Below are 288,358 nucleotides of genomic sequence, written 5' to 3'. Positions count from 1 at the left end.
CACTGATCAAAACCTGCACATTTTTACTTCAGATACAGCACATTATACAGTGTTGTGTTTGATGTCTGTACATATTGATGGCTCATCATTAGAACAATGTCTTTACAACCAGTGCATCAAACACAAGGTCCTGCCACCTCCACTCAACAATGAAAGCCAACAAACAAACAAACAAACAAACAAAAATAAATAAATAGATTCAAACTGATGCAGAATTATACAAAATGCTTGTATTTGTCTGTTTAAAATACTCCCAGTCATTGCTGGGGTTTAAAGTGTCACTCCAGTGATTTACTGTAGTATTGCATAAGGATGGAGAACTTGCAAAAGACAGATTCAAAAAGAACAGTCGAAACTGAAGCAGCAGAGGCCAAGATATCCCCCATCACGTGCATGTTTGCACAGGTTGAGTATGACTTTTTACGGCAAGTAAATTGACCTTGTGTTTAAAGCTATAGATTTATCCTGACTGCTTAAAAAGGGACACGAGATCTAACTTAACTCTTTGCCAGAGCCAGTTCTATTGCATCTAATTTTCTCCAGGAATGCTGAAAATGTCATTTTGACCAACAATTGTTTGGAGTCTGAACTTGACAGTAGTTCTCAGAGGCTACAGAAAGTGAAGAGCCTTTTCAGTCACTACTATTTTCCCTACGAACCTTTAGTATTTTCTCTTACATGCTGTTTAATTACATCCTATTTCCTTAACAGAGCAGGGCTCATAGTACCACTTTTCGGTTGTATTCTGCTCTGGGGCACATACAGATTATAGCATGCACACAAATCATTCAAAATGAATCATGACTTCCTCTTCACTGGAGGCAAATGAGCTCCCCAGTCTGCTCAACACTGACAGAACAACCTTATACTCAGTGTAGAAAACCTCTACATCATGGAACACATTAGCCTTCCACGTGTTTTTACACATTAACCTTCGGCTTGGTGAGTATCAAAGAACTGCCAATAAGGAATGAAAATTCATCCATTTGCCTGTGCTTGAACCACTTCTAATGCACAAGCTGAACTTGATTTAACATTTCTTCAGAACTGAAAACGTGAAACACGCGATGCATACGCATATGTTTTTTGGAGTCATGTAGCAATAAGCAGATTTGAAGTTAAAGGGTTGGTTCACCATCATTACAAAAGAAAAACCTATTTTCTCAGTTCCCTGTAGTACATTCTATCCATGAAGATGATTTTTGCTTTATTTTTACAGGTTTTGAGATCTCTCTCTCTGAGATTTCTACTGCCACCCCAATACAATGGAGGTGAATGGAGTTTTGTATGCTGTGCGTAGCATTAAAAAAAATAAATCAAAAGTTTTGGTAATATTTCTTTGGTGGAAAATTCTTCTAAAAAAAACTGTTGACAGTATATTCTCTGGAATATCCCGAATAACAGGGAAAAACTATTCTGGAAATCATCAGATTTTGCTGTTGAATTCTTTTTCCAGTGCTCTGAGAAACAAAAACTAAATCCTTTTAATCTCCATTGTAACCTCAGAACAAATATCTCAAAACCCAAACTATTTTTATGGATAGAGACCACGAAAGGTAGAATGAAAAAGATGCTTTACTTAATTATTTATGTATGTATTTATTAATTATTATACTAAATTATTATTTTTTATTTTTCTTTATTTCTTTGGGAGGTAATTTGGGTGAACTGTCCTGACAAGTAAAATTTAAGGACTTAACTTGACTATTTGCATTTTGTCAGACTTCATGTTGCCACTCCGCTGTACATTTCAGGGATTACTTACTTACTCCATGTTTTGTCTTTAATATAACATTCCACAAATTCAATTACAACAGTCATCATGAGTTTTAAGTACCACTAACTTTTTTTGTGATATTATAGGACAGTACAAACTGATATAGAAAATATGAACATCAGGCATTAATTGGTCTCTATTCTGTCACAAGTGTAGACAATGTACTTAAGCTACTAAAACACACACAATTATAATCTTTTGTATTTTTATTGAACACATCCATTAAACATTCACAGTGCTGGTGGAAAAATGAGTGAACCCTGTATATACACAGAATACTAAAGAATGGAATCTCACTAATGAAGTGTGTAACGATTGTTTTGCAATTGGTTCTTAAACATGGACCATTGATTATAGTGGAATTAGTCAAACATTTCTGTTTTTCAAATTAACTGGCTTCATTCTTCTTGGGCTTTGACTGAAAACAAATAAAACTGTATTAAATCAACAGGATTTGTAATTGTTTAATATTTTATAGTGCCACTGATAGTTTTGTTGTACACTGTAAGTAAGTGATTTGAGTACTTTTTCAGTGACAGTAACACGGTACACACTTACTGCACTTGTTGTAACACACAGAACAGAGGTTAGTCAGTTACTGTGTTCATGTTTCCAAGTGGACACACTGTAAAAGGAGCCACTCTGACTGACTGCATGCCAAGGATCACTGTTTAAGTGAGTCGTTAAACTGGAAAAGCTTACATCAAAGTCTCTTGAATTGACAGACCGGACACTGTCTCACATCACTTCTGGGTAGAACTGTTGAAATTTAAGTCTGAGCACCAGTTATGAACTTCTATCATTAAAATATACTGCACTTTGACTCTATACAGCTTCAGTCACTTACCCAGCCAGTAGTGCAGGTGATAGAAAAAGCTGCCCTTCTGTTTGACAGTGTTGAGAATCACATAAGCATCTCCAGTATAAAAGCTCCCATGTAAGCTCTCAGACACAGGGACCAGCTCCATATTCTCGATCCTCCAAATCTGCAGACCGCCTGTCTTGCCTGCAGTGGTGAACTCTTTGTGGTGGAGCACCATGTCTGCTGCTGCTGCTGTTAGGCTCTGAGGATGGGTGAGGATCCCAGTTGAGGTGAAAGGAGGGTGGGATAAATGAGAACAGGGAACACACTGCTGCTCTATTCCTAGGCAGTGACTGACTGAGTGTGTAGCAGCAGTGTTTCAGCGTCTGCTTTCTCTAGCTTTTACTCACACAGAATGGGTGTGTCCACATCCTGCCAACATACACATTTGCATCCTCAAATATACAGATGCATGAATTGAGCTTTGTAGTACAAAAGCACAAATACACCCGTCTTTGATTTGTTTGTGATGGAATAAAAAATACAAGAACTGAATTAAAATATCATAATTAATCATATATCAATAAATAAATACAGAATTAAAAAACAAATAATTCATAGATCATATATTATTTTATAATGTATCTAAATTAAAATTAATTAATTACACAAATGTAATATGTATAATTGGACATGCATGTATTGATTAAAGATTTTTTTGGCCACATGGGGGCAGCAGCATTGATTGTCACCTAAACAACACTGAGATATCTATATCTCCTTGTCAAATCATTAATGCTAACATCTTATCAAACATCAACCTCACAGCAGATGTATGCATTTACTTGGAGTGTTTGTGTTCCACACGATGAATGTAAACCCTATATTCACCATGCTTTTAGCTTTGGTTTGGTCTCTACCTACTTCTGAAAAAAATATCTGGCTTTTTAGCATCTAAATGTTAGTTCCTAACCTTGTCTGTCTGTTCTTTGGTGCTAGGCAAATAGTGTACAGTGGAGTTATCAGAGCTTTTTCACCAATAACAGATGGCTGCTGCTACTGGAAAAATGGTTGATGAATTTGTGCACCAGGCAGGGACACACTGGGACACAAATAGAGCTGGAGTTTGACCTGGGTCTGAAGCCCCTGGTGCGATTGTCTCAATACCATAATTTTACAGTACTATATAAGCAATATATCAATGTAGTAGTATCACCAATACCAATGTCAATTTGATGCAGTGTTTCATATGAGATATACAGTATTTCTTTCTTTCTTTCTTTCTAGTTGAATCAAAATACTTATTCATTGCTGTTGCTACTACTGCTACTGTCACCAAATCATTCCTTTAAATTTCTGTTTTTAGAAGCCTCGCTGTCCACTGCTTTCAAGTTGTTTTCATGTAGTTTCTCTTATCCACCCTTTTATGTTTTCTCTCCATGTTGCAAACTGCAACATGTTCCTGATTCTTCCTTACAGGCTTATTTAATTTAAATATATCCCAGCATGCAATGGAAGAAACACACAATAATACCAAATACTATAAAAGCCAAACAATAATAACAATCACTAAATTACTTTACTTAGTAGTTTGAACAACATTTTGGGAAGAATATGCATTAAAATGTGAATTTAAAAATGCACCTGTTTGCTATTGTGAAAAACAGGTTAAATAACTTTTCATGCTGTAAAAAATGTAGGAAATGATTGGCAGTGGTATGTCTCTAAAAGCATATAAGGTCTGAGCATTTAAGTATAATGAAGTTATTGGACAGGTAAAGGAATGCTTGTTGTCATTACTCATGGATGCTGACTATTATTCAGGCCAGTGGCTGCCACCGAGTTAATCTGGGGTGTGCGCCTCAGTTCAGTGGGTTCGACTGACACAGCCCTTGAGTGTGTTCCACCTGTTCTGGACTTTGACAGAATGTCTAGAATATCAGCCCCCCCCTACTTGAGAACTGAAACAAAAAGCTAAAAGAGGCTAAAAAGCTTTGTAGAACTGAGGGGAACTGCAGTTGGTAATAAGTCTCTGTAGTATCCTCAGGTCAAGAGACAGCTGTCACTTTACATGTAGTAAATGTATTCATTGTTAATATGATATACATTGATTAGTGCAGCTTTAAATAACCACACCTCTGTTGTTTCATATTTTAGCCCTCTTATTACAAATCCCATTAACTTTACCTTAGTGCTGATCATTTTGTAAAGCATAGTTTCATATTTTTGAATGTGCTTTTCATATCTTTCATGCAGCACTGGTTCCCATTTTATTTTATTAAAGGAATAGTCCGACACATTCCAGAGAATTAGAATAAAGGATTAATGCCATTCTCATGTCTGTGCATTAAGTATAGATCTAGAGTAAGGACATGGTTATCTTAGCTTAGCATAAATACTAGAATGGGGAAAGAGCTAGCTTGACTTTCCAAAGTTTAGGCTCACTAATTAACATGCTGTATGTTGTTTGTATAATCCTTACACAAAGACAAATATTAAAATAACATGTTAATTGACAGAGCAGGGAGTGACAGTAAAGATGTCCCTGCAGGACAGATGTGATTCAGAGCATACAGGTGGATGCTGGGAGGAGGCTGAGCTCACAAAATGCTGGAATGTGAACATAACTTTTACTGTTGCAAACTAAAAACAAAACAGTGAATAGAGCACGGACAGCTTAAATAGACATATTACATTACCATAAATTGGAAAGATAGTCCAAGGGGCCAAGCATCCAAATACACCTAACAGAATGCAATGTGAGTTAAGCCTCTCTATGTGCTTAAATCACTTACTCAAGCACTATACTAATGTGTAATATTCTCAATTTTGCAGTCATAAAGTTGTTGTTTTGTGCTGATTAACACACAACTCCTCCTCAACCACTCTCCCCACATCTCTATTCAATACTGTGTTATTTTCTGCCCAATACCTACACATTTTAAAAGTGCGTTACTGCTGTTTCCCTGAACATGCTTTGCAAGCTTCGCTCCATTAAGGACAATGGTTACTGACAAAAGTATATACCTCTGCAGTGACTCTCAATGTCACCAATTACAACCAGGTCTGTGTCCAGCAGCTTAAAGTATGAATTGCAAATTAAGTGTAAATTGAACATTAACAAAGTTAATAACAAAGAGTTTAGTTTTTGTCTCATCAGACCAGAGAATCCTTTCCCTTATTCTTAGTCACCTCCTTGAACAAGGCCCTTCTACTCAAGATTCCAATCTAGACCCAGACATCTCAGGGATAATTAAAGCAAACAGGAGGCACTTGACCACAGTTTGTAGTGCCACAGCAAAGGGCCTGAATACTTTTGTAAGTCAGATAATGCACTTTTTCTTGTTTCATAAATCTGAACAAAATTCTAAAAAAAAATGTTCACTTTGTCATTATGGCTTATTGAGTGTAGATTGATGGGCAAAAATTGTACATTTTTTATCCATTTAAAGTTAAATCTACACCACAATAAAGTCTGCATAAAGTGAGGGGGTCTGAATACTGTTTGAAACTACTGAATACATGGGGATTTGTCTAGTCAGAAGTCTCAGTGTTTTAAATAACAATGGGAGCAAATGACAAAGAAATCAAAGATAAAAATGTGTTTCTTATATCGGAATAAAGCATGCTTCTGTCTTAAGGAGGGGAAAATGTTCTACAGGTCTAAACTGCCTCATTATATCACTTCTCCTCTCAAAATTAAAACGATTGCTGACCAGAACAAATCTCAGGCCTGTTTAACTCCAGTTACCCCCTCCCATGTTCAGTATTTACTAGTCAACTTTGGAAGACTCTCTTGCACTACATTACACTATACAAATGGAATTAATTACAGATGATTTTAAAAAAGTGGATGTCTCATTCCACTGGCCAATTTTAAACTTTTAATGTTACTTTTACTTTTTAGTTGATGTATGCACCAAGACATATCTTAATGTGGAAAGGTGCTATGAAAGGCTTCTGTGACCCAAACTCATAGACCAGCCTAGCAGCAGAGCAGACATATTCCCTTTTGGGTGAGCTTCGCCTTTCTAACCAATCAGAGAAGGCCAAAGTCAGGGGTGGGAGCTCACGGCTGTAAGAACATGAAAGCACGTCTCGTCTACTGCTCCTCTGGCACCAAGGAGTGGAGTGGTTTGATTTCAAGTTTCATGCCAAACCCTGGCTTGATTTCCAGAGTTTGCATATTGTATAGTTTGATGTCTATGACTGTCTCTGTCGCTCTGTGTGCTTTTTGTCTGGCTATGTTCTTTGTATGTATATATGCTTTTGTTTGTCTGGCTATGTTGGTCCTATCATTAATTATAATGACATTAGTTATTGTGCTTTCTATAATAATGGTATTGCAACAACAGCATCAATATTGATGATAATATGATAATTCAAAGGTTGTGTGAAGGACTGCATCATTAACGAACAAATTCTACTTTAGATCACATTTAGTAGAGATATTTTACATTAAAAGCCTTCCAGTGGCTAAAATGGCATAATCCCTCCTGTTCCTAGTAAGGTTTTGATTTGGAAAATTAGAGGACTGTTGACTTTCATTGCCATTAACTTAGTTTGGAACACAGCAGTTAAATGTGTTCAAAGAGTATCAAAGAGTGTTCAAAAATCTCAATATACGTTATATTCCTAAACACTTGATTGAAGTGACCTGGGCAACATACTGATCCATAATCAGTCTTCATACAAGTATTTAGCAGCACATATGATGACTTTCCTTGTTTCAAAGTACAACAAATCCTGTCCTATGTTTTATGTATTTTATGACTGGTGGTTTACAGATACGCTTTGCTGGTTCTACTGTATGTTCTCTGCGTTATTCTTGCTTCTATTATTACTCTGTCCTCTTCTTTTGTTCATTGTGAAATTTCCAAAACAAAAGAAAACAGATAACCAGACAGAAAAACAGACAGATATTAAAAAAAAAAAAAGATATATATATCACTCCCTGATGATCATGTTGTAACTTTATTGCTGCTCCCACAACAGTCCGTAGGAATACATACCAACAAAATGTTTAAAATGTCAGAAGAGGTAGGATTCTTAGATAGTTTTTCAAATGATAAATTTAGGGATTGTTAAAAGTGAATGTTAGGGTTAAAAAACAAATCGTAAGTGTGCTTTTCTACTCAGAACAAATGTTACAGCTGTAGTCTATCTTCCTAACCTATCACAGTTTCTATGAAGACACTATAAACACAATTTCAAAGTATTTAAAGGATGAAAAATAAATTAGTTCTCTATATTGACTCTATTATATGCACCAAACAGACACAACGTTAAAACCAGTTAACAAATGACTGGTTTTAATGTTAACACATGTATACACACACACACACACATACAAACACATATACATATACAGATACACATACATATGTAAGTATATATACATATACATATGTATATGTATATGTACATATACACACCCACACGTATATATACACATACAAACACACAGACGTATCCATACACACACATATATATATATACATATATACATATACACATGCATATATATATATATATATATATATATAGGCATTTGCATATATATATATATATATATAGGCATTTGCATATATATATATATATATATATATATATATATATATATATATATAGGCATTTGCATATATATATATGTATATATATATATATATATATATACACATATACATATATATATATATATAGGCATATATATATATATATATATATATTTGCATATATATATATATATATATAGGCATTTGCATATATATATATGTATATATATATATATATATATATATATACATATATATATATACATACATACATACATACATACATACACACACACACACATACATATATATACATATCTATACACACATACATACACATACTTATACATATATATCTATATACATATACACGTATAAATACATCAGATCGGTGTATTACAAAGTAACTACAACAAATAATAACAATAAATAAATTATAAGATCACCCAACAGTGAAATGCTACAGTAGGCAAGTAAGCAGATTGTACAATTCAAAGCAGACAGAGCAATCAGAGAGAAACACTATGAACAACATTAGCTTAGCTTAGAATCAGATGCAGCAGTGTCTGAATATTCAAATCAAGTACTAACACCACTTTTTGATGATCCATCTGCACAAATCTCAACATACTTTAGTGGATAAACAGGCTTTAGTGAGCTTCAGGACTATTAATAAAGTGTACCTTTTAAATAGTGCATTATGTGTTGGTAGGGAGTACAATAATAATAAAGTTTTTCTGTTTATTACTCTAACAAAACTTATGGAGTACAACTGACAAATCTTAATCACAGATCATTTTAACAGTGTTGTCCCGATAACTGATGTTATGATATTACGGTATGGTATTGATGATATTTCAATACTGTTAGAAATAATTGAATCCAGTACTAAATCACTGTATATACTGTAAATAATACTTTCATCACATGAGGCAGGATAACTGAGAGGAGTCATGATAACTTTTTAAGTTAGTTATCTCTGGATCCTTTTGTAATGTTGAGATATTTTGCTACTTATTTGTTTTTAAGCCATTTTAACCAATTTCCCTGGATAGCTATGAAATTACAAGTATCATGGAACTGACAAAGAGGCGTGCCAAAGAAAACCACAGCAAAAATGAGGGGAGAAAATAAGTAGCCCTACATATAATATTACAGTTAGGACCACCATTTCTTACTGTATACTGAAATTAGGGCTTAGTATCAAACCACAATACTGCACCCTAAGGTTTGAAAAAAAAGTTGATACTGTAATTCTGGTATCATTTTGGCACTGACATCAGAAAACTCAAAGTGGTTTACAAATTGGAGTGCCTGAAATATTTTGCTTTGACGAGATAAACATGTACAGAGGCAAACTGCATTTGCTAAGGAAAAAGAATTAGGAACGTTATGCTGAATGATTTATTAGCATCTCATAATTACGTGATCCATATGTCAAAATTATGAGATATGAAAATATGGGATAATTGAAAGAAAATGAATTTATAAATATCAGATCTGTATCTTTTAGTTATAAGAAATGGATCTCACATTTACAAGATATGTATCCCAAATTTAAGAAATTGTTTTACTGTCATTACAAAATTATGATATTGTAATAATGAAACTGATTTCTTTTTATTACAAGAGATGGATCATGTAACTAGCAAATAGTGTTCTTGTAATTTTAAGATAATGATCTTGTTATTTTAAAATTCCTTTTTTTAATTCAGAGATACAGAGCTCGTACTTATGCATATGTTGTAATTATAGGATTGTTTTTTGTAATTATAAGATTTTGTAATTGCGGGATAGGTTTCTTGCAATTATCAGATACAAAATCTTATAGTCACGTTATAGTTTTCTTGTAGTTATGAGATATGGATCTTGTAATTATTAAGAAGTATCCTTGTAACTGTGAAATAATGATCTTTTGATTATGAACTAGTTTTCTTGTTTTCTTTTCTAGTATTGGTATTGAAGTAAATACCATGGTATCGTGACAACAGATTTATTAGACACTGCAGGTGGAGGAGAAGTGGGAACACCTATGGCGACCTTCCAGGGCCCATGTGTGGACCAGTGAGGACGACAGAGGTGGGGTTACTCAGCAGGATGTGGCATGCTGAACGGCTTGGTCATCCCTCTGATAGAGGTAGTGTTCCCTCCACAATCCACATACTGGTACATCTCCTGAGACACCTGCTCCACATGGCCAAAGTATGTTGTGGTGACAGTTACTCTGCAGAGGGTGGAGAGGGACAAGGTGAGGCCACAAACAAACACTACACACACTATACTCAAATGCCTAAGATTAGAATGACAGAGGATCAACACAACTTACTGCATCATGACGACAATGTTGTGAACCTTAATGGTTTGCAGAGTGCAGTAGTCACTGGAAAATAAAACAAGTGTAAGTAATTGTGCATTGTGGACCACTTAGAAAATTATAGGAAATGTTCTCAAGCAAGAACTTTCTTAACCTGGAAACTCTACTGAATGCTGTCTATAAATATAAAGATTATAAAATATTTGACAAATTTAATGTGGTACTTTCAAATTCCGTGTAGGGGTATGCCATATCATATGTTAACAATAATAATGATATTTAACATCACAAAACATGGTCAAATCATGATTTTAACTATATTGCAACATACTGGTCTTTACTTTATGACTACAGATTGCAGCAAAGAAGGCTAAAAACAACTGCTGTGAAGGAGTTACTTCCACACAAGAACAGCCATGCTAACAGCCCTGTGAGGCTGTATTTAGGCAGTGGAACTTGAGCTAAATGCTAATGTCAGCATGCTAAAATGCGCACAATGATGATGATGATGATGTTTAGCAGGTGTAATGTTTACTATGGTCATTTTCTTAGTTTAGCATGTGAGCATGCTAGGATTTGCTAATTAGCAGTTTACACAGAATACCACTGAGGCTGAGAATCTCGATGTCACTAGTTTTGCAGGCATTTGGTCATAAACTAAAGTATAGGAAACTGAAATTTTGACCTGATGATGGCACTAAATGAAAAGTCAGAGGCTAACCAAAGTAATTACAATTTATTCTGAGTAGGACATGAAAGTCTGTACTAAATTTCATAGCAATCCATCTAATATTTGTCAGGCATTTTACTTAAAACCAGAAATGCCAACCTAATGGTGGCACCAAAAGGAATGTCAATAAATCACTAAAGTTGGTAGGATTTGTTCTCTGGGCACCAAGATATGTCCAAATTTCATGGCTATCTATCCAGCTAGTTGTTGAGATATTTAAGTTTGGACCAAAGTGGTGGACCAAAGAAAGTCAAGTTTTGCTTGGTTTAAGATCTGATGCCAATCCAAACTTTTGAAAAAGAAGTGCTTCAAATAGCTCAAAAAGCTGGAGCCCTAAATTTAAAATCTATGATAAAACAACTGCTAAACTATCATCCGCAGACTACTAGGCTTGAACCTTGGACCTTTAATATTTTATTTATCAGTATTTAATCATATAGTAACACAAAACTTTGTAACAAGCCCATACAGGTACTGCCTGTATGGAGTCCCAATTACTCACTGCCTGCAAACCTGCACAATGATCAATACAGGGCAAAACAAAGACATCAAGTGTATGAAACTGTAATAACAAAATTATTCCCCTTTTTTTGTGCTTTTGTCAGAGTAATGTGAGAAAAATGTGAGAAATATTTTTCCATCTAGTACTTCAAAAGTCTTACTTACAGTGTATGTTAACTGTTAACTAAACATTTTGACTTGTCACAATAGAAAAAGGACAGGTGAAATCAATAACAATGACTCTATTTTGTTAAGTATCCCAATAATACCCCATTCAGACCGACACAGTGATTCTGTACTAACATTTAAATTTAAATATAAATTGAGCAAGACAGAGAGAAAGAGAGAGAGAAATAGCGCACATGTGGGCAATCAAGAGGCGGAGTGTGCAGATGGACAGGGGGGTGAAACTGAAACTTTTATTTTTGAAAAATTATTCAATCTAAAACAGTACAATTCTCAGGTTTATCAGTGAAATGTTTGAAACTACACTGCAAACTGTAGTCTCTGCTGACAGTGAGAAGCAATGTGACAGCTGTCTCATGAATGGATCCAATGCAGGTTGAACACGCGTTGAATAAACCTGTGTCATACGCAGGTGTAAGCCATATCAGTGAGGCAGCAAATACAATACCAGAGTGCTGAACTCACACTTAAATGAAGTGCAGCATTAATGAGTCTTATTATCACAGCTGTGCATTTACTACCGTGGGCACACAGTAGGATGATTGTGCTTAAACAACTCCGTCATAGATTTAACTATTAATCTATTAATTAAAACAACAAGATTAAAGGATAATGAATATAATCATTAGATGCATCCACTGACACTATACATCTACTGTATGTGCCTCTTGTTTTTGAATTGGTGTGTTTAGAGCTTCTGCCCTGTGTGCTCCACGCTATCTCAACTACAAACCACATCCTTAATTAGGCCAAGGTCAGAGGTCAAGCAAGTAAAGCCTGAAAACTAGTTTTTTGCAAAGTAGCATTAATACAGGAGTTTGCATTTTCTCACTGTGCCCGCGCGGGTTTCCTCTTGGTTTCCCGGTTTCCCCCCCACAGTCCACAGACATGTCCACAGACATGTGGACTGTGGGTCAGGGTGGCCATAATTTACCCATAAGTATGCCTCTCCCCCAATCTCAGTTTGGACTGGCTCCAGCCCCCCTGCAACCCAGTTAAGGATATATATTTAGCTAATGGATGGATGAAAATTGATACACCCAAGCTAGATTCTCCAATCATCACCCTGAGGTGAAGAAGAGGATCAGGTAAACAGGTCAGCCTGATGAAATCTTTGACAGATGTGTACAGCTGGATCATTTCACATGTCTAAAGATAGTTTTTGAAGCTCTTCTTCAATATACAGTACACAATACTTACTACATGTAGCTCATCTCATCTGCGATTATGGTGGGAACCATATAATCAATCTGTGAACAGAAAAGAAGACAACAATAAAGAGTTAGAGTTGTACCCAAACAGACGGATGGTTAACTGGTGAACAAACACTGAACTGTACCTGTTTCATGTCAAGAGGACTGATGGCAGTAATGTTACTCATGCGAGATTTACCGATCACCGTCTTGGCAAACTGCACCTGGGCCGTGATGTTGGCTACCTCCACTGAGTAGTAGTTGTTGTTGGTAATGTTGAGAGTGTTCTGGAAGGACAACCAGTATTGGAGGAGTTAAAGACCAACTACATTTTAGATTGAACATGCCCCCTTCATGTACTCAAAAGATGCATTCTAACCGAGAAAAAGTCAACACTTCTGTCCCAAGTTGTGTCATAATGAAACTGACAATATTAAACAATGACTGTGACAAAATCTCCATGTAATATTTTTGACAAAAAAAAAAAGAGGTGATTAAAATGGAATTTAAACATGACAACTTTAACGAAATCAGCCTATATTTTCATTTATGAAAAAAAGGAGATGAAATTAAATAGACTTTTTTTTTCAAACAATGAAATAATCCTCTTCGCTGGATGGCTTTGCTGCACAATTCTGAAACAGTGCCATTCTGGACCTAGCTACTGTATGCACTTTAACACTACGGCTGTAGGAGCTTGGACAACATATGGTGATAGGAAAAGATAATGACAGCAACAACGGGGCTTGGTTGGAAAATGGAAGCTGACATTCGGACCCACTTCAAATATAATGCTGCAGAAAGAAAAAAGTGGATGTGTAGTATTGTCAGGGGAGAAGCCCTGCAGCTACATAAAATTACTGGAACAAACCAGATGAGACTTCTCATGGTGCACCACACAGACATTGAATTGGCCTAATGTTAACATGTTAAAAAACATTACATTAATTTTAAATCCCTATTTAAGACAACTAGTAAAGGCAGTGGTGTAACATTATTTACAAGCATTTTACAACAACAGGACATTGCTACATTGCTTGCAGATGGTAGTTTCGTCTCAGTGGAAAGTCAAAAGCCCAGCCAGCTAAATTGACTAACCTTTTGCTTAAGACAAGTTCAGCATTTGTTGTTAAAAATGCTATCCATGCTAAAGCATGCACAACTTAATTACTCTTCACATTTGATAGTCAGGTCTTGTCAATTTTGAATGGGTCCATGCCAGCTAAATGTAGTCTATTTGCAACAGCCACTTGTTATTAAAATGCACAGCATATTATGTAGAAGATTGGTTTTGGGCTTGAATAAAGTCTGTTGGGCAGTAGCCAGATGTCCAGTACATAGCTTGTGTTATATGCAAAGAGGTTACCTGAACCTGAAATGCATAAATTAATTTTCAAGAAAGAGACCTGATCTGAGGGGGACCCATGAACAGCCAGAGCCAACCCCATTGGAACAGACCCAATCAAAAATACAATAAACCCGAAAAGAGCCTATACAGGGAGAGCGCAAAACACTGGTCGCAGCATGACGTGGTCTCAATTAATTCAATCACTTAACAAGCAGAAGCAGTGGAAATAGCAGCAATATAATAATAATTCACTAAGAATTAAAATCAGAGTCATAGAAACTAAAATAATTCATTCATATGCTTCAAAGACAAATTTATATAAATTATGTAAAGTCCTGTTTCCAGCTCCTGCTGCAAAAAAACATTCTTTAGCCAACTGGGCGATCGATAGACAGAAAAGAATGTTGTAACCTATTTGATAGGAATGGGAATTGAGAACCAGTTCCGTTTGAGAACCAGCTCCAAATGGTCCAAACTACTGGAATTGTATGCTTCTGAGCTTATCAATTGCTTTCACTGATGCCGGCATGTTTCTCTGACAGTAAGATCCGGACAGGCCTATATGCTCACTATGTAAGTTGCGTAGGGCCCCGTAAATTATGCAAGGGCTCTGCCTTCCCTTCATGTCAAAGCGGGTGTCAATGTTTCTGACCTTGATGAGAGCATGAAGCGGAACTATCCTTCTGGTCACGAGAAGACAAAAACAACAACAGCAATCATGTAAACTGTTCTCTCCTCTCCAAGTTTCATTTCAGCAAATAACAGTTAATGTTAAGTTGATGGGCTAGCTTGCAGTGCATCTCTCTCTAGTCTGTCTATTTTGCTCAACTAGCAGAACATTACGTTTCTTGGTCTGTCTGTGTGCTGCTTGCTAGCAACTTGACTCTGTGCCTGTGTGCCTGACAAAAGTGTGAGCAAAATACAAATATTTATTACATTTGATAAATGCCAACAGGTAACAGTCTTTATAAACTGCAGCTCGGAAAAAATAACCATGCGTGAACATGCGTTCATATGCACATACACGAAATTAAACATGGGCCCTCCGGCAGCAACCTCTATATATATATATATATATATATATATATATATATATATATATATATATATATATATATATATTCCAGTAGGTTCAGGTTGTTGAGTGGAAGCTCACTGTGATGTTAAGATAGACGCTGTGCTTTTCTTGGTCGTAGCTGACGAAAACAGATTTCACTCCAACATAGGACACATCGATGGAGCGAGGAAAGAGGAAGAAGACAGCTAGACTGGAGAGTAACAGGCAGACCACCACTGACGCTGTTACATACAGCTTCCTGAAGAGGAAAAAGACAATTTTATAATTTCCTTACTATACACATAGAAATGACAAAAAAATACTTTTTTGTTGATTTGTTGCAGACTTTGGGCAATGGTTATTTAACCCTAACAGTAATACTACAATTCTAAAGATCAAAAATATTTTCACATACAAGAACTTCATTAGCCCTATGCGATAAGCTAATACTGTGTTAACATCTGTCAAACTTTCAGTGAACTCATAGCGTAAAAATACGATAAAATTCAAGTAATAATTTCAATCAACCTGTATTTAAAAATGATCAAAATTAGTTGTTAAAAGTTTTCTATTCCTCTGAAGCTTAGTTATCATTTTATTTGCAATTTTACATACATTTTCTCCATCCGTATCAAAAAATATTGTAATTAATTAATTATTATTAGTTTTAGCTATACTGCCCAGCCTTCAATCACAGTAAGTGAAATAAAGAAGATTCTAAAACCACAGATCATGTGTCTATATACCATATGTACAGTACAGGAAAATTCTACAGCAAGTCATGCGGTTATCAAAAAATAATGCACATTTGATAAAGACATGGACTGTAGTGAATTATCCAACTTATACCATAGTTCCTATTCAAAGACTAAAATATGACTTGATTTTCAAATTTTGGGGCATTAAACATTTAAAATAAACACTTTTTATGGCATTTCCTTTGTCCTTTGGGATTAATGTTACTGTCCTATCAATTCAAGTGAGAAAGCCACTGCTTCAATGAAAACATCCAATAAGCCATATACTATATTTATTTAGTTCTTCTTTTGTCGCTCTCAAAGTGTTTTTTTCTAATCTTCTCTTGATTCATTTTCCATATCAATCCATTTCTCCTCTCCCACTACTCACATTACTATGACTATGCATATTAGTATAAAATGATTGTGAAGGTTCTACAGAGCTGTGGTTAACTGGGAATAAAGCACACCCTCCAGTCAACCAGTACAAGCTATTTCTTGTGGCCAAGCCAAGGTATAGCACATTTATTTCATACTTTTCCCGAGGTTATGTGCAATTTCTAAATTCACCAAAAATGAATGATAAACACAAAGAAATTATTTTATTGAGTGTGTTAGCTAGCCTTGTACCTTTAATTCTAAGATCCTTATTCATGCATATACTGAGTGGTGTGCAGTGGTAACTGTTTAAATTTTTAATAGTGTTTGTGGTTGTAACAGTCTATACAAAAGACACACAAAAAGATAAAGTACTTACGTCCTCCTGGGCCGCAGCCTTTGGTCACTGTATGGAATCAATGCCACAAGTTGATTTTCCTGTCCTGAAACACAGGCAACAATCAATGATGAGTCACTGTCAGCTCTTTGGTGAACTGAGTCTGTGGTGCAACTAAAGCTTTTTTTGCATCATCCCCCTGGTTTACTTAAGGATTCTCACTGGATATTATCTAATTATGTGTTCTTGTCTATGGAAGACACACAGCTAACTTTTCAGTCTTCATCCTGCTTTTCTATCAGCTTGACTACCACCATCTTGCCCGTGTACACAGTAGTCAGGGTATTTCCTGCACTGACGAATTACAAGGTGGCCACCTCCGTCAAATTTTGTGCCACCTCCCAACAAAACTCTCCTCATGGAAAAACAGTATTTTCTAACAAGCATTACACTCTGTGTCATTTGTATATCAGCATTAAATTGGTGGCGCTGTATCAAAATGAGAATATTGCCAAGCACATCCAGTTTCTTAGAAAGGTTTCCTAAATTAATATTACATGCCATAAGTGTAATGTTTTCAGCTTTGCAAATATGGCTTGTAGAATCATTGATTACTTTCCAAGGCGAGTTCGTGAGAGGGAGAACCATGAGGGCAGGAAAAACAGTGCAGACATCATACATAGTTGGACTGGCCGTCGAACACCAGGAGAAATCTCAGTGGCCATCAAAAAGTTTTTACCGTCACTGTCTGTCTCCTTACTGGCCTTCTCTGTGTGCCTGTCTTTCGGATTGCCCATGAGAGTATGCTGCGTGTGTGTTCCAGGACTGGGCTCACTGGCCAATCACAATATGTAATCAACCCTCACTGACTCAAGCAGAGAAACCCCCCACCCCATAAGTCCAGGGCTAAATTCCATTTCCAGTCCCACCCTGACATCATCTGATTATTATAGGCAGTTAAAAAGAAATTATTAATGTTACTGACGAGATGCTGTAAATTTGTCAGGTCTGAAAGTGGTGCACAACCAGAAAGGAGTAGAAGGGAGAGGATCAGAATCAGACAGAAAGACAGGATCAGGAGTTGAGGAAAGGGTTTCTGTGTCAATTGCCAAGTCATTAGGAGTGTTGTAACACAAAGCCAACTTTTACGTGATTTTATTGTCACTTTTTATTCATCTTCTCCGAAGACATTTACAATAAAGAGTACGGTCTTGACCTGCTCTCTATGAAAATTGCCCTGAGATAACTTCTGTAATGATTTGGTGTTATATAAATAAAATTGAATTGAAATGAATTGAAGTTTAAACTAAAAATCCCCTGAGACCTAATGTTTGTGTATTTCAGATATAATTAGATAAAGACAACGCACAGTAATTTTTTTTTTAAACATAATCCTTTGTTGTGGACTTTAGGGCACTGTTTGTCTTTCCTCAATGTAAAATAAATCACACAGAATTTTGGAAGAAATGGCAAAATCCTAAACAACTACAATCAAAAAAATCATAGAAATTTTTCTCATTCAGCAAAATATCACCTGGAAAAGTATTCAACTGGTACAGATTTTACAAATTCTAGACACACTAACAGTGAATTTGTAAATGTGACACAAAGGCAGCTAAGGTTATTGTAGGGATGAAAAAAAAGATTATTTTCATTCTTGATTGATCTTATTGTAGGGATGAAAAAAAAGATTATTTTCATTCTTGATTGATCTGTTGAATATATTCCCAATTAACCATTTCATTTAGTCTTTAAAATGTCATGAAATTGTGAAACATGCACAAGGTGATATCTCCTAAATTTTTATTGTTTATCATTGTCCTTCTGAAAATTCCTTAGGATTAACTAGAACTTCTAAAATAAGTTACTTGTAAAAAATGTTGGCTTGAGCCAGTTGAAGGCACAGTACACTTGCCCATGTGCACATGATCAAGATTGTACCACCTCTGCCGGATTTTGATCCAGGAAAAACCCTGGCAGTGTTACCTCTGGGGATCCTCCCGGTGCCCTGACATGTGGGACATGTCACACTGTCCCGTCCCGTGAACTCCACATAAGGAAACTGGGAGACGTCTCCATCCTTGCCATCCTCAGTTTGGGTGTCCTCCAGAGGAGAGGTCAGGCTGTCCTGACCCTCATCGTAGCCTGTCTGCTTAGTGAGGTGGGAAATCGACTTCCCCATAGTCACACCTGAAAACACAAGGCCAACAAATAAAAAAGTGGTTGATGCACAGTATAAGTCAGTATAAATACACCGTCCAATATCTCTTTGTCTCATACTTATACCTCACTGTGTGGAACTGTGTTGAAATTATTCTTCTGCAAGGTAACATGATGGTTGAGTAGAGCTCAGTATTTTTCAATTCATGGTGGTTTCTATTTATTCAGATTGGTAATTGGTATATACAGGTACCATGAGTTTAGTTATTGGGAGAGTGTTTTTGCAAGAAAAAAAAAAACAGGAAAATACAGTAAACTGAGCATTTATCAGACTCTTTCAAGAAAAAGAACAAGGTGGTTTGTATCCTTTTTTTCTACCTGGCATTGTTCAACTTAAGCATCACCTAAATTGTCACTGAGAACTGAGAATATATAGCTTTAATTCAGAAATAGCTTGTGTTTCCTAACCTAGAAAATTCTCTGCAAAATAAATAAACAGTAGTTCTGAGTACAGCAGTAAAACCTCTGTTTCAGTTCATTATGTATTACTTGTATTCTCAATTTTCTTCCCATTTTGCCATTTTCCAACTTCAAATTCATACATCTGCCACAAGATTTTATTACATAGTACCAACTATGTTTTTGTGTTTACCATTGTAGTTTTTCATAATGTATTGCAGAAAGAGGATTAATAAAAGTGATTACATTATCTGACTGAACGTTTGAAAATGCTTTAAAATAAACAATTAGATGCTTATATTTTTGCAGGTAAGCGACTTTTTACATAATTATTGCCATCATTTGTTGTAGAAACATGCGGTCAGTTTGGATAGAAGTTTGCTCAAATATGAGCATTTATAACAAAAGCCAATGATATCAAATAAAGGTACTTTATCACAGGCTTGTGTTTCAGTAAATGCACAGCTGACTGTCAACACGGTCAGAGAGTATAACAGGTCGACAGGGAGTCAGCCAACGACTGGCAACCATTCCTGATGGCAGGCTCTTGTTACCAAACAAAGTTACATAGCAAGTGTGGTATTGCACGGCAATCCCTAAACCACGACCACTGAGCCCAAAGCTGACGATAAATGCATTTCTGAGAACGGTCTACTGAGTGTAGTTACGTTCTTTAACAAGTTAACGCTAAGGTTAACGTCGTTAGCTTCGTTTAGGCCTCTAAACTTTAAGTTTGAGCTAGTGACCTATAAAAACCATCGTAATCTATTGGCAGGGGAAAATTTTCTGTCAATGTAGATGCACTGTTCGCTAACAACATCACACAGCAAGTGAACAAGCAGGCTTTCTAAATGCCGCTTTCAAACAATACCCGAACAGAATAACAATTAGCACAGAAATTCTCCAACATATAATGTTAGCAGTGACCAATATTACGATAGCTAACTTATCTAGCTAGTTAAAGTCGAACACAGTTTATCCATATGACGCCAATGAGCAACCTACAACAAAAACACATAATTAGAGTTAAATGGGGGTAAGAAAGAATTACCTGAATGTGACTCTTTATTTACCAGACTACAGCTGATAGTGGGTCATGCAGTTTTGTTTATCCTCTGAGAAACAGACATGCGCGAATGTGATGCATTCGCGGTGTTGTATCGAACTCGTTTGTTTCCCCCTAGACCCGCCCCCGATCACACGGCCAAATACTGTGATCGTATCACTGAGGTACTGTGGAGAGCGCAAAATGTTGTATTCTACAAGTGAAGGACACATGTCACGAGTGTATAGTTATATTTTCCAAATTACATAACAGAACATATGTTTGTTGCGTATTTTATGTCTTAATTAACAGAACCAACTGCTGTTATTTCTATCAATAAGTACTATATTTGTGATGTAAGCTAGAAAGGTCATGAACACCACGTACGTCCGTCACGTGCCTGTGAGGTCAGTACACCTAAAGAAGCTCCTCGATTGGGTCAGCCAAACACCCCAGTTAAGGCCCAGCTTCGGTATTTGCATAGGACAAGCCTAAACGAAACATTGATGAAGTTGAAAAACTGTAGAAGCAACAGAAAAGGTATTTAAATTGTGATGTGGACGCTTTTCTTCAAAACAAAAGGTGAGGTTATGTTTTTAGGCACAAGAGCGAAAAGGGAGGCCTGCTTTTTAATGGCCTCCGACACCTCCTCATGGTCCAAAGCATTCTCCACTGCTGCCATACCGCCGTCTGTAAAACAGAAGTTTCATTTTTCATTGTGGCTCAGTCATTAGAATTTATGTGGGAATAAGACAAACGCATGTATATGTTGACCAGCTGTACAATCTCGAACCACTCCTGATCACTATAACAGTAATGGCAAAAATGATAATTTTCCTTAGCATAATCATTCTGTAGTGATTACAACCTTGAATAGAAATAACTAATGTTGGCAGAAAGTAAATGCTTAAAATTATACTGCCCCCATCCAATCTATGAATTTATTAAGATAGAAAAAAAATGAACACCTAATAAAATTCTGTCCAGTACAACACCTACCTTGGAAATGAATATCTAATTAAAATTACATATTTCCAAGAATGTCAACAAAATATATTAGGCCCGTCAAAGGATTTAAATGGACACTTGCCTTCTTCTATGAAACACAGACTTTTCCTTGTCCGCAAAATATTGATATAATGTGAATATTATGTATTTATTGAATAGCATATAATACTGAGTCTCAATGAGCTATATTTTTTCAATTTGTTATTCAAACTATGAATTAACGTTAGATGTTCTGTACTAACCCAACCTTGAAATCCTCCGGAACCTTGCTCAGGAGGTGGGCCTCTGTCCCAAACAGGTGGAAGAATGGGGAGAACTTTGTAGTGATGTGTCTCTTTGGTCCTCAACCTAAATATCATGGTGTCCAGATACATAGCCCAACTCTCTGGACGCATTTTTACAAGTTTGCATAGTGCCCTTAAAAGTATTATCACATAAATAGGTAGACCACCTTGCATCAAATATATTTTTAGTTCACGATATCATATATTAAACATTACATGTATTAAAAAAGATACACACAGTAAAAGTAATATAATTACAGGGCTATTACCTCTGTATTGCTCTATCTAATTATTTGACAGGCACATTTGTCTATGGATTACATGGTGCACAAAGGCTGCGCTCAACCCCCAGACTTTTGTTACCTCCATTTTTAGCTGTTGGCAAACAATAATAAGCACATTGTCTTTTGTTTGACACAAGTAACTTTTAATGGTTCATTGCAAAAAATACTCCTGCATATGCAAAGAAATGTGAGATATATGAGATCATCTAACATTAAAACCCTGTCTAAAAATACATTTACATTTAAGTAACAACATGCTGTAACATTCAACAAACCTCATTAATGAGCTCTCACCCCTTGTCAGTGAGGATTCTTTTCCCCACAAATTCAAACAAATTCAGTTGTCATTAAGTTTTATGTGGTATGACTGGTCTGTGGACATAAAGATACAGTTACGTTCAGGTATTTGGACAGTAGCACAATTTTCTAATTTTGCCTCTTTATACCACCATGATGGGTTTGAAATGAAGCCATCAAGATGTGTTTGATGTGTAGACATTCAGGTTTGATTTAAGGGGGTTTAACAAAAAAGTTACAGCCATTTTTATACATTGTGCCTCATTTTCAGAGGCTCAAAAGTAATTGGACAAACCAGCATAATTGTAAATATAAGAATTTTTTTCATACTTAGGTGAAAATCCTTTGCAGTCAATGACTGCATGCTTGGCCAGACCTTTACTGCAGCTGCCTTCAGTTGCTGCTTGTTTGTGGGTCTTTCTGCCCTCAGTTTTGTCTTAAGTAAGTGAAAAGCATGCTCAGTTTGGCTGAGGTCAGGGGACTGAATTGGCCATGAAAGAATATTCAATGTCTTTGCCTTGAGAGGCTCTTGAGTTGCTTTTCGCAATTCACGGTTAGTATAGCCCTATGCACTTCTTCATCCTGCTATTTCTATCGGCAGTCACATCATCAATAAACACCAGCGACCCAGTTACACTGGCAGCTATACATGCCCCTGCCATAACACTGCCTCCACCATGTTTGTCAGTTGATTAATATATGTTGGATCATGAGCTGTTCTTTCCTTCTCCATACTCTTCTCTTCCTATCATTCTGGTACAAGGTAATCTTGGTTTCATCTGTCTAAAGAATCTTGTTCCAGAACTTAAGATGTTTTCTGCCGAAGTCTAATGTGGCCTTTCTGGTCTTGTGAGTTACCAGTGGTTTGCACCTCGTGGTAAACCCTCTTTATTTACATTCATGAAGGCATTTCTTGATTGTAGATCGTATATATTTAGATCTATATCTATATCTATCTATATCTATATATATATCAATCTACATCTCTCTCTCTCTCTCTCTATATATATATATATATATATATATTTAGATCTATATCTATATCTATCTATATCTATATATATATATCAATTCACATCTCTCTCTCTCTCTCTCTCTCTCTCTTTATATATATATATATATATATATATATATATATATGCATGACAGAGACTTTAAACATTCTGTTAAAAAATGTATCTCAGAAAGATCTGAGAGAAATTCATGTTCTGTCTTTGAAGCATCAATTCCACATTAAACACTGGAAATGAGGTGTAAAGAGCTCCTTAAACCGTATTTAATTTGTTATCACTTTTTTCTTCCTCAGTTTTTCAGACAATGTAATGGCAAACTAGGGCTATTTATTACTTTACTCCTTAAGCAGCAAGAAAACCCTGTCCAAATTAAATGGTAAGGGTTTGACTTACTGGAAGCTGCTGGTTCACTACTAAAGCTCACAAACAGCATCACACAGTGAGGGCGGGTTAATCAATACACCATTTGCTGTTGATACTTAACTAACTTACTTATGGTAGGCAAAGTGCAAAAGCAATTGTTTGTCTCAAGCCATCAGCCAACAATTATCATTGTAGTCCATTAAAAGCAGGTCGGACTACACGTCAAAAAGAAGTGACTTCTCCTCAACAGCCAACTTACTCAGGAAAGAAGTGATACTTAGGTGTTGTCTAGTCCTTATAATAACCCAAAAATCATCTCATAATGCTAATGAGAATCTGTAAAGATAAACTAGTTGTTTTTTTTAACATTGCTAATAAAAAAAGATGAATTTGATGAAATGGAGACAAAGAACATGTAACCGTTTAACAATTTCAATGGCCGGCTTACTTTTAAATATCGTTATTTTTAAAAAATCTTTATCAACACATTAACAATATATAGAATAATAAACACTATCCCCATCCCATCCAAGGACGCTTTCCAGCAAACAAACCCTTATGGGTCCCCTGCAGGGCCACTGGGGGCTAAAAATTGGATCCCATGAGGGTTGCCCTCATAGGACCCTCATCTGTGGTGAAAGGGGTGTCACATGTCGGCCCGAAAATATAGGGCCCATAAGCCCACACCAAGTCCAAAAGGGTATGCACAGTGTGGGTTGCCCGCAGATATTCCAAGCAAAGGGGAAAAGGCTATGGGCCCTCTGTGGGCTTAACTGCAAAGGGTTTACTGCGAAGGGCCCGATGGTGAATATGGCCCACACTAAACCCACAGGGGGCCCACAGTGACTTGTTTGCTGGGTTGGGGCAAATGAATGGTAACATTATACATCAACTGGTGGATGGTTTGCTCGCCAAGGCGTCAGTTAGCTGGCTAGCTGTGTAACATTGCCAAACTATGACAGTTCAATATCAAAAATTAAGTCCATGTTACATCAGACAAAAGTCTGCCCTATTTTATGTATTTTGTTGACTTACCGTTGGTAAATTTCTATAAATACAGTGTTTTCTACACACACAAACACACACTCACACATGTCGATGATACATCGGGGGCAATTTGGGGTTCAGTATCTTGTCCAAGGATACTTTGACATGCAGACTGGAGGAGCGATATTGAACCCCCGACCATTCAGTTAATGGACAGCCTGCTCTACGACCTGAGCCACAGCTGCCCTGGAAAAGTAGACCTGGCGGAGTCCTTTGTTCAATTTCCCTTCCCAGAGGCTATCGCAAACCTACTGGGGAGCTGGGTGCCTGTCTGATTGACGTCTGGGGTGATTGACAATGTTGTCTAGCCAATAGAGGGTCCTGCCATGGCCTGTAGACCATAGGGCGTGGCATGAGGGGGCACAGTGTGAGCCTCCACAAATATGAAAAAAATAAGTAAAATTGAAAACATTTAAAAAAGAAAAATTATTTATTGCAGCTGTTTAACATTAGCTAGGTTAGATGCAGCTAAGCTAATGTTAGCTTAGCCTGCCAGCATGGTGTGTATGTGTGAGAGAAGTACTAAGTACAAACGAGACACCTGGACCAGGTGGGAGCATGTGGAACACCATAAGATCACCTGGTGAGAACTCTGGAGGGCCGAACCACTGCGCATCAAATTTCACATCCAATCAGTCTATGACCCAGCCAATCTGCAGTGCTGGTACATGGCAAAAACTCCAGCATGCCATGTGGCATGTGGCTTGGAGCATATCCTCGGTTGCTGCCCGAAGGCACTGTTGGATGGGCGATACTGCTGCGCCATGACCAAGTTCTAAGGTCTTTGGCGGATACAATCAGCACAGTGTTTCAAAACAATAAGAATCAGCACACCCCCAAACAGTCCATCACCTTCGTCAGAGCTAGGGAGAAGGCACAACATCAGCCTACCTCCTCGGGAGGGCTTCTTGCCACTGCATGGGAGTGCAGCTCCAAGTCTACCTAGGAAGGCAGCTCAAGTTCCCAGAGAACATCGCAACCACTTCACTCCGCCCAGATATGGTGTTAACATCGGAGTCTACAAAGCAAGTAGTCCTACTGGAACTCACTGTCCCCTGGGAAGACTGGATTGAAGAGGTGAATGAACGCAAAAGAGCCAAATACGCAGAGCTGGTGATAGACTGCAGGAGCAATGGCTAGAGAGCCCCAGGTGAGCCAATCGAAGTAGGGTGCCAGGGCTTTGCTTGCCAGTCGTTACAGTGAACTCCCAAACGCCTTGGAGTTAGAGGACTGCAGTGCAGAAGAGCCATCAAGAACATCCTGGAGGTTGCCGAAAAAGCCTCATGGTGGCTGTGGATCCGGAGGGGGGATCCGTGGAGTAGTGCGCCACTTGGACACAAGTCGGGGACTGATCAGCCCCGGCTGGGTCGCCCGGGTGAGGCTGTCTGATGATTAAAGACCCAAAACACCCTATGAGCCCGGTTTTATCACTGATGATGTGTCCAAATAACACCTGAAGGTGTATTTCTGAAGAAAGTATGATGATAGTGCACAAATAGTAAATGTTATTTAGCACAGGGTGTTCTGTTTAGGATTAATGTTAATAGCAATTAACGTTACCGAAGATAGGATAGCGCTAGCTTAGGTACCACGAGCTGCATGTATTATTGTGTGTGTGTGTGTGTGTGTGTGATAATAGGTAGATAAAATTATTTGAGTTATTATGATCGTTAGTGAGTTGGTCACTTTTTAAAGCAAAAGCATTTTCTAAAAAAATTGTGTTCTTCTCCTCAACTCCATATCTCTGTTTTACCCAAGAAGCTGGGGCCAGAATTAATTCAAAAATCACAAATGTGTACCAGTGTCCTTGTTGCTGGAGGCAGGGAGACAACTAAACCCTGTTCGTCATTTACAGGGCCAAAAAAAAAACCTAGGTTAACGTGCAGGTAACTCTGCTAATAAAATCTAAGAATCTAAACAATCTCATGTTTTGGTTCAAAGATAACAAATGGACTGAAAAGTGAGCAAAATGTATTCGGTGTGGCCTCATGACTTTGGTGTATTGTATATCATGGCAAAATATTTCTATTTGCAACACAGGGTGAAGATCAATTTCAAAATATTATTTACATACATGTGTATATTGAATAAGGCATTTTAAAAAAGTTCTAAAAAGTTAATACATATATCACTTTGTATCGTTTTACAGGTTTTATTTCACACGAATGCATCAAAGGACGTGTCAGAAGTGGACAACACAACTTTTGCCTCTGTTTAAATGTATTGTTCATGTGGTGTTCGTATCCTCAGTGACTGGCCCCTCCGTGCCTCCTGCAGGGACTGGCCCTCCTCATGCTTGATAGTGCCTGCTTACTATGACAACATACAATGTTTTGACAGCCCGGGACTTTTAACTTTTTAATACTACTAGCCTTTAATATGCAGCTTCTTGTTACTGGTGTGGTACTAATGCAGATAGGAGTTTAAGTTTAAAAACCTATCCAGACCTTTGTGATATTTATGTGATATCAATGGCAGAAATTTGCAGCATTTATATTTTTTTATGTCAATTGTATAGGGGCTTATGTGTATGTAGGTTTCCAGACATCCCTTTTTTCCAGGGAGATTCGCCGTTTCTGGTGGCCTGTACCCCATTCTCACATTGTGCTTGATTTGGTCAAAAGTGGGGGCTGGCTGCTCTCTATAGCAGCTTCAGATCACTTTTCTTCTACTACTAACCACTTGCTCACCTAGTTTTAGACAAAACTGCTGTGTAAAACTCGACCAGACACTAGCAAGTGTCAAGTGAATCAACAGGAAGATTATTACAGAGCCTGACAATTTATTATTCTAAACAATAAAATACAAAAAAATAGGTAAGCAATGGGAATCTGTTAACCAAAGTATTTGATCTAATAGTGTACTATTTATTATTAAAGACCATTTTCATTATTGAGTAATCCATACTTTACCATAGCTTCACTCACCATGGTAGGCTACTGTGGGATTTCTGACACGGTTTACAAAGTTACTTAGTTAGTACCCAATTTTACCAGTACGTCTTCACTATAGTTTATTACAGCGTAACAGTTACCATGGTCAAAATACATGAATGCCACATGTATGCAGCACACAAAACACAGAGTTCATAAACAGAAACAACAAAAGACAGTATATTATAAAGTCAGCAAAGACACTAGTGGAATGAATCAGGGTTTTGGGCAAGGGGCTAAGGGAAGTGGGCAATAGGCAGAGAGGGAGCTGTGAGGTGAGCAGGGAAGGCAGAAGTCTCGGGGAATGAGTGGGCAGATAGTACCAGTCAATGTACCTCTATAACTGTGATGTTAGAATTTAGCCACTTGGCAGCAGTGTTTATCCAAGTCCCCTAATGATGGTGATCAGCTCTGATCTATTCATACATCTGGCTGTCAACCGTTAGTTAACAAATGTTTTAAGTCAAGCCATGTAGTCTTCATCAGGCACCTGATTTAACATTTTACCTTAATAAATGATGCCAAATGTGCAAAAAAGCCTTCAGAATGCACTACAAAAATTGAAGGGCACCAGAAGCCTCATTCCTCATGTTTCAAGATATTAAAGGTAATTTTTGGCTGGACCGCAACATCCGACAACACGGACATTGCGAATATCCGTGACTGACTGAGTGAGTGAATGATAAAGTTACACCATTGCTCAGACAAATGCTTTGTGACTGAGTGCTAGTGTTACACTATTGCTCAGCCGCCCGAGTGTTGGAGTTTAACCATTGGCTTTCGCTTTTTCAAAATGAATTGGCGCAAACAGTTTCTATTGTATCATCAGGGGGGCATTTACAGGCAGAGCTGCCAATTTAGCACCTTTGTCGCTAGATTTATAGACTTTTCAAACCCCTTTAGCAAGTTTTCTTCACAAAAGCACCTAGTTAACTATGGGCTTTTTGGAAAAACCTTAGCTACCATCTGTAGACGAGACTCGCCAGTGTTGCCCCCTGAACACGAGGTTGGGCTTTCCCTCCAAAGGCACACATCTCTATGCATCTCATTCAATTGACTGCACATCAGCTGACACAGACGTGAATGAACTTCTAACTTTCTCTCTGAGTAATCGTTTTACAAGTAAATATAGCCAAAATCACAGCACAACCAATGTCTTTAACTTATGTGTATGGTGATTTTGTCTGATGATGCCAAAGTTATATAATCAGGATTTTAGCAGTGCAGAGCAACAGTTTGAAAATAGCTTGGAAGTGACTGCGGGTTAACATGTAGTCTTTTGAGTTTCAATCACTATTTAATACTTGTTCTGTTGTCTGACAACTGACAGAGAAAAACATGTAAATGAGAACAGCTTTATTGGGAATTCAGCTGCATTAAATTACTGTATATGTGAGCACAGACAGTATGAAAGAAGCAAACAGATAAAGGGCGGTCCAGCCATATACTAGTATTTGACACATCAACATCAACTTACACTAACATTTACATTTACCCTAAATAGATATATTTAGGTTTAACTAATTACTAGTAAAACCATGAGACAGGTGCTCACATTATCAATCTTTAAGGTGTTTTTTTTTTTTGTTAATGTCCATTATTTTCTCAGTAATATACCATCCAGCCTTTCCCCATCTAGCCTGCAACTCTCTCGTCCAAGTTTTTGTTGACAAGCCACTCCTTGAAGCAAACTGAAAAGAAAGAGAGATAGACAGGTACCTGAGTATAAAATAAGTTTGAAAAAATGGTTAACCAGACATAGTTCTTAAGATTGCAATTTCACTTATTATTTGGTAAATACGGGCCTGGACAGTCATTTTCAAGAATGTGTAATATTTTGCTCGCACTTACTTTTTAAGGTCTTCTTTGGGCTTGGTGATACAGGATCTTTGACAGTTAAAGAGAGCTGGAGTATATGACAGATATGAGAGATGATGGAAAAAATAACAACAAAGATTATACTTGGCAAACCTATTCTAAGATCACAGTTGAAGCACACCAACAAGACCTATAGGTTTCCCCAATCTCCTATCCAGAGTGTGCTGAAATTTGAATTTGCCATGTGTAAAGCTGCTGTTCATTGAATTCTAATGTTTTGTCTTTATTTCCTGGTTCAAATGTCATTTTCTGAGCAGCTGACAACTGTGTCACCACAAATTGGTAAATGGACTGCACTTATAGGGTATAGCTCTAACATAGTAAAATTGGCCTCTCATTCAGCCATTCACACATCCATGGCGACAGAGCTGTCATGCAAAGCACTGGCCTACACATCGGGAGCAACTTAGGGTTCAATGTCTTGTCAAAGGACGTTTTGACATGTAGACAGGAGGAGCTGGGGCTCGAACTGCCAGCCCAGAGATTAGTGGATGACTACGTCCTGAGCCACAACTGCCCAAGAAGGGAAAGTTTCCAAATATGGAACATTATACATCCACCCCGGAAGTAGTCCCAGCATATTTCCAGGTAAAAGGGTTTCCATGTAGTCTCAGCCAACTGCTTCTAGACAGATGTAACAGACCAGATGAGTAGTATTGTGGTGCCCATAAGAAGCAAAATTTTACGTGTTTAAAGAATTTCACCATGATAAATTCTCAGAGTTTAGGGAGAAGGAGGGAAAAAATCAATCTTCACCACTGCACCTTGCTGTGGATGTGGAAGTTCAGTGTCTTCAGCACATGTTGCTGCAATTCTATGTTTAGAGCTCGGGGAGTTTTATTTTCAGCCTCAACTGTTGCTCTAATCTTCACCTGCTCCTCCAACCTAAAACTGAAGGAAACGTCATGTCTAATTGACATTATAAGAACCAAAAAAAAAAAAAAAAATGTGTTAAATATATGATGTGAAGTTAACTACTGTAGCTACTTAAAGTGGACACAGGTAGAAGTGCACCTACATACATTTTGTCAATCTGCAGAAATCATTAAAAGACCTAATCTGCATGGTATGTGGTACTTATGTAACCTTAACAAGTAGCACCCTCATACCATGCAATCTTGACATACATTACACAAAAGCACACAATGACCTGAAGATATAAGATTATAAACACAATACTTTGGGAATATAATGATTCCATGGCTCAATAATACTAGACTAGAAAGAAATGTATTTTTTGATAGCCTATTTTCAGTGGAAAAAGTTTTCCTGGAACAACCCCACTATCATCATCATCGCTGTTATCATCTTCAGAGAACATATCTAAAAGGGTATGTTCTCGGAATTTTTTGTTTGGTCTTGGGAAGAGTGGAGACAGTTTTTTCCTCATTTTCCTCTCATGTAGTAGGGCCAAGAGGTTGTTTTGGTTTTTTTTTTGCTTCTTCTGCAGCTTTTTTCTTACTTGTCTCATAGAAACATGGATAAAAGCTTAATTACGAATCACAAACAAATCAAACAAACAAAGCAGTGCGAAAGCAATATATGTTTGGATACATTAATACCATGATTGGAGCCTGATATTATCAACTGATATTGGCATGTATGGCAGAAATGCAAAAAGACATTTTTATTATTATATTATTATATTTTATTTTGTATTTTGCCTTATTTCTTGATTGTGTTGATTATCATGCTTCTTTATTTCATCCCACTTCTGGATATGTATTTAGTCTGCTTGCAGTATAAATTCTGTTCTAGGGAAAATGTTATTCAAAGCTGAACATTTCTTGTGTTGGCTCCCTCTTTCTTGGAGGGTGGCGGTGAGGGAGAGGACTCCTTAAGTTGTCTCACACGAACCGTTTCCCCTTGGACAGTTCCTCTTCAATTTCTTCTTTTGTCCCTGGAGTATAAATCACACTGGATGTAAGTAATTGAAAGCACCTGGCTGCCTATAGTACTAATAGTTCTCTGTGTCATAGCTCCTTCTGTCACAAAGGAAAATGTTAAAGTTAACTGAGCAGCGCTAACTCGCCATAATTAACTAGCTAAATGGTTTGCTAGCTAGCACGGCTAACGGCTAGCATGGCAAAACTCATATTCAAGTTAACTAGCGTTAGCTAATCATATTCAAGTTTGCCATTTAAGTATGTTAAAAAATCCTCTTGTTTAGTCTGCGTTAGTTAATTTAGCTAAGTTAGCTAGATGATGCAGGAGTAAAGTTAAGGTTACTGTCAGTTTATAGTAGGGTTAATTTAAAACCGCACGAGCATATTTAATCTTAATGGCGGGAAGTGTGAACTGAGAGGATGCCCTGTTGCCCTACTTTCATATAAAGAGTGTAATGTGTCTTAGATACCCAGTCAAAAAGGTACAGAATTCTGTCATCTGATATGAACCGAAGATAGCCATTAACGAAAGACATTCCTGAAATATCAATATAATTAAACTGAATTATATAATTATAATTAAACAGCACTGTATATCAATGAGCTAAGGCTAAATAACAGAAACACCTCCTGTAGTTCAGCAGAACCACAGCCACCAAAATTATCATGAAGGTGAATCAACAACTATCTAAAGCAGTTTCAACAATAACTGAGTATTATAGTGATCATGAGGGGAAGATTTATTGCAGGACTATTCTGTTAGGCTGCATTAGTTTTAACTAGTTGTACCCAGTAAACTAGCAACTGAGTGTATGACACACTTTATATTGGTACTATAATCCAAGTCATCTAGTTGGAAAATGGCTGGTTAACTTAAACGTAATTGTTCAGTTTTCTCAGTCAGTGGAAAGATCAGAAGATGTTTCCAACAATGTTATTACTATTTTACTAAGTCTATTTAAGGGTTATATGAGGCTCAGCTTTCATAACTTAATTATAAAGTAGTTTAAATTCACCATCCTGTTATTTATGAATGTGTCTGTTAATGATGTCCATGTTCTTTTTAAATTTTAGGATTTCAAAATGCAAGTACTTAGAACCTATCAGCACAATTAAATTACCCCATGCAAGACTGAAATAAGGACATGTACGTCAGTTTATGAGAAATATGTGGTAACCTTTGAAATGTATCAATTATGAGATTTACAAGTTGTTCAAAGGGTGCATGACTTCAGTGTTACCTGATGTTACTTGGAATTGGCAGATGGTAAAATTTGTTTTGTAAATGTTTTCAGGCCTTGCCCTTCACCGATTACTACAGAGAAGAAAACGGTACCCCTGAATGAGGTTCACACACTGCTGATGTTGAGGTGAGAGATGGATATGCTCTTAAAATTTGTTGATATCAAAGATATCATTTTTCACTGTGCTTTAAACATAGTACTGTTTTTACTGTGCGTTTGTGCTATCTTCAACCTTTGCAGACCATGTCTCCATCTGGCCATCTTGATCTTCAGTTGGATCCAGATGGCACAATCGACCATGTGGGCCTTATACTAACCACACCTGAGGGGACTTTCATAAAAGTGGATTGATAGTTAAACCAGGTTTATTTCAGGCTTATTTTGGGAAAATTTGGTTTCATAAAGCTGGTTGCCTGACATTAGACAGCCATTTTCAGGTCTCTCCACAGGACTAAAGTTCTTAGAAAAGGCAAATCTTATTTTCTTTGTATAAAATATACTTTTGCCAAGGTTCTATTTTATACTTAAATAGAACCTAAGTCGTTTATAGCATGTTATATCATACGCATTTATTGAATTTTCAGCAGTACCAATACAAAAAAGAAAACCAAAATCACACACCCTAGATTTGAACTCAACATGACATTACTACAGGCAGAGCGCTACAAACTATGCAAACAAAGGCATTTGTCAACACCAAGGTTATTGCTTAAATCTGAGATCAGAGTTCAGAGGTTGTCTGTGACTTGTTCACAGACCCTTTTTGGATTTGTTTTGTTGGCTTTTGCTTAAATATTTTTAGTTTTCATTTTATTTGGTATGTGTGTTTCTGGGGCTGTTAAACATCATAGTTATGGCATTATATTTTTCTTTTCTTTGCTGTGAATTGTTATCTGTACTTAATGTCTCAATTCTTTGTTTCAAAGTCATGAACTACTAGTTCTAATGATGCCCTGTGGAGTTTCCTTGTAAACAAACAAAAGTTATGTTTACATTTACTGCCACTCACCAAAACGCACTGTGTTTATCCACGAGGTTTAACAAACGTGTCCAATGTATTTTCTTCCTCTTAAAACATTTGCAAATTATTGCCATTTGTAATTCAGTGGAATAGAGTGAATCTTTTCACTTTATTGGCCATATGACCACATTTGGTGGACTTTGTTCTTGGTACAGCATGGAAAAACATGTTTAGTACAGTGTCTGCTACACAACATATAGGCAGACATAACATATTACACGATAAATAATAATCACAATAATCATAGACAATGAAGAGCTGCATGTATCACAATACACAGTACAATAATTAGAAATTAAGAGGAAGATTTCAAAGTCCTTAATGCAGCAGGAACAAAGCTGTTCTTAAACAGTATTGTTTTCGTGGACAAAAACCTGCAGTGCCTCCCAGAGGGCAGAGGCTATGTATTGCATTGTGCATGTGCATCCTTGTTCGCATAAATGATACAAACAAAACCTGCTCATAAAAAAAATAGTTAAATAGCGCCAAAAACTCCACAGGGTACATTTTTAAATCAAGCTTTAATTAGTTTAATTATAGTTATACATTGTTATTATATATTAGTTCTGAGTTAGTTTTATGAAACAGTTTAATCCTAGTTCATTTTATTCACAGCATGTCCTGCTTTTCTGTGCTTTCATTTTTAACTAACCAAAACAAACTACATGAAAACTTCAAAGGATATGGCCTTCTGCCAAACTGGAAGAATCCCACTTAGCCTGGCATGATAGTCTTAAAACATATAGGAAGGCCCCCTGTAATGCCAGAGCAGCCTATTACTCATCTTTAATAGAGGAAAATAAAAACAAACCCTAGGTTTCTTTCCCAGCCCCATAACCAGCCTGACAGAGAGTCATAGCTCCATTGATCAATGTATTCCCATAGCTCTCAGTAGTGACGATTTCATGAGCTTCTTTAATGATACAATTCTAAGCATTAGAGACAAAATTCACCACCTCCTGCCCTTAACCAGCACTGATTTATCTTCAAACACAGGAGCCTCAGAAACAGCTGTAAAACCTGATATCTACTTAGACAGTTTTTCTCCCATCGATCTTCACCAGCTAACTTCAGCGATGTCTAGAAATGACCTTCTAATTGCATCAGACCAAGGACTTGTCTCTGTACTTGTCTTGTTAGATCATAGTGGTGCACTTTATACCAATTTATCATCATATCCTATTACAGAAACTGGAACATTTAACTGGCATTAAAGGAACCACTCTAAGCTAGTTTAGGTCCTATTTATCAGATCGATTTCAGTTTGTGCACGTTATTGATAAATCCTCCAAATACTCAAAAGTTAGTCACAGAGTTCCACAAGGTTTTGTGCTTGGACCAGTTCTGTTCACCTTATATATGCTTTCTTTAGGCAATATTATTAGGAAAAACTCCATAAACTTCCATTGTTATGCAGATGATACCCAATTGTATTTTTCAATGAAGCCAGATGAAACCAATCAGTTAGCTAAACTTCAAGCATGCCTTAAGAACATAAAGACCTGGATGACCAGCAACGTTCTGCTGTTAAACTGAGACAAAACTGGAGTTATTGTGCTTGGCGCCCAACACCTCGGAAACACATTATCTAATGGTATAGTTACTCTAGATGGCATTGCCCTGGCCTCCAGCACCACCGTTAGGAATATCGGAGTTATCTTTGATCGGGATATGTCCAATAACCCCCACATAAAACAAAGTTCAAGGACTGTCTTTTTTCACCTACATAACATTGCAAAATTCAGGCACATCCTGTCTCAAAAAGATGCGGAAAAACTAGTCCATGCTTGCGTTACTTCTAGGCTGGATTATTGCAACTCCTTATTATCAGGCTGTAACAACAAATCTGTAAATACTCTCCAGCTGATCCAGAATGCTGCAGTGTGAGTACTGACAGGAACTAGGAAAAGAGATAATTCTCCTATGTTAGCTTCTTTGCATTGGCAAAATTCAGAATACAATTCAAAATCCTCCTCCTCACTTACAAAGCCCTTAATGGTCAGGCACCATCATATCTGAAAGAGCTCATAGTACCCTATTACCCCAATAGAACACTGCGCTCCCAGAACGCAGGCTTGCTTGTGGCTCCTAGAGTCTCCAAAAGTAGAATGAGAGGCAGAGCCTTCAGTTATCAGGCTCCTCTACTGTGGAACCATCTACCAGTTTTGGTCTGGGAGGCAGACACCTTCTCCAAATTTAAGAGTAGACTTAAAAAAAAATAAAGCTTATAGTTAGGGCTGGCTCAGGCTTAGCTTGAACCACCCTGTAGTTATGCTGCTAAGTGATGTACCAAGGTCCTCTCTCCTCCTTTTTCTCTTCAACTGTGCACATTCATATCCCATAAATGCTCGTTACTAACTTGACTTCTTCTCTCTAGTTTTGTGCTTTCTCGTCTCTCTCCTCTTTCCTCCTGCCGCTTTCTGCAGGTATTTCTGCTCCTGGTGCTGCAGAGTCCGGATCTGTGTCTGTAAACCACCTACTGCCCCCATGATCCTGCTCAACACCCACTGCTTACAATTTTATTATGATTATCATTATTATCATTATATCTAGTTTTATTAGTATTATTATTCACCCTATTATTACAGTTATTAGTTTTATTATTAGTCTCATTATTGTTATACATCTTTATGTTGATCCTGTACTGTAGTATATTCTCTTTCCCCCCTCTTGCCCCCCCCCTTCTCTCTGTCTCAACCCAGCTGGTTGAGGCACACGGCCATCCACTGTGAGCCAGGTTCTGTTCAAGGTTTCTACATGTTAAAACTGAGTTTTTCCTAGCCGCAGTCACCAAGTGCTTGCTCATGTGGGAGTGTTGGGTCTCTGTAAATATAACTATAAAGAGTAAGGTCTAGACCTGCTCTATATGAACAGTGCCCTGAGATAACCTCTGTTATGATTTGGCACTATATAAATAAAATAAAATTGAATTGAATGGAACTCATCTGAAGACAGTGTTTCTTGACTCGATTCAGAAATTGGAGATCTTCCAGAAGATGATCCATTCAGACAGATAGGCTTTTCCTCAGGCATGGTTTCAGCACTAATAACAGCTGGTACAACGACAAGGGCTGAGGCACTGCTCATGGTAATGAGTCACACAGCAAGGCATAATATGATAGGAACACAACTTGATGATTTTTTAAAGCTTGTAAATAGTCTGGCAAAGAGATTTTACTGAGATCCAAATATTTTTTCAACAAGGTCTTTAAAACAGTGTGTCAACATACCAATTACACCTCAAATCCAGGCACTGCTTGAAAACCCTCAGATTCAAAACAGATTGAACTACAGACACCAAAGGTCACATAATGAACATTTTATCTCTGACATATATGAGGGTGAAATCAAAACTTGTCATAACTGGGTTGAATTCTGTCAGATCCAAGCAATTTGTCATTTAATTTGAATTCTGATGGCTCACCTGTGTACAAGGCTTCCAGATTTTAAATATGGCCCATACAGCTACATTAAAACAAGCTCCCTCCCAAAATGAGAATCCAGAATGTAGTGCTTGCAGGTCTCTGGTTTGGCGCTCAAGAGCCAGTCAGTTCCCTTCTTCTCAGACCGTTTGTTGATCAGGCCAAAAAACTGCCATCCAAAGGTGCGTCTTGGAGAAAAATGGAACCTGTTTGAACAGCAGAATTGTTGGTGTGTAGACTCAAAGTATGACCAAAACACTACGCAGTTTAATGGGTACTTTGGCTGTGGCTTCTTCTTACATCCTGGTACTCTAGTAGAGAAACAGGTGACACTGTGACTGCCAAAGAATATCCTGAGTGAGGGGCCAAAAAAATGCTGGCAGATATGGAGTGAGCAGTAGCACAAAACAGAAGTGTCAGGGGAGTGAAAGGTCCATCCCCACTCATAAACATGCCTTATTTTGATATAGTTTGGGGATTTGTTCCAGCCTTTGACATTTTGTTTTGCTGAGGCCTTGTGCTAAAATCATTAAAATTATTTTTTCCCCTCATCAATCTGTACTCAATACCCCATAATGATAAAGTAAAAACAGATTTATTAAAGATTTTTGCAAATTTATTAAAAAGGAAAACATTTAAATATCACATTGACATAAGTATTCAGACCTTTTACTCAGTACTTACTTGAAGCACCTTTGGCAGTGATTACAGCATTGAATATGTTGGGAATGATGTGACGCTTTGCACACCTGCATTTGGGGATTTTCTGCAATTTTCTCTGCAGATCCTCTCAAGCTCTTTCAGGTTGGACAGGGACCGTTGGTGGACAGCCATTTTGAGGTCTCACCAGAAATTTTCAATTAGCTGGTGCTGATGTTCTTTGGCTGGGTCACTCAATGACATTCACGGAGTTCTGCCTAAGCCACTCCTTCATCATCTTTGCTGTCGTCGTCCTGTTGGATGGTGAATCTTTGGCCCAATCTGAGGTCCTGAATGCTCAGGACCAGGTTTTCATTAAGGATATCTCTGTACTTTACTCTGTTCAACTTTTCCTCAACCCTAACCACTCACCCTGTCCCTGCCGCTTAAAAACACCCCCACAGCTTGACGCTGCCAACACCATGCTTCACCTTCATATAGAACAGTTGATAAACAGTGGCAGGTTTCCTCCAGATATGATGCTTAGAATTGAGGCCAAACAGTTCAATCTTGGTTTCAGCAGACCAGATAATCCTGTTTCTCACAGCCTGAGAGTCCTTTAGGTGCTTTTTTGAAAACTCCAAGTGGGCTTTCATTTGTCTGTCACTGAAGAGAGGCTTCCATCTGCCCACTCTGCCATAAAGTCCAGATTGTGGGAGTGTTGCAGTGATGGTTGTCCTTCTGGAAATTTCTCTCATCGCCACACAGGATCGCTAGAGCTCAGACAGAGTGACCATCATATTCTTTGTCAACTCTCCAACCAAGGCTTTCTCCCCAGATTGCTCAGAGCTGACCAGCTCTATGAAGGAGTCCTGGTTGTTCTTCCATTGAATAATTAAGGAGGCCACTTTGATCTTGGGAACCTTCAGTGCAGCAAAATTTTTTCTGTAGCCCTTGCCAGATCTGTGCCTCGACACAATCCTGCCTCAGAGCTCTGCGAGCAGTTCTTTTGACATCATGGCTTTGTTTTTGTTCTGATATGCATTGTCAGCTGTGACACCTTATAGATGTAAGCACAGGTAGATCCACCTACTGTGCATTTCTGCTTGATGCACCTCCAACAGTGCCATTGTGCTGGCTGCAGGATCATCACCTGGGAGCCATTCTTAACTGATGTTTCACTCCTTTAATCCAGAAAAAAGGAGGTGGAGCAGCGGTATGGAGACGTCCCTACTGCCCCCTGCAGCCTGCCCTAGGATCCTTGCTTCCACTACATCTTGTCCTTTCTTTGTAGCCAGAGCAAGAGGCTCCCTGGCTCTGCCTCCCCTGCCAGGTCTTTGAGAGCCTTCTTTGACTTGGAGCCTGTGATCCCAACGTACTTCAGGAATCGCTGGGTGTGTGTTCCAGTGTGGCCTCTGCAAAACATTTCGACTGGATAGGCAAACCTGTTCCTGGTTGTGAGCCCTCCACCCTGGTTGTGAGCACACAGCTTACAGCTCTGTGTACTTTTCCTTTTTTCTCTCAAAGGCAGCCTCCATTCCTTCTTCGCATGGAACAGTGAATTCAGCCATGATGACTATCCCAGTAGAGGTGGACCCAAGCAATATATCTGGAAATAGGGAGGTTGTGGTGATCTCTTGTGGGAACTTCAACTGGTGGTAGAGGTCAGTTCACATGTTCTCATTCATCTCAAGGTAATAGGAGGGACCATACCCTTTTGCTGCTGCTCTGAGTCTCACCCCCTTGCCTGACAAACTGGATCAGCTACTGTTATGTTGCCGGGCTGGCCCTGTTTGCTTCCAGCCTGTGTGCTCCAATGATTTCAGTTAGCTCACAGTGGACCCAGTCACAGTTCATTCCATACCCATCATGCCTCAATGCTGCCTTGCAGCCAGAATGGATGTGCTGCAAGCTTGGGTTCTGGGAGCTGCAGAGTTGGCAGGTCTCCTCTGAGCCATACCATAGGTTCATTTTCCAGGGACTGGGCAGAGTATCGTACGTGGCACTGATAAGGAAGCTCAGCCTTGCTTGGGGCATCCTCCACATATCTGCCTACGTAATGGCCCTGTTGATCACAGCCTCCCAGGTTGTCGAGTTCCCTTACAGCTGTTGGTTCACAGCTCGGATTTTATAGGTTTTCTCTTCCATCTTCACAACTTCATAGATTACAAGATAAAAGGCTTTCCTTTTCTTCTTTGTGGCTTTGGAAATTTTAGGTGCTGTTCCCCATCCAAAACTGGCCCTGTCTGGCTACAGAAATACAACAATCTCCTGGTGTTTCAGTCAATTGATGGCCTGGTTTACTGTCTGCATCACATTCCACTTGCATCCTGTGCGAACATTGGCCTTGGTGATTTGGAAAAACAGTCAGAGCTGTTGTTTAGGTGATGTCACATGACTTCAGGGGGGCCATGTTTGCTTGCTACAAAAACAGCAACACAACACCACACCTTGAATTTCCCCAGTAGGAAGCTTTGTTTGATCTTGTTCAGACTCTAAGAGGGGTGTGAAAGATGCTGTCCGAGATCTGGGATGTGTCAGAGCCCATCACGTGCTTGTCAGACAGGTCCGCTGTGTAAAGCCTTCGAAGGCTTTGCACAGATTGGTCTGCCAAAAGTGGGATTTCCTTGCCATTGACTGAGAAGGGGATGTTGTTGTTCATGACTCTTTTTCGGATTGAGAGACTGCAGGACTTGGCTGGTTTTATTTTCATATCCTCAGCTCCAGGGTCCCTCTCTTCAGGTACAGAAGCCATACTCGTGACTCTGCCTTCTCCCAGCATAACAAATTCGATGGGCTAGGTAGAATGTCATAGGCACACTGGATTAAGAATTTTATTTGACAGGGCACAGCTTTCCAAAGTGTGGCCCATGTTTTTCCCTCCCTTCTTCTCTCTTCTTCTGGCTTCATGCTCAGGCTGCTTGCCTGCCTCTCTGCTTTGATACTCCTCGATCAAATTGGAACAGCAATCAGCCGTCTCCCTCCCCTCACCTTTGTTGTTGATATTGTTAATGCTGCTACCTACCATGCTACCCATTGTCACATCTTGACATCCACTGCTGCCATGCGTGCCACTTCAATCTTCCTTGCCTCTTGATTCATGTGAGACTTTTTTTTTGGGTTGGGATTCTTGGTGTTGCACACCCTCCTAGTTCACCATGAATTCTTTTTCATTCAGGCTGCTGCTGGGGGGGAAGCTTTGATATCTGATCTGCCAGTAAGTAGCTTGTTGCTCTGCCTAGTTCCACTGACTTCACTGACTTCCGGAAGTGGAAGGGACAGAACCAAAAGCAGAACTTGTCAATTGACTAGCCTTTCTTCAGCACCAGGAATCTGGATTTCATCAGCTTAAAACTCATTCAAGCCCAGGTAAAGCCAGGGAGGGGGCTTCAGCATCCCAATGCTCCTCCCAAACACAGATGTTGTTGTCACAGTCATCATCCATATAAAGGCTAAATGGGTGTCTATCAGATGCTCGACTTGTGAGGTGCCTTCTGCAGTAAACCTCAGCCAGTTCATGGCAAGTGCGAAGAGGATCACTGAAATGGTGCATCCAGTCATTCTAGACCCAACATAGACTCTCAGATGAAACTGTTGTATTAGTCCAGAATAAGGTCCCTGAATTACCTGGGATATGGTGCCAGTTTGGTGCCTCTTTGACCAATTTTTGGGGTATGGCCGCATAGGCGTTTGCTAGATCCAGCCACAGCACCAGTTCTCCCAGGCCTCCCTGATCAGCTAGGTGACCATGCCTGTATGCTCCAGAGATCCCGTTACCTTCAGGACCCCTCAGGAGGTAGTCTGTCAGGTGCCTGACTACAATGCTGAAAAATATCTTTCCCGCAACACTGAGCAGCGACATGGTACTAAACTGATTAATGTACAACTCTTCTGCAGACCTCCACTGACAAGCTACTTTGCCCCTCCTCCAGTTCTTATAAACCTTGTAAGATACCCCACTTGGTCTAGGGGCTGAACTTACTCTTGCCTCCTTGACCACCTGCTGGACGTCATGGGTTGATCAAGTACTTACATTAGCCCAGATCTTGCTCTCTGGATTCATCTGAAGGTGTCTCTGAGGTGGCAGTCTATCTCAGCTTTAGAGCAGGTGAGCTGGCTGCTGCTTTTCTGCCGTAGCAGGTGTTTTGTAAAAACCCAAATCAGTTTTAAAGGAAGGCGGTTCGCTTCCTGGCCCCGTCCTCTGCCTTCTACGCCACTTTGCCCTCCTTAACGTCACAAGTCTTTTGCACAGGATGCTGTGCAGCTCTGTAAGAGGTCCCCTCTTCTCCTCCCTGTCCTCCTTGAACTGCCGACACAGGCTATTCAGTTCCTGCCTGAGCTGGTGGATCTTGCTCACTCTGTTGTTCATGGTGTAAGGGCGTTTCGCTGCTCTCTTCTCCTCCAGCCCAAACCTCTCAGCTGCTAGGCTGACAATGATGGTAGTCATTGTGTGAAGGCAATGCTTCAGCTTCACCCTTGTCCGTTGCCTCCAAGATGGCATCGATGTCTTTGTTGAACTGGGGCCACTCCTTCTCCTTATAAGCTTGTGGCTACTTAACCCCAACTGGGGAAGCTAGGCTCAGAGCCTACAGATGGGTGCTGGGGTGGAAGTGGGGCTTTTGAAATGCTGACAGCAGCAGGTGAGCAGTGGCATACCTTTCAGGTAAGCAATGTGTGAAGAAAGTTACAGTATACTCAACCCAGTCCTTTGCTTACACATTAAGAGCAAAGCACCGGCTTAAGTATACTGCCATGATTAAAACAGTACATTGGATGTGTGTTGCAGTGCAAGGAATGTTGTGAGTGTAGCAGTGGACCTGAGTCGAGCATCCAGAACTGGCTGGCAAGACATTGAAGGCATAAATGATGCGTGGTTCCATTTAAAATGGAAAAAATAACATTTCAACTACATGCTTTGGTAAGTATTCATGTGGTTTGATGATCATTAAAACTAACTGCAGAACTCAGAGTTAGCATTATTTTACTTTCAACTGCCTTTGTTATTTGATGCAACTAACATTAAGTTTTTAAAATCTTCAAAACTAATTGCTTACTCCTCAGGTTATGGTTATCCCAGTAGAAATATTTAATTGACTGCTTTTTACAAAATACAGGACAATGTTTACATTAATTTATAAACCAGCCAGTTCACAGACTAAAAAAGTCAAAGCCTTGAATTGGTACACTAATGCATGGTAATTATCCATCAGAACTAGAAGGGGACATACAATAAGTTGTTGAATCATCTGCTCAAAGTTCCTTCAATTAGTATTATGGACTTGTATGCTGCATGGCTGGACCAAGGTCAAATCCAAAATCTGGGACAGATAAATGTCTAAACCAGACCAAATCGCAACTGAGACCAGAACCAGAACCAAAACAAACAATAAACAGTGTCAGTGTCGTTCGGAAATGCTTAAGATGTTTCCTAGACATCAACAGACATATGAAGTAATAAATCTGTTGGAATTCTTGCTAATTTTTTTCTCACAAGGGACAATAATCCCATTAACTGTTTTTGGTGTTGGGGGGAGATTAAATAAAGAGCCAGATAGAGAAAAAATATCTGCAAACATTTTTGGATAGGAGGGAAGGAGGAAGAGGTCCATTCAACATAAATTCAAATTTCACTTCTGCATTCAAAATATAGAAACTTAAAACTTACTTGAGTTAAGAAATCCATCCACAATGAACAATTCTCTGCTTTTGTTGTTATCAAAGTCACGTTATCGTTAGTAATACAAATGAAAGTGCATTCATGTGTATAGATAAGTATGGAAGTTTTTTTGAAATTGATCTAATATCATTATTTATTCAATATTTATGTTTTTGGCATCCGTTAACAAAAACCATTTGCCAAAAGCCCCAAACGTTCCCAGGCAAAATATCATGGCTTGACAGAAGAGGCGAGCGAGAAGGGGCACGGTTAGTTTGGACATGTCTGTGATAACAGTTCAACAGAGCACTGATGTGGTGAAGGTGAAACAGCAAACTGTGTGACGATGATGTAAATACCCACACTCCTGTGCTTTTAGTTTTATTTAATAGGAGCAGTAGTTTTTCTGTGATCACAAAGTAAACATTGTTAAACTTTGTTAAAATTACAATTTTCAATTTCTTGCACTAAGTGTAGTGGATGCTGACTGGTCTTAGAATATGGAAAGAAAACTTCAGGAACATGCTTTATATTTTCACAAAGACTGATGAAAGAAATGCTAAATGGGAGTTTGCATTGAGTTACAGAAGTTAGGGGAACAGAGGCTATCCCAGACATGAAATAATGACTACGGCTCTCCACACACACACACACACACCTTGTGCTGTGGTGAGAAACACGGAATGTAAACAGAAACTTTGTTCACAGGTAAACTCCACAGGGCACATTAAACACACTTTCAAGGACTGTGAAATCACAGATGTTTGAATTGATCACGATTAATAATCACCCCCTCCAATGAACAAGTCCTCCAAACCAAATGACAAACAATGTTGTCACTGCCCTCCAAACTGGCCCATATGAACGTTGGACATGAGAAGCGAAGACTGGTCTCCCATGTCAAAGGTGTACACTTTTTAACGCAACCACCCACAACATCACCTGACTTCCACCTTTGTAGAAATCACAAGGCCACAAGAGGTCACTTGTCAGGTTTAAGGTTGTTTTAGACATATGAACAGCCGGTGCTGTTGTTTCTCTGGTGAGAATAGTAATGTTATGGCTGATGGTTGCCTCTGTGAATGTGGATGTTATTCAGTTTGATAACTCTGTCCACCCTGAAGTTCTGTGTCGTATTCAAGCCTAGCAGGTATTTTGTTACTTTTCTTTGCTAACAAAGTTAGCTATTTTAAAAGTGGAACTCAGTTCTTTACGTTGCGATGACCCCACCCACTCTTTCCCTGCCAACCTTGCTCTTGATAGCAGTTGGGAGGGTCACTTCCTCATCTGTGCTGGCCTTCTAAGTGCATAAAAGAGAGAGAGAAAGACTACCTCTCTTGGCAGCCTGAGTCTGGTCTAACCAGCAACCTCCTTCAACCACTTCCTTTGTCTTAGTGGTGTGCTGTACCAGAGAATACTCACTCCTTGGCACTTTCACTTATTCAGACATTGCAAACACTACTGACTTCTGCCCTAGGCACACACCTTATGGTTATGGTTCAGTTAGTTATTCAGCTCATTAAAGTACTTTTTGGCATTAATACTGTATGTGTGTAAAGGTGGCATAAAACATAGCAGAGAGACTGGGTTATTAGATAGAGTGTGATGATTTAACTGAACTGATTTAAAATAAAATGGAAATCATCGATGAGATCCTTTTTTTCCCAGAGTTTATTTTTATTATTGGGACAGCTGATAACTGCACAGTGTGGCTTTGGTGACTTGCAGATGAAACTGTGTCTCCTCAAAATTAAATTAATATACTATTATTTTTGATTTCTTCATTTATCATTTTATTTGTTTTGCCAGTTGCATCTAGGGAGGCATCGTAATTACTGCCCATATTATTTTCTCTGACAACATAACTGAACGGCGTGAAGAACAAAGCAACTGACTTTGACACCAGTCCTGCATGAGGTTAAATTTAGGCATCAAAAGCACTTTTGTAAAGGTTAGGGGAATGTTTGTGGTTTCAGTTAAATGGTAATAAGGTGGATGACTTTTGATTATTTAACGAGCGTAATCTTTCCCTGACCTTATCCAACAACCATAAAAAACCATCAATCATACTTTAGTTTCTACAAGCAGATTTGGAGACTGTAGGAAAATATAATAACAATGTTGCGAATAATCTACAGATATGTATACTTGTACATCTTGTGACTTGGCAGACACTTTCATTAATAATGTTTCCTCATTTCAGTGACAGTAAATGTAATATGGGCAGTATTATGTTTCCAACAGAAGTAACTGGATTAGTGGAATGCATGTAACAGCAGTTTCAAAGGCATTTAGGTGACTATATTTAAAGATGTAACAGGTTCTATGGCACCTCCTGGTTATTGTAGTTCTTTGCAAAAGCTGTGCACAAACAGGAAAACGCTCAGTCTTTTGCATACATTATAGTGTTATCACACAGGTTTACATGTGTAATGCCTCTGCTCTAATGGTGACCTATTTAAACAATTGATAGTGAGTAGTGTAAAATATACACAATTTGAAGTAAATTGACTAAGATGGTCTAAAGGCCAATGGATGTTGAGACTGCCCTTAGGTGTCTGTGTCACTTCAATCTCAGCTCAAGTCAGACCAGAATCCTTGTGTTCTGTGCATACTGGTTTCCAGTGTCTGTCCAGTCAGGGCACAAGCTGAAGTATTATGTTTTTATTCTCTGTAGTGGAAAGCTGTCATATTTCATCCTGCTGTATGTGACATGAAACTCACGCGTTATCACATCGAGGCAGAGGTTGCAACCTTTCATACACACACTTGTCAGCAGCTGAAGAGCAGCTGTCGACTTTAAGAGTCATCGTCCCTGTCCTGCATTCACTCCAGACGCACTGTTTTGTTTGCCAAGCGTAAACATCCATGTTGCTGCTGGTCAAGTGTAATCACTCACGCAGCCACTTCGCTGCTCAGTTGCTATACTCGGTGTGATTAAGATTAATTGCTGTGCTGCTTCTGCTGTATTGTGCCTTAGTTCACCAGCAACCTGTAGTTCTGGTTCCTAGTACCAACACAGCTTCTCAGTCTGTACACAATCATTTTTAGTAATGTGCGACCACAGTCATTCATTCACTCTGGACCCTATCCCAGCATACAGTATACTGAGTAACAGACATGGGTGGTGATTTTATTTTTATTTTTTGTAATTTTTCAAATCTGGAATTTATAATTTCTGCCTCCAGAATAATCGCTTTTACTTCTGGCACAAACTGTAGGATAAAGTAAAAGACATGTAGGGCTGAGACTTGTTCTGTCTATGATATTGTGTTAAAATGCCTCTCTGTGTTTTTTCCTGGTCACATTTTCTGCTGTCTGGATGGTAACGTTGACATACTTTGCTGTTTTCAGGCCAAATAGCTACCACCGATGACACCAAGGCCATATCCTCAGTGTTGTTTTGGGTATATACATTTAGTAATAACTCACAAATTGAACATGGTAGTTGTTTTTTTTTCAGGCAGATTGTAATATTCATTATTCTAAATATCTTTACATGTTCACTATTTGAAAAAGTATGTTCATGAGAATCAAAAGGTCTACTTACTAATGATTTCAACTGCTTTTCAACTGAGGTTCTGAACAGTCAACACTTGTCATCACCACCACCACTCACGGACTGAAGACCATGAGATGCAGTTGAAAGCTCTGGATCACTTATAACTTGACCTTTAAGCTGAGATTCTCTTAATAATATATCGTTCTCAAAGGCCAGGACTGAACATCAGTACACAGACATTTCTAACAAAGTTCTTGCACACCATCAGAGATGGTGCTAGGTTGGCAGTAGATGAGGCTAGAGCTCCACCAAAAACTACAAAAGCAGCACTGTTCCCCATCAAGAAACTAACAGATGTTGACGTACAAAACCTGTTTGCTTTCCTCTATTCAGCTGCTGTTTTCTCAAATTTTCCATCTGATCTAATCAGATTGCCCTGCCCAATTGCCAAAGGTATCTTTTATGCACTAGAATCAGCAGGGCGAGTTCATGTTGCTCGTACGACGGAGATGCACTTATTTAAGTAAAACTGGTTTTTGGTGTGATAGCAGTCTGATAAAACTGCTTTAATTTATCATCACACAGCCTAGTTGAGCGGGAAAAGATAAAATTGAGGCAGGAAGAGAGAGAGACACGTGTGTCGCAGTCTAAGTGCTCGGCTCGGCTCAGAGCTCAGCTTACACACAGCTTTGTACTGCTAAATAGAAGGGGCTTAGGATATGATGTCACATTAATCTGCTTTGAGATTGCACATTACATTGTTGGTACAACTGTGTAGGTTTTTAGGCTTTGCATCACCGACCTATGAAAAATTTACTGGACTGCTTGCAATATTCGGGGAGAGAAGGGAGAGAGGGCCACTTGTTGTTCCCATAGTCATTGAGAGTGTGATGGCTGCTGTGATACAATCTCCAGTTTAACCAGAAAAGAGAAACCATAAATCATTCAAATGTGCAGGCTAAACCCTGTTTATTTTGTGTGACAGCCTGTCACTGCAATTGTGTGTGTTACCATAACTGACTGTGCCGTACACTGACAGCTACTGTGTCATTTCTCTGATTTGTGCATGGTTGCTCCAGACTGTGACTGCTTGGTTTTAAACGTCCTAAATGTATACTATACTCTATCCGATTCAAAAGTAAGGGAATAATTTGACATGCTCGGGGAAACTGCCAGTGCAACTCGGCACCATCAAAGAGATGCAGCTGTCTTTTGTCTTGGAAATGTTACCTGCTGCTGTAGGGAAGCTCTGGAGAATGTTATCCATATTAAAGGGCTTATATATTTATAAGAAATTTAACCGTTTTTTTGTAAAGCATTCCGACTCACTGTAATATGCAGCCTACACTAGAGTTGAAATAAAAAGCAGAATGGACAAGAATAGACAGAATTTATCAGACATCTCAGAATCACTTCCACAGTAGTTACAGCTTGTTGCTGAATTAATTATTTACTTTATTTATTTTTAATCCTGACGTTGTTAGACAACGTTATCTTAAACGCAGATTAATGAACAGCTGTCATCTCTGAGATAGCTATTAACCGCAATAGTTTATTTCAGCTTTCCCTTGCAATGTTTACTGTAAAAAAAAAAATAAAAAATTGTAATCGAAAGGACTGATTCTGTGCCGCACAAAGGTGTATGACTTTTGAGAAACAAAACAGACTGGGTCTTTATAAGTCTAGCTGTTAATGGTTGAACATTATCTCTCCACAAAGCGCATAATTTTTCACTGGCTTAAAGCAGCTTCTATTTATAATATAATAATTCATAATGTTTCCTAATTATTAGTAAAGCTATAATTTGAGTTATATTTAGTTTGTGTAATATACAATAATTAGTTTATAAATGATTTTTATTAGCTGACAAGTGACGATAACAATTACATTTTTATTACATTCTTATTATGTTTAACTATATATTAACAGTTTATTGTTGCACAAATAACATAACATGCATATACTACATTAAGTATTTGTCAGTGAATACCAAATGATTTGTAAACTTTTAAGAAATAGTTAAGAAACATCTATAAACATTATATGTGTAGGTGGACTTTGTTAAAGGGTAATAATTTGTTTGCAAACTGTCTATAAACATTATTTTGTTTGGCTATTCTGAAGTTAAAACTCACGCTTATAATGATTAGTTAATGGTTAATAAGTGGTTTATAAAGCATTGAGTAACAATCATTTGGCCCCATTAAAACTTTATTGTTGATCTATAAAAGAATGGTTGTTTGTGCTCCAATAATAGAATGTGTCTGATCATCATATCGAACATATTTATGAACAGAAGGTCAATGTTAACATGCAGCACTCTACCACAGATAAACAGTGGGAGACGAGAATGATGGGATTACAAAAAGAAAAGTTAACAAAACTCAGCAATGACAACTTTATTTTAAAATAAATTAGTGATAGAGTATTCAAAAAGCAGGGGTAGGGATACTTTACAGGACCACTTCACTTAAACAATTGTGTATTGTAATGTATTGTGGTTTATTTGATGGTGTTGATGATGTGAAGAGGATGAAGGATACTCCGCTGACACTGTCTTGATTACATATAAAGGTTTATTATAAAGAAGAACAGCGTCAAGTCAAGCATCTATAGATCTGCTTGTGAGAGGGTGTGAAGCCAATGAACCACTCTGAAATTCAGCCTTGGTCACCGACTCTTAAATAGGACAGTTGTTTTCCTAAAAACTGTCAGGCACATATGGTTTTCAGTTACAAAGCATTACCTGCCTTTGGGGTCTGCAAGACCCCTTCTGAGGACCTTTGACCTATGGCCTCTGAGCCATATCTCTATTTTTACACATGATTTATATTCTACATATATGACCATACACCTCATTTCCCCCCTTTGAGGCTTACAGAGCCTCAAAAAGAAAAGAATTATGTTTACAAATGTACCAAGAAAGACAGTTCTTCCTATACTGCTTGTCGCAGCTTAACCTTATCCAAACAACAAATTTATGGAGTGTGAGAGCAAAAACCTGCCAGGCAGCTGTCCTTTTTCACAAATTTCATCAATCAATCAAGACAGGAAATTCTTCTCACGGCCCTTGCTGCCTTAAGCGACCACATTTAGTACTCCAAGCCAATTAAGAAAAATTTGGGAAAAAAAAAAAAATATATATAGATAGAGAGATATCTCCTAGGCAAATACATATGGAAACCTCGGAAAATAAAATGAAATAATGTCCAAATTCAGGCTGGTCGTCCCATCTGACCCTCCAATGGACCTTTCCCTGCCTAGCACCAATCTCCCTAAGCACTGATAAAAAGAAAATAAATGAGGTCCCAGTGTATTTCCCTACTGACAAAGAACAACATTCCTAAGGCAAGGAAAACAAAAAGATTTCCAAGTAACGCACATCATCATTTTGGACTCAGCATATAAATGTCCTACTTTAGATATTAGTAATATCACAGATTACATTTCACACTGTAAAATGTATACATATACATAAGAGAAAACATAAGAAGGTATCACACTGCAGCTCCTCAGCAGCGTCGACTCTCGTTGTAGTGTTGATGGTCTTTTGAGTCCAGATATTTTAGTCCCACAGTGTCCTTGTTCAGGGCCCTTCGTCCATTTTTCACCCTCCTTGTTCTGCGTGTTTGGGAACATCAGGCTCCCCGAACAGTCATTTTTCCCCAATAACATTCTGGGAGAAAAGAAAGAAAACACCAACCAGTATCTTGCAAAAAGAAAAAACATCAGATGCAGATTATCACATTATCTCAAGTTAATATTCACATTTCCATTTCCCCCCTTCGATTATACCTCTCCATAGTAAGACACTACAAATTAACTAAATAATACCAAAAATAAATGCAGAAAGAATAATGAAATCATATTCAAAAAGGATATTTCTCATTCAATTTGCATTCCACCACCAGTTCCTCATCTTCGTCATCTGGGTCACTCTTATGTAGTAGTGGCATCTGTACCTGATCTCCAGGCATCACCACTCCAACCCATCTTAATATCATCGCTTTCGCAAAGGTCAGTAGCAGCGTACAAAAGCAAAACATCACACACAGTGATATAAGAACTGCTATCAAAATTTGAATCAATGCCGCACCTAAGACTCCAAATCTGTCTCGTAACCAAACATTAGCAGACCATCCAGCTCCTTGTGATGCACCAAACGCATCCCTAATGTTCTTCAATGCATCTACAACACTAGTGATATTATCAGAGCTGTCAGGAATCAAAGTATAACAGGCATCACCAGTTAAATTCAAAGCCACACATAGGCCACCTTGTTTGGCCAGAATATAATCAAGAGCCATATCACGTTTCAGCAATGTCAGTCTGTGACTCCTTTGGGTGTTTGACAAGTATTCAAACCCCTTTATAGTCTCATTTGCAAAACCCTGCAAGGTGTAGGTTATATTATCAATATGATCGGCCAAAAATGTCACACCATACCATGGAAATAGTCCTATACCCCATTTTTCTCCAAGACTAATCCTCCAATGATAGGACTCCAGATTATGAAATTGTGCCATTTCCCTTTTCTTCCTACTACCAGGAACAGCAGTAGATTTGACCTCAGCAGGTGCGCCTAAACTTCATATGGAAGCTTCAATCTTGCCATGTAACAGCATCCGGTCCATCCATATGGCAGAAATAAGTAAGCTTTTTCACCACAAATCCACCAAATGTCTCTAAAATTCCCTATAGTCACATTCGCAGGCAAAGTTTGGTTTTTCACCTTTACCTCAGTTTTACTCTGTTTGCGGTGCGGTGTATGAAAGGTCACTGTATATAACCCATCAACAGTCTTATGTTCACGCCCATTAAATTGCATCATATATTTATCACAGTCTGCTATTCCCTTTAACATACCCGGGCCATTATGTGTTTCATTCGAACAAAAACAGTCTTCAGCCTTTACAGGTGTCACGTCCTGTCCATCAGGAACTGCTGTTGTCACATCCTCGTGTTTGTCGAGTAAATCTAAATATGGCAAGTTTTTCAACCAAGAGCAATCAAATCTGGGTCTAAACAGATAATAATAACTGATAAAGCCATAACCTTATCTTCTCTTGACTTCTGCTGATACAACAGCCATGATAGTGCATAAGATTGACACTTAGGAAGCAGCGGTTCTGGTACTGTTTCCATAATTGCAGGCCATGTGCCTGGTGGTGGAATTCTCACCACACATGGGCAATTCATGTCCTTAATCGATCTTACAGAATGAGTCAATTGTTGAAACCACAAATTTCTACCTGCCCATGGGTCTGAAATTTGTAGCACCGAGGAGTCAAATCCATATGCCTTCCACGTAGTTTCTCTCTTTTGTAATGCTCGATAGGATTCAATCATGTTGTCTGGTGTCCGGTCAAGGTCATCGAGGTCATTGGTCATATCTGACAGAGTCCTCTGAATTGTTTCAGATGAGTTTACATTAGTATTGTCCACTATTGATTCCCGAGTTTCAGCTCTCTTACTGTTCAAGCTAACCTCTGTTTGCAACATTGGCTTTTGAGTCCCATTAACAAATTCCTCAGGTGGCAAAGGTACCATAACAGGCGTCTTTGTCCTGTTTACGAGTTCAGTCAATGTTTTATTTGTGACAGCCCCTGTCACAACCTTACTTGTAGAATTTCCCAAAGTAACGGACATTTGAGTCGTCACCACCATTGTTGTGCTATTTATCCCCTTCTGAGTCGTAACTAAAGTATCGACCGGAGTTGTCATCTTGACACTCTTAGTCACTTCTGGAGCTTCAGTAGTATACATCACCTGGTCGCTATATTTCCCCTTTGTAGTTGCTGTAGTAAGTTGCTCCTGAACTTTTCTAACAACTTGAACAGGACTAAAACTTCTTATAACAAGTGTGACTTTGTGAGTTACATATCCCTCTATCCAATAGTTTCGAATGATACAAATTTTAAGTGTGGTTCATAATAGGTGCATGTATATTCCCCTTGATCTTCCCAAGTAACATTTCTCAAAACAAGCGAGCAATCACCCTCTATCTTCATCCTCTTCATGTCATTGTACAATACATACTTCCTTCGATCAGGAGGCACAATGTCGACATCAGGTCCTATTAACACTACGTCTTCACCGCGATTATTTTCCCACTTAGGAGGATTATTGCCACCAACGTTCCATTTACCACACTGACATGGAAGATGAGCTGCACTGCCTAAATTTACCCTAATCACAGAGTTCGAAGCAGTTGGTGTCGGTGAAATCGTCTGAACTGCAACTGTTGTTAAGTGCGATACATTTGTAAGCTGCAGAACTGGAAGAATAGGTTTCTGTTCCTTTTTCCCAGTTTCCGGCCGGAGAGTTGACATTATAGTTGTTAATTCTCCTACTTCTTTAACAACTTGAAGGTGTGTGATCTTACTTGCATTTATTACTACTAAAGTCACTATCTTAGTTCTAAACCCTGTCTCTGACCCCTCACTCTGAACTTGTGGATCATAATAAGAACACCTATAGTCACCTTGATCCTCTTGCTGAAGCCCTCGTACATAAAGGCTACAGTCACCTTCAATCTTTATTCTCCTCTGATCATTAATTAACACATACTTCCCTAGAGGTGATGCTCCCAACAGATCAAGAACCTTGCCATGATTATCTTGCCACTGAACTCTGAATTTCCCTTCGCCAGTATTCTCTCTCGTACAATTACATGGGAGCTGAACTGACTTTCCCAAAGGCGCTTCAACTCTAGTTCTCGTAACGTTTTGGTATAACCCTTTTCCGAACTGGCCTTGGACTCCTTCGTCTGACTGAATCTCTGGATTCCCCTGAAACAGGCTCACAGCCCTCTGGTGTCTTTGATGCATCATGCCCCACAGAAATGGGCTCTGCTGTTTCTGGGACATATTGGAAATCAATGTCCTCAAATTTTCTTTCCTGATCATTAACTGCAAAGTCATCCCTGGCATCATCAGGAGTGTGCTCAAGGTCATCACCATTGTCCCCAATATGGACAATCCCCTCAGGCCCTTCAGCCTGGAGGTCTTCATAGACCTCTGCTTCTTCTGCATGTTGTTCCACATTTTCTTCCGGCTTTCTTAAGCCCTCAATATTTCTGCTATGTGAGGGCGACACCTCTTCACTTGGCACAATGCGATAAATGATACCACGTTGGAGATCCTTTAACCTGGACCGCAGTTCCAGTACTGCGAACTACTTCAAATGGTCCTTCACGCCGTTCGTTAAACCACTTCCTTCTAAACACCTTCACGAACACCTTGTCTCCGAGTCTCCATCGCTGTTTCCGTTCTCACTTTCATTGGAGCTGTCATCTCCTTGATCCTTTTTCCTCCACGTTCTGACTCCTTTTCTCTCCGCTTTAGCCAAAATCCGTCTGACTGCTGGGTCATATCCACCCATATTTTCATCCGAATCACTCTGATCATCCTCTCCACTTTCCATCTTCTTGATCCTTAGTCCCCCCTTAGTTTCTAAACGTGCCGTTTTCTTTTTACTTTTGGTGTTTGGATACATCTTTATGGTTGTTTCCGCTCTTCCTGTTTCTATTATTCGCTCATTGTCATCTGTAATGTGATAGTTGGGGATAAATCTCCTCAAACTTAACCTCCTTCTCATAAGGTGGGGGTTTCTTTATTGGGGCCGTATGTGAGAATGGTGTATTAGTGTCTGCCACTAATTTTTCTATTTCTTTTGCATTCTTCTCTATTTCTTCTATGCCTTTCTCCCTCTTATCTTTTGCCGCTTCCAATAATCTCTGTCCCTCCTTTTCAAACAACTGGAGAATGCCAAGCTCTGTTTGTCTTTTTTCTTTGCGTTTCTGTCCCTTTTTACCTTTCTTCTGATCCGCCTTATATGTAGATATAAGCACCTGCATTGTTTTAATTACATCTGGGTTGAGTGTCCCTTCCACTGGCCAAGGTTGGTCAATTTCAGGCCAACGCTTATGCCACTTTTCTGACATTTTTTCTACACCTTTAATTAGGGGATTACTCTTCTGCACAACATCAACCGGAGTAATTGTTTTCAAAGTATTAGCGTCCTTCTTCGGCATTGTAATAATTACCTTATACTCCCTTATTATAAATCAAATCAACCCTTTTTTTTTTCTTTTTTTTTTTTCCTCAAGAATTTATTTAGATTATTCCTCTCTTCAATTTCCCATTTAAAGTAATTACAAACCACTGTATTGCCACAATCAGTAACAAAAAGTGAAATAAATTTGCCAACTTCAGAGCATCAAGAGTCTTATTTTAATTTATTTCGTTCTAATAATATCTTAAATCTCCCAGTTATTCTACTTTAGATAGACTCACATGTCCTTAAAGACTATCCATTTACTCTAAGCCCCTGCTCATCAGTTTTTCCCTTTTTTTTTTTTTTTTTCCTCTCAGATTCTGACCAAGAGGGACGGGAGGGTGCAGCACTCTCTCACTCTCTCTCTCACACACACAGAGAGGCAAAAAGTAAAAACAGAGAAAAACTACACGCTCATCAACCACTCAATCGGTCCCTCATCAAAACCAAATGCGTGCTTTAATATTGGTTATCTTTCCCTTCCTATCTTTCTTGCTCATTCCTGCGCACACAAAACATCCTCGTTGTTCTCCCTACTTTTTCTACAATAAAAATGTTCTTCTCGGGGCTCATATTTTAGCAGATTCAATACGTCTTCTCAATGGAAGCTCATAGATATTATCAAATGTCCCTCAAGGGCTCATATATGTATTTTAACAATTTTAGTCCCCTTAAAGACTCATAGATCATTACTTTCAAACGTCCTTTCAAAAAGGCTCATGATTTTTTCAAAACGTCCCCCTAAAAGAGGCTCATATATATTTAACATTAAAAGCAAGCATATCTGTCCTTATGAATCAATAGACCACTTATTTTCAACCACAACCTATGTGTGGCTTTCACACATGAACCTTCCGCATCCAGTCACACCCAGCTGAAGCACCGCTGACACACCACGGAGCAGACACACACACAGACAGACCACTCGTTGAACAAACAAAGACACAGAGCAGAATACACCAAACAGAAGCTCACAACAAACTCAATCATCATCCCAAATTTCTCAACGTTAACTCATTCATACTTTTCCCTACTAAATGCGCATTTTTGCCGCTCACTTTTCTCTTTTTTCCTAAATGTATGCTACCTTAATGAGATGCAGACATTTCAATGAGAGGCTGCTTCAGACATCGTTCGTCAACGAATGTTCGAGTGGGAGCTTACAACTGAATTTTCTCCATCTGCACCTCCAGTTCTTAGAACTGACCTGAAACATCTCCTAGTAACATCCCAGGTTTTATGGCCCGTCTAACACCGCCTTCCTAAGGGCTTCATCCAAATCTGCGGCTTGACCTCTTTATTCTTCTTTTTTCCTTTACATTTCCTTTTTCCTTTACATTTCCTTTACTTATTTAATTTCCCCTAATTCCTCCAGGCCTGGAGTTACGATTCTAATTTCCAGTCAAATTCCACTATTCTTTAAAAGCCAACTTTCACGCAGCAGCTAAGACGCATGTCTTACCGTTAAGGAAGATAAGGGCCCTGTCTTCATTAATCTCGCATGGCGTTTATTTAGCACACTTTACCGCTACTAATTAGGCTATTCTACCATTTCCTACTTTAACTTCTTATTTTCTTTACATATTCCCTTCTTTTAACTTCTTATTTTCTTTACTACACTACTCCCCCCTGTTGCGTCGCCCTAGCAACGCAACAAACCAAATTTAGAACGGAGCACCGATCATGACACGCACACACAAACGATTCTTTGCGGTGTGTCCAACCAGCAAATACAACAGCCTCAACGAACAAACCAGCGCCCCAAACATGTGAGGAATGCTCACCTGAACTGCCGGCGTGGAGCGGGAGTCGGCGCTGATGCTGGTGAAGATGCGGCAGGGCACAACACGACCAAGTTCGTGACGCCAAAATTCTTGTGGTTTATTTGATGGTGTTGATGATGTGAAGAGGATGAAGGAGACTCCACTGACACTGTCTTGATTGCATATAAAGGTTTATTATAAAGAAGAACAGCGTCAAGTCAAGCATCTATAGATCTGCTTGTGAGAGGGTGTGAAGCCAATGAACAACTCTGAAATTCAGCCTTGGTCACCGACTCTTAAATAGGACAGTTGTTTTCCTAAAAACTGTCAGGCACATATGGTTTTTAGTTACAAAGCATTACCTGCCTTTGGGCTCTGCAAGACCCCTTCTGTATGACCATACACCTCAGTATAAAGAGCTGCAGGTCTGTGTTACTGTTTGACTGTGGCAGGGGCTGACACACACACGGGGCAGTGAGGCCACAGAGGAAAGGAAGAAGCATGCGCTTCAATTGCATTCACAAAAAAAACGGCAATGTGGCACCTTCCTGTGGGTTTGTGAACGTAACCGCTGTAAAACAATCAGAAAACAACGTTTTGCTTTTCTGATTCACTGCTTTGTTCTCCTTATTACACAGTAACATTTTAAAGTTACCAAACCAACCTCCCATTTCATGTTCTAATTTAACTAATATGTAATCCTTTCATTATGATTATGTTAGTACTCAGCTTCATTTACTTTTTATTTATTTATTTTTTTTATATATCATTTTTAAACTATTTTTTTTATATTACACAAACTAATGATAAAATAACATTACTACATTATTAGTGATAATTTCATTGTTTTTTAACAGTGAAATAACTATTAACTAAAGTTGATTTAAATTGTCAATTTACCATTTATTATGATGGTTATTATAAATTGCTACCCAATGAATGATATAAAAAATACATTAAAAAACAATTCACTCTTTTTAAATATCTGACTTGTAACTTCTGTCAATAATGTGCCTAACATGATTTACATGAGTGTGTGATGCACATCCACTGTAATAATTTTAGCCACAAACAGTGAAACCAGTGTTTACTCGCCATTGAGTAAACAATTATGGTTGTTTCGAGAGAAACACTGGACAATGCTACTCTGTCTGTTTGCTAATGTTATCTCACTGTTAGCAGTGTCTGGCTTTTGCTACGGCATTACAGCTGTTCGTGTTCCAACATTAGCAATACTACTGAGCTGGCAGCTCCTGATGGAATAATTGTTCATCATTGTTTTGGTCGTTTGGATGGAGCAGCCCATGGACGTACTGGAGCAGCTGGAGCTGTGGAAGTTGTTATCACTTCCCAGGCGGCCTTTGGACACTAAGCCCACCCCCATGTCAAAACAGGGTCTGCAGCGAGAGGAAACGCAAGGGAACCAAGAACCAAGAACAAAACATGAAGACTGAGAGCATAGGACTACATTTTAAATTCTGGTTTTCATTCATGGAATTATTTTTCCTTTGTATGGTTTTGGATTCACATTCATCTTTTAGATAATACATTTGCAGAATTATTTTGTAATTTATGATATTATTTAAATTTACATCAACCTGAGCTTGATTTGATGCCATAGATACTCAGCTTTAATGCATGGCAGAAATGATGAGAGAGAAGCGGCTGAACTGAAAGTACTGGCAGGAGTGGAGCTACAGAATTGCTAGGCTGGAGCAACGACTTTTACTGTAGTGCTGCTCTCTGTTAAGATGCAAAAATAAGATGGAGCTGCTGTAGGTGAGTGGAAAATGTGCAACCATTAATAACGACACTTATGAAGACCCAGTCTGTTCTGTGTCTCATAAGTGACGCACTTTTATGTGGCACACACAAAACCAATCCTTTCAATTACAATTGTTTTTTCTTTACGTTAAACTTCACAAGGGAAAGCTGAATTAAAATACAAATCAAGGATGAGAAAAAATTAAAAGACTCCTTGCCTGTTCTCCCAAAAAAGTCTGGAGAAGGCTTCAGAGACAGCCCGTTACTCTAATGAGGGTCAGCCTGTTAAACCTCCATTCTGTCCCTCCTGCCTTCTAGTCACTTACACGATATTTTAATGCAGCTGAATTCATAATATAGTTGTTTTCGTTAATACATTTTTTGGATTCTGTTGTCAGACAACAGTAATGAGGAAGAAATGTAGTTACTCAAATACAGTTCAAACGTCAAACTGACATTCCCATGCTGCTCTGCCACCGCGGTAAACAGCTGCTAAACCTCCGATCCATCACTCCTGCCCCCTGCCCTCTCGGTGGGAGCAGTCATTGCAAGCTGGTTGCTGATGAAATCTATATTTCATGACTGTGACATTGTCCTGTCAAAGTCAACATAAATACAAGTTGATGACAGCAGCTGTGTCATAAATCACATTTGAGTGTTCACAGAGCAGTTGTCATCTTAACTGTAGCCTACATTGTGTTAATATTTCTGTGTCTGACACTGTGTTAACCACATCCAATAGATCTTTGACTAAATGTCTTAAACCCTGTAAAGCGGGTTATGGTTATTTATGGTGCAGTCCCTGTATGATATGAAATACTGTACAGTGGTACAATTCAGAAGCTGCTTTGAGGCTCCTCACTGCGTCCAGATAGAATAGTGATGAAGAAGGCCTTTATTACACCTGGTGGAAGAAAAGAGAACAGCGTGTTGGATTTTATAAGGTTGGTTAGTGCGATAAGCATGCAGTATGACGCTTTGAAGTGCTACTTCTGCTGGAAGACCTTTGTTGCATGTCATACCCCCTCTCTCCCTAGGTTTTCTCTCCCCCTCTGTCAATGACTGTAATTAAGGATGGATGATGTGTCACCAAAACCTCCCACTGTTCGAAAAATGAAGCCAGAGTATTCCGGATACGGGCACTGCCAACTTTTGCCGGTGGCATCATTTGGAGCCAGAGTCTGCGGAGCAGCCACGGTACCGAGATCCTGCCCATGCACCCACCAGGCTCAATCATGAGCACACACACAGCTGTCAATCATGATGTCACACCTCCTTTTTAATAGAATCAGCTAACTAATTAAAACTTATCAGAAAAATCAACACTTGAATATGTGTCAGCGTAAACTCCTTAAAATGACAGAAACCTATCTTTGGGAAAATTTATTTGAGAACTCTGATTTTTTAGTTTGTCTCATCTGCTAACGTGGAAGGGGCAGGGTTTAGGACCTATACTGCAGCCAGCCACCTGGGGACAATCAAGTTGTTTTGGCTTAACTTTTGGGGAGATGTCATGTCGTCCATCTTTATGTACAGTCATTGATCTCTACACTGACTGTCAAATAAAGGCAAAAATTCAACAATAATGATTAATTTTTCAATAAATCAATTCAGTGTTTAGTCCTTAAAATGACAGACAGTCCATCAAAAATTTCCAGAGCCCAAGATAATGACTTTAAATGTCTCTTTTGCCCAAAAGACAGCGCAAAACCCAATTTAGAATGATATAAAACAGAGAAAAGCATGAAATCCTCAAATTAGAGAGGCTTCAACCAGGCAAAGGTTGTCATTTCCGCTTGAAAAATGATAAACATGTCTTACATTAGTACATTTATATTCAGTGCTGAATCAAAACTGATATTTTATAATACATTTAGAGAACGTATCAGTTTGACCTTCTTCACCGTAGATTGAGGGACTGATTTTACTCTGAGTGTCGCTGATGAACTTCAGTCTGCAGTTCAAATCAGCAGCGCCTCTGATTAGCTTCTGATTGGTCTTAATGCTAAAATTGTTGTCCTTGTCCTTTCTATTGACCACACAAGTAGGGACTGATTGTGTCAGAGGAGTGTCTGAGTAAATCAGCAGTTCTCAGGGACTTTTCTGCTCTTTGTCTCTGCTGCATACTGAGTAGGACTAAAAGCGCTTTGACAGCACATATTTCTTTACCTTCACTAACAGGAGCAGGGACATGGTGCCCTCCTCCACCACAGCACATAGAATACAGCACAGTGTGGATGTGTGTATGGAGGTTTAATCCATTTATTTGCGTGGATTTGTCAGGTAGGCGGGATTATTACCAATCATGCAGCTGTGGGTTATCAAACTCCCGCATAACATATCTTCAGTTCATAAGGTGTCTAATGATGGTCATTGTATAATGATGGTATTCCACTTGCAGCTTGGCCTAGCACAGCTTAACTGGCTGACCTGTGCTCTGAGCATGTCTAATCTAAATGTAGGAATTCCTCTGATTATACCCTGCACTCCTGGCAGGGCAAAGTAACAAATGAGCAAGGAATAAGATTTTTATTGAATCAATCAGGTTAGGAGTGCGTGCCTTTTCTTTTACGTAATTATATCAATCCTCTGATAAAGAAGTTATTCAACATTGATCGAGAGATTAATTTGTATATCCATCTTCAAAATGATACATTCAAAAAATGTACACCCAATACAACCAGTATCAGAGAATATGTTTGATTTTCCCAGGTTGTTCATATGTTTCACAGCTTAGCACACTCAACTTCTCAGTAGTGGGTTACATATTTGTTGTATCGTCACCATTTACATCACCACACAGAAGCTGTGGTAGCAGTTTCTAGGAGCAGTTAACACTTAACGTTGATTCAGGAAATGTGTTGAGGTTATGACTTGTAACAACCTTTAGAGCTGCATCCAACTTATCCAAGATTGCAGCCATTTTTGCAGCATACCATACTGTAATATAGTATGTCAGTACACGCTCTATAGAACAGTGGTACAAGAGCAGCTTCACGTACAGTTTGGTTCTCCTAAGTGTCCTTAGAAAGTAGAGCTGCTGTTGGGCTTTTTTGACCAGAGCAGCGGAGCTGACTCTCCATGTGAGGTCCTTTGTAATGTGGGTCCCTAGAAACCTGAAGTTGGAAACCCTCTCCACTTCTTCTTTTTTTATGTCTAAGGGAGAGAGGTCCTTGCGGTGCCTCCGAAAGTCTATGATGAGTTCTTTGTTTTTTTGATATTCAGTAATAGATTGTTTTCTGTACACCATCCTGCCAGTTTGCAGACCGTTTGAGATCCGTCCCACCACTGTTGTGTCATCTCCCAATTTAATAGTTGTGCTTGAGGGGTGTGTGAGGATGCAGTCGTATGGATAGAGGGTATAGAGGAGGGTGCTGAGGGTCAGGCTTGGGGAGGGGGAGGGCAGAGTCTGACTGTCTGTGGATGGTTGGATAGGAAGGCCTTGATCCACATGCACACGGAGTTACTGAGACCCAGGTCAAGCAGTTTGGAGACCAACCTGCTGGGGACAATAGTGTTGATTGGAGAGCTATAGTCTTTAAAAAACACCCTCACGTATGTCCCCTTCTGTTCAAGGTGGGTCAGTGCAGTGTGGAGAGCAGTGGTGATGGCATCCTGTATTTGCTCTGTAGGTGTACTGGTGCTGGTTCAGGTTGGGTGGAAGGGTGGATTTGATGTACTTTAAAACAAATCTTTTAAAGCACTTTGCTATGATGGGTGTGAGTGCCACTGGTCTGTAGTCATTCAACAGCTGGTGTTGGTCTGTTTGGGCACTGGTATGATAATGGCTGACTTCATACAGACAGTAGCCTGGGGCAGGGATAGGTTAAAGATGTTAGTAAATCACCTCTGCAAGCTGACTTTTCATGGAATCCCATCAGGCCCTGCAACCTTCGTAATATACACAGTGCTCAGAATTCACCTTACCTGCTGTGTCTGTATGGTAAATACGTGATTGGTGGTAGCTGGTGGGGGTGCAGCTACCTGCCTGTAGGTGGGTCTTTGTTGCTCTTGTAGTTGGTGCTTGATGCCCTGCCACATATGTTTTTGATCCTTGTTAGTAAAGTAGTCCTCAGTCTTTTTCTTGTATGTGGCCATAGCACATTTCGTGCCTTTTTTCAGGTTGTATCTGGCAGTACTGTACTGTTCTCTGTTACCAGATCTGAAGGCTGTATTGCGGTCCTTCAAAAGGATCTGTATCTCCTTTGTCATCAAATGGTTTCCTATTCGGGAAAACAGGAAACCATTTGATTGGAACATTTTCCACACAGGTCCTGATGTAGAACGGTACTGTTGACGTGTATTCCTTTACATTTTCATCAGAAAAAAAAGGTCCCAGCTGGTGCACGGGAACGAGTGCTGCAGCTGTAGAGATATTCCTCCGGCCAGGTTTTAACAGTTAGTGGACAGTAATTAATTGTTTTGCTCTGCTGTTGTGACATTATTCCACATGGGAATGGTGGGAAGCACTGTGTGTCCCAGTGAACCCAAATGCTGGAAGAAGAGACACTGCGGGCTCAATTATTAATGTCCTTTGATTCCCATGGTCCTTTGCTGGTCATTCATTTCCATCTCTAATGCAACCCCACTGTTTAGGATAGTGTAGATTGTACTGAATAGCGAGTTATGGTTATCCCTTCATTTGTATTGCTGACATGATCTACATCTACTATCTTTATGAGTTATTATTAGCATGCCTTAAAATATTAGCCCATGTCCACTTTGAAAGCCCGTTTTTACCCAGTATTTCATCAGTAAAATAACAGTTAAAGAACCATTTCCCTTACCCACTTTAACACTGTTAGTTTCACCTCAGCGGTGCTGTATACAATTACCATCTATTAGAGGAGGCAAACACACCATTACTGCTTGGCAAACATGTAATGCAGTGTTAAACACTGCTGCTGCTGCTCAGGAGCAAACTTAATCGTTCTCATCCAGCCCCATCGGAGGACAGACACACGGTTTCCTAAATGACACATATTGATCGCAGCAAAATCACCACACGCAGATGAACACTATCAGAATTCATTTCAACACTTTAAAAGTGTCTGTTTTGGATTCACATCACAGTGTTAATTTAACTATTTTGAAGTGCTGGTAAATTAACACTAAAAGAGTAATTATTGCCTCTTTGAACTGCACTAACACTAAACAGTGATTTCTCACCACTAGTGTGTAGTGTTAGTCATGAACTCTCTCACAGTGTCATTTGTTAACCAAAGACATGTGGCCTCCATACTAACACTGTAAAGTGCACATATACACTCACTGAGAGTTTTATTAGGAAGACCACATTAATACTGGGTAGGGCCTCCATTTACTCTCTACACAGCCTTATTTCTTTGTGGATTCCACAAGATGTTGGAAAAATTCCTTTGAGATTCTGCTCCATGTTGACATGATTGCCTCACATCATTTCTGCAGATTTGTCAGCTGCACATTCAAGCTGCCAGTCTGCTGTTCTACCACATCCCAAAGGTATTGTATTGGATTCAGATCTGGTGGCTGCGGAGTCCATTGAAATACACTGAACTCATTGTCATGTTCATGAAACCAGTTTGAGACGACCTTTGCTCTGTGACATGGTGAATTATCATGCTGGAAGTAGCCATTAGAAGATGTTAAACTGTGACCATAAAGGGATGCAAATGGTCAGCAGCAATACTCAGCTAGACTGTGGCATTCAAACCGTTATTAACTGATATTAAGCGGGCCAAAGTGGGCCAAAAAAACGTTCCCAACACCAGCCTGTGTCCATTAATTCATGGCGCCAAATTCTGACCCTACCATCTTTGTGCCTGATCTCACTGCAGCCTCAGATTTCTCTTCTTGGCTAAGAGGAGTGGAACTTGACATGGTTTTATGCTGTTGTAGCTCATCCACCTCAAGGATCAATGTGTGGTGCATTCTGAGATGCTTTTTAAGACCATGTCAAGATTAAATTTTTTGCCTGGATACCTCCATGATTATTGAATTCCTGTTTCACAGGAATTGTAGGAAATAAAGATAAACTTGTTTTCAGTGTGTTCATTGGAATAGAAGGGTTTTGAGATGGGAATTGTGTCTTTGGTAATGTCCTGGATATTGAAAATAAGTGAAATATTTTGATAAAACCTCTGGTATAAAGAGGAATAAGTGGTATCCTACATGGCCCTCTCAAGCTCCAGTGGGAGTATCTGCATGCACTTCCACATAAAAGGTTGGATGTGTTTATACATGTAATTTTACAGTGTGCATGTCTCTGCATAAGTAGAGATAATAAGGGAAGATCCTGCTTGTAGAGACTACAGCATTATTAAAGTTTTTAATGGTGATGTTTAGGCACTCACAGCATTTGGTTAAGGTTAGGGCAATATTGTGGTCTGGTTTAAAAGGTTCAGAGTGACTTCAGACACAAAATATTTATCCACATTAACCAAAACCCGATCTTTCCCTAACCTCAACCAAAGTGCTTTTGTTGCCTAAAACAGACAGGACTGTGGATGCAAACCCCAGTCAGCCTTGTACGCTTTGTACGCTTTGTACGCCAGCCATCCACCCCAACCACCTCATGGTGACTCCACTGCAGTTAATACATGTAGCACTTCATTCATGTTGCACCCTGCATATTGAAAGATGATGCTTAAGGGGTACCCACTACGTTAAAAAGTGACTCCACTGCGGACCTGTCCGATTGTTGGTATGTGATGACTGAAAATATATTGGTCCATTGGTGGTAGAGACCTCAGATATTGGTACAAAATTAATAAAAGATTGTATTTGAAGAAAAAATAATGATTGAAATTATATGGGTGCCAAAATGGGTTTAAAATACCCTCAATATCACTCTTGTTACGAATCTTGCACTTTTTCCAGATTTAGGACCTTGTAGAAAATCAATAGGCATGCAGTACAAACTTTTAATGGTTCAGCCAACTATTTTCAAAGGAAAGTATCTAAAGCCTGCTAGAAAGTTCACTAAATGACATCACACGCTAATTTGCATATTAGTGATGTTATAAAGTAACTACTATAAATATATATACAAATTAAAAAAAAAATGAAGTCCAACTACACATAACTGACTAACTAGCATTAGCTTTCATTAGCAATTTTTTTTTCGAGTTGGTATCATCACATCAGTATACATCTACACTACAAGTCAAAAGTTTTAGAACACCCCCAATTTCCAGTTTTTAATGGACATTTAAGCAGTTCAAATCCAATAAATAACCTTAAATTGTTAACTGCCAGAGGTAAAAGACAAAAAAAAGAAAAAAAAACCCACAAAACTGAAAAGAGAACTGAAAAAAATTATAAATTTCAGGGTTGTAAAGTTTTTAATTGGTTTACTTTCTGAACAATATTTGATTTTCATTTTAGTAAGAATGCCACGATTGCGTTCGGCTATTGAGTGATTGCCTGTTTGGGTGTGCTACATTTGATCGGAAACCCACCTACTGCAATAAAATGGAAGCTTATCTGTTCTGTGAGTCCGGCAAGTCATGGACATCAAAAACGCCTTGTAAAAACGCCTTTCTATGTTGATTGGCTGTAACACCCTCTTATTAAAAGATTATACTACGCAAAACAGCAATGCTCCTCCCAGTCTTTCATAACCTTGGTGTTTTGACATTCATCTACATATGTGTGACTTTATATTCTATCAGTGTGAGCAGCATTTTAAATCAATTTGATTCATAAAATTCATCTTAAGCACCACCCCTGTCGCTCAATTAATCACCAATCCCTAATCAATCACAGCTAAACACAAACTTGGACAACCACAACCACAATTATCTGGGGCCAGTCACACCGGTACTACATTCACTAGCAGGGTAGCCATTTCGAATTATGGACAGGGGGACCAAATTTTCAAAATTGGGCCCCTCATCCCTACCCACTCCAACACAACCCTTACTCACTCTTAGCTCTAATACCAACATGTTCAATTTCAAATAAGCTCTTGGCCATTATTCTCTAGATGGAGTCTCCATGACCGTACGTGGGGTTCTAGAAATAACGAGGTCAAAAAACTGAGCTTGCTAGGGGGGTTCGGGGGAACATTTTAATTTCCCTGATCTACATATGTCCATTTTAAGATGTTTGGAGGGCAAAAACGGGAAAACAATAGCTTTATACCTATGTCAGTGGGAATTATAGAAAAATTTGAAAAAAAAATGTGTTTTATACAATAATATATACAATTTATACAAAAATACTATATAATAACACTATAATTATGCTAGGTTTGTGTTGTTGTTAAAATGGGCCTATAGGTTCCATTGTAATCATCAAAGAACATCTCTGTGGTAATTAGGCCCACATTGTTACAACTTGATCAGGTCAGCCAGTTTGTGTTTGTGTTGAACACAGCGCAGGGACATAATGCCTGTCCTATACTGGGCACATAGGGAAGTACCTGCTCTTCCTCTCTCATCTCCATCACCTTCTCTCTCTTTTTCTCTCAGTCTCCTCATCTATTCCTGTATCTCTGCCCTTCCCAAAGCTGAGCATTGATTGATGCAGTCTTTTAATTTTCATCTGTGTCAGTGAAGAAAGGAAACACAGGGTCAGTTGATATTTATATGCGAGTGTTACCAGCCTCTGCTACGATAATCTTACAATGAAAATAAAACTATATAGGGGTACCTCATTATAAGATGCATTTCAACCCCTTTACACAAACTGACTTGAAAGAAAAGAATTTCAACTCTCGTTGAAAGTTTATTAGTCTGACATTTGAGGGGTGGAATTAATGTTAGCTAGCTAGCTAGTTAATTCACACTGTTGTCAAGCTAGCTTCCACTTCGATAAACAGCTAGCCCCGACTTTGTTTTATGTGCTGTATATATACTAGGCATTAAGGTAAGAGCGTGTAAGAACTGATTCAAAATAAAAGCATTCCTTTTGGTGAATGTGATTTCACGTTAATTCAGTCAGTTAGTCTGTCAATAACGAATGAATGTATAAATTAACAAATAAAAATAAATAAATAAATATAAAAAATGATTAAATATTAAACAATAAATAAAATTAATGGTAAAAAACAAACAAACTACGGCCTGCAAACTGTATTTAAGAGAAAACTGAGGCTTTGTCATTAAATAATAAAGTAAATAATAAACTTAATGATAAAGAATACTTTCCCAAAGACAAATCTAACTTTTAAGCACTAAAATGACAAGCTGTCATTGAGAAACCTCCTGTTTCCATAGACCTATTTCCCCTCAGAATGATAGCAAACCGCCTCAGAATGTCACTCAGACAATGTCAGGATAGTCTGCAGTTGAATTTCAAAATTAAAGCCCTCTAAAATGTCATATATTTTGCAGTGTTTCATCTAAATTCAGACTCAAACTCCCTGTTTCCACCAAACCATTTCTCTTCAGAATGATAGCTGACAACCTCCGAATGTCACAGACACGATATCAGGACAGTCTGATGCTGAATTTCAAAATCAAAGCCCTCAAACTGTTGGAGATCATGGGGAACATCTCGGATCCCCTCCACCACCTGCTGGTCAAACAGCGGGGAACATTCAGTAAGAGACTTCTTCAGCTCCCCTGTGACAAAGAATGCTAGAGGGAGTCATTCCTGCCAGCTTCCATCACTCTGTACAATGATTCTCCTTTGTGTGGGCAGAGCTGACTCCTCTGACAGAATAGTTTTTCCTTCTGCTTCCCTGGATTATTTAACACATTATGTATCACATCTGTTATATATAGATTAGTCTGATCTTTCAAGGTTTGCTCTATATATATTCACCCGACTAATGTACAGTGTATTATGTATTACTGTACAGTAATACCCCTATTGTATGGTGTATATTCAGCACAGAATATAGCTATGGGTCTATGTTTAGTCTCTGTTTTTTCTATTATTTATATTTATTTTTTATATGCTATAGTTTATACTTTAAATGTACACGAAATTAAATTAATTAAATTAATTATTAAATTAATGTTCTTAAGTTCATATACCAATTGGCCATATTATAAAGCAGACTTCTTTCATATGGTGAGAAAATGTTTCAAGATGAATTCAGAGCTCTGGGTAGCTGATACTTTTTTTTTTTTAACAGAGATGCATTTTCATAATCAAATCATAGAGAGAATTAAACACGAGTATCAATATTTTTAAAATCAATATACAGCATCACACATGAAGACAATGCAGAGATTTGAAAGATTGATTGAAAGACTTTGTCCTTCTGGGGTTTACCTTTTCAAACGGTCTTATATAAAGTATACTTAAATTACAAAACCGTTTGTTACATCATGATGTTCAAGTAGGCATAGATAGTAGGTATTCCAGCTCATAATACCATTAAATATTTGAACACCCCTGACTCCCAGCTCTGGCCCTTTCCAGCACATTAATTCTGCCAAGTTAACACCTTTGCGAGTGACAGAGGGACAAAATGGTACAGTGGTGAAGCTCTTTTTGCATTTTCATAAGACACCATGGAGTCCCAGTGAAAGAGCTCATTACTTTTGAATGATCCAAGTTATCCAATTATTTTCCTGTAATTGAAGACCAGGGTTTGTCTGCTCTTGAATTTATGCTACATAAGATGGGGGTTTTGTTAAATATTGAAAAATGTAATGTGTCCTGTGACTTTTTTGACCAAGACAATAATCTTTCCCTCTGTTTAGGCAATCTTCGAGTTGCCTAAACAGAGCAATAAACAACATTCATCATGCTTTAGTTACAAGTAGATATTATAAAAAAAAACAATATGTTGAAAGTGAATGTTCCTCAGATACATTCAATATAAATCTTTCCTTGTTATGTAAAAACCTAATCAAGGCTGTGTCACATACAAAATCAATGCAAATGAGTTATGAAATTTCACTTTGGCAAACACTTGTTCCATGACAGGATATTTTAAAAAATACAATGAAATTTGTTGTTGGTCATCATAGTATGAGATGACAGTATCCAGTATTTTTGGTGACCACCTGGCCTTTTCTCTAGTGTCACTCTCCGGACAAACTTGACAAATTAAGTTCTGATAAACAGTGGTGGAAAGTACCTCAAGTGCCGTGCCTCAAGGAGCACTCCACCGATGTCGTTCAGTGTATTTGTCATGAGGAGAACTATTCAGACTGTTAAACTGTGTAATGTCTTCTGTGGCCCCGGAGGAGCTTTTTCAAGCCTGAGAAGGTAACCTTAAATACGCCATCAGAGTTATTTTCTCTTTTCTCAGTTTGGGCTTGAAGACAAAACAAGCCTATGTTACATGGCCGTTTACAAGGCAGGTAAGGTCTAGTGAAAGATACTATTGAATTAAATTTTGGGAAATGTAGTATCCAATGTTTTTGGAGCTTTACCATACTAGTGAATTAAAATCAGGATATCTCAGCCTCTCCTACTTGAATTTTTTAACACTCTTTTTTTTAAATCCCTCAACTTTGTGGAATCCTAAAGTGCTGGAGTACCCCTTTAAATACAGATTATACGTGCTTGTGCTTTACCATTTTTTAGATAATGCTACATATAACTCTGCTCCACTACATTTCAGAGGCAAATATTGTGTTTTATACTCCAGTATATTTATTTTACAGCTGTAATTACTAGTTGCTTTGCAAGTTAAACTTTTCATCCAAAACATGATAAACTTAATCAAATATTCTGCATTATTTTAGGTTTATCTACACAGCAGTATATAAAGTAGGACAAATAATCTCCAGCTACACATTCATGTGTCAGTAATAACAAGACAATGTTATTCATATAAGCACATTTCAGAGTAGATAATCCAATTATATATTATATATTATGTAATAGTATAAATACTACTACTTTAGTTAAATAATACTTATGTACTTTAAACATTCAAGGATTTAAATACTTAAAGGGCCTTTCGCGTATTTATGTTACCTGAAGGCTACCATAGGTTCTCCTACACACTTGGAAAAGGAGGGGTGAGGGGAGGGGTAATCAGTTGGTTGCAGTCTGAAGCCTTTCTGCTGGATGCCACTGAATCCTAAACACTGGTCCTTTAAGAAAATCTTTCATACTTTTATGAGTTTAAAAATTTAAGCACTTCGTCCATGAAATTTGATGAATTTTTCTGATATTACAACCTCTTTCTTGAAATGATGACTTTGTTCCCCTGACAGTATGACTTTTTCTCAATATATTTCAACCTAATTACCACGATCTGCAATTTTTTTCTCACCTTGGTGAGATTGACAGTAAGGCGCAGTGAACAGCGACATCATTCATTTTGTCACCTCTAGGGGTCGATAGTGAGGTGTTTGACTGTTAGTATAGTTACTGGATGTGTTGCTGGGTGGTTGCTGCCTGGATGTCTCCACTCGACCTCTGTATGGCCCGTAGAAATGGGAGTGGTCTGCTCCCCTGCCTCGGTTGCAGAAGAAAAACATGGCTGACCCACATTCTAGGAATATCACCCCTCAGTACAGAACCTGAATAATAGATACTTTGTAAAAACACACATGGTTTGTTCTGTGCATCCCATACAGAACTACATCACAAGTCTACACCTATAGAAAGTATAGAAAGTAGAGTTGCTTCTCATAGCCAATGGGCAAGATCAGAGATGAAATTGAATTTTAGATCATCATCATCATCTTCTATGGCCTCTTTAACATGTTCTTCTCTGTCTCTTAATGCCTCTATTCTCCTGCTGGCCATCCTCCATAACGCTCCTGGATCCTGTCATTCTGCCTCATCTAACCACACAGACTATAACAGCAAGCTGAGCACTAGTTAAGAGCATGACACTTCCAGTGCAACAGCCAAGCAAACTGGGGACGTCAATTACCTGCGTGCATAGCATGCAGAAACAAGTTGGCTATTGCTTATTAACTCTGCTGTGTTTTAATAGTAAGCCCAGCACTCCTCTATTTCCCAGCATCCTCACTGAGATCAAGTTGTAATTCCTTGCTAAAAACGCATACCTGACAGGAGTAATACACTCAGGAAATAACTGATTCCTTTATTCTTTCAGCATCACATCAATATCTGATCAATCAGATCAGCAAAAGCTACGGCTGTGTGCATTTCTAGTATATTTTTCTAATTTCTGTGTATAACTTGCCAAAAGTCCAGGACAGCAATGGTGGTGCTTTGGAGGTTTTGGTGTCAGACTAAGTCAAAGAGCAAAGTCAGTGTTGGAGACACACAGAGCAATTTCTCTACTGAGAACAGCCTTGATAGACCAGGGTTAAATTTGCAGTTATCTGAGAAAAGAAAATCAATCCTTTCTGGCTAAGAAATTATCAGAGTAAAGCACATTTGGTCTATGTACAACAAAGCAATCTAAGCTCAAAGGTAAAGTTAGCTTTTCAGAGCTTTCAACTGTTTCAACTTCTGTAAGTCAATCAAACTTGCTCAGGTGAATGGTAACCTCCGTCTCTGTTCAAAGATTGTTTCTCAAAGATGTGACCTTTGACCTACTCCTAGTGGATGCTTATTTTGTTACACAAGATAGAGGTCTAGAGTAAACTTCAATGCTGAAATACACCGATAAGCCACAACAAAAATGGTACCTGGTTTTCATTTGGTGACTGATCTGTGTATTTTGCTACTTAGGGATGTGGTAGGAAAATCAGATCATATTTCAGGAACGTCATCCTATCTCCTTCAAGATTTACAGTAGCCACAAAGCTCTCTTAACCTGTCAAGAGTTCCCAGCAGCTGGTTTTATGGTGGGACAAATGCAGATTCTTGTATTTGTGGAAATACAAATAATGGAACAAAGAACCTCTTTTGTCTGACTTTGTTAAAGATTTACTTTGAAATTTCATTTGTACCTTTGTAATTTCGGGTTGCACATTGTCTGCCCATTTAAAAGGCCTTTTAACATTCAATTTCATTATTATTACAACAGTGTGAGGCTTAGAAGTACACTAATTAATGAGTAAATAAGTAATTTATGAGTTTTCATTTTAATTTTCATTGAGGCAGTAGGCCTAATTACATAGTTTCAAACAGGAATATGACAAGTGGATTTTAAGTGACAATTTCAATTTTGCTATGCAACATGTACACATATTGAAAATACAATGTCTTTTACTAAGTTGTTTAATATCAATATTGGAAGTTTCCAGACAAACAACTTGTCCACCCTCTAGAAAATATGTCCCTGTAACTTATTCTTAATTGGCAAAAATAAAAAGAAAAGAAAAACAGCTACAACAATGATGACTAGTGTTTTAGTATTTGTTGCAGCACAAAGCTGCAATACAATGTGTTTTCAATTATTTCTGTAATTACAAAGGATTGCAACATGACTATAAAATATATTATGCAAATCACAGATGAAGGCTCACTCTCAAATCAATAATACAGCATCAACGTTATACAATTGTTTGTGAATGCATTGTCCTATATTGTGTTGTCTGGGTGTCCATGGTGCATCACCTTGACCAATAGAGAGGACCAACGGCAGTGTCAAACTATTGCATGCTAAATTATTTGCCCTCTGCACAAAAAATAAATAAATATATATAAAAAACATGAAGGGTACATGTCAGTATATTAAAAAAAAAAACCTCAATTCCTATATGCATTAAAATGAACACAGTAAGCAAAAATGCCAGACTTTTTTATATAGTTGATGTTATGACTGCAGAACTGGATATCTGGATTGCTGGAAGTACATCTATCTCCAATTTAAGCAGAAATAAAATTAAATTTCCTGTTTTTAATGCTCAGCACTGTCAACCCAGACAAGTTGACAGTACTTAAAAAATTTGAGGGCATCAGTTAAGAAAAAAGTCAAATATTTCATTTGGGAAAAGTAAAAAATTCTCATCTCTTAATAAAAACAAAATGAAATACATTTATTACAATTTTATTTATTATTACATAACAGCAATAAAACACACATTGTTTGTTATTGACATAAAAATATAAAACATTCAATGTACCATTCCCATCCTCAAAAAAATTATTTGTATACATATTGTCAGGGCAGGCCAGCCCTGTACCTGGAGTTTAAAATTTTTTTAATGCATTTAGGGCCCTCTAGGTGCAGTTTATAAATTCAGACTGAGGTGGTTTCTTCAATTCATCTACAGTAAGACAACACAGTCTTGTTCTTCGCTTTTGATGGGTTCAGGTTGGGGAGAAGCCAGATTTTGGGCCTAATATTCTTGAAGGCAGAGGACAGGAACATCTCATCATTAATAGATGTGTGAGAGACAAGGGCATAATATTGCCAGATAATATTGGTAACTTCTACTCACATTTTACTGGCAAACCATTACTTGTTTGCACAATCTGTGCAAACAAAAAAAAAAAATCATGATTGTGTAAACTAAAATAAAATAAAGTTACTTACAGAGCTACACTTGAAAAATAACCAGAAGCCCCCGTGAGATAGGGCAGCTGATATCTCTTGGCGTACCAATGTGCAAGGCAGAGAATACAGAGTGCACCAAACACTTAACAAAAATGGCCCACATTAACTTTTAACTTAAACAACAACAACAACAACAAAAATGTACCCACCTTTGTCTGTTGCAGTAACAGCTGACCAGTATGACCTTGCCTCTTATAGATTTCATCAGGCTTGGACAGAAAGCACATTAAAAAAATGAGAAGGAAGTCAAGTTTAAAAAAAAAAAAACTGTTGAAAGTGGCAAATTTAAATTATCCATCCATCCATCCATCCATCGATCCATCCATTTTCTGCTGCGTATCTGAAGTCAGGTCACGGTAGCAACAGGTTAAGCAAGGCAGCCCAGAAGTCCCTCTACCCAGCACCGTTTTGGTACGTAGATCGCACGGGAAATTGAAAGATTTGCCTTTCCGGCTCAGCTCTCTCCTCACCACAACAGTCCGGTACAACGGCCACTTTTACTGCTGATGCTGCACCAATTACCTGTCAGTCGCCTGTTCTGTCCTACCCTCGCTCGTAAACAAGACCCCGAGATACTTAAATTCCCTCACATGAGGCAGAAACTCTGTCCCAATCCAAAGGGAGCAATCAACCATTTTATGGTCTGAGAACCATGACCTCAGACTAGGAGGTTCTGACCCTCATCACAGCCGCTTCACACTCGGCTGCAAATTGCCCCAGTGCATTCTGAAGGACAAGGTCTGATGAAGCCAACAGAACCTCTTCCCTTTTGCAAATAGCAGAGATGCAATTCTGTGGCTCCCAAACTGGAAATTTTCCTCCCCCTGGCTGAGCCTGCCATGAAGATCACAAACAGGATTGGTGACAAGGGACAACCCTGGCGGAGACCAACACCCAACGAAAACTTGTTTGACTTCCTGCTGAAAATATGGATACAACTCTCACTCAAGTTATATAGGGACCAAATGGCTCATAGCAACGGCCATATTCCCACAGTACCCGCCAGAAGATCCACCCAGGAACCCGGTCGTAGGCCTTGTCCAAGTCCACAAAGCAAATGTGGATGGGCAAACTCCCATGACCCCTCATTGGCCTTGCAAGGGTAAAGAGTTTGTCCACTGTTCCACAGGCAGGGCAGAATCTACACTTCTCCCTCTGAATCTGAGGTTCGACCATCGTTCGGAACCTCCGTTCCAGCACCCTGGCATAAGCTTTCAGCAGGAAGCTGAGCAGTGTGAAACCCCAAGAAGTCAAGCACACCCTCTGGTCCCCCTTTTTAAAAATGGGAACCATCCCCCCTGGCCTGCCAGTCCACAGACACTGTCCCCGACCTCCATGCAACACTGAAGAGGCTTGTCAGCCAAGATAGCTCCACAATGTTCAGAGCCTTCACATTTCAGGGTGAATCTCATCCACTCCTGGCACCTTGCCACTGAGGCGCTTCTTAACAGATACCTGTGCCAGAGATACAAGGGAGACTTCCCCTGAGTCTGGAAACTCTGCCTTGTCGTCAGAAGACATGTTGGTCGTGTTGAGGGGTTCCTCAAAGTGCTCCTTCCACCCCCAATATCCCCAGTCCGAGTCAGCAGATCTCCTCCGCTGCTGAAATCCGCTTGGGCAAAGCGTCTGACACACCAGATGGTTTGCAAGAACTTCCTTGAAGCCAACCAAAAGTCCTTCTCTATGGCTTCCCTGAACTTCTCCCAAACCCAGGTTTTTGTGTCTGCGACTGCTGCAGCTGCAGCTCTTCTGGCCTGCGGTATCTGTCTGCTGCTTCAGAAGACCCCTGGGCTAGCCAGGCCCAAAAGGCCTCCTTCTTCACTTTGATGGCTTGAAGTTCTCATGAAGAACTATAGAGTCCCCAGGTGCTGCCCTTTCCAAGACCCCAACCACAGACTCAAAGATTGCTGGATACCCCAAACCCCTGTTAGTTGCAACAGTCGGAGCCTTCCTTTTAGCAACTTGCAGTGGCGTTGAGGCGACTCTCTCGCTCTCAGGGGAGAACTCCAACACAACTGTGCTCAACTCATGAGTACCCCCACACCTGCCTGTTGCCTCTGACCCTGTGCAACTCCAGAAAAGGAAAGAGTCCTGCCCCTCTCCAGGAGTTTCTTTGCAGAGCCAGTGCGGTGCATGGAGGTCAGCCCAACTATACTTAATTGCTACTTCTCCGCCCCCTCACACCAACTCTGCCCCCCCCCAGAGAGGTCACGTTCCGTGTCCCTACAGCTAGTCTGTGACACCAGGGATTGGCAGGCCCAGGCCCTTGACCCAGCCTGCCACCTGGCTCACAATGCACCCCAACCTGATGCCTACCCCTGCAGGGGGTGAGCCCACAGGGTCGTGGCTCCATGTAATTTCTTCAGACTATAGCTGACTAGACGCGATCACCAGATACTTGTTGGTGAGCTCCCTTCCCAGGTCTGGCTCCAGGAGGGTGCACTGGTTTCCCTGATCTAGGTGAGGTGATGTAGTCCAGATGATTGCCCTTCATTACTCAAATATGGCAATACAAATTGCAGAATGTCATTTAGTCACATTACAATTCAAACTTAATCTTGAGTAATTTAGAAACATTTTTTTCAATTAAACCTGAATTTACCAAATTTCACAATATGAAAAAAGATTAAGGGAGAAAATGGTGTACCTCTTTAACTTCATTGCAGACACTGGTCAAACTGGTCCATATTCATCCAATGGTGTCAAACAGAGAAAATGAATGCAGATGACTTGGCTAGTGAAGACAATTTATCCACTGATGAGGGGAAGGTGCCTCTAGTGAGCTGCAGACTGATGACAAGAGCAACAGTGAAGATACCATGGGAATTGTTTTCTTTTTCATGAAACAAGCCCTGATCATGTCCATACAAGTTGAGTAAATAAGCCAATTAGATGCTGGCAAAGTGCTGCAGTGCTGATAAGGGGTGTGGCCCAAGATAAAAAATGAAGTATTTAAAGGATGTATAATGATCAACATGGGCCACTTCTTTCTTTTCATGACCTGGATTTTTCATCTTACTGTAACGTCCAATGGGTATTAAGAGCCCATATAAAACCCCACAGAATCTGTTGACCCATTTATTTATAAACAAGTCCTTACTTTATTGTTCAGGTTGGAATAGGTCATGAAAGAACAGCTGTTTCCTATATTGATATCCATGTCACTATTACGCTTTCAAAAGAGAACATGAAAATGAATTTACAGCATAAAGCCCCTGAATTTTTTTCCACAGCAGCTTTGCTCTGGGTTTGCACAAACATCATTTGGTGAAATTGGATTGAATGAGGCTATAAATATAATATAATCTCAGCTCCCCAAGCTGACATATTGTGACACTGATATTGACATTATGCTGAGCTGATTTCATTTAATCCAAAGCAAGTTGCTCTGCATATCCACCCAAGCCTCATTCTGATGCACAAGAACACTCCCAACAGTGAGGGCTGGAAGATGTGAGACAAGCCGTTGCTACCCACAGGAGTCCTTGGTTTGACTTTGAATTGAAATCAAATTCCTGAAGCAGGAGGATACAGGATTTTAATTTTCAACTCTGTACAATAAAAAAGAAACATGGTATATTTGGGTTTTTTTCTGTGTGCATAGCCTCACCAGACAGGCAGTTGTCATGCCCAGGGGTAGTTACCATGAAAACCCACATGTTGTGCAATTTACTGATTCAGTAACTCTGTGATGCGGAATCATTTGGCACCAAGCATGTGATTGGTGTTAAGCGGCATGACAGGCAGAAGGAAGGGTGCACCAGACCTGGAGTTTCTTGTCTCTGGGAAGGAATGCTGCCGTAGAGCTCTCATTGGTAGAGCCCCAAAGATCCTAGGGGGTCGCGGAGAGTGCAGCGGGGGGTTCGGGTGTTGGGGGATGGGGAAAGGATGGGCAGGGAAAGATGAAGGAAAGATGAAAAACAAGACCGCGTGGCTCCTCCAACATCGTTACAGCTAATATCCCGTCAGCTGTAATTGCCACTGCCACTTTGTATTATTTTTTTAAAGTTCTGTTACTGAGGTCTGGACAGAATAGGTCTAATTATTACACTGCTGCAAAGTATGTTACAACATTGCTTCAGCTCAAAACATTTGTTTTAAAAACATTCCCACACCCAGACATTTCCCATATTCACTGCCTATGCCTCATTTCTCAATTTCACTGTTGAAAATATTAACGTGTGTGCGCCATCTGAAGAGTTTTGAAGAGTTTTGAGTAATAAAATCATATTAAGATTTCTTAATCTGCCACACAAATATTCAGTATTAATACACTTGAAACTTTGCAAATGTAATAATTTTTAAAATGCTAAATTTATCGGTAGTGTTTCGACAAAATTGTATTCTTATCACATTTAGACTACACTTAATAGTTGCACTGATACGCATGTATAACATTTTAAAATATTAGATTGAAAATGTTGTATTACAGTCAAATCCTTTTTAAAAAAAACATATGAGCTCTATACAATATACTCTGAATGCCATTTAACCAACTAGTCTTGCTAAACAACACTAATACTGAGTAATGAAGAAAGAAACTATTTCCTCGCCGATTTATAGCTCAGCAGGTAGATAGCATGGATAGGTATACACTAATAGCCTGAAATTTTCAGTGGCTGCTTGTGTATCTGACAAGCAGCTACTGAAATGTTCCAGACTATTAGCCCAGTAGCCAATTCCCATGCAGCCTGCAGAAACATTCCCTGCCCAGCCCCAGCCAGGATGTAGGTTGTTCAAGAGGTGGAGGTTCTGCAGACCCCCTCCTATCTTCTTCATTTTATATTTTTCCTGTTGGCTGCAAGCAATGTCAAAGCCATTTCATTTTGGTTACGTATACCGATGACATCCTACAACAGAGACTGATTGAAGCACTAAAGCCTTGTACTTGTTGTACTTAAGATAAAAAGTAAGCCTACTTACCACTGTGAATTATGTTTTTATATTTATTTTTTATTTGATCTGAAGTCCATGTGACACAGCTGGGGCTGCAGCTGAAAGAATAAAGCTAAAATTGTAATACAGGCCATAAGAATAAATCAAAGCAACACATTAATTTAATGGAATACACAAATGTAATTATAGTCAGATGTACTTGTGCTCTAATGCTGGAGCAGTGATATTATAAGCCTATTAACTTACCCATTCACACAGTCTGTGATTTTTCTGCCAGCTGTCCTTCCTGCATTTGGCAGCTGCAACTGTTGCTTTTAGCCTGGATTATATGTTTAACTTCTTTGTATTTCTCTAAATTTACTAAATTTGTTCTTCGTTTGTAAAATATGCTGCTCTGCTGCCAGTACATTTGTCCATATTTGCAATTGGTCATATGGTCATGTGGGCATGTGGTAGGCAGATTTTAAGACAAGCCAAAAGAGTTGCTGGGGTTAGGTTACAGGTACAGACAGAAACAGAATCAGGTACAAGTAGAAATGGCTGGAAGACACATACACAAAACATCATTGATGTTCTGGCAGGGAGCAGGCGGATATGTCTGGTTTAAGTACTGATGGCGTGTTTGGGGAATGAAGCACAGGTAAGTGCGAGTGTGGATATCAGGTGAGAGTGGTGGCGAAGTATGAAGGCATCTGGTGGCTGGATGGAGAATGACAAAGGAATACATGAGCTTGATGGAGGTTAGGAGTGGGTAACAGAGACTGATGTGTAACTTTTGTTAACTTCAGACCACTGTAGATCTATGACCATGAGTTGTTCGAACCCAAGGTCTTTAGACTTGAAAGGATGAGTTGAATGAATGAACTGCTGATAGTTCACTCAACTCAATAAGTTAAGTCTTTCAAGGAACAAAAGTAGCATATGAACAGACTTCCCAGCATACATTGCTTGAAAGTTAAAATGCCTTTATTATAGTTTGAAGTAAACAGACATGATGTAAACTTCCTGTGTGCCTTTAATACATGCAAAGGTACTGTATTTCACATTGATTTCTTTTCTTAAAATGAAGACAATGCTAACCACAATGAAGGTTAGTATTGAATTCATCACCTATCCCCATACACTTATAATTTAAGAAAGTCACTGAGAGCAGCCTTGCAATTTGTCATTGTACTGAATCTGGTACAAAATGGCTTCAACAGCTACAACTGTAAGTTTTTCATGCCAAAAGAAGAACTGATTCTTTAAACCAAGGACAACTTGTTTTCTCAAGTTCAGTTAACTCAGTTAGTTTAACATTTTAAAAACTCATAAAACGATGTTGAACTAACTATTTAAACAAAGTTCAGTTTACACACATTTTTAAGGCAGCAGAGGAAGTTACGTTTCTAAGTTGAACAAATGATTTACAGTGCGTGGTTATGTGCAAACAAATGCAAGAAAATAGACTTGAACTTAGCAAAACCGGTAGGGTGAATTGGTGTTAATTTCCCAGTGAAATTAATTTTGAGTTGACGGGTGTTTATTTGGGTGTTATTTGAGCACTTGCAGTGCAGTGGGGGCAGTGCTCGTTTAGCAAGTTGGGTTAATGCGCTCCTGAGTGAGTTAATTACACAGCTGGTTTTAAAGCAATCTTTTCCTTGAACTCACGATGACGGTGGAGAAAACGCAGTGTTTGGAATATACTATTTAAAAAGGTAAAGACCAAATGTATTTACTCATACAGGCCGTTATTCAATGTATAAAACTATCTGATAACATCAAGTAGGGTATGATGCGATATAGTATGTGTCATGGAGACTGGTGGATACTAGCTAATGCCGATTTAGTTTATTATGCTAGCTAGCTAACGAGTGGTTAAATTAAGGGGCACATTTGTCTCCAGTAGAACATCAAATGTACAGCTAAACTAAGTATAGAGTGTTTCAATGTAATTTAGATGAGTTAAATGGTTTTGCTACCTGTAAATGTAATGCTAGTGGCTTGTTAATTTAACAGTTACCTAAATTAACATGTCTTCGGCAAATGCCGCCACTAGGTTAAGAGGACATGGCTAACTGTTAGCTATCCAACATCAGCAAATTTTTTTGAACTGTGACCACAAAGTTTTTGGAGGGAGAAAAAAAAAAGCCACGGGAATGTAGTCATACAGTTAATATGGTTAACTGACTAATACTATTTTTTCGCGTTTGTTTCTTTGTCATTTGTGTGACTGAAATTAGCATTTTGCAACTGGTATATTTAGGTGTTTATTAACCTATCTTTAAATAGCTTTGTCTGGTGAACGCTGGTCACCGATGATTTTTTTTTTTTTACCCACTGGCAGACTGGCACCAAAAGTAGCTTGGACCTCATGGTGGTGAGGTTGAAGATAGCTATTGTTTCAGGCCAGATCTAGCACTAGGTCATCTTTATATCTAGCAAGCTGATAGCTTTTTCAGGCCCAGGGATAAGAAAACCTGCTCAGTCACATACTATATTAAGACCCCCTCTAAACATTTATGTAAAATATGGCCAGTGTCCATCCAACCGAATAGCAGAGACCAGTAACATTTTTTCTAAGTATCTGTAAACACTAGCACCAGCTGCAAACACTGTGACATTAGAAATTTTGGGGTTAAGTGACAAGTTTATCGTCAGTAGATGACTCAAATCTGCATGTAGCCTTCGATAGGCTTACTTAAATGGACGGGTGAGTATTTATGAAGCTGCATATAAATAGGTAACTAAAAAAGCCTTTAGATTTTCATTCTTAAGTGTTTGTTTCCTAGAAATTGGCTTCTGCCTCCTGATAGAATTATTTAATGGTACCAGTGTAGGACATTTGAGAATTTAACAATTTTCTTTCAGAATTAATATTATAATAGCTGTGTTTTGTTTTTGTTTTTTTGTTGTTTTTTTTCTGGCCAATTGGCTTGGCTTGAAATTCATTCAGTTAATAATCTGAGGGAATTAAACAGGTAGTTTCCTCCACAGCATTTCAGCCCAAGGTTATCGATATAGGCCCAACACCAGTTTCTCTAAGATGTTGTCCTCTTGCTGAAGGTAAAATTCCAGAATACCAAGAAGTACATCAGATTACAGTCGAGTTTCACCGATTTGGAATTCATCAATGAAGGGGAGGAGCCATCTTTTTTATCAAAATGTATAACTGCCTGAACAAATAGAAGCACAAGGTTTTATGTGGCATAGTTATTTCTAGCCAGTTTTTTTTCTGTGCTGTGTATAGTTTATTGGAATGCTAGGAATGTCATAATGACTTATGATTATTTTACTATTAGTGCTTTCCTTGCTTTTCCTCTCAATTTGACTTTGAAAATGAATAATTGTATGTTACCTCTTAATGTTACTTAGAGAGACAGTTTTCAAATTCCCTCATCTGGATTCTCTTGCTCCCCTTGGTTGTTTGGCCTAAAATTAAAGTATTGCTATACTTGGGATGTGCCATTTCATTTGGAAACCGATTTATGTGCCATTGCAGCAAGAGACATTAGCAGTTAAAAGGATGTTTTGTGGCACTTTTTAATTTTCAACTTGTGTATTAGAGTTACTGTTTTGTCTTGAACAGTCTAATGTTGGTAATGACCAAAATGCACCATCATAATACTGTTGTTAACAAGTGAAAGCAATGCGTGATTTAAGATTAGTTTTACGGTTACATTGGTTGATTACCTGCTTCAGGTATCTTTATCTGTTGTCACACTAATGTTCTTGTAGTCAAAAACAAGTTTGGGCTTCCAGATGCAGTTGAACTTGACATTTTTGATATAACTGACACAGCAGTGGAGGAAGACATCCTTCCTGAACTGATAAAGGCCAATTCTTACTTCTGCCTGACAGTATGTGACAGCATTTTAGACGAATATAGGTTTCATTATTAAATCTGTTGTGATTGTTTAATTGTGATTGTCCCGTGCTTGTGTTACACAAGATGATATTTGACATTCAGTAATATTATTTGAAATCATCACCATATCAGAAATCATCTCTACTAGTGGCTGTGCCACCCCTGAATAGCGCCTTTCTATAAGGTCACCCTTGTACTGAATATATTTTCGTAATTTTTTTTATTTTGTTTTTAAAAATTTTCACCTTAAGATAACAGAAAAATTTTATTAATTTACTGCTTTACCTGTTTTTGTTTTTCTTTTGCAGCACTGCTGTTTTTTACCTTCCTCTGATACGGTGAATTACTAGACTGCACAGTCAAGTTTTGGTATGTTGTTGTTTAAGTTATTTAATTCCGGAAGACTTAATTGTACACTGAAAACTTTTTTCTTTTAAATGAGTAGATGGTAGAAAATGCCTTGCTTAGGAAAACTGGAGGTGAACATGTCCATGTAGAGTACAAATCAGAAAATTTGCTGAAGCACCTAAGTGGTGACAGCTTGTCAACATAAAGGCTAGCAATATGACTGAGATGCATGGGTAAGTGTTTCTTAAATAAATTGTTCATCTTAAACCATTACATTACTGCATGCACCACAGTTACCTTTTGTAATGATATTTTTTGAAAATAACTTCACAGAAGCAATTCTATGATGGGGAAAAAGGCACAGGACATGCAGCCTGGTACATCAAGCCCATGCCAAGAAATAAATGCCTCAAGCACAAGGACCGAACCGCTGAAGAAGTGAGAAGTGCGAATCAGCATTCCAGTCCAGGGTTATCGAAGAGGCCCAGCACCTGCCTCAGTCAACTGAGCTTTGCTGACTTCTGAAAGCTGCTGAGACACTCGCAAGGAACAATGACACTAGTAAGCTACATGATATGCTTGGTTTAAATTCCAAATTACTAGTGCTTTTTACTCTGTACATTCCAAGTATATACTAATGACTTGTTTTGCCTTGTTTTGCCTCCCAATAGACTGGGACAGTGACATGGCTTCTCAGCTGCTCCTTCTCCATCTCTTTCCACCCACAGCTAGACAGAAGAGGATCAAAATAAGTCCCAGTGATCCAGTGGACAAAATGCTGCACTTTCATAAGATATGTACTGTATGTTTCATCTGTTAAAATCCCACAAGCCAGTTTAGTTATATTAACTCAATTGAAACGACTTGCAAAGGGATTTTTTTCCCCCAGAGATTTAAGTTTGGAAAAAAAGAAAGTACTAATCTGAACATCTTAACATAGCCAACTTTACAACAATTCTTCAACAGTGAGGATTTCTTGGGGGGACACATGCCTGTTTAGCAACTCAGCTTTCCCGGTGTCCTACAGACCCAGGTATGTGGTAGGCAGTTGAAAATTTGCTAGCTGTTCCGCCCCTGTATTGCTTTAAAGTAATAGTTCAGATTCATATGTGTACTTCACTTGGAATGTTTTCCTTCCAAATGGGGAGATACAGGCCACTATCTCCCCAATTTATTTGGGAGGAACAGGGCACCAGTTGACTGGTCAAACTGGAGGATCTATCACACTGGCACAGAGCAGCAAATACCACTGCATGGATAAGAATCTGATCACTTTAAGGTGGTTATGTTATTGTTCTGTTTTTCAGTCATGCTGCAGCATTTACGAACACTGCAGACGAAGGGGAAGAGAGACAACTATACATCCTTGCTGTTGGCCAAACCAAGAGCAGAACTGATACTTTCTACATTGTTGTAGGCAAACAGCTCATCCACTGCCAACCACCACCTCGTTGGATGCTTTTGATGAACTGTTTAAATCCTACTACATGTTCCTTGATAACCCATTTAAGAATTGATCAGTTTCTATCCTAGTCCCAGGTTTAAGTTTGTTTGTGCACAAGATTGTTGTAGGCTACAGTTCAAAAAACTTTTAATTTGTGTTCATGAGAAGGATTTTTGTCAAAGTGGTGATGCTGCAAACTCAGTCATTTCAAGGTGATTTTCACAGACTCCAAGGTACTACAGAAGTTGGTGGAACAAGTGTCACAGAGAGCCCAGAGGCTGGGTTTTTTGAGGACAATGGATCAATTGTTATTTATTTGGAAGAACTTGCTACTGGACTGCACTCCCAAATTATGCATGAAATACTGTATGCGGTGCCTAAAGATGATTCTGTAAGATCTACATTAGAAGAAGTTCTTGAGAATTTTGAAAACTCATTTGTTAGAAGAATGAAACAATTCAACGAGAAATGGGGACAGTGGAGAAGGTAGCAATAATGATGAATAAATGAATTTGATACGAGGTAACAGGTACTTATGATCAAGTCCTAGTGAAAAACACTTTTTTTTACATTTCAATTTATGTTTCTGGTACTGGTTAATGTCCCTTCTGAGGTGGAATACATCCTGGCACTGGACCAAATTTATAATGCCCTATCACCTCTGCACTGCAGTCCTTGTCAGTGCTATTGACGCTTGGAGCGCTGCAGACAGACATGTTTTAATCCGCCAACAAATGGTGTCGCCCCCAAAATAGCATAGCACCTGGGAGTTTCATGCTATCCCTTGCAGATCCACCTCAATTGTGCAGCCACCCTGACTTACCAGTAGAAGTTGCCAGTGCAGTACTGGCCTCTGATCCATAAACACAGCCAGTTGTGTTTGTTGGAACGTAAACTGGGCATTGCACTACTGGGCATGTTTCTGAAGTGATGGACAGGACCTATGGGATTGTAGTGGAAAAAAAAAATGGGAATGTAGTTTTGATGGTAGAGCACAAAAAGAGGTAGTGTGATACAAAGAAAGGGATAATGGGGTTGAAAAAGAAGAATAGAAGTTTCCTGTAACTCCACTTCTATACATGCCTAGCATGCTAACGGATTTTGTCATTGGTTTACCCTGATGCAACCTAAGACAGATCAGTGCTCTCACCAACCAATCAGGTTGATGAGCAATGAGCTTGCCAGTAAGCTCAGTAGCACTAAAAAGCAAATTAGCTACAGAGCTGAAAGTCAGATTTATGACATATGACTGCACAATAATGGTTGTGGAAGACCAGTGGTGTCCTCCACCAATTGCACTCTTATCCAAGGCAGACAATGAGGTTGTGGTCCTGCTTAAGAACGCTATGGTTGCCCAAGGGGAAATTTATTTTCCTTTTGTATCTGAATAGATCATAACATTATCAGCAAGATTCCAGCTGACAATTGAATTTGAAAGCATCTGGTGAGAATTCAAAGGCCTCCATGGTACGGTTAGATCACTGTTGAACTATCTGGTATGTATTAGACTGGTTGTATTGAATTCAGACACTTTAAAGTAAACTAAATATTTCTTGTGTATGATCACCCATGAAATTCAATATTTATACTATATGAATTCCATCCTTTTGTCACTGTTTGGACTCAATCAGGGAAGAATTTACATTAAAGTAAGACCCTGACCAAAACCTTAATCTTATTTAACATAGCTTTAAAGTCTGACTCAGTTAAAATCAAGTTTTGTTTGACAGTGATTCGGTCAGAATTGTAAATATTATAAAGGACTTTTCTTGTCATTTTTTCTTCAAAGACAGAACCCGGATTTTGGGGATTTTTGTATATTACCAACCATAATATTTTATTTCAGCAATGGCAGTCACAAAAATAGACATTTACATTGTCACAAAACTGGGGGCGAAGTATAACCTAATTCTCATTCTTTCATTCCCTGCTCATCCAATTTAAGCCTAAATTTGAAATTGCTAGTCTCACACAGCAATTAAAATTTACATCCTGGTTGAGCAATTACATGACATCCTAAAAGACACAGGAGGGTCTTCTTAGCAAGACAAATACTGTAAATTCTTAAAAAGTGACCGGTGCCTTTATTTACCTCTAACGCAGAGAGAACGTTACACTTTGGAACAGGCTTACAGTATACTAGAGACAGGCTTATTCCTGATTTTTAGTCCTAAATTAGTCCTAATTTAATTACGTCATACTCACCGCTCTGCTGCTCTCAACCATTAATGAACCTCAGTACTTTCTGCAAGTTTTTCATGTTCACAGTCTTCCAGCCTTACATTTATTGGTGTGTAACTACAGTAAACAGAGTTGATGGCAATAAGGATGTTTACTTATTTATTTATTTATCTACAGGGTCTTGGCTGTTTTGTTTATATTTGTATATTGTCTACTGATTTCAGTATTTCAGTAGATGCAATATGTTTAATTTGGAGGACTTAATAAGAGCATTTCACAATGAGAAAGCTTTGAAACAACATGGCCCTGTTAATTTCTTTATTTATTTGAGATGTGTCTTGAGTGTCAGTGTAAAGTTTCAGTCCCTCCTGACGTTCTAAATGCTGTTTCAGAGCTTCTTTCACCAATGGCAAGACAAATTTCTGGGGGAGCCACTGAATTTTTGGGAAGTGAATAGTATATATACAAATAAAATTGATTCACTCCTTTTTCATGTTTTAATCCGCCAACAAATGGTGTCGCCCCCAAAATAGCATAGCACCTGGGAGTTTCATGCTATCCCTTGCAGATCCACCTCAATTGTGCAGCCACCCTGACTTACCAGTAGAAGTTGCCAGTGCAGTACTGGCCTCTGATCCATAAACACAGCCAGTTGTGTTTGTTGGAACGTAAACTGGGCATTGCACTACTGGGCATGTTTCTGAAGTGATGGACAGGACCTATGGGATTGTAGTGGAAAAAAAAAATGGGAATGTAGTTTTGATGGTAGAGCACAAAAAGAGGTAGTGTGATACAAAGAAAGGGATAATGGGGTTGAAAAAGAAGAATAGAAGTTTCCTGTAACTCCACTTCTATACATGCCTAGCATGCTAACGGATTTTGTCATTGGTTTACCCTGATGCAACCTAAGACAGATCAGTGCTCTCACCAACCAATCAGGTTGATGAGCAATGAGCTTGCCAGTAAGCTCAGTAGCACTAAAAAGCAAATTAGCTACAGAGCTGAAAGTCAGATTTATGACATATGACTGCACAATAATGGTTGTGGAAGACCAGTGGTGTCCTCCACCAATTGCACTCTTATCCAAGGCAGACAATGAGGTTGTGGTCCTGCTTAAGAACGCTATGGTTGCCCAAGGGGAAATTTATTTTCCTTTTGTATCTGAATAGATCATAACATTATCAGCAAGATACAGAACACAAATCACAAAAATAAACAAATTTACTATAGTTTTCTTCCCCAAAGATTGCTATAAGGCCTTTCACTAAATATCTGTGTAAATCAAAGCTCCATTATTTTGTCACCTAATTTTACACTTCCCCATCTCTATGGAGTGTTAAGATGTATCAGATATAAAAACAGTCAGATCCTGTGCTGTGGGTCCCAGAGAGCTGACAGCTGGTGGTGCCTGGGGGGATCCGAGACTTGACTTGCCAGTGCTACATGTTTGGTTGCAAGCCATCCTGCTAATGTTAATAATTTGCTTTGAAAGAATTGACTTAGTGTCCCTGTGGAAGCTGCATTCAAGGCAACACGCATCAGGCCATGAGGAAAGGCCTCTTCACCCATGCTGCTGTGACAGGGCTGTTTGTGCAATTACAAATTAATCAATCAGCCCAAGCGTATTGAAGATGAGATCAGGAAAATGAGATATACTATATATACTATACAATACTGCCACAGTTTTCAATGAACGTTGGCTGTGCAGCTCTTTCATTACTAAATGTTATTGTGACAAATTAATATGTTTCTGTATCTTTGGAGCAAATTTTATTTTCTGCGAATGCCACAACATTAAAAGCAGTAACTGGTTTTAATGTTGTCAGTGTTCAGCTCTGACAAATAACCCCCTAACTCCCTAAGAAGAATGAGTCGGATTGTGGTCAATGGCCTGTAAGTAAGTAAACCAATATTTGGCACTGTGTGCAGGGACACAAGAGCCCATTTTTTCTGGGGGGGGGGCTCCCATTCTGGAACAGCTTTGTGCTTGGTGACGTGTCCCTTTCTGGGTACAGAGTCGATTTACATGGCGCATGCATAAATTCTGCTTTTATCCCAACCGGCCACTGGAACCTGTGTTGTACTCATCGTATGAAAAGGCCACGACTGAGATATCTTCACCCCAAACCTTTCCGTGCCCTATCCCCATCCTCCTAGGGGATGGATAGGTGAGAGCCATTGCCACAAAGGAATTCTTCTCTGGTGGATTTAATGACTTGGAATAAAAAAATTTTATATAACAACCCTGGATATTAAAATTAAACGATTTTAAACTAAAAAAAAATAAAACGAATTGGAAGTAATGAAATCAAATAAAGTTGACATAAATTATTAAAACCAAATGAGGATAAAACCAACTATGGGTTTAAGGGCTCCAAAGAAATCTAAAATGATTGACAGCCATGAGGAGGAAACTTCAATACAATTCAACTTGAAAAGGAAACCAGACATCATGAAGCTATAAAAGGAACAAGACATCATCACTCTGCCCTGGCCCGATGAAGGAGAAACATTCTCTGAAAGATTAAAACATAAAGACCAACTTTTTGAAGCACCCCAATACTAACCAGGATGGGGTAAATACTTTTGCACTGAATGCAAAAATGTAAGAGCCCACTTTTTTCTGGGGAGAGAAGTCCCCATTTTAGTTTAGTGTGGTGCTTGGTTACATGTGCTTTTTTCTGGGGTCAGAGTTTATTTAAATGGCCTGTGCATAAATTCTTCTTTTGTTTTACCCTATAACCCTAACCCTAACATAATGATGTGAGTGATTGGTCTTAATGCGAATAAAAGCTGACAGCAGTTTGTATTTCTGTATCCCCCCGCCCCAGCAGCTCATTGCAGATAAAGGATGCATTATCCTTGTGCTTGAGGTGCTGTTGAACATTTTGTCAGGGTCAATTCTGTCACATACAACCGACACATCTGTCAGGAGATGACAGGGACAAGGCTTACCTGAGAGTTTCACCTGGTCTACAGGGCAGAGTCAGCTCCATCACTCTTTGAGTGCTGGAGGATTTGTGAACAGCTAAAGACTCCCCTGTGAATTTAGTGAATTTGGCCAAAACGTTTGAAATCATAATGAAACGTGTCCAGTGAGAGCGTTGTTGGATAGACTGAGCAGATACTTAGGTCCATCCACAGCAGAGCCCAGCTGGAGCTTCACAACACACACACACACACACACGTACACACATACACACATACACACACAAACACACACACACACACACACACACACACACACACACACACACATTTTATTTGTTTCTTTGTTTATTTTTAAAAAGTCATTGTTAAGTCATTGTTTAAACTCACATATAAATAAAAATACACAGCATAAAATCATTAAGACATCAGAAAAATATCTAACTACATCAAACTTTATTTATAGCACCAATTTATTAAAAAGTGATAAAATGTCAATAATAATAAAATGTGCAAAACGTTTGAAAAAAATGTGCATAGCATTATGATAGGCCCTTTTTCTCAGTAGACATTTTGACATATGCCAGTAGGAAAAGCAAAGGTGTAAATAATCAATTGAATTGGCTGAATTGCATTACGCTGCTTCAGTTTCAGGGGCGAGGTAACGTGCATACTGGCTCACTGTCACATTGTCATGTGTTAATGTTATAAATAATTCCTGTGCTTTCCCACTATGACAAGTCAAAATATTTGTTGTGAAAAGGCACTATAGAATGACTTTTTTTTTAAATTGATTAAACAAGTTAAAGTGTCTAATTACGTTTCTTTTTTTTAAGAGTACTATAGAATGCTAAATAACTGAGCATCATACAACGCTAAAATGCATACTAAGTCAGTTAGTGGTTAGTGGTCTTGTCTTTGCTTTCACCACATATGGTTAAAAACAATAAAAGACAACACAAGAACAAGCATTTAATATGTTAATATTCAATTTAATAAAACTAAGTACAAGTGCTTTTAGTGGCCACCTGTAGGTGTTTATGTGCATTACACCTCCAACCATGATAATGATAGTTTTAGTATAGCCTGCATTAACCAATGTTTTTGACCACCTAGTGTCAGCGGAACAAGCGAACACAACACTGAAATATTATCACCTTATAAAGTTCATATGGCAATCATTACCTATTTAAACATCCAGCACACACCAATGATTGACCCATTGCTTATGTAAAACTTTTGATTTGCACAGCTTTAAGGTGTATTAAGACCAAACGTGAAGAGAGTTTATGAAAATTTGATCACTTGACTGTTTTTGCTGTCTGTGTTCATTCGCCCATGTTATTGTGTAGGGTTCTATAGTGCTTACGTACAAAAGTAAAAGGAAGTTTTAGTCTGATGCTGGCTAAAATACTCAAATGTTTAGAGTGACCAAACATGGCCTACTGACCAGTCATTGTAACATGTTCAGAAGCTCTTCATAATTAACATCACACAGCTATCCAGGTAATTCACCCTCTGTTCAACAACAACAGAAACATTAAACTGTGTCAGACGGAAACCACAATACCCATAACCATAACACACCCAACACCTCACTTTCTTTAAGCCTCGCCAATGAGTTCAAAATTGTCACTAAAACAAAGCTTAGAAGAAGACTCTAACTTATTCGGGAAAAACAATTACTGACAAAGTTTACAACTAGGTCCACATCTCAGTCGGCCAGTGAATGGCTTCAGCTACTCAGCTATTTACATGTTAATGTCTTTCCAGCTGACAATTGAATTTGAAAGCATCTGGCACGTAGAAGATAATTATGTTAGAATGTGAGAATTCAAAGGTCTCCATGGTACGGTTAGATCACTGTTGAACTATCTGGTATGTATTAGACTGGTTGTATTGAATTCAGACACTTTAAAGTAAACTAAATATTTCTTGTGTATGATCACCCATGAAATTCAATATTTATACTATATGAATTCCATCCTTTTGTCACTGTTTGGACTCAATCAGGGAAGAATTTACATTAAAGTAAGACCCTGACCAAAACCTTAATCTTATTTAACATAGCTTTAAAGTCTGACTCAGTTAAAATCAAGTTTTGTTTGACAGTGATTCGGTCAGAATTGTAAATATTATAAAGGACTTTTCTTGTCATTTTTTCTTCAAAGACAGAACCCGGATTTTGGGGATTTTTGTATATTACCAACCATAATATTTTATTTCAGCAATGGCAGTCACAAAAATAGACATTTACATTGTCACAAAACTGGGGGCGAAGTATAACCTAATTCTCATTCTTTCATTCCCTGCTCATCCAATTTAAGCCTAAATTTGAAATTGCTAGTCTCACACAGCAATTAAAATTTACATCCTGGTTGAGCAATTACATGACATCCTAAAAGACACAGGAGGGTCTTCTTAGCAAGACAAATACTGTAAATTCTTAAAAAGTGACCGGTGCCTTTATTTACCTCTAACGCAGAGAGAACGTTACACTTTGGAACAGGCTTACAGTATACTAGAGACAGGCTTATTCCTGATTTTTAGTCCTAAATTAGTCCTAATTTAATTACGTCATACTCACCGCTCTGCTGCTCTCAACCATTAATGAACCTCAGTACTTTCTGCAAGTTTTTCATGTTCACAGTCTTCCAGCCTTACATTTATTGGTGTGTAACTACAGTAAACAGAGTTGATGGCAATAAGGATGTTTACTTATTTATTTATTTATCTACAGGGTCTTTGCTGTTTTGTTTATATTTGTATATTGTCTACTGATTTCAGTATTTCAGTAGATGCAATATGTTTAATTTGGAGGACTTAATAAGAGCATTTCACAATGAGAAAGCTTTGAAACAACATGGCCCTGTTAATTTCTTTATTTATTTGAGATGTGTCTTGAGTGTCAGTGTAAAGTTTCAGTCCCTCCTGACGTTCTAAATGCTGTTTCAGAGCTTCTTTCACCAATGGCAAGACAAATTTCTGGGGGAGCCACTGAATTTTTGGGAAGTGAATAGTATATATACAAATAAAAAAAAAAAAAATTAGTGAGTCATGAGTCCATAGGGAAATCCTCTCATGTAGCTGCAGTCACTGAGGGCTGAGGGTTGGGTGAGTGACGACAGGAAAATAGATTTACAGATAGTTAGGCCCAGCTATTAAACAAAGGCTTTGTGTTTGTTTGTGTGATTCTCCAGAGGTTGCTCTTATGGTGTGGATGGTAACCCAGTTAAATCCTCTTTCCAGGGTGAACCAGCGAAACAGCCTGAAGTGGTACTTTTTTGGGGGCTCAGTGGAGGGCCCCCCCCACTTTGTTCCCCCAATGTGGATACCAGCTTTGAGCCATTGAAGCAGACGACAATAGAGAGCGGGGACGAGGCTAACGGCTGGTTGCAGTCATGGCCTTTGCCTGGCTGAACTCATTTCAGGGATGATTTGCTTTGACTGATATAAGCTGCTAGGATTACTGTTGAGTCTCTTTGTTCCTGATTGGGGAAGGGGTCAAAACAAGCTCCTGAGAGCTTAGCAGTTCTACGTAACATGCCCTCTGACAGATGTTATATATGTTGCTCATATCTGTGCCTGGCATGCTACTTTATGGCTCTCGTCAAGTCAAGCAGAGCTATGAGATACTGTAGATCTACCATGAGATAGATCTGCTTTCTTTAACTCAAACAGGGAAATCCCTAATGTAAATACACATTTACTCTCAGCAGACAAATGAGATGAGCTGTTTACTTTTCTTCTCTGACATAAACAAATTAACCTTGTCATTTTGTACGTCACTTCACATTTTACAGTAGACCTAACCTCTGATCCTTTTTTCCATGGAGACTTGAAAAGAGACAGTGTTCGTGTTTTCCACATCTTCTAAATGCGATAATTAATTTCTCAATAGTGCAAGCCAACAATAGTCAACATTTAATTACATTACTGTTTTGTTCTGTGTTCTACCTCATTGCCACCTTGTTCTTCCATCCTGCTCCTTGCGATAACATTTGCATATTTAAATTGGATGTGCTTGGCTTGGCCCATTGGTAACCCCCCCATCACCACCACACACTCCTCACCCTAACCCTCTCCCCCTTTTACAAAGGGCCAGGAACTGACAAAACAACGTGCAGTCCAAAACAAAATAATGACAGACCTACTGCATGATTATTTTTTTAACAGTGTACAGCATAATCACCATTAAATTACATTCTCCCTCCTCAATGTCAAAGAAATTACAACAATAAAAGTCAAGTGGCTAATAGAGGCTGCAATGTATATTATAGCCCTCAATACAAAGGTCTTGGATGGAACAAACGATATACTGATGATATTGCCATGCTAAGAGCCTTATGGGCAACATATAGTCCATAATGGACAATTCTGTTTACACTACATTGGTTGTCTGCACACAAAAACCTGTATGATCCGTGCATACTAATATGGGCAGATTATGAAATTTACATCACATGGTCCGTGAAGGTTCATGTGATGTGACACATCGACATGGTTGTGAAAACCATGTTGATGTGAAAAGTATAAATTTTGTTTTACTAGTAGGTCAGCTTAAAGTTTAAGGTTTTTGTCCTGTGGGTTGTCCTATCTAAAAATTATAAAGTCAGTAAAACCATATGACTTCCCCTTGGGAGCATGAATGTCTCCAGCAAATTTCCTCGTAATCTTCACATTAGCTTTTGATATTTCTTTTGTACAGATAATTCAACTGCAAATTTTAACCTTATGGTGGGTTAAAGGAAAGTTCAGGGTTCACCAAAACAATACACAGTTCATCTGGTCTTCATAGGTCAATTTTTTCCTTGTATCCACGACTTGACCTAGCAACCATCCAAGACAGGGTCCAAATTATATTCAGTCTAATCGGTTTGGTTCAGGCTCAGTTGAATTGCCGCAGGTTTCAGATGGGTATGTCTGATACACAACTAGATCCAAGTTTATGATCCACCTTGATCAGGTGGTGCATTACATTATCACAGGAGAAAAATGTTTTTTTTGAAATAGTCAGTGTGAAGTGTGGAGTGCAGCAACATACTGCTCCCATTTTTGGAATTCTCTCTCTATTTGTCTGTTCAGATCAACCCATTTTCGGATCAGGTCTGACTTTCCTCTAAGGTTGGATTACCAACTGAGCACACCTGGCCTTCATGCCCCAAGTATCTAGGTTCAGAGTGTGGTGAGGAGTTTGTGGTAATTTCATGCACATTTTTTAATACTGTGTGCACCACTAAAGCACATTATAAACTGAAATGACAGGGGCCTTACCATTTTCTGTTTGACTTGTTCTAAAAGGTCAAAGAGTATGTAGAGGTATAAACTGCATATCTGTGGAGAAATAATGGTGGGCTTAAGCCTTACTGTTGGTGGGAACATTGAAACTGCAAATCAAGTTTTACTTCTATCCAATGGTTTGCAAAGGTGAGTGGAGAAACTGAATCAGACCAGAAACTATAACAGCAGTGTAACAAAACGCCTGTGCGTGGAGCTTTGTCAACAATAACCATCAACAACCACAACTGCAGCTAGTTGTCCCAAGACATGTATACATGTATAAGATATGTATACAGCACTAACACATGTGCTGAGTGTCCCAAAACATTGCCAGTAATCACGATTTCCAAAATGACAAACCTTTGAAAAGTCACTCATCACAATTTTAAAGTGCAGCTCAGTGTCTTATTCATAAACACAGTCCAATAGACCTTGATCTTCAAAAACAATTCCTTATACAATTAAAGGGAAAAAAAGCCCCACACTATGGCCCACATGCTGTAACACACAGTATTAACACATATATTGGAGTACACAGCAAAAAGAGTTGTGTGAGGCTAGCAGCCATGTTTGATTATCTAATCCAGACTAATGTACTTGGTTAGTTTTAGCCTCCATATGCTTTAAGTGTGAGGAGTTCGAATAGTTTGGAGGGATACTTCAGCATGGGTATGTACTGTATGAGTCTAGCATACACTCGCTGCCACATTATCAAGTCCAGACTGCACTGAGGTTCCACTCATCATTCAGCTTTTATTGCATATTACTGTCTGATGTTCCCTAGAAGACACACAGGTAGGACACACTCTTATTACTATACATGGTCACACTTTTGATGGAAGCACAAATATCAAAGCCGAAAGATGTCAGGTGACTGAATTCAGAAGAGGCTTTATTCCTTTAGTCTTGCTTGAGTAACTTATGATCTTATTTTAAATAATGACCAGCTACAGACGGAGGACACGTTTCAACAGTATGCCTCATTAAAGAGTTTTGTTCCGTACTTGTTTGTAAAAAAACAACAAACTACATAATCATTTTAAATATTTTGACCCTGTTAGAACTTTTTCACACTTTCACCTCACCTGAATGTGTTAACACACGCTTGTTCCGCTGCACGACTGCTCCTCCTTGGGGTTTGTTCTGCAGCTGTGACATACTGTATATATACAAACATCTTTAGCAGTCTTTGTTCATGTGAAACTGTTGCTTGGACAAACAGGAGGTGTGCAAAAGAAAAGAGACACTGTCCAGTATGATGAAACAGAGTACTCTTACTTAGTGTTGAGACCATATCAGAGAGGACTCAACTCATTTCTTTCTGGGTGAGACAATCATGCCGTCTTTCACATATGATATACTGTATATTGTGATAATGACAATTTCTAGAAGAGATGAAGATTTAAATTAAAAGTTAAGACTGACATTTTAACCACAGAAGATACTTAAAATAAATAAGAAAACAATAATAATGTGCTTCAACAAAAAATTAAATGAAACAGGCCTTAGTCATGGTCTGGGATCTAATGGCCTAAAACAAATGGCTGCTTCACCTGCTAGCGCAAAATAAAACACACGTAATGTTAGACTGTACTCACAGGTCCATGAAGCAAGGGCAAGAGACAGACAGAGAACAGACGAGGAAGGCTGGTGACAACAGTTCAGACTGAAGCTGTAGCAGGCGGGACACACGTACTGCTCACAGGATCCAAGGAGAGCTACCTGGTCCTCTCTGTCTAATAAGTACAAATGTCTGGCCCATAGTCACTTTAACTAAGGGCCAGACTGTGTATCATACCGAGGTAGTTTTAGCTTTGAGTCTTACAGCACCAAACACACTACCACACAGAGAGTTATGCTAATGTGTGCTAGCATGCTAATGCACTAATCACAATTATTGCCCTAGCATGCTAACGCATGCCTGCTAATGTGCTAATCATGATTAGCATTATAACTTTTACAAGCTACATTGAATTAGTACAGTATTAAAAATACACATATTTGTTTACCTTCTGGAGAATGAATTAAGTCCTAAACCAGTTGGTATTACTTTGCTTTTAACGCATTTAACTGTACTCTCTGTCGATATCAATTCTGTTTACGTAGTTGCATGCGCTTTTTGTCTGACTAGCCTGCAGCTTCACTCTGCGTCGTTACCTATGTAACTTGGCTAAAACTTGGAATAAAATAAGGCAGTAATAGGCATTACTCAAATTAAGAAAAATAGTAGGTTAATCAATGTATTTGATCAAATGCACAATTTTAATTAGGTAGTATGAACTGCACCAGTGAAGGGCTTCTTACAGTATAAGGTGCCGTCTGTTTGTGGTAGGTTCTGAATCCTTGTGACTTAATAGTTCCTGTCCAGGTCTCAAAATGGGGGTGAGATCATCCATATACTGTATATACACATACATACACAGATGTTAGTTCTCAATCTAGAGTTCTTTAACTCTACCCCTAATGTCTGATCAGTATTACTCACCAATGACAGACGTTTGATTGTGGTGTGTTCCAGCACTACAAGAGACTACATTTTGCTTATGTATCGTCTAATCGGAATTATCCTCCTGGAAATAGAGTATCATTTGTAGCCTTGTGTTATGGCTGCAGCCTGGAGTTATGATGATGCTCTACTAATGGAGACAGTAATAACTCTTTTATATGCTGCCGTCAGCCTTTGAGTGCCTGGAGGGTTTTATTATATGGCTTGTTGTGATATGTTCAGTTCTTTACACAATCCCTATAACTGGTAGGCTGAGTGTTTTAAACAATGGAATTAAGGTGTTGTCATGGATTTGCATTAGCTGTGATATGCATTTCTCTGCCTGTTGACGACAAAGCATCGCAGAGGAAGCTGTATCTGTGTGTGAGCATGTACTGGTGTCTTTGTTATTCAGCCTCTGCTTGGATGTCCTCTACTTATGCAGCTCTATTATTTAAATACACTCCCCCCTCGCTTTTCTGCATGCCTCTCTGCCTTGGCCTGGTCTCTCTTCCTCTATATCACTCTCTCTCACTCATCATCATCTCACCTGCTATGTCTCTATGGAGTTTTTTGGTAGCTCTCTTACACACACTCATACATACTATTTTCTTTCATGCCAATATTCTACAATGCAATGCTGTACTCCTGGCTTTTGTGGAGCTTTAAAGGTGTGTCTTGAATAACCAGTATTCTCCTTCAGTGGTCGTGGTACTAATGATAGCTCTTTGTTCAAAAATAGAGAATGATTGAAATATCTGATAGTGTATCGGACATTGCATTTTGTCATGCTTGCTGCAAATTTGGCAATTGATAATGTCATCTTACTAAGTGTGCCTTGGGGACTATTTTGAAAATCATTTCCAAGTCAAGATGATATTAAGCTTTGAAATTTGGTCTACCATCTTGAATTCTTTATACTTTTCCATTTTTACAGAATAAAAGACATATGTGTGTTTTTATATATATATATATATATATATATATATATATATAATATAGAACGTATATAGAACATTATGTGGCCTGCCCATTTTCTCCTTTACTCCATTTCCCGTTTTGTATTTTAACTTTTGGTTGCTATTGTTTGGTTCACACAGCCTGTTATAAATTTCTCAAAGTTGGGAAAACATGTGCACATTCCTGCGGAGGTTATATGACCCGACACCACCACACCCATCACAGATATCAGATTAAAAAAAGACAACCTTTAGCACAAAGTTACCTACAGTATTATCTAGCTTACAACTAGCTCAACTAGCCTACTGTGTGTTGCAATAGCAACATTAGCTTTATGTTTCTATGTTGAAAAATTGCAGGAACACAAATTATTAATTTTAATTTTTTTAAGTTAACATTAAGATGATGCAGGTTATTGTTAATCATTGAAGTTATTAACAGTATCTGTAGTTGCAGCAAACGATCACTAAACCAGCTGATATTTTCTTTTTTGGTCTGGAAGCCGATTTATAAATATGAATTAAAACCAAACTTTTCATCCATTTATGTAATATATAATATATATTTCATTAAAAATATAATCATGAATAATCAGCTTGATAAAAATAATAAGCCCTTGTTATGGAGAACTGGACTATGTGTAATAGTGCACCTAACCAAATGAATCTCCACTCTCCACTGTGTGTTATATTGTCTTAACACACGTTTTCAACAGCCACACTCAGACAACTACCGTTATGATGTCACATTGACATAAACACATAATAAAATACAAATACAATACAATACATACATTCTGACCAGTCATCGTGACTATTATAACAGAAGGATCTGATCCCAGTGCTGTGTAGGAGAACTGACCTCATTAACACCGCTTTTTAAATGGTCGTTGTTTGTCAGACCGCTGTAATTGAAAGTCTCTCATTTTCTTCCAGCTCTGTCAGACCTTCACGCTGTGTGTTATATAATATTATATTATAAATCAGGACAGATTTTTGAAGTGCTCCTCCTTTCGTTCCAAATGCTCTCTGGTACTGTTCGCATACTGACATTTGGTTGTCTATAACTTGTCCCCTGATTATCCGACTCAAAGGCAGATATCCTTTGAGTCTTGGCCTGTGTTTCGGCAAACGTGTTCCTGCGTCCGCACTTGCCACCCCCCGACCTTTCCTCCAGTGCCACCATAAGTTTGATATTTATGGTTTTAGGTTTATGTCTCAAGAAAATATGGATGGATTGCCAAGAAATGTGGTACACAAATTCATATCCCCCTCAGGATGAGGTGCAATAACTTTGGTGATGCTCTAACTTTTTAGCACCATCATCGGGTAAAAGTTTCAACTCTAATACTCTGGTGTACGACCAAATTCCCGCAAAACTAATGACATTCCCATTGCCTTCAGTTCTACTTGTTTTTTGGGGAAATAGGCAAAATGTCAGCATTCTATCATGCTAAACTACAGTATCAATATACCTGCTTAACATAAGCATATTAGCATAGTCATTGTGAGCATGTTAGCATGCTGACGTTTGCATTTAGCTCAAAACATCTCTGGGCCTAATTGCAACTTTTACAGAGCTGCTATCAGGGCTGTAGACACTACAGGTTTGTTGCAGTAAGATTTATCTGGGTCCATCCCATTAGGTGCTCAGCCTTCTTGTTTTAAAGAAAAAATCATGCAATATGGCGAAGCGCAATTCTGGCTTGTGTTTTCCCACTGCTAAAATCTCTAGTTCTATTTACACTATTCGGTTCCACCCAGTTAACAGTTACACACCTTTTTTTCCATTTTTATTGGGGTTCAAATACAAATACTGTTTTTTAATTGCTTGAAAAACAGGTATATGGTTAAAATATTATGTAATTGTATATTTTCTGGACAACTAAACTTACGAATATACAGTGGAGTCCTAAAGTCTTAGACAACTTTCCCTTTCAAGATAATGGGAAAGTCATCTGTGGCATAAATGGCAGTAGAGAGGGTTTCAAACAACTCCTGGTATAAACCCCACTTCCTGTAAAAATCAGAATACTGATATTTTTTGTGAAATAAACAGAAACAGAGAATAGCTTAGTACTGTACTATATTAAACTATACTATAATACACTACACTATAATCTACTATACTTACTTTCATGGCTTATTTAATTCTCTGCCTATCTTGTATTATTATAATATATTATAGTGTAACATTATTATCTTTTTCTGTTTGTCATTATACATTTCGGTCCTTGACTGGCTGTACTCTACTGTTACCTGCTCTCCCACTCCTTCTCATTGCCAGAATCTGTTTGTCATCTTAAAAAGCAGCAGACTCTAATCCCACCCAGCAGATTCCCACTAATCAGGGTCAGATAGAAGCCCCATAGAGCCCTGATTAGCCCCCCTTTGGCCTTGCTCTTAGACCAGATTGTCTTCTTCCTGCTCCACTTTCTTTCTTCTTTAGTATGGAATATTATATCATTCAAAAAGGTGTACTCGAAAGCAGGGATCTGTATCTGTAAGCTTACTACAAATACGTATGCATGTGTGTTTGCACAGGCTCACAGACTTTTGACAGGTTTACTGCATGGTAATGTTTTGTACACACGGTTTTAAAAAAGAAAACAGGCAAGCCACAAGGGAGAGAGGGCGGAATCTCCAGCTTCTGACCAATCAGTGTCTTTGGAAATGCTACACAAGCAACATAGCTAGTCAACCCTGATCGCGCTCAGTCAACATAACATTGATACACACTCCTTTTAAGCATCTAGAAAACGATTATAGCCAAACTACTGAGTCAAAAAAGTCTTCGGTTTTGTAGCTTTTAGGTTATCTTGTGATTTTAGAACATTCATGCAGTCATGGGCATTAACAGTTTGTGAATGTGTTTATGATTATGGTTGGCATAGGTGTCTTAAATGCAAAGCATCATGCCAGCTGGGTAGTTTAGCATTGAGAGGGTGAAGCATGGCCAGTGTTGTTGTGGGATCTACATCGACACATCAGGAGGTGAAAAGTTCCTTTATTGGCTGAGAAATAACTGAAGTCTGTGCGGAGTGCAGGGAGGGTCTGGGCTGCTGTGGTGGTTATGGCTCAACAAGTAGGAGTGTATGCATGCTGTGCCCCCGTGCCAGTGACAAATGAGGAAACAAATCACTGGTTACATAAATGATTAAAATTAAAGATTATGTATGTCATACGAATATATGTATATAATATATTCTACAATTGATTGATCATTCTTAAACCTGTAATCTTACCCATACCTTAACCAGTGTTTTAGTTGCCTAAACCTAATAATACAGGGCATAGTGGCTGTTTGTAGCAAATAAAACTATCCAGCTGTCAAACTTTGACCGAATAAGGAGCAACAAAAGTTTGTCTCTCATTCAGTATGAACAAATCTTTAGTCTGTTGTTACATGAATGGGTAAGGTGTTTAAATATTTTAAGGTAGAGTATATTTAAATTCACTATTTGTCACACGCCTCATAATTATCAATCTGACTGTGGGTCATGCTAATTTTGCACTTGCCATCTCCATGGTAGAGATAGGGAAAAGTAGACTCAAAAGTGGACAGCAGGAAAAGTAGATAGAAGGAAGCGCTGCAAGTATTCTGGCCTCATTTGCTTTCCAAATAAAATTCAGTTTTACAGAAATAAAACTGACCCTGAGTCTAACTGACAGTAAAGACAGATTAATACTCTGGACTACTATGGACACTTATGCTGTATTCAAGCTAATTGCATAGGAATTTTCCACGGCAACTTGCTGGCTCTAGTGCTTGCCAAAAATGAACAAACTAGTCTTTTCTGCTGGTACTTCAGCGGGTTTGATAGTAATTGGGTTTACCCTGGTGTTTGCCGCCTCCAGGAAATAGCCATATGCTACACTCCAGAGTCACCAAACTAACTGTCAGACATGTAAATGAAAACATTGGAACCTTAAACAGTGTTAAAAACTCACTAGTGTGTGACATAGTTTATCTTGCCTTTCTCGGGACTCACCGTAGCTGTATGTGCTTGCTGCTCAGACCACTGATGTATTAAGGAGACCTTGAAAAGCTGAGACTTCTCAGCACTGCAAAACCCGCATATTTGACTTGACTAGGCTGCTGGTGATACCAACTCTCGCACAGACTCATTGCCCTCTACACTTCCTATACATGCTAAAACTGCATCTTGTATGCTTATATGCCGAACACACCACTTGGGGGCTTTGGGTTCTGATTCCTGCTGCCTGTGGACAGACTGGCTGCTGCAGTTTGGATAAGTTACACAACTCTTAGTGCCTATTGCTGTTAACAAATGTTAAATGGACTGCACTTATACAGCACTTTTCTATATTTATCGACCACTTTTGATTTAATTACTTTTGCCATCTCCAGGAGTTCTTATTTCTGCTACTGTCATGATACAACATGCATATGAATTGGTAGAGTTCTGTTTATTTACTGTAAAAATACACATGCAGTATTGAAACAATTATCACAGTAAGTTAAGTAAAAACACTTCTTGATTTTATAAGTTATCAGCTTGATGTTGATTGATGAATATTTTGGGAGGATAATGAAGCATTTTGTTTTACTTAGACTCAATACCAAGACAGCTCTTGTGGCCTGACAGGTGCGCAACACTCAATACTTGAAAACCTCAAATACAAGAAATTCTCAACAGACTCCAAATACACTTAGAGGTCCAGACCCAGTATATACCGAGGAAAAACAAGTCTTGAACCTTACTAGCTGGCTAACCGAGCTAGCTGCCTATTATTTGCTGTAATCACCCACATTACTTATTGTTTCATATACTGTATATAGAATGATTATATTTCAAGAAAAGCAAACAAGGCTTTTGATCGCTTGCCCTGATATACAGTATGTCCATTTTGTCCATGTTTCCCGAGTCTATACATTGGAGGCGCAAAATTACCATTACTCATAGTCAGAGTGGCCTCAATTATTAGACTCAGACCCATACCCAGGTTGAAACAAACAGCTGAGCAGTTGGCACATGTGTCGACAATGACATGGTTAGAAAGACAATGTGCCAGCTAATGACCCTTTTCCAAAAAGGGTCAAGTAAGAAAGCTTTACAGCAAAAAAGTATTAACACCAAAGGTGTATAGACACTGTAATGTAAATTAAATAAAAACCCATACCATTCCCACTTGAACATATGATTTCTGTGTATGTTAAGGAAGTTATGAGAATAATTACATTGGCTCGTTTTTGAGAACATGATGCCTGACACCGTCCATTTGATTTACTAACCCACCTGCCACAGATCAAATTTATGATCCGCCTTCATTTAGTGTAGTAGTCACCTCTCATGAATAATAAGTACCTGTTGTAAATGAACAGTGACTCTTGTACAAAGTTGTACAAAGTCAAACTAAGCTGCAATAATTGATCCTTTTTTCACCCTTTTTTTAAATGATTTTTCTCACTAAAACAAGTAGATACAAGATTATGCAAGATCACTGATGCATATGTTATGCACCATACAAAATGGCCTAGACACTGGGTAGTCGCATTCTGAATTACTTATATCCCAAGGATATAGAAATATATATACATATATATGTATGTGAGGATATTGGTTCTTCAGGAATTTATGGACAAATCTAATATTAGTGTTTTGAAATGCCTATTTAGTTTCTTAAGAATATGGCAGCCCGAATTTCAGTTTGCATGATTACTTTAGAAGCCACTTGTAAAAAAAAAGGGTTCACAATAATGTAAATGTGAGAAAATAATGGAACGCATAACACTCTGACACAGCGAAGCAAAAGCAACAACAAAAATAATGCTAAGAAAATCACTTTTGGGTCTAAAAACATTCGTTTTTGCACCGTTGATTATCATTTTTACATATATCTTTAAATTTTGATTGGATGATGATTATGAACAGTATTTCAACTCTCAAAGTTGTTCATTGACTTCTGTTGGGGCCTGCCCCTTGGATGGAAAGCATACTGCCATGGTTATCTGGAAGTGCAAGTCTCAAACAGATCTGTTCTACAGAGTACTGCAATAACTGCAAAGAAACTGAGGAAATAGACCCTCCAGATACATATATAACAATGTCATTTGCATACAACAACATCTGCTCAGCGACATGATTCTGGTAAATAATTTATAAAAAATATAAACTGAAGAGCAGTGGACAAGGACAGAACGATGTGGTATCCCTGTCTTTATCCCTGTTCTCTAAGACACACTGTTTACTGTTCAAAACCCAAGATTTGAACAATTGAAAAAAAAACAATCAAGTTTTTATCTGGGAAGTTAAATTTGAAGAAGAGTATTCAATTCAATTCAATTCATGTAAAACACCATATTACAATGCAAAAAAAAAAAAAATCACCTTTAACAGTTGAGGATTTAAGTTTTTTTTTTAAAATTAATTTAGTCTATTTTAAACCACTATTTCAGATAGAAACACACCTCCACACCTCCACCTGCACGATCTAGCTGCCTACTACGATCGGAGCGCAGAACAGCCTCAGAGAGTCCTTTGAAAAAGCGGTGAGAGACAAGTGAGAGGGAGGGAGGATAGAGAGGGTGGGCGTGTGTGCATGTGTTTGCTGTGCGAGAGAAAGAGAGAGAGAGGGAGGCGCTGCATTACCCCGGCATACAGCAGCAGCAGCAGGCTGGGCTTAGGGATCTATTGTTCCCTCTTTTATTACTGACAGACCTTGTCTCTCTCATTAAGAAGCCAAGAGAGAAAGAGAAACAGAGAGGAAGAGGAGAGTGAGAGAAGACCTCAGCCCCGTTCGCCCGGGATTACTTCTTCTTGGATGCACTGGTGTGGACAAAGCAGAAGCAGAAAACACACTTTAGTCCAGCTCTCTACCTCGTGGCCAGACTTGTTTTTTTCCTCCTGACTGCATTGGGAACTACAGTACTTGCCGTGTGGTGGCCATGGGGCTGGCCAGCAGAGCTGCGGGGACACTGGGGGTCTCAGGTGGGGCACCGCTCCTCTCTCTCTGGAGGTTAGCGCTGCTCTTTCTTTCCATCTGGGAGCTGGATGCACAAACCGCAGTGGAAAATAAACCCCTGTACATCTGGCAAACAGGTATGGTCCACCTTCTATACTCTTTCACCACCTCCCACCTAGGGTTCAGGGGAGGAGGCGTCCTGGAGATGCTGAGTTGCTGGATGAATGTCCCATTCACTACTACTGGCACTTTTGATTAAATATTAATATGCAAATGTTTGTGTACATTACTGGATGCAATAAAGCTGGTGAACTTGCACCAAGTGTTCTTTATGTGGTTTTTGCTAGAATTATTTGCATCTATAGTATTGTTCACTTTTTATGATTTCATCAAATAATCCTGTAAATGAAGAGAAACTGATGATTTAAAGGAAAAGTTTCTTTCCTGAGTATGTTTTCCTGCAGACATGCATGTGGCAGAGGTTGATGCATTGGAGCCATCTTGCTATAGTGTAGTGGGGTAGCATATTTACTGCAGTCCCTGAGGTGAATGTCGCTTTAGCCCCCAACTGGGGGTTAGAGCAGCGGGCTGTGCTGGCTATCTTTATTCTGTGCTTCCTCCGTTCTGGGCTGAAGCGTCCAGGACTCGGCTGCCCTGTACTGCTGATGTACTCATTTATCACAGTTTGACTTGTGTGCAATTGATGAGAAATGGTGGCTTTTTTTTGAACAAGGGAAATGCTAGTACGCTGCACAAGAGACGGTGAAACGATCCATGTTCATTAATGATGATGCAGGTGTTTGATTTGTGAAAGAGCAACCCAGAAGTGAATGCTGGTGAGTTAAACCAGAGTGTTGCAAGTACAGTAGCTTTACAGTGTAGGCAGCTGTGCAGTACATTACAAGGCTCCCTGTTATTGCTGTTTTGGGTGGTGCCTCCCACTGATCGAGAGCTCATTCACTGTGAGAGAGCAGCACATGGTCAGAAGAACACAATACTGAAGCATGGTCCAACGAGCAGCGTGAAGGAGTGGGAGAAGGAGGGGAGGAGGGTGGAGATGGAGTGATGGGAGCAGGAGTAGGGGGATGGATCTCCCTCATCCCATCAGGACAAGAGTGCCCTTTGAATGCAGCTGGAGATCAATGTTCTGTTTCACTACTGTCTAATCTCTCTCTGTTTCTATGGATCAATGTACTGGTTTCATTGGGACCCTGTAGCCCTTCCAACCAGTAGGGGCTGATCAATGGGTCGTGGCAGTGCAGCTGAGCCTGTATGGGACCATTGCTGGCTTTGGATGGAATCTTAAATGTAATATATATTTGTTAATAGTCTGCGTTTGTAATATCTCAAATGTACAGTCCATGTGAAATTAAAATTAATTTTTGCTAAGAAATCAACATCTACTGTATATCCTTGGTGTTTGTTTTGAATTGTGCACTTAATTGGTCAAAGTTGTAATTACTGGAAAGAATAAAATAAAATTTCATTAATTTCTCTTGCAGTGCTAGCACCCCCAAAATCGTGGAAGCCACCGTTGGTGCTGTTGCCAAAGGTGCTGTGATTTGATGAAATATTGGTGTGGGTCAGCACTAATAATAGTATGTTATCACTTTAATTCCAACAAGCTAACAGTTTTTAGCTTAATTTCAGCTCAGTTGAAAGGGCCCAACGTTGTTACCCATTGCCTTGCCCCATCTGTGATGTCAGTACTCCATATGGTATACTGTGTCTGGAGTCACAAGACTACTGTTGAATTTTGCTAGTCTGGTCATTTGCCATCAACAAAGCTGGACCCATGCAAGGAATACATCGTCAGCTAGAGTGTTCAGGAACTGCCAATGACTCAGCAGATGTTGAAATAACATTCCCAAAAGAAATGTCTAGTGCAAATGAGTCCTAACATTAGCAACTGTACTGGCTTCAATTTTCTGAGTGCAATACAGACCTGAAGGTTGAAAGATGTAAAGGGATAGACAGTTTAAATTGCTAATAGTTGTAAGGTAACACTATGTGGACTTCACAGAGACTTGAGGCTTAGATACTGTCAGCACAAATAAAAAACTTCGTATATGATTTATATGATTTTGTACATATAAATATGTTAGATTTCTTTACACAAAAAGGGAGAAGAATTCAACTTTCAACTTTAAACCTACAGAATCAATGTAATTACATACATACAAATACAAACACCACATATGCACACACAGACATATATACATCTATATATATCTATCTATCTATACATATAGATGTATACATGTATACTTCTGGTCAAAAGTTGTGGAAAACCCTAATTTTTCCAGATTTTATTGATATTTAAACAGCCGCTCTAATGAATAACCGTAATTTGCAAAAAGGAAGGCGGTAAACTGCTGAGGGTAAAGAAAAAAAAAGTTTACATTACCACCAAAACTGAAAAATAAATTTCATAGAAAACAGTGCTTTTATCAGGGATTAAGAAACAGGTCAACTTCTGGCTTTCCTGCAGCAATTAAAGGAAGCCTCAGAAGGTAATGCAAGCTATTTTTACAGGCACCCCAACTTTAGTTGACTACTTAGAAACCCTCTGTCAGTACAAAGGCAGTGTTGAAACAGACTGTGTTACTACACCCTCTGATGCATTATTAGGAAAATACTGCACTGTAGGAAGTAGTACTGTAAATTGCTATCAGAATTGTGAGATACAGGCAAGTAACACAGGAAGACAGGCTGGTTGGTCAGGCGTTCATCCTACAGTAAGATAACTAAAACAGTAGAAGAAAGAACTAGAAAGCGGCTTCACATGATGGAAAACCACAGTCTCCAGACTTAAACCCTATGGAGCTACTTTGGGGTGAACTGGACAGAAGGTAAAAGCAAAGCAACCTGCAACGGTATTGGGAAGAACTTTCATTTCCATTGTAGAAAGAACATCACGAGTGTGTCCGTGGATGACGCAGAAATCAAGGTTACATTCAGATCAATGAGAATATTCAATGATTCTTTGTTTTAAAAATCCCCTACTGTTTATTTTTTATATACTTTAATTTCAGAAACACTGAGACATTGAATCATGTAAATTAAAATAAAAAAACAGCTGGGAAAATGTAGATGTTCTAAAACTTTTGAACGGTAGTGTATATTTGTTTTAAACTGATTGCAAGATAACTCAAACTACACTGTAGGCTGGTATCAGTTTAGTATTGATCTTTCATTATATATCGGATATCGGCCACTTTAATATGAAGGAAGTGCAGTTGATAAAACTAGTCTCTGAATCCTTGCATGGCATTGTATTTTCTTTACACATTTTATGTTTCTGTTTAATTGTTTTTTATTTCAAACAAGAAAACAAATTAAATTTCTATGGAAGCAAAACTTAAAAGAGGAGGGAAACCAAGAGTGTGTTAGATCTGGAGGTATGCAGTGCCAAAACCTAAATTTATTATAAATATTTTGGCTCTGCATATTAAGAAACTCGATCCTAAAACTTCAAAAACAAATAGGTCAGAGTCTCTTTACATTCTTTTTTGTTGCACCTTCAATGATGATTCATTTTCTTCTTTTCACATTTATTTTTGCCGACCAGCTTCATTATTCACACCCTGTGCAAAGGAATAGAAATCCAATGGTATTATGTGCTGTACCTCCCACCATGTTAAGGCAGGGGAGGAGATTAAGGATAGAGACACCCGAGCAGATTGGCCAAACAAAGTTAACCTAGATACGGTATAGACATGTTGATGTGTGTGTGTACTCTCGGCTTAAGTGCATCGTCACTTGGTTTCCTGATGCTAGTTTGGCTCGTTAGTGTTAGTTGGTGTCTCCAGTCCAGCTGACTGTGGGAGGAAACCCTGGAGAGCAACATGCAGGAACAGGAATAAAAATCCCCAGCCTTCTGTCTGTGGCTTCTGTGCTCCAAACACTGAGGCAACATAAGCAAGTCCTCTGCCAAAAGACATTACACACAGTGTCAGATTACACAATGCCACAAAATTCCAGTGTAGGGGAGTAATGTGACATCATCACACATCAGTTTTGTTTCGTTTGACATTTTAGGCTTGGTTACACATCAGTCTTGGTAGAAGATTGATTAAATAAATTAAATACTAATATTACCACAATGCATTTAGTGAACTTGTACTATTTCCCTTGTCACTTATGCACAAATTGCTGCAAACAGTGGTCTCCTCAGAACCCATCCTCCCATTTTACTCCTGTGGCCAGTTCCAGCCATCCATCTGTACAAGATGTGTGGATAGAGCCAATTTGGCACTATAAAAATATAGATGACACTAACCTAAATCTACTTTTCCAAGACCTCTTCATCTTTGCTCCTGCCGCTCCCTCCGAGATAAAAGGTGCTGAGGTGCACAAAAAGCTTCCTGCATTGTGGTGTTGAGCGTGTGGGGAAAGACTGGAGCTCTGATAGGAAGCTTTGATTTGGTGAGATAGGTGGGATCTCACCAAAAAGGTCACATCAGAGACAAGAACAGAACAAGCAAAAATGGTTAATCGTCCTTCAACTCAACATTGGTGCCACAGTCCCATTAGTGGCTCTTCATGCTTACAACATCCCTAAAGCAGTTGTTGGTGCTGTGTATTTCCAGTTTGCCCTCAATGGTCTTTTCAAAGCAACCTTTTGACAAACACCAAGACTGCAAGGGTAGCTGGAAATTTCCTGGTCTGGTGCAGGACAACAGTGGTTTAGAGCTCAACAAACTTGAGCAGTGACTGATGGTAATTAGCAGGGCAGCTCCCCTGTCCAGACCCAGTTAGCTTCAGAAAGAGCCCATGAATGGTGGCCTTTTAGGGCCGCACAAACCACACACACAGAAAACAACACAGTGTCTCTGCATTGTCCTCATGCAGCGTACGACTCAGTTCAGGCCTTCAACCGCAGATGCTCATGTCCATGTGGTGCACAAAAGAAAAAGGAGGCTTCACTTCAAGTCACATGGTTTGCTCTTTGTTCTTCCTCCAATGTCCCAATAGAATGACCCCCCCTCCCCACCCCAGCCCTTGGGCATACGCTGCCACTGTCACTCTCTCCCTTTCTCACCCTCTCCCTCTCTCAAGGTGACCTTTAACCTCAGAGCTGAGAGGGGTCTCATGAGGGTATCAACGGTGAAAGGGAGGTGGGGGGTGGAGGGTGAAATACAGCAGCTTCTGCAGATCAAGTGTCAAGTGCTTAATTCAACCATTTACACCAGTGAATTTAATAAGCTGCGGGTGAGCTGGAGGTCGACTGATGTTGGTTTATGAAGGTGATACAGTGATACCAATACTCATATTTTTAAATCTAAAAGTGCCAGTAATATGTTTATTTAGAGCTGCACTGATCAATATATTCTGAACGATGGAAGTATGGTTCATACGTATACAGTATCAATGCATATTTGAGTGTCTGTTTTACCCAGAAAAATCTATCAATTTCATCTCCGCTAGGTCCAGGATGTGTTTAACCCAGGTTAGCATCTAGACTGAAAAGAAGGGAAACTCCTAGCTTACATCAAATGAAAATCTTATCTTTCAATGTATTTCTCTGAGGTGAAAAGGAGCTAAGTAACTTTTCTGTACTTTAGTATAATCTTGAGGTTCTGACTTTACTTGAGTATTTCCATTTTGGGAGAATATCGAGTTTTACTCCACCACATTTTATAAGGAAATAGTGTACTTTTTCCCTACTATGTTTACAGTTGCATGTAGAAGGTACTTGGTTGAATTAGATATTACAGTCAACATGAGAATACTGTAGCTATTGTTGGTTAAATATGTTATATATTGACATTTCAAGGGAGACTGTCTTTACCAGAAAACTGATAGCATTCCTTGATTTTTTCAAAAGCATTAAAGGGGCAACTCTTATTCGCCAAGTTTTACCGCAGCACAATACTTAATAGCTGCAGTACCTCTTTAAAAAAGACAAGTGTTTACATTTTCTTAATCTTGTGGTTAGGCAAATGATGACTCTCTTTCTCAGAGGCAAAGGCTGGATGGCTCGACATACATACCACGGTTGACATCCAATCTCCTACTACTAACCTACATTGGTTTATTTGGTTTCAGCTGGTTTCAGTTTTTCGTTCAGTGTAGTGATACTTTCATTTAAGCTAAGGGTTTGAATATTTCTTCCAACACAACTTATTCAGTGCAGCTTGCAGCATTTCAAAATAGATGTGCTTAAAGTGGGGTTGTCATTTTGGGCATTTACCTCACTCTGAGGTAAAACCCCTAACTCCCGGATGTATCAGTGACTAGTTTACCACTGTAGATAATGTTGAACAACTTATAAAAATGATGAAGGTGCATTTTTCACTTTTGACAGAGATAAATTTACAGTTTTTCTCTGCTCTCTGTCTTTATGCTAAGATAGCCTAAACCTACCTGTACCTATCTTTGTACATGTCTCAAAGAGATAAAACTGATAGCCTGTCAATCCTCTCATCTAACTTTGACAACAAGCAAGCCTGTTTTCCGAAATGTCCAACTGTATTGATGGAACGCTCATGTGTATAGCAGCGTCTGCAGCTTTGAGGGATGAAAACCTCTACTCCTTTTTTGTGCACTGCTGATGTCAAGCGCCGATTTCAGAGGAAGCATATGGATGTTCACAAGTAATTAAAAGGCATTTGCTGTTTTGAACAGACACCAGAGTGTTAGATGGGCCTGTGCAGACAGAGTTGGAGGAGAGCTATCAAGGCATCATGGAGGCAGGTGAAATTATTTTGGTTTTCGGTGGGATTTATCAAGTGCCAAATTGCAGTCATTATTCTGTGTTGGTTTAAAGAAGCTATATCCAGCTGTTCAATTCTGCCTGGTGCACTGCCCCAGGTGGTGTGTATGTGTGTATAAACACTCTAACACAGGTGCACACCACCACTCCACTGTGTCTTTGTCTCTTTCTCTCAGCCATCTGCTGTCTCTAATCGGCCCTGTAATCCCCATTAACATTAACACACTCTTATTTCTCCTTTCTCTGACTTGACAAGTAAAAAAGAATTTATAATAAAGTAGTTTAGAATTTGAACACCCTCACAAAAGCAGAGTGACATTGCAATTCGTCCCGCATCCACCTACTTGTGATTTTATTCTGTTTCTTTATTTTTTCAGTCATATACAGCTATAGCAACACCCATTGCATTTACACACGCACACACAGACGCAAGGATGGGCATTGTGTGTGTGGCATACCTCATTACTTCCACTGAGAGCGCTGACAGTGGGGGAGGAGTGTGGCTGTCAGTATGCCACCAACAGGCAGTGGACACAGAGAGGCTAAGTAATTACATGGGAGTGCAGTTTGTTCGATCCGGGTGCAACTTCACAACATAGCTGCCACCTTGTCTGTTAACTGACAATAGGCCAGTGCAGACAAAATACACACCCAGGTTTGACTGATAAATGGCTTAACAGATGTACAGGGCTGACACCGACCAGTTATAAACCAGAGCACCAGTCTAAAGAGTGGCTGGTGGCTGCTAGAGGCTGCAGCGTTCCTCACATCCACAATATGAAAGTGTTAGAGAGGACCAACATCTCATAGCTAAATCATGGGTATTCTTAGAGCTTTTCCATTTGTGGAGTTATTAAAATGAGGACATTGCTAGAGGTTACTATTATCAGAAGAATTCATCAGGAAGCATGAATTTGCTCAGCAAATTTCACAAAAATCTGACGATAAATTGTTGACATTTCTTGTACGCCATATTGCTAGAACAAACGGAAGAGTCAGATTCGTCAAAAAGATCAGGATTCATGGTCTGGTAAACATGAATATCCACAGCAAATTTAATGAGAATTTGGCCGATAGTTTTTGAGATACGTTGCCATGGATTGTAGTGGGCACCGGTAAATTTTTGCCTGATTTTGGTGCTATAGGAAATGTCAGGGGATTCATCGAAATCTTTATGGCTCATCCTCAAGTGATCATGAATAGAAACATACACAACAAATTTCATGTTAATCTGGCCAATAGTTGTGGTGACATCTTGCTTTGAACCCGAGTATTGGATGGCCAGACCGACCAACTTCAGTACCCTTTGACCCTGCTGACAGCAGAGAACAAAGTAGTTTTTGGTTGCATGAGGCATCTTAAGATTTTCTTTTATAATGCAGTTAGGGACTTATTGGAAACCACATGCATTCTCCTTGAGAAACACAAAGTACTGCTCCATTGCTGATAGGAAAATTTTGCAGGTATTTGATCAATAATATTGGGAAAAAAAATTTCTATACTGGTTGTGGCACCAGATGAAAAGTCAGGGGATCACTGGAGTGATTACAGTATGAATGTCTATTCCAAATTATTTGGTAATCCATCAAGTACTTGTCAAGACATGGGGCCAGATGAAAAGGCAGAGGAACACCAAAGTGATTGGAGGTCCTCCTTTTATGACCTTGTGACAATGAATGTCTGTTATATTCTATGGCAATCCATCCAATAAATCTCAAGTCTCAAAACCAAAAATGTCAACCTCACGGTGGTAGAGGAAAAATCACGCAATTACCAAAGTCATTAGGATTTATCCTCTTGGAAGCATAAATTTCCTGTCCAAATTGTTATGGTAAACCATTTTATAAATGTTTTGAACTGACCACCATCCTTAGAGCCACAGAGCTAGTGCGGCAAATAAAACCATAGGTCAAGAAAGGAATGAAGGATATGACTGATATGATAAACATATCAGTCATGGCTGATTTTGTTGTTTTTTTTGGAAAGAAAGATGACAGCAATATACTTATAGGACACATATACACTGTATGATAAACATGCCAAGGATCTGAAACATTCAACATGCTGTAGCTGTGCCAGCCCTGCTCATTCTAGTCAACAATTAATGAGATGTGCTTGGAGTGGACTGAGCACAGGATTAAACTCAAAGTACAAGTAATGTCTTCTGTTGGTCCAGTTTGGCCTCATATTTCCTTAATTATCAGTCTCTATAATCACTGTAAATAGTCTTCAGGGTCTTTCCAAATCTATCATGTGTCACTCGTCAAACCCCATTATCACAGTGTCTTCACTATAAAATGACTGCTCACTAACTAACAGACCTAATTATAAAAAGACAGTGAGATAAGAATGGAGGCCTGTGGAGCAAGTGCTGATAGCCAAAAGGAAGGGCTTTTGAATACCAAGCAACTGTTTGTGTGGGGGTGCAGCCTGTAGTCCAGAACAATACCAGTCCAACTGACCACATTACAGTGATTAGTAATGTCTTCCTGATTCGAGATAAACCCTTGTTTCACCTCTGGATAACTCATTCTCCCTGTGTGGCTTGATTAGCCTTGGGAAACGTGCTGAAGGATTGGCCTAAGCAGTATTAAGAGCTTTTCATCAACCCTGCTTCTTCCTCTCTATGCCAGCCTCTATTAGCGCTCTCTGCCAACTTACCCTCAACTGACACATGATCTAAAAACCCAGCTCCCAGTTCTTACCTTTAGATAGCAAACACAGATGAGAATCACAGGTATCTAATAACCTTACATTGGTTACATCCTTTTTAAACCAAACCCCAATAGTAATTACAACATTAACGCTCAACCCAAAGCCTAAAATTGTGTTCACACCAGGGCTGTACTCAGCACTGGTAACACTGAGGTCATTACCTCTGTAATTTTCCAGTAATTTAAAGGTTTTAGCAACTTGGAGGGAGGTCACTGCAGGCAAATCCAATTTGTTTCTCAAATCAGATCTTTAGGACAGACTGTCCGCACTGTTATTTCAAGTGATCAGATTGGATTTGTGTGTTTGGACAATTTATTTTGGCATCCATGCACGGACTGTTGTTCTTGTTGTCCTCCATAGCGCTAAAAACTATATTTTCTCATAGCGCTCTGCTAGTAGGTAGCAGCGTGGATTCTGTTCACTCTGTCACTCTGGATTTGACATCCTCATGTTATGTCACATTGCGATTGAAACAAAAAAAAATCTGAAATCTGATTTGTGCGGTCAGAACATCTGGACTCAGACGAAGCTGTAGAAATTTGATTGGAATCGCATTTCAGACCACCTCTGCATGTGGTTTTTTGGTGTCAAGACTTTCCTAAATCAATCCGGATACAATCTGGGTATGCCAAAAAATTGATTTGGGCTGGCAGTCTGAACAATGCCTTAGAAATGGGGATTATGCTACAGGCTGTGTCCAGCATATTTACTCTTGGTATACATTATTTAATTACTGTTGGGTCAACAAACATAAATAAACAAACTAGGTCTGGATATCAATATCCGTGCCTATACAATACTTACTTATACTGTACTTATACTGTACTGTATATAATATACTACAAAATAGAGTGGGGATAGTTTGCATTGGAGGACACTGACTCTTGACCTCGGTATTAAAATCCTGGCTATAAAGGCATAATTTAGAGGTGAGCCGACTGGATACAAAGTCAAGTCAAGTGATCAGTGATCAGTGACCAGTACATGTGCTGTTGGCTAGAGCCACAGACTTATGTACAGTTGGTAAATTGACTGTTTGGAGTGAATAAACACAGTTTCTAAAAACACTCAGCAGCCAAATCTTCCCAATTGTAGAACAGAAAAAAAAATTATATTCAGAACAGGCCTTAAGTCAAATCCAAACTCAAACTTTATCATTCTTATAGGTTAAAATAATGTGCATAAGCTTAATTTCATGTATTTAAACTACTATAGTAAAGCAGTTTTACAAAGATTATAATTGACTATTCAGGTGTAAATTTAAATGGCTGCAGATCCATTAAGATCATGAACCCACGACCGGGAAGTTCTTATACCTCAACAAAAAAAGTTGTTTGTTATTGCCTTCCAGATAACAAAAATAAATATTACAAGAACCATTTATATGTGTTTTCTGATCTGCCACCTCTATGGCTGAAGTTTGATTAAGTTTGGTTAAGTTTTTGTTGTTACACCCAAAAAACTGAGAGTGGGAGAAGATGTATATGTCAATTTTCTCAGTTGGGGATTTTACTTTTAAATTTCCGTTTTTTGCATCTTGTGTGCAGAGAAGTGTCTAACACCATAATTACATTTGGGTTAATAGAGGAAAGCGTCTGGTAATTCGGCTCAGCCACATGCAGTAGCGGGCCATCAGACTTAGACAAGTTAGTGTTACTCGGAATAGCATCTCCACACGATGAGGCTGTGCTGTCAGAACCTCAGTGACACACACACACACACACATAGTGATACGGTGGATAGTACTATTTTAGTTCTTTGTGATGTGTTATAAATAGCCAAGGAGCCGACACAAGGGGAGATTCACCTCTGGCAGTCAAAATTGTGCAGTTACACAAACAATAGTGAGCACATACATGCACAGAAAGAGTCTGAGAGAGAGAAGTAAAACAAAGTTATAATGATTTTGAATCCCACAGTAATCAAAAAAAGAGAGCATTTCCATAAAGATGATGTTTAAAATGCATTCATTTAGTAGGAACATATGTTTTGTCCTGCCAACGACTAAGATACTGTGGGAGCAAATATGTTTCTAATATTTTGTTAATTCCTAAGGACATGCATAAAATATCTTACTATGCCAATAAAGACTTTCCCTGGTCATGTTAGTTTTCATTTGTCAGTATGTCCAATGCTTCAGACCACAGTATCTTAAAAACTTGCATCAAAATTTGATATGGACATGCATGGTCAACATGACATTTATTGAGCTCATCGATCTTCCCCATGATTATCCATGATTTTGATGAACCCCTGAACTTGAGAGATGCAGTACCTTTGGTTGGTAAGTTCACCTTAACAAAGACTTCCGTTTCCATAACAAGGTATCTCAAAAAAACAACAACTGGATTCTATTAAATTTTCTTTGGATATCTTTGATCCCCCATTAGACAAAAGTTCCACTGCAGTACTCAAGAAATATTGGAATTAATATTCACATTACAACTAATTTCTTTGAGAAATTGTGAACGAGTGAACACTAGAAATATCCAAATCAGATGTGCAGATTGGCATGAAGTTTCCTGACCATTTTCATGCTTCCCGGACGATGCAACGTTCTGCCTTGGTCACTTCATGAACTTTCCTCTTTCAATGCTAACTGTACATTTTTTGTACTGTACATTCGGTACATTCTCCAATAAGAGCAAAACTTTTAGGACAATGAATTACTCATACTGTCCAGTACTTTGGTGTCAGTGTATTACTGATTACTATCCAACATTTTGGTAATGTGGTGTGTCATGAATCCTCTATTTCAGCCCCCAAAACAGCGTCTTGTTTTGAATTGAATTAAATTAAACTTAATTCAACTGACAACGAGAATGAGAGAGACCGATGGAAAGATATAGTATGAAATATTTATTCTCAATAACAGAAAACACTGTAGAAACTCCCTTAAATAGCAGCATTTTAGCTGCAGTCATCATTGTATTATTCATCAGGTCTTCGTGGCAGCAGATCCCTGGTAGACACAAACACAGTTACACCAGTCATCCTCGGCCTAATGAGGCCCTTAGGAGGCCACTGAAGTCAAAACACAAGCAGAGCCCAGCAAGTGAGCTGTCTGTTTCATGGTTGAAAGAGACACATTCACCCTTTAAACAAATGATCCTCCAGTAGTAAAACTAAAAGGAAGCAGTGCACACTCCCTTGTAAATGACAGGTTAAATTCAAGTTCCAATTTATCATATAATCATAAAATATTATCTGGCACTGTGTCAGAGCAGTGCCATTCCATATCTGGCTTAACCTCACTATTCACTGATAGCCCATCAAATCACTTAATTGAGACGAGGGAGTGTAGATAGATAGTAGATAAGTAGATAGATTGACTGATTATCATACTTGCACACACACACACACACACACACACACACACACACACACACACACACACACACACACACACACACACACACACACACACACACACACACACACACACACATACATAAATGTCACTGAGTCAAATCAGAGATAGGTGAGCAAGGCAAAACAATAAATAAATAAATAAAGGACTGCTGGTCATAGAACTAGCACCTGGGGGGGGCACGAGGCCAAACAAGCACCAATAGGCCTAGGCATGGCCCACACACCTCACAACCATTCACAGCATAACAGAATAAAAGCAACTGGATGACGCTGCACATACCCCCACCAACGAGCACACAACCCTCCAAGGACCATCTGTCGGCAGTAGTGAGCCCACAAAGGACAAAAGATAAAAGACAGGGAGGAAGACATGACCCAGCAGACAGGGACACAAATGGCACAGGCTCTAGGTATAACTGGGCACGGCTTAATTAACTAATAACATATTCACATTTTTTTCTTTCATGCCCATCCTTCCCAAAGGCTCAGTTGTTCCCATCTTTTTATGAATTTCAGAATTTGCCATTTGTGTTGTGCTGGCAATGGTTCCATCCTCCGGTTAGATTTAAGTAAGATAGTGAAATTGACATATTAACCTGCGTAGATATTTGATGTTTTATTACAAAAATTTCACAAACAAGATTACAATACTACTGATTTCTGATTTGTTATTTCTTAAGTCTCCTAAATAGACAGTTTCTAAGTTGTATATTTTTCATTGAAATTCACAATCTACTTTTTAACTTGATTCCAAAATAAGGCTACAACTGGACAGTACCAACACAAATGCAAGACTGATTCTTCATCATTGTTACAAAATCTACACAATATGGTTTGTTCAAGACCCCAGATATGCAGCATCTTATGGGGGGTTAAGGATTTATATATTATCTGTATTTGTCATTGGGGAACATCTAAGGTTGAATTATAGATAATACTCAATACATCTTTCCATGGAATTATTATGTTAATGAATTATTATGAGTCTTAACACTTATTCTCGTTATTTATGTGATTTATAACAATTTTATCAATAATAATATTATATTTATACATTTTTTTTATTGACTTTGTTTCTGTTCATCCATGATAGATCTTTACCAGATGGGTGACATATTAGTTGTTGTGTTGGTTTTCGGCTGTGTTATTTTTACAACAGTTTGATATCAATGCAATATTTATATTGTATCCTAGTGATGTGCATACTTGAACACACTGGAGATATTTTTTGTAAAGATATAACGTTTGCTATTATTATGTGTTGAGTCATTTCTAAATAAAATATTTTTATTTATTTATAATTACTTTTTAAAAATTAGGGATGACCATCTATCAAAAGATTACTATTAAGCCATATTATTTGTAGTAAAATATTGTTTTGTTTGCTTGGGAGGTTATACTGGTACCGCAACAACTTTGTGATGGTGTCTTCCTTAAATACCAACATTCTGGGAAATAAGTAATTTTGTAATCGGTTATGGTGTGTAACATTTAATTGCATATAATGGAAGAGCCCTTTTTCATATACCGAGTGGGAGCTTTTGAGTAATCTTGCTGAGAAACAGTGTTGATTACTGTATAATTTTGGTATGATAGATGCCTTTAGAGAATAATTTTCATTAGATTTAATTCATCATGATCTTGGTTAAATCTTTATTCAGTTTTGCACTTGGCCTGACACTAACTCCAATCGGGACATACACTTCAACTGACACTTCTGGCTCAATTTATAAGTTTCACTTCACTCATTTAAGTGCATGCATTTCAACACCTTTCAGCACTTTCCAATAAACAATGGTAGGATTTAGTATGCGAAAACTCTGGACTAGTTTTGTCCATTGAACAAAATTGAATGTCCCTACACTTGAAAAACACTGTGCCATTGCCAGAAATATAACATTTAAACACTTAAGACCAAAGTAGGCTTCATCCACATCTGCATCAGAGGATGTGGATTATCGGTTTTAATGCAACCTGGCTGTCAGGAATGGATTAGCTTCACATTACTCCTCCATATTGCTCTGGCAAGTTGAATGCTAATGCTTGAATTAATTCGACTCTGCTGTCTGAATTATCAGTACAATCAAAGAGTAGCTGGCTTGACTCATTGCCTGAAAAAACAACAAAAAAAAACAAAAAAACTGAGTCCCCAGAGGCACTGGGATAAGACACAAATCAGCAAGTTTATGTTGCCATGCTGCTACAGTTAGGCAGAAGTTACAAGCTGAGTATTGTAGAAGGTTTCTAAATACATTAAGCAGCTTCAATCATTTCACTTGTTGAAATGAATCGGTTTTAGATTAATTCAGCAACTAAGGCTCAGTGTTTATAAATTTACTAGAACTTGGATTAAGTAAGGGTCATGGGTAAATCGATGGACATACCGAACCAAAGAAAAACTTAATTTCACTGAAGCAAAAGGAAAATATTTATCACTGTAACACAACCCTATAGTATTGTTATATTCAGGACACATCTGTGTTTCAGTGCTGAGCAACATTGAGATTTCTCCTGAATGTAAGCCACACATATGTTCTTACGGGATAGCTCCCTAAAGCGCAGGGGTTGTGCTGGGCTAGTTTGATATCACCCTTCAGTTAGCCTACTGAAGGCACTATTTTTCGTATTCATACATTTCATCACATTGAGATGTCAAAGATATACTATAGACACCAGAGAGAGGTGTCTCTTGCAAAAGAGATAATGTATCTCAAGAGACTTCCTGGTAATTAAATGTTAAATTAGGAAAAAAAAAAAAAAACTTGGATTAGTCAAGGGGGGCTTATGATGGCAGGTTATTCGCCACACCTTCAGGTGTGTCCATATGGGATAGGTATAAATGCTTATGCCTTTGTATGTGTTTACTGTAGCCGTAGCCATGACAACCTAGCCAGTGAAAAGACTTAAGCCTTAACACTATGGAAAATGACACAGAACGCTGAATCTTCCTTCCACATGTGTGCAAAAACATGTTTTCTTCAATTAGGTCAGACTGCCAGAAATCTTCAGTATGACTTCATCAAAATGCAGCAGCAATTACATTTCCAAACCAGGAGAAGGTGTTATTTAAGCTTAGTATTCACTCATGAAAACATAATTTATAGTTTTTGTGTTATACATTTAAAAAACTAGTAGCACTTAAACAGCTCAAATAATCCTTGTATATAATTTTTCTTTAAATAAATATATCTAAATTGAAAAGAGTAACAGCCTGGTTTCACAGTTAAATGGAAGGACTGCATTTGGCAGATTGAGTGAGTGAGACCAGGCTCATCAAGTCTTACAACTGGGTCATATCGCATAATCTGACATGAAATAAGCACAGTGGTCAATCAAGAGGGGTCAGGGAGCTCTGCAGGGACCGTCAGTGTGCTGTGGGTCAGACAGCGCCTCTGGCTTTGATTTATAGACAGAAGTGTTTCCTGACTATGGTGATTTGATTACTGAGTCATCATGCTACAGCTACACATGTAAGAGACTAGCAATGACTTTGCAAACATGAGTTCCTTTCTTATAAAAACACTCCTGGGGGGGTTGTCATCAGAATGCACAAAGCATACGGTAATGTATGCAGAGTGAAAAAGGAAATTAAATTTTCATCTATAAAAGGGCACGAACGGGAGCAATATGGGCAGAATGAAAAGTAAGCCAAGTGTTGATATCAGGAGGAACAAAGCTGTGAGGAAAAAGTGCTTTGTTGTTTATTTCTCCTGTCACCTGTAGAGGTGAGATTAAACAGCCTGTAAATTGTTATCTCGTGTGCAAATGCTCATGTACTTCTATCAAATGAACACAGAATTCAGTGTATAATGACGATACAGACGGTTAGTAATTTATAGTAAAAGTGTCTTAACCTGGGAGACCCTAAAACTGCATTAATTTTTTTTTTTTTTGTGCCCACTTGGAGATAGTAGAATATAATACTGATATATTATCACAATATACAGTTCGTATGGCTAACACATTAGCATCAGTTGACTATTTACACATCCAGCAGACAGATCAACATTAGCATTAATTTGGAATTGTGTTTGTGTCCACCTGATGAATCCAGGTCCAATATTTACTCTACTTTGTATTTGGTCTTAACCAACACCTGAGAAAAATACCTGTCGCTTTAGTTGCTATGTGCTCCACTATGTTCACCAGCTAGTCGCTAGCCATGTCTCTCTGCTGTTTGATGCTGGACAGGTAGTTGCACAATTGGTTTATCAGAGCATTTCCCCTGAAAACAGCTCTCTGGTGCTGCTGGAAATGGAGTCGATGAGAGCAGTGGATTCGTCTCTACTTGCAACATCTTTCACATTACAAACAGCCATGCGATCAATTGCTAATACGGTAACTTGACTTTTGCAGCTTTAAGATTACTTGAGACTACTGAAATTGACAAAGAGCACACACAATGACTGTATTTTTTATCAGGATATAGAGATATTTTAGATCTTGACAGAAAAGAACAAGTGTGCTATGATTTGTTTCTCACCTATGTTTAAAAAACTTGCCTTCCTAATTTAATTTGCATCTGTGTGTAAACGGCACAGAAACAAAGGCAAACACTAAATGTGAATAAGATGGTAGATAGAAATATAAGAGCAACAAGGACTGTGAACTCTGCAGAGAGCTAGAGGAGAAGGTGAGATGTGGCTCCGCACTGAAACCTGATGACCTGGATTAACCCTTTGTTCATTCTTCATCTATTCATCTCCCGTGACATGATGTCAACGGTTCTAAAGCACATTTAGAATCTTAAGGAGAACAATGAGCAATTACTTGGCCAGGAGGGAAAGGATTATAATCATTAATTGATGATTTCTCCCTGGACTGTGAACTGCAACTGGTCCAGACTGGAACAGGCTCGTTCAACTCACTCCTATTAGTAGTGATGCCAATTCATAACAATTGACTATAAAAGTAGCCCTCCTGGCCCTTAGTGAGGTGTTGTTCCCATACAAGCCTCTAGAACAGCTTCGGTGCTTCGTGTCTTATATTCTCTAAGGGTGTGGAATTCCACTTGAGAGATGAACAGCAGGGAAAAGAGATTCCCTCATTTGGTGTTTTGATGATTGTGGTGGAATGCTGTGTAACACATTGCTCTGAAATCTTCCACGTTGAGTTGGGTTGAGTTACTTTGAAAGCCATAGCACATATGGTGTGTTGATATTGTTGGTTGTTAATTCATGTGTTTGTACACACTTTCTCCGTGATTCAAATTTGTTCATGACCTAGAACTTTCTGTCTGAGCCCTTGCTGAGAACAAGATTATTTCTTCTATTGTGGATGAGGTGCCACAGTTGCTACTACTGTACTTGTTCTTCTATGGCCATTCTTTACCTAAAGCTCCACTATAGGTGTTCAAATCTGCCAAGACTTGAACAAGCTCCTTTAAATCACGAAGGAAGATATGTAAGTGAAAAGGAGACAAACTTTGTGGAAAAAGAGGTTGGTTTCATTTGTGTAATTTTTCATCTGCAGGTCTCTTTCTACGGGGCCAGGAGTTCTGTGAATTAAAGGCACAGGTTGATTCATCATATTTAGGGCAGTCACTGAGCTATACTCCCTGGAGGAATGCTCATTCTAATCATATTCCTCTTTCTTCCCCACAATGCACCATTACCCACCAGACACCAGCTGCTCTCAGCCACCTCTGGCTCATCAGGTCCATGCAGTATGGCACTCACCAGCTGATAGCTCTCTGTAGACCTGTTGGCCTCATAACTGTGTTGATAGCAAGTATGAAACAACAATGACCTCTTTGGTTTGTTGGATTTCTGTTCTGCAATGGATTTCTACTGTTTCTACTGCTATATCATATGATTTAAGATGATAAACAGGAGGAATGATGATTGATAAAGGTCATTGTTGAACTAGTAAATAGTTCTTTGACAAAAAATCTCAACTCAGGGCCATATCAGCATACACTGACAAAAAGGGTTAATCTTCTTACAAGCATGCATTTCTGCTTGGCAAAATGCATGTCAGTCTGCTGTTTGAGTAATGAGATTACTTGTTACCTCATTATAAGCTTCCTAGAGCAAGCAAGTGCTTTAATTAATTTGTTTATTACATTTTGATATTTCCTGAGTACGAGAGAAAAAAATGGCTTTATTTTGATGTCAGAGGAAGGGTCAGGAGGTCACTGGTCAATACTGTTTTAGACATTTTGAATACCACTTGCTCCCCACTAATAGCCTAAAAGGCTACTGCTACGATGGTATACTTCAAGGCGTATAATGCTTGGCATTGTCCACGGAAAGGGTTCAGCCTCTAGGAAACATGAATGCGTTAAGCAAATTTCATGGGAATCTGCCTTCTACAGCTTGGTATTTCTTCTGCACAGGTGAAAAATCTGGTCTTATGGTGACATTATAACAGAGTAGGTCGGAAAATACTGTAGGATTAATCATCTGCAAAACAAAAAAATTCATGTCAATCTTGCCAGTAGTTGTTGAGATATCTTGCTGTCAGCCAAAAGGTGGAATGAACCAACCAACCGACCAATTAACAACAACATCCTCAGGCCTCTAGGATGCATAATGCTAATAAAATAGCCTTTTATATTAATGCTACAATGCCAAGATGCAAGATGTATTATGCTAATAATATTGTATGTATGTGTCTTTAAAAGAACAGTGTGTAGGATTTAGGGGACTCTATTAACCAAAATTGAATATCATATTCATAGTTATGTTTTTATTAGTGTTTATTCACCTGAAACTAAGAATCGTTGTGTTTTCGTTAGCATATAGTGAGCTCTTCATATCTACATAGGGAGCGGGTCCTCTTCCACGGAGCCCGGCATGGTGGACCACAATGTTTCTGCAGTAGCCCAGAACGGACAAACCAAACAACGGCTCTATCAAGGGCCTTCCACAATATTAGTTGCCTGAAGGCCAACGTGGAAAGATAGGGGGTGAGGGGAGGGGTAATCCACAATGAAGAAGTCAAAGAAACAATGTGTGCTGAATCTAGAAAAGACTAGATAATATGCACTTCTGCTCCTTATTTACTAACTTTTCTGTTCTGCTTTAGAGCTCTGATGAAAGGTTTACAGTGATTTGAATTAAACTGGCAGCCTGTTTGCAAATAGACCGCAATCCTTGCCAGGGTAGATATTTTTAGGATAGTTCTCATTTTATCCTGTTTAACCCATTTTTTCATGCCTACTGTTTCTTCTCAGTCTGTGTGTGGAGCTAATGCCAACCCTGGCTGTGGTGCTCAGGCTGACTGTGTTTGGCTCTCCTGATGACATGTCACAATACATTCTGGAGATGTGATGCTTGCTGCGGCTCAATGAATAAGGGCTGTAATGATATTATTAACACTAGCAGGTTGTACAGGTATTATAGGTATTCATAGGAATTTATAATATAAGGCTAAATCCCAGTGCCTCTACACTTTTCAAAATCAGAATCAGCCTTACTGGACAGGTATGTTTGTGCATACAAGGAATTTGACTCCAGTTTCTAGTGGCTCTCATTGTACTTACAGACAGTACACAGTACCAATAACAATGTCCAGGGAGATACACATGGACAGACAGCCAAAACAAGGGCCGCAAAGCTGAATTAATAAACATACTGTATGATGTACAAACCAGCAGGTGAAATTAATTTTTAAAAAGATGAATACATTTAGCAGCAACAAACAACAACAATATAAACAACAATACAATATGAAAAAGGGGTGCAGCTATAGAGGAGTGCAAGGAGTGCTGAAATTAATATCTAATAAGTAGTGTAATAAGGTGTTTTATACACACTAGGTTATGTACAGTAGGGCTGTAGTCAACCAAAGAAAATCCTGGTCAACTGAAATCGATCCCACTCTTCAACCAATCGATTGGCCACAGGGGAAAAAGAATCTGCACGTAATGTCTAGATTACCTAAATCGGCTACAGTTCACTAAGTGCACACTACCAGGTAGCTTTATTAGCCTATATCAATTATAAATAAACATAAAAACATAAACATAAAAAAAGCTTGTACTTGCAGAATATTAAATCATTTTAACCTAATTATTAGGTACTGAGATGATAACAACAGTCCCAGAGCCAACCAGCATGCACCTGCCCATATTTATATGATTTCCGAAAATAGAACTATATCAACTGGTGATCCCAGCACAAGAACTAAAGAGTATTATACTCTCAAAGCCTCAAGCGTTAAACTTCAAATTTGACGCAGCACCATAATGCAGAAAAGCTAGCTCACTGCTTTTAGATGATATGCCATTTTGGTTGGGGAGCTGTGATATGCAAACTGTTTACACTTGACTTTTTAATCATTTGTTTTAACAAAATGCAGCCACAAACTTCTTTGACATGGTGTCAATTAGTTCAGAGCCAACTCTCAGTAAACGTTAAATAAGTTAGACCTAGCAGTTTACATTATTAGCTATAGGGCGGCTGTGGAGGTAGAGCGGGTCGTCCAATAGCCAGAAAGTCGGTGGTTCGATCCCCGGGTTCTCCAGTCCGTATGTCGAAGTGAGGGGTCTGCAGCGAGTTTCCCTGCCTGCTTCCTGACTCTGGACGATAACGGACGGGTCTCCTGAGGTATAGTCATTAGTGTAGTTTGAGAAGAGCAACAGGGAGAGAAAACATCCCTGGGGTGAACCAGGGCTGACTGTCTGCCTGCTGGATGTGACTTTCCTCAGCCTCACCTGCTGCTTGTTGGTGCTCCAGTTGGTGATCAACTGACAGGTGAACGCAGGCACAGTGAGCTGGGTGAGTTTGGACTTCTGGGAGGATATGTGTGGAAGGATGAGCTTAAGTCCGCAAACAGGATTCTTGCATATGTCCCTGGGGAGTCAAGGTGTTGCAGAATGTAGTGCAGTCCCATGTTGACTGCATCATTGCATCATCCACTAACGTTTTTGCCCGGTAGGCAAACTTCAGGGGGTCCAGCAGGGGACCTGTGATGTCCCTCAGGTCATGAAGTCTCTCAAAGGACTTCATGACCACAGAAGTCACAGCAATGGGTCTGTAGTAATGTGATGCAGGGATTCTTTGGGACCAGAATGACGGTGGAGCATTTGAGGCAAGAGGGGAATTCACACAGCTCAAGAGACCTGTTGAAGATCTGTGTGAAGATGGGGACCAGCTGATCAATGCAGACTTTCAGACATGAGGGTGACACATCATCTGGGCCTAGTGCCTTCCTGAGCTTATGTCTCTGAAGCCCCTTTTATAAAGCCTATTCAGGGCGGGAATGTTGCACTTTTATTCCACCTCGCTGTTCTGATTTAAAGGTATGGAGGGGCATTGTTGTTCCACCTTTAAGCTGGCAGTTGAGGTAGTTACAGAGCCAAATTGGCGTCTACGTCAAAGGAAGAGCCAGCATATTGGGACTGATGCTGATGCTGTTGTTTTACACGTCACGCCTCTGATTCCAGAACGCTAGCATGCAATCTAAGAGCACCCACTGGGGTGGCATTATGCTGGCTTTGTTTTGTTCAGTGTAAACACACAAATACAGCAGAATGAAGGGTCTTCTTAACAGCAATATACTGGGATCTCTATTTAAAAAGGGCTTGTAAGAGCTGACACACATCCTTTACACAGATCCTGAGTGCAGGTGGGGGGTCAGTGGGGAGGGGTGAGATGACTGCAGGAGGTGCAGTTGGTTGTGTGATGTCTGAGATGGAGTGGGTGAGGGGTGTGAATGTGAATGTGGGCCATTTGATGGTTCTCCACACTGTGGGGGGATGGTCTCCCGTAGCTAGTGATTTCTTGCAGTCCTCTCTGCACTGACACAGGGTCGTTAGCTGAAAACCACATTTTTAACTGTTAGGCATCCTTTAATATGGTATAGTAGTGGTTCAGTATTTTTTTATCCTTGGTGGGACATTTAATATGTTGTCTGTGTTTCTGCAGGTCATGGATAGATTAGCTCAGTTAAAGTCCTGTAAAATAATGAGGACAGACTCTGGATGTTTACGTTCCATGGTGTTTATCTGGTCAGCCAGGTATTGTAACACCTCACCAACACAGGCCTGATGTGGGATGTAAACACCGACCACTCCCCTTGTTTTCCCCGATTGCTCCATTATGCAGTTCGCTCTGTGTGAGATGAAGATGAGGCAGATGTAATGAGCTGTCTGGAGTGGACTAACCAAGCCAGGTTTCAGTGAATCACAAGGCAGTCGACCCTGAAAAGTCAGAATTTGTCCTGTTGATGAGCAGCAGTTCATCCACTTTGTTGGCTAGAGAGGGAAGATTTGCCAGGTGAATGGATGGGAGCGGGGTTGGAAAACCCTGCTCTCCAACTCTGCTCTTCAGCACTTCTTCTTTAGTGAAAGTAATCGTGTTGGAGTTGCAAAAGGTGGAACAGATTAACAAAAACAGAGAAAGCACGAGAGAGCTAAGAACCAAGGCAGCCATCTGCAATACCATCTTGGATTGCATAATATTAAAGCTGCTAAGTGTATCAATTTCACACCCATAAATCATCATAGACATCAGTATAATTTTCTGTAAACAAATGGATAAAACCGGTAGGTTATGGAAGGCTTGAGAGGATATACATGTAATTATTTCTGATGTTTCTGACACTTTTCATCTCACCATAAAGTCAGAAATTTTGGCAAAGGTTTGTTTTTTCAACAATCAAAAAGCATTTATTCTGTTACGACAAAATAACACACTAAAGTTGACTTGACAAAATTATTCAGGATCACGAATTATTTTGACAAACTGCTTTCTCATTACCATAAAATAAACTGTTTGTGATCTAAAAAGTAGAAGGTGTGGATTATAAAGATCATACAATAATTTCCTTATTAAGAGACATTAAAAAAAATCATTACTTTGATCCTCTTTAGCCTTTCATGTTGCCATGGCAGCGCATAGATTCATCAGCCTGTCATGGACCAAATATTTCAGTGCCCTTGTTGTCTTACATTTCTTGAACTCTAAAAAAGAACACCTTTTACACAGCAGAACTCAGCTAAAAGATCTTCAGGAGACTGATAGAGTGAGTGCAAACTACTAACTGCGGTGCTTTTCAGCACCAAGCCAGCGGGGAATCACTAGAAGTTGTGTGAGAGGACTTGTAAGCGCTACACTTGTGGCGGTATCTGGGCTAAGCTAAAGGCCAACCCCCGTAGACCTGCTCCCCTGTCTATCCTGTTGGCTAATGTATGCTTCCTGGACAAAAAGCTGAGCTTTATATGGCTTCAAGGTGGGTGCTGCGTCTTTGTTTTCATTGAAATGTGGCTAAACAGCAGCGGAGCTTCGGAAGTTGATGAGGATCCAAGATGTTGTATTCAGATCTGGGGGGAAGGCAGCCCATTAAATCTAGTCTCCACATCACACTAGATCTACTCCAGTTTGCTTGCTGCTCCTACCATTCCAGTTAGGATGCAGTAACATGTGCCCTCTACCAAGCCCAGTTCCACTTGGAGAGTGTGAACATTTTACTGATACATTCGGAATCAACTTCGCGACTTGCCAAATATGTTAATGAATAACATATTCTCATTATGTGAATAGAAAACATAATCAGTTGCGGGTATGTTTCCTATAAAATGTATTTTGCTGTTGCACTTTCATTGTATAGAAACTTTAATTTCTAGGAGACAGGATTGCTAAAACTTGTTTGGCTCCCTGTATTATTGTTACTTCCTTCTACACTTCTACCAGTTTTCGTTCCAGCCACACGGAGCTCATGTGGTTGTTTTCCTGCACTGCATCAGCCTGTCTGTTCATTAACAGAGCCAACAATGTGCCTGCACACTCCGCCAGGCCTTCCTGCCTATTTAACTTCAATTCAATTCAATTTTATTTATATAACGCCAAATCATAACAGAGGTTATCTCAGGGCACTTTTCATATAGAGCAGGTCTAGATCGTACTCTTTATAGTTATATTTACAGAGACCCAACACTCCCACATGAGCGAACATTTGGCGACAGCAGCAATGGAAATACTCCCTTTTAACAGGTAGAAACCTTGAACAGAACCCGGCTCATGGTGGGCAGCTGTCTGCCCGACAGGCTGGATTGAGAGAGAGAGAAGGAGAGGGAGGGAGAGAGAGAGAGAGAGAAGGGGGGGGCAATGACATAGCACAGTAGATGTATAACATAAAGATGTGTAACAATAATGAGATTAATAAGAAAACTAATAATTATAACAATAGGATGAATAATAATATTATTAAAACTAAATATAATAATAGATGATAATCGTAATATTTGAAGCAGTGCGTGTTGAGCAGGATCATGGGGGCAGTGGGTGGTTTTCAGTCACAGATCCAGACTCTGCAGCACCAGGGGAGGAGAAAGGAGGAGAAAGGAGAGAGACGAGAAAGAACTACAGGAGAGAGAAAAAGTCAAGTTAGTAACGAGTATCGTTGGGATATGAATGGGTACAGATGGAGAGGGAGAGGAGGAGAGAGGAGCTGGGTGCATAATAGGAAGCCACCCAGCAGTCTAGGCCTATAACAGCATAACTAGGTGGTGATTCAAGCTAAGCCTAAGACAGCCCTGACTGTAAGCTTTATCTAAAAGGAAGGTTTTAAGCCTACTCTTAAACGTGGAGAAGGTGTCTGTCTCCCGGGCCCGACCTGGGAGATGGTTCCACAGGAAAGGAGCCTGATAACTGAAGGCTCTGCCTCTCATTCTACTTTTGGAGACTCTAGGAACCACAAGCAAGCCTGAGTTCTGGGAGCGCAGTGTTCTACTGGGGTAATAGGGTACTATGAGCTCTTTCAGATATGATGGTGCCTGACCATTAAGGGCTTTGTAGGTGAGGAGGAGGATTTCAACTTCTATTCTGGATTTTACAGGGAGCCAATGCATTGATGCTAACACAGGAGAAATGTGATGTCTTTTCCTAGTTCCTGTCAGTACTCATGCTGCAGCATTCTGGATCAGATGGAGAGTCTTTAGAGGTTTGTTGAGGCAGCCTGATAATAAGGAATTACAATAATCCAGCCTAGAGGTAACAGCAGCAATTGACTAGTTTTTCTGTGTCTTTTTGAGACAGGATGTGCCTGATTTTTCAGATGTTATGTAGGTGAAAAAAGAAAGTCCTTGAAGTTTGATTTATGTGGGGGTTAAAGGACATATCCTGTTCAAAGATAACTCAGAGATTCCTAACAGTGGTACTGGAGGTCAGGGCAATGCCATCTAGAGTAACTATACCATTAGATAATGTGTTTCCGAGGTGTTGGGCGCCAAGCACAATAACTCCAGCTTTGTCTCAGTTTAACAGCAGAAAGTCGCTGGTCATCCAGCAACGTTCTGCAATATGCTGGATCTCTGAGGTGTTTTTTTGTGATTGTGTGTCCGGAGTGACATTCCTTGGAGTGTCTGTTTTGCACTACTGGCCAGCAAAATAAAATGGTCTGCACTGACACATTGACACACACACACTTAAACAAATGAAAATGTATCACAAAATCTCCACACACCTAACCAAACTGCCTGTTTCTGCCTTCTCTCTCTGTAACACACACAAATATGCATCATTAAGGCTGTGTTTCCTTGGACTGCTTGATTCACTCTGGCCCTTCATAGCCTCTCCACTACAGAAAATTATTCTTTCCACTTCATTATTTTACTGCCAGGCTGACAAGTACTCCACCTCCTCAATAGTAGTAATTTTCTTGCCACTTGAAGGGCTAATGGCAAGCAAACATTTCAGCTGGAATTGTTAAGTGTTGGTGTCTGCCTTGCGCTAAACAACATGGCAACAGGCAACAAGTGTTTTTTGGCTGAATAAATAGTCAGATAAAATTCAGACAGGAACATAAGAAGAAGGCACAGTTCCACATTATGCTGCATAAACTGTCAACTTTCTTTCTACTAGTGTTTGCAGCTTGAGATGATTGCTATAAAATGACTGCATTTAGACTGGTTATTCTCCTCATACTTAATGCTGTCAATACACATAGAGGAGCACTGCAAGAATAGGGAAACAAATGGTGTTGATACTTGCCCCAACTGTTAACAAAATCCCATCCAAATTTTATGTTTTCATAAAATTCTTTAGGCTTCTGTTGACCTGTAGTGAGGTCTATCATGATAGCTGTATTACTGATGACATAACTTGTCTTCACCATCAACAGACTATAAACTGTACAAGTTAATGACTCTACAATCTTTATAATCATAAAGACACACTGCTACGTATCTGGAGAGGCAGTGCTGGAACCAGTAATTGTAGATTAATGGGCAGTGTGTGTCCATAGCACAGTGTCAGTCACTCTTGACTTATCATTCTTAATTGGTTCCTAATTAGGGAAAGACTAATATTAGATTATACGGGCCAAAAGTCACATTGGCCCAGTTCACACCTGGCATTAACATGTGTCTTGGGTGATCCGATCACAAATGGACAGCTCTAAGTACGTCAGTTCACACCTGGGATTAGAATGTGTCTATACGTGTGACCACTTGTAATCGGATCTCATCACCCCCGCTCTATATACAAATACTCACATATAACATATCCATTCCTAAAGACCAAATGCGTTGCTGTTTTTAACCAGCAGGAGGCAGCCACGCACTTCCTGTTTCTGTCTGCTGGAAATAAAAAGACGAAGAAGCAATCAAAACAATATAGACTGGTACTATTTCTTGGTTGTTCCTGGCAAAACAAACCGACCAAAATGTTTGATGCACTAGTAATCTATCTTTATGGGCTTTTGCAAAATTTTCAGACGTTGACGACAAAGCAGGCTTACTTGAGTTTTATGACTTGTATTTGTTTGCGAATGAGTAAGTACAGCTGCTTACGCAGAGGACGTTAGTGTGGCCTAGGACACATTTGCTAAGACTCCTAAAATAATGTGGCCATATGCGACCCAGGCTACCTCAGAATGTGGCCTGAGTGATTGGATCTCAGTGCGTCCTCAATGCATCTTGGCTGCATTCACGCTTGTACTTAGAGCTGTCCACTTGTGATAGGATCACCTAAGAGGTAAGAAATGGGCCACAGATTATTCTATTCAGGATGCAGAAGCCTGTGAAACAGCATGACACTTTTCTGATGTGCACTATTATAGTTAAAGCATCTATAATCAAATGTGTGAAAGGAACAGTGTGAAAAGGATCACTCATAGTAATGACCCTTCGAGCAACCCCTTTCACCTCAGATTTATGGAGCTTCAAAGTGAGTTTCATTGTGTAGCTCTCTGGCCCGCAACATTACTGTTTTGGTTACCACCACCACTCTCATGGCATTGTTTTTAGCTGCAACAGGCAGCTGTTTTTGGAGAAAGAGCCCTAAAAACCTTCTGTACACGACTTGGTCAGCACCAAACAATAGACAGATACAATTAGAGACTAGCTGGTGAACATAATGGAGCAGTTAGCTAAGTAAAACAGCCAGGTATGTCCTTTTTGATGTAGGTGGACCCCCAACATAGAGCTAAAAAGAGAGTGAATATTGGACTTATATTTGCCAGATGGCCAGAGTCACAATCAATGTTGTATTCATAACTTGTTTCTGCTGCCACATGGCCAAAAAAATCAGTTATTGCAAGTTTAAGGTTTGGTTAAGTCTAGGCAACTAAAACTACTTGGTTTAGGTTAGGGAAAGATGGTGGTTCTGTTTAAAGTAAACCAATGTTGACAGGTGATCAGAGACATGATGCAAATCACAATCTCTGGTTTCACAATCAGACACTTTGCACACCCACCCTGACCTCCTACCAAAAGAGCAATGCACACCAATGATAAAAGATCTGCACCCATTGTTTTTCTGTGTAACTGCATTCTATGCACACTGGCAGCAATAGGTAGTTGAACCTTTTTATGGAAAAATCATATCAGACACATATTATTTTCAAAGCAGAGTATCAATACAACAGTATCTTTGAGCATGCTTGGTCGGGATCTTTAAGGTTAGGAAAAGATGTGGTTCAGGGCTAACTCTTAACAAAGTGAACATGTCCTGTCTTATTTTTCAAGTCACTGTTGAATTTTTCAATATTTAACCAACCATAAAAAAAAATAATTATGATTCGAGCATGCAATCAAATATTCTATTGGAAAAGTGAATATAAATAAAGTATAAGAAAACACATGGAACGGTGTCAGTGAATCTTTTGCAGATATTCTGTCCTGTGTGAACATTTTGCAACTTGGCAGATATGTTCATTATAAACATTTCCTCATTATGTTTATAAAATACACACTGGTAATGCAGGAGGCATTACAATTCTCCCTAGACATATTTGCTATTTTTGTCAGTAGTATATAAAAATAATATATGTTATATATAAAATAAAGATAATGAAAAAAGAATTCTAGGAGATAGGGTTGAGTTGGGTTATGTCTTTTTTTCCAGCATTGGTATGATCAGCTCTTCATAAAAGTAGCAATTATATCATATTCACTCCCGAGATTCGCACATCCTCCTAGAATTCCTTATCGACCTCTGTCTGTATGACGTGTTTGCCGGCCGTCGGTTTCTGGCCATTGAGACCAGAGTGTAAAGAAGCCAACTAGAGCCAGTAAAGCAGCTTACAGTGACACAGCATAGGGAAGCTGGACATTAACTTTCAGGTGTTGTCACTGCATGGTCACTGGGCAGTTTGCTGGAGCGTATCAGAGCAGCTGTCCAAATACTACCGTGGTTATTCCTATCCATATCTGCTGTGTGAGATACAGACAAATAACATCAGAGAGAGAAGGTTAGGAATATGCAAACTCATTTACACCTTTCCTTTTTTTTAAACATACTTTGTGGCATATCTTTCTTTGTCTCAGTATCAGCCTCTGAAAGTCAGTATCTCGTTTATCGCCTATTTACACGTCGAATAAAAATATGCATTGATGTTGATCTTTACATCTGACCATTGATTTGTTTTAAAATGTAAGTTTGTTCCTTTAATCATGTCGATTTACATTTCTTAAGTCGAGTGAGTTGCTGTAACATTCCAGCTCGTCAGACACTCCTAGGTGTAAGGGCTTGTAGAAAAGTAAAAGCAGTACGTTTGGCAGTAAGCTCCCCCGTCTGTGAAACCAAACATCCCCTGCCAGTTCTGCTTTAACTGTCAAGCAGCACGAGTCTGCATCCAAAGCCTGGGCTTTATCAGTGGGAGAAAGATCAAAAGTAGCCACTACCCCCCACCCCCCCCGGGGTGTGCCAGGGAGGTTGGCCTCGACTGCTCCCCACCAACGGATTTTTGCTGATGCTCAGTTTTTCTTAATCAGACCTAGTCAAGCAGCACAGTGGGAGGAACCAGAGGATGAAATAAAGAAAACCTCTCTGAGCTAATGGCACATTGCAGAAAAGCTAATTTCCATGAGGCTGTTTGCTCCTCATCTGCTGTAATCACAATGTGTTGTGATGTCTTTTCCACTGTAAATCCAGACTCTGAATTTTTGTAGAAATATTTATCTAGAAAGACCAGGTCAAAACCTAGGATATGGCTGGACCATGTATGCTCAATGTACAAAACTGAGGATGTTTAAACCTGTTGCTGAACCGCTGTTAACAACTACTATCAATGGAAAGTGGCTAAAGTCTGCTGGAAAAGTTGCTACATGACGGTAGATGCCATAAAAACGCCAATTACCATATTCATGATGTCATCGCATCGTATTTGCATTCTGCCTAGTGGCAGCTGGTTTTATCTGTTTGCTTCTCTCCTACTCTCTGTGCTCATATACACAGTATTTTAATACAGACAAATTCCCAATAAAGCTTTTTCTCATTTACATGGTTTTCTGTTTCTGGTGTCAGACGACAGAAAAAGTATGAAATAGTGACTGAAACGTGGCCCATTAAGATGACATGTTAACCATCAGTCACTTCCAAGCCATTTCAAAGCTGCTGCTCTGCTGCTAAAATCCTGATTTTATAACCATGACGTTGTCTGACAAAATGACAATATGTATAAGTTAAAAACAACAGCTGTGCTGTAATTTCAGTTATATTTACATAAAATGATCAGTCAGAGAGAGAGAGTTAGAAGTTCATTCACGTCCGTGTCACCTTTTCGGTCAATTGAATTAGACCAGAGAGAGGTGTGTCTGTGAGTGGAACGCCCAACCTCGCGTTTGCAGGGCAATAATAGCGACTCTCGTCTATGGAAAGTAGCTAAGGTTTGTCCAGGGGGTTCTGAAAAGTTGGTGAAATTAGCAACAAAGGCTCTAAGTTGGCAACACGGCCTGTAAACACTTCCCCCTTTTGATTTAATAGAAATGTCTCCGATTTTGCTAGCTATTTGAATAGGTTTTGGGTTGTCATCAGTGACAGTTCTTCATCCAAAAAAACAACCAAGCCAATCAAAAGTTTTGAAGGTAGGATAGGTAAATTGTGTTCCTGAGCCAGAGTCAAAACCTATTTCAATGTCCTCCCCAGAAAAATGAAAGGATTGTTGTGTAGACAAGTGGCTAAATCCGACCTATGTGTAATTAAACTGACAAGAACCTCTACAGGCTATGTAAATGGTGATGCTCATCTGTCAGTAGCGAAGACAAGAGTAGCCTGGAGTTCATAAAGAGTCACAAAACCTTGCAGGAGGTCGCTGCTCCGTTTTTCATTTCCTACCAGTAGTTAATGTTTCTTTGAGACATTATTACCATTGTTTGCCGAGTTAACGTTTATGCTTAACTTTGAGACAACACAGATGAAAAGTCCTAAAAATTATGTTACAGCTACTGAACTCATATGTCAACAGTTCTATTTCCACTTCAACTGAGCAAACTCCATCCACTGCTTACAACTTTGTGATACAAACATGAGCAGGCCTTGGAAACAAATGTCCCCCTGGGCCAATAAAGTCTATCTATCTATCTATCTATCTATCTATCTATCTATCTATCTAAATATCTATGCAGATGAAAGCTCCAAAAAATCTGGTTAGTGGACCTTGACTTAGGAGTGTTTTGTCAGATTTAACCAAATAGTTTTTTCAGCCATGATGACAAATGTTCTTTAACCGTAACAAGTCAGTTGTTATTAATTAACCACAATATTTCCATATACCTAACCAAGTCATATGTAGCTGCTGGTGGCTAGCCGTTTCTAAAAGTTTTTTAAAAAAAAGTTTTCGAGTGGCCACTTCGCAGCTGCTTTCACTTTACAATTATCACCACAGTACCACAATGATCCATGTATGTTTTGGCTGCCTTCAGGGGGTAAATGTTATCGACTAAGGTATAATAATATAATGATAATAATGCTTCCCGTGGACATTACAGTAGGCAGCAAAACTAAAAACTGTAGTTGTGAACTTGACAGGACAGAGGAAACTCACCAAGTGAAACAGAATTAAACTTTTAGCTTCTGAAATATTTCTTTTCAGACAGCTCTGCTAGAGCTCAGGATTTATCAGGATGATGGCTGCTTTACTCCAAACAAAAGCACTGTATGAACCTGGACTATGTGTGTGTAACAGCTGACTTTTTGGATGTGTTGATATTAGTTGCTAGCAAAACTCAGAATGTAACACTTCCTTCAATCGCATCCATAAGGCTGTTTAATATTCAAGTCCTGCAGCTGAATTTGGTCCCAGATTTTTCCCTGTAAGCTCTTCTGACAACATCCTCCGGCCGAATGGATGTTTGAGCATTGAATCAATAGCAAAGTGTTCATCTATGTTAGCCGTTGTTGCTACTAGCTGGTCTGACAGCTTAGAAACCAGCGGCCGCATCTGGTTGGCTGACCACCTTGCTCAGTCAGACACTTCGTCCCGCCTTTGCAGTGTTGCCAGGTTGGTTCAAAAACGGCGTTATTAGCCAGAAAAGAATATTGAAAAAAATAAGAAAAGGTCCATACTATTACAAACCAGGCCAAAATGTTGTCAGCCCACCCTAGCTCATTATTATCAACATAATCCATATTCATCCTAATTGAGCACAATCTGGCAACATTTCTTGGGCGTAAAATTGTCCACCCCAGATCCAGTTATTTTCAGAGTGCGGTGTCAACCAATCAGGAGCCGTCAGGAGAAGCCGAACGTATTATACGCATATAAATATATAACATCTTACACATATATTGATTTCCTGCTGGTATGGGTGTCAGATCAGGAAAGTACTAATTTGGGTTACTATTGAAGGCTGTTACAAATGCTATTGTGATTACTTTTTCAGTAACGAGTAGTGTAAGGGATTAAAATTTGAAATTCTGTAATTAATTACAGTTACTAATCCCTGTATCTCTGTTACTTTGATATTGGGGTGTTGGCTTGTTCACTGTCTTACCGGGAGTTTGACGGTGGGTTGATAGCAGTTTGGTCTCTCTGTGTTCAATTGGCAGACTGGTCCAGGATATGGCTGAGGTGCGATGTAGGCAGCAACCTCTACTAAAAGAGGAGAAACACAACTCCGGATATCTTATTTAAATTTTGTGTGTTCTTGTCTGGCTGCTACGGAAAATATTGCCCACAGCTACACGTACATTCGGGAGTAGCCTCTTTTTCAAAGTATGAGGGTGTTTAACTGTGCTTCTGAGGTTAGGACTTCTAGAGAGCTGTGTGCAATCATTGAGGCTAAGCTAGCTGCTGGATGGTCAGTAAATCCCTCAAAAATTGTTGGGCTGCCTGCTTGTTAAACTGCAATGTCTTGTTATGCCTCCCTGCTGGTGACAGCTGTGGCTGGAGGAATGAGGTTTTCGGGTTGCCTGTCAGTCCCATTCTTTTGAATGCGATATCCCAGCAAGGCCTCGAGGGAATTTCTTCAAATATAGCAAAAACATTCACTTGGACTTAATGATAAACTGCTTAGATTTTGGTGGTCAAAGGTCAAAGGTACCTGTCACTGTGACCTCACAAATACCTTTTTGGCAATAATTCAAGAGTTTGTAGGCTAATTATGATGAAATACACTACAACACATTTTATTAAATTCCATTTTATTAAAGTATTCACTACATACTGTATATTATATGAGTCTGGACAGACTCAAACTGCATCTTGACTGTTTAGCGGAGGCATACAGCCGTTAGGTGGCACTTCTAGTTTTCTGTTTCTACATGTTTTAAATACAGAAGACGTGAGTTCTTTAAAAGTGCCTTTGAGCTGACAGTTGAGTAAGCAAAATAAAGTAACAAGTAATGTAACGTTACTTTGGCTGTAATAAGGAAAGCAATGTAATTACTTGTAACAGTAAGTAATGTGTAATTAGTATCTGATTAAGGTTTTCAAGCAACTGGCTGCTTTGGCACAAATCTGCTCTATACAGCTTAGCTCTAACAGTGATTTAATTTTGCCATTTTGATTTGGAGTAGTGTGCCTGCAGGTATGAAGGAGCCACCCACCACCAAGAACACACCCTTTGACTCTCATGTCTCTTGACTCATCCCAGCATATGGACTCAGGTTATTATTCTGAGACTTTAAGTTATTTTAGAGAGGAGCTGCAAAGGTCAGTAGCTGCAGGGCTGCATGGAGTCAGGGAGGGCACAGAGAAGACAAAGGACCGAAACAGCACAGAGAGATGTTATGTTAAGTTCACATTTTCCACTGATTGCAACAAAGTTGTGTGTTCACAAAGTGACGGTGAAACTGGGATAAACACTTCATTGTAAACGGTTCCCTTGTCCAGAGAACTCCACAGCTAACATAGGATTTCACTACAGTCCAAATTAAATCTGTTCCCCTGCACTACTGTTCTGCTCCCTAAGCAGGTTGCTGACTTGCCCTTCATCACCTCCTTTAAGGACATTATGCTTTAACATGATGAGAATTCAGGGGAAATTTCCTCGAAGTATGAGTCAGTATCTTACAAGTTGTGTTTCATATCTTGGAGTTTATCTTGAGATAGTATTCTAACACAAGAACCCATGGGGGAGGTAACAGTAATTCCACATTACCTGTGTAATGTGTTTAGCATTTCCATAAGTGGCAGTTTTGTCAAAATAGTTGCAAAGACATCAATTAAGGACTTATATGTCTGCCATGTTACGCAAGTGGGAATAGCTTGGACCTGACAATCAGACTGAATTTCCATTTTGTTTTGCGTCATTCATTGAATGTCTGAACAAATCTGAGATTTGGGCAGCAATTCAGAAGTCTGGAACCAGACTAGCTAGGAACAGCCAGTTGCATTACTAAATCTGAACTTCAACAGTGTGGTACTGGGCTAGCATCTGTGTTGGTTTTGGATATTTATTCATAGAAACCTTGCCTAGTACCTGTCAGCTCCCTGTCACTGTTCTTTAACATGGTAACATGTGGATTATTAGTTTGAGTGTAAGTTTGTTTTTCTCTTGTGGCCTACTTAGCTAACTACCAAAGCCAAACAAAAATCAGCTTCTGTTTTTTTTTTTTATTGTTATTGAAAAAGACATTATGTAAACCTTAAAATATTTCAATGACAATGTTTTTTTAATTTTTAATCTTTAATGTTTAATTAAAATGATTTAATTATGCATTATGTGCATAACAACTACAGTATTTATTTCTTAGTGCAGCTGGTTAGAGGTGGTTACAGTTGTTGTTGGACATGGAGGGGATGCAAACTAATGTCAAAACACTACATGCCCATCCACCTCCACACTCTTACATGCTGCCTCTCTACATCAAGGGCATGTGTTAGAGATTATATATAAGTTTTTCTTCTCTGGCTCATCTTGTATGTATTATTACACTTTAAAATATTAATTTAACTTTTTCATGTTTGTTTGTGTGTTTGTCATCCAACAAAAGCAGTATCCAGGAGTTCATTTCTAAAGGACTACCAACTATTTGTATTCAAATATTCTAAATTCAAAGTTCTCTAACTGGCTTTTTCCAGAGCTTTCAACTGTATCCTACAGCCATTATCAGCAAATTAAAAAGTGGCTACGAATCCCCCATATATAATCAGCTATAATGTGACCATGGTTCTGCACTGAGATCACATGATGACAACTAAGCAAGTACATGCGTCACAGAAAAGCTTATTCCTTGTGTCATTTGCATATTTCTCTGTATTTCCTGCGGAACATTTGAGTCCGATGATTTTGGCAATATGAGAGGCTGTCTGTTCATTTGTCTCCCATTATCCTCCTGTGGTGGCTACTTTTGAACCTTCGTATAACAACAGTGACCCCTGAATTTAGGTTGCAGTCCGGCTTAAGCTAAGGACACTTTACTTCAAGAAAAAGTTACATGTTCAGCTAATGTTTAAAACAACTGTAAAAGATAACAGTAGAAGCTAAGTTAACTGCTACAGATAAAAACACATATACTGTGCCCTTGCTTGAAACTGCTGCAAGAATGAAAGTTGGAGGGTTGTAAAATGCCATACTTTGTCACGTGTCACTTTTATTTTGAAAGAAAAAAACTAAAATTAAAAAATAAGGAAAATATAAGCACAATAATCTTAATGTAGGTCTACTCGCAAGCTTTTTCCAGAGCCCTAAATCACATTGTGATAATCGTCTTGTTTAGTTGACAGATAGTGACAGATGGCAATATAAAGTCTGGGCAACGATTGATCAATGGGGTGAAGAAACCTGAACAAAACTTATTAATAAATGTTTTATTTGGGACAGTCATTGTTTTTGACAGTGTACCAGCCCACCATCGCTGCAGGCAGAAGTTCCTACTCTCTGCTCTCCTACAGGTTTGCCTCACCTCCTTAAAGCCATACCCGGCCATGTTGTCAATTGGATGAAAAACAGATTAAGACATGCTGCTGCACTGATGATTAACATCTTTTATTTTATCCAGTGCATCCCTCACTTTTTCCTGTCAATACTGTTTTTAACACCAAAATTACTGCAGCTGTGTCTTCACCCTATTAGAATGGAATATAAAAAATCTCAACATACACCCACAATTTGAAATGCTGAATTAGTGTATATATTTTGTCACAGGCTGTACTGAGTGTGAACAACATAGGCTGTTGTTCCCTGGATGTAGATTCCCTTCTCTCCTGTTCAGACGGATGTTGTCATCCTCCACTCCCCCTCCCCCTGCTTTCACCCCGGACTCCACCATGCTGCTCTACCGGGGGCACTTATGGGGGTAATTTCATGCCACCAACATAATTAAATTCACTGCTGAAAACAGAGGACTGGCTGTGGTAGTTAAATGAATATGCAGTCCTTCTGAATACTCACCATGGGAAGAACCTGCTCTGCGACTGCAGCTGCTAAACGGGGGTTTTCCTCAAGTCACGTTAATATTGCGACTTGGCAGGAACCATTGCCAATTAACCATTGCTCCTTATTGCTGTTTCCAAAATTGTAGACTTCGACTTGAATCCATGAGTTATCAAATGCTGACGTAAAGAGCAGAATGTTGTTCTGTCTTTCTTTCGTCATTAGTTACTGTATTCATTTAACATCCTCAGTGCTCAAAGCCTAACTGAAATGAATTTGCATATTTTTTCTGCTACAGCAAATAGATCTGCTCTATGAATTACACCTAGCACTCTTTTGAGAAAAAAACAGTATCAAAAGGCTAGAAATTTACAATATATATAATATATATATATATATATATATATATATATATATATATATATACATGTTTGTTTCATGACAGCGTCACCCTTCTGTGCATGAAATTATCACAATGCCGTTGTTTCTTTATCTTTCCTTTATCTTTCTTTCTTTCAATAATAAAAAAATACAAAGTACACCATATTTTGAAAGACAATTTGGAGTGATGTTTGACCACAAATAGAAAGAAAACTGTGATTTAATCTTTTAATGTTTGTTTCACCAAAGTCCCACATAGTGTTGAAGATTTTAATACCATGTGACGCATTTATTCATAACATTGTGCACAGTAGATTTTCACATGCATATAATGCTGTGAATGTTTTAATTGGCCACCCTCATGATGTGCAGATAAAACTGCTCAGTTGAATCACTGTAACAAGTGATACAAGAATAAACCATGTCAATCTGAAAAAAGAACCCCGTTGTAGCCGCATTAGAGAACGCGCAAAAAATGAAGGGCAGCAAAACAGAAAGTGACAGTCTCTTGCTGTGAAAAGCAATTGGCTTAGTGGGATGTCTATGTGATTGTGGCTGACTCACTGCAATTCTGCAGATATGTGTTTTCCATGTGTTTTCTTGTGCCTTTGTGTAAACCAGTGATTAGTACATTGTGTGCATGTCGTAGAGTAGCAGGTTCAGCCTGGACTAAGATGAGCACGTCCCCATTTCTTAGCTTTTTACACAGGTCCTGTGGGAGTCCTCAGGTTTCCATTATGCCCAGCCAGGTGAATATCACTGCAGGGCAAGGCAATCATTCCCCAGCCAGCGCATGAAATGATACTTTAACATTAAATATTAATGCTAGCTATTGTCGGACAATGCTGCCCTCCGTAAGACTGAATTACACTGGGAACTCGTTTGTCATTTTAAATTCTGTGTCGGTAGCAGCTGAGATATGATAGCACAGTGTTCAGGGCAGAAACAACCACTGAAATCCCAAATTATTTTAAACAGCCTGCTACTATGGAGGTTTTCTTTTAATTTATTGCTGAAACAATTATCCCGTTAATCAATTAGCCAATTAACAAAAAATAATTATTTTGGATAATCTAAGTCATTTATCAAGTAAAATAACAAATATTCATCTACTCCTACTTCACATATTTGAGGATTTGCTGCTTTTCCCTGTTGTACCAGTTTTAAATTGAATATCTTTGGGGAAAAAACAGCTAATATGGAGACACTGGGCTCTGGGAAACTTTTTTTACTTTTTACTAAAAATGTTTTTACTTTTTTTCTTTTTCTGAAACTTTAATATGTAAATAAATAAATAAATAAAAACAAACAAACAACAAGAAAACTTATTATACACACACACACAGACACACACACACACACACACACACACACACACACACACACACACACACACACACACACACACATATATATATATATATGCCCTATTTTGAGAATACTGAAGTGTAAGCTGTGGAGACACTGCCCTCCACAGGGTCCCCACTGTGAAGAACATCATTTGAATAAGATTATAAATAACATAAATGAGTGTAGCTCCAGAGGTTTAATTATTCTTGGGATAGTCGCCGGTATTGGTCTGCTTTCTGAGACTTGATTTTCAGCACCAGGAGCTGTCCAATGACTGACCTAGTGAAATAGTCTGGTGCAGAGTAAGTCACAGGACTCCTCTAGTTTCCTCTGCCCACATTGATTATTAGAGAATAGTAAATTAAGGAAATTTTCAATAAACATTACATCTTATGATTATAATGTTATAATGATAGGTATATGTCTACGGTAGATTTATGAAGCTGTGGTTGGAAGGTTTTGATATTACATAAAACAGGAAAGGATTCAGAGTTAACTGTTAGACGAGAAACCAGATATTTTGATGGAGTGCCATGACTGGCTAGGGGGGAAAATGTCAGAATTTCATTAGGCCACTTTGTATGATTTTTTTTCTTTCATAACTGGAGGTTGTGTGCATGTACATTATAATGACAGGAAGCCTAAATGAATATTTAATTGTTCTAAAGTGTATGATTAAAAAATGAGAACGCTATTGACAAGAAAAAGGGCCATAATTATTATGGCAATGATTATTGTACAATTTAAACTTGCAATAACTGATTTTTTTCACCACTTGCACAGCACATCCACCTGCATTGCTGCAGTCCTGCACACATCCCTGCAAGTTTTTCATCTTCATTAGGCCACAGGGACATCAATATTTCAATGAAGCCACATGCTGATTTGAATATATTAATATGCAACAGTCAGAATGGCTTATTTGAAGATATTCATAAGCTGTGCACGAGATGGAGGAGTGGATATTAGAGAGTCAAATCAATTAGGAAATGTGTTTGACACAGACGGTGCTCTGTAGAAGGCATCTATACATCTACATCCCCCCTTTATGGAGAGGCATATCTCATATCTCTTTGGTTTGAAGCAGAATATTTTTCTCATCTGGAGATCCCATTCAAACAAATACACAATGAAGCTTTCATCTAATAATGCACAATGCCTGAAGAGTTCAAGACTGTAGGATTTAATTTGAATCCGTGTTCTCGGTGACAGCGGCGCAGATGGGATCCTCTGAAAGCTTTTGTGCGTGTTAAATTGTTGCGTGAAGAACACAGGAAAATGGATTGCACTCTGCGTATTAATACATTTCTTAAAAAAGGTAGAAAACTGGATTAAGCATCAACTCTGTGGATTGTCAAAGAGTGTGGCAGCAGGTTTGTGCCAAAGTGAATGCATAAACCAACTGATGCTAGAAATCATCCACAGTCCCACCACACACACACACCACTCTGTTTCTATATGTGAGAAACACTCCTGACTGGGAGTGATGAAGCTAAATATATCATTGGCAACGCGTCACACCCGAGATCTCAGCGAGTCTATGGTGGGCTAATCAACACCTCCTCCATCCATCCACCCATCTACCCCATCCCTCCAGCCCTCTGTCCTCCCACCGCCACCCCCATAAAGCCCTCCCTTAGGTACCCCATCTGCTCTGTTTACTGCAATTAGCCTGATTAGGAGGAGATGGTGCAAAAGCAGGGGTCACTCGCTTTCCCATGACACTCATGTATATGTTGAGTTATTCACAGGCTTCCCCAACCTTGTTTATTTTAAGTAAAAAGACGAAGAGAGACGCGTTATAGCCAGAAAAATTTGTATTTAGCTTAGCTTAACAGTTGTATGGCAGCCAGAAATGCATAGTTTGTAGTATGGTTCATACATTATCATCCTGTACTATTCCAAATCAATTTATAAAGTCAGAAAATCAATAATTTTTCAATTTTTTGAGTTTCAGGTGGTCACCACAGAAGATGCCATAATAATATATTAATACAAATTTATTAATATGATAATATATTATTAAATAAAAGCAGGCATTAAAATGATAGCCATGTCTCAAATAAGGGCTGGATGAATTAATTTTTTCATTTCTGTGGGGTGGACCCTGTACTCTAATAGTTCACATGATTAATTCAGCATCAGTACTTTTCCACAGCATTAATTTTATCACAAAAAAAGAATCATGTCCTACTCGTCACTCTCCTGTCCCTCAGTTTGTCTTTGTAACAGAAATACTGTTTTCATTCTCTTCCTAATCGCTTTTATTTTGCAACTTTGTCAATTAGCATTAAGCTACAGTCAATGAAGCTCAATATTTTCCCGCAGATGCTGCCAATCAAAAGCTTCAATATTAGTGTATGCACATTTCACCTTTACAATAGGTGTGCTGTAAAAAGTCAAAACAGTAACAAGAAAAAAAGGTGCCCTCATAATGAATAGTTGTGCCCCACAAAAGAGATTCATTGCATGTAGCTTCAACATTTCAAAGTTAAATCCTCATCATGATTTGCACATGGTTTCATGGTTAGCGGCTGTGCATAGTGATATGTGTGTGTAGACTCCCACCCCCCACATGACAGCATGTAGCTTCTATTGAAGAACATGTCCCACAGGCTGGCTGGGAGACACAGACAGGAGATGACAGCTACTCCCAAAGACCTTGGTCATCTCTATTGTTCATATGTATATAAAAGTACACTTTATATACATATTACCGTATATCAGTTTTTTTATGTAAGAAATTATAAAATCATCTGAATAAAAGAAAGGGTGAACAAGAGAGTACTCCCATTTGTTTCACCAAGGCATAACTGTGCCACTGACAAGTATATTTTAAACATATATTACTTAGTATTTGACTTCACTAGTCAACTTCAACTTCAAGAGCTCTGACTGAAGTGCAGCTTCTGCATCTCTTGAGAAATTTCAATATAATTACTCATGGAAATTCAAGTACTTCCTACCCCTGGTCCATACAGTACCATGTAAGAAGGGGGAAGGGGGCCACCCTAAGCCGAGTCAATATAGCCTAAGCTTGAGTTTCTTGGCGTGCATATTAGAATACATATGCATATGTGTCCCGCATGCTTTAAACAAACCAGACACAATCCCACTACCATATCCACACAATACACACTGTGGTTCAAAGGTTCCCCGACTATTTCCACTGTTGACTCATTGTGTCATTTTGAATTTCATTTGCGTTTACCACCTTCCAGGAAAAACACTGCCGAATCCCCGCTTTGAATAATTCATCAGTTATAATATGCTGCCAGACTTTGACTGGAACAGGAGACAATTTTTGAGCAGGAGGATTGTAGATGAAGTTTCAGTTCTGTCATATTATACTTCGAGGTGCCTTCAAGGTAAAATGTCTTCTACTTACACTGAAAAAAGTAAAAATGAGCTGCCAAATATTACTTCTTTGTACAACTGTATAATCTGTACTGGTGGTACATCAGTTACCAAATGAATGACACTGTAACTCTTATTGGTAGACTGACAGATTTACATGGCCAGTGCATTTGTGTGTGCTCACTGATACAGTGGCCTTATTCCTCTAAGCTAATGCTCTGAGGCAAGCCTGTGTCTTTGCACACTGTGCTAATTTTTTTTCCCTGTCAAACTGGAAAAGCCTCTGGAACAGAATCTGACCCAAATGACACAGTAACTCTCCACTTAAATCCCTGGATAATACTGCTGCTAATAATACTAATGCTTCACTGCTGCTGCCATACCATTCTTTTACTACAGCTACTAAAACTGATCCACCTGCTAGCCTGGTATCTGGTTAAAAGGTCACATAAGAATCAAAGATTGAAGTAAAAGTATAGTATTTTTTAGTTACTAAGTGGTCCTTCCTGGTGGTTTTGCATGTTTTAGCTAGATGAGTAAACTGTGAATTTTTACATTACTGCCAATGCTTTCAGTTTTCATTTCAGTTCATTTCAGTGTGGCATGGAAATCTATGATCGGGGTCTTGTAGATTTAGCGCAGGTCATCACGCATAGCATGTAGCGTAGGTGATCAATAACAATTAAGCAATAATTCATCACCTTGTGTTTTGACAAAATATGTTATCCTGACGTGATAATGCATTTTCAGAGTTCAGTGTCTGCGATTCTGCCGAATGATTCAAATCATCAGTCAAGGAACTCCTAATTTGAACATGAAGTTGTCAAGCTTTTTTTGTTGCTGCGCCAGTGTTTACAGAGCAAAGAGTGTTGCGTGCAAACAGCATGGCAGTCCTGAGAACGCAGAGGTTGTCTGTTGTTCTGGTTACCATGCTGGCCGGCTTCAGCCTCCGCTGAAGCTGAAGGTGTAAAAATTGCGACCCAGGGGTTGCGGCAAAATGATAGTGTAGCCGAATGTTAGCAATCAAATGAGTAGCTTAAGAAGTTATTTTACTGTGAAAAAACCGACCGGATCTCTCTCTACCAGCATGTTTAGAGAGGGCGCAGCTTAAAGAAGTTACTAGTAAAAATTTACAGAAGTATGACAAAAGAAGGGAGCCAAAAAGTTGGTAAAATAAGAAAACGTACAGGAGCAACTGCATTTTTAAGTCGTCCATCTCATGCACGTCTAAAGGAATATATATATGCTTCCATTTTTAATCAATCAAGCTGTCCACGCAGGGTCCGTGATGGCTCACGTTTGACTCAGAGTACATGAACGTAAATGTGACCCGAATTGTGTTTTTACTCTTCAAGTCCATTTTCTTCTGAGCACTGCCAAAACACACTGAGCTACACTCAGTACTGTTCTTTAATGCATCCTGTGTATACACAGATGGAGGACTAAAGCTGCTGCTGCTCTGCTAATGTGCCGCTCACGTTACACCTCCTGTGTACACACAGTTTAAGAGTTTAGTCCAGGGTGGCTGATCTGCAGGTGCGATGGGTTGTAGTTAAATTAGTTGGAAGTCATAAATAATATAGTATTTTTCATAAAAGGTGTAAAAATTGGGTGTTTTTTTTTTTTGAAACACTAAAAAAAACTAACAAGAACCACAACCAAATAATCTACAAGAGTGTGGCAGCTTGGACTGGCTGACTTGTGTTCAGAGACTTTTAAGACCCCTTTATCAATTTTGCTTTTCAAAAAAGCGCTGAGGGACTTTTTGGCCAGACCTTAATTTGTCTCCTTTGAAAAGGGTCGCCACTATTTCTAAGTGAACATGCTTTCACGTGGCTGTGGCTCTCTGGCCTGGCTATGTTCTGTGAGCAAAGGAGAGCAGCAGTGTATCGGTTGACCAATCATCAGCCAGACGGAAATGTTCTTGAAAGGGGTAGATTACAGGTAGATTTAGATGCGTCTTAATGAGAAAAAAGAGCAGCCTGAAAAATAATAATAGCTAATGATAAAGCTAGTTATAGTCATTTAATTTTAGCTTTTAAGTTGATTTTTATTAACTTTATTTTTTTTAATATCTTGTATAAAATAAATGATTGGCACTGATATGCAAATTAGCACTTAACATAACAACGTCTTTTCTGACTTTTTAAGCACTGAAAATCTTTGGCAACACTGTCAGGTACAGCCCTTCTTTTTCATGCTATCCCCCTTGCTTATTTTTTGTCCTCTGGATTTGATTTTGTGACGACATACTGCGGCTTATAAATGGATGTGATTTCGTTAGCAGACTATCAGCTCCTGGACGTTGCAGCATTCATGAATGCACCAATGAGGGGCTTTTCAAAATAGTGACAATGTAACCTCTACAAAGACGTAAAGGTGAATGTTTGGTCACCATTGTGGATTACCTATCCTAAGCAAATTTCAGGCCACAGCAATCTGATTTTTAATTTTTTAATGACATAATTGGAACCAAGGTCTGCCTGGAAACTAGAAAAATTATCTAAAAATGTATTTTTTGGAAAGTCGAGAGTACTATAACACATACAGTACATGACTTGTTTTTTGAGTAAAACCTTTAACTCAGAGTGAACAAACAAACAAATGGGATCAACATCAGATCCTCCTTGGAGTTAATAAATACAGACTTAATTATGTACTAATCCAATCGTAGTGTCGGCTTAACACACACAGAGGACAATCACTCAAGAACTTATTAACTCTTGCAGCAGACTGTGACCAGGAGAGATGCGGGTTCAAAGACTACTTCAGTGTGCATTTCACAAAAAGGGAAGAAGCATTTTTGTAAATCAAATTAAGTACATGCAATGCAAAGACAACTCGATGGAGCAATTCACTGAAGCACAGTGGAAATGTAAAAAATGATTCGCCTCCTCTGTTGTTAGGCAATAACCGAGAGCTTGTCAAAGATAAACAACGAAATGTTCATCCTTTAGGTCCTCTCTGCATTCACCTTTTCACACTTAGACTAATCACTACAGTTTAAAGACTGTTAACGTGTCAGGATCTGTATTAATTTTCTTGGCATTTCTTGTTTTATTTTGAAGTCTTGGTTCTGTTGTGTTACTGTTTGTTTTACTTCCTGGTTTTTCCCGCCTGTTTTGATTGTCTTTGTTACCCTTGTGTTCAAACTCTCTCGGATTAAAGATTTGGATTTTGGACATTGCACTTCTGCCTGACTCTCTCTCTCTTGCACTTGGATCCACACACACTTGCCCTTACAGTACAATCTGGCCATGTCGGACCCAGCGGAGGGAGAGAATTTTTGTCGTGCTCTGGGAGCTCAAGGGAAGCGTCTCACCGATTTGGAGTGGGCAGTTTCCAGCCTGGGACCGGGAGTTCAGTCATTGTCTGAGCAGCTACAAGCCCTGGCTGCCCAGACTCGCCAAGTGGTTACTCGTCTGGATTCCATGTCTTCTGCTACAACAGGCCCAGCTGTTCCTGCTCCACCTCCAATACCCAGGGATCCTCCAGTTCATTTTTCAGAACCCAGAGCACCCCCCATTGAAAGGTATGATGGCACTCCTGAAACGTGCCGCTCATTTTTGACTCTTTGCTCGCTAACTTTTGAACTGCAGCCTCTTACCTTTGCCACTGAGCGTTCTAAAGTAGCCTTTATGATCACTAATCTCACAGGGCGAGCACGTGAGTGGGCCACGGCTGAGTGGCAGAGACATTCATCTACCTGTGACTCTGTAGCTACTTTTTCTGCTGCTGTCCGCCTTCGTCTTCCTCGGACCATGAGGGTCCATCCCACCTTCCATGTTTCCCGAATCAAGCCTGTCAAGACCAGTCGTTTGGTTCCTCCCTCCGACCCACCCCCTCCGCCCAGGTTCATTGATGGTGGTCTTGTCTATTCGGTAAAGAAACTGTTGGCTGTTCGTCGTAGGGGCCGGGGTCGTCAGTACCTCGTTGATTGGGAGGGGTGCGGTCCAGAGGAAAGGTCCTGGGTTCCTGCTCGGGACATTCTTGATAAAACACTGATACGGGACTTTCATAGACTGAACCCGGGCATTCCTGGGACGTCTGGGGACGTCCCTTAGGGGGGGGGGTACTGTCAGGATCTGTATTCATTTTCTTGGCATTTCTTGTTTTATTTTGAAGTCTTGGTTCTGTTGTGTTACTGTCTGTTTTACTTCCTGGTTTTTCCCGCCTGTTTTGATTGTCTTTGTTACCCTTGTGTTCAAGCTCTCTCGGATTAAAGATTTGGATTTTGGACATTGCACTTCTGCCTGACTCTCTCTCTCTTGCACTTGGATCCACACACACTTGCCCTTACATAACGGCTTCATCAGGAGAACTAAGGAGGAGCTTTCTCGTATTTAGCTCACTGATCAAGCTTAGAAAGTCATTTCATTTTGAATCGTGTTGAACACGCTGAACACTCAACGCTGAAGGAATGGCTGTTTAATGTGTTGTATCTGAGGCCCTGGGCGCTGTGTGGGGTGCTGCTGGTGTCTCTACCCCACTGTGCTCACTGAGCTGAGCAGTCCTCACCTCGACCTTGCAGGCAGACAAGGCTGCTCTGATGAATATTCAGAGGTTTTTAGGAGGGATGTAACGTTAGTTCAGAGCAGTCACAGCTTGTTCATTTTTGTGACCTTGTCGTACAGTTACTGATCATTAGTATTCAAAGCACAGGGGACAATCAGTTCTATTTACTTCATTGCTGTCACTTATCATTTCTTTTAACTAAACCTTAATCATAATTCCTTTCTTAATTCAAAATAAATAAAATATCAGGATAAGTCTCTTTTTCTTTACCGGAAATTATGTAGTGCAAATGTTAGGAGACCTAACAAAAAAAAAAATAAAAAAAAAAAAAAAATATATATATATACATATATATATATTCGTAAATTTGCTACTTTTAACCTTTTTTTAGCTCAATAGAAGGATTAAAGTCACTTCAGCTAGTTTGATTCTGTTTAAAGAAGGAGGGAGACCAGTCACACACTTGTTTCGTCAACACAATGTATGCAGTAAAAAAAGATTTTAACTCAAAAAAGTCTTCATTTAGTAAAAAAATCTTGTCTACCATACAGTATATGCAGTGGGGAGCTCACTGATGAAAAAAATCTACTTCAGTGCTGCTTATTAATCTTTCCCTCCAAAAAAGAATTAGCAAAAGTAAATACTTTGAATGAAGTTAAAGAGAAAAAGTGTAATGCAATGGAAGGTGCTATTATTATGCTAAGCTGTTTTTTTTTGTTTTTTTTTGCCCTGTTTCAGCTACAATTGATCCAAGTTGCGTGGTATGTTTTTATTTATTGTTATTTTCACAAGTATATAACTTAAGTATGAAGCGTATTCGGTTGTGTAGGACTAATCAAGGAATTTGACAAATAGACTGAAATACAGAAAAAATAGCTTTTTTAAACTGTGTAAATTGTGTACAATATGACTTCACTATGAAGTGGTTGCTATGAGATGGGCTAATGAATCTGGAGTGGACAAATGTTAAACAATAAGTTGTAATCAAATAGCGGGTCAACTTGAAATCTGAGACATGAAGTCATTAAAACCTTGACAGGTTTGACCTGAAATATACCTAGATGGCATTGATTAGACTAGATGACTAGGTCACTTACATGTATGTTGACCCATAATAACCTTATGGGATAGTGTAACATGCATTTCATTACTAGCCACCATTTGTAATGAAGCTCATTGTCATGTATAGTATATCTACAGTGCTTTTCAAGTTGCTTTTCAAGTTGTAATGGAACTCTCACTGTAAGATGATGTGTAAGCCTGGTGGGTTTTGGGTGGGTTATACATTGTCATGGTTATCCTAATCGCAGAATGCTTTAACAGTATATACTGTATGCAAAACAACAATATGCTAACAGTATGGTTTCTGTAAAAGCTGGGTGATATTCCCCAATAATCTTCAATTCTTATGTTGGTGAATTTAGACTCAGATGTGGGCAGTATTTTTCTTAAATGTATTCTAAATACACATTGCAACTCCTTTTATGCATTTTGTTTTTTCAAATCTAAATTCAATTTGACGACATTTTAGAGAACAGTAGTTGTGTATTTTTAAAATACTCAAAATAGTTCACCATCACTACTCTACGGCATATTGTTTTTATAAAAATAATGAAAACTAGGAATAATAGCTTTCGTTCGCTACTCTCAATGATGGAGGAACGCAGAGAAAAACAAGTCATCTCTAGAGCTTTATCCAATCACCAAGCTCCTCTTTGCTAGGTTTAATACCAAATATTAAAGTGAAGTTGGTGCGCTCTGCCAAAATTTCTCAAGTACAACTTGAGTTATGAATCAATATGTGATAGGCCGTGTGCACACATGCATTAATATTGCAAACTGAAAGTGCTGCTATTTGCCCACCCTTTATCAGATGGTAATGAAACTTGGTGCGTATGTACAGGAGATGCAGGATATCTCAACTGAGCTTAATCAGGATTGCTCTAAAACAGCATGAGTTATGGGCGATTTCCTTCTAAGCCCCACACTTTTTGATTGATGGCGGCCATGTTTTTGACTGATCTTGCCCATTTGTAGTAAAATTGTGTAGCTCAGTTTCCAAGGCTGTATACCAAATTTGGTAATGAAAAAAGTAGATGTCACATTACTGTTTTCCACATTTTCTTTAAGATCTTTTCATCTTTAAGATTTATGAAGATTGGACAAATGGTAAATTAATTATGTCCAGTTTCCTGCTAAGCCCTGCCTTTTGCTCATATGTTTTAGTTGATGGCGTCCATGTTTTTGAACGCTAGCAATTATAATAAACTGGAACAAATTCAAGGGTTCAACTACTGGGGTTTGAACCCTAAAAAAAGTAAAAGAAATGTTTGTTTTCATTCTTGACCCTGGTCTCAATTTCAGCGTTCAATACATCCTTTAATCTTTGCGCTTGTAATGATTCCACTTAGACAACAAAAAGCCAAATGTAACAAGGAAACGGATTAAGATTTCCAGATTTCCATCCAATGATTGCTATTAGAGGTAAGATTCCAGGGATTTTCTCAATCCCAGGGAATCACTGATTCTGTTCTTATCTTTTAGTAAGCTTTAATGAGATCTGTACTCATGACCCCCTCTTAGACCTCTGGCATTAGAGACTCAGGAGGAACTCCCACATGGTCTCAGTTCATGTCTTCTTTACCATTTGTGCTAGATGAATGCCACTGGCAGTCAAGAAAAGGCTCTGATGAGTGTGCATGTGAAGAATAGAATACTTCACAGATTATCAGAATATACTTCTTGCGTCTCAAAAAACTCTTCTGACAAAAATGTTTTTGTATGAGCATTTTGTATCTACAACCTTTAGGTTGTGATTAAATAAGTACTTGGTTAAGACTAGAGGAAGACCTTGCCATCATTAAAAAAATAAAGCTGTTGTTAGGAGACAGACTTCCTCCGTATGAGGTTTATTAGGTGCTAGGACAATATGATGCATCTTCCAACTTTGCTTCTTAAAAATCTCAATTTTAAATAAATCCTCATTCACATCTGATGTAGAGATTTTTCTTAAGCTGCTGCTGCTTGTCCTCAGTCTTGCCATTGCTATGAATCTGCATCTTTATTGATTTTTTTTGTCTTTTTCAGTGTTTCCTTTGTGTTATAATTAAGCATAAAGGAGACATTTAAAGCCCATCTGAAAAGATCAATAGTGAGGGCAGCTCATGGTCATCAACAGATAAGAGTTAGATGTATTAAAACATCTTGAAGGTCTGATTGCCTCTGTATCCAGTCAGATTTTCCTAGATTCATCTTGGCTGTTTGCGCGTCGCTGTTACAGGATCTGTACTATCCCTAGGGTCAACGGTTTATTATTCTTGCTGTTGGCTGGTGTTGATAGTGTAAATGTGTCCGTTTGTTATTATCTTCTTGTATCCTGACAGGGAACAGTTGTCATTTCCTGGGTAATGTACTCTATGAGGAGGGAGGTAAAACCGTTAAGTAAAACTGAAGAGGAGCCAGATTCTGATAAAAGATCATGTAAAATCTGCACCACATGCTCTATTTACTGTCTAAGTTTGTTTTACATCCTGATGAGATCAAGAAAAGGTTGGGTACACTCTAAGTCTAAGTCTAAGTGTTTGATTTGGAATAATAAAGTATTTTTTTGCAGGAATGTTTGATTTATTTTTTCCTACGTCTTAAAGACCTGCGGCATTTAATGTCTGAGTTCTCTGGATTCTTTTAGAGAGAGAACTTTGGAAATTTTGGACTCGGTGTAATGGCCGAGCTCAGAATAAAGACTGGAAGCAGGGGGAAACTGCTAGCTTCGCTACATCTAGACTTCAAAAATACACGCCATCACCTGTGAAGGTCACCAATAAACACTTTGTATCTTATTTGTTTAATCTGTACACAAACCGAATTTTTATGTGCTGGAATTATTTCTTCTTCAACAACAGTGTATCATCTATACTGGGTGTCTGTACTGGGTTGCCAGATTCAGTTGGTGAACAAAAGTTTTGGTAAGCACAATGGTACCAGCGTCACTATGACAAGACTGGGAAGCTGTGCAAAGTCACTGCAGCGACTTGTTATTTGAAATACAGCCAGCGCGTAACACCCTAACTCTGTCACTAGTTAAACTAAAATGAGTCATTTTTACATTTCTCTTTCTGTTGAAGTTAGACAAATAGCGTTTTAATCTGTGAACTTTAGAGGTGTTCGTAGATGTATTTTTGAACTCTGGACACAGCCAGGTTAGCTTTTTCCCCATTTCCAGTCTTTATGGTAAGCTAGGCTAACCACATCTTCACTCCAGCTTTCCTTCTGGAAAGAAAGAGAATGAGCATATCTCCCCAAATTTTGAACTGTTCCTTTAAAATGAGTCCTTGAATTCAAAGGTTGAATATCGTGATTTGTTTACATTGGCCACCAAATACGACTTGCTAAAGCGTTGTTCATTTGCAGTACATTGGTGGTGTATTTACATGAAGACAGCAGGAATTTGATTCTATCACTACATTTCAATCTACTTTATTTTTTTTAACAGTAACAAAATATTTTGGTCTTGTCCATCACTTAGATTTTGATTCTGAGTGGTACGTAAAAGGAAGTTCCTGTTTTGCTGTGTTGCGTTATGTGATGTATTTTAATAAGGAGATCCTTTGTCTCATCTCACCTCACTCCCACTGACATTTAAGCAACCTGCCCACCTCTTCCACTCCCATCTCCCCCCACCGACAACATCCCAGTCACGCTTTGTTCCCCACCGTCCTGTAGAAGGTCTCTTATCACACATCTGTCTCTGCCCTGCACACTCTCTCCTACAGTTTTAAATTCACTCTTCAACATTTCACCTACTTGAACATTAAATACTGGTTGTAATAATCTACTGATTTAATAATATGCCAATTTATTTGATCAATATTAGCCTTTTATTAAGCTTTTATTAAGTTCAAAGGAGAGAGGCACCAACCTCCATTCACTTACCCCTGATATTAACATTTTAATAACCTGGCCAACACTACTGACTTACAATTATCATATGATCATATAAGCATTGGTAAAGAAATTTTAAAAAATCCTCCCAGATTCATTCAAACCAATTTGATTTGGTTTTCCCCTACTACACCCTTTATTTTTGGATTTACATATATATATATATATATATATTTTTTTTTTTTTAATTTTATTTAATTAATTTATTTATTTTTTTCATTTTTGTTGCTCTCAACAGGAGTCTCAGCTAATGACCTAAGCATGCTGATGGCATACATAACAGGTACATGGTGATTAAAAATGTTCTTTATTCATCAAGCAGCTGTGTGAACCTTGACATGCATGATTAGAGTCGTGCTCAGTAAATTTGCAGCTTTGAGGAAACTGATTGTTGGCCTCCAGTGATAAATAACTCTTGCATGCACCAAAAAAAGGATCATTTTCTCCACTGACTTCTTAGAGATCCTGCGTCAAGGAAAAAGTGTGTCCAGAGCTTTAACACCTTGGTTAGATTTTCAATTTCAGTAGGCTCAACTATCTCAATATGCTCACCTATGGTAGTTGTCACTACCAGTAGTTGTATTTATTTCTTCCAAAGTGAGATGTCAAACTAGAACCCAGAATGTTAAAAACAGAATATATACTTATTTTAACAGATAATTCCAGTTAACCATCACATTAGTACATACTATATTTTAGCAGTTTGGGCCAGCATTCCTCCTATTAATAATACCGTTGTACTTATTAGGTTAATGTTTGAGATCTGGGAAGACATCAGTAAAAAGTCTGAAAGTGTTCGAAACATGCGAGGTCAGACGATCAGACAGTTAAGATACACCAAAGTGCCACAACAGTCAAATTATTACCTAAACCATCCGTTGTAAACATCTCTCAGTTTACAGACCCACTTCATGGTTCAACTTTGACCTACTGCACTGATTGTAGTCACTGTCTGTACACCCAGTTGTTGTGCAAAGAGGGATTATTAGTGGCATTTCATGTGTGCTCGCTTTCAGATTTATCTCCATATAAAGAGGTTTAGATAATCTGGAAACTAATGGTTTTTTTACAATCTGACCATCTGAGCACAAGCACTACTTGTGCTTCTTGCCCTGGCGGACTTTGTTGTAACAAAGCTGTCATGTTCCCAGATCTTGGTGATTAATTTGATGATCATAATCTTATCATGTCTGAAATGAAAATGAAATGATAGTCAAGACCTAATTTTTAATCCACCATAGTTCCGTCCGTTATGGGTGCTATTTAAACCAAGTCAGGACCAAGATACATTTCCAGTAGTCAGTCAGATCCCCATTCAGTCGCATTGAAGTTGCTAAAAAAAAAAAACCAAAAAACCCATCAACGAAAACAAAAACCAATACCACTTAACTTAACATGTGGGCCTTTACACCAAAACCACCGCACAGCCCAGCAATGTTCCTTTGGGCTTTTGATCCCATCACATTTGACCCCCAATCTTGCAGTATTTTGAGATGCACTTTGGCACTGCATTGTGGGAAGGGCTTTTTCTCTGCAGTTGGTATAATTATGTTAGAATGGCGGGTGGGAAAGAGCACCGTAAGGCTGGTGACTTCAGCCCCAGCAAGCCACCAAGCTTCTATCATATACACACCCCCTGGTTCATGCTCTCTTCTTCTGTCCATCATTTTTCTTTCACCAAACCCATCCTTTCTCCCTCATCCTCAGGGAGTGTATTTCCCCATGTTTCCTAGCCAGATCCAATCACGTTAGCCTCTCCACTCCCTGGTCCTGGCTGACTAATGCCTTTTCATCTAAAGGGCAGATTTCAAGAAGGAGTCATCGTATTATCCCTTCGCTGATGCCATTCGTTCTCTCCCTCTCCACATAGTCACTATGTGTCTCCTCCTCCTCCTCCCTTTCCTCCCTCAAAGCTGCTGTTTCTTATTGAAGCCTTTTCAGATCAACCTCACTGTAGCCAAGCCCTCAGATGTCTTGATAAGATCGGCGGCCACTCAAAGCATTATGGTTCCTCATATTTCCTTGCTGCTTGGAGATTATCAATCAGCGCTGCGACAGCAAATGCTACTGTGTTCTTCCCTCTTTTTGTCCAAATGTACTTTAAAAAAATCTTTTTTTATCAGCTGCTATTACTATTTTTTAGATTCCTATAACATGCAGACTAATTCATATTTCACAGTTCCTTAGTGCTGCTTCAAATCGTTTATTCCTGCCACCCCCAGTTGGCAGGTGAAGAATGTAGATTAATTTAATTTCAGAATAGGAACACTAACACCTTCTCAAATCTCATGGATTATTTTTATTCACTTCATATCTCTCAGTCACAGCGCCTGTGCTAACATTGTAACGAGGACAGTCCCTCCCCACGTCAGTTGCACAGTCGAAGTAAAGAACAAAGGAGAAATTCTTAACATTTGGATGCTTGTGGGTTTGAGGGTGGGGGTGTATGGGGGAGGAGAAGGGGGTAGAACCTCAAGCAGCCAAGTCATTGTTTGAGAGTCTCTGTTTTCAGTGGAGCTCGGGCTTTCACAGCAGGCACGGTCAGCTGTTGTGTTAATGGTGAGCAGGCCTGCAGAGTTGGATTGATAGATGGAGCCTGTAATAGGGTGTTATTACACTACCAGAAAAAAGGATGCCTTCACCTCTCTCCGTCTGTCACATGATCCTGGCCTAGCACATTGTAGGGGCCCCTGGAAAGTATTCCAGATTGCTTCTCTTAACCTGAGACCATGGCTCTGTCCAAAATCACTCCCTATTTACTATACTTTATAGTGCACTGAATATACCAAATATTACTTGGACATCTGAATTCTATATGGCACCCTCAAAAATTCCACAATAGAACAAAAAAGTAGTGTTCATTGTGTACGCTACTTTCTGCTAACAATCCTACCATGCAATGTAACACATTTTATAGATGTAAAAAATTACAGTAGCAGGACTCAACATTTGTCAGTGATGACACAAAATGATGATAAGTATTTGATGATAAGTGAGTGTCCGAAATCTCAATTTGCTGCTCTCAGTATTTGAAATGGACTGAAAACAGTACAGCTAAATGATGTGGTGCTCTGAAAACAAAAATCTTATTTTTCTGTACCTGGGACATCAGCTCCAGTTTCTCTGTGAGATTTCAGGTCTAACTATGCAATGTACACCGATCATATATCATTATATTGCAGATACTTTTTCCAAATAAATGAAAATTAGAACAGTTAGAGGGGTCAGCAAAAGCCTTTACGATTTTATGGAAATCTTAACAGTAGCAGTTGAAGTATCTTACTCTGAACAATCTGAGTGACTGATATTTTCCTACTTTCACGATAAGCATGTGAAAAGTAGTTATATTACATTATAATAACTTTCAATCGACAGTGGTAGTGTTCCTCTCTTTGCTGCTAAATATGCTTTCCCTCCTTCACAAGAATAGAATTTTTGCAGGAAACAACATTTTCAGTGCACTGCGAAATATTGACTGTAAGTGAAACTGGTGCGAAAATATCTACTGTAGGTCAATACTGGTTGAAACAATAAAGAACAGGGCAGGTATTTGGTGCCAGTTTGTTTTTCATGAATTGTAATATAGCGGCAGCGGTTCCATGGTTATCATGGCATGGACAGGCTTTCCATCTGCAGACCACACCAGCAGTACAGAAACCCAGTCTGGATAATAAACCAGTCTTTAACATTGCCTTCTTGTAGTGGTAGCAGATTTGATTGTTTGCTGCATGAATATTAAGCAGTAATCATAAGAGTGGTATACAGCATGTGTGTTTTTTTGTCTGACTGGGAGTTCTGTGAGTCGGTGGCAGTGTGTAATTAATCCGTTTGAAAACACTCGAGCTAAATATGCTCTTATCTTTGCCCAGTCACTCTGGCATATTTAGTCAGATAATGAGTATCTGTTTTTCTACTTGAGTAGTCCAGCTAGATGAAGTAGACCTCTGTATGTCTGTATATATGCCACTCTCCTCTGATGTGTTTAGCTTTTTTGTTGACTACATAGGTAGCATACTGATGAGTCACAGTGAGCTGCTGTCTGCTTGTTTTCTAAGGTCAGCCAGGCTTGATATCAGCGGACTGAGCAAATCATTTTAAACAAATCCCCAGCTCAAAGATAATGTCTGCAATGGCACTGGTACAATTAACTGAAAACCCCAAGTCTGAGAACGCTACCGAAACACGCACACACACACACACACACACACACACACACACACACACACACACACACACACACACACACACACACAAACGCACGTACACAAACATCAGCAAATAAAACCAGAGCTATCTGATCACAGAGATTTTTTTTGAAGTGTTTTTATTTTTTACTGAGTTTATTGAATTTTATGATGGCGTTGTCTGCTTTAGCATGCCACATCCTTTGTGTTTATCTGCCCAGCATTCTTCACATTTTCTACAGCTCAAAGTTGAAAAATATGCAACTTTTTTCAGGATTTTTTCCATTAGACCCACTGAAAAAACAGCATGTAGCACAGGCTTCTAGTAGTTGTTCTCATCCAGCCTATGTCATCACTATATGAAGCTAAGACAGCTTTCTGTGTCATCATTATCTCATTACTTGATGGCTGCAGCCATATGACACCACGCAACTCTGTCATGTTTTTTTTACTTGTTTGTTTTTGTTTATTTTTTTAATGAGACATGTGCATGATACTATTGGTGTATTGGTTGTGTCTGTTCTGTCACGGTTCTCGAGGCCACTTTCTAAAGATGCTTTTCAAATATTTCCACATGGCATGGGGGGAGGATGTTTCCAAAAACCAGCAAGTAACAAAAACCTTAGCTGTGACTCCTCACATAACAAGCTTCACTGGTTCACACACATACAGATATGCAGGCACAACATGTGCGCGTACGTTGTTACTGTACTTGCATCTGTACTTGGAGAATAAAAGTCAATATTTATGGCAAATCATGGACAAACCATCACTGAATCCTTTAATTTTAATCCACACTAGCTGCAAGGCTACTTGCCACTTGTATCTCGTAATTTCAGAAAAGCTACCATGCACACATAGTTAAAAACAAGTACATAAGCACTGTTAAGTGATAATTGTCAGTAGGAATAATCACTTATAACTAACAATTTTACTAAAAGATGAGAAAATTATTTAAATAACTGTCAAATTTATCAAGACACTGAGGTTTTCAAGACGAATACAATCTGGACGTCTCAGATTTATTTAGAAGTTGATTAGTTTTGGAAATTTGACAACACATTGCCCAGGAAAAGAAATACACAACAGTGGTATATTTTTAGTGAAGTATGGGCCTTCATTAGGCATCGAGTCTGACTTTTGTTAGTGACACTCCAGCGGGATTTCCGTATCTGGTTGTATGTGTTTATTAGCAGCAAAATGGTTTGCCATTTACAGAAACCTCCCAGAAATCTTCTGTTTATCAGGTGACCTAAGCTCAACTGTTCAATCAGACTATTGTTCTATTCCTTTGGAACACTGTAGCATTACGAGTTTCAGCTAATTTCTCCAGCATCTATGCCAAGATAGTTTTTCTTCATTGATTGTATAAAAGGTAGATTTTTACACAGGTCGAAATTTTCCATATATTGGTTCTTTCTTATGATTTAAATTGAGAGAGTTGAGTCAAAATAATTTTTTTTAAATTCAGTTCTCAGTACAAACATATCACTCCGTTTCATGTTGTCACATACCTGCTTCCTGCTTTAGAAATTGTTTAGAAACCCCATAGTTGAAGTTTTCTCTCTCCTTCTCTCTTCTGTTTTATTATTCAATTTTACCCATGACATTTTCAAAGGTCAGATTAAGCCAAAGAAAAATATAACCTTGGCAAGAAAAGGTGAAAATGAACATAATAGTTGGGGAAGGATTAGGCCTATTTCTAAAAGCTCCAAAGACTTTTACATTTATTCAAATGGAATCAAATGGAAGAGATCTAACAAAAAAAAATGCCAAAACACAGTGAATGGATACATTTACTGTGTCATAACTAAATTAAAAATGTATGTTAAATGACAATTTCCCTATTGTTGTCAATAATTGAATGAACTGTTTTTCAGTGTGACAGGAATTTTTCATGCCACATCAAAACCAAATACAAAAGTGAAATACAATGCACGTTGTTATTTGTATTTGCTTTTTATGGGTGCATTTATTGTGTCATAATTAAATGGATAACATATGTTAAATGACAATTATTTTGCCTTTTGTTTAAAATAACTGAATGAATTGTTTTTCATCGTGACATTAATTTTCCATGCAACAGTGACATCAAATCACAACACAGAAAACAGTGAAGATGTGTATTGCATTTCATTATTGTCCAGCAGAGTGCAGCATAAAGGACCTATTACAAAACATTGTTATTAGCTTTCATGACGAGGTTTTTAAGAGGAATATGCATCATCAATGCCAAACTGAAAAATAATCAACTGTACAATCACAGCTTTTGGGGCGGGAGCATGGGTGGCGGTTACTGGTGGTGACATCGTGGCATCCATGACAGACTCCCTTTCGCACTAAAAAAGTTCCCTGTGGGTAGGCAGGCTGGAGGGATGGTACTATTGACCGTATGTTTCAATACATTTATGCAGTCTGTAGTTTTAAGAGATGCTACAGGAGGCCGTATGAACAGATGCTTAAAGGGATGATCTGGGTTGAATTTTTGCTAAGTGTTTACAACTTAACTAATTAGTATTAGCTAGCTTGCTAGTTTACTTGCAGTAAATAACTGGTTTAAGAGGGGGATAAGCTCACGCTGACAGATGTCCGCAAGGTCGTAGCAAAAATTGTCTGAATGAGACACTAATGGATGGATGAATGTTGCAGTTCATACCATACTACCACTGATGACAGCAGAAAGTCTAGAAGGCTAACTTTAGAAAGTTAAAGGACCAGTATGTAGGATTTAGGGGGGATCTATCGCAAACATAGAATATACTATTTATACTTTTGTTTTCATTAGTGTTTAACCACCTGAAACTAAGAATCTTTCTGTTTTCGTTAACTGAGAATGAGCCCTTCATATCTACATAGGCAGCGGGTCCTCTTCCACAGAGCCGGCCAGGTAGCCCAGAACAGACAAACCCAACAGTAGAGAAAGGTCTTTTGTTATTCTATTTTACGTGAAAGCCACCATAGGTTCTCCTACCCATGTGGAAAAGGGAGGGGTGAGGGGAGGGGTAACCAGTTGGTTGCAATTTGCAACCTCACCATTAGACGCCACTAAATCCTACACACACTGGTCCTTTAAAAAAACAACAAAAAGGAACTAAAGGGCACACACAGTTGGTCTCTCCATACAGTAGTCTCTGAATCTCTGTAGACTTAAAGATAATAAGTTGATACTAATAGTTGATACTTCTCATACAAACATTCCATTAGTGCCCAGTTTTTGACAGAAAACAATGATCAAAATGTCCATATAAACTTTATAATATATATATTGAAATACACTTTTCATGATAACTGCTCATGCAAATTAGCCCAGGTCTGTCTAAATAAATATAAATCAAATTACAAAGAGTTTTAGCCTCGGTCTGGATGCCAGCGTCCAGTGGTATGGATGTGTAAAGAAACCTCTTCCCTTCTACCTCAGATGCTCATAATGTCCTACTGATTCACTGCAGTAGAAACAACAACCTGGGGCACATGAATAATGTAAAGCTTTTTGCAATAACAAAGCAGAAGCTGCAGGATTTTCACCAGCTGTTTGCTCAGATGAACATTAGTGTTATCTTCCCATTCAGAGTCGATTGACCAAATATGGAAGTGGGTGAACAGTGTGATGAGTAACCAAAACACAGTGTGTGGCTTGGAGGATTTCTGTAATTTTTCATTTGTATTTTACAAAATAAATTATTAAATAAAATGGTATGACTTTCTGTATCATTAAACAAAACCTATGTCAAAATCAATGAATGTGACAGAATTCAATGAAAACAGTTTTGAGTTTATATGCTTATAGTGTATATTACCTTTCTTCATGCTAACCATTTTACATTAGTAGCAATTTATTGAATATAAGCTGATGCTATACAGTATGCGTCTAGGAAAGGGTGGCCTCTGAGGCTGTTGCTGTAATTCTATTAACCCAAACATCAGTAAATTAATAGAAATGATGACGAGTTCCATCTCATCTGAAGAATAGCTGACAGATAAACCAGCTAGTAACTCTTTGTTCTATTGGATTATTAATGTCACATCACAAACTGTTACATTTCAAAAAACAAGGTAAGCAAAAACCTAGAGTGCTCTTTATAGGTTAAAGGTGAGGTAGGTGATTCTGTTGATATTTGAACTCAACAGCAAAAAAAAATAAACCCCTCCCTTCAGTGCTTTTTCAGAAACTCTGCCCAACACATTTATGGATGTGCATTGCCAAGGCAGCAACACTAACAAACGAGCTAGCTGACCAAAAGAGAAATATGGCGGAATCCAGAGGCTCTTATATGATACGGAAGTGGATACTCTTTGTCATAGCTGAAGCAAAATATCCTCATATTCCTGTAAGTCGTGTATTTAGCTACCTGGCTAAAAGTCAGTCAAGCCTTCCAGACTTTCTGCTTTCATTAGTATTTATATATTATATTATATGTTATATATTATATCATTATGCACTGCAACATTCATCTGTCCTGTAGTCTCACATTCAGGCCAGAAGACAAGCTTTCTATGCTATCCTCCAGCTGGGCTACCCACAGGAAACTGTTTTAAAGTGAAAGGCTGTCTGCCATCAGCTCGTGTAATGGCTGATAAGTTCTGCCCATGTCCCCGTGTCTAATGAGTGGACAGTTGATTATTTTAAATTTTGGCATAGTCAGTGCATCTCCATCTCAAAAAAGAAAAAGCTCCCTCTCACCCCCTCATGAAAGCTAATGAAAATGTTTTTTATTTATTTTTGGCATGTCTATACTGCCCTTCAATGGATAACATTGAAATGCAGAACACTTCTTGACTTTGTTTTCAGTGTTGTGATTTGATTTCACTGTTGCATACAAAATTCATGTCACAATGAAAAACAATTAATTCAGTTATTTTGAACAAAAGGCAAAATGATTGTCATTAAACATACGTTTTCCATTTCATTGTGACACAGTAAATGTACCCATAAAAAGCAAATACAAATAAAAATGTGCATTGTATTTCACTTTATTTCTGCATTTTATTTGCTTTTCATTTGGGCATTTAGAATCTTCCAGTGAAAGACATGCCATGACAGTGCAAAAAACAAAAGGGATTGGAACAAGTTTCTGTGCTAATAGCACACAGCACACAAGTCGCTCTCTATGCTAAAAATCCTCTGTGCAAGTCACTCTGAATGTAAAAATATATCTCGTGTGTGTGTTGAGATTTGACTGAGGAGTATGATTTTTTATGCAAATTGCAGCTATTGGGCGCTAAGGGTTTTAAAGCAACCTAACTGCCTCCATGAACTGTGTGTTACAGCCACTGCTGCTGCTGTAGCTGCTGACCATGTTGATAAGTGGGACAAATCAGCCGTACAACAATAACTAACATCCCGTTGTTTTATACCCCCGCATGCCCCTGTGTCGTATATCACAACCTTGAACCACTTGAGTGGAGAAGAATGATTCGCAGCATGTCGATGCTCCTTTTGAGTTTTCTGTATTTATAAAAATCAGGTACACATAGTTTGCAGGGAGAGAATCATTGAGGTCAAATTAAAAAACCTGCAAGGGTCCAGTCAGGTCCGATTCTCCAATTCTGATTCTCCCATTCTGATTCTCCAACAATATCAAGGTGTTGTCCCAAATATATAGGCTTATGCAAATTAACCCTTTAATATTCAGCGTGTCCCACTCCCAATTTTGGTTCGTTACCAATTATGGTCAGATTCAGTGTTCTCACTCCCCAATTGCTCATCCCACATATATCACTTTATCTCTGTTCTGACATTAGGCCTTAATAATGCGAGATGGAGCTTAGGCTACACGTTGACGTAAACATCCTGTGTGTCTTTGGACCAGGCAACACAGAATTTGACAGAGGCTGGAATCCGTCAAAGCACTTCCTGTGTCAATTCACACAGAGCTACAGTCTAAAAATTTGGGAAAAACCCTCTTAACTGGTTATGAAATACACAATACCTGCAACCCTCTCCCACATCCCAGGGAGACATCCCTCACAGTTTGTAAAGTTTGTGATAGCAGCTGCATTGCTAACATGTTTAAAATACCAAAATATCATGCTGATATTTAGCAGGTAATGTTTAGTATTTAGTATAAATCAAAGACAAAAATAAATTAAAAAATGAGATGAAAAGTCAGTGGACAACAATCAATACATCCCTTATGGAACCTCGAATATCTATGGAAAAGGTGATCCATCTCATTGTTGTGTACACTCTGAGTTAGTAGTGGGTGCCATGAATGTCTGTAAAAGAAATATTCCAATCCATTTAATAGTTCATTTCAGTCTGAGCCAAAGTGGTGGACTGTGACTGACCGACCAACACTGCGATCCCTAGAACTACAATGTTCGCATGACTAAAAGAAGTGCAACTTGTGACTTCAGAAGCATACTATATATTGTAAAAGACAAATTGTTGGTTCTTTGCTATACAAACATTTTATGTGTTAAGATCTTTGTGTAAGTTGACTTTTGTATGAGAAGCAGCTTCAGCAGATTCAGTCCAAAAAGGACTCAATCCATATTGATGTTTGTGCAAGAATTTAGAAAATTTAAAAAGAGATGACTTCTAGTCATAAAAATGCCTTGAAATTCTGACCTGGGCAAAATCATAAAACAGAACACAAGTGAGTACCATTTGTTCATGTTTTGCTTCAGGTCTGCATTACAATATCCAGAGCCAAACATTAAATTTAACAAGCAACACAGTCTGCTATGCGACGCTGTAGTGAAGCTGTTTTCCATGTAGCAGCATGACACCCCAAATGAGCCGTGTAATGCCCCTTCCTTCGCTACTCTGACAAGCCTTATGAAAGATGCATGAATGCTGGTTTGTCTGAGCCTCTGCTGCTTCTACATACCTTTATCTAATAAACCAGGCAAATTGTAGCTGTGTTATTATTTTCACTTTGCTCTCAGGTTACGAACTAAACATTTTCTAAACACCATGTATTGTTTTTGTATTAATGTTGACTGCTTTTATGGATATACTGTAATGCTTCATTCATTTTCAATTCAGTTCAATTCAATTTTGTTTATATAGCTCCAAATCATGACACATCTTTAAGGCACTATATAGATTAGGTAAAGACCTTATAGTATTATTGAGAGAAGCCTACCAGTTCCAACCAAGAGCAAGCACTTGGCGACAGTGGAGAGGGAAAAAAAACCCTCTGACCGGAAGAATCATACACAGGATGAGTGGCCATCTGCCTCAACCGATTGGATTGAGAGGAGAGAAATGGGGGAGAGAGGAGAAAGAGGGGAAGAGGGGAGAGAGACCGAAAACAGCTATATTTATACTGTTGTATTCAAGCACTGTCAGACTGGTTGTTATAATGGTAATAATAATAGTGATAGTTATAGTTGTAATAATGTTATTAATAATAACAGAAGCAATGATAGCAGCACCAATTAATACTATTATTATTATTAATAATAATAATAATAATAATAATAATAATAATAATAATAATAATAATAAAATTAGGTGAAATTCTTCGAGATTAGTGGAATGCCACTTCCTTTCCAGCTTTGGAGCTGTCTGCTTTTAAGCATGCATTTGTGAATTGTAGCATTGAGATAGCCTCCTCTAATTGAGGGTATGATTAAAACAGTGAGTGGGTTCATTTTTCAGCATGTGGGGTCTGGGCTTTGCAAATCAGCCAAATCCATTCATATTGTGCAGCTGTGTTTGGAAGACTGACACACCTAAATAGTAGAAAAAGGATTAAATATCTCCTCATCCTTTCTTGTTCTTCTGCAGTTTCTCCTGGTTGAGCAAAATTGTGCATTACCACCATGACCTGGTAGAGAGTGGGGTTGAATGGAAAGCCCATTTTGACAAGCAAATGTAATTGCTTCTGCCATAAATGGCACCTTTTAACCTGGGCTAACTTTAACACATGGGCTGCTGCGTTAAAGTCCCTCAGTCAGATAACTATTTTATACTCATGCTATGCCCCATTCAGCCAAAGTTCTCATGCCTGGAAGTGGTGTAAGGACTTTGGCAGAGGTGCTCCTTATGCCTTACTCTGTAGTCTTTATGTCTCTTTCGAGGCTAGCCACTTTTCCACCAGCTTCTGTGACACTATGAAAAAAGTGCACACCAGAGACACACCCACAATCCTGTCTGTGGTTAGGTTTAGGCAACGAAAGTACATGGCTTTGGTTAAATGTAAATAAAGATGTTGTGTCTGAAGCCTTTTTTAACTTCTTATGTATTAAACCAGAACAAGATCTCTCCCTAAACTTAACCAAGTGCCGTGAGAGTCTAAACTTAAACATAAAAAAGTTAAATGCTGTAGTCCCTACAAATGGATATTGTATTTTGGCAATAAACAAATATATCATCTGTGAATATTTTACTTATATGTTCAGTATCAACATTTTAGCAACTTGGCAAGTACATAAATGTTTAATTGGATTAATAGAAAGTGTAATTCAGTTTCAGATACAATTTCTTCTAAAGGTATTTGCTGTTGCATATTAATTGTATATATATGTACAAGTAATTTCTGGGAAACAGATTTTCTACGAAAGCCCTGGATAGAATCAGCTAGAGGTTGATACCTTTTTGATACCTTTACAATTTATTTTATTTTTTTTTTTTTTTTTAATACTTTTTTTTAATTCTATTTTACTGTTTTTTTCATTATATTATCATTATATCTCTATATGCTCTGTGATTTTGCAAATTTGATTTATTTTCTAACTTTTAACTCTATTTAACTGTATTCTCAACTCCCATATTGTATTGTGCTTTTTTATTATTATTTTTATTGAGCTGTACAATGACAGAGACTCACCTCTTCTATAGAGCTGGTGATGCTGAACCCAACTTGGAACTTGGGCTTAAAGGGCAAAATAAAAAGAAAAATAAACAAAATTTTAATTTAATTAAATAATTTTTATTTTTTTAACCATCTTATCTTTATCTTGACAGATGAAGTGAACCATAAAACATACTGTTTAACAAGTATTTGTTTTATTGTATTTTGTATAAATTCATATATTAGTTGATCAGTGAGTAGTTTTTAGATTGAATAGAACATGGAGCAGAACATGGAGCTTGTTGTTTAATTATTGCATACAAACAACATATAATACATATATATAGTGTCCATATATTCGTCTCCCATTTTACCCGAGCTGGGAATGTGGGAGCTGGGAAGGAGATGATGACTGAGATGAAGTGTGACTGTTCAAGTACACAAGTTGGAAAGACGGATTTTATTTTTTTGTTAGTTATGTTAGGTTAGCCAGGTTAGCAGTTGTTAGCAATACCAGTTGATAACAAACACACATACATTATTTACACAGACACACACATACACATGTCATAGAGGAGGTTGTTGCACAGTACTTTGTGTACAGCTGATTTAATGAGACACACAAATACAACATAAAATATAATAAACAGTATATTACTACAACTTTTCCTCCTGTTGATGGAATTTTAAGGTCAGGGTTGGTTGTTTTGTTTTTCTAAGTTATAGTTGATTCAGAACTTCATTAAATCTGAAATTATTTGATCGAAAAAAAAAAATTCCAACTTCCCAGTTCAAATGGAACCCACCATCTGAGACAAGAGCAAGTTGTTTTTTTTAACCCGGTGATATGCGTCATTCTTCCAGATTTGTGTAAATTGGTGGTATGTCAGTGATCAAACAATGGACAACTAAATAATTGAGTGCTTCCTATGGCTAGTCAAAGTAACTTGTCGAACACTGAGATGCATCATTTCACTTTGTTTCACCAAATCTGATCAGCAGTGTCTAACAAATTGTAGATGATTTAATGACGAGCAAAGAACAAACGGTGATGAAATCAACAAAATGAATGTGCAAGAAAGGTACAGCTGCTCAGAGTTATACTGACTGCATTAGAGTGACAGAAAGAATGATGATGAATTATACAAAGAAGCTCCAGAAAGATGATAAGTGAGTTTTATCTGCTGTAATATCAGTAACAGATTGCTTTCCCTTGCGGCCATGGGGCTTTGCAATTCTAATGTTGTGAAAGCTGCCAGGAAGAACTCTGTAATGCACACAGATAAGCACCACAAGCTGGTTGAAACGATTTAGGGCATTTATGGTCATCAGTTTGGTGAAGTCTGTGTTAGGACTCTGCTGCAGAATGGGAGGTCTAGAGATGGCATAATGCCCCAGTTTAGTAAGGTAACATAGTTGATGTTTCTTTATGTGAAATAGTTCCATTGTATTTAGCTACTTTGTTTCTAGTAGCTTGAGTACATTTAACTTCCCTACTGACCAGTTGCATAAAAATATAATGAAATAGAACCTGATAAAATATACAATTTCACATTGAACTTAGTGTGTATTGTAAATTTTCACATCTGTCCTTCAGAATTTCAGTTAATACCTGGTGTGTATCATCTCTAAGTTTAAGATTACCATGAGCTGCAAACCAGGCATAAATGAGTCTGAGCCTTCCCTAATCTATAGCATGCTTTGGCGTAACTTCAAAAGATCTGGGGAAAGTGGAGGCAAGAATTGTTTAAAAATCTATATTGGTCAAAATTTTACCGTTTCGATGCTTAATGGATCTCCATGACTGCTGAGCAAACACTATCCGCTGATGAGGACCGCATGATATGATTAAAAGCCTGGTAAAAGCTACTAAGTGGACCTTGAGTTGGGATTCTTTTGTCAAACTACTCAAAGTCAAGAATTGACTTCAATGATTATTTTATATTTTAATGATTTATTTTAATACTTACTTTTTTGTAAAATCAAAAATCAAAATTGAAAACAGTAAGAGGTCAAATGATTTTCATTATAGTGAATCAACCTCAAGCAAATTGGTTGACAGTAACTGAATGATGCTGTTTAAATGTGTGTGATTAGTGGGTGAAAGGCTCTCTTGTACGAGACTGTATGTAAATGAAATCAATTTTCACTATAGGGTACCAGAAAATGTGACAACATAAAGAAATGCATTCAATCATTTCCTGGATGATTAATTTTGTAGTAGGCCTGTTATTATGGATTTAAGGCTGGAATAACAATTCTTTATTTCACCTTGTTATGAAAATATTGTTTCCATGCATGAGGGCATCCAGTAGTTAATGGTAAATTCCTGACATTTTCACTGTCTCTTTATCATAGACATGTGTCCACGATACAAATCTGTATGAATACAGATTGACTGCCTGCTATGCCCTCATTTCTCTTGCCTTTCTAAAGCCACTGGTGGGATGCACATCTCACACTGGTTTCCATTATCACTGTAAATGCCATTGCCAATCTTCTGTTTGGCACCGTAGGAAATGTAGGAGGGAAACCAGGTGGGATGTCTGGGGGATTCACGGTAGGGGGTGTCTAAAAAGATCAATCCCATTATTGGGGGCAAAATCATTTCACACACATCTCAATTTTGTTGTGCTGGCAAACCACAGAGGAGATAAGCCTGTTGAGAAACAACAAGAAATCCCCAATCGCTATGAAGCAGGCTTATTTGAAAAGTGGATATTAAACAGAGTTTGCAGCTGTAAAGACATTATGTACTTCCTTAAAAAATTGACCTTCTTTACTCTATTTATTTGTATTCATCTGCAGAACAAATAATTCACAATAAATCAAACCTAGACATAAGAAAATGTAATTTTCGTGTGAAAGTCAGGGGTCAGTATTTGAATTTTGCTTGACACTAAACTGTACAGGGACAGCTGAAGCCTCTTTTTAAATTTAGATTAACTTATGGGCCTTAATGTAGTCGTGAGTTATGTTTGCAGCTGAAATTGTTCAGCAGACTTGTCAAGCTTTGGATTTCCCCACATGCTGAAGTGGTGTAAATTGCAGGTATATTACAAGAGATATTCAGCATTTGAAAAGTTAAGCATATCTAAAACCAAAAACAGACATACATTTCTGGAAATTTTAAACAATGTGTTTTTTATCTGCTGTAACTTAACCTGCAGTTAGCAAGCTTTGCTAAATAGATTTCTACTTACAGTAGTCACCTCGGCCAAGCCTAGCCTAGCGTTCATGTCACATTCCATTTTGAGGGGTTGCAGGCTATGTTAGAAAAAGCCCTATTCAGGACTGACAGGACAGTATTCCCCCAGAGTGTGGGAGCTGGTCCTGGGTACTACTATATTAGAGTTTAAAGTAACATCAGCAGCTCTGTCCTGCTCATAATTGAATTTGGGAGCGTTAACACTCCAACTCCATTGTAACTCGCTATGCTGATAGCATTAAGGTTGAAAGTAATATTTTATAGTCCTTATCCTCAGTGTATCCTCAAGTGTAACATTCTGTATGAAAATACAAACAATAAATCTCACCCTCAATACAAGAATGGTGCTGTTCCTTTATATACATGTCTTCTAGCAACTGGTTTTTGCCTGGTGGACAACTACATATTGAAGACTAATTTGCTTAATATGTAGGGCTATAGTTTTAAAATCAGTCAGCTGGAGACATCCAACATACAAAGCCAATAGTTAATGTTAATTAGCTAGCTGACCATTTAAAGCCGATAAAACCTCTTAGTGATAGCTTTCATCACAGCCCACAGAATCAATGGTTGTTGGCTAGAAATGAGAAGCTGCTTTTGTCTACCTCCAACTGAAATCAAGGATCCATTGTTTCAAAAGTCTACAAAAAAATCTGAGTGGTAAAGCAGCCGTCCTTGTCATTGACTGAATACATGCCCTGCTAGAATGGAAAGCTTGACAGGCATAACAACAGTAACTAGAGGGAAGGGGCTTGGCAAAGGGTCAATTGTGTAATCTGAGGAACAGCAACAGAAAAGCGCACTGCTGGGAGTGTGCCTGTGGCTCGTGTACAGTATACTGTACCATTGGTCTCAGCAGAGGCCACTACCTACTTTAATGGTGCTGATGTGGGGAGAAGAGAAATAAATATAGTGATAGATGTTCACAGCAGAGCCTTGGGGCTGAGGATCATAGGACCAATGGAGTGTGGGTACAAGGCCAATTATAGGCCAGGCAGAGGCAGACCTCTTTTGCTCATTTTCTTCTTTTTTTTTCTCACTGGTCAAATCAGCCCTGTCCCTCACTATATGTTAACAACAACGACTTCCCTGAAAACACTGCTTGTTATTTGGAATTTAAAATGATGATAATACATTATTGCACTGATGAAAATTGGAAAAAAAAGAAAGATAATATTTGCCTCTGTGTCCTAATAAGGACATATGGGTATTTTTTTGCCCCAGAGTTGGTGTTAAATTTGTCAGAGATTTAATAAGTCTTAACCCATTTTTTTAGCACCTTTATAATTAGGAGGCTCTATTGATTTAATGTAATTAATTAGATTTTATTTCATTGTAACTGCCAATAATGGTGGCTTTACAGGCATTTTTGCCACTGCTTTGTTACTTCTGATATCAGTTTGGTCTCTCTGCTTTCAGTGGACAGACTGTTTCAGAATGAGTTAGTTTGGCACAGAAGCTGGAAGTGTGGGGAAGCGATTGGTCTTTACCAAAAGATGAGAAATGCAACCCCTGGGAATGATAAATGTGCAGTCTGACAGCCTAAAAGTTGTCTTATTTATAAATGTGCCAACCTGGCTAACTTGCCTGTTTTAAGCCTATATTCAGGAATCACCTGGTTTTGTTCAGAGCTGGAGGGTGTGTGAATCCCCCAGCTTCACTGTGAGGATAGGACTACTGGAGTACTGCGAGCAGTCGCAGGGGCTAGCTGTTGATGGTCAGTAAACACTTTAAAAACATAGAACAGGGGCTTGTTAAAAGCTAATGTCTCATTTTCTAAGCGTTATATACAAAATATAATGTGAAGGTGTGGAAAATGTAAAGTTCAAAGGCCCCTTTGACAAAGCTGGACTGAATAACAAAAGGGATGTAGTGATTAATGTAACTAGTTACTTTGCTACTGAGTTATTAGGATAGTAATGCCATTACTTTTTCAATGAGTAATATATAATAAGTATTTGATTATATTTCTAACACTGGCAATACGAAATGAATACTGAATCACAACAGTTGTAGTCCTTGGTATAATAGTGGCATTACTGATGGTTGTTTGTAGTATAAGGATGGAGGCTGGGTGTGCTTAGATGTGTGTCATCCTTCCTGGAGTTTCAGCCTTGTTGGCACAGTGCCCTCCATGCCTCTTGGCTCTTCTCAGTATGTAATAGGTGATGTGGGCCAGCTTGAGCACAGTCACACTGCTTTAGTTCCTACACTCACCATCGGCCTAGAGATAACTGTGTCATTCAGTGGCATGTTCATAAATTATGGTGAACATCTGCACGGAGCTGAGACAATACTGCCTGCCAGGGAACTAGTCCTTTATGGCTATAAAAATAATGGCCTCTTTAAAGAGTTGGTTATGGATGAAAACCCCAATATAGATGGCTACTTAGCCTTACAGCATGTAGCCTTTTGTCTATATTCTTAATTACAAAATCAATTCACCATTGTTTTTCATCACTGACCTCTCCATCTCATCACTGACACTGTATACTCTGCATTAAATGAGCAGTGTATTTCCTCATTTCCACTCAAAGAGGATAATGGCAGCCAGTGAGAAATGCCAGATCTGTGACTAGAGCTGTCTCTTGTGTCTGAGGCAGTTTTTTGCTGCCTCTATTGATTTGTATTGATCCAGACCGTCCTCCTACAGCTGTATACTAATTTAGACTCTTGGTTCTTCTGTTGACATTTCCATTGCTGTATCTCAGCTTTATTGATTGAAACTATGAAGCACTGTTTAATACAGCCTCTGACTTATTACCTAGTGGCAGACAGAGCTCAGAGTTTCTTGTTCCATGGGTATTCTCACTTGGAATTTTATACAGTCTGGCAAACTACACTATTTGACACAAATTGGCATTGCAGAAGTGGTTTTGATGAAATTTCTGTTTTAAAGCCAGCAGTGGTTGGTTGGTTTGGTCGATCCACCACTTTCAGTGGATTGATTGATTGCCATGAAAGTTTGTACAGACATCCATGTTCCCCAGATGATTCTCCTAATGACTTTGGTGATTCTTAGAATCCAGTGCCACCATGAGTTTGACATATTTGGTTTTGATAAAAATACCCTGACAGCTGTTGGATGGATGATCATAGAATATGGAACAGATATTAAAGGTCCCCAAAGGATAAATTATAATGACTTTGGCATTCCACCCATTGGTACAAAACTATCAAAACATTCATGGTTCCCAGATTATGTGCCTTATTGACTTTAATGAGCCTGTGACTTTTCCTCTACTGCCACTATCAGGTTGACAGTTTTGGTTCAGTGGAATGTCTCAACAGTTATTTGATGAAATGTCATGAAATTTGGTACAACATTCATGTTTCCCACAGCATGAACTGCAACTGGGAAACATTTATGAAATGTCTAACATATTCAGTTAAGCTCTTAATAATATGGAGATCCCTGAAAAGTCAAACGGACATGGATATATCAAGGTAATTAAACCCAAATTTAAGAGATCAAGTGCTTTGATGGACTTTGCAGTGCTGTGATGAATTTGTATAAACTACACTTATTAATAGTCCTGGTTGAAATTATTACCACCCCTGAATTTTAAGTACCAAATTTAGAATATCTTCAGAAATAAGTGCAAAATAACCAATTTTGTATAATCAGGATATTTAATAAAATGTTCAAAGTTACTGAACAACAACAAAAAATGCTTTCATATGTTGAAATAAAAAAATACAGACATAAAATGAACACTTGACCTAATTTTTGCCACGCTTTTGATGAATCTAAATTAGTTCCTCAAATAAAGTTAAAAAAAAAAAAAGACTCACCTGTGCTTAATTTTCAGTTTGCACATGACCAGAATTAACCAATGAATGCTGGTTTTACGGCATTAAAAGGAGCTGATTATTTCCAGTTTCTTTGTCACAGTGACAAAAACAGAAGAGCTGTCTGGGAACATAGGAAATGCTATCATCAAAAAACATAACAATGCCAAAGGCTACGAGGCAATCGCCAAAGATCTTGAAATCCCTGTATCAACAGTTCGTAATGGTATCAAGAAGTTTCACAGTCATAAAACTGTCAAGATGCTTCCACGAAGTGGTGCTAAGAAGAAACTCAATGAGAGAAGTCTGCGAAGGTTGATGCAGATTGTTGAAAAAACACCAAACAAGACATCTAAAGAGCTTCAGGTTGACCAGGAGCAATCTGGAGTGGTGGTTAGAGCCTGTACCATATGCCACACACTAAACCAAGTAGGGCTCCATGGCGAAGGCCAAGGAGGACACCACTATTGAAAGTCAGGCACAAAAAGGCAAGAATAACGTTTGCAAAAACTTTCATACATAAGCGACAGTCTTTCTGGGATAATGTTCTATGGACAAATGTAACCAAAGTAGAGCTATTTGGGAATGCAGTGCTTCAGTTTGTTCATAGGTGATGAAATGAAGCCCATAAAGAAAATAACACTCTACCTACAGTAAAACATGGTAGAGGTACTATTGTGCTGTGGGGCTGATTAGCTCTTAGACTAGGTAATGGAAGCATTGAATGTATCAAAGGACTGATTAATTCTGAAGATTACCAATGCATTTTAGAGCGTGATGTGTTACCCAGTGTCGGAAAACTACATTTTAGGGTACAGCAGCAGTGTTGCAGAAAATAATGGTTGAAAAGGAAAACACTGACTTTTTAAAATTTCCAGCAATGCATCCTGACCTAAATTCCAAAACTTTCGGAGAGAGTTTAAATCTGCCATCTCCCAAAAAGGACTCCTGCAAACGTAAAAGAGCTTGAACACATAGCTGTGGAAGAGTGGCAGAAACTACCAGCAGACAGGTGCAAGAAGCTTCTAGATGGTTACAAGAAACCTTTAGAGGCTGCCATTGTTGCCAAAGGCTCTGAAGCCAGAGAAAAAGGGGTGCCAATAATTGTATCTGGGTTACATGTTGTGATTGTATTATTTCACTATATTGCAAGTTTTTTATTTTTTTATTTTCTTTTGTTAAGTGACTTTTAACATTTTACTATAATATTTTGATTGTTGGAAATTGGTTAATTAGCATTTATTTCTGAAGATGTTCTAAATTCTGTACTTAAAAATCAGGGTTGTCAATAATTTCAACTAGGACTGTATATATAAAGGTGCATTAAAGTCCAGTTGAGATTTTTTAAATTTTTTGTCAGTTTTTGCACTTTTTTGGCCTGTAAAAACTGAAATCCAAAGATATTCAATACTGGCATAGTATTGGCATCAGTTTTTGCTTTTTGGGCCTTGTATGCTGCAGCTGGAGTCAGGTCACCAGAGTCCATGGTGTTTTCACTGTAGGGCCCCATTGCTGCTGATGGGAAGGAATGACCCACTTCTGCTCTGTGACTAAGATACCACAGATCAGCCAGGGTTTCCCTTGCAAACAACAGGCAGCCCGAAGACACTCTCATCTATGGCTAAACCAGTGCAGCAAGATTCTCTATATATTTACTTATTTACTTATTTAAGAGGTTGGAGGCAGAAAGCACCTACTTGTGGGGATGATATGGAATTTTTTGTCTGCTTGTTTTGTGTGAAAACAGCAAAGGTTTAATTGTGTTGCTTTACATTTTTGAGCTCATTGCTATAGGGTTTTATTATATTGTTCTTTTTTTTAAAATTATATTTGCAGTCCTCATCATCATATTGTCTTTTTGCAGCATTTCACATAGATCTCATGTCAAGATAACAACGTAAGGGAGAATGTGAAATCTTTTTCCATGGATATTATCTCGATAGGTTCTTTGAATCATTTGCTTTAGGTATGCTTTGGAAAGTAAATGGTGCCAAGGACTAATTTCTTTTTTGTTGTATTTTTTGTTGGTTTTTTTTGTTTGTTTTGTTTTGTTAATGTGGAATAATTATTTCTTCATCTTAGTAAAACAAGCTTTGCTATCTTGTAATCATAAAATACTTATTTTGTGATCATAAAATACTTATTTTGTGATTATAGGAAAGCAAAGCTTGTTATGTAGATATCACAACATATTTATTATTGTTATCACAAGGATACAAATTATAGAAAATAATTAATCCCAAAGCTTCTGCCACTTTACATTCTTTATCTTTTCGCTGTTATTAAGAAAACCAAAACAGAATACATATACAGATATTGGTTGTACACACTACAAGTGTAAAAAAAACATCAACAGTTTTAAGTTTTAAGTTACCTGTTAAATTCAACATTTTTCCATGTCTGGACCTACAAAGGTTACCAGGATTGGTATACCATACAGGGCTAATGATTTTCAAGGCCACACCATTCCTCAAATCAGCTAATTTCTATGTTGTTTGACTGAGTCTTCAGCTGCTTTGGCTCTGCATCTGCTGTGCTCCTAACAGGGATTTTGTCGATGTTTACTTAGACCTATAATTGCATTCTCATAAATCCAGTGGAAGTACAATCATAGTATTGAAAAACTGTCAGGACATTATTATTGCACTACGAAGCACTTAGGTTTCAGATACCTGATGTGGAAAGGCACTAGTTTTCTTTGAAAGCACTTTAGAATTGTAAATATATGCTTTTTTGGTGGAATACATATATATCTTGTTTTTATGGGCTTTTTTTGCCGTCAGCTCAAGAGCTGTGAACAGTAGCTGTTAAAGAATGATTCTGGTTTATTAGAACTTGGGTCTTACTGTTGTAGGCTACTGGTTATGACAACATTGTACTCACCAAAATAATTGCTGAGATCTGGTGACATGGGGATGTGGCCTATTGAGCAGGGCATACCAGTAGTCAGACAAGATGTAAACACACCAAAAGTTTATCCAGGCTATTGAAATCACTCTATTTGATGGTAAAACTGAAAGTGAGTGCACCTTAGATGTGGGTATGCTCCCTCACAGCACAGAAAAACTGCAAGCTTGGCTCTCTTTACTGTAGTCAAAGTTGACCCTTGAAGTTAGTGTGAAACTCTGATGGATGTTTACAATGGAAAGTTTGGGCTATAATTTTACTGTTGGCAACTGTGTTCACTTCCAAATAAGTATTGCTAACCTGGGGGTTAGTTATGGACCTGTCTGATCATCCAGCTGCTTGTGTTTTTTGCATCTCTAAACTTGTTTTTAGCGATGTTGCTGTGTTCTCAGATCTCCCCTGTTGAGTACAGTGTTATTATTACCAGTGCATAAGTAAGACCAGTGTTTTAATATGCTGGAATTAAATCCTTCAAGAGAAGGTGACAAGCAATACTCTATTACTTTCCTCATCAAAAATCATGATTCTATTCTTAGTCTCATTTTGACTTTTCTCTGACCACTCTGTTGTCCTACTCTTTACAGGTCCATGGGGTCGTTGTATGGGGAGTGAGTGTGGTCCTGGAGGCAGCCAGAGCAGGGCGGTATGGTGCGCCCATTCTGAAGGCTGGACCACCCTGCACACCAACTGTGATCAGACGGAACGGCCGGACAACCAGCAGAGCTGCTTCAGAGTGTGCGACTGGCACAAAGATCTGTACGATTGGCAGCTGGGTGCCTGGAACCAGTGTGTCCCGGTGTCAATGCGCAGTGCTGGGGTGCAGCGCCCTGCTGTGTGCACCCGGGGAGAGGAAGGCATCCAGACCCGTGAGGTTGGTTGTGTCCAGAAAGCGAATGGTGAGCCCGCAGAAGATGCAATCTGTGAATACTTTGAGCCCAAACCACGCCTAGAACAGGCCTGTCTTATCCCATGTCCTCGGGACTGTGTGGTGTCTGAGTTCAGCCTGTGGACTCCGTGTTCAAAAACCTGTGGAATGGGCTTACAGAACCGGATCCGCTCCATTCTGGCCCCACCACTGTTTGGCGGGGCTGCCTGCCCAAACCTGACTGAGTTTCAGACATGCCAGCCAGGGCAATGTGAGGGAGAGGAGAGCCTCTACAGCCTCAGGGTGGGACCTTGGGGGCCCTGCTCTGTCCCACTGCCAAGGCAAGCCAGAGAAGCTATCAAACCACCCAGAGAGAGTGACAAACCATCCAGGGAAAGTGATAAACTTTCCAAAGAGGGTGACAAACAGTCTAGAGAGAGCGAAAAACCATCCAGAGGAGGTGAAAAGCAGTCCAGAGAGGGCGTCAAACAGTCTGGTGGGGGCAACAAACAGTCAAAAGGAGGGGAGAAACAGACCAGTGAGGGTGAAAAACAGCACAAAGAAGGAGACAAATGGTCCAAAGAGGGTAATAAATTGTCCCGAGATGGTGACAAACCATCCAGACCGAACAGGAAATTGAGTAGGGCAAACAGGAAGCCAGAAAGGCCATCCCGACAGGCAGACAGGCCCAAACGACAGAAAAAGGTTAAAAACAAGGAGAAAAGAGAGAAAATGAGAGAGAAAGTCCGAGATAGGTTAAGGGAAAGGGGCAAGTCAAGGGATCCTGAAACAAGAGAACTCATCAAGAAGAAGAGGAACAGGAACCGTCAGAACCGCCCAGGAGGAAAGTTCTGGGACCTGCAGGTTGGCTACCAGACCAGAGAATTGGCGTGTGTCCACAAGAGTGGGAATTTTGAAGCTCTCAGGTAAGAAAGACTAAAATAAGTTCCTTAATGTGTCATGTCACAGTCTCTGCCATGTCCATGGTTCCATCTAAAATGATATGTTTTACAGTATGTTTGCTACATAATATTAATAATATTATGTACATAATTATAGCCAGTATGCTACATAATAATAATATTTTCAGTATTTTTTGTGAGAGAATTTTGGCTTCTCATCAGTTTCTTAAGAGGTTACTTTGGATAATAATTTTGTATTTTAGCATTAAGACTGGAATGAGGATTATGTTTATATCAATTTTAAGGTATTTTTAGAATAAGGACTTTGAGGTTTTTGGATTTTGATTAGGAGACGGTAAAGATTAATATGAAGGTTGGCTTTGGTGGATGGCCTGTGATTTCACAGGGTTAGGGTATACTTGCTCAAATGACTGATGCCATCATTCTTCTTGAGAAGACAATCTCTGAAATACACAATGTGCTCTGATGCTTTTCGCTCTGTTTTTTTTTATGACGTATAGCTCATTGCAAAGATTACACAGAAGGAAGGAAAATACACAGGTTGATAGTGAACAATATGTAACATTAAATTCCACTGTTTTTTGTAATTGAGGTCACTGACATAGTTTGACCATAAATTAAGCCCCCCCCCTCTTTTTGAGTTTTCGACTACTATTACCTTCCTATGTGGTGGTCAGGGAGCTTGATTTCATGCGGGAGACTGGAATTAGCATCCTGTCATATACATGCAAATAATGTTCTTTTTATTCTATATCATTTTTTAACCGTAAAGATTGTCTTTCCCTAACCTTAACCAAGTATATGTTCCTAATCAATGCACTGTCCATGGCACTGGTTTCAAGTGTCAGAGCTCATAACACTCAGTCATAGTGTATGCGTTGTGAAACCCTGTAAGCCTTCAGTTTTATCTCTATTTTCTTTCTTAAATCTATTATTTACGTAGAGTTAAATTAGATAATGCAAAATCTACACGAAGGCTCAAGTTTAATTAGTGGACTGTAACTATTATTCTTTCGTTGTCGTAAAAATGATATCCATAAATGTCTTATAATGCTCAGTGCAGGGCCACGGAAATAATGCCAGGTTGTGAAGAAAATTGCCGTCAGTTTCTATCAGTGAGTGTTCCACATCATATTGTCCTTTTCCCCATTTCAGTGTACTTACAGCTTCTCCCGGCTTACTAACAATGGACGCATTCGTCAAAGCTCCACTCCGAGATCCATCCAAACCAGTCAGATCCATCTCTTTTCCAGTGAGGTCAATGTCCATTAGGTGTCTGAGAGCCATGTTCTTTGTAGGGGATGAATGGCCTCATTCTGTCTCTCTGTTCTTGCTCAGCTCTAATAGAGGCCACTGAATGTGTCCATTACTTTCTGAGAAAATCAAGGCTCTTGTGATATATTTGCTTTTAATGCCTGGGATAAGGTCAGAATTCATAAATCATTCAGACTTCAAGCCAATGCCACTCACCATACTACAGTGTTAGAATATTATATATTATATAATTAATATTATATGAAATGATGATGAACTGCAACCTTCACTGGACCTTTATAAAGTGTTTTAAAAGGAAATACATATTATAATTGTGCAAATACTTTTAGTAATAGAAAATTGTTTACAAGGTTTTATTGTTTTTACGATAATATTTTTATGCATATGTTAATATTGGAATGCCACAGAGAAAATAACTATTTCAATGCCTAATTTTGAAAGTCTAATAACACTGTTTTTTGGAAATTATATGCAAAAAAAATCTAATTTTGAAAGTTAAGTTTGTTGTTTTAACAGCATCTCTCAATGCTGGTGGAGAATAAGATACAGTATCCTGAAAACTACGAAACAACATAAGTTGATCAAATTGATTCAAGTGCTTAAAATGATCTTTTTCTACCTTTACCTTGTGACCATGTGAATTCTGACTTCCGTCTATTAGGAGCAAAGGCAGAAGTAATGTGGCATTGTTATAGCATTGTATAACCATAGAATTAACTGCTAGGAGGCCATCGGTCAAATTATTTTTTCTCCCCTATTACCATCCGCTCCCCACACTCTTTAAGCACTACGTATAGCATCTTAATGCTAGTATATTACATGGCCCCAGGTTTACTGTGTGGTAATTTAATTCACAATCTAAGAATGGTATTAGTATCATCTTAAAACTATATTTTGACAAAGGGGAAACTTAAGACAGGGGCTCAAGATCAAATAATGAAGCAATGTCCATTGTAAAGTCAGTTGTGCTTAAAAGCTGTACAGTGGCTCCGGAAAGAATTCAGACCCCTTCACTTTTTTCAGACTTTATTGTGTTGAAGATTTAATTTTAAATGTATAAAATTCTCAATCAATCTACACTTGATATACCCATACTGACAAAGTAAAAATTTATTTGTAGGAATTTTTGCAAATTGATTAAAAATCAAAAACTGAAATCTCCCATTTACAAAAGTATTCAGACCCTTAATTCAACTGTTTGTAGAAGCCTTTTGGCAGGAATTACAGTTTCAAATCTTCTTGGCTAAGTCTCTACAAGCTTTGTACATTTGGATTTTGGCAGTTTATCCCAGATAGATCCTCTGAAGCTCTGCCAGATTGGATGGGAAGCATCTGTGAACTGCCATCTACAGGAGTCTCCACAGATGTTATATGGGGTTTAAGTCTGGGCTTTGGCTGGGCCACTAAAAGATAGTCAGAGACTAGTCCCAAAGCCACTCCAGTGTTGTTTTGGCTGTATGCTTCATGTCATTGCGGTGCTGAAAGGTGAACTGTCACCTCAGTCCCAGGTCATGTGCACTCTTGAGCAGGTTTTCTTCAAAGACCTCTCTGTATTTGCTTGCAATCATCCTTCCCTCAATACTGACCAGTCTCCCTGCCCGTGCCACTGAGAAGTATCCCCATAGCATAATGCTACCAACACCATGCTTCAGCATAGGGATGTTATTGGCCAGTTGATAAGCAGTGCCTGGTGTTAATCAGACATGGTGTTTGGAGTTCTGCCCAAAGGTTCAGTTTTTGTATCATCAGACCAGAGAATCTTGTTTCTTCATGCTCTCAGGGTCCTTTAAATGCTGTTTGGCAAACTCCAAGTGAGCTGCCATTTACTCAAAGTGGCTTACTTTTAGCCACTCTACCATAAAGGCCTGATGGATTGCTTCTGAGGTGCTCGTCTTTCCAGTAGGTTCTCCAATCTCTGAAGAGGATTTCTGAAGCTCTGTTGAGTGTGAATGTGAGATTGAATGTTGGGTTCTTGGTCACCTCCCTAACCAAAGCCCTTCTTGCCTGGTTCCTCAGTTTCCCTGGATGGCCAAGTCTCGGAAGAGTTGTAGTTTTTTCCAAACTTCTTCCATTTCACAATTATTGCGGCCACTGTGCTCCTGGGAACACTTAAAGCAATAGAAATTTTTTTTTTTTTTCCATTTAAAATTAAATGTACAACACAATAGTAATTTCAAAAAAGTGAAGGGATCTGAATATTTTCTGAAGCCTCTGTATATTCTTGTATTCCCAAATAAAAATACAGTTAATCAAATTACTACAAACCTACTGCTACAAAGTTAACCTGAAGCTTTTGGGCAGGATTTGTTGCAACTACTGACTACATTATATTTAGAATAGATATTCATGGTCCCCACAGAATGATTACAAATAAGTCTGACAATTTTTGTAACTTTCTGAACCCAATGATTATAGCCACCTTAAGCAGTGATTGGCCAGTTGTGTGGAAGCATATAAGATGATGACAGTCTGTTTTTGAGCCATTTCTTGATGATCCAGAAACAGGATCAGTATGTTTTATCTGCCTGTGATTACATGTTGTGGGATGTAATACCTATTGTAGCCTCTAGGATCCAATACAGCAGTCTGTAAATTTGAGGTCTTAATTAATGTAAATTTTCAGAACTGCATTCTGTTTGTTTTAGCTCACTGTTTCTAATGAAAATAGCTGAGTGGTTATGATGATAGCAGCAGTTAGAGGTGACTAGTTGGAGGGGAAATCATAGTCCAGGTTACATCAAACTCCAAGTTGTTACATTTTTTATTTGTAAGGCTTCACATTGCCATAATCATGTGTAGACACTGCTGCTCTGGCTTTGCCATAGCATGGTTACAGAGAAGGAAACTCAACGGCTGCAGGAGAATTTTGATAAAAGACTAAAAGAAAAAAAAGGAAAGAAAGACAAAAAAACTCAAAGAGCAGAGTTTGTTCACAAAGCTTCAGAAAACCTCCAGAAATTCAGGGTAACTAAAGAAAAACTGAAATGTTGAGACTAAAAGGGAAGAGAAGCAGAAAAGAGAACCAATTATCCCAAATAGCCAATCAGCCTCTACAGAACACAAGGAGAAAAACAAGTGTCTTTCAACTCCAAAGGATTCCCATCATCAAACAAAGTCATGGTGCTATGAAGCTGCTGCTGAAAATATGGTTAACAAATAGTTTGGGTTTGTAATGAACAACTTTCAAACCACGTTTATCATATTGGCTGACTCAGACCAAAAAAAGCTGTAGGTCGTACAGCTGTATTTCACCAGCCTCTGTGTAATCCCTTCACTACAGTCACTTTATTTAATAAATAGCCTACTCTGAGATTGTAGAGGAATTTTTTTAACAGGAAAACAAATTTTTCTCTCTGTCTTCCTCTCCTTTTCCTTTCTTTATCTACTGTTGCCTGTACAGCTTTCTGTGGACATTGCTATGTCAACATGATGCTTGTATTCATGTTATGATTATAAGCAGTGAATTCACAGGTTTTAAGCATATTCCTGTTATATCTGAATTTTGACTCGCGGTTTCACTTTTTTGTCCTTCTTTGTGCTCAGGGCATGTTTGATGTCCCCAGCAGTCCTCACATATGTCATTTCCTAAACCTACTGCCAGACAGGGGCACTGAATTTGGATGATTCTGCAAAACCCCACACAACACTGAATGCCAACATTTTTCAGTTTCTTTCTTTTACAAAACCTGTGTAGGGTAACTGTGGTATGCTAGATTTCAGTTATTGCAGTTAAGCTATGGTTAAGATGTGGATGAGATCAAGCGACTAAAGCACTTGGTTAAAGTCAGTGAAAGCTTGCTGTCGTGGTTGAAAAATGCTAGCATTAATTGCAGGTCTGTGACTGGCAACTACAGTAGTGTATGCTGATGAAGCACCACTGGTCCATTCCTATTTAAAATGTGTTATTGTTTGTTGTCTCTTTCTTATTTGCTTTGTCATGCTATTACTTATTTAATATAGTGTACAGTAGAGTAGAAAAGAAAAACTAAAAGTACTACAGATTTTTAACAGACAATTACATAGCTGTCATTGAAAAGCTTAAATGGCACTGCCCATCGATGTCCATCACTATCCATAACATTACATTATCTAGTTAAATTAACTTGGGGACTCAAATGGGTCTGTGTTACAAGTAAACTTTTCAATGCAAAATTACAGTTGTGAGAATAGATACAGAACCAGCAATAACTATATTTAAGTTTCATGTTATCCAATAGTATTGTTGTTTCTATCTTCTACAGCCTGTGCTCTCAGGAGACATTGCCGGTGACTTTCCAGGCCTGCGTCATGACCAAAGACTGTGATGTGACTGAATGGTCTGAATGGTCAGCTTGCTCCAAGGAGTGCTATGACCCCAACGGGCCAAAGGGTGAACGCACTCGCACCAGAAAAGTGAGCCAATTCCCGATTGGTGAAGGAGCAGATTGCCCAGAGCTGGAGGAGACGGAGCCCTGTAGCCCCCAGGGAGACGGAGTGCCATCCTGCATTGTGTAAGTATCAGAACAAGAATAGAAATAGTAATACAACTACAGCACAACGGCTGCTAGTTTGATAAAAGTTAAGTAGATGTACAATTTTCTGACTAATACTTTTGAAGCAGAAAAATTAAAATGTGACTGATTTATGGAAAATAGTATTACTCAACATTTGTCAACTAAAACTGACTTCATGATCAAATTGTAGACTGACTTTATGAATAGTTTCATCATGTTGAGAATATTGCATGGCAAGTCAGCCAAACATGTAGATAAGTAGTATTAGATGAAACCTTGGATGTGGTAGGTTGTAACCTGATTTACTTACTTGTGTCGAGCAAATGAAGCTGCATTCGAAACATTCATTCTGATGAAAATTTGCATTGCAGGCAGAGGTCGAGCTCATCTATTGGACTAGGCTCTGAAAGCATAGCTAAGCAAGTGTTGATTTCCTGCAAGCATTGTGGATGCAGCACAAGCTGTCCAAGTTTAATAGGCTGGCTTTGTAATGATTCTTTGCAAATATATCACAAAAAAAAAGAAACCATCAGAAGAGTAAATGATGAATGAAATGATCTTTTGCCGTGTTTTCTGCTCTTTTAGTTAATGTTAGCTAGGTAGAAAAAATAATTGAATTTACTGTGCCACTCAAAGGGTACCGACAGCTACCGGCAACTTTTAAGGCAGCGTATTTTCTTGCATGTTACTCAGTCTGTGAGTTGATGTTGTAAATGAATCAATACACCTTAAACGTCAATATCACAACTTTGACCATTCCATTTGTTTTTATTGGCTCTCTTGCATGACATACGCTTTAGTGATGATTGGAACTTCAAGCACTTAAAAAATGTATATGTATTTCAACCAGATTATGTTTCCAAACCTGGAGAAAAAAAGTGTTTTGCACTTCTATAAGGTTATTATGATGTCAGCCATGTTATCTTTTCATATTAATCTTTTTCCTTTTTTAATTGAATGAAATTAAACAATAAGACTTTAAATTTGTAATATTAGAAAAGCCTGAAGGAAATGGGCTTTGGAAATGGCCCACCCAATAATCAATCTCCCCATTTACTGAAAAAAATATTTAGAGGGTGACTTCACCGATTTTGAACCTTATTCCCATGGTTCTAGTTTGGGGAGTAGGAATGGCATTAAACTTCCCTCTGTTTTCCCTATATTAAGCTATCTCTCTGCTTCTAACGGAAAAACTCCTCCAAATTACATCATCTGGATGGAAATCTCAGCATGCTTAGGCTACATTGAGGCTACAAACTGTACTACCTCATTTTTTGTAGACTCGTCCCTAAGGGCATTCATAATGAATGTCCAAACGGAGGAACCGAAACAATCTCTCTATCATGTTTCTCTTGTTAGCAACCGGGAAAAGCTGACACTAAAATGTAGAGCTGTGGAATTAGACACAACAGTGTATGGAAGAGGAGGCAGCCACCGGAGCTTCATTGCAACTGCTGCCGAAAGAGTGGCCCTGTGGCCAGGGTGGCTTGGTTAGCTGCACCATCCCATGCTCGGTGAGGACTGGTATGTGTGGTAGATGCAAACCCATGAAGACAGAATTGAAATTGCCTTGTTGTGACAAACTTCATAGTTCTCAGTTTCTTTCTTATTTATTTATTTATGGGATGAAGCTGCTGATTCCATTGAGTAGGAAGGAATACAACACAGTATTTAGCCTCTATGGATAGAAAGCTGGTAATAATGGTAATAATTGATTTGAAATAAAACTATTTTCCTGGTATATTGTTAGAATCAGATATTAAGAATGCTGTTATGAGGCAGAATTTGAACCAACAGCATTTGGAAAAGGAAGTGGCCACAACAGTTTTTTGACAGCTGCAGCCGGGTGACTCATTCACTTGCTAACAACCGGTGATGTCTGGTGGAAAGTCTGTGCGGCAGATGTACACACATGGAGACAAAAGTGAAGTTGCCACACTGCGACAAACTTCACTGTGCTCATTTTCTTTCTTCATGAATTTATTTTTGGGATGAAGTCGATGATTCCACTGAGGATGAAGGAGCACAATAGCAAGTTTTGGGCCTCATGTGCACAACTGAAAATGTATATCTGGATCTCTAAAACAAACAGAAAAACAAAGCTGGTTGGACTGAATGGACAGATGAACATACAGTACAATAACATAACTCATAAATGCTTTAGACTAACATTATGTAAAATGTAATGCATTGTAGAGATTGGTAATGTTAGCTTTCCCTGTAACTTCAAAATCCAATATAATAGCCTTTGAGTAAAAACCTAAGAGGCCAAATATACTGAATAGCAAAGGGACTTTGTCTGTTTATTATTTATTGTTTATATTTTCCATTTTTTTTTTATATTTTCGTCTGCATGTCTCTACATCAGAAACACACTCTTGCTCTGCCAGTGTTATGCACCTACTGTAATGCCTCTAAATGCTAATCAGTTGGTGTTTACTCTTTCAAAGCAATATGGACTGATGGCATATCTACATTTGTTTGTTCAACAAGGGTAAATACTAAGACAAGACAATGGCTTTACTGCTGTCAAATCTGCAGTTTTTTCTTCTCTGATACACAACTTGATCTTTAGAAGTGATGGTCTCACTGCCAGATTCCTGTTTGTATTGTTTGGGGACAGAAGAGAGCATAAAAATATATCTTGTTTATATGGTTATTTCCAAGTTGGGTTGAAGTTTTATTTGGTCCTGAGTATCTTCATACTACTCTGTTGGCTTTCTTAGCTCTTTGAAAACACAACTTAATCTGATTGTATTTAAGTTTTTGTAAATACAATGCTTTGGCTACAGTTACATTCATGCATGACAACCCAAAATAAAGTTCTTAGTTCTTATTATGACCTGGTAGGTTTTAATTGTTGAATCTCTAACTAAATGAAAGTGATATGCATAGTTGATGTGTTTGACTTCTGGTTGTAATATTATTCAAGAAAATTAACAGCAAAGCAGATAGTATATATTCTTCAATAAGACAGAAAGTCACAAACAGTCAGTCCAAGTCTTTCTGCTTCAGAAACATAACTGACTTAGGATGGTTTTGGCACAGGTGCACTGTGGGCTTTATTTGCACCAGTCTTCCCCATTCTCCCCCTTTGATGTGCAGGTAAGCTGTGGCAGGTAACCCTGGACAAAATGATTTTCACCAGATGGACATGGACATGAGGAGGTCTATTTAAAAAAGAACAACATATAATTGAGAAAAACAAAACATAATGATTCAGTCCCACATTTTCTATATAAATACAAGAGGCATCCTTTATATGCAATTATCTTCAAAACAGACCATAGTATACTATTTCAAACAAGACCGCACAGGGTTACTAAAAATGTGTATAATGATTAAAAAGGGATTCACTTTGAATCATGCAATAAAATGCTTATTCAGTGTGGTATCAGGTAACATCTACTTGGCTATTTAGCTTATTCACAATGGTCTCGCATACATCTCTGCTTTTTTGTTTTACTGGGGCTGGGTGAAAAGGGTACCGGTTCTTCTGCGCCCTCTGTCCCCCTGCCCAGGCACGAGGAGGGGGGTAGTTGAAGGGATTTTGGCTGGAGCTGCAGTGACAGCACTGCTGGACACCACAGATAGTGTTTCTGTGTACGGAGACAGTGACACATACATCAGTTATCTTTAGCTTTGGTAAACTCGCCTTAATTATCTGAACAAATATTATATAGTACTTTGCCAGCTCTGAATACGAGAAAGAGTTGGCACAGAAAAGCAAAATGGTGACTGTCTCACCTGTATGTGGGTTCATAACAAGAAGGTAACAGGTCTTTGTATAGAGGGTTTTAGTTTGTCACTCCTTGTCCACTATTGTCACCCAAACCTAGCTGAAATGCACATTGCAGACTCTGAGGTTTTTCACTGTCCACTGTGGTGATCTCGCAGTGTACTGGCTTATGTGCAGCTCTGGGTAAATTTGCAATAATCTGCATTACTAACTCCAGAGAGCTGTTTGCTTTTGTGATAATAACTCACTGGTGCAATAAAACTGGATTCCACAATGAGTGAGAAAAAAAGCCTCGGCAAAGAGATATGATCCTGCTCAATGCCAACTTCTCTGCTAAAATGGCCTGGGAAACAAATTCTCTTCCTGTCCACCACTAGCAGAAGACCTGTGGAAAGTGCCCATAAAGTCGCCTGGGAGCAGCCTGGCAGGCACTGCATGCAATGCATTCTGGCTGTTGTAGGAATTTCTGCTTTTATTTCCACAATAAATTTGCAACCTTTTTCTCAGTTTTCTCTGGCTAGAAGGTACCAGTTTCACAAACATGCATATCTACTACAAAGGTGACCTAGTTTTAAGAAATGGTCCCTTTTCCATTGGTGAACTTGCCATTTAAATATTATTATTATTATTATTATTATTATTATTAAGTTATATATTATTAAAATAATCAAGGGCAGCTTGTTTGCTCCAGTCCCCAAGACTAACATTATAGCCTACAAACTGCTGAGTGATAACAGGCCTACTGGAATTATTAGTTTGTTAGTTAGTTATTAGTTTAGGTTTTTTAGAGGTTGACTATAAATTTTAGATAACCATTCTAGGCCAAAATGCTTTATTATACACTCATAATGCTTTAAGCACTTTTTTTATAGACAATATCCTGGTAACTCAGGATAATGTCCATAAAAGGATAAGATGTTGCTGTCCATTGGTTGGTCAGTCAACTATTAGATGGACTTCCTTGAAATTTGTTACTGACATTCATGGCCCCCAGAGGATGGACACTAAACACTTGAACGCCACCCTGAGGTTCACATTTGTGGTTTTAAATGAAATGTCTCAACAACTATTGGATAGATTACCATGAAATTTGGTACACATATTCAGGTCCCACTCAGGATGAATTTTGGTGACCTCTTAACACAATCATCATCTAGTATGTATGACCAAATACCTGCAAAACTAATGACATTTTCCATCATCCTCAGCTGTGCTTTGTGTTTATTGCCAGTTAGAAAAATGTTAGCATTATACCACACTTAACTAAGCTGGTGAACATGGTGAATATTAGGTGCTCAAAATCAGAATGTTAGCATTGTCATTGTGAGCAGGGTAGCATTCTTATATTAGCATTAGCCACTGTTGTGCCCAAGTACAGCCTCACAGAGCCACTAATATAACTGTGATCTCTTAGTCTTTTCTTTTTTTTCCCTTTTTAAAAAAATGTTGTGTCATCTCACTTCTAAAGATGACAGTCCCAAGAAGCCCAGCTTTTTAGCATTAGAGCTAATAATCTAATGAGCATCTAATGTATTTTATGTGAAGACACTGCCAGGTACATTAGCGAGTAACTGTAGTACGCTGTTTTATAGCATATGCATCCGTAAATTATGTTACCAGGCTGGAGTGAGACAATAACAAACCCACTACTCCCATGGTCTATGAGTTTAGAAATCCCAGACAGAGGGATTGGGGTTGGATGACATGGGTGGGGTTGGTGGAAGGGGGTTGTTGGGGTATGTGTGTATGAGAAGATGTAGAGGAAGTGGCTTGTGATTGCCAGCAGGAATAGGTAAATGGAGTGTCTCAGAGGAAGCTGCTCTCTGTCTTACTCCACCATGCTGTCCCATCCTGACACCTCCACCCCGCTGTCCACCAGTTGTCTTTTAAGCTAGCTCCAGGTCAGGTTAATCAGCTATGAAAATTGAATGAAATAAGGTGATCATGCCCAGTGGTAAATTCGGTAAACTAACCCTCTAGATTTTTGTATCATTCTGTAATGATACAGATAGACAAAGAAGATAGACAAAGCCCCGATGCTGTTGTCCTGTCAAGCTGGTGACAGTTATCCAGTGACGGTCTTGGCCTTGTGAAAAACAATGTTCGTTAAAAGCCAATGCCTCTTAATCCAAAGACAATAAATAGAATATCAAAATTAAAAGTTAAAATTTAAAAATTTACCGAATGGAGTGAACTGCATGACATGCTACTGAGTAAGTAAATTTGTAAGAATTGGATTTTTAGAAAATAAACATCAATGTGATTTTGAATTAGGTTTCCTGACCCCTGGAACAGAGTCTCGTAGTCCTGGCTTCACTTCAACTCTCTATAATCCTTATGAAACAGTAAATTAATGTCCATCAAGTTCTGCTGCCTTCTTTTTGACAGATGACATTAAGAGAGGCAGCAGGTCTGTCCATGGTACTGAAGAACTGCTCCGTTTGAGTGTCCCCATCTGGGCAATTTAAAGCGCCAATATGCAATGCTTTCCCATGGGTCTCGTTGTCCTGCAGCAGTGCTGAGAGAGACAGAGAGACCTTGCTCACGAATATGGAGCCTTTCATTGGCGACCTCAAATGAATTCCATTATCGGCCGAGATGGGGGCGGGGTTTACATTTTCTGACCTCAGGGTGGAAACCACAATGCTTTATTTCTGAAGCACACTGCTGCCAATTCAGTAACCCCAAACAAACCCATCTATGAATAAGCGCTGCAATTAATATCCTCCTGTCAGCTGAGGAAATTGAGTCTTAGAGAGCACTCAGAGGACAGTCTGGCTAAATGCAAATCCTGAGGTGTATTGTAAACAGAGATCTGACGTCAGTAACATAAAAAGTCTAGCATTACTACTGTACTACTCTTCCACTTGCTACTGCGACTTACTCAGCCACAACCAATGTTATGCAGTGCCTTCAAAAAGCCATCCACACTGTGAACTATGACAAAAACTAACAATGACAAAAAGAACTATTGTTATTTGAGTTGGCATCTTTTGGGGGTTATAGTTAATTTAATTGTTTGTAATGATTGCAGTAAAATAGTCAAATGCTAATATATAGGTTTTTTTAAAGGAATGCTATTGATTATATTTGGTCAATAAAAAAAAAACAGGTAAGATGTGCCATATAAAAAAAAAACCCAAAAAACAAACATACCAATTTTTGGTATGTTTTAGTTTTTGTTCATTCATGTCAAGGGTTAAACAATTATTCTATGTATCTGCTTCTTATGTCTAGGATCATGCAGTCTAATAAAACACACAGAATTGCTCAAATGCTCTCATTTCAGTGTGAATAAACAAAATAAATATATAAAGATAGACAAGAACAAAAAATCAAATTAGTTGTCTAACAGGATCTAGATGGCAATTGCAAAATGTGCAAAATGGCACAGGAAACGCAGGAAATATTTCTAAAATAGAAGCTGGATGTACTGGCAAATGAAGAGTTTGCATAGCTTTTAGTGTGTTAGCACATTTCATTAGACAAATAAAAACACATCAGTTGATTTTATGTCCTCAGAACAAAAAAGTTAGATGTGTATCCTGCTGCAAAAGGACACTGGATGCTCTTGATGGTAAGGGCTGTCCAGAATGCTTCTGATACTACAACAAAAAATAGAGCAGACAAACACACTGTTTAATCCATCCTTACACTTTTAGTATTGTACTTTTGGATATAGAAAGGCCAAAATAGTAATGCCGTTCTCCAAACTATTTATCTAGAAAATCATTGTTATTACAGCCCCATCTACACTGCTGGAGAAATGTTGTAAGCTTTACAGACCTGCTGTGCCTAGTTAAATTTGCTAAGCTTTGATTGAACAATTGGTGTGTGAGAAAGATGTTTCGTGAAGAGTCAGTTATAGGAGATCACCATAAGCACATTGTGAGGGCATGATAATTTAAAGAGCATGAAAGTGAAACCTCAATATGAAAAAACAATAAAATTAATGGTTATGCAGTGGTAAAACCGAATGTACATGAACATTTAAATGTATTCTAATTCTTTCAAATCTAACCATCGATTTGTTAACTTAATCTCTGCTTGGCCACGTCACAGAAAATGAAACTTAATATCTAATGACCTTTGATCTGACTGCATTAGCTTCACATATGCACCTGGTCAATATGAACTGTGTTTGGACCAGACCAACAAACCAATAGTCAATAATCTGTGTGGCAGCAACTCAACAACACAAAATGATAGATCTCTTTAACCCTGCCTCTTTTTCTTGAAAGCTAATAGTGATCCACTACATTTGAAAAAATTATAGAATTGACCAGTTTTATTCTAAGCTACTAATAGAATTCTTTAGTTTAAGAAAAGACAATATGGCGTTGTTATACTATATCAGACAAACTCTTGCTGTTTCCACCTTTGTCTTCAGTTACAGCTGGAAGACAACAGAGTGGACGGAGTGCAGGGTGGATGTGCTGCTGAGTCAACAGGACCGTCGGCGTGGTAACCAGACAGGGTTGTGTGGAGGTGGGATTCAGACCCGAGAGGTCTACTGTGTCCAAACCAGCGCTGATACACTACCCAACCTCAGCTCACTCAGAAGCAAAGACGGTAACTTTCCCAGCATGCCTTTCTTGTATTGTCTCTACAATTCTCTTGTGTTGCTGCATTTCATCAACTATTTATGTTCTTTATTCACCATTTATAAAAATGGGTTTTCACTTTATCACAATTGTTTTATACATAAATACACAAATGTGCAGGTAATTTTTGTCATTATTTTGGATCTAATTAACTTAACATCAACATCTGCCTGCATTTAGCTTGTTTGATTATATCTTAAAGCCAGTGTTAACGAAAAGAATTGATTTCTATTTTGAAAACCACATGCAAAAGGATCAAGAAGTTAAGAAATATAATGAAATAAAAGATATTTTTAGTTTAAGATGTCTCAAGCCAAAATTTGTATTTTATCCTGCATCGGCCTAAAAACTCACTGGGTGCTGGATTCCACCAAGAGTTTCCTTTGTTGCTAGTTCTGTTTGTGATTTTCACGGACAGATTGTATAGATGCAGTCAAAGAGTGGCCTTAAATTTCACACAATGATAATATGTTCAGAAAATATATAAGCAGCATTCAGGTGGAAGAGGCGTCTGGATAGCAGACTAAATATAACACTATGGGATTTCCATTCTGCCTTCACCTTGCCAGAAAAAATATTCTTCATTGTCTCCATGCAATGGGTTTGGGCTATGAAGTGACGCTACCTGGGTGTATTCTCCTTGGTCACTAGCGCATGACTGAGCTCATGATTGATTACCACACTATCTTTCCATACAGTAAGCTGTAAGTAAATTATTGTGCCAAAGATGTCATTTGGTGTGTATGCTTTACATTGACAATTAATTACACGTACTCCGTACTTTTTATGAAGACACTCTTCATAAAAAGTTTATTAGTTGTAAATATTGGCTTTATAAGTGTTAAGACATTGTTTACTAATACTTTATGGATCAGTAATAAGCCATTATTAAGGACACCTTTTTCTTTGCAATTTTGTGACAAATGTATTAACAACGCATGAACATTTACATGGTTGTTAATGGTAGTAATAGTAGTTGTTAGAGGTGAGAAACCTGTGACCCTGAATGACTTACCAACCTTTTTAATTCCAACAAAATTTTTACAGTGAGGTAACCCACAAATTGTTGTTAACAATGGCTTATCACAGATTTGAAAAGAAACAGTAGATGACTTGTACAATTGATTAACAATTAATGAAGCAATCAGTGACAAGTTATAAAGCCTTTATAAATGGTGTCTTATTAGAAAACGGCACCAAATCTAGTACATGTATATCTAATAGTCATGGAGTGGATGGTATAGTTTATGTTAAGATCATACCAAAGTTCGGATTAATTATCATGTGATAATTCAAAGTTGTATTTTTGGGATCCTAAGATAATAATTATAATTTCAGCTTTATGTAGTACTATGCAGCATGTTATTTGGCAGTACATGTAGATTTTTAACATCAATAAATGATGAATAATCAATTATATGAGACTAAATCCACAAAGGAATATATATTTTGCTAGAACCATAAAGTCACAAAGTTTATGTTTTTTATTAATGTAATGACAAGAGATTTTTAGTGAACATGACTGCAAAGTTTCAATACGTTCATACTGAGCATATCTGCAAAATATTCATTGACACCATAGTTCCTTTGTTTTCCAACAAATATATTTGCTGTTGGCATTCAAAACAGGATTTTTTTTTTATTCTTCTGTTTAATGACAGCACTTGGCAGGGAAAGATGGTAGTCATGTTAGCATATTAAAAAGTCAACAAAACGAAGGACATGCTTACTTTTTTAAATATAATAAATAATACATTTTTTAAAAAAGTAACCAAATTCTAACCACATGTAAACTCCATACATAAACTCCTGTCTCTGGTGCCAAAGTCCTTTGTTCTCTACACCTTTCATCCATCATCTCCCTATGACTCAAGTATTTTCCAGACTTTAAAAAGTGTTGCCACTGAAGTACAGCCAAGCAGCAATTTCATTTTTGACAAAACGTATTTGGCAAAACCACTAAATAATTTATAAAAGTAATTTTTATGACTGTACATACTCTAAGCAACGACTGTGACATAGAAGACTGGTCACATTGTTCAGGTTCTTAGAGTTGTCACTAAATTTTATCCTTGCATGCCAGGTCAGATTTGGTGGGAAAACATCAGCTTTACTTCACAAATATTGCTTTATGGTAGAATACTGGGACACTTTTCAGGTGATCCATGCTCAGTTCCAGTTTCTCTTTGTCACTGCATAGAAATCATTAATTAAACAGAAATCATATCACCTATCAAGGGCTGTTATCAGCTCAAACAACAACAAAAGAGAAGAGAAGGCGCACAAGTAGCAACATCTTGGCAACAGAAAGCACCAAGGTTTTATACACTAAATTACATTTTTAATAGCACATTGTTTCACACAGTCTCATTAAGAACTGATTCAAATCTGATCTGAGAGATGACAATAAAAGACAATAAAAGCTGTTTATGAGCTTTCGAATCATCTGTTTTGGCCTAAGTTGAGCTTGAACACACAGTCACTGACATCCTTCCCCTTCATTACCAGCCATGTGTGAACCACAGAGGAGAATTAAAGTGGTTTCCCCCTTATATTAAATCTGGGACTGATTTATATGAATATGAATATGAATGTACATGCATAAGCCACAGAGAAATGACCGCTGATGAAATATGAGCTTTCATGTAAATTGGTGTCATTAGTGAATGCATGGAGGCCGAAAGTTGCCTGGTTGCATGCCCATGCTTATCCAGCACTGACACAATAAGTCTCAGTCCATCTGGCTGGGGCGGGTGAACTGACATCTGCTGCTAGAAAAATTCAGATCAGATGCTCGTGACCAACCACACGCTTTCATATAACAGTGTAAAGATTCCACATTGCCAGTTTTGTTAACAGCGGTGAGTCTCACATTTTCCACCATTCCCCCTTACATATATTTTCAGGATAAGTTAGGAAACAGTGACTGAACCTCCTGCCATGCTTCCCCCTGTCTGCATGTTAACTCAGCAATTGTTGTTGAGAGTGGTTTTTTTTGGTGGAAGCAGGGACACATTAATGAAGGTATTATGACGGTGATGGTTTTATATGGCTTTAAGGTATGAAAGGATGTTGGCAGAAGTATTAAACTGAGAGGGGAGAAAAGTGGAATGGGTTTGATAAGTGATGTGAAGCTCTGCCCAGCACCACATCCTCCTTCTTTTCATCCTGCACCTGCTTATGTTGCCAGAAAATTTTTGTGCTAAAATCTCATGTATAACTTTAGCTACCCCCCATAACTTGGACCTACCATGATGTATATGAGAGCCTTTATCCATCCCACCCATTCATTCGCACATATTCTTGCTACCTTCTTTCAGCTGTTGCTATGTCGGCTCGATCTAATTCCTTCACTCCACTCTTATAGTAGAGGGTTTATTTGGGGGGCAGTGCACTACTGATGGGTCAGAATGATTTTGTGTCTGCAAAATGTCAACTGACTGGCTAGATCAAGTCAAGTATGTGGTCAGCTAAATGTATGTATCTTATAAACACCTTTCACGCGAGTATATCAGCACCAGTTGTACTTTGAGGATGCATTAAAGTGGGACTAGAAAAGGGAAAAAGTATAATTTTAGTTTTGCCAACTGCGGACTCAAATGAGCTGATATTTACTTTAATCCCCTTCATGCTCTAAGAGGAGTATATTTTTTTATATAGACTGTCTTTACCTAAAGTATTGCTCGGCCATGTTGACATTAGTTAGTCTCTGCTAGCGAGAATATTTACATCAGGAAGATATATTTTTTTAACATATAATGGCAACTGAGAGCCATCCAAGTGGTACAAGTAGAAAAGCAGGCACCCACTGCCACAACAATCCTACTGCCAGACAAAACATTGGTATCGGATGATTTTTCTAAAAACAAGATTAGGTTCATTGATAAGTGTCTTTAACAATTAGTGCCAATGTTTTTTTTAAACAATTTCTTCTCAAATTAGGAAAAGATTTTGGTTATGGCTACTTTTCTTGCCTTAATTGCAGTAAAAGTCACTGAGGGGCTGCTACTGTGAGATTTTGTGAGATTTAGTAATTATGCATGCTTCTGTTAAAATGCCAATTTAAAAAAAAAAAAAATGTATTTAATTTTCCATTTCTTTACTGGTCAAACAGAATGTTTTCCAATACTGGTGTCTTTGTTAGTTACTGAAGCCAAAAATTCCAGATCCTGAGGCTAATGGGCTCAGACAACTGACAGTGAAACAAATATGTTCCTAGGCCTTTTCAAGAACAATGCTAAATGGAACCTTAAAGCAACAATCTCAATTTGCCACAAGATACATGAAAAGAAATGAACGATTAAGATCAATCTTGTGGAAAAAAAACATTGTCGACATCTCATGAGAGCAGTTGGATGATTTTGCCTTTGAATGCCTTTGGAGACAGCAGATATAGAGGAACTACGTTTTAAACTACTTTAAACACTGGCTTTAACATTGAGCTTCTGAATGCGTCTTCATATTTGAATGCTCTTATCAAGACCACAGCAACTGTACCACTTCCTAGTGGGTGATTTCATTGTGATGAGACAAGCATCTGTGTGGAGGGAATCCATAGCCCAATTAAGCTGATATAATTTTATAATTTGTTTTCAAGGATGATCAGACTATCCTGTCACAGTAACTCTGCGACAGGATAGTCTGGCAGTAGTATCTTGGTACACACATCATTTCCAGTCTGATTACAAGGGGCTACTATCCCATAACCATGCTTGTTCTTGATTTGATTTACTCGGTAATGAAATTCTGCCACACTCATGCAAAGATAACTGCTTACAACATCCCTGTTTATCATGCTACATTCTCAAAGGAAGTATGGTTTTTGATTATTATATGAAATTTTTTATTCTCCTTGGTACATACTGTAGTATATAGCATGTTTCTCTTTTAAAGACAACAAGATTTAAAGCTATGTAAAACTGTTTCTGTGAGCAGGAGTATAAGTTATATCAGCTGTTTTTCCCTGTACTGGTTCTGATAAATATGATACAATTTTGGGGAGCAAACAGATGACATGCTATATAACAGCTGTGCCACTGTGATGCCTTGAATCCTCAGCTGGAAGGGAACTGGGAGTAAGGTTATTGATGGCAGTTGGCATGTGGCAGTACAGGGTGGTGGCCTCTGAGGTTCCTAATTTGGTGCCTGGAAGCGCAGCACAGGGAAGACTAGACCATCTGGCACAGAGTTACCTGAGCAAGGTCAGACTGTATTGAGCTTTCCATTAATCAGCCTTTGTTATGGTTGTGAAGAGTTGCTCGGACTGGACAAGGCAGGAGGAGAACAAAGATGCTATTGTCCTCCAAAAAATGTTAATTGATCATGTGGATGAGAAGCTTTTTAGAAGAAATCTCCCAATGTTCAGTAAGTGTAACGACATATGGGCATGTTGGAATTAAAGTTATCAATAGGTCATTTGGATGCTCTTAATTCAGTACCTGTTTGCACAGTGGCATTTGATAATCGTTTGTTTAATACCTCCCAGTCAGAATCGTATGGTATTTTTCAGCCCGGCTGACAGTTTGGTGTGAATAACTGATATCTCCAATTAGTTAGGGAATCTTATCACTGTATACATAATGTACATTATCAACTATGCAGATCCCACATTATTTCTTAATCATGTTGAAGTGTCTTGCAGAAAGTCCCTGTGTCAAACTATACCTCTAATACCTTTTTTTATTACAAGTTGTATTGTGTTCATATGGTGCATATTCTTAAATAAATTTGTGTTAAATCAAATACCCTCAATCTGACAAACAGAAAATCTGGGGCAGGCACTATTCCAACAAAGTAATACTGGTTGGATTTTAGGTCTGTGAATGTACTGTAGGCAACTTGATGGAAATTTGGGGGTGACATTTTTTTCAGTGCTAATTAGCAAATGCATTATATTTTTCTGAAATTGTGTGCATCAAACACAGCATGATTTTGTTCCAAAATGAAGATCAAAACTAAGATGATGAACATGGTTAACATTGCCCTCTAATGGTGATGCTTACTAAACTTCTCACATCTTTAAAAACTTGCTAACATGCTAGCATTGTCATTGTGAGAATTTTTGCATGCTGACTTTATCATTTAGCTCGAAAATACATCCACACAACTGATAAATTTGAAGTTCATACCTGAAGGTCCTTACATAATGACAGAGTGCTGCTAAACGCATAGACCATTGCAAAGTTCTAGGTATGCATGGTCAATTGAATCCTACTCAAACACACTGTTCATATAAATGCATTGCATAAAAGGTAAGGCTGAAGTGGCATATTCAGAATACTGTAGTGATTAATCACTGTATTCTCAGCCAGTCACATTATAGTCCGCAGACCTTTTACTCAGCTGCGCCAGCCACAGTTGGGTGTGACAGAAATGATTCATGACAAAGAAAGCAGGTTGCAGAAAGCAGAAAAATAATAATGTTGTTCTGGAGGTTCAGAATGGCAATATGAGAATGTGTGAAACCACAAGTCTGCAGCCAGAGGTAGATAGCTTTTAAAGTTTGTTTTGTTGAGAATTTTGTACATTTTGATTTTGCAGTCCTGTAACTTTTATTATATATATATATAGACCCTTTTTGCCAAAATCTGAATACAACAATCATGTCTAAACTGGACCTTCATGATCTGCAGTCTTGCTGGCTCTTATTTTTGAGAAGATGCGATTGTATGAGCATCTGAACTTTGGTTTAATCAGTAGTCTTTTGTGTAAAGTGACAATTTGATGGTAATAAAACAGTGAGATTTGATGTAATTCACTCTCCTGGTGAAATGTTAGTACTCCTGTTCTGCGGGAATCCACAGGTCCCTGAGTGCCATTGGATTTCCATATAGCAGCCAATTCAACCTTCCATTGTTTTCTGCATGATAAATGTATTTATCAACTATGAAGAAAAATACACATCAAAGTATATAAAGATAAACATTTTAGATATAGATGTAGCTGAAATAGCATCTCACTTAACACTATTTGACGTATTACCAGCGCTCGTATTACATGGGCAAGGGCAAGAGCATGCTGAATGTGCGCACACTTAAGCAACGCTAACATTAAAGTGCGTACCTTTGGCCAAGCGAAGGTAATTTGCATGTGGATGAGGCTGAGTCTTGTTGTGGCACGCTGAGATTGATTCGTCAGCCTGAAGACCTTGCAGAGAGTCACCTATAGCTGTCAGGCCAAATGGAAGACTGGCCTGCAGTGCTGGGAAACTTTAAAAAAGATTCAGAGTTGTGTGGTCTCGGAAGATTTGGACTTTTAAGAGTGCTGTGAATGAAAGAGTAGAATGTTTGCATTTATTTGGCTTTGATTTTAACCAAAAGGATTTGTGTCTGGGGGGATATGGGATCCCAAAGGCAGGGATACTGAGGATCAAAAAGACCAACTTCTGTCTTTTAAATTTTTTCTTTTTGTCTCAGTGGTTTGTTTCGTTGAAATACTGTACTGCCCAGGATATAAACATAGTCTACTCTACAGCTTTGAAAATTATTATAAGGTCCTGATGAATAAGGTAGAAATTCATATTTTGCAAATCTGTGTTGCAGAGGGAAACACTCTTCCACCATCCTAGCAACCTGAGTTTATTTCCTGAGTGTGGTTCATCTGCCAAACAGTGTTTGAGGGGGAGAATATCCTCCCTTAAAAAACGAGCCCATAGGTAATTTATATTTTATGTTAATTATGACGGGAGCAAAGGAGGTGATGTAGTATATAGAGCGAAAAAGTCAACATTAGGAGGATGCTGGAATGGATGGATGGGTCACAAAACAGGATTTTCACAAAGGAGACCGCTGTTCGTTTCCTGTGTGATGAAACCGATAGCCAGTGTTGTTTCTTTATCCATGACCGTTCCACAACCCTAGCCATGTATTTATTATTGTAACGATGATGACAAAGGTCCTTCAAACTTAAGAAAGAAATTATTTCAACCCAAACCACGATCTTTTCCTGAACCTAACCAAGTAGGTTTGTGCCTATACTTAACCAAAGCATGGGCAAAACCTTAACTGCATGTTTATTTTTGTTACCATGGCCCTTGTTTTGTTACCAGTATGCCACTGGTAGCTCCTACAAAGTATATTATTACCAAGGTGTGGTATGCCTTGGAGGACTTGTTGTTGCAGGGTTATAAATGAGAAGAACTGTGGAACATGTTGTGGACATCTTCAAATTGTGGGTTTTAATATATTTAATGGCCCTCGTTTTTCTGTTCTTCTTTTTTCCTCTTCTTCTTTTTACTGTATCCTGTTACATTTTGCTGAGATGAAAACCAAGTTTTTCATCAGATTTTCATTCCTACAGTGTGCCATTGATCATGTTTGTGTTTCCATAGCATTGCGTCCGGTGGACAGTGATCTGTGTCTGGGCATCCCCCCGAACACCACCCAGCTCTGCCATATTAGCTGTCCTGTAGAATGTGAGGTGTCTTCATGGGGCGCCTGGGGACCCTGCACCTATGAAAACTGTCAAGACCAGGCAGCCAAGAAAGGTAAGAGCTCACTTTGAGAATTATAATTCCACTGGGTCCTAAAGTAGTTAATGGAATTCTATAGGCATCTAAGACTTCTGAAACTTGGCACAAGCACAAACGCAGGCACCATTTCATACGAAAATGAGAACCAACATTGTCTTTTGTGTTCACAAAATCAGCTTCACAAATAACAAATAAACAAAAAAGAGATGGACTGTTGCATCCCTCTAAATTGCATTGTGACCTTGTTTCCACTACTACTGGCTTTATGCTCAGCATGAAGAACGTGCCCTTGCTTTGTTCCTGAAGGCTAATTCCTATGTTAATTTTGATCAACTTAATCTCTGTTTGTCTAGGTCTAGTATGTGTTTTGCATTATTTAGGACAAAGAGTGCTAGTACAACTAGCTTAGAACAAAGATTTTTACCTAAAATAGCTTAGCAAAAAGATAGCTAAGCTAAGTTGGTAACCCTTGGACAAACTCCATTAAGCAAATATGGAACTACAAAAGCGAATGGCAGATACCAAAATCCAACCGTTTGGGGTGACTTTTACAGATAGGCAAGCAAAGTCATGCACACACATCCGCTCTTTCTCTCTCTCTGGAACATGTTAGAAATAAGCGTTCTTCACTTTAACATGTTATTCCTTGCAATTTTGATTGTGTTTGATAACCCATAAATAAAATCAATTTATCAATCAAAATCTCACCCACTTGCTACACAAACAACTTATGCACTGAGCTATCCCTGAAAGGAGATGCAATACTTGTGTAATAATATGCTGTCTCAAACTTCTCAAGCTTACTGCAGATATTACACAGAGAGGATAAATCAGTATAATTTGCTCATGTACTTGCTGCTGCTACCTCTTCACAGTTACAAAGAAAAGATTGTTGAAGTAATTTTCTCACACGCAAGTATAGTTTCCACACATATCTGTGCATGTATATAATAATGTGTGCAATGTCATAACTGATCTTTGAACAGTGGAAGCTGAAGGGCATCTTGGCAAGCACACTTGTCTGTAGCTAGCTATAGCTACTCACTTGTCAAAAATCCCAGGATTATCCTCAATGCACATGTGCACACGTCCAAAAAATGTTGCCCTCCCTCTGCTTCAGTAACCCCAGCGTTTGTCAAGGGGACACGGCCACGCCCAGGAAAATTACAGAGAGGATAAATGCAACAGCTGGAAGTCTTCTAGAGACTTTAGCCTGCTGCTGCCACTGGAGGGCAGAAAATTATAGGATGAAACAAGATGAATGCAAGCAGGCAATATCAGATCCTTTATGGGACACTGTTCTGAGATGTATGGACAGATATCCCTTCCAATTCGGTATCACTCTGATTGATCTCTATTTTTAATTTTAACTGGTCATGCCACTGCCAAAATCACATCCAAACTCCAGTGAAAATTGGGTGGTATTTGAAGTTTGAATGCTTTAAATTATAGGCTTTTCTGGGACCGATTTCTGGCAGTTGTAAGTCACCAATCTGTTTTGTATCAGTTTTTAAAGTAGTGAAGTATTGCCACCATGATCTTACTTTGTTTCTCCACAGAAATGTTTTATGTTTAAGGTTGTGGCTGTTGACCTGCTGCTTCTCTCAAAGGGAACACACATTTCTCCTGTCTTTCTCACTTTTGGTACTAAAATAATAGCATGTGGTTTAGCTCATACAACCGGTCCTTCTGACTTTGTCTGGGAGTGGACCATCTATTGCTGCACCACTGCTAGAAAGTTTATGCGATGTAAAGCAATGCACCCAAACATGTTTCAGAAATATTGTTTATATTGCCCAGCCCTACATATTGTCCACATTTACAGTAAAAGCTCCGGGAGAGAGAGACAGAAGTATTGGTATCAATCTTAGCCTTGTGATAATATTGGAGGAGGGAATGAGACTGGAGTGGGAGCAAAAGCATCATCATCTCCTCTTCCTATTTGTCAGCTGTTGTGGCTGGTTGTGTTAGTCCATCAGTCGGGTTGACACGGTCACTGCTTCAGCCCTTAATTATCCCTGTAACAGCAGCATTTGCCATGACTAATGCATGTTGACTCTGCCTTAATGAAGCACCTCTAATGAAAGGGATGGCTGGAATTTTTCTCCATGTTTCTTAATGATGGATCTGTGCCCACTCGCTCGTTTGCCCACTAAACCATTTCTGCTCTTGCTGTCGTCAACTGTGCATTGTGTACAACGAACACACACACACACATACATTTCTTCAAGTTTGTGTACATGCAGTGATTGCCGTTAACAGTAGTTCGGGCTGAATTATCTAATTGTGGTTGAAAGATTTGAATTGCATAATTTGGTTTGTATTGGTCATAAAGGATATTTACATAAAACTAAATCACACATCAACAACTTACCTTGTTTCTGCTTTAAAAAATCTGATACGTGATACAGTTACTTGTTGTTATGTCCTGCTACTATTCTAGAAAAAAACAGGTTTTTTCATCAGGATATCACAGGTGGTATATTTACATTACTCCATAATTGCAATAACTTGCGTTCAAAAATAGTATTGCTGTATATCTATAACTAACAGCTACATACAGTACAGTAGATGTCCAAGTATGGTAAGTCTGACAACATGAAGGTTTCAACGAATGATGACCCCTAATCATACTACTGACAGTATGTGTATATATGTATATATATATATATATATATATATCCAATCAGTTTGCCACAGGTGGACTCCGGTCAAGTTCTAGACACATCACAAGAATAATTAAACCAAAGAAAATGCACTTCAACACAGTTTCGAGTGCCAGAGGCAAGGGTCTGAATACTTTTGTAAATTAGATATCTCAGTTTTTGATTGCAATTTATCAATTTAAAAACTAAATCTACAACACAACAAATTGTGTTAAAAGTGACACAGTCGGAATACTTTCTAAACAAATCATTATAAACAAAGTGTAAACACATAGTGTGTCATTGTATTGTTTTTACTGTCTCATTTTGAGTCTGACTGGCAAATTTTTAGGCAGCTGCCCTGTTGATGCACAGTCAAAATAAAAAAGGCATAGGCTACCTACTTGAAAAAAGTAAACAGTCCAAACAAGTTCTGGAAGACACTCAAATAAGTAGTAGGAAACAAGTATTGTTCTGAGTAGGGCTGTAGTCACCCGGATGACTGCTCGATTGTTTGGTCCATACGCTCTTGTCTGACCAAATTCTCATTGGTCGGACAATCGCTGGTGTTACTTTAATAAGGAGAAAAGCGTTATATCAATAGCCTTCCAGTGTTCTAATTGACACCATGTCAAAGAAGTTGTCGGTCTGGCTACTTTTTCTTAAAACAGATGAGTTAAATGTAAACTTTACAAACGGCGGTTTGCATATCACAGCTCAACAAACAGCATGGCATATCATTTAAAAATGGTAGGCTAACTTGTCTGCATTTGGATGCTGCATCAACTTTCGTGTTTAACACGACGCTTTGAGTGTGAACATATCAGAATTGACATATTTGAATATTTTATGCTGCACATACTAGTAGATTTTTACGTTTATTTAAAATTCATTTAGGCTAATAAGGCTACCAGGTAGAGTCTACTCAGTACGCTCTGGACGATTTAGTTAATCTAGAAATAACCTGCAGATTTTTTTTTTCCTGCCACCAATCAATTGGTTGACGACCAAGTTTGATTTCAGTCAACCGATATTTTCTTTGGTTGACTACACCCCTAGTTCTGAGCTCCCACGTAGCATTGAGATAGGTTCTAAAATGATTGTGGATAAAACCACAATGCTCTATTGCTTCAATTAGCATTCAATTGTATCCTCTGCTTTGTTTGGGGCTACTAGCCCTCCTATTGCAAATTGTAATACCACATGTTGTCACCCACTGCTAACTGTTCAGCAGCCTTTGAATTTACTGCTATTAATTGCACAGATATAAGTAAAGTGCTCAAGAAGTTAGCAAGCCCAGATAAATTTAAACCTTACTTTTTAAATTATCTTGAAGATTTATTTCAAATCCTTTAACATATATTTTTAATCTTTCTTTATTATAAAATGAAATTCCGCTTATTTTGAAGACCTCTATGGATGTGTCTGAAATCACTTTCTATTTACTATATAGTATGCTACATTTACCCTCCACCATTTTATGTGAGTGGCTGAATTATGAGTGTGATTTTTTTCCTCTATTTTATACACTATGCCCTCAAATATTCCCATAGCAGAATGACACAAGTAAGTGTCCATGACACGTACACTACTTTCTGCTACAATCCTGTTATGAAATTGTTGCATTATTTGCATATGCTGTTAATGCAAAATATTGTCTGTCAGTTTTTACGCAAAATGACAATAATTAGTGTAAGTGTCCTAAATGTCAGTTTACTGTTCACCATAGAGTAAACAACTTAACTTGAGGAAACCAATCATTGAATGAGCATAAATAGAACCGACACTGCCATTTTATCCAGACGGCAGTTAAGAATTTCATTCTATAATTTAGCTGGTAAAAGATTATTAGCCTCACATTTTCTGGGCAACATTTCACATTTCAGGTTGTGATATGGTCAAAATCCATCTTGGTAGGACACAGTCAATGATGTAAGACAAAAATTGTGGCTCTCGAGATTTGAAGACTGCACTCTTTGAATTTGTGATTTTGATTAAAAAATGATTTTGACCGACCCCAAAAACAGTGCTTTTGATTTAGTATACCCTAACCGTCACCTTTCCATGACAATCATTACACAGCCCTACTATCCTAAGATGATATCATGTACACAGTAGATAATCACACAATTGTTTCCATGTATGTGTGTCCTCAGTCAAAATGAAGCATTTAGCTTTGACAGCAGCTGCATGTGCTGCACTGCTATCTTGCACCCATGCCATTGATAATACACCCTGCAGATAGCAAGTGATTGATGCCTGATAGAATTGAATTCCCTGCACCCCAAGGTTCATCTTCCTTCATAAAAACCCTCCTCTCTCAGATAAAACCTCCAACAATGGCTCTGGACACATGGTGGTCCATGTTTTGTTGAGCTGCCTGATTAAATAAAGGTTTTTGAAGGGGAAAGAGAAAAAAATTAGAAAAGGGCAGATTCTCTAGTCTCTACCTGAGTCCAGCAGGCACTCCAGGGCTCTGCAGCCTTATCGGGCTGTAGCAGGAGTGTGGATTAGGGGGTGAGTGACCTTGGCTAGGCTGGAGTTAAACCCCCCCGTCCCGCCCACCCTCATCCCTACCCTTTCTCAGGACTTGGGTTGGGGAATCCCATGCCCTTGAGCAGAGGAAACGACACACACGTGAACAATCCCCAGCTGAATCAATGGATTCCTGCATGCATTATTCACCTTGGATAAAAGCTATTGTAATGAGAGTAAAATAAAAACAGTCATTATTTGGAGTTCTTCTTGGAATTTCTGTAAACTTTAGGCTTAATGGACTGTCATGTTAAATGCAATATCACAATTATCATCAAAGGCATACTGTTACCAAGGAGTGAAGTTAATGTGCTTACAGTTGCTCGTTAGATTGCATAAGCTTTTGCTCAGCAGATCACAGAGGGGGTGCTGTGGTTGATTAGTTTTGGGCATGTTTTGTGTTCATTAGGTTCCTCTTTTTCTCTGACAGGCTTCAAACTGAGGAAGAGGAGGTTTGTCAATGAGCTAATGGGCTGGACGGGGAACTGCCCCCACCTGGTGGAGGCAATACCGTGTGAAGATCCCAGCTGCTACGACTGGCTGGTGATTAAACTTGAGGAGTGTATCCCTGATAATGAGAAGGACTGTGGACCAGGAACCCAGATCCCTCAAGTGCAGTGTATCAACAGTGATGGTGAGTAGACACATGAAACATGAAACAAAGCAGCTCTTTAGGTCTGGGAGTAGATAGTACCTTACCACCTATGCCCTTTTTAATGGATCTCCCCCTCTGGTTCTAAGCAGTAATTACTGTGGTGTTCTGCATTCTACTTCCCACAGATCACTGACACCATGGGTCTCCTTTCAGACAAAATCGAGACAGCTGCAACCCCCCAAAACCCTCTGTCAACCAAACTTCTGACCCTTAATTATGTCAGAAAAATATGGATATTGATATAACATAAGAAAAATAATTTTTTTTTTCTCTCCCATTATTATTCTTTGTCTTACTTCAATTTGGGGAAAATCATGCTTTAAGTTTTGGAAGTATAGTTCCCATAATGCTTTGAGTTGTGTATACACAAAGTATAATGTTGCCATGGATTCAGTGAGTTATGCTCTGGGCTACAATTTTGAGAGTCATTTTAGCCTGTTATTTGTTTACATTTTGGCAAATTTGCACCCTTAAAAGTATACCAAATTAGATATTCGCAGTTCCTGTTTTTAATGAAACCATAGATGTCCAGAAAACAATGACTGGATTACTGTGATACTGAATAAAATTTAGAAACCTGATGATTCTAAGTTCTGGAGTCATAAGGCTTGTTTTTTTTAATGGTGTTTATATTCCACAGACATCTCAAATAACGGTAGTCTCAGAAAGTGTATGTCATACTGAAACTAAAAGTATGTCTATCATGTGTGTATTCAGATTTGACTGAGTTATGACTGTGACAAGGAGTGTGATTTTTGACGCACATTGCAAAAATATAGTGTTCTGGGCTGGTCGGTGGCCAAACCAAAGGGCAAGGCTACAATAACTAACTTCCAGTTGTTTTTAGGACACTGGTATGCTCATTTTAGTTTTCAAACTGCCGAGTAGCACAGTATGCAGGGCATGCATGCATACTGGGCCCATCACACAGACAGAAGTAGTAGTACAGAAGTAGGGTACAGTCAATGAGCTGTCCCAAGCGAATGTGATAAAATTGCTTCTATTCTAAAGAGGTGACACATCCGCATGCTTGTGATGGCACTCAGTAGGTCAAAGGTGGTGTTTAGGCTCACATCGAAATTGGGGCGGGTGTGTGACGCAAGAGATACCTTGCCAGTGTATGTTGCATCTAACAGTGTGGGCAATATTGTTATACTTCTTTTGATTTACTGTTGATAAAACCTAGTTTCTCTAGGTTGCTCTTTCAGTTTGTTAAACAGCGATGGCTAACCCCCGAGCTGTTTATCTGTTCCTTCTAAGAAAACTCTTCTAAGCAACACCCACCAGATATAGGTGGGTGATACAACCATAAACTCTCACCAAGCACTTTATGAGGAACACTTGTACACCTGTTTATTCTTGCAATTATCCAATCAGCCAATCATGTGGCAGCAATGCAATGCATAAAGATACACGTCAGGAGCTTCAGTCTGTTCACATCAAACAGACGGAATGGGGAAAAAATGTAATCTCAGGGATTTTGACCCTGGCATGATTGTTGATGCTAGATCGGCTGGTTTGAGTATTTCTGAAACTGCTGATCTCTTGGGATTTTCACACACAATAGTCTTCAGAGTTTACTGAGAAAACAAAAAACATCCATTGAGTGGCTTTTCTGTGGACCTTGTTAATGAGAGAGGTCAGAGGAGAATGGCCAGACTGGTAAGAGCTGATAGAAAGGCTAAGGTAACTCGGATAACCACTCTTTACAACTGTGGTGAGTAGAAAAACATTTCAGAATGAAAACACGTCAAATCCTTAAGGTTGATTGGCTACAACAGCAGAAGACCAGGGCGGGTTTCACTCCTGTCAGCCAAGAACAGAAATCCTTGCAGTGAGCACAGGCTCATCAGAACTGGACAGTTAAAGCGTGGAAAAACATAGCCTGCTCTGGTGAATCTGGATTACTGTTGCGGCAAACAGATGGTAGGGTCAGAATTTGGCTTCCACAGTGTGAATCCATGGACCCAATCTGCCTTGTGTCAACAGTCCAGGCTACTGGTGGTCGTGTAATGATGTGTGTGAGGTTTTCTTGGAACATTTTGGGCAAATGGGTATTGTTGCTGAACATGCATCCCTTTAGTTTACCATCTTCTAATGGTTACTTCCAGCATGAAAATACGCTGTGTCACAAAGCAAATCATCTCAAACTGATTTAATGAATATGACTATGAGTTCATTGTACCTCTTGTACCTTTGGGATGTGGTAGAACGGGAGGTTGGCAGCATGAATGTGCAGCTGACAAATCTGCAGAAATGATGTGATGCAACCATGGCAACATGGAGCAGAATCTCAAAGGAATGTTTTCAAGATATTGTGGAATCCATGCCATTAAGAATTGAGACTGTTTTAAGAGCAAAGGGAGGCCCTACCCAGTATTGGTATGTTGTCCCTAATAAAGTGCTCAGTGAGTGTATATTGTGAGACAATGTAAATGCGTCAACTATCAAAGATTTTGCCATACTTTTTATACTGTGCTATCCCATCATCTGGAATCAGGTGACTGAAAGGTGGGAAAGCAGGCCTGAAGGTCTGAAATGAAAGGACAGTTAGTGAAAATTAATATTGAATAAAAATAAACGAATAACTGAATTAACTGTGATTTTAAGTTTGTCTATCAATCTGCGGAAAGGACCGGCATGTTTTAAATCTCTAGTAATAATTTGGGTGCCTAGATGATGCCGTATCTCTCTGTCTCCCCTTCACCTTGCAGCATCTAGAGGTGCCTAGCACCTACGCCCGGGTACTGTATAGCTCAGCTTTCAGTACAATCATACCCATAAGGATGTGTAACTGCCACTTTAATTTCACACTTTAACGCCATGGGCCATATGGTTACACTAACTGTATTTATTGTATTGTAATTGTGACTGTTTTTGTGGTCACTTCTTGTGTGTAATAAGTGTTTATATGGTTGCTCTTGTTTAGCCCATTGAAGAAAATTACTACTAATCCTAATATGATATATAAATTAATAAATTATGGAATCTTGAACCTTGAAAAAGCATCTCTAGGTGTATTACATCACTGTGCAAATGTTGCGCATCAACAAAATCTTTGTTATACTCTATTTTTATATGGCTTCTACCTCAATATGATGAAGGACTTTGATATGTCAATTATTACATTTGATAGGTTGTCCAAAAACAGACATTCCTATCTTGATCTTTTATCCATAACCAGTTGCCTAATTAATTTCCAGAAAACTGACTATGCCACATAAGCTAGCAGAGCACATCCACAGAATGTATCTTTCATAGTACAGTATTATCAGATAAATAAGGTTTTATCCTTTAGTACCTTTTTAGGTTCTAAGGAAGCTCTTTATTGGTTCAAATTGAAACAAACTTTTAGATCATATTTACTTTGATGCTGTTCTTTGGTGGATCAATTTTCAATTTAATGATTTCTTTAAAAGGTTTCAGTGACAGGAACATTAATTATGATTCTGTTGATTAAAACTACTTGGGTAGATTGAGGATGAAAGTTCAGTCATAACCTTAGAGACGGTAGATTAAAGAAAACTCTTAAATCAAGGTCCACTTTCTAGCTTACTCTGCAGCTTTTAACTATATTTCCTAGTCTTTACTAGCAGCTGGAAATTGTCAGTTTTCATGGTTATATTTCAATTTTGATTAAGTAACCTATGTATGGAACTTACTGTTAGAGTATTACGGTGGCCTTTTCTGCTTATTTCTCCTGGACTGTGGGAAATCATTCAGGACTTTACCTTACCATAGGAATGTGTTATATATAGAGAAATCTTAAGGAGAAAGCTTCTAAGTGTCTGGCAGTCAGACACAGTTGTTTACAACTGCAAATGTACCAGCACTGAGAAGTGACTCTGTAGAACCCTTGAGCTGTTTAACAGATAGATGGAGATGTTTCTGCTTTGCTGAGAGGTTGTCTTCAATTTGTTGTGGGTCAGTTTACTCAGCTCTGATTGCTGCAGAGTTGCTTGGCCTCCCTTTGAACCACCACACTGTGAGCCCTATAGCCTTGGCTCACTGCCCATCATTGTAATTGCTGTATTTGTTGTAGGGAGATAGCCCTCTATTGTTTGCGCTATCCATTGTGCAATTCCATTGTGTTCCTGTGTGTTTGTGTGTCTACGTGTGTGTGTGTGTGTGTGGCTGTGTGTGTGTGTGTGTGTGTGTGCGTGTGTGTGGTTGTTTGTGTGTGTGTGTGTGTGTGTCTGTAGCTGCTTTCAATTGGATTGAAAACACAGGAAACAGGCTAAAACTATGCTGGAAGAGAATGTAAAGTACCAGGAGAACAGTGCAGGCACTAGAGTTAATTTTCTCAGCTATTTTTAGATTTATTCTTAATACTGAGATGCATTAAATGTTAATTTTGGTCATATTTAGTCAACCTCTTATTTTTATTTTTCGTCAATTTTTAGGCAACTGGACATTTTAGTTTCATCTCAGTCAAAGAAAACAATAATCATTTTAGTCTAATTTTGGTAAAGACCAAGAATGAACGTTTTATTCAAACTCCAGCAAACTGTTTACAAATAAGATTTCATCCAACTAATTTTAGGTTAAAAGAAATTTTAAACAAAAATAAGCCACAAAATGACATGTATGATTATGAATGCAGCTTTGCAGAGAGGGCGTCTTGTATGATGGTATTAATTTAAGCAATAAATCCAGGCATGAAAGAGGATAAGACAATGATGTCTGGAAAGATTCAACGACATGAGCAAACCCAGTGCAATCCAACATCACGATACAAGTCAATTATTGCTATGATTCTAACTGCTGTTTGATAACACAAACAGAGTAAACACAAATAGGACAACCCTAAAACAATCTGTGTTCATTTTATTTTGTGATTTTGTAGGCTTTAGTCTGAGTGTTGTACTAGATTATGTGAATACAGTAAGTGTTTATGATAGGTTATACACTACCATTTAAGGAAATTAAAAAAATATATATTTGGACCCTCATTGCATACAACACAAGCTATGTACTGGACAGCTGTCTACTGCCCAACAGACCAATCTTCTACATATTATGCTTTGCATTGTAATAAGCAGTAGAGGTCTCAGATAGACTACATACATGGACCCATTCAAGACGTGACTATCAAATATGTATAGCATTTAAGTTGTGTGTGCTTTAGCATAGCTAGCAAAAATAAACAAACTCTAAAATAAAAAAAACTTGTCTTAAGCAAAAGGTAGAAATGTCCCATTGTGAGATACTAATATGCTACATTATACCACTACCTTCAATATTTGGCTTCAAATGGCTTTTTTTATTCTTTAGCAACAGGGCTTCTTTCTCGACAATACTACAAACTCTTTTTTCTCAACAGCCTTATATTTGAAGTGGGTCCAAATGTCAGCCCATTTTGTTGCCTTCATGTCCTTTTCCTATCACCATACGTTGTCTGACCTCCAGCTGACACTGTTGGCGGTGTGTTCATTGGTCCACTGGTATGTAAAGTCTCTCGGAAGATGATACGAGCATGCAGGAAGAGAAATGCGAAGCACAGCCATTCAAAAAAGTTTCTTTTCCATTCACTCTGAGACTCAGCTTAAAACTATAAATACATCATATACTTTTTCATGATTAAAAAACAATGGAATGGATGGATTTGAAATGTTTCCACATGAAGCTGGATACTGGAGCAGGACTGTACTGTAAAAAGTAAGTGGGGCAGGTCTACCATAAAAATGCGGTGAGCAGTATCTACCAGCCTTTATACTGCATTATACATCGTGTGCCACTGGGTCCAATTAAAAGTTAAATCTGCTGGACTTTTGTACTTGAGTGGAGCTCAAACTTTCAGAGCGTCTGTGGAAAGCAGCTAAAAGAATAATATGTCATTGAAAAAGAACTTAATACATGTTTCTTATCTTCTGGGAAGATGGTAAAAGGAAACAACTGGGATTATGCAAAATATTTTCCTGTCTGTTTTCTGTTCGTTTTTTATAATCTATATCTAGCTCACCTTAATCAAAATATTCTCTGAGGCAGCCTTTGGAAAAGCAAACATTTGTTATAGTAAGCTGCAGGGAGCAAAATGCCCTCAGAGAATTGTTTTGCTCTTAATTGTTTTGTTTTTTTGATTTTTTTTTTTCAGGGTTATGATGTAAGATTTAGATGATGTAGCATCCTAGGGAAATATCCAAGTAATGGAGGGACAGAAAAAAATATGAGTTTTTGCAATGAAACAACACCAACAACAACAAAGAATAAGCCAAAACAAAACAAAACAAAACAAAATAGTTCTGAATGGCCTCAAAAGTCAATTGTAAAATGTAATGGGGGAAGGAATATGGTTATTGTGGGTAGATTCCTGAACCATAACATGGTAGCTGCTAATGAGGGCTCTGGGGAGAAAGAGAGAGGGAGAGAGAGAGAGAGAGAGAGATGGGGATTGTTCATCAGTTTCCATATTATACTAATCATGAAGGTCCACATTCACAGGCTGCAGTGCACGATGTTGTTGCAGTGGCAGTAATTACTTTTTTCCTCATCCCAAACTGACTTGTTCACTACAACTAATTATCTCTACTCACTTTCTGATGAAATAGGATTCAGCAAGTACAAGTGAACTCGCATATTTCACATGATCAAAGTGAAATATTCAGAAGACATTTACTGAGTCCGTTTTTATTATTGTACAGTTACTATAGCTTCAACATGTTTCATGTTTAAAATGAAAATTTGGGCTCACTTCAGCAAAGCGCGATACTTAATTCATTTTTTTTTCAGATTAAAGCCATCATAGAGCCATCATCAGGACAATTGTTCCCAAATTTTGCTTCAGTTTGGTTTAGTTTCTTTTCATGAGAAGTCTTACTAAGGGTCATGGTGGGATTTTCTTTTCTAAACTACTGGTTGATACACGAACAAACCTTTTGTGTTACCTTGAAATCTTTTGCAGTCCTTCTGCAAAATGTAATCATCATCATTATTTCAATCACTATTCCCTTGTTCCCGATTGTATTTCTTCAGTCACGAAAATATTCCAGCACACACACACACACACACACACACACACACACACACACACACACACACACACACACACACACACACACACACACACTCACACACACACAAACACACACACACTCTCACTCACTCACTCATTAACTCACACAAAAAAAAACAATTCAATGAATTCAGTCCACACATCCCAGCAGCATTTGGTTGGCATGAAGTGGGATTCTAAATACTTTTCAATTCTTTGAATGAATGGTCCCACTACTAGTCTGGAGTCCTTGTATGTAATATGTAAGTCTCCTTTCATTATGTAGCCTATAACAGTAGGCTAAGTGAACACATCACTGCTCAGTACATCCCAGTTCTTACATAAGTAAGCAAAGGTATCACCATTCAAATGCACTTCAGTAAGCACAGCAGTAAGCGGACGAATCACTGTTCAATGTACTGTAGTTTGTACAACAGTAAGTGACCACATTACTGTTCAAGGCATGGTATATACTGACAAGACTAGGGAATGCATCTCCATTCCTACAGCCCAGTGTTCTACTCTGATTCTGAATTCTTTCGGTCTGTTGCTAGCCAGAGCTGTTACTTTCAGTTCATTTCAAAACTAGTCATATAAGCACAGCGCACAAGGTTAATAGGTAAACATCCTATTATTAACGACAGAGTTATCAGACTATGATTGATTCTGTGGCTTCGCTGTTTTTTAATATGCTTTCAACGAGGAAGTAACATACTGTGAATCATAGCTAAGCTGACAATGTTGCTTAGTCACCAGTGAGGAGTTCCAGTGCTTCCCTTGGTCTGTAACTATGGTGAATCAGTATTCATTTCATTTTGGAGGTCGTTTAGAAAGATTTCAGCATACATGTACTGAACACATCTAATGTAAACTTCACAAACTCAAGCTGAGGTCTGCCAAGTAATCTAATTTGGCCATGTGCATTATCCCTCAAGGCTGCCACTTTGTTTCCTGTTACTCCTTCAATTTTACATGGATGCAGCACCATCTGTGGGTTTCTTTGAGGGGCTGGCAGGTAGGTCCACTACCAGGGAAGCTTTTTATAGGTGGTTAGCCATCTCAGTTTCTCATTCTATCTCCTTTTTCTGGGCTCTTAGAAATTTACCCCATAGTCCCTCATTTTCAGAGGCTCAAAAGTAATTGGACAAACCACCATAATTATAAATATAAGGATTATTTTTAATACTTGGATGAAAGTCCTTTGCAGTCAATGACTGTCTGAAGTCTGGAACCCATGGACATCACCAAATAATCAGTTGAGATGCTTCGCCAGGCCATTAGTGCAGCCGCCTACAGTTGCTGATTGTTTGTGGGTCTCTCTGCCCTCGGTTTTGTCTTCAGGAAGTGAAACCCATGCTCAGTTGGGTTGAGGTCAGGTGACTGACTTGGCTTTTGAAGAACATTCCATTTCTTTACCTTGAGAAGTTCTTGGGTTTCTTTCACAATATGTTTTCGGTCATTATCCATCTATACAATAAAGCAAAGTCCTAGTTTTGCAGCATTTGGCTTAATCTGAGCAGATACACTTCAGAATTCATCCTGCTACTTCTATCAACAGTCACATCATCAATAAACACCGGTGACCCAGTTCCATTGGCAGCCATACATACCCCCGCCCTAACACTGACTCCAGCATGTTTGACAGGTGATGTGGTTGCTTTGGATCATGAGCCATTCCTTTCCTTCTCCATACTCTTCTCTTCCCATCATTCTGGTACAAGTTAATCTTGGTTTCATCTGTCCAAAGCATCTTGTTCTAGAAGCGGACAGGATTTTTTTGGAGGGTTTCTGGCAAAATCAAATCTGGCCTTTCTTTTCTTGAGTGTTACCAGTGGTTTGCACCTTGTTGTAAACCCTCTGTAATCTCATTCACGAAGGTGTCTCTTGATTGTACACTTTGACAATGTTACGCCTACCTCCTCGAGAGTGTTCTTGACCTGGCTAGATCTTTTGAAGGGTTTTTCTTCACCAAGGAAAGAATTCTTCAATCATCCACTTTAGATTTCTTCCATGGCCTTCCAGGCTTTTTGATGTTGCTGAGCTTGCCAATGCATTCCTTCTTTTAAGAATGTACCAAATTTATAATTTGGCCACTCTAAAAGTTTTTGCTATTTGCTCGATTGGTTTGTGTTGTTATTATTCAGCCTAATGATGGCCTCTTTCACTTGCCTTTTATATTCACCTTTTAATCTGTTTAGTTTGTCATGAAATAACCCCTTTGAGGTTAAGTTGCTGACATAGGTTGGTTTCAAGTTTAAAATGATCAAAAGTAAGGTAAATCTATGAGGCATCTTCTTCAACCCATGTCTTCCCTCTCTAGTTCTGCAGGCTCTATCATTTCTTCTGGTCTCCTCAGCCTCTAGCCTTTATCACATGCTAACATCTGTCTCTCTCTCTCTCCTCTGACTGTCAACGGCCTCTAGCCTTATCGCAGGCTAACATCTATGTCTTTCCTGTGGCCATGGGCCTCTAACCTTTATTGCAGGCTAAAATCTATCTCTCTCTCCCCAGGCCTTCGACTCCCCTCTAGCTTTTGTCACATGCTAACATCTGTCTCCCACCTCTGGTTGTCAACAGCGTATAGTGCCTATCGCACACTAACACCTTATTCCTCTGCCCTCCTACGGCCTCTAGCCTTCATCCCTGGTGAAATTCTCTCTCTCACACACACACACACTCTTTTAATGAATCATGCATCCGAATAAGTTGTTCCCATTTAGATGAAGTGGCTTCTTGTTGATCACAATGATTATTGTTTGATCTTCTTGCACATTATGTTTCATGCTATTTCTATTTTCTCTCCTCACCACACTAAGGCTGCTTTCATTTATTTCGGGGATTCTGTCCTATCTCCTATCTTCATATGGGCCTATGCTTAATGAAGATGCTCTCCATTGATGGAGTCTAATCACCAAAACTCCCTCTGTTGCTTACCTCAGTAAATTTTGTATATCACTTCCATTGGGTGTTTCCTTACTGAAATGAAGCTTTGGAGAAAGTTCAGTAAGGAAGACATCTTCCCTCATGTTTTGCCTTGGTCCTGTATAGGTTACTTTTGGCTATATACTTCTCTCCATCTCTTCCGCTTCCCTGAGCTATCGAAATCCCTTGATTCACAATCCAGATGTCAACATATCTGACCAATGATCTTTCTACCCACGTTCCTCAAACCAATCAGTCACTGGATGATATTCTTTGAATAAAATTGCAATTCTGCTATGATGCCTTTCAGACATAGTATTGTGAAACCCTCCTCCCACCCATCACAACCATAATCTCTGTGATGTCCAAGGACTATTGCACAAAGGTTTCCATCAACCATTTGCTGACTCTACTCCATCACCAATAGCGTCTAGACCCCAAGGAATCCTGTCCTATTATCATTTCTCCTATATTCATATGGGCCTACCCTTAATGGGGATGCTTCATATCAATGGAGTCTAATGAGCAAAATTCTCTGTTGCTTATCTCAATTTTGTTTGTTATTCACTTGCATTTGATCTCCCCTTACTGAAATAAAGTTCTGAAAAAAGTCTCACTTTCTATGGAACCTTTCGGGTCTACACAGATTTCCAATAGGTTGCAGTATATGAAATATTCAGCCTAGTTTGGCCTATATTTTCGTGAACATTGCAGATTCATAGCACATTTGACAGATTTTAAATACATTTTCCAAGCTAGCTCTGGATATTAGACAGTTGCTATACTGCCACCATAAGGAAAATTGAGCCCATTCCTGAGTCTACTTTATGTCACTTGGGAATATACCAAGCAGCTTTACAATTTTTTTTTATTGGAAAGCAGTTCAAGTATTAAGAGAAACAGAAACGAACTAAACTATTTTTTCAATTAGTATCAGTTTAGGTTGAGGAATTAATACATTCTTAAATCTAGAAGACACATTCTACAGTATCACTTATCCTTTAAACAACCCTCATATATTCATCCATCCTTTGCCTCTTCCACCCTATCCCTATATAGGTAAGTATTTTTAGTCCCAGTGATTAGAGTTTTTGTCAAGGTGACCTGATCTTCATTTTCTTTTTCTTTATTCCTCTCCTTCCATATTCTGAGAGGCACTCAGGTAAAGAGATGTGGGCTTCCTTTTATGGCACCCTGTTGAATAGGACTTATTGGTATTAGCACAGCCTGCTCCCCACAGTCAGCTTGGATTTAGTCTTCCTTTCTTCCCTATTACCTCTGACTGCATTAGAGGCAATTTCCCCCGGATGTGGCAGAATCGAATAGAGGAGATATCAGCTTCCATCTGGTACATTTTCATCAACGCAGGTTCAGGCAGAGGTTTGACTTGTCTGATGTGTGTAATATTAAAAAGAAAATAGGCCCTTTGATCGCCTCAATTGCTTGCTGAGCTCAGGGAGAACTGATATCACTTCAGCTTCTCAGATCTGTGAGTTTAGTAAAATGATTTTGAACATCCTGTGGAACAGGATAGAGGAAGGGGCTTTCTCTGAATCTCTTCCTTCCTGCTACTATGAGCGTTTTCTGAGCCACCATAGATATGATTGATGTTTGGTTAAAGTTAGACTATATATATATATATATATATATATATATATATATAATCTTGTCCATCACTCTAGTAGTTGATGAGTTGTATAAACACAAAAAAGATCTCAAACATATTCCCACTTTTTTTCACATTTACAGTATATATTCTGTTAAATGTCCCTCCTTAGCTGGATGTCTGCTGACTGTCCTTATTGTTGGTTTATTGATTTGTGTCAACCAGTTTAGACTGTAGATTGTATTTTTATTATCAAGACCTAAAATCATGAAAGCCATCACTGTCATACAGACACTTCAGTGTTTTCTTTCAGCATCTATTACATGGAAGTCTTCTATTACCCCTGTCAAAGTTCCATATGTCACCCTCACCAATGCCACCCCACTCCCACAGCCATGTGGCATCCCTCAGAGTTTCTCCTTACTGGCCTTTTATTGATCGCTGGTTGTCGTTCTGATGAAAATGGATCTGTTTTTCCCCTGGGGTCCCAAACGTGTCATTGGATTCACCAGCTGCCTTTCTTCCTCCCCTTCACAGTTTGATTTTCACAGATATGGTCCTTCAGTGACTGGATGGGCTGGGATGGAATGGGATAAGATGGAATGAGGGGGTGAAGGAGAGTGAAGACAGCCTACAGATATTGATCAATATGGAACACATCAGCATTTCAGCAGCATCACCCCTCCAAAAAAAAAATCCTTGAAAAGACCTCAAATACATTTAGGTGAATAAGTATTTGGACAGTGACACAAATTTTGTAATTTTGCCTCTGTACACTACCACAATGAATTTGAAACGTAGCCATCAAGACGTGATTCAAGTTTAGACTTTCAACTTTAATTCAAGGGGTTTGACAAAAATATAATTTTATTTATATAATGCCAAATCATAACAGAGGTTATCTCAGGGCACTTTTCATATAGAGCAGGTGTAGACTCTAGTCTTTATAGTTATATTTACAGAGACCAAACGTCCCCCCCCCGGGAAAGCACAAGTGACAGCAGCAAGGAAAAACTCCCTTTTAACAGGTAGAAACCTTGAACAGAACCCAGCTCATGGTGGGTGAAAGAGAGAGAGAGAGAGAGAGAGAGAGAGAGAGAGAGGGAGAGACTGGGGGGCAGGAGGGTGGCACGAGAACACAGCACAGTACAGGTATCACATAAAGATGTATAATAATGATAATGAGACTAATAATAAAACGACTAATTATAATAATAGGGTGAATAATAATACCAATAAAACTAAATATAATGATAATAATGATAATCATAATATTTGAAGCAGTGGGTGTTGAGCAGGATCATGTGGACAGTAAGTGGTTTGCAGTCACAGATCCAGACTCTCTAGCACCAGGAGCAGAAATACCTGCAGAAAGTGACAGGAGGAGAGAAGAGAGAGACGACAAAGCACAAAACTACAGGAGAGAGAAAAAGTCAAGGTAGTAATGATTATTGTTGGGATGTGAATGAGTATAGATAGAGAGGAAGAGGAGGAGAGAGGAGCTCGGTGCATCAGAGGAAGTCCCCCGGCAGTCTAGAACTATAGCAGAATAACTAGGGGGTGGTTCAAGCCAAGCCTGAGCCAGCCCTGACTGTAAGCTTTATCAAAAGGGAAGGTTTTAAGCCTACTCTTAAATGTGGAGAAGGTTTCTGCCTCCCAGACCCAAACTGGAAGATGGTTACACAGTAGGGCTCTGCCTCCCATTCTACTTTCGGAGACTCTAGAAACCACAAGTAAGCCTGCATTCTGGGAGCGCAGTGTAGTAGGGTACTATGAGCTCTTTCAGATATGACGGTAAGGGCTTTGTAGATGAGGAGGAGGACTTTAACTTTTATTCTGGACTTTAAAGGGAGCTAATGCAGAGATGCTAGCACAGGTGAAATATGCTCTCTTTTCCTAGTTCCTCTCAGTACTCGCGTTGCAGCATTCTGGATGAGCTGGAGAGTATTTAAAGATTTGTTGGGAAAGTCTGATAATAAGGAGTTAATCCAGCCTGGAAGTAACAGCAGCATGGACTAGTTTTTTTTTAATCTTTTTGAGACAGGATGTGCCTTTTTTTCAAATGTTACGTAGGTGAAAAATGACAGTCCTTGAAGTTTGTTTTATGTGGGAGTTAAAGGACATATCCTGATCAAAGATAACTCCGAGATTCTTAACAGTGGTGCTGGAGGCCAGGGCAATGCCATCTAGAGTAACTATATCATTAGATAATGTATTTCTGAGGTGTTGGGGGCAAAGTACCATAACTTCAGTCTTGTCTGAGTTTAACAGCAGAATGTCATCGGGATCTTTATGTCACTCAGGCATGCTTGAAGTTTAGCTAACTGATTGGTTTCATCAGGCTTCATTGAAAAGTACAATCAGGTATCATCTTCATAACATTGGAAGTCTATGGAGTTTTTCCTAATAATATTGCCTAAAGGAAGCATATATAAGGTGAATAGAACTAGTCCAAGCACAGAACATTGTGGAACTTTTGTGTATATTTATCGTTAACGTGCACAAACTGAAATCAATCTGATAAATAGGACTTAAACTAGCTAAGAGCGGTTCCTTAATGCTAATTAAAAGTTCTAGTCTCTGTAATAGGATATGGTGGTCAATTATTCAAATGATGCACTAAGATCTAACAAGACAAGTACAGAGACAAGTCCTTTGTCTGATGCAATTAGAGGGTCGTTTGTAACTTTCACCACTGCGGTCTCTGTGCAATGATGCACTCTAAATCCTGACTGAAAATCCTCAAATAAACTATTATCATGTAAAAAGTCACAACTGGTTGGCGACAGATTTCTCAAGGATCTTAGAAAGAAAGGGAAGGTTAGATATAGGTCTATAGTTGGCTAAAGAATCTTGATCAAGAGTAGGCTTTTCAAGAAAAGGTTCAATTATGGCTGTTTTAAAGGACTGCAGTGCACAGCCTGTTAATAAAGACATATATATTATATCTATTAAAGAGGGGCTAAATAAGGGTAAAACTTCTTTAAGCAGCCTAGCTGGGATGGGGTCTAAGAGACAAGTTGATGGTTTAGATTTAGACATTGTTGAAGTCAAGCTCGGTATATTATATTTGTGTCACAGACATGACATTGTTTCAATTTTCTCATCTAACTCTCGGAGAGAAAGCAAAGTAGCATTTTTCCGAAATATTATAAATATTGTTTCAAACATTGCCTAACACTGGAAAACTATGTCTTTCCAAGAAGAGAAAATTAAATTTAGTTTTAGCTTTTCAAATATTTGCTTACATTTACACTTATAAGCATCCACTACTCTACTCAAAAATGTCTTATTTTATTTTGAGGCATCAAAGTGACGTATGATGAAGTATTAATGTCCAGTTAAGCAGTATTATCTATTAAGCCATATGAAAATTATTCATAAGGGTCAAGACGGTATCATTTATGCATTGCAGTGAATGAAAGAGTATGCAAACACATTTTGGACCATTCTGATACAGTATTTAAAAACTGCTTCAAGGTTTTCTACCTTTTAACGTGTACAAACTATGTGCTATCTATTTTAAGCTACTGCAAAATAGATTGTCAGTGTTTTGCACCCTCTTTTTCAATGAAGATTTATGATGTACAGTATTGTTTCAGTGTCAGATGTTCCCATGGAAGATACATTACCCAACAAACTGTGCTCAGACCCATTTATTTTCAAATGAAAACGTTTCTGCTCAATGTAGCTGTCAAAGTCACCAGTCTCAATCTATACATTCCTCATTCATGTTCATCCCACTCTTGTAAATTTTTGTATTCATTTAAAAATACATGAACATTTTGTTTTGGTACATTCTGTAATGTGCATAATAATCAGCTCTCTTGTGATTTTTAGTTCTCTTTGATTTTGCTCAGTTTTGAGTGAGAAATACACCCAGAATGTGATAGCAAATCTTAGTAGAAGTGTGTAATACATACAATATGTTTTTTGAATGTGTACCCAACAATTTAATAATTCCTATTAATCTGAAGTGGCCCAATAACAGGTCAAGATAGGGTCCATTCACATATACAAAATAGCAATGATTTCCTCATCCAAACCTTAACAAACCATAGTATACATTGAATGCTTTTTGTCCCAAACCTCTTCCATTTGCTTTTAAATCTAAGTGGTAGCCCTTACTTTTGCTTGTTTTCTAGTTGTTTTTCACCACTATAGGTATTGTGTACATGGCAACAATGGTACTTCTTTTGTTCAGTAAGCTTTCCAAAACCAACCCATCGCAACTACTGTTGGCCAGTCAGCCAACAGTAAAGCTAAGCAGATCCTCCAGTACAAGCATCAACTCGAAACTGGCAGCCTAAGTTCTCCCCTGTGCACAGCTTGCCAGTCACAGACTTTGGTAGGAATGACTGGCAGACATTTTAGCTGTCAGTCATAATGTCTCATTCTTTTACACACAGAGACTTGTAAATACTGTACCTAAACAGAAATAAATTAGGTGAGGAGTAAAACCATTTCTTCTCCATTTTTTTAGTTTCAGTAATACTTGGACTAAGCTTTTAAACCACAAAAAGTTAACTTTCAGAGACCAGGATCATGTCGGTTATTAAAAGGGTACAAGAATTGTAGCCATTTTATTTTGGGCATGTAATTTTCAGATTTGTGCACAAAAAGTTCTTTTTTAATGTTCTTGCAGTACAACGGTACAACAGAAAGACTGGAGACTTCACATCTTCAACCTTTTTGTTGACAATGATATGAAGCGCATTTAGCCGTCTTTCTTCTTATTTTGTTTTTTTATTTGTTTTTTTAATACATTTTTAATACTCTAATTCTGCCCGTCACTTTTGCTGCATCATCCAGGTAAATATGTGGAGAGGCAGCTCTGCCGTGATGCCATCCTGCCCATGCCTGCCATCTGCGAGGTGCCTTGCCCAAAGGACTGTGTCCTGAGCCCCTGGACCCCCTGGTCTCTCTGCTCCCACACCTGCTCTGGAAAAAACACAGAGGGCAAGCAGACCAGAGCTCGCTCCATCCTTGCCTATAACGCAGGAGAAGGTAGGAACTCCTGAGTCCTGCAACAAGAGCACAAAGCAGCATCAGGGACTTTGGTCCAGCTAGAGAGGTGCAAGATTTTTCTAGTTTAGGACTCATATCAACCTTTGATTTACTTAAGAATCTGTCAGTCAGTGTCATCTAATTGGACCAAAGATATTAACCACAACCCTGACAAAATCATCCACAAAGATCAGTATCTGCCTTCACAAACCTACCATATATTAGTCTAATACCATAGTGGTGCTACAAGTGCAAGTCTTAAGATCCCAGATTAGTTGCACATCTCATTTACCTCTTCTCCTCATATACTGCAAGTAAAATGTCAAAGTGAAATAAATTATTCTGTGTGTTCCTCTACAGCGACTGCAAAGGTTGTGGCGTGGGTTACTGTGATGCAGGGTAAGAAGTGACTGGAAGGATAACAAGACTGCAGATTTGTCACAAGACTGAAGCACAGTGTTTTTACTTATATTGTCAAACTTTGTTGTACAATATATTATTGCCTTTTATACATTCACAAGGATTTTGCATTTACTTCTGTTCAAGGTCCTTCCCTGCTGTCGTTGGTGCGTCCAATATTCGGTACATTCATATTTGATGTCCTTAGATGACAGCAAGTGCTTGTTTCTGATGTAGTTCTTAGTCTCCATACGTTTAACATAAGGGGAAACAGAAATGTAGCCGCCTTGATGTAATCTCTTCCCACCAATCTGCTGGCCGGGCAAAATAGAATAGAAAAAAAAGCTCTTACACACTAGTAGTAGTATTGAGTATTCCTTAGCATTAAATGTTTCAAACCCCAAGGTCAGTAGTGGGTATCTAAATGGTGCTGGAATGATGCTGAAGCAAGTGCCTCTGGGTTCAATCCCAGCCCTTCAGGCTGTCAGTCACACTGCAAGAAGTGACCCATTCTTATCAAACCTCGTTATGAGGTAAAATGGGAAGCTGAACAGATGGTTAGCATCTGGCTTGGCAGCATATCAGAATTTTATCTTACACCCCTGCTATCATTTTAACAGCTCTTGACATCTGACTTCTGGACCACATTGCATGACATGCTGTCTTTGGCATAGTCACAACAAAGTAGCATAGACATTGGAGTAAGGAGAAATGGATTTCCATGTGAACAGATACTACTACTCCATCACCAATGCTGCGCTATAGGATGATGGTCATGCCATAACATGATGCAGGCTGTGCCTTGTTTAGTAGCTTTCTTAGCATTCAGAAAGTTTATACTGCTGCAGTGTTAGATGGAAGACAAGCGCCAGAGCAAGGAGCAAGACCGGTTGATGTGCTATCTGCCCAATGAAGTGTCAAGTCATCAGCTATAGCAACATGAGACAGGGTGGAAAGGGCTTCAGTGTTCTGTATGGTTCACAAAGTAGAGCAGAGTAGTAGAGAGGATTAAAGTGCAAGAACTCCCCTCACATAGATTTAAATCTGTCTTCAGTTGCAATTTTTTTGGCTTGAAGCTACTTTTAGTTCAAAGTCGTCACAGTAGGAAAAGTTCACAGTCACAGTCTGAACCTTTCTCAATGAAGACCAGGAAGTGTGATAGGATTTTTTTGTATGCATACCAGTGCTAGGAAGTCGGCAGTTAATGTGGCTTTTATAAAACTTAAAAAAGTTCTTAGTTTGATATACTTGACCGCCATTCCTCTCAGTTATGATACCATTTTACTCATCAGCTTAGCTACTAAGATACTGAGTGGTGATGAATCTGTGGACAGAACCAGGCTAACTGTTCACCCTGCTTCCAATCTTTATACTAAGCTAGGCCAGCCTCCTCCTGGCTTCATCTGTGTACTTAATGCATAGACACGAGAGGTGTGTCAGCTTTTTCATTAAGATTATATGACACTCCTTTGATCCCTATGGACAAGACTAAGTTGTTTCAGCGAAATAGTAATAGTCTGCAGCATAGAAAAAAATATAATAATGATTATGAGAGAAAATTAGAAAAAAAAATGTCCACATGTCATAAAAATCAACTATTAGAACATAGTGTGTATGTCACATATAGTCTACTGACTATCTTCAATGAACCATTCGCTGCATAATACCAATGACACAATCACACTAGACACTAATACAGTTTTCACGGTAGCTAGTGCTGGTATGAGCTAACTATTCAGGTCAAGCCAAACATTCAGAATGACAGGAGGGATTATTCGCCGACAAGAAAATGTTAAGTAAATCACTTATCTATCCACACAGCCAATAAAATGTAAAGAGGATGATGATAGATAGTAGACTGTTGTTTACAGGGCAGCAAAAATGAGAGCTAATTTTCAGCCATTTGAGCTTTGCCTTTTTCAAATAAATTTTGAGTTTAATTGGTAGCACTCAAATATTTATTAGTTAACTGTTTAATTAGGCAGTGCAGCAGTAATGGTGTGTCCTTCTATGTGTTAATGAGCTCCAGGCCTGATACATGACTGCCCTGACGAAATCCAATAATAACTTTTATAAATTACCCTCTGTAAAACATTACCCCTGTGCTGTTACACAGAGGTCAGCCATATCTTTTGTTTGAGGGGCTTTCTCATGTCCAATTAAGATGTTCCATCTCTGACTGGAAGATGTCATTCAGTTCCTTCTCAGGCACTAATGGCTGACCTTCTGCTAGGGGGTTCTCTTTTCCCAAGGTGATGGCAGCTGCTAATGACAAGGTTTAGAGATGAAATGGGTCATGTGGTGTGCACACCCCACCTGGGTCCATATCCAGGCTTCTGGCTCTGTATAGACATTCTGCCCCCTGGGTCATCCCACTTCTGTCATTCCTTGCAGGCAGCCAGCCCCAAGAGACCCACAGGTTTATATCTCCTGCTGCTTCAGCTAGTCGAATTCATTCCCCCCTCTATCAGTGCAATGTTTCCCGTGCCACTGGCTGGCAAACAACCCCAAAGCAGAATGTTTCCAGGTGTTATTTTCATCAAATGCCATTCCATTTTTTCTGTAAACACAACTTTGCTGATTGTGGCCAGATAACTCAATTTTAACTACATCAGTCCATGGTACTTCTTTACAAAATGACTCTGGCTTATCCAGACCTTGGTACTGCAGACACTGTCTTTTGTGATGAGTTTGCAGTTAAAACGTTTCCTTATGAGACTCTTCCATATAGACACTCTTTGTATATTAACAATGCACAGTGAACGGTGCACCACCACTCCTGTGTCAACTAAACGTTCCAGCAGCTCCCTTGCAGTCATATGGGGGTTTTGCTTTGTCTTTCTGCCCTGCAGACATCTAGTTTCATCTGAACGTTTTCTTGGTCTTCCAGATCTTGTCTTGACTTCTACAGTTCCCCTTAACTTCCATTTCTTACTGACATATCAGACAGTGGAAATTTGAAGGTGGAAGCATTTTGATAACTTTTTTTTATATATATCCCTGCTTTGTAGGCATCAATTAGCTTCATTTTCAGATCCTCACTTAGTTCGTTAGAGGAGCCCATGGTTGTTGAGGTTTGAAGAGTCAGAGAATATATTAGCTCTGAAAATTGTCATCAGCTGACAATTCCTGCTTGATCTGCCTTACAAGTCCTAGCAAGTCAATCAAATCCTTATGTGTTAATGAAGTTCTAAGTGTTTCACAAGTAAAACTGTGCCCAAACTTTTGTATATGCCACAACTTCCAACAAGTCTTGCCGCTTTCTTCAAGTTTTCCCTCCTCTATCGATGCTAGTTTTATTTTTCTTATTCGCTTGTAGTACAGCTACAACATTGACCTTGGTTTGTATTGTTCCACTGTCCCCAGGTGGAATCCTCTGTCCAAACATCAGTGCCCTGCAGGAGGTGAGGAACTGCAATGACCATCCCTGCACTGTGTACCATTGGCAAACGAGCCCGTGGGGGCAGTGCATAGAGGACTCCTCCATTCCGGCCACCAACACAACTACAAGCCGAATGCATGGTGACGATGTCTCCTGCTCAGTGGGGATGCAAACCCGCAAGGTCATCTGTATCCGGGTCAATGTGGGCCAGGTTCCTCCAAAAAAGTAAGATTTCCCATAATTCTTTATACATGGACTTTAAGGGCAGTTTATACCTCTATGATCCAAACAGGGCCTACGCTGTAACCTACGCAAGTGGCCTATGCCGTTGTGAGCATTTATACTTGTGCGCTAGTCTGTCTGCATCACTCTGCCATTATACCGCCAAAACGCAATTGGCTATATGCCACTATGTGTATGACCATTGAACCGATTGAGGAAGAAGGAGGGTGAATTTTCTGTGTTTGTTCAGCTACTTAGAGACATGGACAACCAATGGGAACAATCACAGCTGTTGCGGTCAGCTTTGCCGCATCATGTAGTTACATTTCTAGGAAGGTGCACATCAGGCTAAGGCAACACAGGCTACAGCATAGGATACGCAGCCAAGCCATACCAATGCCATACCTATGGCGTGGATTCTACGGGGAAGCGTAAACTGACCATTACTTGTGATTGAAAGTTGTCTCTCCATGTTTTGTGCATTGTAAAACTGGACAATTACGCTAGTATCAAATGGGAGCCAGGTATTTAACATGTTAGTAGTTGTCCACTTTTTAGGAAGAAAGCTGAATTCCACCTTAAACTCAGTTTCTAAAGGCCTGTAAAAATCAATCTATACTAGTGGGCCAGATTCTAGACAAGAGACCACCACAGAGTACATCTAAAAGGAATTTATATAGGATCATTATTTTGACCACACTTACAAAAGAGTTGCAAATACACACACAATACAATATTAGTTGACTGACAATTGGAGCATTTAAGGCTTAGATTGGCATGAAACACAGATACCAGTTGTATCAACAGTACAAATATTGTTAATTTTGTCAGCTATTTTTAGATTTAGTCTTAGGGTTAGGCCTGAGATAAAAAGTCCATGTTAGTCATAGTCATATTTAGTCAACCTGGCCTTTTTTATTTTTAGTCGACAAAAACTCTGGACATTTTAGTCAAAGAAAAACATAAAAATTTTAGTCTAGTTTTAGACAAGACTAAGAATGAGCATTTTAGTCAAATGTCAGCAAGCTGCTTTTAAAAAAGATTTCATCCAACTGATTTTAACGATTAAGTCTGGAAAGATGCAACAACATTAGAAAATCCAATGCAATTTAACTCTTCTAAAATCTAAAATAAAACCCTTAACAATCAAAAAGATCCTTGTACACTACCATTTAAATAAATTTGTAGAGAATATACTTGTAACCTCTTTCTACACAAAGCAAGCTAAGTACTAACTAGCTAACTACTGCCTAGCAGAACGTTTTCAAGCCCAAAACAATGTTATACATTATATACTATGCCTTTTTAATAACCAGCAGAGGTCTCAAATAGACATCACATTTAGCCATCACAGACCCATTCCAATTCGACAAGCCCTGAAATGTGTATGGCAATTAAGCTGTGTATACTTTAGCATGGATAGAATGTTTAATAAATCACACAGCACCATACATTGGTGCTGTGTCATTATCATCTTGTCTTAGTCAATGGAAAAAAGGTGGTTGACAAACATATTAAGTCAGTTTTTGTTAATGAAATTATCACTAAATACAAAAGAAGAGCAACTGATTTAGAAAATATTTGTTTTTTTTAATTTAAAAGAAAAAGTCAAAGATACCAGGCTGTGCATGTAAATGCTAAAAACATGATATCTGAGAAATAAAGTAAAAATATTAAAACTGATGGCCATAACATAAACCTATAGTATTGTTAAATTATTCATAAAACAACTATGTTTCTGTGTTGAGAATACTGAGATATCATTTTCCTTTTTACTTCCAATGACAAATGAGAAAAAAAATCTATATTTTGAACGAACATCTCAACATTTGAAACTTAGGCACATATTAAAAATGGGAACATTTCCAAATTCTACACAAAGGGGCCATAAGACATTATTTCAATTTTGTGATTCAAAATGCTCTCTTGAATTACAAATGTTACTGATTCTATACAAGAAATAGCACAAAAAGCAAGGGTAACATGAAATGTTAGTGTTGTTCAAGGGCTCTGAATCACCCCCCACACCTCTTATTTGTTCAACAATTGAAATAGTTCTGGTGCTGTGCTAGTTTTGCTGATTGGAGAGACAATCAACCAGCTGGACTTTTGTAGGCAGTATTAGAGTAAAGTAGAATAAAGCTTCAATGTCACAGCAGGTCAATAATAAATACAAAAAAATACAGCAATCAATAAAAACTACAATGAATACAAAAAATGCACAAGTTCACAGGTCAACTCCAGCGTGACTGTTGTCTTTGTCAATTGTCACCAACACCACTAGAGAAAGCAGCAAGAAGAAGGAGAAGCCAGGAACTAAGGGGCACCCTGTCACACCCACAGCTAGTAACAGGATAAAGAAGGAGGACGTCTTTTTCCTACATAGCTAGCTAGCTATCTGGCTACACCCATTAAGATAGCAACAGGAAAAGTGATCATAAAAAGTGAGAATAACATACATTACTTTTGATTGTTGTATAAAATGTCATACAGGACGAAGTGACATTAAATGGCAAATCCTGATCATCAGAGTAGGGTATACACAATTTCAGCTGAAAACACATTCATATTAATTAAAGCTTAAACCTTATTTGGATGTAAGAATAGTTCTTTCAAATCCACACAGCATGACTTCATAGTTTTTCTCTACCCTTACTGATAACTCCTCAGGTGGTGACATAATTAACAGTGCTTCAATACTAATGCTTTCATTTGTATAACTGAGAGGCACCCTTTCATTTTGGTTGCAGACTTTGTTTGCACATGGCACGTTGTACTGTTTAGTCTCGTGGTTAGTCTGTTGTTGCTGGTGTCTGGCAGAGGTGTAAGCTGATGAGCTGCTGGCCAACTATTTTAAGTGCGCAGGTTTGTTTCCCCCCCTGAAGGCATCTGCTGGGAACAACTATTATCTATTTATTTATTCAACAGAACAGGAGCATTATTCAGGCAGCACAGCAGCACTAAACAGGCAAACCACCAACCCCCATGCTGTGTATGGAAATCAATCTCGCTTTTTATTCCTGAGCTTACTCCTAAACCTACAGTTACATGCTGAGCAGTGAGCCTGCTGGCTTGGGACACACTTTCACATCAGTGGAGAGAGGGGCACCGGCTTTCACCAGCAGCACAGCTGTGGTCAGGGTGTAAGGACTGCCCCCCGTAAACATTTCGAATTAAAGCATTCTAATGCATTAGGATGATAGCAATATTAAAGATGCATTAGGGTATTAATTATGTTTGTGGCTCAAATATGGTACCAACGGTAGTAAAATATCGTTGTAAAGTACTTCTTGTTGACTAATGTGTTTGTGAGCTAGTTTTTTTGTAAACTTCTAATTTCATGATTTTGGAGAAGGTTGGAGAAAGTTTCGTTGCTGCCAGGGAAATCACCACTGGTTGAAAAGAATGATTTGAAGAAAGAAAAAAGAAAAAAAAGAAAATTACATTTTCATGTAATATTTTTCAGAGAGGGATCATTTGAATTGCAACCTGAGTAATCTGAAATTCCATCCTGAAGACAATTTGATAATATGGTGGTGAAATGGAAAAGATTTAGACCAGTGTACTGCAAATTTATCTATGGGTACTTTCATACCCAACCTCTTTGGTCTAGTTTAACTCTGGCACATTTGCCTGTTTAGTTTGGTTCAATTGACCTGGTGTGGACAAAACAACTGGACCAAGGTTGCCTGAAAAGGAGAATCTTGGTCCGCTACTAACATTGTATTTTGTTTGCGATGTGAAAGCAAAGCAGACTTACCATGGGACTGTAAGAGACTGATGGGATTTTACCATAAATTCAAAAGCTAAACTATTAAATCCATCTGCTGTTTGTGAACTGTTATCTTCTGATCTAGATATGTGATGAACCGTGGTAATGTGTATGCAGGTTATCATTTGTGTTCGGTGATTTTCCCTAATCAATCAGTAAGTGAATAGGAGTTAAAAACAGAGTTGGGTCTGGCTTGTGTCAAAAAATTAAGGTGGCATTGATTTATTGACGTGAAAAAGACACAAAGAGTGCAGTCCATATGTCTGTATTGGGACAGTTTTGTTTTGGCTCTATACTGAAGCACATTGGAATTTAAATGAAACAAGGACCATGAGGTTAAAGTATGTATGTTCGAATTTCATTTGAAGGTGTGGCCCAGCTGGTAGAGTGGGTTTTCCGCTGATCACAGGGTTGGCGGTTTTGTTCCTGGCTCCTCCTGTCTGCGTTTCAAACTGTTGTTAGACAAGACAGTGAACCCTGAGTTGCCTCACTTATAAGTCACTTTGGATAAAAGCATGAGTAACTATAGGTGTAAATGTGTTTAAAATCCACATTTGATTAATCTTTTGAAATTGCAGTCCTTTTAAACTTACTTCCCAAGGCTAAAATTCTAAAACCTTCAGACATCCTTAAAACCACTTTAACAATGTGTGCGTGTATAGGTGGTTTGGATGTCAGGTGGTACAAACTCTATTAATATCTCATAAAAAGTGTGGTGGAGGTCTAATTTATTATTTCTCTTGTAAAAGTATCAGTTAGGTGTATATGGAGTCAACCCTAATCACTGTGGTTCCTCATGCTCGCTAAGTCACAACGATATGATCTGATCAAATCTCAAAATTATACCTTGTTGGCATATTACATTTCCCCTTGGAAATACATTACATACAGCCCAAGAAGATAAAGACGTTCTGTCATTTCACTGGATCTTTATCAACAAAGCTAAAACAAGGAAATACACCACATCAATGTAGCACCATTAAGAATGGAAGTGTCAATTTTCCACCACTACTGCAGTACACACACACACATGTACAGTCTCCATCTCACAAAAGCAATCTCGTACTGAAGGCAGGGGCATTAGGGACCTACCAGCGCACTCCCAGCATGGTTCCTTTGGCTCTGATCCAGCACATCTCTATTAGATTTTCAAGGGTACTGTGTGTGTGTATCTGAGCATATCAGTGATGTACTTTCAGGTGCCCAGAGAGTCTGCGCCCAGACACCGTCAGGCCCTGCTTACTGCCATGCAAGAGAGACTGCATTGTCACCCCGTACCGCGACTGGAGCCCCTGCCCATCAACATGTCAAGCAGGTAGCTTCACTCCACACGATGATGCTTCACAGGGTGTCACACAGTCCAAATGCAACAGTATCTACAGAGGGAATTCATAAAAGCTTGTGTATGACTGTGCTCTCAATTGATGAAGCACACCAAATATGCTCATCATTATTTCAGCACCAGCAAACAGATAATACAATCATAATTGTAAATTATTACATTCATAATGTTCCTTTTTTGCTAAAGATCAGAAAGGTCTATAAGACTGCAGAAAATGTGTTCGTCATTTAAGAAAGGGCAGCTGCCACTGCAATAAAGATCTGCTGTAGATATTGATTGGTTCATTTGGAGCCTATTTGCCAAACAAACAAGCAACGTTAAGTAGGAGAGTTGCAGACCCTTCTCAGCCTCAGTGTTAGACATGTGTGTGGCTTTCATTCTCTTGATTTTTGAATTATATATTGGCATAGTTATTCCCCAAAAGCTGCTGAAAAAATCCTTTAATCACTCCATTATCCTCTATCTATATAAAGTATCCGTGTCTTTCTTTTTGCTCAGTAGCTCTGATAGGACATTACATCATCCATTAACGGCATTGTTCCTTCTCTCATGCCGATGTATCCTAGGCTTGTGAAACACTTGCTTTTTACCAACACATATGCATAGACAATTTGTGTCAAGAATCCCATCCCTGTATTTATAGCCCTCTGAAAGCTTTGTATTCCTGTCCAACATGATGAAGCTGCTCTACATTCTGTAATTAATCATAGTCCTAAGTAAATTATTCTACAACATGAATCACCGGGGCTCTGGCATTGTGAGAACTGTAATATGATAGCCCTCATATAGACCAGGACTTCCTGTAAAGTCAATAACCTCTACCACCTGTGGAGCTGTATTGGATGCCACAGAGCAGATGATGGGGATGGTATTCAATATTCCACGTGATTGTATTAGCCTCCCCTTGAAGTTGTCATTTCCAGCAGAGGGTGAGCAATTAGATGCATTACAGACCAACTGGGCTTCATTACATATGTTCTATATCGACATGTTTAATGAAACACAGTCGAGAGCACACAAATGACATCTCTTTTTTAAGTACCTTTTCAAAGATCCAGGACATGCTTGAACTCAAGTTGTGAACACACCAATGGCTTCATCTCCCTACTTAAATATAAATGTTTAATCTGCTGGATTTTGTATTTTGGTGCTTTTTATTGAAAACCAGGGACTAAACCTTATGTATAACATGTGTTTTCTTGTTGCTTTCCTTAGGTGGTAACACTAGGAAGAAGCAGTATAGGAAACGCATTATTATCCAGTTACCAGCCAATGGGGGGCAGGACTGTCCTGATGTGCTGACCCAGGAGAGAGAGTGTGAGGCTCCATCTGTCTGTCAAGGATATCGGTAATTGGTCCTTTTTATCATATGTATGCACCTTATGTTATGTTAAGGAAGTGTCCATAAACAGGTACCAAGAAGGCTGCAATGTTGCCATCAACAGGAGTTCAGTTTAGATAAAAAAATGAAATTAATATGGTTAGCAGATTTCCAGCTGTGCTGATAACCATCTGGGAATAATGCAAAAAGGTTCTCAAGTCACAACAACAGGATCTTTTCCCATTCTTTCCACCGCCAGCATGGTCTACAGTAGGTGGATTGCCATGATATTTCATAATTAAATTCATGGTTCCCACTGGAAGAACCTTGTTGACTTCGGTGATTTCATGGCCTGTTCTGGAGCTCCATCCTGGGTTCTAAATGGAGCGAAGCCTATGAGCTAAACTCAAGTCCACCACTACACAACCACTACCACTTGGCATACTTTTACACTCTTTTGATTGTGGCTATGCATACGTGGCCCTAAAAGCTATACCTTCACTTGTTTCTACTGCTGCTGTTCATATAGCACTTAAAGGTCATCACCTCTAACCCAACAATCATGAACATTATTGTCGTCACTCCCTACTCCCTGCAGTGCTGAACTTGGTGTTTCCTTGTGGCCAATGACGACATCAGAGCCTAGATGACAAATATCAATGCTGTACATCCTCTACATTCACATAATAATACATTCCATATGGAATTGGCTGACTAAACATAACATTTTTGTTCTCCCTAGAGTTAAGGGTTGGTTTATGCTCGAAGAGAACTAGTTGGACTAGTCTTGTTCAACATCGTCAGACATCAAAACTGTTTTTAGCTGTTCCAAGCAGCCACATTGGAAGGTAGAGTGAAAAACCAGTAGGGAGATTGTTTAAATATGGAGATAACGGCACTCATTTTCAAAGGAGATAGAGACTCTCACAGTGTCGCACTCAGTTGCTCACAAGAAAAATGAAAGATAGAGAAGAGAGTAAAAAGAGATCTTAAGGAAGAAGTTCAAACCCTTGCTCTTTTCACACCTCTACAAAGCTGGCCAAACATTGTGTGAAGTGGGTATGAATGTTGGATTATTGGTTTCAGAAAGATACAGAAATTGTTGGACACAGCCTCCCTTCCTGCAGCTATTCAACAATCTGACATCCAGTTCTGATCAAGAGCACTGGCATCTTAATGCTCTAAAAATAGCGAGATTATCAATGCATTGTTTGCTCCATCCAACACTTTACTATGTGGGGCGTTGTAAACAGTGGATCCTCTATGAAGGGCATTAAACTTTTAGTTGTGTTTCCAATCTAGTCCAAGGATTCAAACTAGCAAGATTTCACTATTTGTTTTTCTCTAAATGCAAGACACCTCTGATTCTTGTTCCTCTTCTTCTTTAGATGGAAAATTCACAAGTGGCGGCGATGCCAGCTAGTTCCATGGTCAGTTCGTCAGGACAGTCCTGGAGCTCAGGAGACGTGCGGGCCGGGGCTGCAGATTAGAGGTGAGGACAGTCACACACACAGACACAAACATACACATCTCATTTTTCTTCTCTACATGAACACACTCCTCTAACAGAGCAGAGAGAACAGCATAAACATGACCAGTCAAAGGCATTACACTCAGGTGAGATGTGGTTCTAGTGGGAATCTGAGACCATTGATCAGATTCTTCCATTTACACAGTCTCTTTCAAGGGCCCAGAACAAGGGAGTTGGCTTCAAAGCAGTACCTGGGGGCTGCATACAACTTTAATCTAGCTGTAAATGCTATGGGACTGAGGAGAGGGATGTGAATGTTACAGTTTAAGCATAACAGAGTCTCACATCTCACCCTCTCAACTCCACATTACTGGCAGAGCTGACTAGCACAACTTGCTTTAGATTAAATGTTACCTCATTATTTAATGCTGCTCTGAGATCAGCAGTACTGCTTTTTTTGCATAAACTTTTTAAGATCTAATTGAGTCAAATACACACTGCTTTTTTGTAAGGGGTGACAAGTCAAAAAGGTTGCAAAAACCTCTTTTGTGGTATGATATAAAAATCAATTAGCCGAATCTTGAAACATGGATAATCCCCTACAGTGAATGTCAAATTTGCGGAAAGTTTTGTCAAATTTATATTATTGTTTATCAGATTTTTCAAATAATTCTGCCTTTGTACTGCGATACCATATAATAATATAACATTGACCAGTGGATGCCTGAAACTTAAAACTACATCCAAAAATCTGTAAATGTATAGGATGCATTTAAAATGGTATGCAAAGATGTAAATTATCCCAGTTATTGGGTTGTCAAAATATCTTTAAAAAGCATGGTTACATCAGCAGTTCATTTTTCAAATATGACTCTATAAGCTGTCCTACAAAGCACGCTAACAGTGATTTGTTATGATGATGTTTTTAGCTCCTAAAAACACGGTTACTACCATTCCTTCAAGATGTCTTACCGATCAAGTATCTCTGTGGCCTGAGTGAGAATTTAGGGAGATAGCTGACTTGTTATTAGTGCACACACTCAGACTCCTGTTTAAGTCTCAGAGACAGAGGCCATTATCTGATTCCAATAATGAGCATCCTGCTCCTCCATCTTGGAGGGCTCCTGTCATTATGTACCATTACCTGTAATAGTATACTTTGAGCTGGAGAGACACAATTCAATATAAGCCCTTTTATGTTCAGCCACTCATTCAATACAATGTGAGGAGGGCCATAGTCATTTTACAGCCCTTAATTCTAGTATTTCCCACGGATGTTTGGATGTCTGTGGGTGGGCTGTTCATGTTGTGGGTATAAGAGAGGAAGACTGAGGGATGCCCTGAGATTATGACAATTAATATTGGTGTTTTTATTGCAAAAATATTGTCAACCGTATTTTCTTTACTAGGGGGCAGCTTGACTAAGGCCAATGTTAAGCCATCTAACCAGCCAGCGGTGTATCTATTTTACTCTGAGAAGACTCGAGCCAAGACAGTTTAAACTGGCATAGGCCACAGTACTACACCCACAGGTCATTTACTAACTGTTAAAGAGCAACTCTACTCTCAATGTTGTATGTGCATTGCTCTGTTTACCTCTGTGGTTGAAGCCCCAAAGTCTGTGGGACTGGATGACCACAGATTTTAAAGGCTGATTTAAGTCGGGTGTGTGGACCACTATTAATACAGTGTCTGATTGTAACAAAGTACTTTTACTCAAATCTGTACTTAATTACAGATTTCAAGTATTTGGGCATTTCCATGTCTGTTCCATGACAGTTTATGAAGGAGATGTACTTTGTACTCCACTTCAGTTATTTGAAAGCTATAGTTACTTTCCAGATTACCAGTTTCAACCACAACCGTGACACAAAGAGTAAGTAAAGGATCTGAGTACTTGTTCCACTGATGCTATATTTCAGTGTGAAGTGCTTCACTGTACAGCATGTAGACAGAGCATGCAGAGATCACCAGATGGCAGTAAAAGCAGGACTATTGTGTGTATTTACTTTTCAAATTATGAAAACATAAAATAAATAAAATCATCATAATCAATAATCACCTTTTATAGAATGAAAATTACAATTTTCAGCAGCTGTAAAATTGAATATGTGATTCCAAATACTGGCTGTTCTGTGTACTTTCAAATTTACATAATAGTATGTAGCTACCAGGGACTACTCTCCTGATGTCTGTAAGAAGTCATAGGGCAATCTTGCTGTTTTTCTGCTTGTGTTTTATTAGCAGCAATCTCATCAGAGTACTGTGTGTTATCTAAAAAATAATAGTGACAATAAAGCAGGAGGAATTGCATCACACATCTGCAAATTAAAATTTTATGGTATATTTTATTTTTCCAATAAATGCCTGAAAAACAGATTAAAAAACAATGGGAAAGATATAGCACTAATAGTATCTTCTTCTTAGATGTCTGATAATGTGTAAATGCACAGCATACTGCATTCTACATACTGCATGTAATCTATGCATGCATAATATATATGCAACATTTTATTTAGGAAACTGATGAGTCTAAAAGCCATATCTAATACTTAAACTTTTTATTTTTAGGGCAATGATTGAATAATACTAGTGGTTTACTTTCTTAGCATAGTGTGTCTTGGAGCGCTAGTACACTAGTATGGAGGTTGCAGTGTCAGACCAACAATCTACTGTTGACACACGTATGATTTTCATGTTTTCATCATCATTCACACAGAAGTTGACCATGACTTTAAAAAATGATAAGAGAGCAAAGTCTTCCTCATAAAACTCCATCATTCCCGTTCCCTGTAGCTGTTTCGTGCCGGAAGCAGGATGGTGGGCAGGCAGACATTGAAGCTTGTCTTAAGTTTGCCAGCTCAATGCCGCCTTTCATCCAGCCCTGTCAGCTGCCCTGCCAGGAAGACTGTCAACTCAGCAGCTGGTCCAAGTTCTCCTCCTGCACAGCCGACTGCGTGGGCGTCAGGACCCGCAAGAGGATACTAGTGGGTGAGTGACTGACTGTAATTTGAAGCTGACTTCCAGATTATATCAACCCTTAGCGTAAAATCAGTGGATGTGAAAAACTTTTCAATTTTAACTTTTTCTATGTGTAAAGTTTAGTGAGAGGGCCCTGACCCTCCCAGTTCTTTTCTATATTTAAATTTCCAAACTGCCCAAATGAAGCAAGTCTCGTATTGTGTCCAATCCCATTGTAGCAGTTGGAAGTTTAATGCCCTCGTTCAGTGAATAATCATGATGAGGCAAAGTCTTAAATATCTTAATAGTTAATATGTTTTTTTTGCAGGGAAGAGCAAAAAGCGTGACCAGTGTAAAAACCACCAGATGTACCCTCTGAGTGAGACACAGTACTGCCCATGTAACAAATACAATGCCCAGCCTGTGGGCAACTGGTCTGACTGTATCCTACCTGAGGGTGGCCGCATGGAGGGTCAACTGGGCATGAAGGTCCAAGGTGACATCAAGGAGTGTGGCCAAGGATATCGTTACCAAGCCATGGTGTGCTATGACCAGGACAACCGCATAGTGGAGACCTCTCGCTGCAACAGCCATGGTGAGTTTCACATACTCAAATAACTGTGAATCCTTTTAGGAATACCAGAACTAATCATAAATCAATTAAAAAACACTTAATAAACCTATTAGATTTGAAACCAGTAAATTTTCCCCAAATTGCTGACAAATCGTTAAATCAAAGTGGTAAATTCAAGCAAGTTTACAAGTTACAGCATTTTACTTCAACACAATAATGTGTCTGTCAAAGCATGCATCAGGTAAATAGTGACTATGATATTTCTCTGACATAAATGCTTGAAACAACCTGCATGTATTAAACAATTTGTCCAGGCTAAGCAAAAATTGGAGGTTATGCCTGACCTCCATGTATATACCCATGCACATTTTTCCTCTTAAAAAAGTTGAAATCATAAGCAATAAACACAATGTTCTCCTGTTCAATACACTGAGTTTAGCTCCTGCATAGGCGCTACAGCCTTACTTGGTCAGGTATGACCAATGGCTTTTGGTGGCTAACATTAGCTAATTTTAAGTTTTGATGGATATTGTCACACTTTGTTTTAGTGTATACCATTAACCTGTTAGTGTCACCTGTGGCCACAGTGGCTGCTCTTAAGCAAAAGTTACTGTCTCACTTTAAGTTAGAGAAAACTGTCCAATAGAACTACAATATAAACAGCTGACCAGTGTGCTTTGTATTTTGACATACCCAGATAGTCAGATGATGCCACAGACAATGGGGTTCATGTTTGGGCGTACAAAGCAAAGACCTTGGTTAGCACCCTGTCTCTTTCCATTAGTTACTTTCTTTAGCCATGATAACAATCGTGGGGAAACCATAACCGCATAGTTTCCTAATCTTAACAAGCCCTAACAGTAAAGGTGGTAGACCAGAATATGCTCATCTGTATCATTTTTGCAAGGCTCATATTAATTGCTTTTGAAGGCGCTGGCAAATGACCTATTTTGGTATAGATCTGAAGACATGTTGGACTTCAAAGAGGACAGACCTCGAAATGTGAGACAGCTGGAGTGTACCAATTATCTCCATCGTGACCTCATTTTTAGCCATGCTGGAGGCTCTATACAGAAAAGAAAAACTTATATGTCCTAACTCATCAAAATAGTTAAAGTAGATTACAATTGTTCTTCAACAAGCCATCCTGTCCAAATATTTGGCATCAATTAACTTTTTCGATTGATCGCATTCTACCGTGCTCAAGGTCAGTTACCAGTGCATCCATTAATCAAACCCCCAGTGTAAATTCGACAGTCAATGAGGGCAACTTGGAGCTGTATTTGCTGCTAGCAGCCCAAGTCTGTCAGGCCACTTTGCTGTGAGCTGTATTAATGTTCCAAAGTATATTCCAGCAAAGGGAATTAGGAATCACAGTGCTGTTATATTCTACATCTTAACCCTTGGAAAATGCAGTAAACACCAAAGCACTTGGGGAATGAGCATGTCTGTGTTTGCTCATTCAGAAACCCATCTTGTTGTGAGTCAAAGCTTTCCTCCCAGTATGAGGCTGTTTGATGATAACTAGCTGTAACTGTAATGACATACTGGGCTCAGAGTCGGTACTGCTACTTGGTTTCTCTCTGATTTAGGAGTGTTTGATTGGCTATCTAATGCCAGAGAGTCTTGTGTCAGTAACATGGTAATTGCCTGCTCCTTCCTGCTGATATTCACTCTCGGGTTTCAGCTTGAGATCAGTGATGCTAGGTTTGTTTATGGGTGTCAGGGAGAAGACTGCAAGGGTGACTCAGGAGTCAGCAGCAATGAATAAGACTGAGAATGTTCACACGCAATTGGCAACAAGGCTGGTGGTCACGCTTGGAGTTCTCATTCAAATAAATCAGACCATTAAAATAGAGGATCCATTCTCCCCAAATCTCCTCATAACAGGTTATAGATCACTTTAAGCAGTCAAAATCCTACCTTGGATGCTCATACAGTCCAATTTTAGATCAAGTAGTTAGTTATTAATTAGCTTTTCTCGTGTTATCACTTTTTTGGTGTTGCCACTTCAGTGAGTGATTTCTTCCACTTTTTTGGTGTTGCCACCTCAGTGAGTGATTTCTTCCCTGGACTTTTTCTCTGAATTTCTTTTGACAACCTTTAGAGAACAGCTGTACATTTTTGCTTTCAATCAGAGCTGGATTTATGAACAGATATATAAAGCGATCTTGCAGGTAGATTCTAATAATCACTGAGACATCCACATTCTGCACATGTAACATGTTTTTCAGCTAATCTTATCAGGGTGGGTGCTATATCAGTTGTGGAATGCAGTGCAGGGGACGTCTCCACATTGTTGTCATTGACATTTAAAATTAATTTCCTACCACTTCTCTGGGTCCAAATCATGGTTGTGGTAGACTAAGCATGGTTGAATCCCAAGATGTTACCAGGCCATAATCTCCCCAGCATGTTCTGTGTCTGCCCTGGGGTCTTTTCCCAATTGGGTATGACTGGAAAACCTGATGCAGTAGGTACTAGGAAGCATGTTGTCATATTCTTGTCAGGAGCTCCTTCCAAATATTTGAGGTCCTCACCCAGTTTCCAAGGTTAAGCCCAGACACCATGTGCCACAGCCTTTGTCTTGTAGACCCAACCGTCATAAACATTAATCTATTTTGAAAGAATAGTTCAACATTTTGAGACACTTGCTTATTAACTTTATTTTCCGACAATGAGATGATAACATAGGTAATTACAGAGCTGCCAGGACATGGTTAACCTTGCTAAGCATACAGTTAAAAGAAAAGATCTCCTACCCATACCTCTAAATCACTATGTGGTTGGATGGTTTTAGGTGAATTACGTGATGATTACATGTCTCTTGATTTACAACAATTCATCAGTCTGCCCAGCACTTCTGTGCAGTGTCTCTGGCTCCATATGGTTGATGAGCACAGGTTTTGGTTTTTGTACTAAACCTGGCAAAATCACTTTGACCGCAAGACTCCAGAAAGCTGTGCACAGTTAGTGCACTCGGCCATTATGGTAGGTTTATATTTTAGCTGTGGACAGAGCTAGGCTAGCTGTTTCCCCATGCTTCCAGTCTTTATGATAATCTCGGCTAACCACATCCTTGACACAAGATTTGACGCACAGTCATGAAACAGATATTAAACTTCTCATCTCACTCTTGGAAAGAGAGAAAATGAGCTTGATTTCAAACTATAATTTCAAACTTGTAACACGTTATTGACAGTTTCAGTCTCTCCTTGTCTGTACAGGATCATCAATCAGTATTGAAGGTTTTTTGTTATGTAATTGGTTACAGGATATATCGAGGAGGCTTGCATCATCCCCTGTCCATCTGACTGCAAACTAAGTGAGTGGTCCAACTGGTCGCGCTGCAGCAAGTCCTGTGGCAGTGGTGTCAAAGTTCGCTCCAAGTGGCTCAGAGAAAAGCCCTATAATGGCGGGAGACCATGTCCTAAACTGGACCATGTCAACCAGGTGGGAGAGATCTCACTTTAAATTGTGTGATTAATGTTCAAGCAAAATATTACAGTTTAATGCTTGTCTTTGTGGGAATGGACATGTTTTATTTATAATAATGTAACCTGCTACTTTCAATGTATATTTTTGTTTAATTCCTGGGTGGAATAATTGCAATGACCTTTGTTCTCTTGTTCCTTTCTCTTCTTTGGTGAATGGATCCCATCCACAGGCTCAGGTAACTACACCGGTGCTTTTCGTTGATTGTTTTTTTGTTTTTTTTCCCTTTTTATAGTAATGATTTTGGAATTTAGATTGTCCTTTTTTTCCAAAACAGTGTTTTTCAGTTTTGTTTTCCTTGACCTTGCTTTAGTCATATTGTTATGGGCAAAGTCCAATGATTAAAAGTCTAATATCGATTGGATTTTAATTTCATTAATTGTTATTAATCTATTTTTAAGTTCCAGAGCTGGAGGATACATTCAAAATTCTGTTCACATGTTTCTACACATTTCACTTGCGAGATCAGGCAGGTCACTGTGGTCTTTCTATTTGTCAGGTGTATGAGGTGGTGCCTTGCCTCAGCGACTGTGGACAGTATGTGTGGGTAGCAGAGCCGTGGAGTGTATGGAAGGTCAGCAATGTGGACCTGAAGGACAACTGTGGTGAAGGTGTTCAGACCAGGAAAGTCAGGTAAGATGATCCAAACCAAGTCTATGTAGCCAGCCACTAGACTTTTCTGAGTCTGCGTTCTTGTCTTTACTTGTATTCTTGTGGATGGCCCAAGTTCCAATTCAAAGCTACACACTAGCCAATTGAGCCCTAAATGCCCACACATTTTTATCAAATATGCTTTGGGTGCTGATTTGTGTGAACTTTGGGTAGACGAGTATCCCAGCATGCACTTTGTATCAACCACCAACGATGACAGAAGAGATCAACTGTTATCATTGAAACTGTTAGTCTTTAGATTTGTTCATGTGAGGAATTAAAAATTTTATGTGGCTGATTTATCAAAAATAATGCCCACTTAAACATTTACTCTGATTTTTTCTGAGCTGTGAAACCCACAAGCCAAGCCTGGCTGGTCATCTCTGAGCTGGTATGCCAGCTTCTTAAATGACCGGCCAAGCAGCCTCCATGGTCAAGCCTGTTGGAACAGTATGAACTTGAACAGGTTTAGTAATTATTATTCACTTCAAGGACTCCTACTGTACTGAAGCTTTGTCCCTCACTTGTAAGTTGCTTTGGATGTACACGTAAATGTAAATATAAGATGGATGTAATGCCTGTCAAAGTTGCTGGGTGTTGTAGAAATAGGCTAACTCTTAGTTGAACCTCTTTGTGTCCAGGTGTATGCTCAACACTATAGACGGACCCTCTGAGCAAGTGGAGGACTACCTGTGTGACCCAGAGGAGATGCCTCTGGGGGCCCGCAACAGCAGGCTGCCCTGCCCCGAGGACTGTGTGTTATCAGACTGGGGAGCCTGGAGCCCATGTGCACTGGTAAGTGTGATATATTACTTTCTCTGCCATTGTACTATTCCTCTACAAAGCGCTCTATGTTTAAATAGTTTTCAAACTTTCACTGTCATTTTTTTTTTCCTTTTTTTTGATATTTTTGCCTTTATTTGATAGTGAACAGTTGAAGGGTGAAAAGAAGCAGGGGGAGGAAGAGGGGGAATGATGGAATCCAACCAGAGATGTTGTAATTGTAGAGTATAGAGAGGGTCTTAAGCACTGAGTCACCTGTCATTTGTATTCAGGATGTAGCGTAGAGTACAATAGAGCTATCCTCAGGCTCTACAGCTTTTATTTGTGGGAAGTGTTATCAAATTGATGCAAGTCATACATCTGGTTTACTAGGTATCTAAGAAATGCTGATTGATGGTAATGGAAAAATAAAATTCCTTGTTCCTTGTTTGGCTGAAATTCAATAAGCAAGAGGCAGAGATCAATGTGACATCCTTGATGCAGTTTATTGAAAGTTACCATCATCAGGGTCTATGAATGAAATTGCGATGATAAACCTTTTAAACTGGGCTAACTATACAAATCAAGCCTTTGAGACCCTGCTTCAAAGTGGATTCTACCCCTCGCTCTCCTCAGTTACTGTCTTAATGTTTTGTGGTTCCCTCGCCTATTTCAGCGATGACACTCGCTATGAGTGACTCAATGTAACAGAGCCCTGTGTGGAATCTGCACTGAGGGGTAGGAGGACTAGACAGAGGGAGGAGAGAGCTTTAGTAGCAGAGGTCAGAGGTGACTGTGAACCTGTGAAATAATCTCTTACCAAACTGGTATTAGGATAAAGGAGGAGGTCACACCTTCACTCTGCTATCCATTTGTAGAGAAGAGTAATAAAGAGGTACCTGTGAAGGGCTGGATATCACCACTGATCTCTGATTCAATTAAATTTCGATTTTGATTTTATTTGTTTCAATCCAATTTAATTCAATTTGATTTGATTCTGAATGATTCAATTACTTCAGTTACTATAAATGTCAATATCACCTATTTAGGAGATATTTAAGAACTTTTTTTTTCTTATTCCAAGTAAGCAACACTTTTCCTGAATATAAAATAACTGAAACAGAAACTTATAGACTAAATTGCAATCAGATTATTTTATACGGTTATTAAAAACTGTGGACCATTTTGGGAAACTGCAGGAAATAAAATCATCTGAGACTGGAAAATATGTTCAAAAAAATGCATCTTAATTTTCTAAAATCTTGATTTTAATAGATATTTTGTAATGGAAATTTCTGTATTTAAACAATACATTCTGTTCTATAGAGTTACAGACTGTTAGTACCAGATGCTTCAACTTAGTACAGTGCATTCACTTTGACAATCAGTTTGAGCACAAATAGGCACACATTGAAAGTCTGTTTACCAATTCTTCTGCTCCTGCTGTTGGCGTGAAATCAGCTCCTTTCTGAGGCAGCTAATGATCAAAATAGAATCTGCTCACTGCTTAGTCAATTCCCATGGCTTCGTTTCTTGTCATAAGACACAAACCACAATTTCTTTAAATAGATGATGTTTTGATCTTAATTGGATCTTCATCAGGGTTTTGTTTTGTGGTGTGTGCAGGCATTACTCTTTTAATGAAATGCTTCAAACTCCACAGCTGCACGAGCAGGCATAGAGCAGAAAACATATTACTTAAAAATGTGGTGATGGAAATATCATGAAAAGTGTTTAATTTTACAGGAGATAAGGAGATTAACAAAGGCAATTTACTTATCATGTTTGCACATATTGTAACAGTAAGTCAGAATAATTTCCCCTGCTTCTCAGCCATGTAGTGGGAACAGTACCCGGGAGAGGAGTGCTTTTCCACTCCGCCAGCCTGGAGAGGAGAAGGAGTGTCCTCCAACTGAAGAGACAGAGCCATGCAAACTCAACAGCAACTGCTTCCACTACTCCTACAACATCACTGGTGAGACTCAAACAGCAAGGTCAACTACTTGCAATTCTGATGTAGCAGAATTTAAAGTAAAGAGGTAGAGCTACACTGACCTTTTGCTCATGAAACACCACTCCGCAGATTGGAGTACCTGTCAGCTGAGTGAAAGAGCAGTGTGTGGAAACGGCATCAAAACCCGCATGCTTGACTGTGTACGTAGCGACGGTAAATCTGTTGACCTCAAGTTCTGCAAAGAGGTGAGCTGTGTGTCACTTCCTCTCTTCAAACCTTTTTTTAATGTTTTTAAATGAAACACAGAGTTAATGAAACTTAATGGCATTGTCTTGCAGCTGGGTCTGGAAAGGAAGTGGCAGATGAACGCTTCCTGCACGGTGGAGTGCCCCATCAACTGCCAGCTGTCTGACTGGTCACCATGGTCTGAGTGCACTCGCACCTGTGGGCTGGCAGGTATGTCTGTTGTTCTGTTCATATGAATCTATGAAAGTTTACCCTGAGATTAAGGGGTGTTATGAACCCTACTGAACCTTTCAAACCCTGGTCCAAACTAAATTACTGCAGCTTTAGCTGAAAATGTAGGTCTCCGTTCAGATGTCGTTTCTTTGTGGTGAGAAAGAATATGAGCAACCAGTGTGACATAATGTAGGTATGTAACACTGGACAATTTAATCTATGATCATACAGTAACTGCCATTTCCCTTGACCTGTTTTGGTACAGGACAGGTTCCTCTTTCCTCTACCTAGCAGCTCCTCTTTGTTATTTACAGTATGACGGACAAAGTTAGTCAGACCACCAGAGAAGATAAATAATACCTTTTATAATTGACCATGATGTGCTGTCAGCAACTAGACTACACTTCAGGTGGAGGTCCCTGTAGTGCTGATGATGCAGAATGACAGGAATCCGAAGAATCCGATGAATGACTTACCTGCCATTTCAATTGCCTTTGGTTTTGTCTTTGACTCCTATCACATTAGAACAAATAAGGAACAACTGACCACTGCCTTCTTTGCTCCAGACCAAGGAAACCAAACCACGGGTTTGAACACTGCAGAGTCTCACACAAATACTACAGAATACCCCCCACTCCACATTTGTATCCCTACTATAACATGAAGGTCCCAAGAGCAATAAAAGTAGTGCTTTTTGCCAAGTTTGTCAACCAAAAAGAAAACAAAAAACGTTTCTTTAATCAGCGCTTGTTCCTATCACATGATCGTCATCAGTAGATGGAGTTTGCCCATTTGTTGTGGAATTGCAGATGTTCGAGTGACCATATTGGCTTAAAAGCATAGGTTCAAAAGTTAGTCTTTGCTCTAGAAACACTACATTATTAGAAATACTTTAAAATAATGTCATGACTTATTTCTACTCTCTCCAAATTCTCAAAACAGCAAAGGATAGTGAGAAAATGTATTTGTCTTACTCATTCATCGGATGGTTTTTTGGAGATACCTTAAATTTCTGAAAGAATGGGCCTTTTTCGCTTCCCAACATTAGCTATGGCCACAAAAAATACAAACAGCAATATGGTTTTATATGCTATAGTAAATTGTTTAAAATATGAGTGGAATCTTAACCAGGTTTCCATTAAGCAGAGTCTAAGCTTCCTCAGTCTTGCTACATCAGTTCAAATACAGATTAATTGAGAAAACCGGATAATAACAAACTTATTAATGTAGTTTAATGTAACCATTGATATAACTGTTTTATTACATTTGACTGAAGTTCCAACATGGCAGCATCTTCACACTGCTTCGATAGCATAATACTTTCATAGCTGAGAGTGATCCATTACTGCTGTAGGGCAGCAGAGCTCAGCTCTCAGCTGTGCGCTAAAGATAGTCTGCCTCTCTTACGTTAATAGTCGAGACCAAAATGCTTTATGATGTGAGAATGAAAGTGTAATAGTCTTAATCAAATGAGAGATGGATAATAATGTTCTCACATGTAATTCCACTGCCAATCAATTGATCAGGCCATTGATTGGTAGTCCATTGCGAGTGTATGCTCTGGTGCTCAGGGAGTACTCTGCTCTCCATGAGTCCTTGAAAAGAGCAGCAGCCAGAAACAACAAGAGCAAATAGTGGACATGAAACCAATACAGACTTAAGCTATTGTGGTAACCTTAATCTATCCCCAGGAAAGAGGGATTTTTTCCTCTTATGAAGAAACAGCTGGTACGCCATGAAAAGAGAGGGCCTTCTTGCTTTCCTTCCTGTGTTTCTTTTTATCTCCAAGCTGGCTGTAAGGACATACTTCCCTGGAGGAGCTCATTTCTATTCCTGAGCCAGGAATAACAATGAGCTGGATTTGTTATTTCAAGCAAATGAACATACCTGGAATCAGCAAGGTGCTGTTATCAATCAGGTGGTGTAAAAACACAGCTATTTTCCTGGACGTGTCAACCTGTGTGCATAGATAATCATGGCATTGTGTGTTCTCCAGCCAAACATCAATAGAGACAGCTGGCACAGACCCTCTTTCACCCAGCAGCCCTCCCTGCCACCCACTGCTCAACACCAAACTCTGCCATGGCTACCAGCAGGGAGACCACTGAAGCATGAAAATCGCAATGGAGGGTGATGACTGGTTTCTCTGAGCATAAATTGCTAACATCTTCTGCAAAGCAACCAGCAAACAAAGCAGCGCTTCAGACATGATGTCAGAGACGGTGAACTTTGTTTGGAAAACTGGGGGCCAAATTCAGTAGAGACTTGCGTGGCAATTTAGTGTGCCTTGTTATTTTAAAATTCAGCTCTAAATAATTTGAGACTGGCCATGTGTAATGTGAAAGGGGCTCCCCCCTTAGCTCATTGTTTTTTTTTTACAGCGCATTTACAGTATGGCTCAGTCGCACTGCTCACATGAACCTCATTTCCAGATTTTTTATGAGTTGGTGGAGAGCAAAACAATGCTTGCCGGGCCTCGAGACTCTAGAAACCTCAAGACTCCAGGAAGTCGCTGCGCCACTTCACTGGTTGCCAAGAGATAGTTCCAACATATTTTTTTTTTTTTTTGTAAAGCTATAATAAACTGGATAAAACATGTTGATTAGTGAGCTTTGGAGGTGTTGAGTATATTTTTGAACTAGGACAGAACCAGGCTAGTTTCCTGCTTTCAGTCTTTATGTCAAGCTAAGATAATGGCCTCCTTCCACTAGCTCCATACTTTGCCTGAGGTTGATATGACTTTTCTCTTCTAGCTTTCAGAAAAAGGTGAATAGGTGTATTTTACCTAAAAGTCAATCTATTCTTTGAAGGCCTTAAGTGTTTTTCTTCATTTGCAGGATTAGTATGAGGGTTCTGGATTACTTGTGAATTTTGTCTGTTCTAAATACAATTAAATTAGTGAATGCAGCAAGTTCAAGTTAAATCAATCGTATGTCCCGCTCAAGGTCAAATCTTTTGTTATGAGCGGCTCTTGGATGAGGACTGTTGTTTCATAGTCATAGAGGATTTTTGGAGGTTCTCTGTTTGGTTCATGCACATTGGTTGGTTTGCTTGAAGATGAACTGGCAGTTGGTGAGATCTGCTGCTGGGTAAACATGGTAAACACAGGCATTTGTTGCTGATAGTATTCAACATTAAGACGAGTGTTACATGGCTTGCAATGACAACACTGGAGATTATATCAGTTAATCCTGCATGTATTTGAAGAGTGGGAGTGAATGGGCTGCAAAGGCCCAGACCTCTGAGAATGACCTTTAGGAAGTAGATCAAACAATTTCACATCTGTTGTCATTCATTCAAAAGCATGTTATAAAAGGCAGATTTTGAATCTGAATGGATGCTCAAATACTTCACAAAAAGTCCTTTGAAATGTACAAAAGTTCTGTGATCTTTTTTGTTTTATATCAATTGTAAAGTAATATTGCTGAATGCGTTAATTGTTTTAGGTGGGCAAAACTATACGCATTTCCTTGGAGACAGCAGTTAATTGAGAATTTTCTCACATCTCTCCCCTGGTGCTCTCTGTTAAAATGCAGAGGGAATTTAGTAAAGGGAACTCCTACCCTATTCCTGACTCATACCCCCCAACCTAAGAAAGTCACTTCTTTTATTTTAACACAACAAAAAAACATGAATATTCAAAGTGGCTACCGGCACTGTGATGACACCCCAGAATTGCATCATATATGAAGTCAGTTGAAAGGAAACAGAACATGTTAAACTATTGCATTGAGTAAGGGGAATTCAGACTTTATTCTCTGATAAATTAAGTAACTTGAGAAATGAGCCCAAATGTAGCATAGAAATGGTACAAAATCAGGACCCATTACATCGTAAGTCAGTATTAATGATACAGTCTGACTGAGCACATCTTGTCATTAGCCTTGTTTGCAGGAAAAATAAGGCATTTAGGTTGTCTAATATTTTTGAAAACATTGTTTTTACTTTATTCCTATGAAGTTACTGTCAATGAAATCCCACACTTCCTGCTCAGGTGTTTCATATTAAAATCCTTCCAACAGCGGGCCTGTTCCCTCCCGCTTTTCTTCTTTTTTCTAATTTGAAGATAGTTAATTAAATGATGGTGGCTGGTTATGTGGCTTTCATACATGTATCTCAGATGACTCATGTCTCCTCTCTGATCAGAATTCAAACATGATAAAGGGATCCATCCACTTCAACATCTCCCAATTCTACATTAAGTACTTTCAACCATAGGTGTCACGTATGTCAGCACTGGTCCTGTTCACCTTTACAGACAGTATAGTACTCCAGTTCACTTCATCCATCCAGTCTGTGTACGTTTTAACTGAAAATGAAAAAAAATGAAATCAAATGCAAAAAAACAACACTTTTTTTGTATTTAATTTTACTAACAGAACACAGAAACAAGAAAATGACTTAAATTATCCCTTTTCGGCTTAAACTGAAAAACCAAAATATAACTGGATTCGTTGATTTATATGTGTAGCTGGGATCAAATACCATTTTCCACTCCATGTCAAAACAAGAGTTTATCTTACTCCTTTGATGTATCTAGACAAAAACAGCCTGTAAACATAAAAAATGATATTTAATCCACAACTGATAATGTTGGGGCAGTTGGGGACTGATGACATGTTGTCCTGGGCCTCTGTTGATTCAGTGGTGAAACTTGAGATCAGAATACATTTGAAGGAGTTTGTGATCCAACATTTCCACAGCGCTTCATTACATACATTAGCATATAACGTATCTTACATTAGGATACATTTTGAAATGAAATCAAGCGATTAAAAAGTACACAGACCCCATTCAGATTCTTCCTGCCGCTCTGACCTGAGTGTCTTCTTGATCTTAACAGAGCTTGGATGTATGGAAATTTCAAATATCAGAATTCCAGTTAACATCCCATAAAAAGATTTTTTTTTTTTCGTTTTATCTGCTGTTCTGCAGGCAAGCTGTGGAGGAGACGGACGGTGGCCCAGGTTCCTCAGGGTGACGGGAGACCATGTCCATCCCAGATGGAGCAGTGGAAGCCTTGCCTAGTGAAGCCCTGCTACAGCTGGAGATACAGCACCTGGTCTGAGTGCAAGTCTGAGGTCAGTTAGGATCTGTGACTGAGTATAGGCTTGCATTGCAAGTTGTTTTTTTTTTTTCGTTAATTATGTTGTTTTCTTTTATTTATGACCAAAAATCAATTAATAGAAAAAAATACTTAAAATCCTTGGAAATCCTAACAGTGGGAGTTTGTGTAAACAATCCAGCCAGCTTTTCTTAGCTGAATTTGTTGCATGAGTTAAATATACTCCAAGTATATGTGTTTGATCCATACATATCTTTGTTTTCCCTTCCATCAGGGGGCAAGGTGTGGAGAAGGCCTGCGCTTCAGGAACGTGTCTTGCTTTGTATCGGATGGTTCAGGTCAACAGGACAGCAGCTTGGTGGATGATGAACTATGTGGAGATCTGGAGCCTTCGGTGGATGGAGATATACACATTATTCTGCTGGAACCCTGCACTGTACCCTGTCCAGGTAGGTTCTCTCACGCACTGCGACACTACAGATCCCAACAACCCTCTGTTACAAAAAAATGAACAATTAGTGAATGGGTCACTAATCTTAAATTTACATATGTGAGCTAGGTTTGAGAAAAATCAGCTGATCCGATGATTAGTTGATTGACAAAACAATAATAACTGATAGAGATGATGGCCAAAACTATAAGAGTGAGACCTAAGTTGTAATAAATCAGAACTGTCCTGCCTTAGACTACCTTAACTACTTCCTAAAATGAATTTAACTACAAGTCTCCACGTAAACCTGACCCCTTGAACCGGAGGACTTAATCTGATCTGAACTGGTCCAACTTCACTTGCAGTAGGTCTCTGCTCCGTTTAAAGCTAAGGCTTAATCTAATGCAACCTGGGAACAACATATGGTGTGCTGTAGTTCATGGTCAATGGTTTAAAGCACAGTGTTCAGTGTTCTCCGATAACTTTAAAATTCTGAAATAAAATTTTGGCATAAAAGTTTGATTTTAATCGCAAAACTGTGAATAATTAATAATAAAGTAGTTTACTCAAATTTTAATTTTATTTCAATTGGTAATGTACATTGAATGAAGAATGACCTTAAATTTCTGATGCTATCGTTTCATATTTATTAGACTATGCAGTAATATCTTCAGTGGAACAGCAATTCCTCTTTAAAGTTCACTGTCTCTGATGTGGAATCAACAAAGTGCCAATCATACAGAATCATTTGAGCCTCTACTTTATATCATGTCCTCTTCCCAGTTTAATGTATCCAAGTGGTTGCATGTGAGTGTCTGATCATCATAGTGCTGATGTGAAAAACCAAAGTCACAATTTTTTCTTTCAGACAAGCTCATATTAGCACACTAAAGTTTGTATGCAATGGAGAAAATCTAGAGATTCTTTATGGTTTTAAATATCTCAGTGTCATTATGAATCTTAAAGGTTCATTTGAGATTGGTGTCGAGGAGCTGGATAAGCAAGCCTCTCGCGCAATGTTTGCCGTTTTCTGTAAATGTAAAAAAAATGTGATTTACCTTTAGATATCACACTAGAATCTTTTTGACAAGTTAGTTACTCCAGTTATGTTGTATGCATGTGAAGTTTGGGGGTTTGAAAAATTCGATATATTGGAAAACTACACAACAAATTACTTAAATGTACCCAAAAAAAATTAAAACCATACAACCTGCAATAATATGGTCTATGGGGAGCTGGGAAGATACCCACTCTGCAGGTATAAAGAGAGTTAATGGCTACTGGGGAAGGCTGATGGAAGGTAGAGAAACTAAACTCAGAACAATGTACAACTACTTGCTCAGCCTGCACAATATGGGGGTCCTGTCGCAATGGATATTGCAGGTCAAGTAGATACTGGATGACTATGGGTCGTCTTATATCTGGCTCACACAAAAGTGTAATAACATCAACTGGTTGAAACGAACTGTTGAACAGAGGCTGGAAATCAGTTCATGCAAACGTGGCAAAGTGAGCTCAGAAGTATGTATAAAGTGATATTTATGTAGAATTTAAACAAGAGCCTAAACTGGAAAAGTATCTGGTGCATGAAAAGCAAAATTATTGGCAATCTATTTGTAATTTGAGAGTGAAAATACTAGAATTCCATTGGTCATTGGGAGAAGTAAAGGGTTGGATAGAAAGCAGAGGATCGGCAACCTTCGTAAAGACAATCGCTAGGGAAACAAGTATCATATGTTGTAAGAATGCAGGCATAATAAAATACAGAGAAAGGCACTTGCCAAAGTATTATTTAAACTACCTATCTGTGTTTACATTCATTTTGTTATTGCAATCAGAGAAGCCAAAGCTTATTTATAAACCACATGCCTTTTTAAAGAATGTCCTACTTTTGAATAAGAAACATTTGTTGTACTTGCCGTGTGCAATTGTTTTGTTAATTTGTATATTCTGTTTGTACCTCATACCGTGTTATCATGGTCCTGAGTCACATAAATAAAGATTCAAAGAAATCCGTCTGCATGCAGCTGTTTCAGCATGTTGTGATTTGAGGCCCGGGAGCATTGTTCCTGCACTTCTTGTTGTAACGTTAGTATGATCTTCAAATCTCCAGCTCTTGCTGTACATTTTACACTGTACAGTATGTTTTTATTAATCATGTACATTGCATTAACTCACACCACACATTTTCGTCAGCCTTTGTGAACAGCCAAAATGTACAGCTTTTATCTTCACACTCTGTGAATCAGTCGACAAGTCACCTCTGTACTCACATTGAATGTAAATGCAGGACCCCCCCCCCCTAAAGTTTATTTAAACAAAACGACCAAATCCTAAGTAATGTTGAGCAACTTAGACAAGCAGGATTACTTTGTGCATTTCCAGTATGAAAGGCCAAAAATCCATCTGATCATCTAATCATCTGATTGTTGATAATCTGTCAGAAATTCAGATTAGTTGGGGTGACCAATTCAAGGTTAAATTTGGGCTTAATTCTTAAAGTTTCTGCCCAATTTAACCAGTTGATATTGTCTACTGGTTACAACGAAAAAAAGCCTTTCAGTTGCTATTAAATTGCTGAATAAAGAAAACTGTGGTTGTGATTACAGCATCTCCAGGGTGTGCACAGTATATGTTCAAGTGTGTATGTACATGTGTTTACTTACTCTACACTGACTACTCCAGCTTGGATTGTGTGTAAGCGTAATCAGCCCACAATCAAGTTAATTGGCTTAGCGGGGACACAAGGTCAAAGAGGATTCAGTCAGATCTCGTGCCCGCTTGTGCCCATTCTAGCTTCTGAAAACAAACTGAAGAAAACTTATTGTAATAAAAGTAACAGAGATGTGATTTTGCACTTCTTAATTACCTGGTCCTTTTTTGGATGGGTAGCTTCATGATTAATTAAATGTGTAGAAATGTGCTCACATCAGCCTTGCCATTACAAAGGGAGCCATGTGACCTATTTAACAGAGAATCTTCTCTTTGCTGAGAATATCATGCTTCTAGGGAGATTATTATAATGGAAAAAAATAATTGTGCTTTTGGTGGGAAAATATCTGAGAGGTGGTTCAATTTTTATTGCCATTTCATTTGAGGTGTGTTATTGACCTTTGTCCAGCCACACAGCCTCCTACTGCCAGTGAGTGAAGCTGACATTTGTACGGATAGCCCTGAATGAAATATTTCAAATTCTTCATCGAGAGTTTACAAAGATCAGATGAGATCCAATGTTATTTAGTTTTCCTGTTTTGCCTCAGTTTTCAAAGGTTCAGTTTGAGGTACAGTTTGTAATGATTTAGTACCAGCCCTCACAGTTCTTGACTTTGATTTGCTGAAAGGCTTCCAATTCAAATGCTGAAAACACATCTATTTTACTAATTTCTGTTATATAAACATATTCTATCATATTTTAGTAAGGCTCCCTGATCTCCTCCTGTTTTAAGTTGCTGTTAATGCAAACTTAAAACTTCCTGCTGCTGTTTACCTGCTGTGTTGATAACTTCAGTATAATGTACATAGTCATAGGTACCACTCTGCTGCTCTCAATTTCTCTTTTTAACAGAAATACTGCTTATTCACAAATTTTCTCCAGTCACTTCAACTTTGGTTTTGTGATCACGGTTCAGCTTCTGTCAATAAAACTCACCACGTCATGCATCAAGTCTGCAACCTCTGAGGTTTTTAAAGTGAATTCTAGGATTTCAACCATGTCTCACAGTTTTCATCAGTAGATGCAGTTGACTCAGTTGTCATCATGCTAAGGAAGATTCTACTAGAGAGTAGTGAAAAATTAATTTTCACTCTAAAATGTCCTTCACAGTACATTTCTTGGTCACAGTTGTTAAAATAATAATAATTATAATGTTATCTGACTTTTCAAACTCACAAATATCAATATTGGTACTGGTAAAATTCCAGCATTGGTTGGTCTATTGGTCACTACTCAGCCATAATTTGAACCCTTCCTTTGATTTGAGAATTTTATAATATACACCATTGTCAGCTCGTGCAAATTCATAAAGAATGGTGACACAGGTGTTTTGCGCTTAAGTACATTAACAAATGGTTCCACTTAATGTATTTGCTTTAGCTTTGGCAGAAACACCTTTCACTACAGCACAGTGATGTTGAGTTTTGGTTGCTGAAATCTCTGTGCTTCCTGTAGGAGAGTGCTACCTGAAGGACTGGACTGTTTGGAGTCCGTGCCAGCTAAGCTGTGTGAGTGGGGATGACCTGGGTTTTGGCTCAGTCCAGGTTCGATCTAGAGCTGTGGTTGCCCAGGATCCAGAGAACCTGCTGCAGTGTCCAGAACAGGAGCTGGAGGCGCGGCCATGTACAGGTCAGTCCAGCAGGGTCGTGATTGTTGCAAATTGCAGTTTTACATTAATTGCATCTGTTTATTAGTACTTTAACAATTTTAATCTCAGTTTAAATAAACTGACGACTGTGTCTACTTGTTTAAAGATAACTTGAAATCAAATATAATATAATAAAAATACATTTTGTATTGTGATCTGCACTGCATCTGACCATGTGCTTCCTGCAGATGGCCAGTGTTTTGAATACAAGTGGAGGACTGCACCATGGAGAGGCTCATCTCGCCAAGTCTGGTGTCAGCGCTCAGATGGACTAAATGTCACAGGTAAGCATTATGACTCATAAGCCTATATGCCTCCCTCCAATTGTGCCTGGCGATATGCTATATTTAGCAGTTACACGTTACACAGTAGTCTCCCATAGCCATAGTCTCGACTAATAGCGCGGAGGCTGGTAAACATGTTCAGCTTGCCTATATTGATTGGAAGAGGCCCTGAATAACATTCAACATGACTAACCACAGAGTGCTGCTTCACATGACGTTACGCAGTGAGACAATGACACAGCTGTCTCAGACTGACATAATGGATACTACCCACATCCTACTGTTTGAGGTTTCAACTATTCCAGAAAGAACAGGGACTGATTGTTGTTGCAGTGATCGCATTCAATACAATGTCTGTAGTTTCTTTAAGCTTGTCCTGTTTTCCTCTTGTTGTGTCCTTTGAATATTTCTTACTGCTCATCATGTGCCATGCTTTTATATCGTTTTTGAACATCTTTGATGCTCCATTTGATTTCAGGATTAATTTAGCCAGCATTGCTGCTCTTTCCTTTTTTTTTTAAAATTCAAATATCTTTCTGCCATCGCTACACTCAAACTGCATGCTAAAGTGAAGGAGGCCCTTCTTTACTCAGAGTATATTCAGAATTAGTGCAATTTAATATAACAACTAGATAATATTGAATAATCTGTGAATTTAGATTAGCAGAAGGACTTTGCTAAATTATCACAGACGTAGCTCAGTTGCTATCACTACCGGTCTGTAGTCTCGAATCAGATATTAGAGATGTAAATGTGAGCTCTTAAACTGTCACTGCACAGCTCTGACACATGAGGTCTTGTGCTCTGCGTGGAAGGGTGATAATGTGGATAAGGTTACTTAAAACTGTCTCATCCAGCATGTCAAATCCCCAGCCAGCATTCCAAGCATTTCTTGACAGCAAGTTCTAGGAAGCTGTAAGAAGATGAGGCATTGAGGCGTTAATCTGTAGCAGCGCTACAGTCAAAGTTTAATCCCACTTACCATCACATGTCAGGGTTAAACTCTGCACCAATGGCTTTGTTCCCGAGTTCCACGAAGCATTTATCAGCTAGTATAGAAGATGGGCTATCTGGAAGAATGAGATCCTCTCATCAAGGGAATCTGCTTTCATTTACAACTCCTGCCTTGATCAAGCCTGGAGCCATGTCACATTTCTGGGTTAGGCGAGTATGTATAACACTCAGCTCTGAGTCTGAGTGAACGAGGAGTGTCAGTGTGCCCAGTCCTTGGTTGGTGTGCCTATCTGGCTGCTCTGATTGGCACACTGCATTTTTTTTCCCTTCTTGTAAATGTTTCTTCACAAGCAGTGGTGTTTCCCTCATGAATATTCATGCTGAGCTCTCTCCCCGAGCATGCCACCTTATAAATATTCAAGACGCTCTGATAGATTACTGTGTTTTTGCAGACGTGTTTTCTTTGAATATCTACTGGTTGGATTATGGTCAGATGTACTGTCTGTCTGCATTATCCATCTTATTTTATTCTCAGTTGGAATACACACCCTTTACCCTACAAAGTCTACACCTCAGCAAAACCTTGGGTGAACCTGATTAGTGAGGGACTTAATGATAACTCAAACCCTGGTAGTGGCAAAATTATAAATATATAAGGGGGGGGGTGAGATTTAAAAAATGTAGATCCCCTATTGGGAATTGTATCCTCCCTCTTGTATATATGTCAGTGTACTGATTTTTGTATATAGGGAAACCACTATTCCCCAGTTCAGAGTTTGTATGAGGAACTTCTAAAGCTCAGTTATTTAGTCATCTGGTTTCATGGTTGCTCAATATGAATTCAAGTAAGGATGTTTAATATCTCAACAATTTAGATATCAAGTTTATTAATCAAAACAGAGGTATACTGATTACTTCTAGATGTAAGTTAGGATCATTCAAATGTTTCATACAGTGGTGAGCGCAATAGCGGTCTTTACTAATGAACCAAAGGGCACTGTGCCAACAGTCTGCTATGGTTTAAGGGTAGCGATAGTAGCATGAGCATACAGGATATATCGATGATTCAGTGTTGAATATACTGGATTCTGTATAGATTTTTTTTTGCTGTTTTTAAAAAAGAAACTCAATTCTGGTTTTAGAATCCAATTGGAATTTTTAGTTTTTGAGAAATTTGATGAACATGAGTTTTGTTGAATAAATACTGTAGTCCCTTTTTGGGACTGTCTCATTGTGCTGCATGCAAACAATCCAGGATGTTTCCCATAGGCGAGGTTAGGCAAGTGGCTATGTGCTGCTTCTAACTGGAGGTGGTGAAGTTAACGAGATTTACATTTAACAGACCAACCAGTTAGTCCAGATCCCAAAAGTCTTTGATTTTGCAAACTGAAAAGTTTTTAACACTTCTGATAAAGCATACATTTCACATTTGTCACTTATACAGGTCTAATTGTGAGTGAGTGTGGTGTATCATTTCAATAGCCATCCCATAATGAGCTGGTTACTCCCATGTGAGGCCAAAGAACAAAAAATACCCTCTTCAATCACAGTTGGTGAGAACTACAGTTGTAGTGGGTGTTTATTTTACGCCATCTGCCACAAGGGACTGCAGTGTGCTCAATCCACACTGGGGAAAAGCCACACAACGGGGAGATGTATGCTTCACTGGATGTGTTTTAAAACAGTATGTTTTGGTTTTATAAGAGCTAAGGCGGCTCCAAAATTGAGGACCAACTGGTTGGTTTGGGAAGTCTACTTCGGGTTAACTTCTCTTACATATGAAGTGCAGTGCATTCACTATAGGACAAAATGATATGTAAGGAAATTCTTAGCTACATGTACTTGTGATACTTTACTGATGAGATTTCCATGGATGAGAGTCTGTACACCGAATATATGTACTCTTTGTATGACCTATAATGACTTAAGAAACACCTCACTTATCTTGGAAAAGGCTATTGTGTCAACATAAGAAGTTTTAATGTTGTAAATCATCACATAACGGGGGGAAAAAAATCTGAATCTGAATATGTACTTGGCCTTTATGCAGTATGTCTGCCAAAGCACGAATTAAAAACAACTGCCTGAATCAGTCTGGGGATTTTAGTGGAATTTTAAGTGCTTTTCAAAATCAGATAATAATGAAATTATTCCAGCATTGCATTACATGGTAAGTGTCATTGTAATGTGTTGAAACTTACTGAGTGTTGCTTTCAAAGAGACAAGAGCAAAGAGAGCTGTAGCTGCTGTAATACTCACAACATCCAACTCAACAAACTGGAGCAGTAAGAAACTGAGAAAAATAGTTAGGGATCTGGGCCACATGTGTTCCTGTAATATTAGCTACACTGTAATATTGTTATTGAGCGACTACCAAGAAAGGTCTGACACTGTTTCTCACATCATACAATGACAGAAACACTAGCTGTCAACCTCTGAAACCTGAGTTTGGTCTCTTGGCCTTTGCTCTAAAGGTGGATGCCCAGCCACTGCCAAGCCGATGGCTGACCGATCCTGTGACCCGCCCTGCACCAAGCCACGTTCTCTCTGCACAGAGGTGAGTGATTACAAATATTGCATACATCTGTGGTTAGATCCAGTCTTCAGTGTCCACACTACTGCTGCTTTGCTGCCCTAAATGGTATTTTTAGGGAAGCTGTTTGTCAGGGAATGAGTGTATTGCTTGTGAGATGTTGGCAGAACAGTTTTATTTTATCGCCACAAAAGTTGGTTGGCATAGTTCCAAACTGTTACACAGTCCAAAACACCAAATCTAGGCCGTCTCTAGCCATCTTTTGGCACCTCTCTGTGTATCTTTATGTTTTTTGACACCTTTTGGCTTCTGTTGCAGTTTCTTGGCATCTTTTGGCAACTCTTGATGTCTCCAGGTGTCTCGGTGCCTTTGGTATATTTTGCAGTCTCTTGTCATCTCTCCATGTAGTTTGTCATCTCTTTTCTCTTTGTGTTTCTTGGCATTTTTTGGTGCTTCTGAGTATCTTTTGGCATCTCTTGGTGTCTCTTGGCATCGTTGGAAGACCCTCCTGGTGTCTCCCAGTTGTATTGTATTAATGTTGAGATAGAACCATCCTCCCTTATGTGGCATCAATGCTGACCCTCCAGTCTTTCTCTACACCAATACTATAATATCCCAAACTAATCATAACCTTACTCAATTAGATTCCTTTCCAAATGTTAACTTACTGTGATGGTATAAAGTTTTTTGTCTTTGGTCCAGGTATCTACTCTTGCTAGCTCAGTAGCCATGAGGGATATTTAACAAAGCAGCTGATGTTAATTCTAGCATACAGTTAGTAGCCATGTGTTACTGCATCTACTACAGTTCAAGATACTTTGGATTATTTCAAAGTGAAAACACAACATAGACATGTCTATCCATTTCCTTTCAATCACATTAGAAATGAATCAACAGTTCAAAGCCCAAGCGTGTATTTGTAGACCTTTATCGCGGCTGTGAGAAGGTGTGCTGCAGGCTAGATTGAGCCCCAGACCCCCTGTTGGGATGAAAGCAGTACGTCTGGATAATTTAAGGAAGCAGACAAAAGGGAGTAGAAAAGAGAAAAAAGAAAATAGAGGGAAAAACACATCGAACTCTAGTGACCATTGTAATTATGATAGGAGAAAAGTAGGAAGTTAGATAACTAAACCTAACCAAGTAGTTTTTGGCCTGAGCCTAATTGACCGAGGGGCCATTCCACAAGTTTAACTGCGTTTTTATTATTGTTACCCTGACGATGAAGGTCCGGTACGCCTGCTGATGGTATACTCTGAGGGTAAGGACAAATAGCCTACATGTTGTGAGGTTGGATGACTTGTTGGATTTTGAGTTTCACTGAAATCACTGTTTTAAGTTTTTCCATCAGCATCAGCCCGTGAAAAGAGCTGTACAATTCCGTACAATTCTGTGGGGGTTTTTAACTGTTCATTAACTGGTCAAGTTTTTTTTGGTTTTTTGGGTCTTATCTATATTTTTTATTTTTAGAACTATTCAACATTCTTATTGATTTCTTTCCTTCATTAGACCTTATCTACAAATAGCAGAAATATATTATTCACTCCGCTGCAGATGTAGTGTCAGTTCAGCTCAGCTGCATTGCCTCCATTCCATGCCATACTCCTGTACATGATGCTCATGTTTTACCAAAACAAACTCAAGTTGAATTGAATGAATGCCCTCTACTTCCATCACAGTTAATTTTGTGGTTTGGTCAATTTAAGACAAGACTCAATTTGCCACTCTGTTGCTCCTGCGTTGCTGTTGATGTATCAACTCATTGACTTTTAGGGAACAGCCCTATTTTTTACAATCAGATTGGGAGAATTATGGCAAATGTGATAACAGAATTTCTTCAGGCAGACAGTGTCCCATGCAGTATGTAAAGAAAAGCTTTCTACTTGTGTAGTGCATTGATTTTTAGCCACACTAGCAGCACCAACCCCTTTTGTTAAGAGGGAAGTTTGGTAGGACCTGCCATTAAAATTTGGAACAGATATTTAAGGACCCTAGAGGCTAAACGCAAGTAACTTTTGTGATCTTCTCACTTTTTATCTAGTACCATTATCAGATCAAAGTTTCAGTTAGTAACTACGTGTGTGTGTGTGTGTGTGTGTGTGTGTGTGTGTGTGTGTGTGTGTGTGTGTGTGTGTGTGTGTGTGTGTGTATGTATATATATATATATATACATATATATATATATATATATATATGTATGTATGTATGTATAAAATGATGTGGTGCTGAACCACACTTCTTTCCTTTTGTTTGCCATTAAGGGGATGTAAATGGTCCCTCATTTTGTTGAAGATACGCTGCTATTTGCATGGTGGAGATTTCTGAAGTCGGTTATCCTCTAGAGATTGTTGGGGAGCAGGGGATCCCCTGCAGGGTGATGAATAGACTCAGGGATGAGAGAGATAGAGATGTGGAGGAGGGGTGGCTTCTGTGCACACACACAAACACACACAAACACACCATCCCTACATAATCAAACACACACCCTGTCTGACAAAACAGAGAGCAACATCAGACCATGACACTGTTACAGAGCTTTTTTTTGTGATGAGACTGTACAGAGACTGTATATACTAAATCGAAGCTTTGTCAAAGATGCTGTATGATTTTTTAAAGATCCTGTTTATATTTAATTCTGACATTAACACAAACAGCTTCTACACTGCATGGTATATTGTATTCTAGGATACCAGGGTCTCTTTTTCAAATTCCAATCAATCCTACAGGATAAGTGTGTTTTCTAAGTATGATTCTAAACAACTTTGGAAAATACAGTTTCTAGTGTAGACTACAAGACTTACAAAGCCATGTCTGTCCCAGACACATTTTTGAGATAACAGACATTAGACCCTGAGTTGGCACATATTTTTATGCTCGTGACCATCAAGTAGATGTCTTCAACAGCCAAAAATGTTTTACTTGATCCTGGATGGACCAGTGGAAAGCCTACCTAAAACTGACATGCTTTGATTAATTAAAAAAACGAACAAACAAAAAGAATCCCAAGTACAATTAGACTCAATCCAATATTCAGTAGACTCAAAAAGATCCAAATAAAGAAAGAACAACACGACTCCACCAATTACCAAGCAGTGGCAGTTGAAAAGAGCAGCAATACATACATACCTCTGAATATTGGTTCACACCCACCGTATGGCATAAAAATCTTTTTTCTCCTGTGATGATATGTTGCACCACTTGATCAGAGACGATGGATTTGGACATTGGGCGTCTAGACTGACAGACCCCTAACCTTTGCCATTACACAAGCAATATGGACGCAGCCCAGCTTGGGGCCAAGGTTGGGTCTTCAGGAATAGAGAGCCTTGATGACTTCCACCATCAGGGCAGATGGTCTAGCTCCAGCAGTTGCAAGATGCTTCATGACTTTGTCATGAGCTGTTCAGTGAGCTATTTAATTTATTTTATCTATTGACCAGTTTATATATTAAACAATGTTCTCTCATATTAAACAATTCTCAAACTGACATTATTAAAAATGTATTCTAAAGGGATTCCAGTTTTTTTTTTTTTTTTTTTTTTTTTTTAATTGTATATACCCTAATACATAATTTAAGCAGGTGAAAGTGAAAAGAGAGTCAGTTTACTAAGGTCAGTTTGCCAAGGTGGATGTTGCATAATACAAAAACCTGCAGTGACAGCTTCCTGAAGGTGTTGTCATAGTGTGATCAACTTAACACTCCTGTGTGAGCTCTGTCAACAGCCAGAACAGGGAGACAACACACATCAGCAGGTTTACTAGGGACACTCTGACAAAAAAAGTTTATGTAGGATGATATTAAAGAATTAGGAGGGTTACAGATTGATAAATGTTAATATGCTGATGGTTAGAGCTGCTTTGAGAGAGTGTCAACAAGTAATTTAATTTAATTCCTTCTAAATCTTTTCTTCCTTCTTTTCCCTTCCCCCACTCTTGTTTATTCATGTAGGCATCTTTCTTTATTTGTTTATTATTCATGTTCAGTCTCTAACCTGGGGGTGGGTACCCCCCAGGGGTTGCCAAATAATTTGTATGGGTCACAAAATGATTGAAAAAAGGGAATAAAAGGACCAAAGAAAGCAAAGAAGAAAAAAGAAAGGCAGAGGGGACAAAGGGAAGAAAGCATAGAACGCAACGAAATTGAAAGTTATGGGGAGAAAAAGGACAAAGGAAAAAAAGAAAGAAAAAAGAAAGGAGAAAAGGAAGAAAACAGGAAGAAAGGTAAGAGGAAAGAACAAAAGGAAACAATGAATAATGAGGGAAAAGAAAGATAAACGGAAAGAAAGGCAAAGGGAAAGAAAGAAGGGGTAAGAAGGAGAGATGGGTAAAGAAGAAATAGAAATAGCAAAAAAGACGAAAGTGGAGGAAGATTGAATAAAAGGGAAGAGGGAAGAAAACCAGAATAAAAGGAAAGAAATGTTAAAAAAGAAAGAAAGAAAGAAAAACAATTGTAAGAACGAAATAAACTAAGAAAGAAAAATAGGAAGAAACAAACAAAGAAAAATAGGAAGAAAGAAAGCAGAACAAATGAGTTAAGGGGACAGAAGTAATAGAAATAGCAAAAAATAGAACAGAGTCAGGAGGAAGAATTAATGAAGGGGGAGGAAGAAATATGAGTAAGGAAAAAGCGAGGACAGAAAGAAAGAACAAGGAAAAGATTAAGCATATAAAAGGAAGAAAATAGGATGAATGGAAAAGAAAGAAGAAACAAAATCAGAAGAAGCTGTGGAAGAAGGAGGAAGGGAAGAAAAACAGAAATAAAAAGAAAAGAAAGGCAGGAGTAAGGAACAAAGAATGAAGGAAGATAAAAGAGAAATAGTAAAACAGTGAAGGAACACAAGAGGAAAAAGAATAAAGGAAAAGTAAGAACAACAGGAATAAAAGAAAAAGGCAAGAAAGTACAGAATATAACAAACTGGAATCAAAAGAGGATAAATACTTTTATGTACATTTACCCATCAAACACCCCACCTGACTGCAGGGCTTTACTATAAAACAAACTACTGACCATATTTTCAATGTTTTGCTCTTTTTTGTACTTATATTTTTTTAGTATATTAATTTTACGAAAGAAGCAAAGCCAAAATCCCAAAATATAGGGCAATTATTTCCAAGGTTTATAAGATTAAAGCTTCAATATCAGTCATAAAAGTATATTTTCTCACAAATTTTGATTTGCATAAACAATTAAGAAAATGACAAATAATCCGAGTTCACTGACTGATTTGGAAGATAAAAAAAAACAAATCATGCAACTAAAATCTTCTCCCTAATCTTAGATTTTATTGTGACGCGAGATAGTTTTACCTCTTCAGGCCTCTAGAAACTATTTAATTTCAAACAATCAGAGACAAGTGCCGTGACATAACTTCTGTTATGATTTGGTGCTGTATAAATACAATTGAAATGAACTGAACTGAAAAAGTCAAAGGTTTGGAGCCACCGCCTCAATCTAAAGATCATCTTTAGTTAAGATGCTTTTATCAAATGGAATAGAGTTTTAAAAATATGGTGAGCTTTGTAGACATCTGTGGGAAAGGGGGCCTGTATTTGACAGTGAATCTGCCAGATTGTTTTAAAGCACAAAACAGAGGGCGGCACTGTTTATCACCAGCAGAACAACTTTTTACAGTTTCTGGTGATTTGTCCATATCAGTGTGTTAAACCCACCTCCTTCCTGTGTTAGGTGGGTGTGTGTGGCTGTGAGGAGGGCTACACTGAAGTGATGACATCTGATGGCCTCCTCGACCAGTGTACTGTCATCCCGGTGCTGGAGATCCCCACTGCAGGCGACAACAAGGCTGACGTCAAGACCATCCGAGCCTTTAATCCCACCCAGCCTGCAGCCGGCACACCAAACAGGGTGGGGCGCACCTGGTTCCTGCAGCCCTTTGGTCCAGGTAACACGCCTCAACACTGTCTGTGACATCCCACCTCTGGAGCTCCTGTTATTCTCATGCTGTATAGTATGATGACTGTGGATTTTAAAGATAAACTGTAGAATAATAAAGTGAAGTTCATTGTAAATAAGAGAGAATAACAGTAAATGGTAGATTGTGATAATATGCAGAAGACACCATCAAACACAGACCAAAACAATAGCAGACCATGCATAGACAAAGAGACTCACAAAGTCTGGACCAAATTACAATACACTCACACTAGAAATGTAGCGGAGGAAATGTGTTTGATTGCTGAGAGCACAAAACTATTGCTCGCTAAGCCATAAAAAGAAGATTGAAGCAAGGAGCGTTAATAGATGGAGGAACTGAAGGAGGGGTATAGGTCCGATGAAAAAAGGAAGGAGAAAGGGAGAAAGGATAGAGAGAATGAAGAGAACAACATGAAGAAAGAAGTAATGAAGAAAAGTAGTAAATAAAGGGGAAAAGAGAACAAATAAAACGGAAAAGGCAAAGACAAATCAAAACAAGAACGTCATATTTTAAAATAATTGAACAAATCATATTATTAGTACAGAATATAACAAATTGTAATCAAAAGAGAAAAAAGACTGTTATGTACATTTACCCTTTATAAGGCTCTAAAGGTTATTAGAATATTTTCAAATCAAATATTCATCTCACTGTGCATAATGAAATAACCAGATGTTTTTATAATTAGATTTCCAAAAGGAAGATCCACATATACAGAACATACATGTAACGGTGTGTAATGACCACATCTGTTTTTACCTTTTCTCATTAACACTGACTTATCATAGCATATTTATCGATGGAGGTGTTGCAGTACAATAGCACATTTTGCAGTTAACGTCCCTCCCCCCATACTGTACTGTAAGCTGGCTCTGTGGTTTGATCTGTGTACCTTTGTGTTCCATTCACAATTCTGTGAGAAACAGTTATCTTTGCACTCTACCTCCCCCTTTAGCCCAGACAACGAAATGAAATGTCATTCAGTATTCACTCACTTGGCGGTATATTGAGTAAATCCTCCTTCATGAAGGTTATAATGTTCAGTCTGTGTGGAAACTGTTTCAGAGAGGTGTTGATTTGACTTTATAATCATGTTTGAGGCTGCAGTTAGTGGTGCTGTTGAATTGTATTGCATGATACGGACAGGTGTTTCTATTATTTTGTCCACTCCATTTATATCAAGGAGGGTAGGATGAATAACAGAAACACCTCCCTGTCTAATGCAATACCTTTCAGCAGCACCACTAACTACATCCTCCATAATGGTCACACAGTTGAATCGATAACTCCCTTAAACAGTTTCAACAAAAACTAAACATTACAACCTTCAGAGGAGGAGGATTTATTGCAGGACCGATGTAATTAGACTGCAATAGTTTCAACTAGGTGTTCCTAATAAACAGCCAACTGAGTGTGTATCCATGCAGTGTGTTAACAGTCAGTATGTGTGGGTTTCTCTATGCAGATGGGAAGCTGAAGACCTGGGTGTATGGAGTAGCAGCAGGAGCGTTTGTTCTGCTCGTCTTTATAATCTCCATGACATACTTAGCATGGTAATGTACCAACACGTAAAGGTTATTCATTTGTGTCTCTACCTTTTGACTCCATCCTCACTTTACTTACCACTCATGCCATCATTCACCTACATTCAGTGATGTAATGGCGATCGTCATAAAGGAAAGTTCCATGTTTGCAAAAACACAGGTGGTGCTTTTCCAATAGGGTCCGGCTATACGGTTTCCCTGATCAAGCCTGGTCCTCGTCTAAGGAGGTTTTCAAACGATATGAACTGAACAGTTGATGCCAGTAAAATTAAACTGATAAACTTCCTCAGATTTTTTCAATGGATTCAATACACACATGAAGGATGTGTTTAAAACAGACTATTCATTATAATAAAGGTGGGATCTAAAATGTTATTGAACCAGGATTGATCTTCTTTGTTTGTAAGAGTACTTTGGCAATTTACTATTGCTTCTACATAAAATTCAGGGACATGTAAGAGTCTGAATAGATAAAAATGGTCAAAAGCAGAGACTGAGATATTAGTCCCTATAATCGGTTAAACTCCAAAAACACTGGATCCTACAGTTCCTATAATGCAACTCAGTAGCATCTTTGGTTAGACCCACTCAGAGACCCTCTCTAGACTAGTACTCCCTGTGACTAATAAAATTAAATTGATGCAGAAAATTAGTGGAGTGCTACTTAAACAGTCAGTATTTATCATTTAATGTGTAAAGGGCCCAATATGTCGGTCATAAGGCAACACCCAGCAATATTCATCTTTTTTGGATTAAAACACCTGTCACGAACAAGCTTATGGTCTTATCATGCCCTCTGATCAAAGGATCATTCAATTTCAAAGGCCTTATTGTGTCAGCTACTTATAGGAATGAGAGAAATAGAAATTAACCAATCTGAAAAAGCTGAGCTCATTAGGGGTCAGTTAATCCTGAGCTTCACCATATCAGAGACTGGCTGCTTTCGTGGGAAACCATGTCGCAGACCTGCGTTATTCAAATAGAGGGTTACTGAGTTTGTTGAGAGGTGGTGGGGAGGTGACAAAGACTCACTGCAAAAGGACAGCGAAGCAAATCACTGAAGGATTGCGGTTGTGATTTACACAGTGGCCCGTGTTCATGTTTAATGATAAATGTTCACACCAGTGCACACAAGTGTAATGAAAAGGTTTAGAAAATCAAGCTTGTTTTTGAGCCATTGATGTCTGTATTAAATCAAGACGAAATTTCTCATTTCAAGTATTCTTCATCAACTGTGTTTTTACTACATAACTTTATTTGCCTGCCACCTGTCTAGTCTTTCATCTAGGACTAGGCATGGTTATTGTCTGGAGTACAGCATCAGTCTGACACTGTGTCAGACTGAGGCCATATCTTGTACTTTGAGGCCATATGATGGAAAAACAATTTGTATCAGGCAAAAATGGGGCATCAAGGTGGGTTAACAGAGTAAAACGGGGTTTAAACGTCATTACATCACTGCTCATGTTCATTCATTCATTCATTTAATTATTCATTTTACTTTGAGTTCATTGTTTCTCCCTTCATTTCTTGTTTTTTTTTTTTCTTTCTCCACCTCGACTCTCACACTCCCTGTTCAGTTATTGTGGTTGTTGCCTTTGCTGCAAGTCAAGGTCCAAGTCCCCTTCAGATGGGGTTTACTGGACGGACCCAGTGCCTTACACCTGTCCTGCCTGCCAGAAACTAGAGCAAGACGAGTTACGGCAGCACAGCCAACTCCAACTACATCAGCAGCACCAGCCGCAGCTATATGAGGCGGAGCTCACACAGCCGCCTCCATTACAACAACAACCACAGCAGCAGCAGCCGGAACTGCCTCTCCCACCACCTCACTTTGAAACTCTCATCACTTAGTCAAGGCCTCACCTCGCTTAGCTGTTACTCATACCACCTCACTTCCATTTGTAGCCAAACACCTAGAGTGCCTGTTCACTCGTTTCAGTGGATCACTTCTTGGAGGTGAGCTATCCAACTTCCATCAAACACTCCAACTGACTGCAGGGTTTTACTGCAACTGCAAACTACAGATTATATTTTCCATATTTGCTCTTTTTTGTACTTTGTATATTCTGTAGGTATATTAAATAAAATTAAACCGCCTTCCCTTTGAAGTGAATGAGAAAGGGGTCGTAGACTTTTGGACCCCACTGTATGTCATCCACAATGTTTTTAGGTTACATTTTTATAGTAGCAATTTTTTTTTTTTTTTAAATCAGTGGTTTTAGGCCCATGAGTCAGGAGGTCACTTGTCCAAGTCCCCGGTAAGTAAAAGTCTGATAGGGACACTCAACCTCTTTGGGTTGTAAGCAGGTAGCGTTAGATTCCTAGATTTGGGAGAAGGTGGTGTTGTGTCGTAGCCAGTTTCCCGATCAATGTGTGTTTCCCCTCAACTTAACCTGAACCTAACCTTATCCTTACCCCTAACCAGTTATTTCGTCCTACTTCTGAGCCTCAGAATTCATTATTTACTGAATGTAAACCTGCTGGCCAATCATAACGACATGTTTTTTTTTTCCTCTGCTACCATCTTGTGGTCATCCACTCAATTAGTCACATAGTCATCATGTTGTCATTACTGAGTTCAATGTGGATAACATAATTTATCCAAAATATGGCACATATAATTTACAATATTCTCAGTTTTCTTTATTCCCATGTGATACAGTATATGTGGAAATCCTTACACTGTCTATCCTGACTACTAAGGCCATGGCACTTCCTAGGACCATGCCAGTGTTTTTCCACATTTTAGCCCATTTACTCTAAATCCCTTTTACTTTAATGCTGACCTTTTTCCAAAGCAATCCACAGTAATATAGGTTTTTTAATTTGTTTTTTTCTGCCTTTAAGGCTGCCATTTCCAATCACTGGTCTAGTGTATGAAAAGGAACAATTGAAACTTGCTTGGGTTAATTAATCCATTAAAGTCAACCTAATGACTGCTGATTATTAATTGTTAATTGAAAAATAGTCCTATGCTGTATCGCATTGCAGACAAAATGTATCTGCCCTTACGGATGTGACACAGTGGTGCAGTGATTAGCACTGTCGGGCTTTGAACCCATGTTTACATGTCCTTCTCTGTGTCGGTTTCCTCTACAGTCCAACGACATGCAGCTTTGTTGAACTATACACTCTCAAATTGTCCACAGGAGGCTTACAGTGGGTTGTTATGATGTGTTCACCACTGCACCTGTCAAAAGTGTGCCTTGCTAGTTGCCCAACATATGTTGGTATTAGAAGGGTTAATTCCATGACAGGACAAGCCTTTACAACAGAGTGTTAAGCTAAAAATTGACTGAAAGCACCATTTTCAGCTCAGCTGTGAGTTGTATGTACATACATATATATCTATATATATATCTATATCTATCTATCTATCTATCTATCTATCTATATATATATATATATATATATATATATATATATATGTATATATATATGTATATGTATATATATATAAGTATATGTATATATGTATATATATGTATATGTATATATATGTGTATATGTTAGTTAGTGGTTAAAAGATATAGCTATTAACCCTATAAAAGGCGTTGAACCAGCAATAGACTGAACCAAATACTGAACTGTCTGTGAAGATTCTCAGTCATCCAGGTCATGATATTCAGTAAGTGCTAACTACTGAACTGAAAGCAGCCAGAATTAGTGCTTTTATGTTATGTTTTTTGAATGGTGACGCAATCGCTTCTTAAAATATGTTTGACTGCTGACGTGAAGTGAGGTTTCATTCCCTAAAAAAACCCTGAGCAAAATGAGCAATTTAGAATGAGAATAATAAAAAATAAGAATAAGAATATTATAACTCTGAAAACAACAAAAGCAGACATGGGATGGGTATGTTTCCCAAACAAGTTTCAAATTGGCATTGTCAAAGGAAGAATGACAGCATTATGGTCATTTGTTCTAATGCCAAAAACAACCAATATTTACATTTACCGGATAAGGACCTGTAGTGGCTGTAGAAATTATAATTGTCAGAAAAAAAGGCAGAAGTTGCACAAAGTTGTTTTTTTTGGCAGAGGGGATTGATGTTCATCTCTTTTTGAAACTGCGGCAAAATGATTGTTCCCCACACAAGTAGTTTGGCAGATCACAAAACGCTCTAACAGGTCATTTTGGCAGACGAGTGGATTGAGTTTGGAGCACTTCAAAAAGTTCAAATCTGACCGTAATACCTACCCAAGACTGCCGTAAAGTTAAAAAAAAAAAAAAATACATTTTTTTAATCAGTTCTAGGAAATGTATGAATGAAATGTAAACCACATGGGATTTGGAGTAAATGAAAACAGTGGTAAGTGAGAGTGGTATGGTCCATAAACTAATGTCAGATATGTGGACTCAGCTTCAAAGGTGCTTCTAAACAGGCTGAGTCGTGTTTGGAAATGTTAAAGCAAAGATATGGTTGAACAGTTGTGATCAAATTCTCTGAGCATTCTTTCTTTTTGTCTGTTCTGTAGCAAAAAGCCAAAGAAGCCACAGCGACGGCAGATGAACAACAGACTGAAGCCGCTGACTCTAGCCTATGACGGAGACGCCGATATGTAGAAGTCTTCCTGCTGACCGCACTGACCTAAAGACATTCGTCCTACTGCAGGGCACACAGGGTTGCTATAAAAACCCCTTGATGTCAGGGCTGCCTTCGGGCATTGTTCAACCAACATGCAGACACCCTGGGAAGATGATTTTGACGTAAAGAGAAACCTCAAAGATCAAGACACTGAATCCATGTCCATTAGCAGCCTTGATATTCCTGTCCTCTTTTTTGATTTCCATTTTGATACTTTCAAAAGAGCCTTCATGAATTCTTTATCTTCTTTTGGAAGTCTGCCTTTGCTTCTCTGCCATCTACTACTGCCAGTAACATCCAAACCATGATTGTTGGAGAGGGTCGACCGAAAAGATTTTGCTCTAAAAGCACAAATCTTTGTTTGTTTTTTTCTTAATTTTGTCACAGCTGAGTGTGATAATAGGACATTTGTCCATTCTTAGTCGCGTTAAGAATCAGAATCCTCAGTGTTATTTTGGCCTGGGTCAATCTCACGAGCAAAAAAAAGGTGAAACCAGAGAAAAATAGTGTAATGAGTCCCAGAGCCACCATCTCTTCTGCCTGCCTATCCTCTCTCAGTTTTTCAGGCATAATTTTGCACTATATTAGTGCAGCATGATATGTTGTTATGTCTAGCTTCACCATAGGAAACTGCCTCTCTCAATACAAGATGGTGTACAGTCTTGTGCTAGAAATGTAAAAAAAGTAGACTTTTTTGCAAACAGAACTCGCCAATGTTTGTTAATATTTTTCTTCTATTACCTCTTGTATGTGATACGATGGACTTGATGTAAATAGGATTTTTTTGTGATCTCAACTTCACCTTTCTAGTTTGTACAGCTTTGTGTCCCAAACTCTGCGTGAGTTCGTTTATTCTCTGACAATTTTTGACTGTGACTTAACATTTGATTTTTACTTTTGTAATTTATTTATTTATAAACCTCACTATTCAGACTGCACGAGATACATGGAAACCCCTTCCATTATGAAACTCTGTAGCTGTGACATGGGAGGAAGAGAAGAGGACACAAGATAGGTTAATATTGCATCTTGACTCCAAGTATTTAGGTGGATGGAGATCATTAGGGCCTGTGACATTTGAGTTTGGACATTAATCTAGGACAACAGTAAAAAAAAAAAAAAAATCTGAATTCTGAGTTCAATGTTAAATTCTAAGAAAAACATCAGATCACTATGACAAGCATCGGTAATTCCATCAATACTGACTTCTTTGATTATGACTTAAATCTCAAAGTTGTAACTTTTTTTGTTTCTCGTGTTGTGTTTAACCTGCATGTTCTAAATGGCTACACTCAGAGGTAGAGTGAAAATCCTGCCACCATAGTCTGTTCCTGGCTGCATCTATCTGCTTCTTTGATTAATTGCCAAAAACCCACTATCTTTCGTGTGTCTATGTAGTCTAAACGCGATGAATGGGCACAACAGCACACACTTTCTAAAGTTCATTTTGTCACATTTGGTTGTTCACATGAACGGGGAGAGAGGACTGCATATTGCATGTTCAACCTTCAGAAGATCCAGAGCATCTCCAGAATTGAGATGCTGTTTTCATATCAGAATTTTGGCTTTGGCACTACTTTCTAGTAAGGCCCTTTAAAAAGGATTCATAAGGTGTAACTAATTGGTTTTATTAATGGTTAATTAATCATTTACTAATGATCAGTTTCAAGCATAGGCACTTTAAGGTTGGTCATAACTTTTGGGTTGGCTATTCATCTTTATGAACCTTCAAATTTGTAGTTACAAATGTTAGTCAGTAATTAATACTGTTACACCCATATCCACGGAAAACTCGTTCTTTTTGAAGAATTATAACTGATCTATAAAGGTTTAATTCCAACTAATAAAGCCTTAGTAAAAGTTGCCTCTTTAGAAAGTAGTACCCTGATTTTTTCTTTTTTTTCTTTAGCTCTAATCATCTTCTGTAGAAGTCTAATTAAGGTTCAAGCCCAAAAGGGAAGAACTGTTTGTTTGCCATTTTATTATTATTATTATTAGTAGTAGTAGTAGTAGCAGCAGTAGTAGTAGTAGTAGACCCTAAAACTCACGCCTCTCTCTCTGGGACAAAGTAAGTCATGATTGATTTGGAATTTGACACACAAGTCCAGTGCAAAGTGCTCTACAAAAAGCGTCCTGAATCACAAAAGTCCACCATGATTTTCTGCAATTTTGAATTTCCTGAAGAACACATTTTTAACATCTTGTCCTAAATCATAGGTCCATTACCAAATTGTGTGTAGATCAGCATTCGACCAGGTTTGTCAAATCTTTGATAAAGCTCACTGATATCTTATTTAATTTTAGATATATTGACCAATAAAATTCACAAGGGGTAGGGCTTAGCAATGTCCTTGGGTAAGATACTGAACCCCAAATTGCCCTGATGGCTGTGCCATCAGTATGTGTGAGTTTGTGTGGATACGATGTATGAATGTGTGTGTGATTGGTTGAATGTGGAATTTAGTGTGAAGCGCTTTGAGTGGTCGATAAGACAAGAAAAGCACTATATAAGTGCAGACCACTTACCATTTACCATAACTTATTAATAACTTGTCCAATAATCATAAATCTGGGCACATATCTTCAGGCTGTGTTTGGGAATACCAAAGCATTTTGAGCCCAACTCATAAAGGTCACCGCAAATACCAAAAATGTGTATCTCAAATCCCAGAGGACAGGATTTCACTAACTTAGGTGTGCATGCTCTGGGGGCAAGTATTAACCAAGATCCAAAGTGTCATATTGATTGGTGCAAGTGGGTGTGGCCTATCACATATTTGCTCAAAACTCAAGATGCCTTTGAGTATTCCTGATCAAACTGACTGGCGACATCCTATCTCCTTTCGTTCGAGTCCAATGAAGGGGGGGCAAATAGCGAAACTGGGAGTGCACAGTTATTGAAATGCTGCCGGCTTTAAGATGATGAAACAAGTGTGTGATTGGTGTCACTCGTTCTTTAAACAGAATCAAACTAGCTGAAGTGACTTTGCTCGGCTTCGTGAGGCCTGAAACCCACTTGTTGCTGCTTGCAGCTTAAATTTTGGTCAACTGAGCTGCTTCCTTCTATTGAGCGCAAAAGGGTTAGAACCCAGTGCAGCTGCTTGCAGCCATATTTCTTGATTCATTTTGAATTTACAGAGGTCTTCAGTTATTTGTCTTTACCAACTTACATTGCCCCTTAAATCCAGTCTAATGTTGTCTACAGCACACCAAATAACAATTCTCTGTACATGTTCCTGGAGAAGGTTCCTCCCTGTTCACAGCTAAAGAAAAACTGTCTGAAAAACCCGAAGGATTCAGTTCTGTCTTACAGTTTTTATTAATCCATTCATGTTTAATGAGATTCACCTGAGGCCTTGTTCAGACTGTGAGCTCAAATATCCTTTTTTGGCATTTCCAGATTGCATCCGGATTGATAACCCAGCATAGCTATGTCTACGTTGTTAACACAACAACCCATGCAGAAAGACTGGTGATGTTTGGACACACAAACCACTTGCAAATAACAGTGTGGACAGTTTGTCCTAAAGATCTGAATTCAGTAACAAATCGGATTTGCCTGCAGTCTGAACAAAGCCTAAATGAGTCATGTATCCAAGAGAGACTCTAGCAACAAACAGTTGTTGTGGTCTCCCTGTCTTAAAGAGCTTTCAGCTCAACTTTATCACTCGGGTGACTTGACTATCTGGGAGCTTTTCTACTAATAAAAATAAAGTTCAGGAAGAGTCATTATATCGGAGCATTTTGGTGTGAAAATTGAACCCATACAGAGCTGCCTAATGTAACTGCCTGATGTAAGCTAAAAGTTCAGTCACCCAAAGTGAACAGTGTATTATTTGTTAGCACTGAGACATCATATCATTGCCAGAGAATGACAGTTTAATATTCTGTGGAGTTTGTTGCTAGAAAATTAATGGAATGTTTAATTTATATTTCTGGGAATATGAGTTGTAAATAAAGTGCTAAATATTTCTTTTTTATGTATCGTTCATGTACCATAATATGTTTTCTTTTTTTACTGCACAAGATGTTATGCATACATAAAAAGAAAAAAAAAATGAAGGTGTGAATGAGGGTGTGCTGAAACGATATTGATAACCTTGTGAAAAACAAAGTCGCCGATGAATCTGTCCTTTTCCTACTGTTTGTTTATATGTATTTGACTAATTGCTGATAATAAACAAGGGAATATTTCAAAGTTCTTTCTAATTTTTGAAACTTAAAACAGAATCATATATCAAATGTTGATAGAAGGTAAAAGGAATTCAAGTTTGGTCTTTGGCTCAGATTTTCATTCCCACACAAAATATGACTTTACTATGTTATCCATGGCGATATTTGAGCATCATATGCGATTTTAAATTCGTTTTTGAAAATTATTGTAAAAGTAAAATTGTTGTACTATCAATCACACACAATCACATAGAGATAAAGGGAAAATTGTTTTTAGAAAGCTGAAGTATTTAAATCGAAAGTAAGGAATTACAGCAACACTGCTATTTAATCAAAATTATGAAGCCGATCCAATGCTTAAGTAAAGTTTAAGTAAAGACATCCCTGTAGAAAAAAAATAAAATTTTTGGATATTTGTTTGAAGTAACTGTATGTTACTTCACTGTTACTTCAAAACAGGAAGAGCTGTGGGTTTGAGTCGACTACATGCAGCTGGCTTTACATGCTTTGAAACAAAAGCTATTGTATATCAGACTTATGTACTTTAGAAATATGAAACATAAGCACAGTATCAGCAGAAAAACTAGATTTTAGTCAGGCCTTTATAGCCTAATTTTGAGGGACTGTCTGGAAGAGGGTCTCTCCAAATCTGGTTTTTAAGAGCTTCATTGTTTCAGTTTTTCTGCTTATTCGAGGAACAGGGAGGAACAAGATGTTAACTGGGTCCCAGCAGTGCATTTTTGTTCAGGAGCCCATTGCATGTTAATCCAGCCATGCCTGAACTTTACCACTTTTGGCCCAGAATCCTCTGTTCCCTGGGTTGCCTCTTATTAAAGGTTAGATTCTCATTTTCTCAAATGTATTTTAAAACAATACTCACACACTTGTATGTACGCTAAAAGAGTTCTTGCTCTTTGTAATTGTTCTTCTGTCCGTACTGAAATCCCTTCCTAAAGTGATTTCAGTGGGGGATATGGGGGGCACACTCCCTTCTGTGCAAAAAAAATATTCCAAAGCTCCGCTGAAGCTAATATGAGGCTTCATCACTCTGAGTCAAACAAATCACTAGGCTACCTTTGGCATTTCCCCTCTTTTGTTCTTGCCAGCCTCCTTTCTGAACTGCAGTGGAGGGATAGTAAGACAAAGAGGAAATTTCAGACAAAAAGATAGAAACAAATTAGGTCTCCCACCCCTTATATTGAAAATGGCTTCACGAAGGGATTTCTTCGGGGCTAGTAGGGACAGGAGGGATGACTGTAGCAACCAATAACTCCTCAGACTTTCAGATGTCATTCACACGACATTAACTTTCATATTCGAGCATCTGAGTATTGTTTTAAGATAGACTTGCAAAAACATAAACGGTCCTTTAGACAATGCTACAGTGGAAATTAATATTGTGTTTGTTGAAGTCTTTTCGTGGAGCCTTTTTAACCAATAGAACAATTCCAGAGTAATTAATGCACAGTTCATTCATACTGATACAGGCCAATAAAACAGTATACACACCAATGAACCAAAACATTATGACCACTCACAGATGAAGCAAATAACATGTATTTTTTCATAACGATGGCACAATGTCTGGGATTGGATTAGATGTTAATTGAACAGATGTTTCTTGAATGTGTTGAATGCAGGAGAAATGGGCAGGTGTAAAGACCTGGGCGATTCTGATAAGGGCCAAGATGATACGGCCAGATGACTGGGTTAGAGCATTCCCAAAACAGCGAGGCTTTGGGATGCTCCCATTAGCAGTGGTCAGTGCCTGTTGACAGTGGCCCGGGGAAGGACAAGCCACAAACTTGTGCCAGGCTGTTGCGGAATGTACTGGAACAGATAGTCTAATCCACAGCAGCTTCACCTCACAACTTCCAGGACTTAAAGGATTTGCTGCTGACATCTTGGTGCCAGATCCCACAGAGCACCTTCACAGGTGTAGAGTCCATGCCTTTGGGTTGTTTCGGTGCCATGCCGAGGAACAACAGCATAATAAACAGGGGCAGTCATAATGTTTAGGCTCACCAGAGCACAGTTGCAGAACATTTTACTCCAAATGTGCTGTCATAATATATTCCACCACCAGATGTCAGTAAAAGACAGCTAGAAGTGTGCAGACTTATCAGCTCCACCAAGATTTTGGTTTGGTAGTGCAGTAACATCAGCTATCAATTCCTACCTTAACACGTGCAATTTTATAAAACACTCAAAACAACATTCAGTTAATTGTCTATCATTTCTATGAGTGTCCTGAGAGGACTGACAGCCTTAATAGAGGAGGGACAATATTCAGTCTCCATTTTGTTCAATAACTGGGCCCATACTGTAGCTTGTATATAACTTTCAGTTCTCTAAAAGACAAAAGAGGAGTATGGAGAGGGATGGGTCAGTGCAAATTAACCCCTGCCATGATAAATGGATACAGAAACGTAGCTGTTACCATACATCCATGTGTAGCTGAAAACACAAAACCTGTAGACTCACACTGAGGTCACAGATTCTGTACTGGCATAGAAGGTTGCCATTCTGCCTTATTCTGCCTTTTTATTTTTACCACACTGTGTTTTTGGCTACAGATGGATCCTGAATGCACAGATTCTGTTCTAATGCAGTAATTTAGATAGGACTGTTGTCCTCTGCTTGTTGAAGTAATGTAATTGCCTTTATCGTCAGACTACCTGATAATGATCAGATGTTGGGAAGTAAAACAGAGACAGGCTACATGGCTTTGGTCCTCTCATTTAATCAGCACTCCACATAATCATGTCTCTGTCTTACAATTAAATTCTCTCTGCCAAGAAAAGGAAGTCCTACAGTCTGCCCTAATCAATTAAGTCATGTTGTAAAACCCACTTCAAATGGGTGACTTTGCTGCAACCTCAGAGACATCAAGATCTGGCTAAAAATTTGATTAAGGATAAACACTAAAGATCATCTACACAGCATTCTTTGTTTCCAAGTTCTATTCATGAGAGCCCAAAGATTAAAGATCATCTCCTCCTGATAAAAATAAAGCACTCTCTCAATCAAGGAAAGTGGTGGTCTGTCTTTAAAAGGGCTTTCGGGAACGGCTGCAAATACAGTGGTCTGTGAGAGAAGAAAACCTGATTTCTGATTGTACATCACATATGATGTCTTTCTTTACATCAGCCATAGTTAATGACAAAAACTGACTTTACCCAGGTAGTAGGGAAGATGACTTAATCAATCATCAGCAAACCGCACACAGCTCACCAATGTTTACCACGATGCTGGTCTTGATGATTCACACCAGCCACAACATTAAAGGCTGGACTGGGATCCATGCCTGATAGCAGGATTCAATTTGGGGAAAACAGAGTGAATCAGCGGAGCAAGTGGAAGGCATTTAGTTGGTCAAATTATCTGGAACAGGAAACAAAGATGAATAGTAAAATTATTTCCAAAATTGTACATTATAAATATCCATCACAGTTCACTGACCAATTTCGTAGTTCAACCTGAACCTACCAAACTTACTGGATTTGTGTGCATACAGTTATTAGCAACATCACCACTCTGTTCAGTTTTACTACCAAAAAAAGTGGTTTAGTTAATGTGGATACATTTGAACATCAGTGTGGTGATGCCCAACCCTATTGTCTGGCAATAACATTGATATTGGACAATTCTGCATAACCAAGGATTACATTCATTGACAACATTATTACCAGTCAGTGCCAACATTCCCGTAATTCTTTCGACAGTATTCGCACATGGCATGTATGGTATGTTTAAGTTAGATGCGTAACACACCCAGTCACCACAATGATCGCTACATAAAGGATACACTGTTTCCTGCTCTAGCGCTGAATGTCATCCAATATGAATTTAATTCCTTGGGATATTGGGCAGTAATGTCACCACATTCCCATATCTCAGCAATAAACTTTGTGAGTGCAGTGTTATCATGATCAAAAGAAACAATGGCCAAAGTTACAAAAACGAGACCCAAGTTGTAATAACCCTGATTTATCCTTTAACTCTATCCCTGTTTGTTCAAGTACCTTTTATTATGAGTCAATACTTATTACTATTGACTCCATAATGGTTTAAAGCAGCACAAAGAAAGGAGACATTTTGCTCTGCCGGAGTTAAGTCCTGAAATTTTGTGTCAAAAACAAGTTTCAAATATCTGGCTTTCTTTCACTTGAGGACTTGTATTTAGACCCCTCAATGGGCTAAATGGAAACTTCCATACCCACTCCTCGGAGCTGAAGCTGGCAGCCATTCTAATTGGGATGAGGAAGCGATTGATGTGCAGCAGCTGCATCCTGTGACGGACACTCTACTCAGCCATTTGTCTCTGTCAGCTCCCCCTCAGCCCGCCCACCCTCCACATCCTCCTGAAAAGCACTGGCAGCATTGACCGTGACTGCAGACTGCGAGCCTTTTGTCACCACACATGGCGTGAAGCGTGCCCTCGGCCCTTCTGGTCAAGCCCAGTTTGACTCCTATCCCTTGCTGGCGGATGTAGAGTGACACTTCTGATGGCAGCTGGTTGGGCAGCAGCCATGTAAAACCTGCTGCTATTGCATCACGGCCATGCCTGAGGGGCCTGCAGCAACATCTGCCCTCACAATTGGCGATGGAGCCAAGCCAGCCAGGCATATTCATGCCACTGTACGCCACCGTCACTCAGCTGAGCAATCATCCTCTTCCTCTCTCTTGTTTTTATCTCTTGCCCCCCCCTATTTGCAGCCCAATGGTATGCTATTAGGAAGAGGCTACCCTGTAATTCCCTCCCCCCTCCCAGCACTGAATGGGCACCAAAAGGTGCGCTTAGAAAATTAGCAACTTGACCTCCTTATTATACTCTATCAATGAGAGACAATCTGCTGAAAAGAGGAAGAGGAGCAGGTGTTTGATTAGGAACTAAGAAAGCAAGAACTAAGAAGTGTCAGTGACACTGACACAACTCTGCAGCTCAGTTCTAACTCTCAGCGCTTCGCTGATGCTCTATAGTGACCTTGAGCAACAGTGAGACTTGGACTCCCCCAATGACACAAGCAAGGCCAAGCTGTCCTCAGATGAGATGTTTAACTGCATTCATTGTCCTTAATGAACCAGTGTTGGTAGATTTTCACAGTTATATAAGGAATCTGTATTATAAATTTGACTATTTACACCATTTCACTAACTTCTTACAGTACTCCTGTTAACTTCAAGGGTACTGCATGAAAACAAACACAATTTATACCAGCCCAGTTACGCTTGGAATTATGTTCATATTGGATGCCTACACACCTCATGATTTATGTCCACTGACATTATTCACTGCCACTCTAGGAAGTAGCGTGCCCTTTATGTGACAATCCGGCAGCTGATGTTTCTTTTCTAAAAAAAAAAAAAAAACAACTAATCCCAACCATAAAAATAATTTTCCCAACCCTAAATGTAATGTTGTTTTAGTTGGCTAACCCTGACCATATCTTAACTGTAGCTCACTTTACTTTTCCTACCCTTACAAGCAGTTGCCATCCACATATATTGTAAAAAGAAAGAATTATATCATCATGTTAAAATATCCTTTGCTGTCTGCCTATGTGTCTAGTACCGCTGAGGGACACTAAAATGGTAAATATTCACATTTTACACATGTGGACTTTAAGAAATTATTTGAATATGTTTGATTTAAAAGGCTATCCAAAGTTACAAAGGTAAAAGATTCCATCTAACAAAATAATGAAATGAAATAACATGTAAATAGCTCCATTATTATGAAATAGCTTGTTTCCAGACCTTTGAATAACCGCTACGTCTCCAATTTGGTCAGTGACAGTAATAGGTCTGGTTTTGTGCACATTGATGGCTTTACCTACCAGATGGAGAAACGATCAACTAATCAGAGCTTTTTTTGTCAAATTAAGAGTTGGGGTGTCATCTTCTTGCATAGCTAGCTATCCAGCTACATCCATGAAAAACAGTGACAAAAAAATTGCCAAAAAAATGCTAACTAGTAAGCATGGATGAGATCGACACAACCCTACGAGTTATTGTAAGTTGACTGACAGATAATAACTCTTTCAACATATTTCATCAATTGTCATGGAAAATGTTAACTGCGCCTAGCAACTGCTCCAAGCTTCTCTGGTGACTGAATTTGGTGGGACGGAAACATACAGATTGGATAGAACAAAACAAGGCAAAAATAAGCCCCCTGCCAAACAGAAACTGACTAACATAAATACAATATCAAACTAAAAAGGAAATGAAATGAAACTGTGTTTTGACGCAAAATGTTTTTAATTCACTTCGGCTATTCAAGCTTTTATTGCATCAATCTGCACGTCCCTGATGGCCTCTGTCCAGAGACCACTGAAGACAATTAGCCTTTAGCATTGTCCTGGTTAAATAACAGTAAAATAACATTCAATTCATAAAATGTCCCCCTCTTGCATCACTCCCATTCTAACCAGAATTAAAGGATGGAGTATCCTAGTATAAGTTTAAAGGTCCCATATTTTTTTAGTTTTCATGATTTTGTTTCCAAAGCAGCTCCAGCTCAGGAAAAGGGAAATGTGTACATGATGTTTTGTATGTAAATACATGTATATATTAGTTAAAGGACCACTTGTTTTGCCCACTTTAACTCATTTAAAAGAAAATGTGTGTATTACTGCTAAACACTTTCTAAAACATTAAGAATTTTTAAATAGGCTGTGTTTACCTTCCAGGCAGTTGTGGTTTATATTCATTTCCCAATGGAAATCTACTTGTAGAAACTTCAAACTTAAACATTATGTCTGGTTGTAATCTTGTCAGTGTTACATAATCATTGTATGGTAGTGTGCAAACGTTTAAAATCATTCTCCAGTGATTTTTGTTGGTATCTAGCTTTTGTTCCTATGGAAGTTGAATGTACTTGATTTAAGTCCCATTGGACAAATGTATTTGCCAAATGAAGTTAATCTAATGATGGTCATATGATAGACTGCCTAACTCTAGCAAATCTCAAGCCTATGTATGTTCCATGTCATAGTAAAATGATTGGATGCAGTGACTGACTGGTAGGTAGGAAAAAATCAAAAATCTAAAAAAAAAAAAAAAAAACCAGTTTAGAAAATCATCAGCACTGTTTGTAAAAGACACAGTATGTGATTCCAAAAAAAAACGTCTTAAAAATACAACATCACTGGTATGGTCCCTCAACCCAATCGCCATACATGGCATTGATATCGGATGTTTCTGTAAATCCCTGGATTGCTACCAGTTACAAGTTAAATTTTTTTTTTTTTTTTTTAAATATATGGGCACGTTAACCTCAGTACGGTAAATGTAAGGGAAAGATTCTAGTTACAGAAAAGGAACAATGGTTACGGTTATTCACTTACTGTAGTTAGGGTTAAGTTATGGTTAAAAGCCTAATTGGCAACAATATGTTTAGAGACAATGTGTTGTACATCTAATACCAATGTTTCTAAAATTCTTGTTTTCTACAGTATCCGTGCATGTCAAATACAGTATGTTAAGGTTAGGAAAAGCAATGATTGTGGCTACAAAAAAGAAAAGAAAGCAACCATTGATCGCTGGTCTGAGAACATAAATTTGGTCTCCCAAATGAAAGTTTAATGTGCCATGCACTCATCCACCGACCCAACCTCCACGCCATGGCTTACTCTCTCTCTACATAAACGGCACACTACCCTCTGCGTTGACAGTGAACATTTGCAATAGACATAATTCATGAGGTACAGAGCTGTCCAATATAAACAGAATCCCTAGGACCCTAGGCTGGGTCACTCCAAGCACTGACCCTGCTGGACTCTGCATGGATGACTCAGTCATTTGAGGCAACCCTGCAGCATGGAGAACCCCAGTTCAACCCCTGCAAAGTGGTCCTACTGGAATCTCAAAAACTAAAAGAAAAAAGAGGAATATTGAGCTAATCCTGAATTATGGACCCTTTACCTTACCGTAGACCAGACTGTGTGTCATTACAGCCACAATGGAAGTCAGCCAACCCCCTGTGATTTATCTCCACCTGCTCTGCCACTGCATGCCATGCTGGGACTGTGAAGGCTATCTGGGCCATTCAGAGCAGGATTCCATCAGCCCTGCTGGCTGAGTTATGGTGACAATGCCAGAACACTGCAATGTTGTAGCAATGAGACTGCTGGGGATTTATTAAAGCACAGCCCCTCCTGTCTTTTCTTTTCTGCTCACCTCCCTGCTCCTTCTGTTCCCTGACAAAAAGAATCCTATCTATCTCCAACCCAGAAACACACACTCAGCATCTGAGCAAGCTTCAGTCGTCTTGTCCTGCCTCTGCCGGCATGGAGAGCAGACACACACACACACACACACACACACACACACACACACACACACACACACACACACACACACACACAAACACACACACACAGGCTTCCACACACATACTGTATATAAAAACACTTACACAGTTCTTTTGGCCCTTGGATGTGAAATTTTACTCTTAAACAATACAGCTCCCTCATACTGTATGTGTGAGAAAATAGTCTCAACTCAAAGGTCTACTCACTATTATTTTCAGAGCTTTCAACCACATCTCAGAGTCTTTGTCAGTGAATGGAACAGGCTCAGGTGCCCTCACGTAAACTAATATTTATGACAGTGACATGACATGACTAAACTGTGAAAACAATTCCTTTCTAATCCAAGACTGGATAACCAACTAGGCAAAGCAGGCAACTGTCCAGGGGCCCCGAAATCTCTGGGGCAATCACTGCGTGGTCATTTGATTTATACACTTCTGTTTGGTAAAATGTACCCCCGAAGCAAAATTACAAACTGAAATGATAAGGACCTTGAGGTGACTAATCCATAACTCAGAGCCAATCATTAAACCCTGTTTAAAATCTAGCTTTAATACCTCTAATATGTAGTCAATATTAGGCTTACAGAAACACTTATTCAATTAAAAGAAAATCATAAATTATACCAAAAGGCAAAATCCAGTGCAGTAATCCAGTGTAGACATGCAGGTTGGTTTCTGGGAGTCTGGGTAAGATGTGCTGGGGTAGCCACCTTTCTCTTGCATCCACAGTCCTGCCTGTGGTTTAGGCGACAAGGCACTTTGGTTAAGGTTAGGGAAAGATGGTGGCTTTGGTTAATGGTTTTGGTAAATAAACACATAGTATCTCAGGTCACCGTGAACTTTTTTTCTCTATTAAATCCGACCATCATTTCCCCTAAATTTAACCAAGTGCTGGCAGTGCCTAAACATAACCAGAAATAGGTTCAATAATGCTGTAGTCACTACAAGCGGATGATGTGCTGCAAAATCGTATATTTTGACACAAAACAAATATATTGCCTGTGAACATTCTGCAACTTTCCAAATCCGTAAATTGACAACATATCCTCATTACATTAATAGGACACATCATCAGGTTGTAATAATATTTCCTTCAAAACACATTTGCGTTTTCAAATGAGCTATGTATAAGCATCATTTCTAGGGGACAGGGAGTGCTCCCTTCTGCCCCGGACGTCCCGAAAAGGTTAATACAGCCCTGTCCATCGAGTCTCAAGATTTCCGTTCTGCTTGATTCGGCATCACGTGT

The 288,358-nt window shown here is 38.7% G+C and overlaps 3 protein-coding genes across 4 annotated transcripts in view; 1 reads left to right on the top strand and 2 right to left on the bottom strand.

Moving 5' to 3' along the window:
- Window positions 1-2,829, bottom strand: part of scin (scinderin) — a 20,937-nt gene extending 18,108 nt beyond the window's left edge. For both annotated transcript variants that reach the window (XM_040121527.1, XM_040121528.1), the window contains exon 1: window positions 2,625-2,829. In XM_040121527.1, coding sequence (XP_039977461.1) covers window positions 2,625-2,817 — 193 coding nt within the window. In that variant the 5' untranslated portion in view covers window positions 2,818-2,829. The remainder of the gene's footprint in view (window positions 1-2,624) is intronic.
- A 7,369-nt stretch (window positions 2,830-10,198) lies between these two features.
- On the bottom strand, window positions 10,199-20,698 carry tmem106bb (transmembrane protein 106Bb). Its single transcript, XM_040121529.1, has 8 exons — window positions 20,586-20,698; window positions 18,902-19,105; window positions 16,958-17,021; window positions 15,563-15,722; window positions 13,205-13,345; window positions 13,066-13,115; window positions 10,461-10,514; window positions 10,199-10,358 (listed from the first exon to the last, which is right to left on the bottom strand). The coding sequence occupies exons 2-8, from the start codon at window positions 19,095-19,097 to the stop codon at window positions 10,220-10,222; spliced, it is 804 nt and encodes a 267-aa protein (XP_039977463.1). The 5' UTR covers window positions 19,098-19,105; window positions 20,586-20,698; the 3' UTR covers window positions 10,199-10,219.
- An 84,543-nt stretch (window positions 20,699-105,241) lies between these two features.
- On the top strand, window positions 105,242-274,594 carry thsd7aa (thrombospondin, type I, domain containing 7Aa). The gene is made up of 29 exons (XM_040122069.1): window positions 105,242-105,395; window positions 180,013-180,647; window positions 181,014-181,219; window positions 186,733-186,981; window positions 195,114-195,295; window positions 203,657-203,812; window positions 209,408-209,611; window positions 225,964-226,158; window positions 229,924-230,164; window positions 235,133-235,248; window positions 236,491-236,623; window positions 237,985-238,088; window positions 240,864-241,058; window positions 241,357-241,623; window positions 244,877-245,055; window positions 245,270-245,275; window positions 245,597-245,730; window positions 246,390-246,543; window positions 248,344-248,485; window positions 248,594-248,709; window positions 248,803-248,920; window positions 253,859-254,004; window positions 254,263-254,437; window positions 258,587-258,760; window positions 258,968-259,063; window positions 262,492-262,574; window positions 268,235-268,448; window positions 269,947-270,034; window positions 274,507-274,594. Exons 1-29 carry the CDS (start codon window positions 105,242-105,244, stop codon window positions 274,592-274,594), a joined length of 4,950 nt encoding a protein of 1,649 aa, XP_039978003.1.
- The last annotated feature ends 13,764 nt before the right edge of the window (window positions 274,595-288,358 follow it).

This window comes from Xiphias gladius, chromosome 24 (assembly GCF_016859285.1).
Source record: "Xiphias gladius isolate SHS-SW01 ecotype Sanya breed wild chromosome 24, ASM1685928v1, whole genome shotgun sequence".
Classification (NCBI taxonomy): Eukaryota; Metazoa; Chordata; class Actinopteri; order Istiophoriformes; family Xiphiidae; genus Xiphias; species Xiphias gladius.
The sequence above is the reverse complement of the archived record's forward strand: the minus strand, read 5'-3'. Positions and strand labels throughout refer to the sequence as shown.

Coding starts and splice junctions, on each gene's coding strand:
- tmem106bb (XM_040121529.1), bottom strand. CDS start 19,097: ATGGGGAAGTCGATTTCCCACCTCACTAAGCAGACAGGCTACGATGAG. Junction 13,116..13,204: donor GTCCTCTTGACATGAAACAG/GTACAGTTCAGT, acceptor TTCTGTTCACAG/ATTGATTATATGGTTCCCAC. Junction 10,359..10,460: donor AACATTGTCGTCATGATGCA/GTAAGTTGTGTT, acceptor CACCCTCTGCAG/AGTAACTGTCACCACAACAT.
- thsd7aa (XM_040122069.1), top strand. CDS start 105,242: ATGGGGCTGGCCAGCAGAGCTGCGGGGACACTGGGGGTCTCAGGTGGG. Junction 230,165..235,132: donor GGCCAGGTTCCTCCAAAAAA/GTAAGATTTCCC, acceptor ATGTACTTTCAG/GTGCCCAGAGAGTCTGCGCC. Junction 241,059..241,356: donor CCGCAAGAGGATACTAGTGG/GTGAGTGACTGA, acceptor TTTTTTTTGCAG/GGAAGAGCAAAAAGCGTGAC.